This window comes from Myiozetetes cayanensis, unplaced genomic scaffold (assembly GCF_022539395.1).
Source record: "Myiozetetes cayanensis isolate MyiCay16 unplaced genomic scaffold, myiCay2020 scf26, whole genome shotgun sequence".
Taxonomy (NCBI): domain Eukaryota; kingdom Metazoa; phylum Chordata; class Aves; order Passeriformes; family Tyrannidae; genus Myiozetetes; species Myiozetetes cayanensis.
In genome coordinates, this window is record NW_026087477.1 from 1,163,128 (window position 1) to 1,447,034 (window position 283,907).

Genomic DNA, 283,907 nt, shown 5'->3' on the forward strand with positions numbered 1-283,907 from the left:
AGGGTGGGAGTCTGGCACCCACCGTGGGGCTGCCAAGGCTCCCCTGCACCAAACTCCTGGGTCCCAGCTGCTCTCCCAGCCCCACGTCAGAGCGGGAGCCACCGAGGTCGCAGCCGGCAGAGTCTGGCGTGGCCCTGGACAAAGCGCGGCCTTGTCTCGGCCGCTCTCTTTGGGGTTTTTGTCTGGAGCCCACAAATCTGCCTCTCCTCCCTTTATTCCTGCCAAGAATACCCTGGATAATGGCAGCAGCTCCTCTCTTTTCAGCCCCTTCCCTCGGCTCAGTGTGGGGAGGGTCGCACTCCTCGGCTCTGAATGCCTTTCGTTATCCTCTCGCTCCACGGAGGGAAGGAGGAGGGAGGGAGGATGGAGCTGTTTTTGCAGCGTCCAGGCTCTCCCCAGACTTCATCTGCACTTGCTATTGTTGGTCAATGATCTTTCAATTACTTGCTACGCTTGGGACTTTGCTCTGTGCTCGATGTATTCAACACCCTGCTCCCAAAGCCAGGCTGGAATTGGACAATTGGGCTCTGCACAAGATTTGCTCCCAAACAAAGCCTTTCTTCTTTAGAAATATCATGGCTCGAAAGTGTGGTTGGCTTTTCTTCCTGCAGCAAATTTACCAGTCTGTTGTAGTTTGCAAAAAATATCTGCCTTGTGATTTTTCCCTTCCCAGCAGAAAGTTACTTTCTTCTGACTTTTTTCCCCTCCCTTTCCCCTCCTTATTCTTTACACAACGCTTCGATTTTTCTTACGAAGCTGGGGGTTATCTCAAAATATGCCAGGACTTTGGAGGAGTGGCTTTCCAAAGATTATGGCTCTGGGCTGGGAGCCACGATTTCCAGGTTTGGCCCTACCTTAGTCCCTGGTTTATACAAATCAACATTACCCCAAAACAGACACTTTGATTTTGTAATTACCCACCCTGAGGCCAGGTGGGTAGTTGCTGCATGAAGATGCTGCTCTTCAGAGCCTGCACATCTTCCCCCTGAAATCAGATGGAGGTAAATGGGTCACATCTTTCCGTGAAGCTCTTTCAAGACATGGCCTGAAAACAGAAAATCTGCAAGGGAACCAGAAGCAGAGCAGACACACCGTGAGGAACTCGGCCACTGAGATGCTTTTTGCTGAACCTGCACGGATCCAGATGCCTTTGTGGTGCTACAGAATCCTGGAAGATGATCTTGAAGGTCCTTCCAACCCCAACCATCCTATGATTCTTTGAAATAGCATTTATTTTTAAGGAGACAGAAAGCCAAAGTCACAACTTTAGCTGCAGGGCTCTGCACAGGTGACATAACCCAAGTCTAGGTGAGGTTGTCACCCACTCACAAACCACCGTGTCCACAACAGCGTTGGGAGGGTCTCATATTCTTCCTCTTCTCTCCTAATTTCTGTGCTTCAACCAAGTTTTGTTACTAATTTTCCCCTATCCTAAAAATCCAAACTGCACCTGTGCAGATGCAGGTATTTTCCAGCTATTCCTCATTATCGTGCCTGTGAATCTCTCAGACCTTTGTTCCTGGCAGCACTTTAGTTACTCTATTTCTTCCCTTATTAAGCACATTTAGGAGGACCTTTGGTCATTACGTCCCCATTTAAAGAAAGATAAAAAAAAAAGAGCTCAAAACCAGACCTTTGGCAAACTCCAAATTTGATGCCAGCTGGGGAATTAGCTCCTGGTTGGCACGGGTAGGACTTGTGCCAGTGGGAGGTCTGGGACAGGATCGAGGAAACAGAAACAAAACAAGTGTGAGTTGTTTGCAGGAAGTCTGGGGAGGAAAAAAAAAATAAATAAACAAGCCCTTCAAATGACCCAGAGAGTGTTTTGAAGGAAGAGGCAGGGTTGTTCAGCCTGGAGAAGAGAAGGCTCCAGGGAGACCTGAGAGCCCCTGGCAGGGCCTAAAGGGGCTCCAGGAGAGCTGGAGAGGGACTGGGGACAAGGCATGGAGGGACAGCACACAGGGAATGGCTTCCCACTGCCAGAGGACAGGGACAGATGGGATATTGGGAAGGAATTGTTGGCTGGGAGGGTGGGGAGGCCCTGGCACAGGTTGGGCAGAGAAGCTGTGGCTGCCCCTGGATCCCTGGAAGTGTCCAAGGCCAGGTTGGAGCACCCTGGGCTAGTGGAAGGTGTCCCTGCCCATGGCAGGGGTGGAACTGGATGGTCTTTAAGCTCCTTTCCAACCCAAACCAGTCTGTGACTCTACAGTGAGACCCCGTAGCAGCTGTTAAATGCAGGGTTGGCCCACACACCTCCTCAGGCAGCAGATGAGCATCTCAAGTGAGTATATTTTGGTCTGGGCACGACCCTGTTGCAACTCAGACTTCTGTGGTGCTGCAGAGGTGAAGCACCGAGGGAAGAAGAGCTCTGGGGAAAATGGGGGGTTTGTTTTGAGCCATCTCAGTTGCTGGGGCATTTAAAGAGTTGCATTTACTGAGAAAAGCCTTAGTGCTACATGAGGGCTCTTCTTTGTCACAGCAGGAATCTCTTGCTGTTTTCCTCAGCCTGGGAAGGCAAGGAATTGCTGTTGGGGTGCAAGGGATGATCTCAGTGCTGGCTGGCAGAATATCCCTCTCCTGCTGCTGGCAGAGCAGGGAAAAGGCTTTGGACAGGGAGCAAGGACACGCTGCTGGAGCCAGCCTGGCCTGTGTCACCTGGACACACGCAGGGCAGCTGCAAGGACCTTCAGGACAAGGGACTGGGCTGGAAGATGCTGAGGATTTGGGAACGTGGGCAGAGGTTGCAACGGGTGGAAAGAGCAGGCTGGGTGAGGAACACAAAAACTGTTGATGCTGGGTTATGAGCTAATTGGAAAGAGCTGACTGCAGGCCCCTTGGGAGGGGAGTTATTTCTGGAGTTCAGGCCTCCTGTGGGCTCATCCCCGTGGAAGGAGAAAAGCCTGAACAGTGCAGCATTATGGTCGTGGCTCCATGTGATTTTTGCCCCCAGATATCACCATGACTCGATCCATTTTGATAAACACACCGTGGAACCAGCTTCCCAGGGCTGCTCCACTGTTTACACAGCCCTGATATCCAGCTCAGCAGTGACTCAGCCACCAGCAATGATGTTCTGACCTTATTAATATCAATGGGAGTCTTCTTAACGAGGACGTAATTTCACCCCAGAGGCCAATTCATTAATTAGCATCTCCGGCTGTCCTGTCATTGGCCATATGAAGTGGGGAGTCACTTGGCTCCCGTACAGAGCAAATATGTGCTGAGTAAATATGGATTCAACTGCACACGGAACCAACAGATGGGGCCATAAAGGTTTGGCAGAGGAGAGAGAACAGAGGTGAGTGTGGCTCCTCACTCCAAACAAACTGGGTGCTGCTGGTCCCTCCTCGCTGTGGGGTGGTCCAAAATCAGTGCCCAAGGAAACGCCTCTGGAATTAGTTGTTTATTTCACATCCTGCATGAGGGCCGTGGAATATCCTGGAATAGAGTATCCTGAGCTGGAAGGGACCCACAAGGACCATCCAGTCCAACTCCTGGCCCTGCACAGACACCCCAACAATCCCACCCTGTCCCTGAGAGGATCATCCCAACCCTCCTGGAGCTCTGGCAGCCTTGGGGCTGTGCCCACTGCCCTGGGGAGCCTGGGCAGTGCCAACCACCCTCTGGGGAAAGAACTTTTCCTGATATCCACCCTGAGCCTGCCCTGACACAGCTCCAGCAGTTCCCTGGGTCCTATCCCTGGTCACAGTGAGCAGAGATCAGTCACTGAAGTGCTGCTCTGATGAGGTTATATTTTTAGCTGTGATACCCAGGACTCTTCCATCCCTCAGTGCAATCCCCTCCCTCTGGGTGGTTGTGAAAACACCATTGTCCTGCTGTGCCTGTTGCCAGGAAAGAGTGTTTTAATCATCCTCGCATGTCTATTATGAAATATTTTTGTTTTCCAAGATAAAAATAGCCCAGCCAGCACTCTGGGCATACCTAACTCCTCCCCTTCCAAACCGTAGTTCACATCAGAAAGTTGCCTGCTAATAATGGGGGGGGGGGGGGAGAAGCAGCAGCATTTTCAAACATTTTTTTGCATGTTAAAATTGAACAGATTAAAGTTAATTTAAAAATAATGACCTCCCATGGTTAATGTTTGATGCAGACAGCGCCAGGGCACAGTGTGATCACCAACAAGGTCAGGGAAGGATTTCTTCTCTTGTGCAACACTCAGGGGTGTTACTCTTCTCCCAAGTATTTGAGACTGGCCACAGGCAGCTGGTGAACCCTCTGTTAGCCAGGCTGTGATCCCACAACTCTCTCTGCCTGCTCTCATTCGCTGGAAGATCCTCCTGAACTCTTCATTTAAGGGAGTTAAAGCTGCTTGATAAAAAGCAACTATCAACCCCTGCATAAATCTAATAACTTGAGTTATTTTTGGTAGAAAACCTTTTGATTTCCAATTGCCCTTTTGAATTCCCAGTTTTCCAGGTTGCCCAGAGAAGCTGTGGCTGCCCCTGGATCCCTGGAAGTGTCCAAGGCCAGGTTGGACAGGGCTTGGGGCAACCTGGGATAACAGAAAGTGTCCCTGCCCATGGCAGGGGGTGGGACTGGACGATCTTTAAAGTCCCTTCCAACCCAAACCACTCCATGATTTTATGATTTTTAAGGAACTACAATCAGAAGGAGGGTGGGGAGAGATCTAAGGAGAGGTGACATCTTGTGCTTTTTTCCACAGAGCTGGAAAAAAAACCCAAACCCACATAAACTGTTGAGCACAGAAGCAGTTTGCCAAGCCTGACACCAAAACCGAGAGCCAGGATGGGAGCAATTGCTCCAAAGTTTATTTTCACCCTCTTAACCAGTGTTTCTCCCTTCCCACCTCTTGTGCAACAGTGGGCAAGAGAGGGGGGGAGCAGATGCCGTGAAAATACAAGTATTGTTACAGGTGATAACCACAAGTGAACACCAACAGACCAGGGGAGGGACAAAGCAGAGGACGGGCGTGATATCTGAAGGCAGATGCCAAACCCAGCCCTGAGCTGGTGATATCTGGCTAATCCATGTGGTGTTGGAGCTGTGCCAGGGACGTTTCCACCGGTGGGAACCCCTTGGCATCGGTTGGTGGGAGCACCTCGTGCTGGCAGTGCCCGTGTATGACTGTGCCGGGTTGGGGTGACAAGGTTTTGCTACAGGGGGTGGCTGCTGTGAGAAGCTTCTGGAAGCTTCCCCCCGTGTCCGTGGAGCCAGTGCCAGCTTGCTCCAAGATGGATCTGCTGCTGGACAAGGCCAAGCCCATCAGCAATGGCAGTGGAGCCTCTGGGATAACGCATTTAAGGGGAGAAAAAAGCCCTGCAGAACAGCAGCTGGAGAGGGGAGTGGGAAGATGTGAGAGGAAAACCCTGTAGACCCCCAGGCCAGAGCAGAAGGAAGGGAAGGAGGTGGAGTAAATCAGGAGGGGAGTTGAGCCCAGAAGGAAGGGAAGGATGGAGGGAAGGTGTTTTAAGATTTGGGTTTATTTCCCACTGACCTGCTCCGATTTGGTTGGTAATAAATTAAACTGTTTTCTTCAAGTGGAATCTGTTTTGCCCGTGACAGAAATCGGTGAGCGAGCTCTCCCTGCCCTGAGCTTGACCCACAAGCCTTTCATTGCATCTTCTCTCCCTTCTCAGGTGAGGAGGGAGCAGGAGCAGCTTTGGGGGGCACCCAGTGCCCATCCAGGATCACCCTACCACAGTGACAATCCTGACATCAACATCACTCACTGGCTGCATCCTGGGCTGGGGGACTCCCAGAGCCAGACTGGCTTTTCTGGCAGCCCCTTGGATCATGGCAGGGGATGGAATCTGACTCCACAGACCCAGGGCATGCTGGCAGTTGTTTGTGTCCCAGGAATACAGATGTGTGTACAAATACCCTCCTCTGTGCCTCCATCTCTGGATAGCCTAGAAGGAATTCATAACCTATTTCTCACCTCTCACACCTTTTTGGGCTTGTATCTCCTGAGCCCAAGATTTCATCCTCCTTCTTGAGGCCCCAAGCAGAAAAGGCAAAATATCTGAGCAAAGGTTTTGTTAGAGAGATGCTTGACTGACAAGACACAAACCACTCTTTTCTTTCCTATCTGCTCAGCACTCTTCATTCCCCCAGCTGGAAATCACCAAGGCTCCCACTGAGAACCTCCCTCAGCTTACACAGTAAATAACTGGCTTTTAAGTACAAATGAACTATTTAAATATGATGAGTTGGTTATTTTCACAACAGTCTGTTGTCTGTCTTTGCACTGCTGTACCTAGACCCTGGTCCCCTTTTTACAGGGAAAAATATGAATAGTATCTTTTTTTTTGCCTTCCTTAAAAAAAATAATTCTCAGTCGTTGACTCCACGTTTGAAACATGGCATTAATTACATAAGTAAATCCAGATATAATCAGATTAATGTAGACAGACCAAAAGCAACATTTACGCAGGAACTCTAAACACCGTCAACTTTCTCGCTCCTTTTGTCACTCTGCTAAAAATGAAAGGTCTGAAATTTTCACACAGCATCTCTGCTTCTGCTCCACCCTTCCTGTCACAAAGGGCATCCTAGCTGCATGCACAGCACAGTCTGCTGCTCTGCCTAAAAAATCAGGAGAGGAAGAGGTTTAAATGCTTTATTTCTTCCTCCATCCGTCCAGTCCTTTGCTGTTTCAAGCTAAGGCCTAGCTATCCTTGGAGAGCATTAGCTTGTTTTCCAGAGTAGGAAGGGCATCCCTTTTGGCAGATCCTATTTTTTCTTGCTTACACAGTTAGAATAATAAAATCACAGACTGGTTTGGGTTGGAAGGGACATTAAAGACCACTTTGTTCCATCCCCTGCCATGGGCAAAGATACCTTTCACTAGCTCAGGTTGCTCCAACCTGGCCTGGGACACTTCCAGGGATCCAGGGGCAGCCACAGCTTCTCTGCCCAACCTGTGCCAGGGCCTCCCTACCCTCACAGCCAGGAATTTCTCCCCAGTTTTCTTCCCAGGTTGCTCAGAACCCTTTCCAGCCAGGGAGGCCTCCCCTCACCTCAGGGCCACCCTCATGGACCGTGTGTGGGGTGACTGGGGGTGCATTCCGGGAATGGGGGAGACACAATCCCACTCCTGAGGGGCCTTTTTGGGCCCATCCCATATACAGTGGGGTCTCTGTGCTCCATGGGGGACAACGGAGCCCAGCCCGGGGCTGCTCCATCCCAGGGCACAGCCCGTCCCTGTGCTGGCCCTGCTGAGGCACCTCCAGCCCTGGGGGCAGCTCTGGGACCCTCAGACAGGAGAGCCATTGAGGGGCTGGAGCGTGTGCAGGGAAGGGAACGGAGCTGGGAAGGGGCTGGAGCAGCAGGAGTGGCTGAGGGAGCTGGGGGGGCTCAGCCTGGAGAAAAGGAGGCTCAGGGGGGACCTTCTGGCTCTGCAACTCCCTGACAGGAGGGGGGAGCCGGGGTGGAGGTCGGGCTCTGCTCCCAGGGAACAGGGACAGGAGGAGAGGGAACGGCCTCCAGCTGTGCCAGGGCAGGTTTAGGTCGGATATTGTGAAGAATTTCTTCCTGGAAAGGGTGGTCGGGCACTGGAAGGAGCTGCCCAGGGCAGGGGTGGAGTCCCCACCCCTGGAGGTGTCCAAGGAATGACAGGATGTGGCACTCAGGGCTGCGGGACAAGACGGGGATCGGGCACAGGGTGGACTGGATGACCTCAGTGCTCTTTTCCAACACCTCAATGACTCCATGACAGTGTTCCCTGTCCACTGGGAACATTCTGTCCCCCCTTCCTCTACCAGGGGGGCAGCGCTCGGGCTGCCGCTCTCTCTCACCTGGAACACTCAACTAAACGCGAAGTCGAGGGGCTCGAATTTCACGGCGGCTCCGTCCGAAACGCGGCCGGTTTCCCGGCGAGAACAGCGCCACTCCGCCGCCCGGGGAACGAGCAAGCCCCGCCTGCCAAACCTGCGCGGACCGCGCTCCCCGGGGCGCGGTGCAGCCGGGACGCACCCGCGGCGCGGGGACCCGGCCATCCCCCCCGCCATCCCGCCCCGCCTGACGTCAGGGATCCCGCCCCTCCCGCTCCCTCCCCCTTCTCCCGTTCCCCCCGTCCCTCCCTCCCTCCCTCCCCGCTCCCCTCCCCTCTACTCGCGGCCACCGTAGCGGGAGCGGCGGAGGCCCCGCGGCGGCCGATGGTCCGGGCAGCGCCGCCGCCCCCCGCCCGCGCCGCGCCCCCCGGCCCCATGGCGCGGCGGGCCCTAGGCCGGCAGGGCGGGAGCTCACGGGCACCGCCGGCACCACCGCTGCGGGCGCTGCTGCTGCTGCTCCTGCTGGGCCCCGCCGCGGCCGCCGCCGCCGGCGAGGAGGCGGCGGTGGCGGTGCCCAAGGAATGCGACAAGCCGTGCGCCAACGGCGGGCGGTGCCAGCCCGGCACCGGGCAGTGCGAGTGCCAGCCGGGATGGGTGGGCGACCAGTGCCAGCACTGCGGGGGAGGTTCAGGTGAGAGCCCGCGGCCGCAGGCGGGGCCGGGGGGGTGGGGAGGGGGCTGAGCAGCTGGGTTGGGGTGCGGGGGATGGGTTGGGGTACGGGTTGGTTTTGGGTCTAGGGCTTGCTTTGGGGTATAGGGCTTGCTTTGGGGTATAGGGCTTGCTTTGGGGTATAGAGGTTGCTTTGGGGTATAGAGGTTGCTTTGGGGTATAGAGGTTGCTTTGGGGTATAGGGCTTGCTTTGGGGTATAGGGCTTGCTTTGGGGTATAGAGGTTGCTTTGGGGTATAGAGGTTGCTTTGGGGTATGAGATTGGTTTGGGGTACAGGAGGTGTTTGGGATCGGGGATGGTTTGGGATATAGGGGTTGGTTTGGCGTGTAGGGGTTGGTTTTTGGGGTCCAGGGGTGACGGATTGTTTTGGGATTGAGGCTGGTTTGGGGTCCAGGGGTGACGGATTGTTTTGGGATTGAGGCTGGTTTGGGGTACAGGGGTGACGAGTTGTTTTGGGATTGGGGCTGGCTTGGGGTACAGGGTTGGCTTGGGGTACAGGGTTGGCTTGGGGTACAGGGTTGGCTTGGGGTACAGGGTTGGCTTGGGGTATAGGGTTGGTTTGGGGTATAGGGTTGGTTTGGGGTTGGAACTGGTTTAGGGTCGGGACTGGTTATGGTATGGGTTTGGTTTGGGGTACAGGAGTGATGGGCTGGTCTGGTGTACAGGGTTGTTTTGGGGGTGCAGGGCTGGTTTAGGGTGCAGGGTTGATTTTGGGTATGGGAGTGACAGGCTGGTTTGAGGTCCGGGGCTAAGGGATTGGTTTGGAGTCAGGATTGGTTTGGGGTACAGAGGTGAGAGGCTGGTTTGGGGTACAGGGGTGACGAGTTGTTTTGGGATTGGGGCTGGCTTGGGGTACAGGGTTGGCTTGGGGTATGGGGTTGGTTTGAGGTTGGAACTGGTTTAGGGTCGGGACTGGTTATGGTATGGGTTTGGTTTGGGGTACAGGAGTGATAGGCTGGTCTGGTGTACAGGGTTGTTTTGGGGGTGCAGGGCTGGTTTGGGGTGCAGGGTTGATTTTGGGTATGGGAGTGACAGGCTGGTTTGAGGTCCGGGGCTAAGGGATTGGTTTGGAGTCAGGATTGGTTTGGGGTGCAGAGGTGAGAGGCTGGTCTGGGGTACAAGGTTGGTCTGGGGTACAGAGGTGAAGGTCTCGTTTGGGGTGAGGGTTCAGTTTGGTGTACAGGAGGACTGACTCTGGGTACAGGAGTGAGGGGTTGGTTTGGGATACAGGAGTGACAGGCTGGTTTGGGGTACAGGGTTGGTTTGGGATACAAGGGTGACAGGCTGGTTTGGAGTATGGCATTGGTTTGGGGTGCAGGGGTGATGGGGCTGGTTTGGGGTATGGGCTTTGGCACTGGGGACGGTTTGGGGTACAAGGTTTGTTTGGGGTACAGGGATGACAGGATGGTTTGGGGTACAGTGGTGAGAGGTTGGTTTAGGGTCGGGGTATGGGGATGAGAGATTGGTTTGGGCTGTGGGGGTGAGGGGTTGGTTTGGGGTGCAAGGGGCAGGTCCAGGTGACAATAAGGGTGAAGGGGCAGGTCCAGGTGATGATGAAGGTGAGGGACAGATCCAGGTGACAGTGAGGGCAAAGGACAGAGCCAGGTGACACAGAGATAAGAGGCTGGCCCAGGTGACAGTAAAGGTGCTGGTGCAGGGTAGGAGCGTGTTGAGGGGACAACAGGCACTGGGGTGACCCCGGTTGAGCCTGAGGGCAACAGCAGGGTGAGTGTGAGGGGCTGATCCAGGGGGATGTGGAGATTAATGTGGATCAGGCTGGGAACAGTTTGGAGGGGAAGGGGAAGGCCTGTGAGCCACTTTAGGGCTGGGTGGGGGCAACAGGAGTGTTTGGGGGGGTTAAAGAAGCTCCTCTTGGCACATTAGCAGGTGCTGGTTAAAGGTGATTTCAGGAGAGGTGTGTGCAGGGGGGAGAAGCAGCATCCTAAAGGGAGTATCTGGAGTTTGGGAGGCTCAGCTCTTGGAGCAGGAATGGTGCTGGCTCTTGGGGAGGGACTGTGGGAAGAGCAGCCTGGTGGAAGGGAAGCTCCTGGGTTTGTGGTGGGGACAAGGCTGGGCAGGGAATGGAGTGGGACAGAGGGTGCTGGGAGGATTCTACCACTGCAGGGGCATTTTTTTTTGGGAAGGAGAAAAGCTAAAGGAGGGTTCTGGGAAGCAGGATGGAAACCCACCTGGTTCCATACTGGTCCAGGCCATGTGCCTGTGGGAATGAGGGGTGCCTGCACAGCACAGAGGTGACTTTTGGGCTGTCTGGTGCTGGAAAGTCCATCACTGCAGGGCCAGGGCCAGTTCTGGCGGTGCTGGGACACCCAGTGGGGTTGTGTGTCTGAAGTCTCTCCCACATGGGTGAGAAAGTGGAAATGTTCCTGGGAATGGGCTGGGAATGCAGCTTGGAGTGTGTGTTGGGAGCAGGGTTTGTGTAAGATGGTTACCTGCCTTGGATCCATCAGCTGTGGCAGAGAGAGAGGCACTCTGTGTGTGTGTGTGAATTCCCTGGGCACGGCTGGTTCCTGGAAAAGAAGGAATTGAGAAAAGGATGATTATCCTGGGCAGTGATTGCTTTCTCAGGGAGCTGCAGAAAGTACTGAGCACCCTGGGATGATGCTCCCTGTGGATTTGGGAGAAGGGGAGCTGTCTGTGTGAGCTGAACTCACAGAGGAAAAAGATTTGTATTATTTATTTGGTTTTTCTGACAGTCTGTAGAGAGGGGGGATGTGACACAGCCAATTTAAAAGGGGGTTTTACAGAAATGATTCCAGGCCAGGCAAGTCCAAAGCCGCTCTTTTAATGTCTTTTTGCCACTCTCGTGAGAAGACTTTCCCTCTAGTTGAGTTTCATGAAATAGCCACTTACCTGTTGCTTTCCTGGAGAGCTTTAGGATGTTGGTCATTTAAGGGGGACTGGACTTAAGTAAAAGCAGAGGCTTCTTTGCTGAATGATGCCAAATAAAAAAAAAAGATTTGCTACGTATCCACTGCTGATACAACCTCGATTTTTTTATCCTCTTACCCGTCTTTGCAAAGCTTCTTGTTTCTTTCTCCCATGCAATTCCAGCCTAAAAGTTTGCCCGAAACATAACGAATGTTTTCCTCTCGAGGTGCTTTATTCGGTTGTTTATTTCTCTGTGAAAGAGGCGAAGTTTCCACTAATGTTTTCAAACTTTGAGCCCCAGAAGCGCTTTTAGCAGCGTTTTAGAACTTTTGCAGTCACGTGCCTGGAGTTTTGCTCTGTGTCCTGTCAGAAGTGGCTCTGGAGGAGGTATTTATTTATTTTATTTTTTTTTTTTTGGTGTGTTTGTTTATGGCCCTCAAGAGCTTGGCTTTAAAGGACAGGACGTGTTACGAGGTGCTGGAGCCACAGCTGGCAAGTGGAAGGGCAGGTGAAAATGATTCCCTGAGTGTGGTGGTATATCCCACGTGCTTATCGGGTTGGCTGAGAGATCTGGCACGGTAATCGCCCTGTCTTATCTCGATGTATGTGGGGATTGTATTTGCGGCCTCGGCTGCTTTTATTTACATTGAGCACCGGGGCTGTAAAGACACAATTTGTGCTTCATTAACCTGCTAATCCCTCCCATCTCCCCGTGTTGGCAGCGGGGGATGAACGGTGGAGCTTCGAGTGGCAGGCTGATGATATTCCAGTTCCCTTTTTCCTTGGGAAATCTGTTTATTTAGGCTGTGCTTGGACGTGTAAATAACGCACCGGCCATCAGTGGTGCTCTTGGGGGTGGAGGAGGTTGACTTAGGAAGGATTTCAGTTGACCTTGAGTGTTTTTAAGATGTGGAACCAGCCGCTTGGAGCTGCTCAGAGATAAAGATCTCGGTGGTGACAGAAGCTGGAGTAGAAAATATGGGCCGTGTTTTCTATTTCTGTGCAAACCTCCTGGGCTGAGCTGTGTGAGATCTGGGCAGGACAGGAGCTGCTGCTGGCAGGGAGGAGAGAGATCCCCCAGCCTCAGAGCTGCAGCAGCATCCTGGGATGACATTTGGAGTGGTGGGAGCTCCAGACTCCAGAGTTCAATTGGCGGCACTGGGCGTGCAATCCGAAGGGTGCTGCAGGCTGGGAGAACAGGCCCCTCCAAGCTCTGTGAGCAGGGATGGTCCCTGCTCCTGCCTAAACTGAGTCCTGTCAGCCTGCTGCCTCCTTAGCACGTGGAATTAAGGGTGGAAAAGCTCTAAGGTCATCCAGTCCAACCATTCCGTTCCCCCAGTGCTGCCAGGGCCACCACTGCCCCCTGTCCCCAAGTGCCACATCCACGGGGATTTTAAATCCCTCCAGGGATGGGGACTCCAACACTGCCCTGGGCAGCTGTGCCAGGGATGGACAACCCTTTCCAGGAAGGAATTTTCCCTGTTGTCCAACCTGCCCCTCCCCTGGCACAGCTGGAGGCCGTTCCCTCTCCTCCTGTCCCTGTTCCCTGGGAGCAGAGCCCGACCCCCCCCGGCTCCCCCCTCCTGTCAGGGAGTTGCAGAGCCAGAAGGTCCCCCCTGAGCCTCCTTTTCTCCAGGCTGAGCCCCCCCAGCTCCCTCAGCTGCTCCTCATCTGCCAAGGGAGGTAAAGCTCGGGGTGAGAAATGACCTCTGGTTCACACGGATTTATTGTCCCGAGATTGTAAAGGATTGGATTAAGGAATGCAGGATAATGATTGACTCCAGGAACAGTCGCTGTGGATTGTGTGTGTAGGCTCGGGGATGGGCAGTTTGATGTTTGACTGTGGCTGAAAATAATATTTTGGCTTTGTAATGAAATAGCAAGTGATTCCAGGAATCTGGATTTTGTATGTCAAGGCACTTGGTTCTCCTTTCATGATAATACTTACTTCTCTTGAGGTGGGAGATGGAAAATAAGCAGGGCTTAACCATCCAGCCTGACAGAGAAAGCAAAAAAAAGATTAGGGTGTATCCCTTAACTCCCTTTTTATTAATTTAATGGGAGCAGTTATGTGTTGCTGATTGAACATTATGAAGGAGTTGGTGTGTCCTTGGCCAAGGAATATTACAGGGAAGAGGAATTTTATCTCTAGATTCGGGTAAATGGCAACCTGAGAGAGCTGGGAGCTGGAAAAGAACTATCACAGTTCCCATCCTTAAATAAATGGCAGCTTTTGGTCAAAAGCTCGTTATCCAAACCCCATTGTCTTTAAAAAGCTACCTGAGGCCGTTCAGAGCTTTGGGAAAAGTCAGGAAACTGCTCCAGAGATCCAAGGATGATGGAGATTTGAATCAAATCAGTTTAAGTGCTCAAATTAGATTTGGGGGCAGCGTTTGTGCCTGATCCTCATTCTGTTGCTCCCTTTTCATTAGGGTATTATTGTGCTTTAAAATGATTTTCTCTTCCATGCTGCTGCTTGAAGGGCTCACTCAAACATTGTGCCCTGGTAATAAGAGAATAAGCTATTCAAGTAGGAAATACTTAAACATAATCAATTTTAATGAATACACTGGGGAAAAAAAAAAAGAGCATTTATGTGCTTTTTATTTAGTTCCTGGAGGCATTATTTCCATCTGTGGGTTTATAAATTTGCTAGGAGGTGGGTGTGGATGTCTTTATGTATTCATTGTATATATTTCTGTCTATCCATACATGTTAATAATATATAAATATTATATATTTGGGGACTTGGAGCAGTCTGGGCTAGTGGAAGGTATCCCTGCCCATGGCAGGGGGTTGGAACCAGGTGATCTCTAAGGTCCCTTCCAACAGAAACCATTCCATGGATTTATTTAAATGGTCTGTTCCTTGAGAGGCAAACCCATGGCTAATATTTAACCTGAATTCTCACCGGTTTATTGTCCCTTTTGCTGGTTTTATTGGACAATCTGATATTTTACAAGGGCTGTTTCAAGAACAGAAATTCACCTGTGAAATAATTCCGTGTTTTGGAAACATCTGAGATGTTTTGCTCTTTCCTGCCTCGCACCGAAGGACCAACATAAATATTTGAGTTGGGGAGGTTCTGTTAATGTTTGCAGTGAGCTCCCTGCTTATTTCCAGGCTGCTTTATCCAAGGATTCGACAGTGGGAAATCTGGAGCAGTGAGACAAAGCAGCTCCTGCTGGATCCTCTCTGTCACCTCTGCACAAACCTTCCCTGCTGGAGCTTCAAGTGCTGGAATTACTGAGCAGGATTGAGTCCTGTCCTGCTCCCGTCTTCATGCTGAGTGTTGGGACCTCCTGGAATGGATAACATTCCTCTGCTAGTTCCAGGGACACATCAGTGCCTTGGATGTACAAACACCTCCTGATCTGCAGCATCAACGCTCTCCAAGTCTGGTTAAATAGCTGGATGTCAGGGAATAACCTTCCTTAGCAGTTGTCTGACACTGCTCCACGTCTTTCCATTGTTTCCCAGTTGCTTCTTTCATGGTAGATCCAAAATAATCACAGAATCACGGAATGGTTTGGGTTGGAAGGGAAATTAAAAGTCAGCTTGTTCCATCTCCTGCCATGGGCAGGGACACCTTCCACCAGCACAGGTTGCTCCAAGCTGGCCTGGGACCCTTCCAGGGATCCAGGGACAGCCACAGCTTCTCTGGGCAACTACTAAAATAATCCCATGCCCAACCAGGTGTTTGTTACCATCTTCATCATTTCACATTTAACTGTTGAAACACCAACAAACGACTGGGGTGGGGACTGTTTTCACAGAAAAGACTCGCTTTTTTTAACTAAAAGCAAACAAAAAAATAGGGCCAGCAATGCTTTTATCATGTCCTGATGAAGTTAAATAATAATTCGGAATGCATGTGGGGGATTTGACTTTTCCTGGCTTCCTCCTCTGGCAGCTTTTTGAAAAGAGCAATCAGATTTCCAACGCCGAGCTTCCTGTCTGTGAAATCCACGCCGAAAATCCTCAATATATTGAGATAATGCCGCTGCTGACCAAGCTGTTGTCTCATTGCATTAATTCAGGAGACCCTTGGGTGCTCTTTTTCTTAAACAGTTCCCTTGAAGAAGTTTTTTTTTTCCAATTTGAAGTTCCAAGCGCAGCACTTGGAATTAGCTCCTTGATCTGGGAGAGCTTCGCCTTTTTTTTTTTTTTTTTTTCTCTGCACTCAAGATATTCTCAGCCGAGTAACAGCTCTTAAATCGCATCTTCTAAAGCCCAGGGAAAGGATAGAGCAAAAAAAAAAAGGCAGGAGATGGGCTTGAGAGCGTGTAGGTGAAGTGGTTTGGGGAGGGGGGGAGCTGCTCCAGGCTGGAATTCACCCCGGGAAGGAGCAGCGTGGTTTTATGCCAATACTTTGTTCTTGCACGGCCACGTGCTCGCATCTGCCCCTGGAACCGCTGCAGCCACTTGGAAGCAGGGCTGGAAAATCTGGTCACCAATTTGAGGGCAGAGAAGGGAGCTGATAATTTGCTTTTGTGCGGGGCTTTGGATGGAATACTCTTGTGGAGGCACCGAAAAACAGGAGCAATAACGATGTTTGCTTTGTGCTTCCTGCTTTTGTTCCCTGGCTTTGTTTGTGGCTGATCCTCCTGGAGTTCCCTTAGATCCACTTGAGAGTGTCATTAATGCCCTTCCCTCCCATTGGCCTAAAATGAGTATTTATTTGCTGCCAGGGGGTTGGGGGATGTGCTGCTTGCAGAGGATTCCAGGCACGGTTTGGGCTTGTGGAATGTGAAATCCTTGGGATTCTGAGATTGGAAGGGCTCTGTCCATCAGGGTTGGGAAGAAGAGCCCTTAATTGCTCACAGAACAGGCTCCCTGGGGCAGTCTGATAAATCTAGGATTTGGGAATACTGGGGGGAATTGGAGGATAATTGAAAGGAAATGGACTCAGTGTTTTGGGCTGAAAATCACCTCAGTGCCTCTCCTGTAAGAAATAAGAGTTTAAATGTTTTCCTGATGAGCTGAGCGATATTCCTGCTGAAGAAAGGGCAGCTGATCTCCAGATCCGATCTGTGAAGTACTTCTGGGCAGATCTGGAAAACGTTCCTGGTCCTTGGAGCGGCTTCATTTGGTACAACGAGTTTCCTGCAGCGTCACCAGACTCAGAATTTCCAGTTCCCCGGAAAAGCAGAAGTGTCATTAAGCTGGTTTTTAGGGACAGAGGTGGTCTGGGCATTCCAACCAAGGGGTTTCCAACGTGTGAACTCCCGGTTTTTTTCCCTGCCATGCCTGCAGGAGTAAAGCCTTGCTGTACACAACAATCTGGGCCGTGCTCGGTGCATGTCAGGGAATTTAAATAAATAGGGGGTTGTCGCTTCTTGTAGGTGCAGAGCGTTTACACCTCCTCTTTGGGCTGGAAATTATCCATAACATCCTTTCCCATGAGCCAGTGCTGCTCATCTTTCCCCAGAAACTCACGTAGGACGTGCAGATACAGCTGTGAAAATCCCAGATTTTCTATTATCCCTCTTCCCCCTCTACTCCCTGATTTTTTTTTTTCCAGAGCCCTTGTTTCATTCTTTGCTGGTTTCTTCAGGCTGAAAGGAAACAAACTAAGGAAAGCTGCGTTAGGAAAACACCCTCTGGAAGACTTGCTTTATTAGTCAGTGTTTGTGTTGCATGAAAATTTAATATCCGTCTCCAAGGTGGTGCTCGTCTCCCTCCTCGAAGGAAAAGGAGCTTGGCACACACGAATTAGCATTTTTTTGTCAGCTCCCTTTTAGAAACTCAAATGCAAGGGGGAGGGGGGCGAGGGCTGTGCCTTCCATTCAGAAAATTGAGGTTGGGTTTAACATTATTCCGTTGTGAAGAGGAACTGTGGCTTCTGGTGCTGTCTGATTAAAGCTGTGGCAGTTCCATCCCTGCTGGTTTTGGGTGGTTCCTGTGGAATAAAATGACTCTTCCAGTGGATGAGTTGTGTGTTTTCCCCCGAATTTCTCCGTGCTCGTGTCATTATCCCCTTCCTTCCACAGTTCTGGGGTGCTCCACGTGTTGCTGTCGTGGCTCTGCTGCCAGGTATTTTGCGTGGAAATTGCCTTATCCGGGGGAAAATCCACGATCCAGGTTCACCCTGGGCCCAGCTGGGGGATTTCATCGCTTGTTGCACTCCAGAACACGTTTGGGTTCCTCCAAAATAAACTTTCCAAGGCGGTTTTGTGAAGGTTTTTTGGGTTTTTTTTGCAGCACATTTGCTGTGCACCTGCCTGGCTAATGATTAACTTCCATGGCTGATCCCCATTAATGCAGAGCTGGAGTGTCACGGGAATTTTATAGGGATTTCAGAGCTTGGATCTCCAGTGCCTGCCTGTGACACGCTTTGATCTCGTGTGGAATCAGCAAAAAACGATGCCAAGAAGATTTCCAGCCTTTGCAAGGATGCAGAGTGGTGTGGGACTGAAGTGCTGACTGGGCAGGGCAGCGCTACAGGAAAAAAAAAAAATCAGGGAAAATTCCGGAGTTATTTCCCATCAAGGACTTCTGTGCTGCTGAAAAAAAAATATTCTACTCCATCCAAATTGTGAGCAGGAGTTGAAGTTGCTGGTTTGCTGGAAGCAAAGTATTGAATTCCTGGTAATATAGAGGAAAATACTGAGTTTTGAGGTCACTGGTGGCTCCGTAATATTAATTTTTTCCCGGTGGAGCTCGGGAAGAGGCAGAATCGTGGGGTCAGTTTTTATTTTTTTATTTTGCTGAAAACCTTGACATTTGTTGTTGTACAAGACTCACTCTTGTCTTTCCATCTGCATTCATTTCTGGTGGCTGCCTGTTTGCTTTGACAGTGTGTTAGTGCACTTTAGTGTCAGGGATTGATTTATTCCACCAGAACACAGAATGGCAGCCCTGGAAATTCAGGGCTCTCCGTGTCTTTCCCACACATGCACAGGTTTGAGCCCCTTTTAAATTGGTTTTCATTTTGGGGACTGGTAATGGTGAACTTTTGGAGGGTGTGGATCATTTTGAGGAGGTGTTGCTGTGGCTCAGAGTCAACCCCTTAACTCTCCTTCCCGCCTTTGGAACGTCCATTCTCATATTGTTGGGATTTTTTTCTATTTCCTGCTGGATGTCACTGGGAATTTATTAGCTTGTTTTAGCTGGATTTATATGGTGAGCTCCCCCCCCCCAAAAAAAAAAAACCCTCAGTTAAAACCTGTCAAAGTAGTGATTCCTGGCTCATTTCCAGCTTTCCTGGGTGCCTGAGCCGGGGAGGGTTTCTGGGACACCAGGAAAATGTTGTCAGCACAAGCAGAATTCCCTCATGGGAACAGCACAGTAACAGTTTCCAGGCAGGTTTGGCGTTGGAATATGAAGGATTTGGATTTCTGGTGGACACAGGAATGTGTGATCCAGCTGGAAAAGCTGAAGTTAACTTTATATTCCCTCGGGAATAAATGACCACAGACTTCAGGAATCAAACAGAAGCACAGTTCATCATCTAATGCCCTTACTGTCCCTATCTATGAAAGAAGGACAAATTATTTATATGTTTTCAAGCTGTCCTGATGATGGTGCAATTTAAATAGGAATTTGAAGGTTTGGAAGCATATTTTCGTGGCACTTTTGCATGGCAACTGGGATTCAGTTGTCTATTCTGAGGATAATACTGCCCTACAGAAGAAATGTGGTTAATGTTGCTATAAATATGCCCAAATCATCTTCACTGAGGCTGGTGAAAAAGGATATTGTGTGTTAAAAGTGATGGGGTTTAAATGTGATCTTAATTTCCCTATTCAGCGCTGAGGGGAATTTGTCACGTGGAATTAAAGGACAGAAAAAAAAAATCCCGATGTGAAAATGGTGTTCTCAGATCAAAGCTGGTGGAGGCCTCGGAGCGGCTCCTGTGCCTGAGCCCTGCTTGTTTTCAGAGCAAAATGTGTGTGGATGAGGGTGTGGGTGAGATGGGACATCCTGTGCCGTGTTCCCACCCTCCAAATCCCGCTGGTTTTCCGAGGCAGGTGGGACTGAGGGGTGAGTGCAGACGTGGAGGGCCAGTGGCTCTCCCTGTGGATTGTGTTCCTGGGCTCCTGGAGGAGTGACCCTTGGGAAGACAGCCCATCAGAGCTGGTGAGATCAGGAGCCAAGGGTGGGCTGGAGGTTCTCCCAGGGAGATGAAGGGAAATCTTTCCCTTTGTTTTTGTGGGTTGCTGTAACTCCGTGCAGGTTGTTCACAGAACCATGGAATGGGTTGTGTTGGAAGGGACATCAAAGACCACCCAGTTCCACCCCCTGCCATGGGCAGAGACACCTTTCATTATCCCAGGTTGCTCCAGCCTGGCCTTGGACACTTCCAGGGATCCAGGGGCAGCCACAGCTTCTCTGGGCAACCTGTGCCAGGGCCTCCCCACCCTCCCAGCCAGCAATTCCTTCCCAATATCCCATCTCTCCCTGCCCTCTGGCAGTGGGAAGCCATTCCCTGTGTGCTGTCCCTCCAGGCCTTGTCCCCAGTCCCTCTCCAGCTCTCCTGGAGCCCCTTTAGGCCCTGCCAGGGGCTCTCAGGTCTCCCTGGAGCCCTCTCTTCTGCAGGGGAGCCCCCCCAGCTCTCCCAGCCTGGCTCCACAGGATTCCTTGCTCTTACCTGTGGATTTGAAGAAGAAATTCTCTGGGAGACAACTCTATGTGTGTGTCCATTGATTTCTATTTACACTTGAATTTTTCATGCATTTCCCAGTGATTTAAAGCCACCCATTTGCAGAAATTATAAACTTGCAGCAGCCTCAGCCCTTCCTGGCTGATCTTCAGGGCACTCTCTCTGGTCATCAAGGCTCTCCTGCTTTTCCATAGTAAATAGCCAGTGAGCTCCTGTCATTTACTGCAGGAAATCTTTCTGTTCGGGTTGAGGGAGATTTGCAGGGTTCTACAGACACCACTGGAGTTGTTGTTTCATTAGTATCTTGTGACATAACGATTTTGTGACAAGGAGCAGCAAATTCACACCGGAAATTTAAGGGTAGGTGGGTGAGGATCACTACCCTGGAGGAGATAAACCACTCTGGGTGATCTCTGGGGTAACTCTGTCGGATCTGGAGAAGAAAAACCACCCATTTTGAGGCGGAGAGTTTTTAAATTTTCCAAATTTACGTGTGATCAGGGCAGTAAAGGTGCCTGGTGGAGCTTTGGAAGCCCTTTGGGAGTCTGGGCTGTGGAGGGGCTAAGGATTAACAGCAGGTCAGGACTGTGATTTGGCACAAGATGCTTTCCCTTGAAGCTCCAATTAAATAAAAAACCCCCACCCAGATAGCTATAATTTAATGGGGTTAAATATATACCCACACATTTTTCTCTCTCTCTCTCTCTCTCTCCCCTGTCTGGCATTTCAACTGAGGTTCTCCTCTAATGCCTTAAGAGTAGCTCAGAGTGTTTTTATCAGCTTTTTCTCTTGGTTGTTCATGTTGATTATTATTAGGTCTTTATAAACAAGCTCTGGGAATACCTGGCCCTAATGAGTTGTGTGTTGCTGTAACTCCTGCAAGGAGTGGAAACAGCAGGAGTGGTAGTTTCTGAATTTGCCTTTTGGTTTGTTTTTTCTTCTGGCAGCAGCTTTTCTGCACCCAGTGGGTGTAAACCACTTGTAGTGGGGGTAAAGCTCAACAATTACCGAGGTGTGGAGTTAAGATAATTATTGTGCAGGTCAATTGATCTTCCTTAATGTATAATATCCTGTCGAAGTGCTGGAGCTGAAGAGGAAAGAGGACAGGTCAGCAGTGTGAAACAGCTGCCCAGAGTAGCGTTGATATGTGTAATTTGGAGTATATTATGTATCATCTCGTCCTATCGTGGTAGCAAAGGTCTTGCTGATTGGACAATGAAATATCTCAAAAGCACATTTGCTGGTGCTGATACTGCTCGAGATGTTCACTGAGCTGTGGAGTGAAGTGAACCCCTTGAAGGCTTTTCAGGTGTGGGGTTTTGAAATGAAACCCTGCCTGGGGTGTAAATATGGAAATCAACTGTTGTTGTGAATTGCCTTTTACGAGGAGCCCTCTCCTTATCCATGCAGTGCCCGGGACATGTCCCTGTTAAACAGGCACTGAGAGTTTTAGGCAGGTGATGGGAATATGCCACCTGCAGCCTTGTCCCAGGTCACCTTCAGGAATATTCCTGCAGGAGGGAAGAGGAGACTGAGGTCAGAGCTCCAGGAATACTTGGACAATGCTCTGAGGGACAGGGTGGGATTGTTGGGGTGTCTGTGCAGGGCCAGGTATTGGACTGGATGGTCCTTGTGGATCCCTCCCAGGATATTCCATGGCTCTGTGTGCAGGTGAAGCCAAAGGCAGCGCAGCAATCCTCCCTGCTGTCCTTGCTTTCCAGGGATATCCACAGCAAACTCAGGGCAGCAAATCCAGCAGGAGTGAGAACGGGGCAGGGAAGTGTCTGTGCATCGCCTGCTCTGGTTTGGGGTGGTTTTTTGGGTTGTGTTGTGGTGTTTTGTTTTGTTTTTCCCGGTTGTGGTTTGTACCTTGGCTCCTTCCCCGCGTTTTCCCTGGAGTTTCAGTTCCGAAGGGTGCAGCGCTCCCCTCTCCAAGCGAATCCACGCAGGACACAATTCCAGGGCTGATTTATGAATCAGCTTTGACAGGGAGTTGATTCCCAGCCCCTGCAGACTGAGGTCGAGGTGCCACCACATTTCTGGGCTCAGGGCCTTACCTGGAGCTCGGAATGTTGCTCTTGGAAGGCCGTTTTCCACATGAAGATTTTGCAGGGTGGCAGATCCCTTCCCAAGCTGTGAAACTGCCGAGCTGGAAACGGGGACACGGGACACAGGGATCCGTCTCACGTTACTTGTTTGCACCGAGGGAGTCTTGTAGGAGTCCCAGTCATAACATTTGGAATGTGCTCCCCCTAAAATAGTCCGTGTTGTGCGTTGTCCTGATGATCTGTGCTGGCAAGATTCACGTTCCCTGCTTCGAATCAGATTTTCTGCCTTTCTCGTTGTGGCTCTTTTAATCTTTAGTGCTTTGATTAGATTTTCCACCAGTTTTATTGTGTCCTCTGTCTTCCTTAATTCACTTTTAAAAATCTCTCCTTCATCTAACTGTAATCAAATTTTGCCCTTGGGCAGGTGTGCTCGTGATGTTTTAAGAGCAGTTTTAAATGTAGGGTGAAGAAGGTGAAGAGCTGGTCACAGAAAGTGGCATTAGTTGAGTTTTTGGACTGTGGAATAGTGATTTAAAAAAAAAAAAAAGTTCAGGGGAAGATGATCTGGTATCTACAGGCCCATCAGTGTGACCTTGAGAGCAAACAGGGATTTAAAGGCACATTTTTAAAGGAAAGAATGAATGGAGACAGGAATTGCCAGGTAGATTTGCCCTGTGGAAGTGATGCTGTTTTAAACACAGTATAGATGTGTGTGTGTGGAAAGGATGTTTTTTAAGCATGATTTGGGATGAAGGCACCTGTAAGGGATCAATAAATCCTGCCTGGGCTTTGGAAGCCTCTTGGATTCAGTGGCACCACCCGAAGCTGGACTGCACTGTGTGACCTGTGAAGGGCTTTTCACCTCTGCTGTGGGAGTCAGGAAAACTGGGGGTTCTCTTCCAGTCGGTCGTTTCTCTTGATAGAGAATTAAACAGGGGCCTGCTCATGTTGTAGGTGTGGAAAGGGAGCAGTTGGTGAGGTGTTAAATGGCTGGAGAAGGGTTAAAACAGGGGTGAGGGAGGGGATTCTGCCCCCTCAGGTGCAGAGCTGTCCCAGCCCTGGGAACAACAGCACAAGGACGTGGAGCTGCTGCAGAGAGTCCAGAGGAGGCCCCGGAGATGCTGCCAGGGCTGGAGCCCCTCTGCTCTGGAGCCCCTCTCCCCTGGAGAAGAGAAGGCTCCAGGGACACCTGAGAGCCCCTGGCAGGGCCTAAAGGGGCTCCAGGAGAGCTGGAGAGGGACTGGGGACAAGGGATGGAGGGACAGCACACAGGGAATGGCTTCAAATTGGAAAAGTGAAGATTTAAATTGGATATTGGGAAGGAATTGCTGTCTGGGAGGGTGGGCAGGCCCTGGCCCAGGTTGGGCAGAGAAGCTGTGGCTGCCCCTGGATCCCTGGAAGTGTCCAAGGCCAGGTTGGAGCCATCTGGAATAGTGGAAGGTGTCCCTGCCCATGGCAGGGGGTTGGAACTGAGATGAGCTTTCAAGGTGCCTTCCAACCCCAACCATTCCATGATGCTGTGAAAGAAAGGGAGAAGTTGGCGCTGGAACCTGATTCAGTGTTTCCTTCCATGACCTGGGTGCACAGATGTGCTGTGCTGACGTCACTGATGACGTCATTGGGGAGCCTGGGCTCAGATCTCCCACCCCCATCCTGGCACAGCAGGGCGGGTGAAGTGACAGAACGGGGCTGAGGCGGCACCTGCTCCCGGGGATTTACACGAAAAGCCTGCTAGGATGAAGTTTTCCCCCCAGAAAAAACACCCCCCTCAAACCCAGATGCAGAAGCTGTAATTGGGCTGTGAATGGTGGTTATTTGTGTTATCAGGGTGATGCCTTTGGGGGGATAAAGGAGAAGGGCGGGGAGGGGAAGGAGGGGTGGTGATGTTACAGTTGGGAGGGCTGGTGGGAGCATCTCCTGGGTGACACCATCACCCTACCATCAGATGGTTCCCTTTCCATCACCTGTTGGCCAAGAGGTTTGGGGTTGTTTTTAGGGGCTCTGGCTGGTTATTTCGAGGGGTTTGGGGTTGTTTTTAGGGGCTCTGGCTGGTTATTTCGAGGGGTTTGGGGTTGTTTTTAGGGGCTCTGGCTGGTTATTTCTCCTCAAGCTCAGCAAATGCTCTTGGCCTGATCAGCCCAGGAATGGGTGGTGCTCCTTCCACGGGTGCTAAACCGAAACCATTACTCCAATTACTGGAGGTGATTTCTGAGGTGGAACAAATCCCGAGGTTTAATCCGGAGGGTTTGATGATTCACTCTGGCACCAGTCATTCCATGGAGCCTCTGCAGCTCTCCCTGGACAACCCCAGGGACATGGACTCAGATTAGAAACTGCAAGTCAATAATTGCAGGACACTTTGTCCTTCCCTTTAAACACCTGTTAAATAGTTTCAGAAATATTTAATCATTATTATTATTATTATTGTTTGTCACACATTGCTCTCCAGCTCACTGGGAGCAGATCCTGACATTTTGTTCCTTAAGCATCACCAGCGTTTTCCCAAATGGAAAAAAAAAACCAAAACCTTTTTATTAAAATTTAACTATGTGAAAAGTTATATAAAAGGTTGTAACACTCTTAATATACAACAGCAGCCAGGAATGGAATCAATTAAAGCAAAATAATCTGTGTGTGTGCTCTGGCTTTTCCTGGTGAGCTGCTGACAGCAGAGCCAGGCTGGGGGTTCTCCCCTCTGCTTCCCGTTCCGAGCTGAAATTCCTTACAAAGTTGTGACGATGGGGGATATTTATTTGAACCACAAGTTTTCATGTTTCCAGGTTTCCTCTGGAATTTGTGTTCTCCCAGGTTCTGTGTGAGGGACCCAACAGTCCATGCAGTCACTGTTGTTGGTGTGGTAAAGTTTGTGTGCTTAGAAGGTTGAAACATAATTTTCAACCATTTTGGCTTTTAATGATTCAGAAAATTCCCATAAAACCTCAGGTGGGAAGTTGTATTTTGGGGCGTTTTTGGGAACTGCAAAAAGCGATGTTGAAGTTCTTACGTGCAATTTCAGTAAGGGATGTTTGCAAATTGCCCCTTTGTTTATTTTATACCCCTGTATTTATTTACATAAATGATTTTTCATTTGGTTTTGGGGTCAAAAAGCGCTTATTTTTAATACAGTTGTGAAATGACATTGTTAGTGACCCCACAAAGGTTTGGCACAAACACATGATTTTTCCTTAATGCTTCACTACGCTGAGACTTCCGAAAATTCCTCCTCTTGCCAGTGCCCCGGTGTTGGGGAAATGTGGGAATGTGACTTGGGAAGGGCAGGATACGAAGTTCTCTGCAGCAAATGAGTGGCTGGACGAGGTCTGGGAGTCTCCAGGCTCATCTGGCAGAGCAGCCTGTGCTTGTTGACGAGTCACAGAGCTGCTCATGTAGAAATAATTCCGTCTCCAGAGGAAAGAGGACGGAGGGCCCTGGGAAAAAGGCTGCTTTGGGTCAGTGTGGAGCAGTTGGGATCACAGGGAAGATCGAACAGCTCGGACTGAACTCCAGCAAATCCATCAGCCTGGCTTTTTTCCTCCATGCAGGAATTACCATTGATCGTTGTGGAACCAAACAGCATGAATAATTATAATATTGTAATTTGGTTTTTTGTGAGTTTGACTCACAGGTTTCCTCTGAGCTCTGCGAAACTGGCTGGTGTCGGAGGGGGTGTTGTGAAAGGTCCCGTGGGTGAGTTTAATGAGTGCCTTTGGTTGGAGAGCCCCGTGTGCTTTCAAGGATTTCCTGTGTTTGCTGTTCATGGAACGCTCCGGGCTTTGGTGTTGCCCACACGCAGAAAGGGGTGCCTCGAGTTAAACTTTTAAACTGATGGCTCAGCCCTTAGAAATGAGCATTCAATTGACAGCAGTTCTTGCTTTTTCAAACAGTTCTTTAGGAGAGGGGGAAACAAAAGGAAATCGTTGTGTAGTTTGTGATGCAGTCGATGGCAAAGGTGTGAGGGCTGCTGGTCCTCCCTGTTTTGGGGTGTTGGAGCTGGCTCAGTGTTGGGCCCGGTCCTGTTTAACATCTTTATATCAACAATATCTCTGTTGATGGTCTGGAGGAGGGGATCGAGGGCACCTTCAGTGAGTTTGTGGATGACACCGGGTTGGGTGGGATGTGGATCTGCTGGAGAGCAGGAAGGCTCTGCAGAGGGATCTGGATGGGCTGGGTCAGTGAGCTGGGACCAGTGGTGTGAGGGACAGCAAGGCTGGGTCCTGCACGTGGGTCACAACATCTCCTGCAGCTCCAGGCTTGGGAAGAGGGGCTGGAATGCTGGAAAAGGAGCTGGGGGTGCTGCCAGGTGAACATGATGTGCCCAGGTGGGCAAGAAGGCCCCTGGTCTGTGCCAGCCCTGGTGTGTCCCAGCCCCAGGGCAGGGATTGTCCCCTGAGCTGGCCCTGCTGAGGCACCTCCAGCCCTGGGGGCAGCTCTGGGACCCTCAGCCAGGAGAGACATTGAGGGGCTGGAGCGTGTGCAGGGAAGGGAACGGAGCTGGGAAGGGGCTGGAGCAGCAGGAGGGGCTGAGGGAGCTGGGGGGGCTCAGCCTGGAGAAAAGGAGGCTCAGGGGGGACCTTCTGGCTCTGCAACTCCCTGACAGGAGGGGGGAGCTGGGGGGGATCGGGCTCTGCTCCCAGGGAACAGGGACAGGAGGAGAGGGAACGGCCTCCAGCTGTGCCAGGGCAGGCTCAGGTTGGATATTGGGAAGAATTCCTTCCTGGAAAGGGTGGTCAGGCATTGGGAACAGGCTGCCCAGGGCAGTGTTGGAGTCCCCATCCCTGGAGGTGTCCAAGGCAGGCCTGGCCGTGGCTCTCAGTGCTGTGGGCTGGGGGACAGGGTGGGCATCGGGCACAGCTTGGACTCAAAGATCCTGGAGGTGTTTTCCAACCTAAATGATTCCCTGACTCTGTTCCTGCCCATTAGCCCTCCTTTAACTGGGATCAGTGCTGTCCCTGTGCCAGCTGCTGCTCTCTCACCTGGAATATTTAACTAATGGGGAACAGTTCAGGGGCTTTAATTTTACAGCTCAGTTTTAAATCGGCCAATTTCCTGGGAAAACACCATTTCATGGTTTGGGAATCGTCGAGTGCCTCAAACTCTGCTTGTTAAACCTGCTGAGATGAGAAACTCACCCCCTAAGTGAAGAGTCGTGCAGCTGGACGATCTGACCGTGAACTGCTTCCACTCTCTCTAAAATAGGGATTGTGGAACCATTTGACTCGGAGCCAGTTCGAACAGCCTGGCTTCGTCTAAATAAAACCCAATCGCTCTGAGCAAGTTTTGTCTCCCTTCTCCCCTATCAGGCTTTAATAAATAAATTAAATAATGAGATGCAAAAAGCTCAAAATAGTTCTGCAGAGCTCTTGGCAGGCAGGGAAGCAGCTGTTCCTGCGGGCGGGACACAGGGGGAAAAACAAGTTGGGGTCTCCATCCTCTTGCTTGTCCCTGTGCTCTCCTTCTTCCCAGAGCTTTCCCTCTGCTTTCCTGGGAGTCATGTTTGCTTTTTTTGAGGCTGTGTGTTCAGGTGTAACAGGGCTCTGACACGACCTGGGCTGTGGGAGCCTCAGCTCGTGGTCCGGACCTTTGGAATTCTCTAAGGAGCTTTCAGATTGGACGTTGGAATTGTTGAAATTTCCCAGAAAACATCGTGCAGGCACCATTTCTATGTTTTGGTTTTTTTTTTTTAGGTCTTTGAACCCATGAGTTTTTATTTATACCTTTGCATGGATAATTTTAGCATGAGAACAAAATGGTTCCTGAAAACCAGTGCCCGGTACCTTTGGACTTTCATCACCGTGCTGCCTCCACTTCTTATCCCTTGTGCCATAAATTACCTCTGACAGGTTCATTTAAAGCACAGGAGACTGAGGGGAAGTCACTGACCTTGTGATGCATTGACACATCCGTGGGTAGGTCTGGGAAGGGTTCAGCTGGAACTCCCTCCTTTGAACGACCCGGGGTTTGGCGTTTATTGTGCTGGACGGCAGAAATGAGGGCTGAGACACCAGGATTCATGTTCCCCAGCCCCACAGCAGCGCAGGGAGCTGCTTTGGGCCGGGGAGAAAAGTGCATCCGAGAGGAAAAGAGCCTTGTGGACGTCAGTAATCCTTGCAATCCTTCCCGTGATGTGCGAGGCGGACAATGCGGCAGTGTTGGAGCGTGCCGGAGGCAAGCACTCCATGTGGAGTGGGCTGTGGAGTTCTGCTCCACGGCACTCGGCCTGAGTGCTTCTCCTAATCCTTCCCCCCCTACAGGGCACAGTGAAGTATCAGGGCTTAATCTCAGGAATTTTCAAGCAGGAATGAATGAACTTTTCCTCGCTGGGTTTAGGGGGTGTGGACGGTGGGTCTGTCTTATAAAATAATGTTTGAAACCACCTCAGTTGTGAAGAGAGGTAACAAAATGGAAATGGGGGAAGGTAACAGGGGAAGTGGAATGAGGCAAAAACCTTCTCCTTCCCTGTTTTTCTTAGGCAGACAGAGCAGCATTTTGTGGACAGTTCCTTGTCAGGGCAACATGCTTTTAGGATCATGGAATGCTTTGGGTTGGGAGGGACCTTAAAGACCACTCAGCACCACCCCCAGGGACACCTTCCACTAGTCCAGGTTGCTCCAACCTGGCCTGGGACACTTCCAGGGATCCAGGGGCAGCCACAGCTTCTCTGCCCAACCTGTGCCAGGGCCTCCCCACCCTCCCAGCCAGGAATTTCTCCCTAATATCTCATCTAAACCTGCATCTTAAGGCCATTTCCTGTGGGTGTTGCCACAGTGAGGACAGAATTCCTGCTGGCTGAATCCTAAACAAGAAGCTGGGCTCTCTTTTCGGTGGCCTGTCAGTCATGCTCAGCTTGGAAGCCAAGCGAGGGGTTATTTCAAAAGGAGCGTTGAGCCGCCGGCTCTGTTTTTTGTTGTTCCAAATCTGTTGGGAGCAGATGGAATTTCATTTTTTTTCCCCACCACCATCCAAGAATAACTCCTTTGGGAAGCCATAGGGAAAGGTGCATGTGGCAGAGGTGGGGATGGGAGCAGCGATTCCTGCAGCCACGCCCTCCCCGGGGGAGTTCGCCTCAAACGTTGGGGTGTTCTGTGGGTCGATCCATTTGCCTGTTGGATTCCTGGTTTTGTTGCTTTAGTTTCTTTAAAGGGAGGGTTTATTTGTGGCCACTGCCGAGGGAGCTGCACGTCAGACGCCGCTTTACTACGAGAAAAGAGGGAGGGGGAAAAAAAAATCCCCCAGCGCGTGGGAACATCACCCACCCCCACAGCTGAGGAGCTGTCGGGCTGCGGGGTGACCTTCCCTGCACCGAGTGCTTCGTGGGCAAACACTCCAGAGCTGCTTATCCTGGAGAGAAGTGCTAACAGGTCTGGGATTGCGGGGATGTTGTAGCGAGACTGTTGCTAAGGCTGCACTGACACAACCCATGAGTTCGGCGTTCTGTGCCAGCGGCTGCGTCGTCTCCCGATTCTCGGCGTTGGTGCCAGAAATAAAATGGTTTCTCGCGGTCTTTGCTTGGTTGAAACGGGCTTAAAAAGGCTGGTTTAGAATCCCAGAGTGCTTTGGCTCGGAAAGGATAATGAAGATCATCTTGCCATCAGCAGGGACACCTTCCACCAGCCCAGGGTGCTCCAGCCTGGCCTTGGGCACTTCCAGGGATCCAGGGGCAGCCACAGCTTCTCTGCCCAACCTGTGCCAGGGCTTTACAGCCAAGAATTCCTTCCCAATCTCCCATCTCTCCCTGCCCTCTGGCAGTGGGAAGCCATTCCCTGTCATCCTGTCCCTCCATGCCTTGTCCCCAGTCCCTCTCCAGCTCTCCTGGAGCCCCTTTAGGCCCTGCCAGGGGCTCTCAGGTCTCCCTGGAGCCTTCTCTTCTCCAGGGGAACCCCCCACCCCGCCCCAGCTCTCCCAGCCTGGCTTCATTTTTTTGGAAGGATTTTCTTCTTTAAAAAGCGAAGTTTTGCTGCTGCTTCTGCCCTGGGAAGGAATCCTGGCTTGGGGTTTTTAACAGCCAAGAATTTCTGTTGGTGGGTTAGGAAACATCTGCTCTGGATTGTCAAATTTACTGTGCAGATGCATTCAATGAAGTGCAGCAGTTCACAGTGACTAAAACCACCCCTGTTCCTTGGGGACTGTGGTCACAGCAAAGCTGACAAACACACTCAGGCATTTGAAAGTCCCTCCAACCCCTCACCTCCTGGAGTTGAGTTACTGGATGACTTTCACATTTGGTTTATTTTTTTTCAGGCTCTTAAGTAAACACTGGGATGGTTTGAGCGCCCTGGGCTTAGTTCATTCTTGCCAGGAGCTGCTGGAAAAGCTCGGGCTGGCTTCTGGAGTAATCCCAGCGTGGTTAAACAGAGCTGTGCCAGCAGCAGCAAGTTTTCATTGCAGGGATTAAGATGATTTTAACCTAAGCTACATAAAGTCTGGCCTTTTCTATGTCTGCTAAGACAGGATTTGGGATGTGAAGTGCTCCAGGTGACTTCCCAGCCCACAGGTGGGAGTGGGAACAGGCAGCTGGATATTTACATTTTTAGTATGTCAGTGCAGCCCTACCTAGACTGGAGTCATGGATTATTCTTCACTTTTGAGTTTTATTCTCCTTTACCAAGGGGAGCTTCTCAAGGAAGCCATCTCTGTCCACCTGCCTTCAGGAAACACCTGAGGGGTTCAGTACTTACCTCCTTTGTTTGGCTCCTTTTTTGTCTATTTAGTGTGAAGTTGCTTTCATTGAAGTGAATTTGGGGAAAATACCCCTGGTGCCTTTCTACAAGGGGTTACAAATCACCCTTTTTCCTCCTGTGATTAAAGAATTTAACGGTCTGTGGGATAGAGGAACAGCTGCCCTGAGATGGAAAAGGGAAGGGGGAAGAACTGATTAAGTGTTTATGGAAGTGTTTGCAATTCTGTACCAATGTGGATTGAGGAAATGAGGAGTTCCTGTAAAAGCAGAAATTAGGAGGGAGAGTTTTTTTGTTCCCATCTTTCTTCCTCCTGGATATTGGCAGTCTGAAGTTGAATGCTGATTTAACATCTGATTTAAAAATGCTCGTGTTTTGAAGGTTGGTGCTGATTTCCAGTTGGTTCTGCAGGCGCTGAAAGATAAAATTGTAGAATGGTTTGGTTTGGAAGGGACCATCCAGTCCTGCCCCTTGCCGTGGGCAGGGACACCTTCCACCAGCACAGGTTGCTCCAACCTGGCCTTGGACACTTCCAGGGGTCTGGGCTGGGGCATCTCCAGCCTCTCCCCCACCAAAACCCCCAAATCCTTCTCCTCAGGGCTGCTCTCCATCCCTTCATCCCCACCCTGTTCTGACACTGGCACTGCCCCAATCCAGTGCACTTGGCCCTGTTGAACCTGAGGAGTTTCCCCCATTCCCACCTGTCCAGCCTGTCCAGGTCCCTCTGGATGCCCCATCCCCTCAGGGGGTCACTCAGCTGTGCAGTGGGAGGGAACAGAGCTGGGAACTGAACTGGATCCCAGCCTTGGTGCTGAGCTGGGCTCTCCTCCCTGAGCCACAGGTCCCATCCCTGCTGGGGTGCCTGTCCATGACCCTCCAAGTAGTGTCCATGACCCTTTTTTGGAGAGCTTCAGCACGGGGATGAAGAGAATCTGTCTGGGAGCTGATGTCACTGAAATAAGGCAGAAAATGGAGTAATTTAAGGTGATATTGGGAGATTGCAGTGATAGAAAGGTTGGTTGATTTTTGTGATTGGTGCTCCGTGGGTTTCTCCTTCTCCCCTGAAGGAAATTCTTCTCTGTCCCCTCCTTCAAGCCAAATAATATTAACCTGCCTTTCATTCTCCTCACTGATACGTGTGAGGGGAAGGGCATTTTTGGGGCGTCACATTTGTGATATGAACATATAGACTTTATTTCTGGGGTCCACATTCTCTCCCGTTTAATGCTTGATTATTAAAATTCTCCTTTGCCGTTATTAGTATTTTAATACTTGTATTATTATTTTTGCTGCTGTTATATTTGCTGTTATTATTATTTTTACTGCTTGGTGGCATCCTCTGAACATGTCCCTTGTTACCACGTTGAACAAGGTGTTATTAAATCACTATATTGTCTGAGAATTCGCTTGAAATATAATATTTGAAATAGTATATGTTATTATATATTACAAATATACATTATAATATATAAAATTACATACATAATATTATATTATGTATTATATAATATATTTGAAATGAAATATAGTATTTTCTTTATTGATTCCCCGCCTTTCTCATGTCGTTCTTGGTGTTGTTTCAGCCAAAAATGTCCTTTAAAATGTTATGGGTTTGTCATTCTGTGGGTTCACAGCCCCCTGTCTGGATTTTGGGATGTACTTTGACTTTTTCAGTGATCTACACCTGAGGATCTGTATTGAAACCCGGTTTTCAGCTTGGACCAAACAAAAATTAACCTTTATCCCAAGCTGTTTCCCACCTACTTTGTTTTTTTTGGGATCAGTTTTCCCAGCAGGTAACGCTGCTACGTAGTAGCTTAGAAATTTTTTGAGCGTTAGACAGGAAATAAAAGGAATTATTTCTATCCCCTTTAGGAAAGTGGGTCAGGCTGTGATGTTTATTTATAGAACGTCTCGATATTTTTATTTTTTTTTGCTGCAGCACCGAGTGATTTTTTTGGCTGGAGCTTTTCTGGAAGTGCTGTTCCCAAGTTCTGAGCTCTGCTTTTGGCCCAGAAACGAGCAGTGACGGAGGTTTGGAGCTAAACCCGACTCTAAATGTGCTTTTTGAGCGTTCAGGGGAGCATTTTTGGGGGTGGCAGAACTGGGCAGCAGGTTCATGCACAGCATTAAACGGGGATGGCTGCTGCTGATTTTCCTTTTCTCGCAGAAAACAGAGGGGTTTGCATCTGTGTGAGCAGAGAGGGACAGGAGGATGGTTCTCTGCTCCACAGGAGTGGCCTTAAACTCTATTTATTTCCCTTTCCCGCTGGCTGGAAGGTGAAATCAGCAGCTAAACCCCCTTTTCATTCACAACACACGTCCTGCCAGTGAATGATTTTGCCTGGGCTCGAATGTGGATCTGACAACTTGAAAGCCCATCAGAGTGAAGGGCTCTTCACCTGCAGGGGGATGTGTTGGTGTGTCCGTCACTCCTGGGCACGTGGGGTTTCATGGAATTTTAATTCCCTATTTCCAAGGGTCCCAGGTGTGCTGTGCTGCAGCTGAAGTGATCCCACAGGGATCTGAGATCCACTGAGTCACTGAACATTTCTGATTTTAGGAAAGAAAGGAAAAAAAAATCATCTGACAGATCTGGTGTGTTATTTGCGAATGAGCGTGAAGCAGAGTCCTGGAATGGGTTGGGTGGGAAGGGATCTTAAAGACCATCCAGTGCCACCCCCTGCCATGGGCAGGGACACCTTCCACTAGCCCAGGGTGCTCCAACCTGGCCTTGGACACTTCCAGGGATCCAGGGGCAGCCACAGCTTCTCTGGGAAATTCATTCCAGGGTCTCCCCACCCTCCCAGCCAGCAATTCCTTCCCAATATCCCATCTCTCCCTACCCTCTGGCAGTGGGAAGCCATTCCCTGTGTGCTGTCCCTCCATCCCTTGTCCAAAGTCCCTCTCCACCTCTCCTGGAGCGCCTCCTGAATCCCAATTAACTGTTGAGACAGGAGGGCAGAGTAAGGAATGAAAGTTTGCTGACTGCAAGAAAAATGGATTGATGTTGATAGAATCAGAAATGCTTCTTGAAATGCTCTTAAATAGCTCACTTGCATGAAAAGGGAATTTTCTGGGTAGATTATTAAGCCTTTGAGCTGGAAAACATGTGGCTGGATATGTGTTAAGTTGGTTTAAGGTTCTTCTGGACCAAATACATGTGGAGAGTCTTTTCTCTCGAAGTGGCACCGATCGTGTTTTACCCTAAAATGGGTTGGGAATCTTGCACATGTCAATGTAACCCGAGCAGAAATTACTGAAGAACTTGTTCTAATTTTAAATTCCTGACCAGAATTTTAGTGCAACGCTTAATTTTTTTAAAAAGGGACTTTCTGCCTTTCTGTGACCCTTGATTTAAGCACAGGTATCGCGTGTATCTTATATTATATGTATATAATGTGTATCTACCTAAAGTCAGGCTGGATCATCCCATGCAATGAATGTTTGAGGTGTTCCAGTGGTAAACCTGCTGGGATCTCTGTGGCTCTGGAGATCTTTCATCATGAGCCTTTGACGATTCTCTTTTGACCATCACAGTATTGTCCTTTGATCTTCCAGGGGGTTGAGTTTTGGGATAAGACATTTGCAAGGCCTCTTGGCCAAAGGTTTTTGGGGGTTCAGAGGGAAAGAGAGGGGTTGATACATCCTGTTTTCTGCTGCAGAGTGAGGTGGTTTGTGATGTGTGAGGTGCATTTGCTTCTGCTCTGCGCTGTTGTCTCCTCCTCCTGCCTGGTGGGAATCGGACAACTCTCCCCCCCACAAATCTCAGGAGCGGCAGGGAAGGCTGGGAGCTGAGTTTTCCTGGGCATTCATTGCAAACACTTGCAGCTAAATTATCTGTAATTCAAAGAACTAGGCCAAGATCCCCAGTAAGTGGATTTGGGAACAGATGGGGAAAGCAGAGGGCGACTCTTGGATCAGCTTAAGGGACAAGCGCTGCAGCCTCCTCCATCTGCAGCCTCCTCCGTCTGCGTGGAGGTGTCTCAGGTGCGGGTGGAGGCTCAGGGTGGGCTTCCAGGGGACCTCAGAAAGTGGCCTTTTGTCATGGAAACATCTCTGCATCAAGTACAGGCAGTGGGGGGGGAGGTGTTTTGTTTTGAGGAAATAAAGGAGTGATAAAGATTGGGGCTGTTGCGGTGCTGAGACAGAGATCGAGGATAAGAGGGAGACAATGGAGCAGCACCGCAGAAATCTGGGCTTACAAAATACTCCTCCTGTGAAGAACACGCTCCAGAGGTGTAATTATAATAATAATAATAATAATATCTTTTAGTCTTTGTTTTCCTCAGTAGATTTGAGCGGGGGAAGAACTTGTACCGAAGGTGCACGGCAATGTTGACATTCACGGTGCAGCTCGGCTGGTTTTTTGGGGCAGAGAGAAATCTGAGGTTGTGCAGGGAATAATCCTGCTTGTGTGGTCTCTGGGATGGGCTGGGAATAAAGAAACAGGAGGGTAGACAAGGATCTGGATTTGGGATGTTTGCAGTTCGCGTTGAAGAGCTGGAAGAGGCAGGAACATGAGTGGAGCTCCAGCGCGTTCCTGGTGTGTCCAAACACCACGGTGTTCAAAAGCAGCGTCTCTAATGGATGGTTGGGAAGCTCTGGGGAAATGCTGGAGCCTTTTGGGATCCAGCACCGTTCTGTTTTTGGGTTTTTTTCAGTGTTTCTCACATGAGGAAATGGGGTTGGAGGGGGGAAATCAGCTTTTCCTTCGGAGTTTCTGTTGTCTTAGACTCGAGGTCGGGTGATCTGAATTATTTTTAGAATTTAAATTAAAAATGAAAATTGATTTATTTAAGCTATCAGGAAAAGAATATTTATTATTAGGAAAAAAATCTTTACTTGTTAGGCAGAAATTCCTGCCTGTGAGGGTGGGGAGGCCCTGGCCCAGGTTGGGCAGAGAAGCTGTGGCTGCCCCTGGATCCCTGGAAGTGTCCAAGGCCAGGTTGGATGGAGCAATGTGGGCTAGTGATTGGATGATCCATAAGATCCCTTCCAGCCCAAACCATTCCATGATTCTAATTTGGTCTTGTCACATGATTTCTCCCTGGCTATAATTAGCTGGCTTATAATAGTAAGTTTTTGGGTTTGTAGGGTAAGAGAGCAGTGAAACATCTTCCATAAAGAGGAGCTGAAGCGCATTTTTAGATTAAAATACCTTTAAAATTCCTCTCCTTCCCCAGCAGGAGAGTTGGTTGGGCAAGCAAAGCACTGAGGGAATAACTCAACAGCCAGGACATGTTTCAAGATCTGCTTCCAGCTGCTGCTGGAAGTGGGTCAGGATCAGGAATGTGATGGACTTACTGGTGACCAACTGAAGAGGGGCAATATTTGAAAAGATTTGCTTTATGAACTTCATGATTTTGAAGGCTGGAGCAGGGTTTATTCCTTGTGAGCTCTCTCAGGCTGTCACTCAGTCACCTTTGGAATCCAGCAGCTTGTCAGATCAAGTTTTTCGGGAGCAAAGAGGGATTCAGGAGGTTTTTGGAGCATCAGTGCAGGTTGTGGCTCAGAGGTTGTGTTGATTTCTGCAATTTCTCTGAGCATCCTTTGTTTCCCAGACCTCCAAAGGCTTCCCAGGCTCTGCCCTTATCTCCGATCAACAGCCAGGAAATCACTTTCCATATTTTTACATATCTCATGCAGGAGGGAAAGGCTAATCCCTGCCTCTGGAGGAAGTGTTTCCCACATCCAATTAACCGTGTCAGTCAGGTGCTTGCTTTTTGAGACAGCTCCTGGCTTCAGCTGTGCCGTGGAAAGTGGGAGGAGAACAGAAGATAATTGAGCATGGAGAGGGATTGTCACCCTCCTGTGACCTCTGGCACCGTGGGAATACCTGATTCCCTCTGGGAGGAAACCACTGGTCAAGGCAAGGCAGGGAATGGTTTTCCAGTGCTGGAATAGCAACGTGTTGCTGTGAGTGGGAAGGAATTGCTGGCTGGGAGGGTGGGGAGGCCCTGGCCCAGGTTGGGCAGAGAGGCTGTGGCTGCCCCTGGATCCCTGGAAGTGTCCAAGGCCAGGTTGGAGCACCCTGTGCTAGTGGAAGGTGTCCCTACCCGTGGCAGTGGGGTGGAACTGGATGGGCTTTGAGTTCCCTCCCAACCCAAACCATTCCATGATTTTATGGTGATGCTACAGCAGTGATTTTTGCTTGAGTTTACTCATCCTGAGGCCTTTCTGTTCCTGTGCAGACTTTGCTCTGTGTGCACCCAGAGTAGTTCATAGTCTTTGTTTAGGTACTTGTTGCTGGAGGTTAAATCCTTATCCAGCTGGATTTTGTTTCCTTCATCTGGGAAACCTGGCCTGGAATTAATGACACCCTCCCAGCTTTACCTGTGTGCTGGCCCCGAGCTGGCAGGAGGAGGGATTTATCTGTTAACCATTAGAAATTCATTACATAGATGCATAAATGCTACATTTACCTGCTCCTCTCATCCCCAGCGTGGCTGATCACTATTCCATGCCTATAAATCCAAGGCATTTGCTTCCAGGATCTCTCCTTTAACCTCAGTGCCTGCGGAGAGAACACGAACAAAACCTAATTGTTAATCAATTTAGGCTGCAGAGCCTTTGTGCTGCTAATGGGCTGCAACAGCCCTTTCTTCATCGCCTTCAACTCCAAATTCACCCGAAACAATGACTTCTAATTGTGGAGTGCTCGAGGCACTTGGGGAAGGAGAGGGGAGAGGGGAGAAAACCTCATTGTTGGCATCGATCTCTGGATTTAGCAACTTCAAAATTAGGAACTTTTGGGTTTGTTTGCAGTGGTTTTTTTTCTTCTTTTTTTTTTGTTTTGTTTGTTTGGAGGTTTTTGTGTTTTTTGTGGTTCCCCCCCTCCCAATTTTGTTTTTGATGTTTTTTTTTTTTAGTGGAAAGGCTGTGCTAAAACCTCTGCAGGCACCACGCTGTTAAGTCACTTTTCCGTGGCAGTTTATATATATATATATAATGTACCAGCATCTAATGTACCTTTAATGTTGGAATGCTTTGGAAGTAAGTGCTGCGAAACGATTTAATCCTAAATTATAAGCTGCTTTTTGTGCTCAGCTAATAACAACCAGGATCGCTTTAGATTTATTAGATGGCAATTAAACAACAGCTTTGAGGCTTTGCCCAGTTGTGCAGTTCCTGTCCCTCCGCAGGAATTTTCTCCGTGTGTGCTAATTTGTATTTGAAAAACAGACCCTGCTAGTTTTGAGTCGTGTTATCAATTAAAAACACGCGGAGTTTTCTGGCAGTTCCCAAAATCAGGTCGGGTTTTTCACCCAGGAGATACCATCGAGTTGCTGTCTGATTTTTCCTGCATGGGTTTTGTGCTTTTCAGGGCCTCCCAAAAACACTGGGGAGCAACTGGGTACTCAGAATCCTTTTATATACAATATTTCCCTTAAAAGCGATTTTTTTTTTTGGTGAGCTCTTCGTCCTTGTCGTGGCTTCATTTTTTCTTTTTTGTGAGGTAAAAATTTATTGCACACAAGAACGTTGTGAACAAGTGAAGATTGAAACAAACCCAAAATATTTCGTGTAAATGCACAGGAGTGTGTGTATGTGTGTTTTTTTTTTTTTTAATCTGAATTTTGTAAACAGATCCTGGCAGCTCTTTTTCTACCCTGGAGGTTTTAAAGGCAGTGTTGTGGTTTAGGACCTTGTGGGGGTCGTAGTAAAGGGCCCGAGTTTTGTTTTCTTAGGGTGTAGCAGCTGCTCCTTGCAGAGGGGGAGATGGAACACCCAGGAGTGTGGAAGTGCTTCTTGAGGAGCAGCAACTCCTACTACCAAATGAGCGAGGAAAAATGGGAATTGACGCCTTCCCGTGCTTCCTGGTGTTGGATTTCTGCATCTGAGCGATAAAATTAGCGTGGAATCATTTTTTGAGGGAAAGCCCTTGAAGGTTATCAAGCTGATAAGCACTGCCAAGGCCACCACTGACCCCTGTCCCCAAGTGCCACATCCACAGGGATTTTAAATCCTTCCAGGGATGGGGATCCACCCCTGCCCTGGGCAGCTGTGCCAGAGCTGGACAACCCTTTCCAGGAAGGAATTTTCCCAATATCCAACCTAAACCTCTTCTGGTGCAATTTAAGGCCGTTCCCTCTCCTCCTGTCCCTGTTCCCTGGGAGCAGAGCCCGACCCCCACCAGCTCCCCCCTCCTGTCAGGGAGTTGCAGAGCCAGAAGGTCCCCCCTGAGCCTCCTTTTCTCCAGGCTGAGCCCCCCCAGCTCCCTCAGCCCCTCCTGCTGCTCCAGCCCCTTCCCAGCTCCGTTCCCTTCCCTGCACACGCTCCAGCCCCTCAATGTCCCTCCTGGCTGAGGGGCCCAGAAGTGGCTCCCTGGGATCCCTCCGGTGTCGGGAGGGGATCACACATCACAACCTGATGGGTGCCAGCAAGATGTGCTGCATCCAAGTCCTTCATTCCTGGAGTGTTTCTCCTCCTCGAGTTCCTCACGTGTTCCCTTCCCGAGGCTTCTCTCCCAGACCAAACCAAAACCCCGTGCAGGACATGTCCCAGTTATCCGGCACAGGGAGCAGTCAGGGGGAAGGAACAGGCGCTGTTTGCTTTTTCACTGGAGCTGGGACATCACTTGAGCTTTCTCTGTTGAATGGAAACATAAAATCCCACTTTCAGTTTGCTCTCAGTGCTGAGGATTCATTTCTGTGTGTCCTGGATTGTGTCTCTGGCAGAGTATTTATGGGATAACACGGATGCTGCTGCTCTGCTCATGCCCCAGTGCAGGGGGTAAAAACTTCTGAGAATTTAATTCCTGTTTATTTTCCTTTCAGGGACATCACCTCTGATTTATCATATTTTTTTTAATATCCTTTATTTGCTCATAATGGCAGTGAGTTTAGTAAGGAGTCTGAGTAACTCACAGATAAGTTTTTACTAATACCATCTCAAAGTTTGTCTGTCCCTTTATTTATAAAACTAAATGCCATGTTTTGGTTTTACACTGCTGAACTTTTATTAAGTTATGTAGATGTTGAAACACTCTTAATTTTTATTCCCCCCCTGAGATGTGGCATGGCTGGGGCCACAGTATTATTTTATTTTTGATATCACTCTTGATAGCATCTCTATGGAGAGTAATTGAATAATTGCTTCCAGATAAAACTGTTCCAAGAGTTTTGTGAACAGAGGCTCCCTGAGAGTTTGGCACATGGAATGAAGCTGCTTTTAATTGGGGACACTTTTTGCTCAGGTTTCCAGAACCTGTTTATTCTTGGTTGCAGGCAGAGTGCTGTCAGTGTTGATACACTTGGATTCCTGGGATATTCCAGCTTTTTCCAGGGATATTATTTTCAAAGGGATGAAAACAGTCTGGATAATTATTGCCTACAGCTTGGGATTTGCATCTGGTCTTTTGAATTCCTGGCCAGTAGATAAGTGGTTTGAGTTTCCAAAGACGTTGAAGCTTTAAAATAAATTATCATGGAAGCATGGAATGGTTTGGGCTGGAAGGGACCTTAAAGACCATCCAATCCCACCCCCTGCCGTGGGCAGGGACACCTTCCACTAGCCCAGGTTGCTCCAAGTGCAGCCTGGCCTTGGACACTCCCAGGGATGGGGCAGCCACAGCTTCCTCAGCTCAGTTTCTGAGGTTGAAAAGTGTTGCAATAAATTCACACGGAGAGAGAGGAAGGTGGGTTTGTAAAAATCTGTGGGTTTTACCTTTTTAATTTGAAGCAGAGATGAACCTTAAAAGTTCCCTGTTGGAAAAGAGGCTGGAAAATCACTTTTGACTCAGTCAGAATATTTAAAAAAGATGAGCTGGTGCATTAACAGCTCACTGGGAAAAGACACAGGAAGGGCTCCAAGACGCCGGTTTTGGGAACTTCTGATCTCGATTCCTTCCCTTTCCTGCCAAGATTGACTTGGTGGTGTTTTTGTTTTCCTGAAGCTGTTGTAAGTAGGACAGTTGGATGTTGCCAGAGGGCTGTGATTTGCTCCAGCCTCGTGCCCAGGGTGGGGTTTATAACCTGCCTGGGGAGGGATCCAGTTCCAGGTGCCAAGGTGTGCTGTGCCAGGATGGGGGGTTTGGGCCCCTTGAGGTGCTGCTGCTGTTTGCTGCCATCCTGCTCTGGCATTTTTATTCAACTGTTTCTGTGCTGCCTCAGCAATTTGTTGAATTCCACTTGGAGTATTTTGACTAATTCCTGTGAGGTGGGAGCGTGTATCCCGATGGTTTGGATCTTGGTTTTGTCTTCTGCTTGTCCAGAATTCGCACTGTGCGGTGTTTGCAGATGTTGGTGATGATAATCATGGAATCATGGAGTGCTTTGGGTTGGAAGGGACCTTAAGGATCATCCAAGCCATGGGCAGGGACACCTTCCACTATCCCAGGTTGCTCCAGCCTGGCTTTGGACACTTCCAGGGATCCAGGGGCAGCCACAGCTCCTCTGCCCAACCTGGGCCAGGGCCTCCCCACCCTCACAGCCAACAATTCCTTCCCAATATCCCATCTGTCCCTGCCCTCTGGCAGTGGGAAGTCATTCCCTGTGTGCTGTCCCTCCATGCCTTGTCCCCAGTCCCTCTAAGTCCTTTTCAGGCTTTCCCCCCTTCTCTCTTTCAGTGACATCCTGAGTTTTTTGTGGTTTCAAGCACTGCTGTTCCCTGAGCATCTCAGGATGAAGGATTCCACCTGTCCTTTCTGCTTTCACATCCTTCTCCAGAGCCTTTTCCTCCTGTCAAGTCCTCACCACCTATTTATAGGAGTGATGGGAAGGGATGTTGTAGAGCACTCCTGGCACTGTCCCAGCAGTGGGGATCACTCAGCTCTCCGACTTCATTCCCTTGATCCAGGGATGACCTGGGGATGGGGACGTGCTCTGGGGTGACCTGGGGATGGGAACGTGCTGCCAGTGGTGGGAGATGCCTGGAAATTCCATGCTCTGAGGTTGTCCCGAGCTTTGCAGCCCTTGGTGTGTGAGGGATTAAGGTCTGGCTTTGCACTAGAGGGTTATCAGAGAATCAGAGGCTGGGGTGGGTTGGGAGGGACCTTAAAGATCATCTTGTTCCACCCCCTTCCACCAGCCCAGGTTGCTCCAAGCCCTGTCCAACCTTGAACACTTCCAGGGATGTGCTTTGGGGGCCTCTCCTCCATCCAGGAGGTTGTCAAGGAGCTTGTGGAGAAGTCAGACACTGAAAGGGTGAGAGGTCACACCATGGGCTTTGTCTGAACTTCATCCCAGAACGGTGCAGTTTGTCTAAATAAATAGTTTAAAATAATGTTGGCTTTTCCGATGGGCAATTCCTTTTTGGCTGTGTGTGGTGTATCCCTACAAGTGCACTTGGAGCCATGGCATCCATCTGACAGAGAAACCATCACTCCTGAAGTGATGCCCTTCAAAGTGTCAGAAAGATCATCACAAAGCCCGTACAGAGACTTCCCACAGGAGAATCCCACCCGGGGCTTGGTTTGTCTGTAGTGGCTCTTAAGTAAATGAAAATCTAATGATGGATCTTCAGAAAACGTAGGAAATCATCTCTGAGTGGAAAACTAATGTTTGCCTTTGTTTTCTCCTCCCAGGCTCACTGAACCTTCAGGGTACGTCACGGATGGGCCTGGGAATTACAAATACAAGACCAAGTGCACCTGGCTCATTGAGGGAAGGTGAGTGTTGGAAGCAGCCTGGGATTTCCTCTTTCTAAGGGTGGCTTTTAGGTGAGGTTTATCTGCATTAAATATTTCTGTATCTCATGATTCTCTCTGGATATTCTTAAAGCTGGATGGGGCAGCACTTGGTTATTCTCAGGAAATAAGTTTTTGGGGTGTTTTCGTGCGACTGAGCCCTCCCAACTGACTTGGGATTGAGAGGTTTGTGTTGAAACAGCACATGGTAAGCAGAAATCAGTGTTTTTGTGTAAGCAGTGAAGGATTGGGAATTACTGAACTGATACCAGAGGGGACCATTCAGTGTTGGGATTCACCACACACACAATTTTTTGGCAGTATGAGGAAAAAAGAGGACACTCTCTGAAAGCCCCTGTTTATGAAAAATCAGTTTTTGGAGTGACCCTTCAAATCCTTCTTTACTCACTGGGCCAAGAGGACTTCACAGGGACCACTGACCTGTTTTACAAAGGTTTCCTAAACTGGGAGAAGCCCCTCAGACCTCCCTTCCTGGATTTGGTCCTTGTTTTGTGGTGATTTTTAGGAGCAGCATCTTGGAGGACCAGGAATTGCTAAAAGCCCAGAGCACGCTTTTCCTTGGTCTTCTCCCTGTGGGTGGCACAGACAGGGGGACTGAGGCACCCACAGCAGGTTTGCTGGTGACACCGAGGTGTGTGGTGGGGTCACAGCCTGCAGGGAGGGGATGGGGCATCCAGGGGCAGCTGGACAGGCTGGAGAGGGGGAATGTGGGAACTTCATGAAGTTCAACAAGGTCAAGTGCAAAGTGCTGCTCCTGGGAGGGGACAGTCCCAGCACAAGCACAGGCTGGGAGAATGGATGGAGAGCAGCCCTGAGGAGAAGGATTTGGGGGTGTTGGTGGGGGAGGGGCTGGAGATGCCCCAGCCCAGACCCTGCCCCGTGCCCTGGGCTGATCCCCCAGCATGGGCAGCAGGACAGGGGAGATTCTGCCCCTCTGCCCCCTCAGTGAGACCCCCCTGCAGAGCTGCCCCAGCCCTGGGAACAACAGCACAAGGACGTGGAGCTGCTGCAGAGAGTCCAGAGATGCTGCCAGGGCTGGAGCCCCTCTGCTCTGGAGCCAGGCTGGGAGAGCTGGGGGGGTTCCCCTGCAGAAGAGAAGGCTCCAGGGAGACCTGAGAGCCCCTGGCAGGGCCTAAAGGGGCTCCAGGAGAGCTGGAGAGGGACTGGGGACAAGGCATGGAGGGACCAGGACACAAGGAATGGCTTCATAGTGGAAAAGTGAAAATTTAGATGGGATATTGGGAAGGAATTGCTGGCTGTGAGGGTGGGGAGGGGCTGGCACAGGTTGGGCAGAGAAGCTGTGGCTGCCCCTGGATCCCTGGAAGTGTCCAAGGCCAAGTTGGAGCAACCTGGAATAGTGGAAGGTGTCCCTGCCCATGGCAGGGGGTGGAACTGGATGGTCTTTAAGGTCCCTTTCCATCCAAACCATTCCATGATTCCATGTTTGGGAGGTCTGTTGACTGGGGCTTGGAGGAAATTGGTATTCACTGAATTTACTTCAGCCATTTATTTGGGATGGGGAGGTTAAATTCCTAAGGTACTCCCAAAGAAACTCCAAGCTGAGGGCTGAGCTGCTCCAGAGAGCCATCCAGGACCCTGGAATTGGGAGCCAGCCCACTCACCATTAACTATGCAAAGGAACCCAGTCCTTTAAGGTGGCTGAGATCAAAAGTTGGGTGCTCCAAGTGGCAACACCTTTTAATTTCCGTGGGTAAGAGGAACCCGACTGCAGAGAGTTGGCAATTACAAATAATTAAAAAATGTTTCACAGGAAAGTTATCCCAGACAAACCAGCACAGCCAGATGAACCATCCCAACTTCTGGTTTTAAAGGATATTGTGGCTCATATTTTTTTATCAGAAGTGAAGTTTTGCTACTGAGTCCTTGATAGTGTCACCAAAACTGCTCCTCCAGCCTCTGTTGGCTGCTGCTGAGAGGTTTCCTAGAAAACCATCACTTTGTGGGGTTTAAAGTGAGATGTTTCATTGCTGGGGAGACAAAAACGTTCCTCCCTGTTCCATGGCCAAGCTTTTAGGTTGGAATCCTTTTCCTGTTTGTCCCCCCTGCCGCTGTCAGAGGAGGGTGGTGAATGGAGAGGAGATAATGGTGCTGATTAGAGCAGCTGGAAAATGCAGCCACATGAAAAGAGCCCCAGCTCTGCTCTGCCAGGAGTGAAATTCCCAGACATCTGGACTTTGGGAAGCAGGGCCTGCAAAGCTGTGCAGCTCTTGAGTGCTGGCATTCCTGTGTATAAATATTCCTTGTATAAAACAAGCCACCTTTTCCTTACTGTTCCCCTTTCCTGTCTGCACAATTCCTGGCTCTTCCTGGCTGGCTGTGCCCTCATCCTGGGGGTGTCCTTGAGGGAGGCATCATCGCCATCCCTCCTCCCTCAGGTCCCTTTTCCCAGAAAAAAAGCTCAGTTGATCCAAAGAAAAACCCAAATGGCCCAACCCCCCCCTCAAATCCAGCTCAGTTTTCTGTCATTTTATTCCCAAAGGGAATAATTCCATCATTTCCTCATTCCATGATGTTGTTTCTCAAGGTTAAGTTGGGATGGAGTTTGGGAGAGCTCGGAGTAAGGGGTCATCCCCATCCCTCCTCCCTCAGGTCCCTTTTCCCATAAAACCACTCAATTGATTCCCCCAAAACCACAAATAGCTCAGAAAACAGCCAAATCCTTTCAGTTTTCCGTTGTTTTATTCCCCAAAGGAATAATTCCATCATTTCATCATTCCATGATGTTGTTTCTCAAGGTTAAGTTGGGATGGAGTTTGGGAGAGCTCGGAGTAAGGGGTCATCCCCATCCCTCCTCCCTCAGGTCCCTTTTCCCATAAAAACACTCAGTTGATCCAAAGAAAACTCCACATGGCCCAAACCCCACCCAAATCCATCTCAATTTTCCCTCTTTTTATTCCCCAAAGGAATAATTCCATTACTCTCTAATTCCATGATGTTGCTTGTCAGGGTTAAGTGAAGGGGATGGAGTTTGGGAGAGCTCGGTGAGGTGAATCGATCCCCCCCAAAAAATCCCAATTTGTTCCTCCCCAGGAGCGTGAGCCAAGGCAGGTGAAATCCATGGATCCTGACGATCCCAGGGCACAACCAGGTGCCTGGGATGGTGCAGATGAGGGTCCACTAACGAGTTACTGGCTGGAACAAAAAGACTCCTGCTTTTTGTTCCTGATCTGAACCTTTATTTATTGATGGACCATTTCTTTCTGCTCCACAGGCTGCTCAGGTGGAAGCCAACCCTATTGACCCCGTAGTTTTGAGGCCATGGCTGCTCTTTGTACCTTTTTTTTTTTAAAGCAGGACGTTATCCATGAGTTCCACCCGCTGCTCTTTTGCCAAAGGCCTGGAGCAGATCGTTGTGCTATCAAAAAACAGAGAACAACTTGCAGAAGAACTCCCAAAACTCCTTCCCAGCTCCTGTGGGAAGGAACGACTCTGGCACAGTGAAAATTATTGATTTACCCAATTAGGATGACCAGGGATTTCATGTGAATCCGAGGGCAGTGCTGTTGGAGAGGCACTAATCCCTTGGATCTGTCCTTTCAGCAGCCTCAGCTGTGGGTGGGAGCAAGCAGTGCTGACACAGATTCACCTTGATTTATCTCGGGTCCAAGCACAGTGCAGTGGGGTTTCCACCCTCCTGGAGCTGAGCCCTCCACCAGGGGTTTGCTGTGGCTTCTCTGGGATGTTCTTTAGGTGGATCTTTGCACATTAACTGTGAAACAAACTGCCTTGTCACGGTGAGGAGCTCCACGTGGCACCCAGACATCACCTCAGGCCATCAAAACCCTCTCAGCCTGCAGAAAGCCCCTCGAACAAGGGAAGAGCTCTCCTTAATTCCCTGCTGGGGAAAGGTTTAAGGACACTGTTTTCTCACCATAAAGAACCTGTTGCTTAATATCAGGGGAGCTGCACACCTAAAAAAATTAACCCCCAGAGTGTTTGATGCATCTGCAGTTTCACAGATCCCTCAGTTTTACTCTGGTTTAGAGCAGAGCATCCCAGCAGGGGAGGAGCATTTTGCCCTGTGTGTGAGTTGGCTGATTACAAATCCTCTATTTATTTATTTTTCTCTTCTTTACAGGCCAAACACAATCCTCAGGCTTCGGTTCAACCACTTTGCCACGGAGTGCAGCTGGGACCACCTGTACGTGTACGATGGAGACTCCATTTACGCTCCCTTACTGGCAGCTTTCAGGTAAGGCCCTTAATGCTCTTTTCCATCTAAAACCTGGCTTAAATGTGGCTTCCAGCAGTGCACATGAGTCCCAGGGATCCAAACATCCAACCCTGCCAGTGCAGCAGTGCAGCCAGTGTGTCCTTCTGGGCAGTGGTCATCAGAATAAGCAATTAAGGAGTTGGGTTTTTTTTGCATGATTTGGAGTGCAGGGTCCTCCTGGAACAGGCTCCCCAGAGAATGGTCACGGCCCCAAGGCTGCCAGAGCTCCAGGAACATTTGGAAAATGCTTTCAGGCACAGGGTGGGATTGTTGGGGTGTCTGGGCAGGGCCAGGGGTTGGACAAATGTGTGTCTTTATGTGCCTCAATATTTTAATGTTGAAACTATTTGTTACGTGTTCAGAAGCAACAGCAAAGGATCAGACAACCTTGTGGAAACTTAGAATCCCAGAATGGTTTGGGTTGGGAGGGAAATTAAAGACCATCCAGTGCCACCCCCTGCCGTGGGCAGGGACACCTCCCACTAGCACAGGTTGCTCCAACCTGGCCTTGGACACTTCCAGGGATCCAGGGGCAGCCACAGCTTCTCTGGGCAACCTGTGCCAGAGCCTCCCCACCCTCACAGCCAACAATTCCTTCCCAGTATCCCATCTCTCCCTGCCCTCTGGCAGTGGGAAGCCATTCCCTGTGTCCTGTCACTCCATGCCCTTGTCAGATGTCCCTCTCCAGCACTTGACACGTGTAAAAATATCCCTTCTTCCCAGGGGTGACAGGAATTTGGCTCATCCCCCTCGTGACACCGGTTTGTGGCTGGTGGTGAACAACCAGCATTTCACACCAGACCCCACAGTAACTGCTGCATTCCTGTGCTTCAGTCCCACAGTGACACCACCACCACCTTATGCTTTTCATTCTTGTAGCTGAAATCAGGAAAATAATCCAAGTTATCCATGGGAAAAGAACAAATGGCTCCCCTTGGGCTCTGCTTGTTCCACACGGCTGCGAAACCACGTCCAGAATTAACCTTCTGCTGGGCTCCCTCTCCTCTGTGGAAACCAAGATCTAAAAGTACTTGGTGTTTGTTCTGGAAAACCCTTGTAATCTCGAGGAGAGAAGATCAGCAGAGGAACAGAAAGTTGATCAAAATATCAGAGCCACCACGTGTGGGGGGTTGTTTTTGTGGTCTCCAGCTGCGGTTGCAGAGTGGTTTGGAGGGAAGGAGCTGCGGGGGATGAATTATTGTGTCATTCTCACCTCGTTTTGAAGAAGAAACAACCTTCCCTCCTCTAAAAACCTCCAAAAAAACCCCTGGAAGCGGCACCTGGAAGTGCTCTCCGGGTATCCTGGGCTGATTGATGTGCGGGAAGAGGAGGAAATGCCATCTCTGCTCCTCATCATTTCCCTCTAATCGAGCCCGTTTTGAGTGTGCTGGTGAGAAGGTGAAATGATGATGATGATGATGATGATTTGTGCCTGCCAGTTCCTTGTGTGTTTTCCAAAAATTAATAGGCTTTTGAAATGGAGGTTATAAGTGGTTCACAGCATTAACAATTACGGCTGAGACTGGAAAATCCTCTGTAAATCACCGGGAAGTCTGGGCCTGAGGACAAGCAAGAGTGAGCTTAATACAATAACACTTTTGAGGGAGGGGAAAAAAAAAAATTCAATTATTTTCTTTAATTGCTTCTTTAGATGACATTTGAATTTCATCTTCATTAGCACTGAGCTGTGGTGTTCAGTAATCCAAGTTCAGGAAATGGCAGATGCTTCTCGTTTTGATCAAGTGCCAGAAAAGCATCTGTTGAGAAATACCTTTCTCTGGTACAAAAATAAAGACATTGGAATTTTTTTTTTTTTTTAAGAGCAGCATTCATATTTTATTAATTTTTGGGGGTTGTATTAAATTCATTATTCACTCTATTTCCTTCTCCATTATCTTTGCACCCAGCCAGGGGATTTGCAGGGTCGAGCTGGACACTGCAAACTTTCAGAGCTTGTTGATAAACACTGTAAATTCCTCCCTCTCTAAACTCAGTTTTTATTCACTCCCTGCCTCTTTACAGCAGTTCCCTCAGTTCTTTCCCTGCTCTCATCTTGTTTTCTTGACCTTCTGGTGCTCCTTTGTGTTTGTTCACAAGATGATATTTACCCTGCATAGAAGATGATCTTGGAAATCCTCAGCGCTGGACTGTGGGGAAGCTTTAAGTTGGTTTTATCAATTTTTAACAGCAATAAATATTTGCATAATGCCAACATTTACACAGTCCAAGTGTCTGCACAGACTGAACTCCTCGTAGCCTGAGAGCCCCCCGGGGGCTCTCTGGTCCTGCACATTAAGCTTTTTTATATTAAACAGGGTTAAAAATATCTTTGCTGGCTTGTATTTGTGATCAGGGGTGAGATGAGACTGTGTCAACGTGCAGCTTCAAAAATACGCAGTAAAAGAACGGGGAGGAAACAAATCCAGAAGAAATCTTGAGTCAGATGAACTCCAGATCTGATTTAGACAAACTGCTCTCAGCGTCTGTGAACTCTGTTGGGTTTGTTGGTGACTTTACTCGGCGTTAAACATTTACCAGAGCAGCTTTTGCAGCTTTGTTTTCATTTTGCACTGGTTGGGGGGGGGTGTTTTCCCCTTCAGACCCGGTGGTTCTTGTGCAAGACCTTTGGCCAAGGCCCAGGAGCTCCTGGTGGCTCCCATCAGGTGCCAGGGGGGTGGTCCTGGTGGCCTCCACGTGAGCCCTTGTTCCCTCAGGAGACAGGAGCAGCTCCCCTTCCCTTCCTTGCAGGTCAGTGTGGCACCTGAGCACCCAAATCTGGGCGTAGGGGTGAGTTGGGATGGAAGGGTCTGATCCCCTCTCTCAAAGCAGCTCTGGCTTCAGAGCCCTTTGCTCGAGATTTTGCCCAGTCAGGGTGGGAATTTCTGTTTAGGATGGAGATCTTGTTGATCCTGTGGGTCAGTGGTTCAGTGCTGAGCCGCCCTCATGTTAAAAAATGATAATAATTAATGAATCTAATAGTGATGTCTAATCAGAATCTCCTTTATGGCTTTATTTCCTTAAAAGTCCATGTTTGGGAGTCATCTTGCTTCATTTCAGACAATAAATTTGAGATGTCTCTTTATTTTCTCCCCCCTCTTTTTACTCTTCACCACTGATTTATTGTTGGTCTCTTGTAACATCTATTTCTGGTTTATTTTTACTCTTGCAGTTCCCAGTATAGGTGAGGAGCATGGACTGGTTTTTCATAAGAGAGAAATGGTGTCATTTTGTGCACAGGCGTGTCCAGATGGATCAGAGTATTTAAAAATTCGGATAATTGGTTTGCACTGGATTTTGAGAGGTTGTGAAGCTGATTTTTCAGTACCACCCTCATCCTTTGACTCCTGTGCTCTGTATTTTCTGCCTTTCCTTTTGTGGTTCCCACTTTTTCCCGTTTTCTTCTCAGCAGAGCTTCTCATGCCTTTTGATCTCTGACAGGTTGTGTCTCGGGAGGAAATGAGGAATCCACCAGCACCGTGATGGCCACAGAGCAAATCCAGGGAAAGTAATAGGAGATCCCTTTTTTAAAAAAATAATTCTTTAACCAATTTTTAAAAATAATTCTCATTTTTTGATGGTTTAGGGCAGAGAACAGGGCAGTAGAGAAGCTGGGTCTCCTGATCCTAATTGTGGCCTTCCAGTACCTCCAAAAAAGATGGAGAGGGACTATTTACAACAGCATGGAATGACAGGACAAGGGGGAATGGCTTCCCACGGACAGAGTAGATTTAAATTGGGTATTGGGAAGGAATTCCTGGCTGGGAGGGTGGGCAGGCCCTGGCACAGGTTGGGCAGAGAAGCTGTGGCTGCCCCTGGATCCCTGGAAGTGTCCAAGGCCAGGTTGGAGCACCCTGTGCTAGTGGAAGATGTCCCTGCCCATGGCAGGGGATGGCACTGGGTGATCCTTAAGGTCCCTCCCAACCCAAACCATTCCAGGAATCCGTGACCCTGTGGCACGGTTTTCACCGTGCCGCTGACTCCACACATCCAGCCGGCAGAAAACAGGAGTAATTCCAGCGGGAATCAGGGCTTTGCCTTTCCCGGGTGTCCCTGGGCAGGCGGGCTGAGTAGGAGTGTTTGTTTGCTTTGGAGTAGCGGGCGCTTGCGAAATGTTTTGAAACCTTATGAAAGGGAATAAAAGCGGCGTGTTGTGAAACAGCCTAATCCTGGCCACAGCCAGAGCTGCTCGGGGAGTCTGGAGCAGAGTTTAAAAGGAAGTTTTGCATAATCCTTTATCATTCTGAGCCTGCCCGTTGGCTTCTTTGCGGTGGCAGAAAGTGTGAATTCTGTCCGTGCTGGTTTTGTTGGGTGTGGTGCTGATTTATTCATGGCTTTTGGAGGCTCGGCCTTTCAAGGATCTGATCCTTACCGTTGTGTCGAGTTCTCTCCGTGGCTTTCCCTGAAAGGAATCCCAAACCCCCATCCCTGGAAGTTTGCAAGGTCGGGAGCAATCTAGTGGGAGGTGGTCCCTGTTTTGTTGGGACAAGATGGTCTTTCAGGCTCCTTTCCAACCCAGACCCTTGTGAGATCCTGTGATTAATTTTCCTCGGGTTGTTTTCAACTTGTGTAGGTGGGATAATGTCCCTTCAGTTATTTACACCCAGAAAAGGATGGGAATAAGTGAGCAGTTGGGAGATGTGGTGAGAGCATCAGCTGTGGAGGTGCCTGCGTTGTTGCCAGACAAAATTGAGACTTCCACGAGAAAACAAACAATTGTCCTGTGGTCGTCCTTTTATTAGGAAAGATTATTGAGGGGGATTTTTCTCTTCTCTCGCTGCTTTTATTCTTTACTGCTGTTATTCCCCCTTCTCCAGGGCCTTCCAGTTATTTTACCCTGCAATATCAGAGATAAGTGCTGAAGAAGAAACCAGAACAAAGGGGTTTTTTTCTCGTCCCTGAGCTGCAGTTTTCCTTATCCTGAATTACATTCCGAATGTCTGTTTTCCTGTGGAGCAGAAGTGCCATCCTGCAGTTCCCATTACAAAGGAACATTATGAACCCAACCAGAAGTTGATTAGGCTTTGTGTTCTTCGGGCGATGATCTTTTGGGAGGGATAAACTTCAGATCAGGAGTGTCAGATGTGGGGAATGAAACAGGGGAGAAAAGGAATTAATTTTGCATTTTAACCCCGTTTATCCCCGAGATCTGAAAGGAGGGCGGGGTTTGGGATCTTGCCTTCCTGGCAGGGAAATGTTTCTGGTGCTGGAGTTGTTTAACCAAAACATGGGATCGGGTTCCAGCGATTTTCTGGCACGTTGGTGAAACGAAGGACATCTTTGTGCCCACAAAACAAGACCCGTTGTGCAGTTTGCAGGGTGACCCTGCCGTGGGGTAACGCCTCGTCTGGGATTTTTGGTGCAAGCCGCCCAAAATCCGCAGCAAGAAAGGATCACTGGGTGTCTGGGGTATTCACTGAAGCACAGCACTGTAATTCAGGTCACCAGAAAGCGCTCTCCAGGCAGTGGGGGCGGATGCTGGGGATAGCTGGGTGTAGGAACTCATTTACCCACTCCTTGGGTGTAGGAACTCATTTACAGCTCCTGGGGAAGTGCCTCGCGCCGCGCTTGCCTTCTGTTCTGAATAGATGTGAAAAGAGGAAAAGTAAAGCCCCTTTCAAGGGGGAAACGTTCTTTTCGTTGCTGCTTTTCGGCGGGTGCTTTCCCGGGAGAGCCACTGGAGCTGCCTCCTTTTCCCTGCCTGACACACTCGAGCCTCCCCTTGTCATGGAGCTTCCAATTCACACCTGCTCTGATGTCCTTTGTGTGAGGGAGGAATTGACTTCATTGGGTTGTTATCAAGCTTCTGTAAAAGGAAGAATAAACATTCCCTGCTCAGTGCAGTGGGTAAATAGTTAGTAATTACTTTTTTTCGAAACTCGTTTAGTCTCCTGCTCTCTATTAATTTTACCCCAGTTATTTCGGGCAAGCCTTTATATAAATCCATGCTGTGGCCAGGTTGGAATACTGTAAATAATCTTGCCCACCGTCCTCAGTTCTCTCTGCCAATCGTGGAAAACTAAAATCTTGCTTCACTGAAAATTTAGAAGGATCTTGCAGAGCCTGGAAGGGTGAGAGGAACAGCCAGAGGTGTCCAGAAGCGTGAAGCAAGGAATGAAATGGGAGTCAGGAGTGTGAGAGGCTGACAGAAAAGACAAAAAATGGGAACAACACCACAAGGACGTGGAGCTGCTGCAGAGAGTCCAGAGGAGGCCCCGGAGATGCTGCCAGGGCTGGAGCCCCTCTGCTCTGGAGCCAGGCTGGGAGAGCTGGGGGGGTTCCCCTGCAGAAGAGAAGGCTCCAGGGAGACCTGAGAGCCCCTGGCAGGGCCTAAAGGGGCTCCAGGAGAGCTGGAGAGGGACTGGGGACAAGGCATGGAGGGACAGCACACAGGGAATGGCTTCCCACTGGAAAAGTGAAGATTTAAATGGGATACTGGGAAGGAATTGTTGGCTGGGAGGGTGGGGAGGCCCTGGCACAGGTTGGGCAGAGAAGCTGTGGCTGCCCCTGGATCCCTGGAAGTGTCCAAGGCCAGGCTGGAGCACCCTGGGCTGGTGGAAGGTGTCCCTGCCCATGGCAGGGGGTGGAACTGGACCATCTTTAAGGTCCTTTCCAGTCCAAACCAGTCTGTGATTCCATGGCTGATTGTCCGTGTTTCTCACTGCTGTTGCAGAGCTAAATTTTTGACCTCCCTGCTGCAGATTTTCCAGTCGAAAAGGGTACCAGTGGTTGAGAAAGGAACTGGATGGAAGCATGGATGGATGGTTTATTTAACTGTGCTGACCTGGGTGACTTCTCCAGGTCACAGCACCTGTGCTGGGTTTCTGGAAGCTGGAGAACACATCACCAAAATGCTCTGTATGGCTTTTTTACCTCATCCTTTCCTGAGAATTTGCTGCAGCCCAGACTCAGGAGGGACATCCTGGGCACAGCACACCTTTAATTTGGCTTGGTAGTGCAGATTTTAGTCTTTTGGGACACGCTGATTTCTGTTTCCAAACATACCTCTTTATTTATGATCAGGCCCTGCTTAAATCACGGCCAAATAACAAGGCAGGGGAAAGGCTTTTGACAGCAATAAGTGGAATTCCTGACATCTTCAAGCTCACTCGAGGTTAAATACTTTTAAAATACGTTTACTTACGATTCCACCAATTCATTATTCTTCGACTCACGCAAATACACTGAGAGTTTCAGCTGTTCTGTTAACACTGATGCACTTTTGTTGCTGTGCTGCCTTTTTTGGTTTTTTATTACTTTTAACAGTGTTTTATTTTCTCATTTCCCTTCCCAGTGGCCTCATTGTCCCCGAGAAGGACAGCAACGAGACAGTCCCTGAAGTTGTAGCCACCTCTGGCTACGCTCTGCTGCATTTCTTCAGCGACGCTGCCTACAACCTCACGGGCTTCAACATCACCTACAGGCAAGTGGCACTCCCCTTCCCCCTCAGAGAGACCCTGCAGGTGGAGCAGGGTCTTTTTTCCTTGGAATTTTGGTGTTATTAGATGGGTTTGATCCCGTTTAATCGGCCGGGATCGGTGTGTTTCGTGCGTGTCTGCAGCAGGGAATTCTCCACAAACACACTTTTCCATCAGCACAACCTACTCTTGGGGATCCTCATCCTTGGGATGCTTTTTTTTTTAATTCAGTTTTTGGATTGAATATCCCTCGATTTGGCTTCTTTTTAGTCCGGAATGGTTTTTATGTTCTTTTCATTCACACTTTAAATATTACAGGTGGGTGCTTTCCGTTCCCTGACATATTTAGTCCTCGTTGAGGAGCTTTTTTAAAAGTGATTTTGGGGTTCTGCCTAATTCATCAACTGCTTTTAGAAAGGCCCTGTTTTGAAGTCAGTGATCGGACTCAGAGGTGAAATTTTTTTACTTCCTTGGGGATCACGAGCTTTGAATTTTTTTACTCCTACAAAAAGAAGTGATAGTTGTGCCACACTAGGAGATTTAATTTGGGGGTAACTTGCAGAAGTTCTCACCATTTTTTTAAAAAAAATCAACTGCAAAAGCTTTGGTCTCAGGTGACTTTTTTTGCAAAAACGGAGTTTTTCTTAAAATGAGGAGCTTCTTTTTAAACACCAGTCTTGGTGCTTTCATCCTGAGTAAGCACATAAATATGTGCTTAATGATCCACATGAAAATAGATTATTTGAGAAACAGGGGACATCCAGCACCCCTTGAAAGCCCCAGAAGAAACGAGAAGCCTTTACAAAGTTACTTGAATCAGAGGAGCTGAAGGAGCAGCGTTTTCCAAGCCTGGATTATCCTGCAAACCAGGACTCCACCTACTGCCAGCTGTTGGCTTTGCACCATGGCATTAAAATACTCTCTTCAAGGGTAATGTTCCTTCCTTTCTTCACCTCCTCGATGATTTTAAACGATTTTTAAGTGGTGTTTCGTGGTCTGGTTTTTACCTTTCCTTGTGGTATGTTTGCAGTGAGTAGATTAAAGGGTGTTTTTATTTCCTTTATCAGTCCTTACAGTTACTCCTGGGTGTAGGCACTCAGCAAACACTGTGGAATGATGGTCTTGGACCAGTGACAGTGGGAATATTGGGCAGTAATCCCCGTTTATGAGCTATACTGGTTGATACACCAGCAAAACCTGGAGCCCTGGAGGTGAATGTGGCCTCTAAATTTGGATCCTCACCAAGGGCGTCTCTGGTTTTGCCCCAGCTCCGCTGCAGATATTATAAAATCAGGAATGATTGGAACCAGGCACATCTTTGGCTTGGGATTCATCTCCAGCATGTTCCCCTGGGGAGCAGATCCCAGAATAGCACCTGACTGTGAGCAGTTTGAGTCTGAACTGCACAGACACCACAGCAGCTGATTCAATGCCTCACTCGCTGTTGGGTGTGTTTTAGGCCATTCATTTGCATTAAAAGTGGCTGAAAAATCATATTAATTTTTTCAGAGGAGTTGAGACTTTTAACTCCTGAGGGGAGGGAACAAATCCCTGCAGGTGCATCACACCAGGATGAGTCTTGGCTTGGCTGGAGCAAACTGTGTTAACATCATCTGGCCTAACGAGTCTTGGGAATCCCCTCCACCCCTTACAAATCCTTTCCCTGCCCTTCCCAGCTTCAACATGTGTCCCAACAACTGCTCTGGCCGAGGGGAGTGCAGGCTCAACAGCAGCACCAAGGCTCTGGAATGTGACTGTGCCAAACACTGGAAGGGGGAAGCCTGTGACATTCCCTACTGCTCCGGGGACTGCGGCGCTCCCGAGAGGGGCCACTGCGACACCAACGACTCCAGGGCCTGTGTGTGCTCCCCAGGCTGGCAGGGTGAGTGTCCTGGGGGATGGAGGGAGGGTTTGGGAGGCACTTTCCTGTGTGGGGTGCTGGCAGTTTAATTGGGGGTGTGTGGGAATGCTCCCAGTGACACAATACCAGCATTTCGAGCAGGAACAGGGTATTTGCTTTTTAGTATTAAAGGATCACGCTCCATTTGGGAGGATGGAGCTGTTGGAGAGAGTCCAGAGGAGGCCCCGGAGATGCTGCCAGGGCTGGAGCCCCTCTGCTCTGGAGCCAGGCTGGGAGAGCTGGGGGGGTTCCCCTGGAGAAGAGAAGGCTCCAGGGAGACCTGAGAGCCCCTGGCAGGGCCTAAAGGGGCTCCAGGAGAGCTGGAGAGGGACTGGGGACAAGGCATGGAGGGACAGCACACAGGGAATGGCTTCAGAGTGGAAAAGTGAAGATTTAAATGGGATATTGGGAAGGAATTGCTGGCTGTGAGGGTGGGGAGGGGCTGGCCCGGGTTGGGCAGAGAAGCTGTGGCTGCCCCTGGATCTCTGGAAGTGTCCAAGGCCAGGTTGGATGAGGCTTGGAGCCACCTGGAATAGTGGAAGGTGTCCCTGCCCATGGCAGGGGAGTGGAACAAGATGATCTTTATTATCCCATCCAACCCAAACCATTGTGGGATTGTATGATTTTTAACAAAGTGCCTTTAAAAGCAGCTTTGCCCCCATACAAAGCAGGACCAGCCCGTGGGTTGGAGGCATCAGGTAACAACTTTAAATCTCCTTCCTGTTCACCTAAAGCCAGTTTGAGCCATGACTGAGCTGATGCCTCATTCTCACATCCAGCTGAGCTGAGCAGCCTCAGTTTTAGCAGGGATTTGGACTGAACACACATTTTCCTCTGCACTGACATCCTGACATGTAAGAATTAGTCTTACATTAAATGCAGCCAGCTACAGCACTGGCAGGAGACTGACCTCGAGTTGAAACACAGGCTTTGGAAAAAAAACAACCAAACAAACCAACAACTTCATTTTCAAACCTTCTTTTGCCAGGTCCTGGCTGTTCCATTCCTGTTCCTGCAAACCAGTCCTTTTGGACCCGGGAGGAATATTCTCTTCCCAAACTCCCTCGAGCCTCCCACAAAACGGTGATCCACGACAACAAGATGTGGATTGTTGGGGGCTACGTCTTCAACCACTCCGACTCTCAGAAGGTTTTAGCGTGAGTAGAAACCCAGATAATAAAATTTAAAGAGCTTCAGTGTTTTTTAGATCCTTGTGTTCTGTTTGTGTGACCTCAGAGGCTTTGGCTCCTCAATTAACACCTCCTGAGTACCGGGGATGGCTTTCCCTATTGGATGGGACACAAACAGGGAATGGCTTTTGAGATGAGGACATTTAAGCAGTTAGTGGAGGAGATTTAACAACACCTAAAAAACATCAAGTAATAATTGGGAGATCCCTCTTAAAAACCATCAGATTTTCAGGCTTCCCCTCAAGCTTGGTTGGGTTGGGACAGAACTGGGCAAAAGCTGGATTTTCTTTTTTTTTTCCAGGGATGTCTTTGTACCTCCCTTTGTACCTAAATGGGAGCTGTGTGTTCTGCACTCACATCCAGAGATGATAATTCTTGTAGGGGGAAATTAAAGAGCGGCTGAAAACACCCTTTTTTTTTAATGGGATACCCTATGGCTTTGTTGAAGACTTTCTCAGAGGTGATTTTATCTCACAAGGCTCTCAGCCTGACAGACACAGTGCAGTGTTTTAAATAAAAAACCACAGGCCATTTTCAGGGCAGAGGGTTTGTGTTATTTCAAGCTTGAATGGCAAAAACGTAATTAAAAAGTGCTTTTTGAGCACTCACTTTTTTTTTTTTTTTTTTTTTAATGAAGTAGTTGGAACTTACCTGAGTTTAGTGTGCAAGTTTTTATACTTTTTTTTTGAGGGCTGATGTGGTGTGAGTTGCCACAGTTTAATAGACAGTGCATTAACTCCTGGGTTTGCATTGGAAAGGACACGGGGCAAAGCAAATCAATATGTGGATGTTGAGTAACAGAGCAGGCTGGACTGGATTTTTTAATCCATAAGTAGCTTGTGGGAGCTTGGTGCCTGCTGAAATCATGGCTGGGATTTATTATTTTAGTAAATATTAATTTATAATCTTATATTGTTTTGGTAAATAATTCCCCCCGAACCTTGGGAAGGACAGGCCGTAATTTTCCCAGCTTTAATACCTATTTCTTGGAGGTTAATTCAGTTTTTATTCCCCAGGTATGATCTTATTTCTGAGGAGTGGCTTCCCCTGAACAGCTCTGTGAACTCAGTGGAGATGAGATATGGTCATTCCCTGGCGTTACACGAGGTAAGTTCAGAGTTCCAAACTCCCTTCCCAGCTGATTCCCCCCCTCCTTCCCCCTGGCTTCCCACCCCTTATCCCAGATCAGCCTTGTCTGGGAGAAGCATTTCTCCTTCCAAGGCTTGTCCATGGTTAGCCCAGGCCGTGTGCTGGTGCTCCAGAGAATCCTTGAGCTGGGATCCTGGCAAGTCTGTGGTGCCTTTGCTTGTGTGTTCCTTGTTTGCCCTTTTTCCAGGGATTTTAGGGCTGTCTGAGGTCAGTGAGTCCATGATTTCCTCCTCCTTGCTGTCTGTGTTGGCAAGACATGCCTGAGGCTGAGTTTGCTGGAGTTCAGCTGTTTCCCAGCTGCCTTTTGTGCGGGTCACATAAATATTTTTAGGAGCTCTGTTGTCCAAGACACCAGAGCAGAGCTGGGGAAATCAGGGATTTTTTTTTGGAACTTGCTCTGCTCCTGCAGTAAAACTGTCAGTCAGCTCTCCCAGCATCCACAGCAGGTGGATTTGGCTGCTTTTACCTCCCTTTTCTCCCCTCTGTGCCTTGCTTGTGTGGGGGAGAGCAGCATGGCAGAGCCTTTGGAAAGGAAATGAGCTGATCCTTTCCTGACCTTTGGATTTTTGGAATGTTAATTAGCTCATCACGGGTGCAAGGCTACACAAAACTTAATTATAAACACTCAAAAACTCCCCACTGGCACCACTTGACAAACAGAGCACTTGAACAACCTGAAAGGGGGGAAATTCATCCTGGAATCATGGAATGGGTTGGGTTGGGAGGGACCTTAAGGATCATCCAGTCCCACTCCCAGCCATGGGCAGGGACACCTTCCACTAGCCCAGGTTGCTCCAACCTGGCCTTGGACACTTCCAGGGATCCAGGGGCAGCCACAGCTTCTCTACCCAACTTGGGCCAGGGCCCCACCACCCTCCCAGCCAACAATTCCTTCCCAATATCCCATCTGTCCCTGCCCTCTGGCAGTGGGAAGCCATTCCCTGTGTCCTGTCCCTCCATGCCTTGTCCCCAGTCCCCCTCCAGGAGACTTCCTGAAGTATTTCCAGTTCCTTCAGAGCAGCAATTCACTCCTTACCTTTCATCTCTTCCCTCAATCCCTCGGCCCTCATTCCACTGTGCCCTTTCCTCAGGACAACATCTACATGTATGGGGGGAAGATTGATGCCACGGGGAACGTGAGCAGCCAGCTGTGGGTGTTCCACATCTCCAACCAGAGCTGGGCCCAGGTGTCTCCCAGGGCCAAGGAGCAGTACGCCGTGGTGGGACACTCCGCCCACATCGTCACCCTGCGGGACAACAGCACCGTCATGCTGGTCATCTTCGGCCACTGCCCCCTCTATGGCTACATCAGCAACGTCCAGGAGTACAACCTGGGTGAGTGGGGCCCTCCCTGCCTCGGGTTTGGGGTGGTTTGACAGTTATTTTGGCTTTTAATATCTCTCTAAGAGAGCAGCCTCCGACTTCGTACTCCTCGAGAGCTCCCGAGGGCAAAAGGGTCTGTAGTGGAGCAACAAAGCAGGAGAACTGGGGGACAGCTGAATTTTCCTCTTTCCCTCTGGTAAAACAAACGCTTCTGAAGTTATCTTTTCAATCAGATTGTTTTTCACTAAGGGTTTTTTTAATTCAGACCAAGCACCCGCTTAGCCTGATCCCAAATATCCCCAGCAAGGGCCTTAGGGGAACAGGGGATGGATTTCTGGATTCCCATATCCCTGGTATGGTCTGATCCACCATTCCTCTGGAAATAGAGACGATGATTTGAAGATTCTGAGGGTGATTTTTAAGATCCAGGGGTTTCTAGTGAAGCCCAGGAAGCTCTGTCCAGGTGAACTGAATTTCCTCCTAACTCCGAAATGCAGGCACGTCCCTGGCTCCGGGGCAGGGATCGTGGGAAAGCACAGGAAGCTCACACAGGAATGTGCTGGTTGTTCTCAAAAACAGTGGCCCTGTCTGCACTGGGAACCTGTTATCCTTGTCTTCCCAGTGCCCCTGATCCAGGGAATCTGCTGGAGCTGGTTCTCTGGTGTCCACAGGAGGGAGTTTTCTTCCTCTTGGACGTGTAGGACAGTGGTTTGTTTTTCCCACACTATCCAATTCCTTTGCCTTTTGTGTTCCTGCTCTGCCCTGGAGTTGGGAAGCCTGTGCAGGGTTTCATTGTGCACTTCCTACGGAGATTTGCTGTGTAATTTGGCATTTTTATTCCAGTTGCTGTTACATTATGTCTAAAGTGCTTCAGACCAATGTTATTTTAGTGAGTGAGACACAGGACCATTAATCACAGATTAGTTTTTAACTGCCCTGTTCTTCACAGTCAGACTTGGCTTCAAGTGCTGTCTGGCTTTACATATATATATTTATATGTACATAAAAAGTAAAAGTGCTCTTGGGTCCCATTCCAAACCAAGTCCCAGTGCTGGCATTTTCATGCCACTGGAATGCAATCTATTATTTCTCTGTTTTTTCATGTCTCATTTACTTAGATTGCCTGCAAAAATGTAATAAATGACCGTGAAAAAGCTACTCCTGCCCTAATTAAAAATACTTTACAGTCCTTCTCGACAACAAACTCCTGGAAGGAGGGTATTTTTGGCTGTGAGGTGATGAGGGGCAGTGTGCAGATCTGAGCTGGGGGAATCCCAGTTTGCCTCCCCCACGTTGCTGATGAGTTATTTGTGGAGAGGAATTGATTGTGGTTTTATCACCCTGTTTTTTCAGTGACAAATACCTGGAGCATTTTACAGACCAGTGGAGCTTTGGTGCAGGGGGGGTATGGCCACAGCAGCGTTTATGATCCCAACACCAGGTCGATTTACATCCACGGGGGTTACAAAGCCTTCAGTGCCAACAAGTACAGGCTGGCAGATGATTTGTACAAGTATGAAGTTGATTCCCGGATGTGGTAAGTGGGTTTTCCTTCTTTTTTTCCTGTCTCCCCAGCCCATATTTTTTGTCAGTAGTGACCAAGAGGATGGAGGATTTGAGAGGGGTATGGTGGTTTATATCTGCCTGTGTTCAGGAGAGATGCTGTTCTCCTGGATCCCTTATTTTTATATCCCTTCGTGAATGGAGAATCATATAATCACATCTAATCAAGGCTGTGAACGAGCCAAGCCATCCATTTTAATCTGTTGTTCCATTCAAGCTGAAAAGAAAAATATTTGATGGTTTTTCTCTTGCCAGCCTGTGCATATGAGTGCAGTTACTGCAGTCAAGTGAGGGATAATTCACTCTGCAGTTAAGACTGTAAAAGAATTTCTATTACAACCCCATTTTCTTCTGGCTCTGTAACTGCTTGAAATGTTCATTTCTTAAGCTGAAAATCTTCTGTGATTTGTTTCTGCCCAAAGGTGAGTTTTATTAAAAAGCTGTAGCCACACTTGACAACTTGGAGGTGAAAGACATTTTCTCCTCAGTTCTGTGGTTTTCTTCAAGTTGTTTCTAAAAGCTCCTGACAAAAAGGAGACTGTCTTTTGAGTTGAGACATGGAAATTTGAGTCACCATGTCCCTTTTTTTTTGAGGGTTAAATTAGCCTGTGTTTCTGCAACAACTGCCCGTGAGTCTGTGCTGATGAGTGAAATAACGAGGGACTAATTTCCAAACCCTTCCTTCCTGCTCCCTTGTGCACACAGTGTAACCACACTTCCTTTCTGGGTTCATTTGATCCTCCACTTCAGCCAATTCAGCAAATCTGGCTGAACAGGCAGAAAAATGTCACAAAAGTGACAATGTTCTTCTGAACTGCTGCAGCACCAACTTCCTCGCGTCACTTGGGCTCTGCCAGCCCGGGGAGCCCTGGGGAACAAGCCCTGCAGGGAGAGGGTGGGGCTGTCTGCTCATCTCTAGCTCTGCTTTTTTATTGCTGTCATCGCCTCCCTTTTTTAATTCTTCACTGGTTTAGGCCCTCTCTTCCTTGTTAAATCTCAGGAGTTTCCCATGGGGATCTCTTCCCTACCTTCTCCAAGTCCCTCTGGATGGCTCGTCACCCCCACCTCAGCTTGGTGTCCCTTGGTGAAGGAACCTCAAACACCATCAGGTTCCACCCCTGCCATGGGCAGGGACACCTTCCACTAGCCCAGCTTACTCCAGCCTGGCCTTGGACACTTCCAGGGATCCAGGGGCAGCCACAGCTTCTCTGCCCAACCTGGGCCAGGGCCTGCCCACCCTCCCAGCCAGCAATTCCTTCCCAATATCCCATCTAAATGGGAAGCCATTCCCTGTGTGCTGTCCCTCCATGCCTTGTCCCCAGTCCCTCTCCAGCTCTCCTGGAGCCCCTTTAGGCCCTGCCAGGGGCTCTCAGGTCTCCCTGGAGCCTTCTCTTCTCCAGGGGAACCCCCCCAGCTCTCCCAGCCTGGCTCCAGAGCAGAGGGGCTCCAGCCCTGGCAGCATCTCCGGGGCCTCCTCTGGACTCTCTGCAGCAGCTCCACGTCCTTGTGCTGTTGTTCCCAGGGCTGGGGGCAGCTCTGCAGGGGGGAAGTCTCGTTAGACCAGAGCAAAGGGACAGAATCCCCTCATTCAACCCAAACCCTCTCAAAATAATAGGAAAATTCTACAAAGGATGATCCTTTGTGTTCAGTGCTGTCAATCCCACTTATTAACCGTGGGATCAGCGCTCAGTTTGATTAGTGCTCTCCCTAATTTAGTCCCAGAGGAGCCCTTGAGTTGGGCAGGTATTAACCTGCAGGGCTCCATTTTTGGGAGCTGCACAGATTTCCTTAAAACCCAGGATTCTTAGTTACGAGCAACAGCTGCTGCCCAGTGTGGGAGAATCCTTTGGGCTGCTGTAAAAGCAGAGTTACTCTGAAATATTGGAGTCCTCCCAGGCTGTCTGCGCTCAAAAGCCCAGTTAGAGTGAAAAGCTGAGAATCCCTGGGGAGGGAACGGGTGATATGAAGATCCACAGCTCTGGAAAGAGGCTCTCCTAGATATATTTCTCCTCTAAACTGGCATGAGCAGATGGGGAAGAGGAGAACGGGAATTACGGGAGGGACTGAAGAGCGTGGAAAGGAAGCCGTCAAACACCTCGTTAGGAAAAGCGATTCCAACCCTCACCCCACCAACCCTTTCCCTGCACTTCTCCAGCTCGGATTTACGGGTTGGTTTGGGTTTTTGTTTTTGTTTTTTTTTTTTTTCCCCCAGCCTGGCTAACGGGTGTTGTTTGCATTCCCCAAAAAAGGACCATCCTGAAGGACAGCCGGTTCTTCCGCTACCTGCACTCGGCCGTGGTGGTGAGCGGCACCATGCTGGTCTTCGGGGGCAACACCCACAACGACACCTCCATGAGCCACGGGGCCAAGTGCTTCTCCTCCGACTTCATGGCCTATGACATCGGTAAGTTCTCCCAGAAATGGTGATAAACTCCCCCCAGGTTCTCGGGTGTGCTCGGGGAGGGCTGATTTCCACACCGGGAGCGCCATCCCAAGTGTTGCTGAGCAAGGGGGATGTGGGATGGGGGCAGAGGAGGCTCCTTAGGTTGCTCCAGAGTTCCAAGGAAATGAGGTGGAGCAGCGATTTCCAGGCACAGGCAGCAGCAGTTCCTGCACGACCTTGGGCATTAAAAATTAGGGGTTTTGTTAGGGATTCATAAAAATCGAGGGATCGTTAAGGTCAGAAAACACCGTTAGGATCGTCAAGTCCAATCATCAACCCAGCACCACCGTCTTCACCACTAAACCATGTCCCCAAGTGCCACATCCTCACGTTTTTTGAACACATCCAGGGATGGTGGCTCCACTTCTTCCTTGGCTCCACTGGCACCTTATTCCAGCGTTTTGCAACCCTTTCCTTGAAAAAAAAAAAAAAAGTATCCTAAAATCGAGTCTAAACCTCCCCTGGAACAACTTGAGGCTGTTTCCTGTTCTGCTGTCTCAACCATTGAGTTCTCCTGATCTTTTGGGTGTGGTTTAATCTGTGATTTGATTAAAAAAGGCAGGTTTTTAGGACAGTTCCAAGCACTGGAAGCTGCTGAAACGCAGCCTGTGCACTGCCCACTCTGTTTTTTTCTAGTTTTAACTGCTTTATTCAGCAATAAAGCAGAGTTGTAGGTTGGCTTTGCTGAATTTGAGTAGCCAGGAGAGGGCAGCATTTATTTGTGAATTTGGGAGTCCAGGGATGGTGAATTTAAGGAGGAGAAGAAAAGAAGAGATGAAATTATCTAAAAGAAGAGATGAAATTATCTAAAAGAAGAGATGAAATTATCTCAAAGAAGAGATGAAATTATCTCAAAGAAGAGGTGGAATTATCTCAAAGAAGAGGTGGAATTATCTAAAAGATGGTGCATACACACCCAGATAGTTCACACTGGGGAAAAACACCGTTCTCTGTTCTATCCCATCTGTCTTTTGCTCTCAGAACTCCCTGAATTTGGGGTTCTCATGATGGATTCCCTGAAATAACCATGGAAATCTGGAATCTTGCAGTGACTGTCCACTGAGATCTCCCTCCTGGTTTGTGAGAGGAAAACACAGCTGAGCCAACCCCTTGGATCAGCAGGGTTGGACATCCTTGTGCCATTTTCCCCCTTCGTTACAGGGATCATTCCCTGCTGGGATTTCACATCGTGTTCCTGTGGAATTTTCGTGACTGGCTTTATTTTGATGTGTGGTTTTTTTTTTTTTTTAACTTGGAGAATTAAAATGAGATATTTCACCAGGTTGGATGGGGCTTGGAGCAACCTGGGCTGGTGGAAGGTGTCCCTGCCCAGGCAGGGAGTGGAACAAGATGCTCTTTGAGGTCCCTTCCAACCCAAACCATTCCACGGTTCAGTGACAGTCGTCAACAGTTTAATTTTTTAAACTTTGATTGCCACAGTGATTGATTTTCCCTGCTGCATTCTGCTGCCTGCCCTGACCTATTGAACTGCCTGTCAGATTTAAAGCTCAATTTGCATTAATTTGACAAAATGTGCCAACAGTGATGTTCATTTTGACTCGTTGTAGTTACCAGGCAGGTTCCTGTGACATGAAATAAGGAGTGCAGTTAATTTTCAGGTTTACACTGAAATTTAGAGCTTGCACTGATTTAATTTTCCATGGTGGGGTGAGACATGTTTTTGGGTCCCCTCATTCTTGAGGCAAGAGACTCTCAACCCAAAAAGAGCAGCTTTTTATTCAGATAACAGACCACTTTTTCTGTTCCCTTCATGGCAGGACCCCCTGTGCCTGATTGCCCTTATCTCATTTGGCTGGGAGCAGTGCCAGGAACACCTCAGGGTGGTGGCTGATCATTGGTGTCACAGCAGAAACACCTTCTTGGTGGTTCTTCCTGCAGGATCTCTGCAGTAATTAATTATCTTGGTTCATATTCACGTTGGTCTCCATGGAAATAAGTCCATGTAAACCCCCTGTTATCTGTCCCTTGATATTCCCAGAGGAAAACTGAGCCAGGTCAGTTTTTTCCAAGAGGCTTAATCATTGTCTTTATTCCCCACTTTTGTAATAATCTGGCTGGCTGGTTTGCTCCCCTTTTGCATCCTGTTGATTAATGATCCTGATTGATTAGTGATTAGGTTAATTAGTGATCATACTGATGCTTGGAAGGCTGGAGAACACTGGAATTAAACCCAGTCTAAAACAAAGGCTTCAGACCCAGCTCTCCTTAACCTTTACCATTAAAAGCCATTTTGGAACGATCTAATTTTATTTACATCATCAATTTTTTGCAGCTTTCCCTCCTCAAATTTCCAAGGAATGAGGAGTGTTCTGAGGACATAAAATGTTTTTTTTTGGGAGGGGGAGTGCCAGCTGATGTCAGAAATGTGTGCTGGGCTTTAGGAGTTGGGGAGATCTGAGAATTCATTGGTGCTTTCTTATCCTTTACCCTCCACTTGACCAGGGTGGGGTGAATCCAATCCAAACTGTCCAGGTTTGGGAAGGTTTCAGGACAACAACCCAGCTGTCTGTGTGCTTGTGCCATTCCTGTTGAATCTCACAGGGTTTTTCTGCAAATTAACTCTTCCCATCCCCAAAATGGGGCTTTTTGGCCTTTGCCAAAGAATCTCCTGCTCTGCAACAGCTTTAAGTGGCAAAAATGCCCCGTTTAATCCTCTCCTATTCATGTCAAGCTCTCCTCGTGTAAAGATCTTTTCTCCCCGCAGAGGGAAAATTAAAACTCTTCCATTTACCCCCCCAAAAAAATTCAGATTTGGATCACAAAGATGGGAAGAGAATGTTTTCATAGCAGATGTGTTCTGTTTGAACAGCACCTTCAATAAATCCTGGCCATTGTCAGTCTTAGGCTTGGCTTAACTCCTAAATCAGGAAGGAGAAGATTCTTTTGTAGTCTCAGAATTACTCATTTTTTCCAATACCTGATCTTGAGTTAAGGATGGGAAAGGAGCTTAGAAAGCAAAACATTCCAGGCTTTATATTAATCCAGAAAAATATGTTTCTTGGCCTCACATAACACACGACTTGATGGCTGAAAAATTGCAAATTGCCTTCCAGTTTTGCTGAAGTCTCCCGCTAAAAAATTGGAATGGTGCATTCTTGGCTCGGGGATGGTGCTGGGATAGGGTAAATTCTTGGGAAATCGAGCAGATGACCTGTAAAAATAAACTTCAAAATCCCACTCTATCAAAGGATGAAATCCAGCAGGGCTCTTTGTCTTTTATTTATCAGCACTTTTGGACCAAATTGCCGCGGATCTGTTGTTTTATCCGACAGTTCTCCAATTAAATTAGGTAAAAAATGAATAAGATTGTTCTTCTTTGCCCTCATGGACTAGTTTGGTTTGTGGGCCTTTTTTATTTCTTCCTTTCCCCTGAGGTTCAGTCCATGGCACAGCAGTTTTATCCTGTGCTAAAGAATCGTGGAGGATTTGAGGGCTCTGTGGATCTTTACAGCAGATTGACTTTTCTCTCTTAATTGCATAAATTGCATCCAAGTGCCTCTGGGATGTTGGTCCCCAAGGTGATTCCCATTCCCTTTCTGAAGTTGAAGTGACATGAGTTGGACTGACTTTCCCTGCCTTTGTTCCTTTGCTCAGTGGGTTGGATGTTTCTTAGCTTGTTTTTCTTCTTTTTCCCCCCACACACTGCCCAAAGGAAAAAAATTACCTGAGAAGCCAAGTAAAAAAAACGAAGCAGAACTTACAAATGTTATGCTAATAGGAGAAAAAAAAAGATGGAATAATCTCACGTTGTGTTAAAAGAGGAAAACAGCCACGAGTCCCTGAGCTACGATGAGTGAGAAATGTTTTTAAAAACATGGGTATCTGCCCTCTAGGAACATAATTGCAATGGAAATAAAAAGAAAGATAAGCCTCTGTTCTCAGTGATGCTGGTTTGGGGCAAAACTGCAAATAATTCACGTGTAAACAGATGAAAACTGAACTTGTTACACGGGGAAAAAAAATCCCACTGGTAAAGGAGGGAAGCAGCTTCCTCTTGTCCTGTTCCTTGGGATAAGAGCCCAGGAAAATGAGACCAAGCCCCTCTTGGCTCCCCCCTCCTGTCAGGGAGTTGCAGAGCCAGAAGGTCCCCCCTGAGCCTCCTTTTCTCCAGGCTGAGCCCCCCCAGCTCCCTCAGCCCCTCCTGCTGCTCCAGCCCCTTCCCAGCTCCGTTCCCTTCCCTGCACACGCTCCAGCCCCTCAGTGTCTTGGTTGGAAGATCCCAGGTACTTCGGGATTTTCCAGGAAGGATTGTGCTGTGTAATTGTCCCGTTCCTTATCCTGAGAGTGCTTCTGAAAGGAGTGTTTTCCCTCCCAGCGTGTGATCGGTGGTCGGTCCTTCCCCGCCCGGGGCTCCACCACGACGTGAACAGGTTTGGACACTCGGCTGTGCTGTACAACAGGTAAGGACAGAGACACTCACACCTCACTAAACACCCCCCCACGGGGAGCTCAGTGATGCTGAGACCAGAGGGGGGAGGATCTGGCACAAACCTCCTTCTCCAGGGAGGCTGGGGCTGCCCCTGGATCCCTGGAAGTGTCCAAGGCCACTTGCTTGGACACTTGGACAGGGCTTGGAGCAACCTGGGCTGATGGAAGGTGTCCCTGCCCATGGCAGGGGAGTGGAACTGGAGGGTCTTTGAGGTCCCTTCCAACCCAAACCATCCTGTGATTCTCTGAACCTCTGAAAGTTCTCAGCTCTTCACTTTTGTAATGTCTTCAGTATCCACCTGTGCCCATCAGCCCTTCACGGGACTAGACTCTCTCAACTCACTAAACTGTCTCAGCCCACTTACCTCATTCAGTACCTTGATTTCTTTCTTCATATATCTGTTCCTTTCTCCTGCTTTTATGTATATTCCTATTTCTTCTTTCTTTCTGTTTCTTCTGTATTTCATAGTTGTTCATTCCAGTTTATTTCACAATTCTTGCTTTGGAGTTGTCAGTGCATCTGTCTCCAAACCTCCGTTTACCTCGTGGTATCTCACTTTGTCCGTGTTTCAGTTTACAAACTTTCTCCTGTCAGTTTACACACCTTTATGCTGTGGGGCCCTTCTTTCCCAGCCATGTGATGTCCAGTATTTGGCGAAAATCCTAGGTGAGGTTCCAGCTTTAAAGCTTTACCCACTGTAGTGATATCCCTGCTTTCTTTCTGGCTGTGGAACAAACTGTGAGAAATTTTATTCCACAGGAGTCCTAAAATAGGATGAAAATCATATTAAAAAGTACTCATTATTCAACCAGAGCTGGCCTTGATCCTTTCTGCACTGCCTTTTTACCTGTGCCCTGACAAACTTGGATTCACAGGGAGTTTTTGGAGTGACGTTTTTATGTAACCCGTAAAACCTGATGTTTTGCCTGAGGCAGTTGTGATCCTGAAGATGGTTTAAAAACCTCACCCCTTCTCCTACATAAAGCATTCTGTTGTTTTGGGGTTTTTTTTAGTTGACACAGTGACTCTGCTTGGTTGGTACCAGCCATGCAAACTGGTTTTGTGCCAGCGGAGCAGCGACAGCGACAGCACCAAATTGTTTTGTCCCAGTTCCTGGACTCTGCTTTAATGGTGTGATACCATCTCCCAGAGTTTCAGCCTTCCTCCCTCTCACTTGCCCACTGCAAATCACAGGAAGATCCCAAATTTTGGGTCTCATCAGGTGGGTCAGGTGCCTCCCAGAGTTTTCGGCTGGAGGGGAAGGTCGGTCCATGACCTTGGGTGAGTTTGAGCCTGTTGAGATTCTCTGGCTTCCCCGAAACAGTGAAATTTCACTGACCTTTTCTTTAGTGCCTCCCTTAACCAAGAGCTATTTCTGTGGATTTACACACTCTGGGATGTAATAAAACACCTCCCTCAGACCTTAAATCCCGGTCACCCGGAGCGGCGGCGCGCTCGACGCGCGGGAACACCCGCGAGTCCCTCCTCTCTCTCCCCCTTCCCTCTCCTCCAGCACCATGTACGTCTTTGGAGGCTTCAACAGCCTCCTGCTGAGCGACATCCTGAAGTTCACCCCTGAGAGATGCGAGGCTTTCGCCAACGAGTCGTCCTGCCTGCGGGCGGGGCCGGGCGTCAGGTGCGTGTGGGCTCCCAAACCCGCCCGCTGCGTCCCCTGGGAAAACGCCACCCTGGAGCAGCAGCAGAAGGTCTTGGAAGACTGTCCTCCCAAGCCAGGTATGTGCCACGTGCCTTCCATCCCCCTTTTCCCAGAGGCCTGGAGGGTTGTTTTCCCTTTCCAAGGCCTGCCATGTGGAGGTTGTGTGCCGTTCTGGGGTCACCGTAAGTGCCCGGGAAGTCCTTCCCCTGACCGGGTGTCCCGGAGGTGTTTCCGTGTCTCGTTCCTGAAGCTGTTCATGAAAGCTTTCTCCTCTCTTGCTGTTTGGACTTGCTGTTTTCCATCATCATCCAGGAATCAGGCCTGGGCCGTCACTGTAGATATTTGCTCCAAGAACTGACCTTTTGAGATCCAGCAATTCCCTGATGCAGCACCACGGGGCAAGGAAAGGGATCTGGGTCTGGTGGAGTTGTCCTGTGCTCTTCAAGAGAGGCAGCAGGAATAACTTCAGGAGTAACTTTAGGACTAAAGTTCCTTTATTTTTTGACATGATCTTTAAGGTCCCTTCCAGCCCAAACCCTTCTGGGATCATGTGTGTAGGGGCAAAATGAATGAATGTTTCAAGGTCTGATTCCTGTGTTTTCCCTCAGGATAATTCTAAACCAACTTGATCCCGATGCATTCATTGCTCTGAATTGAATTGTGCAGCCCTTGGTTCTATAATAGATTGTCATCCTTTAATTATTTCATAGAAGCTGATGTGAGGGGGCATTGCTTTGCTGGGCTCTCAGTGTACAATAGATTTTCACAAACCACAGGCAACAAATAATTGGCAAGAGAATGAAAAGTTCAAGCTTGGCATGGAAATGCTCTGCTTGAAGGCCAGGCTTGCAGGAAGATGGTGGGAAATGATCACTTGTCCTTGTGGAATGTCTGAACATCCATGTTTTCATTCGTGTCTTGCTGCATTTCCTGGTGTGTTTTAGGGCTCCCTGGACACCAAAAATGTCAATCAATGCAATTTTCCATCACTCCAAACCCATGGAAGTCCCTGATTTTAGTTGCTAATAGCGGATGCACCGCTCTTTGGTTGTATCTTTGGCTGCAAATAACCAAGTTCTTAGAGCTCTGTCAGGAAATGCCTCTTTTTGGTCATGCAGGTTTTTTTCTTTACTAGCTGTAGACAATGAAAAATGTGATCAGATTACAGACTGCTACAGCTGTACAGCCAACACCAACAGCTGTCAGTGGTGCTCTGACCAGTGCATCCCAGCACACAGCAACTGCACCGAGGAGCAGGTAATGGAATCTGAATGTTCCTTGCTTTGAATTCCCCCTGTGGAATTGCCAGTGCCCCCCAGGTTTTCATCCATCAGTGTTATGATCCCTGTTTTCTCATTCCTTAGCTCTAAAGTGCTACATGCTGGCATTTCTCCCAAGTTGATCCAAGGGATTCTCGTGGGATTTTCCCAATGGATTTAGGAGGGCTGTGGGCACAGGGAGGGGCGGAGGTTTCCCTGCTGTGAATCACAATGGGGTGATTAATCCATAATCACAGTTTGGGTTTGATACCAGCAGTGCTTCCCCTAAAAAATAACGAATCAACCTTCTTGTAGAAGCTCTAGGGAGGAAAACCTGTCAGGTGGTGGCTTGGGGGAACGTCTGGGATACCCAGCCCTGCAGCTTTTGGATCTAGAAATACCAAAAATACATATATGTTGCTGTTCCTTTTAGGTTCCTATTACCCTCTATGAGAATTGTCCCAAGGATAATCCTGCTTATTACTGTAACAAAAAGACAAGCTGTAAAAGCTGTGCCATGGATCAAAACTGCCAGTGGGAGCCCAGGAATCAGGAGTGCATCGCTTTGCCAGGTGGGTACTGGTTATATTCATGTAAGAAAAAAACAAAAACCAAATTCAAGTTCTTGAGGGTTTTTTTTCAGTTCATTTTTATTTTTTTTCGCCCCCCAAATCTATATTTTTTAGTGCTAGGCTGGAGTAAATAATGTTGTTTAATCATAGCAGCTCTGGCATGAAACTTAATTTCTGGCCAATCCATCAAGTCTGCTGGAATATTTTTCATTTTCCCAATTGTCTGAAGAGGGCTGTGATCATTTGTGTAATTATTAGGCTGTATTTCATCTCTCCCTTTTCCATTTGATAAAAGCTGTTGATAATAGGCTCCTGCAAGATATTAGAGTTAATAATGCATGCTATTTAATTTGGGGAACTAAATTTGTGCAAAAGCATAATGGCACATGCTGGACAAATTAGGCAAGTAACACCTGAAGTGTTTTAGGAAAATTCTCCTATTAAAGTGCTTCCAGTGGAGCTCACAGGAGCTGGTTATTAGTCCCCTTGGAGTAGCTTTTTTTTTATCCCAATGACTGGAGGGAAAAAAATGCAGGATCTTCAGTGATTAACATTTGCAGGTAATAAAATCTAGAGAAAGGGGAAAAAACCCCACCAGACAGGATATTTTAATGGGCATGGAAAGCCCTGCCCCAGGAACTCTTGATAAGCTTGGACGTGTCCAGGTCTGGTTTTGCCAGTCTGGAAGAGTTAAAAATTGAGGAGACTTTGGATGAGAGCCATGAGAGTGAGAAAAACATCTTTTAATGAGGTAGATCAAGAGCTTGGTGTGTTTAATTTGATGTAGGAGAGGGGGTGACTCGATCATGGGTGTAAAAAGCCCATCTGAAAAACTGACACTTGAGAGCTTTTCAATCTGTTAAAGTCTAAATTCACACTGGAAAGGCCCACCAGGGTTTTTTTGTACGGGAAATAACGAACCATGGAGCGTGAGGAATTCTTCAGGAGTGGGATTGTGCTCAAGATGAACCAGGGATTAATCCTGGAAGTTCATGCCAGGGAAAGGATTTAACACAACAACCCTCTCCTGCCAAAAGGTCCCCTGGAAACTGTGGGTGAATAAGTGGCTTTCAGGCACCAACAAAATACTGGTTTGGTTTCTTTTCCGCTTTCTCCTACAACGATTTTACTCTTCAACATCGTACAGAGTGCTTTGATTCCACACTGCAGGTAACTCAGTGCTGCTGTCAGACTTCAGCCCCCCTGTACAGCTTTTCTTCTCCAATATTAGGATTTAACAGGGGAATATTGCTGGATAATAACAGGGTAATACATTAGATATCCCACTAATGAGGTGTAGAGTAAATTCCTAAAAACCCCTTCCCTAAGAGTGTTGAAACCCTCATGCTGGGGAGGAAAATCAATGCTCATCACTAGTTCTGGGCACACCAGTAAGTCAGACTGGTTTGGGGTGGGACTGTAGGTTTGATTTTAGTAGAAGGGGTTCATGGAATCATTAAAATACCTCCAAGATCATTATCAGGTCCAACCTTTGACCCAATCCCACCATCCCACTGAACCGCAGCAGGAAGGGCCACTTGCACTCCATTTTCCTGGACACTTCCAGGGATGGGGACTCCCAACACTGCCCTGTTCTTTGCCTCCTTTGAACACCCTGAAGGTCACCTGTGTCTCTGGCTTTACTCTCTCTTTCCCTCCCTTCCCCAGAAAACATCTGTGGAACAAACTGGCACTTGGTGGGCAACTCCTGCCTGAAGATCACCAATGCCAAGGAGACCTACGACCATGCCAAGCTGTCCTGCAGATCCAGTGGTGCTGTGCTGGCTTCCCTCACCACCCAGAAGAAGGTGGATTTTGTCCTGAAGGAGCTGCAGAAGATCCAGTCCTCGGTGAGTGCTTTTTTTTCTGCCGCCCCCTGAGTAATTAAGAGAAGTCCTTACCGGGGTATTGTGTGCTCTGTACACAACACAAATGCCTCTTAACCCGAAAGGACTGATTTCCTTTTGAAATTCAATGCACCCTCTGGGTGATTCTGAGCCGAGGTTGCAGGGAATGTAAATGGGAAAGATAAACAGAAGCACACTCGGTGCCTCAGAGGGATCGCTTTCTGTAATGGAATCACCCCCGTGCTTCCCTGGGGGCATCCAGGGCTGCAGCAGGAGAGCCCTCTCCTGACTTGTACACAATATTTTATAAATCAGGGTCCCAGTGTGGGGCACTGGAGGTGTTTAATGCAAAGCACTGCAACTTATTTATTCCACCCAGAACAGCAGCTGTTTAAAATGTCACCTCCTCGTGCTTGGCTCATTTGGAGTTATTTACGTGGCATTCAGGGGGGCAGGTGCGCTTTTTTTGTGGGAGCCAGGGAGAAGTGAATTGGAATCTGTCCCTCTCCATGCATCAATAAAATAAATACATGTATTTTTGCAGTCCTTGGGGGGAAGCAGGGAATGTTCAGGGCAGGTTGTGTAGGTGGTGCTACAGCCCTGACGGAGAACGACGCTGGGCAGCGTCCCTAAAATCCTGGCTTAGGCTGGAAAACTGCTGGGACTTCATGGCACGTCAGAGTAACGACTCCTGGGTCCCAGAGGGCACTCTGGGAAGAGTTTTATCCAGGAAAAATGAGGCTGGAGGCAGTGGGATTGCTGCTTTGCAGGGGAGAACCTGCAAAGTTCCTCAGTACTTAAGAGAAGTATTCCCCTGTCGAAATAAGAACATTCCCTGCTTTGATTCCCTTTGTAATTTTGAAGTGGAATTTCAGCAATTACAGTGTTTTAGAGTGGAGTCAATTTAGCCAAGGGAAGGTAAAGTGTAATTTAAGCAGGATTGTTTGTTAAATCTTTTGTAAAGAGGAAACCAAGCCTGGGATGTTGTAAAAGTACCTGGTTGTGACAGCTCCAGGTGTTTCTGGATATCCCACTAGTCAAGTGTAGAGTTAATTCCTAAAGAAACATGGCAGCAGTTCCCTAACAGTGTTTAAATCCAAACACTGGGGAGAAAAAAATCATTAATTTACAGGGTTTTTTTCTTATTTATGGTGTCCTTTGAAAAGTGAGTCTAAGGAGACTACGAGCCTGTTTTAGGGGATATCGCTATGGAATGCTTGTCATGTGGGAAACTGGATCCTGGGCTGATCCCCCAGCGTGGGCAGCAGGACAGGGGGAGATTCTGCCCCTCTGCCCCCTCAGTGAGACCCCCCTGCAGAGCTGCCCCAGCCCTGGGAACAACAGCACAAGGACGTGGAGCTGCTGCAGAGAGTCCAGAGGAGGCCCCGGAGATGCTGCCAGGGCTGGAGCCCCTCTGCTCTGGAGCCAGGCTGGGAGAGCTGGGGGGGTTCCCCTGGAGAAGAGAAGGCTCCAGGGAGACCTGAGAGCCCCTGGCAGGGCCTAAAGGGGCTCCAGGAGAGCTGGAGAGGGACTGGGGACAAGGCATGGAGGGACAGCACACAGGGAATGGCTTCCCACTGCCAGAGGGCAGGGAGAGATGGGATATTGGGAAGGAATTGCTGGCTGGGAGGGTGGGGAGGCCCTGGAATGAACTTCCCAGAGAAGCTGTGGCTGCCCCTGGATCCCTGGAAGTGTCCAAGGCCAGGCTGGAGCAACCTGTGCTAGTGGAAGGTGTCCCTGCCCATGGCAGGGGATGGGACTGGATCTTCTTTAATGTCCCTTCCAAGCTGAGTGTGTGGGTGACACTCCTGAGGGACGGGACGCCATCCAGAGGGACTTGGACAAAGTGGGGAAGAGAGAGCCCAGGGGAATCTCATGAGAGTTAACAAGGAAGAGAGGGCCTAAATCACTGAAGAATAGAAAAAGGTGTCAATGACATCAAAAAAAAGCAGAGCATCGATGGCTGTGCTGGGGGAGGCTCTGCCTTAAAACTCCTGGTTTAAGTTACTCCTTTTTAAAAGTGTTCTGTAATAACAAGAAAACCTGCTGGTGCTGGCACAATGTGCTGTGTAACCCTGTTGCAGCCAGTACCTGCAGCTCTAAGGTTTAAAAGTGCCTAAAATCATTTTAAAGTAAGTCATTTTTGTGTCGTTCAGCAGTAAAATAACACATTGTACCAACAGAGCTAAAAACGCCCCTCCCCAAAACAGAAGCGTGCCAAAAATTAACCTGCCAGCAGAAACACTTGGTGCTGTGGGATCTTTCACATTAAACATTCACGAGAAGTTGTATCTACTAATCAGTGTTGACACCCTAATTCAGATTCCACCTGCTCCTTTGTTTTCCAGCCCAAAACTTTGACTCCCTGGGTCGGGCTGAGGAAAATCAACGTGTCCTACTGGTGCTGGGAAGACATGTCCCCTTTCACCGACACCCTGGTGCAGTGGCTTCCCCAGGAGCCCAGTGATGCTGGATTTTGTGTCTATTTGGCTGAGCCCTCCCAGCAGGGGTTGAAGGCAGCGACGTGCATCGACGAGCTCAACGGCAGCATCTGCGAAAGGCCGGGTAAAAACACCTCCCTTGGGGGTGGGGGGGATAAAAGGGGGCACCCAGTGGATTTATATTAAAAAAACCCCTCCAGTTTATCACATTTTAAACCAGCTGCATCCTGGCTCTGCCGAAGCAAAGTGGTCCTGTGTTGTTGCTCAGGATGTGGAGGGTTTTAAAAATAGCTCGGCATTTACGCCCGCAACTGTAAAATACTTGAAGTACATGATTTTAATTATTTTTTCTCTCCCTTGCATACCTGGATGTGACATTTAGGTTAATTACGGTGTGGAGCAATCTCCTGTTTGAAAATAATAATAATAAAAAAAAAAAAAGGAAAGAATAAAATGAAGAAATAAAAGCTACTTTCTGATTGAACTCCCCTTTCTCCCCTCCCCGGCTCCGTAGCCAGAGGAGGATTTTATCAAAGTTTGAAATTAATTGAGCAGGACATTTTGGAGATAGGAGAACTTGGGGAAAAAAAAAAAAAAAAAAAAGAAAGAAGCTATTTGCTTTTGGGAAAAGTCTTGCAGCTTTGTTGGAACTGCATATCTTTTCAGATGGCTTGGTCTGCTCATTCTCCATTATAGCTGATTATTTCTGAATACCAATTAGTGCCTCTTTTTAAGTATTAAGAAAGCTGGGTGATTACATAAAATTTTTTAAGTGAGAAGCACTTGAAATGATTCTTTATGGAAGTGCAGGATGCAGATCCTAAATGTGAACCTGAACTCCAAATCCTGTGTGTTTTCACTCGAAGTACTTTGATTTAAGCTTTAACTTGGTTTTTGTGGTCTGAGAACAGTCACTTGAAACAGATGATAAAGTGCTGGCTCACACTAAAAACTCCTGAGTTAGTTCTGCTTTCAGGGCTTGTTTGATGTGGGGAACTGATCACATCACTTAGAGCAGGTCCCAGTGTGCTCATGTAAAATGTTGGGGTTCTTCCCAACCCTTCACTGGGGAAACATCAACAGGCCTGCCGAGAGAGAAAGCCAGCACTCCTAACACCATTTCCAGGGCTGCCCCTGGATCCCTGGGAGTGTCCAAGGCCAGGCTGGATGAGGCATGGAGCAATCTGGGATGCTGGGAGGTGTCCCTGCCCGTGGCACAGAGGGGTGGAATGAGATGATCTTTAAGGTCCCTTCCGGCCCAAACCGTTCTGTGATTCGATGGTTCATGCAATGGTGCCCCCAATGGAAGAAGGACATGGGACTGTTGGAGCATGTCCAGGGGACACCACAAATCTGATGAGGGAACTGGAGCATCCTCCCTGTGGAGACAGGAGGAGAGAGCTGCAGCTGCTCAGCCTGGAGAGGAGAAGGCTGAGTGGAGCCATCACAGCACCTAAAGGGGCTCCGGGAGAGCCGGAGAGGGACCGGGGACAAGGCACGGGGAGGGACAGGACTAGGGAGAATGTCATCCCGCTGCCAGATGGGACATTGGGAAGCAACTCCTGGCTGACCCTGTGTGTTTATCCCCCCCCATCCCCAGCCAACCACAGTGCCAAGCAGTGCCGCACGCCCTGCGCCCTGCGCTCGGCGTGCGGGGAGTGCACGAGCGGCAGCTCCGAGTGCATGTGGTGCAGCAACATGAGGCAGTGCGTGGACTCCAACGCCTACGTGGCCTCCTTCCCCTACGGACAGTGCATGGAGTGGTACACCATGAGCAGCTGCCCCCGTGAGTCACCGCTGGGAGGGAAAAAGGGGAGGGTGTTCCAGTGGGAAAAGTCGTCGGGTTGGGCTTAAAATTCCCCGAAACGAGGGTTGGGTGGGCTTGGAGCAGCCTGGACGAGGGGCAGGTTGGCTGCCCGTGGAGGGGGTTGGCGCTGCGGGATTTCTGAGGTCCCCCCAGCCTTCTGTGAGTTCATTTTTTGGCTTTGTCAAACCCTTTGCAGAAGGGGTTGGTTCTGAAGTGTGGTCTCTCCTTGCAGCCCCATGCCAGAAATTTGTAACTTCTCTTAAAGGAGTCATTTCTTACCCCTCTTAGATAAAGTGGCCAAGATTTCTGGTGGCCAAGATTTCTGGTGCTTTGGAATATTGCACTTCTTTTTCGAACTGGGGTGAAAGAGACCCTAAAAACTCTGAAGATTTAGAAGTTATTTATGTTGAAATCTCTATGAAGATCCAAATCAGGATTTACACAAGTGCTTTGTTCTGAACTGTTGTCTCCTTACAGCCCCACACCAGAAATTTTTAACTTCTCTTAAAGAAATCATTCCTTTTTTACCCCTCTTAGATAAAAGTGGCCAAGATTTCTGGTGCTTTGGAATATTGCAGGGTTTTTTTTTCAAACTAGGGTGAAAGAGCCCCCCAAAAAATCTGAAATTAATGAATTAGGGTTTATAGAAGAGTTTTATTCTGAAGTGTTGTCTCCTTACAGCCCCACGCCAGAAATTTTTAACTTCTCCTAAAGAAATCATTCAGTTTTTACCCATTTTAGGTAGAAGTGGCCAAGATTTCTACTGCTTTGGAATATTGCAATTTTTTTTTCAAACTGGGGTGAAAGAGTCTAAAAGCAAATGAAGATTTAGAAATTGGTTTTGTTTATGTTGAAATCTTTATGAAAATCCAAATTAGGGTTTACTGAAGAGTTTTATTCTGAAGTGTTGTCTCCTTACAGCCCCACACCAGAAATTTTTAATTTCTCTTGACAGAAATGATTCATTTTTTACCCATTTTAGGTAGTGGCCAAGATTTCTGGTGACCAAGATTTGGAATATTGCATTTTTTATTTTTTCAAACTGGTGCAAAAGAGCCCCAGAAATCTATAACAAATGAGGATGTGGAAGCTATTTTATTGATGTTGAAATCTTTAGGAGCAAACAACTCAAAAGTGTTGCAAAATATAAGGGATGAAGAAAATGGGTTTCAGGAAGAGTCAAACATGAGAGTGGTGAACTTCCCTTATTGCCAGAGGTCAAAAGTTGGAGGAAGCATCAGGCAGGAGATGAGTAAGCTGAAATAATGGAAAACAACCTTTTTCTACTACATTTTTTTTGTCCTATTTTAAAGGCAAATCTTGTCCATTTAAACAGAAAGACAGAAAGTCTGCTCGTCTTGCAGCACCAGGAATCTACAGAATTATTTTTTAAGGTGACCTGGGCAAAGGAATAGGGGAAGTTTTCTGCGTGTGAGGAGTTTTGTCACCCCTGAAATCCAATCTCCACTGGAGAAAGGGAGGGTTAAAGGGCGGAACTTCATTCTGGATTTGTGTTTTTATGCTTTTTGACTCGGGCAAGTGCTCACAGTAATAGCATGTGACACTAAAACATGTGCTAGGAAGGGACTCAGAGTGGGTAAAAACAGGCTGGTTTTTCAGCCTTTGCTTCCAGATGGCTCCTCTTATCATCTGATCCCTCGTAAATCAACGGGAGATGCTTTGGAGAGGGAACATTCACCTCTGGTTTTAAGTGGGTGCTGTGTAATGCTTCAGGCTGTTTCATCACTCACTGATTAGTGCAACCCGTGTTAGCTGAGATCCTGGATTAAATATGTTTTTAGATACAGATAAATATTCCTGGGAGTATCAGGATAAAGGTGGGCGGATTTGGAGAGGTAAATACCGAGGTCACGAAAGCCGCACGGGAGTTTCCGCCTTCGCTGTCGCCTGGTGGAGGGGGTGATTCCTTCCCTAATTTTGGGGTTGTTTTTCCAGCTGAGAACTGCTCGGGCTACTGCACGTGTGCCCACTGCCTGGAGCAGCCTGGCTGCGGGTGGTGCACGGACCCCACCAACACCGGCAAGGGCAAGTGCATGGAGGGCTCTTCCCGGGGCCCCGTCAGGATGCCCAGCCCGTCCCCGGCGGGGAAGCAGAGCCTGGAGCCCGTCCTCAACGTCAGCATGTGCCCCGTGGAGAGCAGCTACAGCTGGGCCTTCATCCAGTGCCCAGGTAAATGGGCAGAGTTTTACCGGCCAACGCTGCAGTGGAATGCGAGGAGGAGGGGGGTTTGTCGGGTCTGTGTTGCCTCCTGTTGGCGGAGGGAGGAGGAGAGGAGTTACAGCTGGAGGTGGAAGCTGCAGGAAGGTTTAACTTGCTCGTTTCGCCTCTCCCTGCGAACCTTGACTGAGGTTTTCGCTTTTGTTTGTTAATTCATTTTTGAATAAATGAAGCAGGAGCGGCATTTCTGTTTGAGAGAAAGGCCTTTGAAGGTTGGTGTAACTCTTTCTGAATAATGCTCAGGGCACTTTTTAACTCATGTTCCTGACACAAAACCTATAGAAAAAATCACTTGTGCTGTTGCTAAACACTCCCCTCCCCATTCCTTGTAATCCATCCCACCAGCAGCTTCCACCCCAACGTGCCCCTAATCAGTTGTCCACCTATTGCTTTTAATTCCAGATTTTCAGTACCCCCACCCTCTCTTTGAGCTTGTGTGTGATTAGTGAGACTGCTGCAAGAACCTCTCTGGAAGGTGCAGGAAAAGGTTTAAATTCATCCTCTGCACAACATCGCTCCCCTGAGGGTCAATTTGAGCACAAAAACTAAATTGGAGCACGAATACTCATCATTTTTCCTGTTTTTTTATGTTTTTTTTTTTTTTTTCCAGCCTGCCAGTGTAATGGGCACAGCAAGTGTGTCAATGAGAGCATCTGTGAGAAATGTGAGAACCTGACAACAGGCAAACACTGTGAGACTTGCATTTCTGGCTACTACGGGGATCCCACCAACGGGGGGACGTGTCAGCGTAAGTGCTGCCTCAGATGTGCCCTGCCCTGAGCCCTTTGATGTTCTCCCACTCTCTGCTCCTTCCTCTTTTGTCTCAACTCAAATTACAGCCCCGTGATTCATGTTGTCTCCTTGCAGCCCCACACCAGAAATTTTTAACTTCTCTTAAAGAAATCAGTCATTTTTTACCCTCTTGGGTAAAAGTGGCCAAGATTTCTGGTGAACAAGATTTCTACTGCTTTGGAATACTGCATTTTTTTTTTTTCAAACTGGGGTGAAAGAGTCTAAAAGCAAATGAAGATTTAGAAGTTATTTTATATATGGTGAAATCTTTATCAAAATGCAAATGAGGGTTTACAGAATTGGTTTATTCTGAAGTGTTGTCTCCTTACAGCCCCACACCAGAAATTTTTAACTTCTCTTAAAGAAATATCATTCATTTTTTTACCCCTCTTAGATTTCTGGTGGCCAAGATTTCTGATGGCCAAGATTTCTGGTGGCCAAGATTTCTGGTGGCCAAGATTTCTGGTGGCCAAGATTTCTGGTGCTTTGGAATATCATGTTTTGTTTTCAAACTGGGGTGAAAGAAGCCCCGAAAGTCGAAAAGCAAACGAAGATCTAGAATTTATTTTATTTATGTTGAAACCTTTATGAAATCTTCCTCTTTTGTCTCAACTCAAATCACAGCCTCGTAATTCATGTTTCCTCTCCTGCCATCGAGGCTCAGTCCTCGTCTCTTCAAATCAAAGCCGGATGAAATTCCTTTTGTCGCTCGTGATGATGATTTCTTCACCCTCCTCTGTAAACCTGAAGTGACCACAGCCAAAAAAGGGGCCGTGTTGTAGGGTTTGATGAGCCTGTTTTGGGGAAGGAAGGGGTGTTCATCCCAGTGTCTCCAACGGATTTCTGCTTATCTGAGTCCCACCTTCCGTTCCATGTGGTAAATGTGGCGTGTGTTGATGGCCCTCAATTGTCTGCTTCACAAAGGCTGCCCCCGTGTTTCGGCTGAGGACTTGGCTGCCTTTCAGTGGAGGATTAGGAGAACCCTGTTAAAATTGCATTTCGAGTTTGTCGAGTGTTTTGGGACTCTCTGGCACAAGGAACTGTTTTCGGTTGTGTGAGATCCAGTTAATAGAGCGGGGGAAAAAAAAATGTTCCTTGAAAGCCCAGTACAGTTAATATTGAGAAATGAACGTGTAGGACTTGGAATTTTACCCTTCAGCCTTGTGACATGCTTTGGAACTGCTGTGGATTTTTTAGTGTTGTGGCGTGAGAGGAGATGTGAGGGAAGGGGCTTCTTGCTCAGCCTTAGTCACAGAATCAGAGGATGGTGGGTGTTGGAAGGGATCCTAAAGGTCATCTCATTCCACCCCCTACCATGGGCAGGGACACCTTCCACTAGCACAGGTTGCTCCAACCTGGCCTTGGACACTTCCAGGGATCCAGGGGCAGCCACAGCTTCTCTGCCCAACCTGGGCCAGGGCCTCCCCACCCTCCCAGCCAGCAATTCCTTCCCAACATCTCATCCAACCCTGCCCTCTAAAGCCATTCCCTGTGTGCTGTCCCTCCATCCCTTGTCCCCAGTCCCTCTCCAGCTCTCCTGGAGCCCCTTTAGGCCCTGCCAGGGGCTCTCAGGTCTCCCTGGAGCCTTCTCTTCTCCAGGGGAACCCCCCCAGCTCTCCCAGCCTGGCTCCAGAGCAGAGGGGCTCCAGCCCTGGCAGCATCTCCGGGGCCTCCTCTGGACTCTCTGCAGCAGCTCCACGTCCTTGTGCTGTTGTTCCCAGGGCTGGGGCAGCTCTGCAGGGGGGTCTCACTGAGGGGGCAGAGGGGCAGAATCCCCCCTGTCCTGCTGCCCACGCTGGGGGATCAGCCCAGGGCACGGGGTGGGTTCTGGGCTGGGGCATCTCCAGCCTCTCCCCCACCAACACCCCCAAATCCTTCTCCTCAGGGCTGCTCTCCATCCATTCTCCCAGCCTGTGCTTGTGCTGGGATTGCCCTGACCCAGGTGCAGGACCTGCACTTGACCCTGTTGAACTTCATGAAGTTCCCACATTCCCCCTCTCCAGCCTGTCCAGCTGCCCCTGGATGCCCCATCCCCTCCCTGCAGGCTGTGACCCCACCACACACCTCGGTGTCACCAGCAAACCTGCTGTGAGTGTCAGTGGTTTGCAGCCACTGGAAGAAAGAGGTGGAGGTGATTAATGAGTGGGCATTGAAGACTTTGAGTTCCTCCTTCCAAGTGTGGAGGCAATCCAGTAGAAAATCCTTGGATATTCATTTAATGCATTTACTGGGAGCAGCACCGACCTCTTGGATGAAGATGAGAGTCCGTAGGTGGAGCGTGAACATCCTGTTTCCTCAAGCAAGAGGGTGATGGTTGGGGCTACAAAAAGCTTCCCAGTGAAAAGACTCCTGGAAGCATGGGAGGGGAAAAATAATACAGGGATAAGTCTGCCTTCCTTAGGGAAAAGGGTTCGACAACACAGGTACAAAGGAAAAGGTGTTTCTGACACTTGGTTTCACGGCGTTATCTGGCAGATGAAACACCTCTGATACCTGTAAACTCATTTCGGGTGGAGATAATTTGAAGCGCAGGAATGAATAAATTGAGGCTGAGTTGCCTGAGAAAATAACAAAACCCCCTGCCCCGAGCTCTCAGTGCAATCACCAGATCACAACGTGTTGCTTTTCCGTGCGTGTGGAAATGTGTGGGGGTGAGTTCCTTTGGGCTCTCCCTCGTGAGGGTCGTCCCCCAAACAGTTTGTTGTGGAGGTGAACGAATGACAGACTGAAACCATCCAGATGCCCGAAAAACAAATTAGAAAACGTGTTGAGAGGCTGTGGAGCAGCTCTCAGTCCTTTATCTGATGGAGCAGCAGCTCATGGCAGGAGCGCTTTGGGCCCAGGGTTTTAATTTGCTGTGATTTAACGCTATTTACCGGCGAGGCAGGAGAGAGAGGGGAGCAGGAGGCTGGGAAAGGCCAGGGAGAGCAAATCATCCTGTCTGATGCAGCCAGGGTGACTCCTGACCATCAGTCATTCCTGCTCAGTGGAAAGCTTTCCAGAGGGGAATTGTTCAGATAAGGGTTGGCTGACGGGCAGCAGAGCCGGGCTCCTGCTTTCCCCCTCCCCTGAGCCACATCCCTCGTTCCTTTCCCATTAATAATCTGCTGATCCCACTCTTTCTGTGCATTTGTGAGCAATGTTTTGTGCTGCTCTGCGTTCAGAGCCCGCAGTCCCATCTGTGCTGGGGGTGGTTGTTGTACTTTCCAGCCTGACACACAAACATCCCCGTGTTTGCACACTCGCTGATGCTGAGAGGCAGCGTGGATCCATGGGGTCATGATCCATAGGATCATGGAATGGGTTGGAAGGGATCTCAAGGATCACCCAGATCCACCCCTTGCCATGACCAGGGACACCTTTCCACTATCCCAGGTTGCTCCAACCTGGCCTTGGACACTTCCAGGGATCCAGGGGCAGCCACAGCTTCTCTGCCCAACCTGGACCAGGGCCTGCCCACCCTCCCAGCCAGCAATTCCTTCCCAATATCCCATCTCTCCCTGCCTTCTTTTGGTGTAAAGCCATCACCCCTTGTTCCATCACTAGGTACCCCTGTAAAAATCCCGACACGAGGTTGTATCCTTTTGTGTTGGAAAAATATTGACAAGCTGCAGTGATTTCCTGAAAGGACTGTTTTTGCATCCCATGCCAGGCCCTGGTGTTGGCAGAGCTGGGCAGGTAAATCACTAAATGGCAGGTAAATCACTGCTCAGAGGTTGCTTTTAGGAGGTGTCCAAGTCGAGGAGTGTTAATCAGGAAGGGCAGGAAAACACAGCACATCAAATGTAAAAATAGCTGCAAGGTGCTTTCTCTGCAGTCAGGAGGGTTTTTGAATTCTCTGATTAAAGTTTCCCCATGAAAATATGCTGGTGGGAGATAAGGAAGTTATTTGCAAGCCGAGGGAAGGCTCTATTATGCCTGGGATCAGATTGTGGCTGCGGCAGCGCTTCCCAACACATCCACGTGGAGCCTTTGCTGGTGGCCCAGGAGCTGCTGGTGCTGTGTCCTGCCTGTCCCCCTCCTCTCCCAGGGCTCCCCCAGGCCTTGGAGGGCAGGGAGAGCACGTGGAATGGGAAAATGGCCTTGGACTGGTGGCTGATGGTGTTTCCAGTGGGAAACTGGGCTGTCAGAAATGCAGGAAAAGGAGTAAAGATCCCAGTGTCCATCTCTGAGTTACTGTGAGACCTGGGGCTTGTGGAGAGGGTGGAAAGGAGAGTCCACTGTGAGGTGCTTGAGCATTGAGCATCAAACTCTTACCAGGATTCACAGTCAAAAAGCCATTTCCAGAAATTTTGGCTTTTCTGCTCTGGCATCTCTGGAGGGAAATCATCACCTGGAGATTCCAGCGAGGGCATCCAGTGCATTTTATCCACAGTTGGTTTCCCAGTTATGGGAAATTTTCATAGTTGACAAACCACGTGAAGATGTCTCTTTGTGCAGATTCCAGCCCTTCAGTAAATAATCTCTAGTTGTAGGCTTGGAGGAAAATGGATCAAGAAATAGATTCTCTTGTGGTAAACAGAGATATTTGAGTGTTCAGGCTTCTTGATAAGCACGAGGCTGAAGAGCAGGGAGGGGGGAAACATTAATGTTAATGCTCAAGACGCTGCAATCTGCCTCTAAACCAGCATGGAACTTAAAAATTAGGAGAAATTTTATGTGTGTGCATGTTGAATATTGATCCAACACCGCTTCGCTTCCCCCGTGCAAAGCAGGAGGAAGGAAGTACAGGACATTCTCAGCAGCGCTGAGACTCATTTTTCTTTAAGTGCCACTAATGAAAAGTGTGTTTCCCTTCACAGAAGACAATTATTTTGTCGAATTTTCGTTCAGGCTCCTTGTTCCCACAATAAAGCCTTTATGCTTCTTCCTATTTTGCTCCGTGTTGCTGCTAGGAAACCACTCACCCACCTCTGAGAGGCACAATTAAGTGTCCCTGATACAATATTCTTCCATTATGTGCCAACAGAAGGAAAGGGCACATCAAAAGGAGCCCTGAAAATAAGGTCCAAGGCTGGCAGGAATATTCAGGATGGGGCCTTTATGTCTAAGAATCTGCTGGTACCTTGAGTGGCACGTTAATGAGAGGGAAAATGTCTCTTAACAAGGAGGCTCTGCACTTTCAAGCATCCTGTTCCCAGCAGGCTCAGGGGTCACAAACAAGGGATTTTCTCTTTGTGCACTTTTCTCTGTCCTGTTTTTGTACCCTCTGCCATGCACAGCTGCAGGTGGATGCACCTTCCCTGGGAGAACAGCTCCTTAAAGGCTGAAAAAGTTGTTCTGTCCACTCTTCTCCGGTGACATCCCAGGCAACCGGTTGTGTTGGTTTTTTGTTCTTATTTGTTGATTGGGTTTTGGATTGGGTTTTTCTGCACGTTCCTCCTTTCCACCTTTATGAGTAAAGGTCTCAGAGTGTGCCAACATGGGCATTTAGTTTGACCCAGGAGCGGTTTTGGGAAGCAAATCTCCCTGTGTGGGGACACCCCCACCGTGGGACCTTGGGTTGGATCTCGAGCAAACTGGGGTCTAACTCTTAGCTGGGCTATTTTGGGCAGGCCCCAAACCTGAGGGAAGTCCAGGTTACAGTCCAGCTGAGTTACTTCAACGACAACCCAGTGGCATTCACCTCAAAGTTATCCTAAAATACACTGGGGGAATGTGCCCCAAATTCCAACATGGCCATCGTCTTCTTGGCACCAGATGTTTTCTGCTGACACCGTTGATAATGACATTACTTTCTCCATAGGACTATTGACACATTATTTTCTCCTATTTATTTCTTCCTGGAAAAGGCTTTGTTTCAATTCCCAAACTCTTCTCTCCGGAGTTCCGAATTCGGCCGAGATGTCTCAGCAAGCCCCAAACCGTTCCAAACGTTGTTTCCCTTTCCAGCCATGACATCCCCGCTGCTGTCTGTCAGCGGGGAGAGGAAGTTCAATAAATTTTTGAGGCTGAAAAGCTCAGTCTGGCGATGCTTTCCCACAAACATCAGCGGCGGGGCCGCGCTCGCTCCGTTTTGACGCACGGTTCTATTTCTGGCTGCATGAGAGGAAAGCAAAGGGCACCAAATGGGTTTTCATCTGCACGTTAATTGTTGATGCAGCTCAGTTTGGCAACTGAAGGACTTAATTGCTGTCGGGTTTGTTTCTCTTTGCCTCGCTGAGTGTTGTGTCTTCTCCTCCCCCTCTTCTCTGCTCCGCAGCCTGCAAGTGCAACGGCCACGCGTCCGTCTGCAACACCAACACTGGCAAGTGTTTCTGCACCACCAAGGGGATCAAAGGAGATGAGTGTCAGCTGTGAGTTTGTTTCTTTGTTGTTTGAAAGCCAAGAGTCGTGCCCGTCCCGCCATGGAATGCCCCGGCCACCCCAGGAACCCCTCCTGTCCCACCACAGAACACCCCCGCTTTTCCTACCATGGAACCCCCCCGTCCCACCACGGAACCATCTTGTCCCACTGTGGAACCCCCCCCATCCCACCATGGAATCCCCTTGTCCCACCATGGAATGCCTTGTCCCACCATGGAACCACTCCCAATCCCACCATGGAATCTCCCTTGTCCCACCATGGAACGCCCCTCCTTCCCACCATAGAACCCCCTTTTATCCCACCATGGATCCACCGTTGTCCCATCATGGAACCCCTCCAATCCCACCATGGAATGCCTTGTCCCACTATGGAACCACCCCAATCCCACCATGGAATCCCCTTGTCCCCCCTGTTTCTTCCTGGTGATGTTCATGGTGTCCCTGCCCATCTCTTCCTGCTGATGGTTCAGTGGCTGCTCTGAGGGTGCAGCCAGCTGGGCTTCCCCTGGGGGATGTCCAAAAGAATCCTGAAGAACTCCATTTTTACGAACGTTTCGGCTGGGAATGTTACACGGAAGGGATGGAGAAATGAAGTGCCCCCCCCCCCCCAAAGCTATGCATGGAATCACAGCATGGTTTGGGTTGGAAGGGACCTTAAAGAGCATCTCGTTCCATGAGATGGGTCATTCCATGAGCCGTGGGCAGGGACACTTCCCACTATCCCAGGTTGCTCCAACCTGGCCTTGGACACTTCCAGGGATCCAGGGGCAACCACAGCTTCTCTGCCCAACCTGAGCCAGGGCCTCTCCACCCTCACAGCCAACAATTCCTTCCCAATATCCCATCTAAATCTACTCTCTGTCAGTTCAAAGCCATTCCCTGTGTGCTGTCCCTCCAGGCCTTGTCCCCAGTCCCTCTCCAGCTCTCTTGGAGCCCCTTTAGGCCCTGCCAGGGGCTCTCAGGTCTCCCTGGAGCCTTCTCTTCTCCAGAGGAAACCCCCAGCTCTCCCAGCCTGGCTCCAGAGCAGAGGGGCTCCAGCCCTGGCAGCATCTCTGGACTGGCTCCAGGATTTTTTCTCCCTCAGTAGTTCCTCTTTAATTGGGGGATTTTACAGCCCCTGCTCCCCGTGCCGGGCGGGTGTAAAATCTCTCCGAAACGAGCCTTTGACATTCAAGCAGTTTAATGGAGCGGTTTTAGAGCAACAAATTTGCTGCAGGTTTCTCTGTAACGAAACAGAAATGCTTTTAGTGCAGTGTTAGTGGAAATAATTTAATTCCAGAGGATTTCATTGCCAGGTTTATTTTCAGAGCGTCGCTCGCGCGAGCAAACATTTATCGGAGGGATCCTGGAATAACCGTAAATGTAAATGGAAATTAGTTTTTTGACTGAGCTAATCCAGTTCCATGCTTTGTGAAGAGCTAATAAATACCTTCTAAGTGGATGCAGAGGTTGATATCCAGAATTTTATATTTCATTTTTTTATCCTGTGCGAGTTTGACTCGCAGAGAACGTAGAATTTCTTCCTCCAGCCCAGCCCAGCCCAGCTCAGACATTGATCTTTAATCATTGCTGTTATCAGCACAGGTTGTGTTCTCTGATATTTTAGTGGCTGGGAATAAATCAAACTACCAAAAAAAAACCCCAAAAAACCCACAACCAAAATCCATTTATTAAAAAACGTGTTTTCTTTTTTTTTTTTCAGGTGTGAAGTCGAAAACAGATATCAGGGAAATCCACTCAAAGGAACGTGTTACTGTGAGTACCCCTGGGATTGTGTTTGCAGATAAAAAAAATGTGCTTGAAGTTTAAAACACCTCCTTTAAAGCTTGTTTTAGTTGCCTCAGCGTGTGTTTAAAATATGGGGGATTAAGGGAAGGACTGAAAAACAGCTCGGAAAAAGTTAACTTTTTTTTCTGCAAAGTGTTGTTTAAAGAAAATGAAAATGCTGTTCTTGATAAGGTCTCTGTGATGATTGGATCGTTTGAACAAAAGTTTTGGATGTTTCTCACGTGACTGGGATGAAATCTGGTCTAAAATATATTCCCAATAGGTAAAATCCAGAGGATTTTTATGGAAATTTTTATGGAAATTTTTATGGATTTTTATGCAAAATGCTCTTTATTTTAAATTCTGGCTCCTTGTTTAAATGGGCTTCCAAACCTGCCACGTTTCCTCGGAATTGAACAGTTGGATTCCCGTGCAATTCCAGAAGATCCTTTGCCAAGACTCAGATTACTTGATGGAAACTCTCCAGGCTGTGTTTGCAAATATTAGCAATCAGCAGCCTGGCAGGGGTGGAGAGATGGGATCTGGAATTCCATGGAGTCACGAGCAGTGGGCACAGAAATGACCAACCCGCTGGTTTTTGGCTCGTTTGGGTCCTGCTCGTGTGGCCAAACGAGGCCGTGGGTGGCTCCTCGTGACAATCTCTCTGCAAGGATGACCAGATTCATCGCAGGGGTGGGAAAAACGGGCAGAAAACCAGGGAAAAGGCAGAACATTCCAACTCCTGCAGGAAGAATCTTGTGCTTTAGGGCTCCAGTCTTGCTTGGTTTCATTCCTTGGAGATTCCAGACATCGGGTTGTCTGGCTTTCTCTATCCACAAGGGATCTCCAGGAGGCAGTGAGAGATAAAAGAGCACCTGGTGTATCATTTCCTGTTCCTCGTGGCTTGGAGTGTTCCTGCACGGCCTCAGGAATATGGACAAGTCAGAATATGGTGTTTTAATAAAGGGAGGAGACTGGTGGATGCATCCCCAAAACTGGCTGTTGGTAAACATGAGCGTGGAAGGACATCCAGGCAGACATAAAAACTGCCCCTGGAATGCCTGGGTGGGATGAATTCCAGACAGGATGGGAGCTGAGTCCATCAACAACCAGCTGCTCTCTGGAAATCCTCCCAGCAGAGTCCACTGACATACAGAAACTTGACATGGGGGGAACTTTGTCGCCTCCCAAGTGGGAATTGCAAGTCCCCTTAATTTTCCTGCTATTCCTTTGGATCATGGAGGTGTTGCAGGCTGCAAAAGTCAGTATCTTGGCATGTTTTTTACAGTGTTTAGGCGTGAACACTGGTTTTTTTACACAATTTAAATGTTTTTTACAATATTTAGGTATGAGCTTCCACTTAGACCAGCTGTTGTCTGGCAAATCCAAGCCACCTCTTTCCCCCTTCAGGCTCAGCTCGGGGGTTTTTTGTCCCTTGTGTGGGATCCCACACGGGCTGGGGGTGGTTCCTAACGGTGTGCTGACTCCTGCTTGTCCAAAAATCCCTTCATGCCTTGCTGTGCCGGCGTTGTTTCATTCCAGGGGGGTGGGATAACCGTCCCTGTGTTCCTTACAGACACTCTCCTCATCGACTATCAGTTCACCTTCAGCCTGTCCCAGGAGGACGATCGTTATTACACCGCAATCAACTTCGTGGCCACTCCCGAAGAGGTAACATCCTCCACCCTCCCTTCCAGCTTCCTCATCCCTTGGGGTGTCCTCTGCTCTCCTCTTGGCCCTGGGCCTTGCCTTGCCTGTGCAAGTCCCAAATTTTCGTGGGAAAATTTTGTAAGGATGCACGGTTCGTTCTTTTCCAGTTGTCTGAACAGCCTTTGAGCCACTCAGGTTTTGTGGAATTACAGAATCATGGAATGGTTTGGCTTGGAAGGGACTTTGAAGGCCATCTTGTTCCCACGGGCAGGGACACTTCCCACTATCCCGGAGTTCTCCAACCTGGCCTTGGACACTTCCAGGGATCCAGGGGCAGCCACAGCTTCTCTGCCCAACCTGTGCCAGGGCCTCCCCATCCTCACAACCAGCAATTCCTTCCCAATATCCCATCTAAATCTCCCCTTTTCCACTCTGAAGCCATTCCCTGTGTGCTGTCCCTCCAGGCCTTGTCCCCAGTCCCTCTCCAGCTCTCCTGGAGCCCCTTTAGGCCCTGCCAGGGGCTCTCAGGTCTCCCTGGAGCCTTCTCTTCTCCAGCTCTCCCAGCCTGGCTCTGGAGCTGAGATGCTTTGCTCGTTTTCCCCCCAAATCTTGTGTTTCAGTTCTTCCTTTGCACTTGTTTTATTCTTTCTCATGTTTTCCCTGGGGAGGAGAATACTCCCTTTCAGCAAATACAGTTATTTAGTTTTTTTGCTTGATGTATTTTCTTCAGGGAAATAACAAATTCCAAGGTAATTTTTTTTGTAGCAAAGGTTTGTGAGGGATCTGTGCAGTGCATCTGCTTATCCTAAAAATGGGAGTTTATTTTTTTTTTTTTGTTTCCTTTCCACAGCAAAACAGAGACCTGGACATGTTCATCAACGCATCCAAAAACTTCAACCTCAACATTACTTGGTCCACAAGTTTTGCAGGTAAAATGAGCCTGATCTTGGCAGCTTGTTTCAGTTATCAGTTTCTGACAAATGAAAATTTTATTGGGAAAACATTTTAATTTTATTTTAACCTCTGTACTTGATATGTAATGTTCTTAAAGGCTAAGCCTGAAGGAGGAGGTGAAATGTTTTTAAAAAAACTATGTTTGCCATGTTAGTAGTGCATTTTGGAAACATAAAAAGGTGCAAATTTGATTTTTAATACTGCAGCATTTTGGCACACGGTGATTTTGGTGTTGCAGTGCTGCTAAAGAGAATAATTTCTGAAGGAATAGTTAATTTTTCACCGTTAGAACTCAGGCTGATTTGCCTTTTTTTGTTGTTATTTTAAATACACATCCAAACTTTTTTCCTTCCTCCTTCCCAAACCAGCTGGCACACAGGCTGGGGAGGAAATTCCAGTCGTTTCCAGAACCAACATCAAAGAATACAAGGACAGTTTCTCCAACGAGAAGTTTGATTTCCGCAACAACCCCAACATCACGTTCTTCGTGTACGTCAGCAACTTCACCTGGCCCATAAAAATCCAGGTAAGAGCTGGTCATTTATGTGTGATTCTTTAAAAGTGCCTTTTATTTTTCTTTCTGGTGACACTTTGCTGTGCTCTGTGAGTCGTCCAGGCTGGGCTAGCCCCAGTGCAATCCCCCAGCAGATGGAGTTGGGTGTTCTGGATAAGAGGGGAAAGGTGTGAGGCGTCTTCTGGTGCTGCCTCAGCCCAGGGGGCTTGAAAATGTGCTGGGAAATGAAGTGAGGTGCTCAGTTATTAACAGGTTTAACAAGGTGAGTGTGGAGATACCATGTTGAGTAGAAAGAGGGAGGACGTTAAAAACCAATCCTGGCATGTGGAGGCAGAGGAAAAGCAAATGTCAGCTCTCTGTGTGCTCAGACTGATGTGGGGCTGCTTTGAAGGACAAAAACCCTGCTGGGTCTGGGACAGGGATCATGGAATGGTTTGGGTTGGAAGGGACCTTAAGGACCACCCAGTGCCACCCCCTGCCATGGGCAGGGACACCTCCCACTGGCCCAGGTTGCTCCAAGCCCTGTCCAGCTTTGAAGACCTCCAGGTTTGGGGAATGCACAGAGCTCAGATAAGGCCTGGCATGTTTGAATTCTTATTTAAGAAACTTGATCAAACACAGGAACCCAAATTCTCCCATCTTCACCCTTGTCCAGCCGATTAGGATGTAAAGGCTGAGACTTCACTTTGAAGTTCTTGGTGTTTCTGACATTCAGTCCCACAAATTCCCTGATAATACTGAGCAAGGGCATGAGATCCACCTGGAAAAAAAACCTTCCTTGAGCTTTAATGATATTTTTCAAGTCATTCCCTTAATTTTTAAAAATATATTAGGAATACTTGTGGAATTTCTGCATCACCTTCTGCTAAAGACAGAGGGTTTTAAGTGTTCAGGAAACTTGGTGTTGCTGATGGCAGGCTGTGGATTTGAGAGGCTGACTTTGGACTGCTTTTAGCTTCTTTTTAATGCCATTTAACAGTTTCGATAATCATTTGCCAACAGGAGAGTTTTTATTTTACAAATTGTTGAAGTCTTTTAGTTTATTTTCAAGTCCTGATTTTTGGATGTGGAGGAGCTGGCAAGAGCTGCAGGGTCAAACCTTGGTGTCATTGGATAGCCAAGCAGCAAGTACTGAACCTCATTTTCATTGAAATACTCTTGTAGGAGTGGAAGTAAAACCTGTGTGTAAAGGTTGGCACTTGTGTGGTGATTTATTTAAATATTTGAGCGTCTCTTTTATCAAATTCACCATCACAGGAGTCAGGAAAAAAAATCATATTTTATTTAACTTGCAGGCTATTTTGACTGATAGTTGATTTTCCACAATCAGTGCTGGACTGAATCTTATCCTGATTTATTACTTTGCTATTTCTTGCTGCAGAACTCTGTGTGTTAATACTTTGTGTCCTGTCCCTAAAGCTCTCCTGGGTTTACTCTGCTCTCCATCCACCTGCACTGACAGGGAATTTAAGGCTTTTCCTGTGCCAGTGTTGTCACTGAGCTTAAATGTCCCCTCCACCTCCTCATTTGGCAGCTCAAACTCCTGCTTTCCCTGGATGAATTTGGACAGGTCACATCCTCTCCAAAGCCTCAGTGTTTGTTTGTTGGCTTAAGCAGGACAAACCCTCCTGGTCTTTTCCTGTGGAACAGGTTATTCAGGTTCAGCTCCCTCCTCTGTTTCCCTTCTCTGCTTCCAGGTGTTTGTCTCACTTGTGCAGTTTTGGTCGTGGGGATCAGGATCTGATCAAGGCCAGCCTGGCCTTGGACACTTCCAGGGATCCAGGGGCAGCCACAGCTTCTCTGCCCAACCTGTGCCAGGGCCTCCCCACCCTCCCAACCAACAATTCCTTCCCAATATCCCATCTAAATCTCCCCTTTTCCAATTTGAAGCCATTCCCTGTGTGCTGTCCCTCCATGCCTTGTCCCCAGTCCCTCTCCAGCTCTCCTGGAGCCCCTTTAGGCCCTGCCAGGGGCTCTCAGGTCTCCCTGGAGCCTTCTCTTCTGCAGGGGAACCCCCCCAGCTCTCCCAGCCTGGCTCCAGAGCAGAGGGGCTCCAGCCCTGGCAGCATCTCCGGGGCCTCCTCTGGACTCTCTGAGAACATGAACATATCCAAATGCCATCCCTGAAATGACTTCTGTCCTTTTTAAACCACTCTGACTCTTGAAACAATCTTCACCATCTTTGTGTCATGCAGGAATTCCCAGTGTACTGATATCCATAATGAAGAATTCCCAGTGTATTGATATCCATAATGAAGTTTGGATTAGCTCAGCTGCACTTCTTAGGTCTTTACAGTAAATAATTCTTCCAGAGAGGAAACAGTGGACTGGAATAGCACAGGTGACTGTTGGCACCTCCAGTGCTTTGTCTGCACCTCATTCCGGTTTTTTCATTCGCTCATTAAGTTCTTTTATTCAAAATTCTCCTGGAAACTTTGTGTACCGTTGGGGTCTTGGCAGGATGAGTATTTAAATTCTCCCTCCTCCTCTAAATACGAGTTTTAAATGCTCCACAGATCCATGCTCAGCTGCTGGACTGCTTTAACAACCTCATTCCAGAGGGGGTATTGTTGCACGTGCCATTTCTTTTGGAGATGGGATGGGCCCTGTCTGCTTTCCCTGGATTAGAACACATCAGAACATGGCAGTTCTGTCTCCACCTTGGGTTGTCTCTTTTACAACCTCAGCCCCACAACACACTTTGCCTTCCACCCGTGTTCATGTCCTTACTCCACTCTTAATTCCGTGTTAAGCTTGGTTTTATCCAGCTCTCCTTACAGGGTCTCTTCCCTCCCCCTCCTGCTCTCCTTTGCTTGGGTACCTGAACCATCTCCCGCCCTTTTGTTTTCATTTGCTGAGCTCTGGCACAGCTTGACTTGTGGCACTTCCTATTTTATCTCCCTGCTCCTTGCTGGCTTTGAAGCCACTGCTAATGAGTCCTTTCCTGTCCATGATACACAGGCTCTTTAATTGATCCTGATGTCCTTTTTCGAGGTTAGTTCTGAGGATGCAGCTCTCAAATAGCTTTGCATCTTTGACCTGAGAGAAAGGCTTGGATGGCAGCTTTCCCATCCCTCATCTCCTCAGCCCACTTGATCTTACTCTTTGATTTAATTTCTCACAGTTAAAGAGTGAACTTGGGCTCTCTTACATCACTTAACCTCTTTTTATCCCTTCTTTAATAGGAATGTGCTTGTGTGCACTCAATCCAAGGGAATGTTTTATCACCAGCTCTTCTTAATGCCTTTGTTACTTGCCAAAACAAAGCCTCAAATAGCATCAGCTCTTACTCACTGAGACTTCTTCCCCCTTTTTGTGGAGCCTGGCAGTGATATCACACCCAGGAATGTGTGGTCCTTGGGATTTCTCTTCTATTCTCAGCTGAAAACCAGGACTCAGTGTGTCCTTCCAGGCCTTGTGCAATATTCCATGGTGGATTGAACTTCCCTGGGTTCCAGTCTCTGTTCCCACCTGTCCTTTCCTCTGCCTCTTCCTTATGTGCTTTCCCTATTTTTTCCCATTTTTTGAGAAGTCTTGGCTCTCTGGAGTTTCTCTTCAATAGGACAAAACAGGAGTTAAATCATGGTGTGGCTTTTTGGGACAAAGATTTTTTGAGGAAGTGCCCAGAGGAGCTGTGGCTGCTCCATCCCTTGAATTGTCCAAGCAAGCTGGGACAGTGGGAGGTGTCCCTGCCCACAGCAGGGGGTTGGAATGAGGTGACCTTTAAGGTCCCTTCCAACCTAAACCATTCTGTGAGTCCATGATTTTAAGACTTCCCAGCACTCAGTCCTTGACTCATCCCATGCTCTGATCCTCTCAGGAATAGTTTTGCCTCAGATCTCTCCCACATTCCACCTCTCATTTCTTTTTCCAAGCTGTTCATGCCGTATTTCCCTGCAGAAAAAGCTCCCTGTGCCGTTGGGCTCAGCCCTTCAGGGCAAAGTGGCTCCTTAATTAAATCAGGATACAAACTGATCCCTGATCTCCCAGCCTGACTCCTGCAGTTTTCCTCACTGTTAAAACTTTCTCTCTGCTACAGAACATGTTTCTAGTTCCCCTTTGGAGTGGTTTTAATAGCAGGAATGTGATGGAATCTGGGAAACTCCGCTCCTGCCAGGCTGCTGGGGGTGATTCTGTCCCAGCTCACACGTGTCTTTGGGTTGTTCCTGGGCAGGGCAAAACGTCCAAATCATATTTTTTTTTGTAATTTTTTTTTCTTTGCTTGCATACTCTAGTAACCAGTCATTTTACACACACTCATTTCTCCTGGCTCATTTTCAATTTCAGGACAACAAATGTATTTAAACACGAGTTTTTACATCTTACAAAGCCTCCCAGCGTAAAACTTCAGCAGTGTAGCTTTTACTGCAAAAAAAAAAAAAAATCCTGCAATCCACATTATTTTATTTTTTTTAAACAGCAGAAACCTTATCCTGAAGCCCTTGATTGAAATCTGCCTGCCTTTCCCTCTCCTTGCCTGTTCAAATCTGCACTTGGAAAGTATAAATGCTCTTTTGTGTCAGAGATGTGTCCCTGCCAGTGCTCAGTTCTGGCTCTTTTCCCCCCTCTTTCCTTGCTCCACCTCTTTTCCAAACCGCTCCAGTTCATTCCTTTCCTCAGCTATATTGGTTTAGGATGTCTCTCCCTGCCTGTTTAGTGACTTGAAGTGATTATTTAGTGGGAAGAACCAAAGCAGCAAAATGCAGAAAGGCTTCAAAATGCAGCAAAGCTCTTCCTGAGGAAGGAATTCCCTGAAAGCCTTACCTTGCCAAGCCTTCCTGACAATCCAGGTAAGGTCTTGTCGCAGCAGCTTGGATATTTCCTTGCTTTGCTTCGTTTGCTGCAGACTTTGGCCACCCTGAATTCCTGAGTGCTCAGCAAACATTCCTTATCTTCCCCTCCCCAAACTGGGAATGCACCCTTTGGAAAAGGACATCGGTGACTGTTGAAGGGTTGATGGTTTTTCTCCCGTCGTTTCCACTATTTTTTCCTTATTTTTCCTGATCTTCCCCTTGTTGCTCTTTCCAAATTTAACCCAGAGTAGAAGAGAGCTGTGGGCTATAAATAAGCACAATGAGGAGCAAAGAAAGTGCAGAAGTTTTCAGAGGGGTTCCCCTCACGGGGGGTTCGGTCCAGGCAAAACTCCCTGCGAGGCGAGACCTGTGAATTGTGGAGCTGACAGGTTTAAAATTTAAAATTTAAAAACCCTCCCTGATACCTGTGCAGTTTTATCACTCTTTAAGCTGGTTTTTCCTTACCTGGAGCAGGTTCCAGTGGGTGAGTCCCTCCCACGAGTGCACAGGGGTGAAATTGTAGCTGATCCACCCCCTTTTTAATGACTCTGAGCTTTCTGCTCTGTTACAATTTACAGCTGCTGGCGTTTGCTTCCACTCACTAAACAGGAATCGCTGTTCTTGCCTTGTTTCATACCCAAACTATTGTTTATATTCATTAACATTCTGTCCCATTTGATTTTAGATTGGTTTTTTGTTTTGTTTTTTTTTTCCCTCCTGGATTCACATCCTTGAAGCCTCTTGCATTGATCTCTACGTTCTGGGAATATCTAAGACCATTTTAGGAGCTGATTTAAGGCAAACCCAGTTTGTAATTGTGTCATTAACTGGCAATTGCCTCCTGTCTTTCCTTCGTTGTTGCTTGAAGTATCTTGATTTGAAACGTTAATTACCAACCAAACGCTTCAAGGAACAAAAAAAAAGAGCTGAAGGGAGTTTTTTGCAGCCTCTTGCATACAGAATATTCCACTTGAAAAATCAGGGTGGATACTCACTGTAGATTTATTTTCTTGGCAATTCAGCACCTTGTTGGGCTTCAAAAAAGCCACAGAGCTGCCCGTGCAGTGGTGGGGGCTGGAGCAGCATCCACAGCTCCCACTGGCTGAGGAGGATTTTTGGGAACCAGTGGGAAACTTCCAAATCAGTGTAATTGTTGCCTTCCACTCTGATTTCATGAGGGCTGTGGTGGAAAAATAGCTAAAATCGCCTCTGCCGTCTCCAGGTTTAGTTTTTCCTGCTTCTTTCCGACTCCTCCCAGTTGATTTCTCTTTGGGGTGGTGGATCCCTACAATCTCCTTTAAATCTTTATTCCTTTCATAGAACGAACAGGGATGGAAGGGACCTTAAAATCCACCCGTGGATGGCTTAGTTCAGTCACATCCTGTGTTGTCATAACTGTTTTCTCTGTTTCCAAAATGTGGTGCTTACCCTGATAGGAAAATGTTGGTTCACCCCCTCAGAGTGTTCAACTGCTCTCTGGTTCAGCCCCCAGAAAAGGGTGAGTGGTGAAGCAAAAGGTGGGAACAGTTCAGCTCCTTTCAGTTGGTTGTTGTTGCTGAGGAGCTGCCAGAAGTTCAGGTGAGGAAACCGTAACAAATGGGAGACCTGAGAGTTAAGGAAGAGGCTTCAAAGTGCTGTAATTAAAGAAAGAGTTGGTTTGTGACTGGCCCAGGTGATTGTGTTTGGACTGGCACAGGGGATCATGGAATCACAGCATGGTTTGGGTTGGAAGGGACCTTAAAGATCATCCAGTTCCACTCCTGCCATGGGCAGGGACACCTTCCACCAGCCCAGGGTGCTCCAACCTGGCCTTGGACACTTCCAGGGATCCAGGGGCAGCCACAGCTTCTCTGCCCAACCTGGGCCAGGGCCTGCCCACCCTCCCAGCCAGCAATTCCTTCCCAATATCCCACCCAAAGCTCCCTTTTTCCACTAGGAAGCCATTCCCTGTGTGCTGTCCCTCCATGCCTTGTCCCCAGTCCCTCTCCAGCTCTCCTGGAGCCCCTTTAGGCCCTGCCAGGGGCTCTCAGGTCTCCCTGGAGCCTTCTCTTCTCCAGGGGAACCCCCCCAGCTCTCCCAGCCTGGCTCCAGAGCAGAAATCCATGGGTGCCACAGCTCCAGCTGTTCAGATCCACAGTGTGCACCATCCCAAGGAATGTGGGATGTCAGTTGTTCACTCCAAAGCCCTTGGCTGACGTGCTCTTCAATGACCCCCCTTCCTTCAGGGCGCTCCCTCTCTGCCTTCTGTACTTTTCCTACCATTTCCATCATGTCTGCATCCACCTTTGGAAGGGAAATGCTCATTGTAGTGCTCTGGGGAAGAGCTGCTCTGCTGCACTGAGGAGGGTTTCCCATAGATGTGGGATCTGCTCCCAGTAATCCTTTTGGATCCGAGTGCTTTGTGTATTAAACCTGTGGCTACTGATTTTTTTTATGGCCTTCTTCTTCTTTCCTGAGCTGTTCTGAGGGAACAGCCAAAGCTCTGTTGATTCCCAGGCATCAAAAGGCTTCCCTGCCCCCTCTCTGCATCCCAAGGGTTTGCCTTGGGATTGTGTTACAGTCACTCCTTTGACCTGGGAAAGGTTTCCCACCGTTTTCCAACCGTGTGCTGAAAATGCCTGTGGGAATGAATGTAGGAGGGCACATTCCCTTCGCATCTCTTCAGAATAACGTTGGAAGTGGGTCTTTCCCTTCAGCCAGGAGATATTTCCTGTGTTAATATGTAGGTAAAGCTCACGTGGAGCCACGGGCTGCTGGGGCTGGGTTTTGGAGCCAGGATGAATTAACTCGACTGGGATTCTCCCAAGGATTGGGTCTTGTTTTGTCTTAGCTGGACGTGGCTATGTATGTGGAAAATAGTAGCCAGTATCTTCCAAAGGGCCAGGAATTGCGTTCCTAAGAAGATTCCCAATCAGACAAAGCTCTTGCTCTGACCTTTATCATCATTTGTATTTATGTTCCACCACTCTCCTGTCCTGCAGACACTGAAACCTTCCCAAATTCTCATTTATCAAAGGAAAGCTCCTTCATCAAAGCAGTTTGGGATTGAACTTCTTCTTCTTCTTCTGATGCTCTTCATCCTGCTCTTTTTATTGGCACCTAAAACAGGTGCTCTGAATTAGCAAGGATCTTATACCAGTTTCAGTTAAGCTTTAATTTTCCTTGCCATTCCATGTTTAAAGTGGTTCAGGAAGCCTTTGCTTTCTTGCAGAGCTGAATGATGGGTGGCACTTGGCTACAGCCAAGGAGAGCTTTGGGGTACCCTCAGCTCCTGCCAGGGGGAGGGAGATGATCCCACACTTCCAGCTTCCTTGGATTTGAGGCTTTCAACCTCTTTAAGGTGATTGAAGGAACATTCCCAGCAGTGGTGCTCTCTGGGGTTCCCTTTTGAGGTCTGCAAGGTTTTGATAGTCCATGGAATGAGATGGAGCCGAGGAACCATCTCCCAGTTCAAGAGCAGGGCCTGAGCTGGCTCTTAATTCCCTGATTCCTCTCTGGAGGAGGCATCTAGTGTTTGATACAGGGCATAAATATTCCTGAGGTTTCCAGCCTTTCCCTAAATTCATACCATTCCCTAATTTGAGGCTCATGGCACGAGAACTCTCGGGGAGGGGTAAAGGCAGAGGAAAAGCACCTTTGTTGTTGGCCAAAGAGAATAAAATACACTCAGATAGGTAGTGATTGCTTTGATAAAATAATTATGGAGGCTTGAAATCGTCCTGAGGGGGGTGATCCCGACAGCTCTCTCCTGCCAGGGCCTCCCTGTGCCTCTTCCATCTTTAACGAAGTGGAGATGAAATCACCCTCAGCTCCCCAGGACCCGCCCGTTCCGAAAACGATCCTTTTCTCTGTTGCTCCTCAAAGCACCAGCGTGCCAGGAGGTGTTTGCTAATGATGTCCCTTGCCTTTCTCCAACCCTTCAGCAGGTGCTTTTGGAGCCTCTCCCTGCCCTCGTGCTGGGGGTTCGCTTGAAACCCGAGCGATGAGACGTAAATCAATTTGTTAATCTGAGGAAATCTGCTGCTGAATGTAATTACTTTTGGAGACGTGCAATTACATGCTGATTTTTTTTTTTTCAGAGCAGCCAAAACTGACGTCTTCTGCAGGGTTGGTGGGGGGGAGGATGGGAAGATTTAAACCAGACCTGTTCAGTGGGCCTTAAAAACGTGAAACAGCTGCTGGTGTTTCATCCGCTCCCACCGCCTTGTTTTTGGCACCAGCCGTTGACATTTCCCTTTTGGAAGTTGTTGCCTCTCAGGTTAAGTAATATTTTTGTTCAGCAGGATCTTAAATGCTCAGGAAGGAGGGTTTCTCTCAAAGGCACTTAACCCTTGGCTGGATGTGGTGCAACCTCAGGCCCTTTTAACTGCAGGGCGTGGCTTCAGAAAGCCCCAAAATCCCTCACACCAAACTTTCCCCGGTGTTGTGTCCGTGGGGCAACCACTGAAACCTTTGGGTTTTGCATCCTCAACTTGAGGGGTTTTCTTGGGATGAACTGTGGTGACTCACGTACCCTTCGTGAGGTTTATGGGAGTGATTTCAGACAGCACTGGAAGTCTGTTCATGTGGCTGCTGCAAAACTTTAGCTGCATAAAGAAGGAAAAAGTTCCAGGAGAGCAGAGACCCAGCCCGAGATCCAGATTTAATGATACCACCAGGATTTCTGAGGATGTGTTTTTTTCCCTGCTCTGACAGCAAGATATGTATGGATTGCCTTTACTTTTAAGGAAGCTGATTTTTTATTATTTTTTTTTTTCTCTTCCTCCTGTTAAAATGCAGGGCTGGAAAACATAATACCTAAAAAAAAAAAGGTAGAATTAATTTTCTATGGAAGCAAAGTCCAAATTAGGCATTAATTTCTCCTGGGTGAGGCAGGGGGCTGCTTGCTTGAACTTGCTGTGCTGAATAACTCCTGAAAACACCAGAACCCACCGTGGAATGGGTAATGTAAACCTGAAATTCAAATATATTTCCGAAAACGAGCCCTGTGAGCCATTGCAGGGGAGCTTTTACAGCCACCAGAGGAGTGAGATGCATTTCTCTGTGCAAAAGCTTATTTAAAGAGTCAAAGAACAGCGAGCAGAGTTAATGAAGAGGAGAAAAGTGTGTTGGCAATAAAATCAAAGAAGCCACAGGCTCGGATGTGACAGGAGATCCAGCCTGGCTGAACCACGAGGGAAAAACAGATCCAGGACTAACAGAGGGTGACAAATCCAAAAGCCTGTGGCTTGTTCAGCTCCCAGACACGGAGACAGAGCCTCCAGCACTGCAGCAACAGCTCTCAGCTGGCTCTGCAGGGCTGCTTTGGGGGAAAAACATTCCTGGAATGTCCTAAAAAACTGCCTTTTCTCTCATTCTCTCTCCTGACTTTGGATTATTGAGGTTCAAGGGGTTTGACTGTGTTGGTAGATGGTGCTCCCAGCAGTGTTGGGGTCAGGGCAGTGTGGGACTGTCACAGCCCTGGATAACTGTACATTTCTGGGATAATTGGGTTTTGTTGTTTTGAGTTTTTTCCCCCCTAAATTGGTAATTTTTAATGTATTTTTCTTTAATGGTGAATTACCTGTTGTAGAAATCCTTTAGTGACAGACAGTGGCCACCTGGGCTTTTTCATGCCAGTTATTTTTCACACTGAGATCTCCTGAACACCAAATCAGAGCCAAGGCTCTCAACAGATAAATAAAAATAGCCCAGCCCTCTGATTTCTGACTTGGTGCCTCTGTAAATCTGATTTTGGATAATTGGCTGAAAGTAAATTTGATTGTTTGTTTGGTTTTTTTTTTACTGCCCTTCATGTGACACCAGGTTTGGGACAACTTGTGGCTTCAGGGTGGTGTAACAACGTGAGAATGTTGTCATTGAAAGGCATTTTTATTTGGTTATTTATATAAATACATGTTTAGTTTGAGGTTGGAACTGGATGATCTTGAAAGTCTCTTCTGACCCAACCCATTCTGTGATTGTTTGTATTATACAGATAAATATACACGCAATTATTTTACTGCTTTATTTTATTAAGGCTGAAAAATCCTGTGGAAAAATTTTCTGTGGAAACTTCTGCCCGTGGCACATTGTAAACCTATTGTTGCTCCAGGTTGATAAACACCATAAAATCATCCCATGTGGTCCTTAGAATTCACACCTTCCCCAGAGAAGGAGACAGAGCTTGTTCTCCCTGTTAATACCAGAGAAACTCTGAGCTCTGTCTTGCATTTATTCCACTGTTTTGTCTGGTCAGAAATGATGCAAGACAGAAGGTTTTGCCCATTTCCATCTGTCAGCTATTTTACAGCCTGAAAAAAAAAAAAGGCAAATATGCCTTTAGCTGCTTTCTTCTCCTTTTTATCCCTGACTCCCTCTTGGGCACCCACATTCCCAACTCTTTAGGAAAACAACTTCTATTCCTTTTATTGTAAAGCCTATAAAGCTCATTTTTGCTGGGCATTTTTTGGGGGTCTGGGTGAGGGTTTGAGCTGTTTGTGTGCTGGAGTTTTTCATTTTTCTCCACGCTGAAAGTCTCCAGGAGCGGTTGGGACGGTGCCGGACGCCGCTGAGCCTGCACACAGATGGTGTCAGAGCTCTGCAGGGCAGGGAGCCAGGGAATGGGATCCTTCCAAACCCAAATGCAACGGGATCCTTCCCAAATGCATCCACGGCGCAGCAGCTGGGGCTGAGGGAGGTGCTTGAGGCTTTGGGACGGGGAGGACTGGAGGGTTTTCATGCTGGGGACTCACTTGCTGTCTCAGCTTTCAGGGTCTTGGTTTTTAACCATTTTAACCAGTTTTTAACCAAAACTGCCCTGTCTCCAGAACAGCTGCTGCAGTCAGAGAATAATGGAATTGTTGAGGTTGGAAAAGCCTGTCTGAGATCATCCAGCCATCAACCAAGGCCACCACAGCCCCATGTCCCCAAGTGCCACATCCACATGGCTTTGAAATTCCTCCAGGGATTCCACCCCTGCCCTGGGCAGCTGTGCCAGGGATGGACAACCCTTTCCAGGAAGGAATTTTCCTCAATATCCAGTCTAAACCTGCCCTGGCACAGCTGGAGGCCGTTCCCTCTCCTCCTGTCCCTGTTCCCTGGGAGCAGAGCCCGACCCCACCCTGGCTCCCCCCTCCTGTCAGGGAGTTGCAGAGCCAGAAGGTCCCCCCTGAGCCTCCTTTTCTCCAGGCTGAGCCCCCCCAGCTCCCTCAGCCCCTCCTGCTGCTCCAGCCCCTTCCCAGCTCCATTTCCTTCCCTGCACACGCTCCAGCCCCTCAGTGTCCCTCCTGTCTGAGGGGCCCAAAAGAAGAACTGAGTCCAAATAATTCCCTGAGAATTCCCTGAGAATTCCGAAGAAATCAATTTTTTCTGGCCCTGCCTCATCTTTCTCCTGGCCTTTGGTTGGGTGTGAGTGTAACACGGAGCTGTGCAGGTGCTGATCTGAGTTTGCTGTTCCCATCCTGGCACTTCCCAGAGCGTTATTTCCTAGCGCACTCCAAAATTCAGACGGGCACCACTATTCACCTCCGGGCTCTTTATTGAGCCAACACTTCCCCCGTGTCAGATTTGTGGGGTAATTCCTGGGACTCAGTGAAATTTGGGGCCACATCTTGACAGGATTTAGGGACAGCCCTGCTCCGTGCTCGCTCCTCACAACCATCCCGGAGCTCACGTGGGGAGCCGGAACAGGGGATAATTGGCATTTCTGAGCCCAACTGCTGCCTGCAGCCAATTAGCTGGGAAGGGACAATTTGTGGCTGCTGCAGGAAGGCGGTGTTGGAATGTAAATCGCTGTTCACCCCGGTGGAGGTGCAGGTTTTATGTTTACGCAGCAGAAAGTGGCTGTGCCGTAAAGCTCGGCCGGCTCAGGTGATGCTGCGGCGGGTGAGGAGTCGGTGGCGAATCCCTCTGATCCCTCACACAGCTGGGTGTGGAAATCAAACCTGAGGGGGCAGATTTTACACTTAACACCTGAGGCTGAGCACAGGAGGCTCTTCAGCTGCACCAGGTTCTGTCTGAGCTGGGGAGAGGTGGATTTGGTGGGTGAGGGATTCCAGAGGAATGCTCTGAGTGCTGGAGCCCCTCTGCTTTGGGGAAAGGCTGGGAGAGCTGGGGGGATTCACCTGGAGAGGGGAAGGCTCCAGGGAGACTTTTCCAACACCTCCCCAGTGCTTCTGGTGCCCACACACAGCATCAGGTGCATCACAGACTCTCTGGGATCTCCCTCCTCCTGTTGTGTGTCAGAGTTTTTCCAAGTTATAATTAATTCCCCTAAGACCCTTCTCTCGAACCTGAGGTTTAACTTCCCTGTCTAGAGAACCTTTCCCTGTGGATCAGGTTGTTCTTGCAGCTTGTGGAGACTTAGAGAAGTCAGAGCAGCTTAAATTTTCTTGCTGACCTCCAAATCTGGGTGTAGTTTTGCTGTTGATTTAGGATAGGTCTGTGGTGCCCCTGAAAGGGAATGTCCTGTGTTGTGACTGGGTTGTGGATCCACCCTGAAGCTGTTGGATGGAGCTTGGAGCAACCTGGTCTAGCAAAAGGTGTCCCTGCCCGTGGCAGGGGGTTGGAGCTGGATGGTCCTTAAGGTGCCTTCCAACCCAAAGCATTCTGGAATTCTGGAGCAGCAGCTGGAGGCAGGTGAGATGTCCCAGGCTGGCAATAGGTTTTGCCCCTGTTTAGGCAATGAACGAGCTTTTAGTGCATCCATGAAAGCAAGGGAAGGATGCACTGGGGGAATTTGAAGCACCTGAATGTGGGGGTCTGCAGAGAGATGTCTCTTCGTGCCTCAGGTGTTGAAAGTCCTGTTGTGGAACTGAGTAGGTAAATCATTTCCTAGACACTCCATGGGCCAGCTGGACAGACGAGGTTCCCCTTGAGTGTAAGGGGGGATAATAGGAATATACCTCTGGATTTAGATCTAAATCTGTGTCTGAATCCCATAAATCACCCACAGGGGTGAACAGATCTTCCTTCTGGAGAGTGTTCCTGGGTGCTGACGTGGCCTGAGATGATTTGAGAGCCACCCGCCCCGAAAAGGTCACCTTGGGTTCGCTCATCCCCCAGGGGAGCAGGGTCAGCTCCAAAATCCCAGCTTTTGAAGGGCTGGAATTTGGAATGAAGAGCTTTTTGCCTTGCTCTCTGCTGCCTCAGTGAGTGCCTTCCTTGGCTCATTGAGGGTGTTCACAGAACACGTGAATGGACATCGCGTGGCAGAACCCAGACCACCCTTCAGGTGGTGCAGCTGGGTTGCTGTGTTGGCCAGTTTTCCCCTATAACCTCCCCTCTGAAGCTGCTGGAATTGGCTCCCTGCTCTTTTGGAGTGCAGAGAGCACCGAGCCCAACGTGGATTTTGGGTTTTGTTTCCCTAGAGCACCTCGTGCTTGTGTTTAAAGGAGAACTGGAACAAGGGAAGATGTTTCTTTTGAGCAGAGGAGCCATTTCCCACACACACACCCCTCCATCCTAGAGGGCAAAACGAATGTTTTGATGACTTTGGCATCACTCAGGAATACTCAGAGCCCCTTTGTTTTGCAGCAGGTGCTTTGACAGCAGCACAGGCACACTCAGCATTCAGGCCACGGCGTTGTGTGTCTTCTCCAAGGTCAGGGTGAGTCCTTGCCTCTAACCACGGCAAAAAAAGACACAAGACAGTGCAGTTCCCAGGAAGGAACGGAGGGAGATGTGCAGAAATGGCACCTGCAGCTTGTTTGGCTCTTGGCTTTCTCTCCCTGGAAGCCTGTGGAGCTCCCAGCCTTCCCCTCTTACCTGCTGCTTTTTGTTTGTTAACTTCGGCGCCGGGGCTGGCTTGAAATGAAAAAGCCCAGAGCAGCCTGAAATCCCTAAATTTCCATGCTTTTTCAGGGCTGTGTGGTCCTGCAGACTTTGAAAACACGAGTGCTGTTGCACATTCTGCCCCCTGCCAGGTGGGGGTAATGGCTGGAGCAGTAGGACCTTTTGATATCTCCCGAATTCACAGCGAGCCTCGAGCTCCAGGAGCCCCTTTTCATGTTGCGCCTTCTCTGCTGGACTTCTCTGCTTTCAGAAGTTAATTGGACTTTTATTTTTCTCTCTTTTACAATTCTGTTCTGGGAGCGTGTCCTGTGCAAAATATCATTTCCAATTTCCCTTTTTTTTTTTTTTCCCCTCATCCCTGGGATGAAAAGAAAGGCATCGATGGTGTGAATTGAGTCGCTTTGTACAGGAGGGAAGAAAGGCAGAAAGCCGGCCTGTAAATAATCCTGAATTGTCAGCAGGGGAAGAGAAGTCACAGAAACAATATTTTGTGTGGTTGATCACGTTTTCTCAAGCGTCCAGAGACCCAAAATGTCCTAAAGTATGCTGTGAAATAGCCATACTTGAGACATTTTTCAACATATTCACAGAATCATGGAATGGTTTGGCTTGGAAGGGACCTTAAAGAGCATCTCATTCCGTGGGCAGGGACACCTTCCACTATCCCAGGGTGGTCCAATCTGGCCTTGGACACTCCCAGGGATCCAGGGACAGCCACAGCTTCTCTGCCCAACCTGGGTCAGGGCTTTACAGCCAAGAATTCCTTCCCAATATCCCATCTCTCCCTGCCCTCTGGCAGTGGGAAGCCATTCCCTGTGTGCTGTCCCTCCATGCCTTGTCCCCAGTCCCTCTCCAGCTCTCCTGGAGCCCCTTTAGGCCCTGCCAGGGGCTCTCAGGTCTCCCTGGAACCTTCTCTCCTCCAGGCTGAGCACCCCACCTCTCTCATCATCACTTCTTCAGTTAATTTTACATTGGTGGCACAAATATTATGTCTAATATCAGGAATTATTTGAGTTTGGAGAGTGGTTTGTCCCATCCCCCCCCATGTGGCAAATAATTTGGCTTCTATTTTCCTAAAATCCCAGTAATTTCCAGCACAAGTAGAGGGATTTAAGATGTGATAAACTGTCTGTAAATCTGGTTGTTACAGCTAAACAGGAGGTGTTACTTCAGTTGGTTTCTTGCTGGATTCAACAAGAAAAGAAATTTCTGCAGATTTTCTCCCTGGGTTGGTGGCACTGATTTTCCTCGGTGGGATGTGAAACTCAAGTTGGTTTTAAGGAGTTGAGAGCATTTGTAGATCAAAGAATGGAGCCTTAAATAACTTTATTTTTCCACTTAAATGCTTAAGGTGAGCTTAGGCCTTAGTAGACTGAGAGGTAACTGGACCCACTTTTGTCCCAAACTGTTCTCTGGAGTTTAATCCCAGTTTTCTTTCCTCTTGAAGCACAAACTTAATGGAAAGCACGTCCTGCTATGGAATCATCCCAGTTTGTTTGTCAAAATTCCCATCAATCACAGCGATATTTTTTGATTTTGAAGCACCAGCTGTCACTGCAACATCACTGGGGCTCAAATTGCTTTCCCTTTCCTCCCAAATATTTCGGGGCCAAGTCATTCGCCATCAACTCCTTTGCAGTGTGTCAGCACTGATTTCCAACCCAGGGCAATTTTGGGATGTTTTTTGGCCAGTCAGAGGCGGCCAAATTGGCTTCCTGGCTCCGTGGTTTATGTTAATCAAATGATAAAGAAAGTAAAGCTCTTCATTATGAATTTTTATCGGTCCACACAGCTATTCCTGTTCATCTGGAAAGCAGGTGGATTGTTTTGATCCTTCAGATGATGAAAAAACAGGATGGGGGGGGGGGGGCTGTGCTTTCCCAGGTATCTGTTCAGATCAAATAAACACAAGCTTTGTAATATTCTTTGGGATTAACATAATTAATTATCTGATTTAACTACTTAGGGGTACTCCGTAATTCCTAAGAATATAAAATATCCTTGAAAGGTGGGTGTGGCTTGGGAAGAGTGGCTGGAAAGCTGGGAAAGGAGCTGGAGGTGCTGGTTGGTAGTGGCTGAATGTGAGTGCAGGTGGAGGTTTAGGTTGGATATTGGGGAAAATTCCTTCCTGGAAAGGGTTTGTCCAGCCCTGGCCCAGCTGCCCAGGGCAGGGGTGGAGTCCCCATCCCTGGAGGGATTTCAAATCCCTGTGGATGTGGCACTTGGGGACAGGGGTCAGTGGTGACCTTGGCAGTGCTGGGGGATGGTTGGACTGATGATCTCAGAGGGCTTTTCCAACCCCAGCAATTTTGGGATCCACATGAAAGTGGTGATTTGCCTTTGCAGCTGAGCTGAGGTTCTGCCCCATTCCAGGAGAAGAAGTTTCTCCTCATCCCCATCACGATCCCCACGGAGCGTTCCTGCAGTTCACCTGCCTCACCCTTTGGCCCCAAACCAGAGCTTTTTGAGGATTAGGAACCTGCTGCCACGTTTTTCCTGGAGCCAGGACCAACAATCTACTTGGGAACAGCCTTTTCGAACCCAACTTTGAATTTAACTGGAATGAAGCACGTTCTGGGAGGGGAAATGAGGCTCTGAGAGAGCAGAGCATTAACAGTGATGAGCCCAAATTGCTCGGGACACACATTGGGCAGTGTCGATGGTGTTTGTTTGTTGATGGTGTTTGTTGGGCAGGGTTGATGGTGTTTGTTGGGCAGTGTTGATGGTGATTGTTGGGCAGTGTTGATGATGTGAGGTACAGAGCTCAGCTGGCCTTTGCAGGAGGAGAATTCCAACAGGCAGGGAAAGCTGCAGTTCCCAGGAAGGAACAGAGGGAGATGTGCAGAAATGGGAAATTATTTGTAGGGATTTGTGTGAAAGAAACCAAATTTTACTTTTTTTTTATTATTTTATTTTTTCCCCTTTTCCGCCCTTTTTTCCTTTTTCCGCTTTTTTCCTTTCCCCCCTTTTTCCTTTTTCCCTTCTTTCCTCTTTTTTCTCCCTCTTTTCCCTTTCTCCCTTTTTCCCCCTTTTTCCTTTTTTTCCTTTTTCCCTTTATTCTTTTTTCCTTTTTTACCCTTTTTTCCCTTTTTTCCTTTTCCCCTCTTTTTTCCCCTTTTTTTCCCTTTTTTCCTTTTTTCCCTTCTTTCCTCTTTTTTCTCCCTTTTTTCCCTTTTTCCCCTTGTTTCCTTTGTTTTTCCTTTATTCCATTTTTTCTTTTTTTCTCTTCTCCTTTTTTTCCTCTTTCTCCTTTTCCCCTTCTTCCCTTTTTTCCCTTTTTTACTTTTTCACTTTTTTCCCTTTTCCCCCTTTTTTTCTTTTTCCCTTTTTTCCTTTTTTCTTTTTCTTTGTTTTTTTTTTAGTGAGGTGTTTGCCTTTTTTTTCCTGATGAGTTTTTGTGGGTTTTGGTTGGTTGGTTTGGTTTGTGTGGGTTTTTTTTTTGTGCTTTTGCCTTTTTTGTTTGGTTTATTTTTGTTTGGTTTTTTGTTTTGGACTTTTTTTTTCTGTTTTGTTTTCTTTTATATTATTAAAAAAAAAAGAGAGAGAAACCCTTCTTTGGTAACAGTCTCATTAATTTTTCATAGAATTTCTATAATATTAAAATAACAAATACTTGTTTCTTCTTCTAATGGGAGCAACTTTTGATTTCCACATTGCTCCTGCTGATCATCCCCAGAGAACTGGCCTGTTGATGATTCCCTTGTCCTTTTAATTTTCCATTTCTCCCCAAAAGGATTTTTAAATTTAAGCTGTCGCTGCACAAAAAGGGCTTTATTTCCAAATGCATCTTTTGCATCCTGGTTGCTCTCAGAAACAACAACAACAAGAAGAGTCATTATTTTTATCCTATTATCTTTATTTTGGGCCGTGATATTTTAGTGAGGACAATCTTTGCCTTACAGACAATTCCACGAGAGTCATGCACGGATTAAACCACTGGCCATGCACTGATTAATTTCTTTTTAATCTAAAAAGTGAAATAACACTCAGTGCCTTTTTATAATCAGAAAAGTATTGGGAAGAACATTTTAAAGGAAGAAGAAACTGTGTTTTCTTGTCTTCTGGAGGCAGGAATATTGAGGGCAGAGCATCTGGTGTGCAGGTTTGGAGTTCGCTTTCCAACCCCGCAGTGCTTGTGCCCTGCAAGGGAATTTTCAATTTTGGAGTGTTTCAATGTATTTATTAAAAAAAAAATATTTGGGGCAGCTTCTCTACTGAGTTACAATCGATATTTAAAGTAAATATGATCATAAAAAGTGTTGCAGAGCGACAGAAATCCAAACAGCGGCTCATTTTGCGTATAATGCTGATTTTTTGGGGCTCCTCCTGTGGCTGGGAGGACGGATCTGTGTTTCTGTTCATCAAGGATAAAAAAAACCAACCCACTGAGTGATGCCTGAAGTGAATTGAAAAGCTTTTGTGAGTGCAGATTTCCCCTGAGCTCGGACAGAAACGCTGTTTTTTCCTGAAAGGGTTAAAATCCCACTGTGGGGCCGGGATGGAGAGGCAGAGGAAATAGGAGGTACCTGGAAAGAACCTCTGCTCCCTAAAACTGCCCAGCTGCTTTTCCCTCCGCTCTGCTCCTCTTCCCCAGGGCTCCCTCATCTTCCCCTTCTCCTCCAGCCACCTCCCAGTTTTCCTGCTCTGGGTTTTTGTCCCCAACATTCCTGGTTTTTCCCGGTGGGGAGGATGAACGCCCTGGCCGTGTTCACAGTGTCCATTCTCTTCTGTGTTTCCTGCCTCTTTGCAGCTCTGGGTGTAAGTTCCTTCACCCCAGGGAGGTTTTTTGGTTGTTTTGTTTTTTTTTTTTTTCCTCTCTGGAGTATTGCTGGAAGTGTAAATTAAATTTTTGGAGTTGAGTTTTTCGGAGTTGCTGCGTCAGCGATAATTAAAGGTTTTCAGTTTTAATCAAAGCTTTTTCACAGCTCTGCTTTCTAATGATTAACTGATGTTTTCTCCAAAGTGCACTGAAGAATTTCCCTTGGAATGCTGCTTGTCCAGCTCCGTTTTTGGGATGCATGTTTTCAAAACAACGGGAATTTATCGTTTGTTTTCTTTCCCCCTCAGAATCTTTCATTTCTTTTTCAAAAACTGTTCAGAAAAAGGTGAATCGACTGAATTAACTGAAGAGATATTTTATTGTAAATTTTAATCCTTTTTAATATTTTGAAATATTAATTTTCTTTTCAGTGAGTAACAGAGAACATTTGCTTTTGTCTTGCAGATTGCATTCTCACAGCACAGCAACTTTATGGACCTGGTGCAGTTCTTTGTGACGTTTTTCAGGTACTTTTCATTTAAGGCACTTAAATGTTTCTTGGGGGGTTTGATTTGCAGTGTTTGGGTTGGTTTTTAACTTAAGCATCCTGCTACAGCACAGACTCAAAAATGGGAATATCTACTTTATAAAGTATTTATTTAGGAAATATGATAAGGAAATGAATCTTTGGAAATGCCCCTTGTCCTGTGCGTGCAGGGAAAGGGGATTTGGGGGCTGGGAGAGGCTTCTGGAAGGGGAGAAATTCCTTTCCAAGTGGTTTGTGACTTCCCCCATCGACCAGACAACGTGTGGCTTGCTGCAGATATTCCGCACCCTGTCACACACCCATCAGGAATTAAGGATGTGGGTTTTTTCAGGGAGTTCTCCTGGAGTAAATTCCACCTCTTTTCGGTGCCACCTGTTGATTTCTGAGCTGAACCCTGAGAACACGTCGAGTTAAACTCAAATAACGTCTTCCAGCACCACAGGAGCCAAACCCTCCTGTCCTTCAGGCACTGCTTGAAGTTCCTGCCTTGCTGTGAAGTGACCTGAGGGTTCCCTCAGAGCTGGAACCAACAGGAGCCGTTTCAATATTTGTTTTCCGTCCCCCAAAGAACTCCCAGCCCTTACCAAGGCCTCCCAAAGCACGGCAGGTCCCCTTCTCAAGGCCTGGGAACAGCAGGTTGGAGCCACCACCTTCCTGCTGTTTGTGAGCAGGAGGTGTGGGTTACTCCTGCCTCACACTTGGGGTTTGTTTTGCTGAATTCAGCACAGTCATCTTCCCTAAAATAATCTTTCTGGCAGGGCAGTTGGTTGTAAGGAGGTTGTAATCAGCTACAATCAGTAATCAGGATTAGTGATTGTAAGGAAAATAGGGGAGCAGTTGGTTCCTTAGTTCCTTTTTAATGCCATAAAATAAATCTGCAATTAAAACTGCCCCATTAGTTCTGTACAGATCCAGATCCAGATCCAGCTGAGGGTTTAAACTCCTCAACAGGAGCGATTCCTCCAGATCCATTACTGGAAAAGAATCCCAGAGAAGCTGCTCCATCCCTGGAAGTGTCCAAGGCCAGGCTGGATGGAGCTCTGAGCAACCTGGGCTAGTGGAAGGTGTTCCAATGGCAGGGAAGTTGAACTGGATGGGCTTTAAGGTCCCTCCCAACCCAAAGCATTCCATGATTCCCTGACTTCAGCACTGAAACATCTCCCCAGCTGGCAAAGACTCCTGCAGTGCCCAGTTCTAAATACTCAAACCCGACATTGTTGCTCTGGAAAAGCCTGACCCTTTCCCTGCAAACACAAATTCTCCACACAAGCATTTCAATGGCTGGTTTATTTCCCTTTTTCAGAGGGGTTGGATTTTGCACTAAAAAAAAAAAAACAAACCACAGTGTTCCCCCATTAACTAAAAAGCACATTTAGTTGCTCTTTTGTTAAAGAACCCCAGAATGCCTGGAGTTTGAAGGGATCCATAAGGATCACCGAGCCCAGCTCCCTGCTCCTCCCAGGAACGTGCTTTATCCAGGACTGGGGATTTGATCCCTTCAGCTTTCCCTTTCTTTCAACACTGCCCACACCACCTGGGAACAGTATTTCTCTCTGGGAGCAGGTCACGCTTGGATTAGATGGATTTTCACTTCTCCCCCACTTGAATGATGGACTGGAGAAATGTTTGAGGGTGTTTTTCTTGGGATTCACAAAATCATGGAATGGTTTGGGCTGGAAGGGTCTTTCAAGACCATCTCATTCCACTCCCAGCCACGGGCAGGGACACCTTCCACTAGCCCAGGTTGCTCCATTTTGGAAGTGTTCCAAGTGTTCCAAGCCAGGTTGGAGCAACCTGGGCTAGTGGAAGTTGTCCCTGCCCCACGACAAGGGGTGGATGATCTTTGGATGATCTTTAAGGTCCCTCCCAACCCAAAGCATTCCATGATTCCAATCCCACTTTGAATCAGGGGATAAGGACATCATGCATCTCAACGAGCACATACAGCTGAGTATATATTGAATATCCATGTCCAGAATTCGGGCAGGTTGAAGAGTTTTCCTCCCTTCCATCCCTGGATCTCCCTGGGAACTAATGCTGTGATATTATTTACCATCCTAACAAGGCAGGGGATTAAGGCCGTGCGGATTTGGGAGAAGGCAATTTATTGGTGTTTTCCAGTTAAGCTTTTATAATGCATTAAAAATTCTTCCATTCTTTAACTGCTCCTAAGCTGCTCTCCCAGTGCTTTTATTTTACAGTCCCTGGAACTCTCTAATTAAGCAGTGTTAGAACAGTGGGATTCAGCTGGCTGGGTGGAGGGGAAACTATTGAAACGTTGGCATTTTTAAATGCTCTGGGGCACATTTCATAATTACAGTGGGATCCAAGGCAGAGCAGAAAGAAGTAATATCTGAGAGCCCCCCGTGCTGTCAGTGAGAGAGACTTGGCTGAGAATTTGCTCACCAAGTAGAGGCAATAAAAACAGTTGGTAACACCAGCAGCAAACTCAAAAACCTGGATGTGTATCAAGTCCTTGTAATGGGCACAGAAGGAGATGATGTTCTGGAAAATGGGTGTTTAGAGGGATTTTCTGTTGGCACATCTGAGGGTGTGGCTTCATTTTGCTGTTCTCCAGGGAATGCAGGAGTTGCCCAGAGAAGCTGTGGCTGCCCCTGGATCCCTGGAAGTGTCCAAGGCCAGGTTGGAGCAACCTGGGCTGGTGGAAGGTGTCTCTGCCCATGGCAGGGGGTGGAACTGGATGGTCTTGAAGGTCCCTTCCAACCCAAAGCATTCCAGGATTCGATGGTTCATGGGGTGGTTTCTGGTGGCCCCAACATCAGAAGGACATGGAAATGGTGGAGCATGTCCAGAGGAGGCCACAATACTTATAAGGGGGCTGGAGCCAGGATAGGAGAGTTGGGAATGTTCAACCTGGAGAGGAGAAGGTTCTGTGGAGACCTCACAGCCCCTTGCAGTGTCTGAAGGGGCTCCAAGGAAGCTGGAGAGGGACTTGTCATCAGGAACTGCAGTGACAGGACAAGGGGGAGTGGCTTCAAACTGCAAGAGGGGAAATGTAGGTTGGATATATGGAAGGAATTGCTGGCTGTGAGGGTGGGCAGGCCCTGACTCAGGTTGGCCAGAGAAGCTGTGGCTGCCCCTGGATCCCTGGAAGTGTCCCAGGCCAGGTTGGATGGTGCTTGGAACAACCTGGGACAGTGGAAGGTGCCCACTTTGATATCCCTTCCAAGCCAAACCATCCTGTGATTCTGTGAATGAGTGAAATCTTTCTGAGCTGGGGATGCTGTGGCACATTTCCATCTTCTCCAGCTGGTTGTAACCCCATCCTGACCCTGCTCTGCTGCTGAGCTGCCTGGAGAACCCGAGAGGGAAAGGGGAGGTTGGGATTTTTCGGTTTCATTGCTGACATTTGGGATGATTTACGTCAAGCCAGCCCTTCCAGCGGGAAAGAACTGCCAGACTCCAGCACTGCTGGGCTCATGGAATATCCCAGGCACTGGCACAGTGTGGAAAGGCAGGAACCTGGCCCTGCATTCCAACAGCACCTGGATGTAGGATTTGATTTCTGTTTCATTCAGGAGCTGCCTGCTGTGGGCACAGGGTTGTGCCTCACGTTAGAGCTGCTGCTGGGCTCTTGGAGCTCCTTCTGGAGCTGGAATTCAGCACCGAGCCAGGCTCTGGTTCCCTTTATTTTGTCCCACATTACCATTTCATTTGCAGCGAAGCAAATGTCAGTGGATAAAGGTTGGGCAGGACGGGGCCGTTCCAGGGCCGTTAATATTCCATTGTAATTGGGGCCGGAGGAGAAATGATGTTCCAGCCACTGGTAACCTTTGCAGAGCTAATGAATTGCAAGCAAACTGGCCTTTGTTTCCTCCTCTCTGCTCTTCCTTTCATTTACACGTTGTGCAGTTGAGCTGCAGCACGGCTGGAGCTGTTTGGACAATTCCCGGTCAACTTTTTCAGCCGTATTTGTGCCTCCCTGCCTTCCAAAAAAATCTGTGTCTGCCCCCACACCCCTCTGCAGTTGGTGTTTCTCACCTTTACATGCAGAAGATGTGGAAATATTTGTGCTCTTCCAAACACATATTGCTGTTTGGAAGACCATAAATTCCCTCCTTCTTCCCAGAGAAGCTGTGGCTGCCCCTGGGTCCCTGGAAGTGTCCAAGGCCAGCTTGGAGCAAGCTGGGCTGGTGGAAGGTGTCCCTGCCCATGGCAGGGGTTTGGAATGAGATGGTCTTTAAGGTCCTTTCCAGCCCAAACCATTCCATGATCCAACAGTGACTCTGTCCTGTCCCATCAGAGCCTTGCAGTGATCCCATCAAACCTCCCGTGCCTCCGGTAAAGATCTGAATATCAAATGGAGCATTTTGATGCCAGTAAATGGACTTTTTCCTCAGAAAAAACTTCACCAGGAGCAATATTTCTTCCAAGCAGGACTCAGGCAGATGATTTTATGTGCTGTAAATTGTTTTTCCCGGCTCTTAAGTATTTTCCCAGTGCTTTCAATAAGTGGGAATGGCCTGTTGCAATAATTCAAACCTGGAGTTATGCTGCAGATATTTTATTTGCTCCTGTTGCTTATTAAATAATTTTTTTTTACTGCAGCACAAATGGCATTGCTAAATAGGTGCTGAAAATACAGTCTGAGTCCCTTCCTTTTTTTTTTTTCTTTTTTTTTGAGGGAAAGGAAAGCTTGGGAATATCTTTCTTTACATTATTCCTAACAAAATGAAGCTGAACAGTTCAGCGTCCATGACTCCCTTCTTCCCATGTTCTCAGCACTTCTTTACTTCATCCTCCATAACCATAGAATAGAAACATGGAATTGTTAAGGTTGGAAAAGCCCTCTGAGATTGAGTCCAACCATTCCCAGCACAGCCATTCCCACCCCTGTCCCCAAGTACCACATCCACAGGGATTTTAAACCCCTCCAGGGATGGGGACTCCACCACTGCCCTGGGCAGCTGTGCCAGGGCTGGACAACCCTTTTGGTGATTAAATTTTCCCCATTATCCAACCTAAAGCTCCCCTGGCACAGCTGGAGGCCGTTCCCTCTCCTCCTGTCCCTGTTCCCTGGGAGCAGAGCCCGACACCCTCCCCCCAGCTCCCCCCTCCTGTCAGGGAGTTGCAGAGCCAGAAGGTCCCCCCTGAGCCTCCTTTTCTCCAGGCTGAGCCCCCCCAGCTCCCTCAGACTTCTCATTCAGCTGGAATGAGTCAGCTTGTCCCAGTAGCTGGCACAGGGCAGGGTTTGGGATTCAGGGTGTTGGGTTTTGCTCAGTCGTGTTTATCCCAGGTCGAGATTCATCTGGTTTGGATCTCCTGCTCTGCCAGTGAGAAGTGGCTCAAAGTGGGAGGGATCCTGGCTGGGATAGGGGACCTGAACTGGCCAAAGGGATCTTCCACACCATAAAGTCCTCTCAGTGTATAAAGTGGGGGAATCCCCTGGCATGGGCTGTCTGTGCTCAGGAAGGGGGGGCTGGCATCGAGCAGCGTGTGATGAGCAGTTGTTTTGTGCATCACTTGCTTGGGTGGTTTTTTTCTTTCCCTTTCATTATCATTATTATTGTATTTCACCTTGGTTTCAGTTATTAAACTCCTCTCATCTCAGCCTCCTTTGGATTCTCCTCCCTATTCCACCGAGGTGGGGTTGAGCGAGCGGCTGAGCTGCTCTTAATTTCCAACTGGGCTTAAACCACTTGTGCTCCAGACCCTTCCCCAACCCCGTTGCCCTTCCCTGCCACAACCAAGAGTTGGCTGTGGCTTCTTGAACCACCTTCTTAATGACCAGGAGCTCGTTAATCCCTCTCTGTGGCCTCCAGGCAGGTGTTTGGCAAAGCCCAACCGTGCGAACCACGCGCTCTTGTTCCGACCCTTCCGAGTTTGGAATGCACCAACCGCTCTCCACCGTGTCCTGCAGCTCTCCAGCATATTAAAATTTACTTGCAAATAGCACTTAAGTGGCTTGCAATCCATCAGAATAATTTGGGCTGTGTTTTCTAGTCATCATGGCAGGGCTTTCTGACATTATTAAGTGACCTGTGTATGTTAAAGCACATTAGGAGGGAAGGCTGCTGTACATTTGGGTGTTTAAAGCTGCCATTTCTTTACAGGCAGTTCTGATGTTGATAAACACTGCAGGAGAGTTTAATAATTGGGCCTTAATACACAGGATGGATTTTTCTCCTCTCCTCGGGAGGAATCCATCGCAGCAAAGCACTTTGATGGAGTTTTCCAGAGCTTTGAAAATGAGGGTGGGCTCGTTGGAAGGGCTTTAAGGATACCTGGAGTGGGGAGAGGATCCTCTTTGCTGTGAAAAGGAGATTAAAGTCCAGAAGAAAACCAAGACAGGGGGTTTAAGTCTGGATTTTTGTGTCAGGGTGGGAAAAGCCCGAGGTATAACCAGCACTGAAGGCTCAGCAAGGAAAAGTTTAATGCATTTGCTGAGGCCAATTGAGGGGAGATTATTTATGACCGCATTGCTCGTTTGTTGTACTTAAATAACTTAATGAATAATTAAGGATGACTTAATGAAGCCATTTAGCAAATAGAATATTGTCCATAAAATGTAAATGTATCTCTTCCCTGCACTGCAGTATTTAGGCTGGGTAAGCATGGATTTTTATAACTGTGCAAGCCACTGGAAGCTCAGTTTCATGGACTCCTGGGATGGTTTGGGTTGGAAGGGACCTTAAAGATGATCTCAGTCCCACCCCCTGCCATGGGCAGGGACACCTTCCACCAGCCCAGGTTGCTCCAACCTGGCCTTGGACACTTCCAGGGATCCAGGGGCAGCCACAGCTTCTCTGTCCAACCTGGGCCAGGGCCTCCCCACCTTCCCAGCCAGGAATTCCTTCCCAATATCCCATCTAAATCTCCCCTTTTCCACTCTGAAGCCATTCCCTGTGTGCTGTCCCTCCATGCCTTGTCCCCAGTCCCTCTCCAGCTCTCCTGGAGCCCCTTTAGGCACTGGAAGAGACTCTCAGGTCTCCCTGGAAGCATTTGAAATGGGGGGAGCTGCAGGGAGAAGTCTTGGCTGATCCATCAGTGGATCTGAGGGATGAAGGGAGCTCTTGGCAGTCCCTCATTTTTGGAGGGCGGAGAACGAGAGGGAGAGGGCCAAGCAAATCCCTGCAGGGAAGGTTTATTTTCCAAGCCATCTGGGAATGGCTGGATTTTCATGGCTCTCACTCCAGACCATTTTCCAGCACGGCTCTCACTCCATGCAGCCGTTTTCCCCCTCTGCTTCCATCGTAGCACAGTTGCCTTCCAAGCCAAAGTATGGAGGGAAAAAAAGCTTCTTTGAAGCTACTGATGCTCAAATCAGGTCTTTTAAACTTATTTGAGGGCGGTTTAGGCTGAGTAAACCCAACAGATAGATCTTGGCTGGGCTCTTCCCCCGGGGCTCCTCCAGCAGGTGATGGACTGCAGCAGGCACTGCCTTTTATTTCTCCACCAGTGCTTCCAGGGGGTGTTGGTGCAGGGGGGGGGAGATGGATTTCCTCAGTGGTTTTATGGCTTTTGTGGGTATTTGCTGCCTCCTTGTGACAGTACAAAGATGTGTGGTGCTGCTCCTGTGAAATGCAGGGTGCTGTGGGGAGCGTTTGAGGAGCAGTTTTTATTGGTCTTTAATTGTTAATTCCTCCCTGTGTTCTCCTCAGAAAGTCTTGGCTGTGCTGCCAGAAGGGAGGCAGGAAAGGGAAACCCCCTGGAAGGCTCTGGCACACCCAGACTTGTGCAGTGTTGCCTTTTGGAAAGGGGATTTAATGTAGGGATAAAGTTCCTCTCTTAGTTCTCCACTCCAGCTTTTCTCCCTGAGGAAAACACTGGGTACGTGTGGCACCTGGGGACATGGGGGCAGTGGTGGCCTTGGCAGTGTTAGGGAATGGTTGGACTGGATGATCTCAGAGGGCTTTTCCAACCTAAAGGATTCCATGAGAATGATGAAACACCTGCCCTTTCTCCTCTGCCCTCGGGACTTCCATCTCCTTTCCCCAGATAAAGGTGTTTTGAGGTTGCAGAGATGGAAAAGCCACAGGTGCTGCCAGTGAGCAGCACTAAATTCACAGATCATGGAATGGTTTGGGTTGGAAAAGACCTTAAAGATCACCTCGTTCCACCCCCTGCCATGGGCAGGGACACCTTCCACCAGCCCAGGTTGCTCCAACCTGGCCTTGGACACTTCCAGGGATCCAGGGGCAGCCACAGCTTCTCTGGCAAATCCACTCCAGGGCCTCCTCACCCTCCCAGCCAACAATTCCTTCCCAGTATCCCATCTATCCCTGCCCTCTGGCAGTTTAAATGCTTTATCCTGAGGTGGGTGTTGTCTCTGGAGTCAGGAGGTGAGGGCAGTCACCTGGCAGGGGTTGGCTTTGGCAGCCTGGCCTGGGGACTCCTGCAGATGTTTTGGATGTGTTTGTTTTCCGTGGTTAAATTAAAGGCAGAGCCAGGAACACTTTTCCCTCCGCTGCCTTGGAAGTTTTTATTTCCACCCTCCATTTGTATTAAAACATTGAAATGTTCCTGAAAACAGAGCAGAGCAAAGATTGAGTTGGTACAGTTTGGGTTTTTGCTCTTCAGGGAGCACTTTGGGTTTCTTGAAGGAAAAGTGTCCTTAAAAGAATAAAAAAAAAGCTTCACAAAGCCATTAAGTGTTGTGGCTGTGGGAAGGTAATGGGAATTTAACTCTCTATCCCTGGAAGTGTCCAAGGCCAGGTTGGACAGGGCTTGGAGCAACCTGGGCTAGTGGAAGGTGTCCCTGCCCATGGCAGGGGGTGGAATGAGATGGTCTTGAAAGAGCCCTTCCAGCCCAAACCATTCCATGGTTTTGTGAATCCCAAGAAAAACACCCTCAAACATTTCTCCAGTCCATCATTCAAGTGGGGGAGAAGTGAAAATCCATCTAATCCAAGCGTGACCTGCTCCCAGAGAGAAATACTGTTCCCAGGTGGTGTGGGCAGTGCTGAAAGAAAGGGAAAGCTGAAGGGATCAAATCCCCAATCGTGGATAAAGCACATTCCTGGGAGGAGCAGGGAGCTGGGCTCAGTGATCCTTATGGATCCCTTCAAACTCCAGGCATTCTGGGGTTCTTTAACAAAAGAGCAACTAAAGGTGCTTTTTAGTTAATGGGAGGACATTGTTTGGTTTTTTTTTACTGCAAAATCCAGCCCCTCTGAAAAAGGGAAATAAACCAGCCATTGAAATGCTTGTGTGGAGAATTTGTGTTTGCAGGGAAAGGGTCAGGCTTTTCCAGAGCAACAATGCCAGGTTTGAGTATTTAGAACTGGGCACTGCAGGAGTCTTTGCCAGCTGGGGAGATGTTTCAGTGCTGAAGTCAGGGAATCATGGAATGCTTTGGGTTGGGAGGGACCTTAAAGCCCATCCAGTTCAATCTCCCTGCATTGGAACACCTTCCACTAGCCCAGGTTGCTCAGAGCTCCATCCAGCCTGGCCTTGGACACTTCCAGGGATGGAGCAGCCACAGCTTCTCTGCCCAACCTGTGCCAGGGCCCTACAAGTCATACAAGTGCCAATTTTTTAATATAATGCACTGTATGATAGTAAAACATATTTCTGTGAATATCTAAGCCTGAAGAATTGAAGCAGTTGCCAACTGGCTGCCCCTTGGAGTTCTGTGCCTGATCCCCAGAGTTTCCATCATATGGAATTAAGGACAGGGATCTGTCATCAGGAACCTCTTCTACATCTCAGGGAATGGTCCCTGCTGCCTGTCCTGGGTTTTATTGATGAAAGTCATGGAATCACAGAATTGTTAAGGTTGGAAAAGCTCTCTGAGATCATCCAGTCCAACCATTCCCCCAGCACTGCCAAGGCCACCACTGACCCCTGTCCCCAAGTGCCACATCCACAGGGATTTTAAATCCCTCCAGGGATGGGGATCCACCCCCGCCCTGGGCAGCTGTGCCAGGGCTGGACAGCCCTTTTGGTGAATAAATTTTCCCCAGTATCCAACCTAAAGCTCCCCTGGCACAGCTGGAGGCCGTTCCCTCTCCTCCTGTCCCTCATTCCCTGGGAGCAGAGCCCGACCCCCCCCGGCTCCCCCCTCCTGTCAGGGGTTTGTGGAGAGTGAGAAGATCTTTGTGGTGCTTTGCAAAGTCTCTCCTCAAGAGAAGCATGTCCTGTTCAAGCATCCCGAGCCTGGATATCAGTGTTAATCCTGCACTGTGGAGGAAATAAGTCTGTTCTGGTTAATCTTCCTCTAAATGGAAATTTGAACTGTCTTTAAATACACACTGGAACATGGGCAGGAGGTTTGGAGATGTTTTCTCTTATGCAGTCCTTGAGGAGAGAGGCTTCCAGGGGGATTTGGATTTTAATCTTTGCCTGTGCGCCTTGAAGTTGCTCATTAGGTATTCAGAGTGATAAGATCATAACTGTCAATAAAGTCAGCTTTTATTGCCATTATTATGACTGCTTTCTGGTAAATCTGCTTCCTTGCATTTCCCCCAGAAGTTGATAAATCCATTCATCCTTTTTTCCCTTCTTTTGATTGAAGAAAACCAACATAGATGTGGGGGCAATCAAGCAAGGCCCGTGGATCTGCACTAGCCTGTTTGAAAGAATTCCACTGCTCTGCACTTTATCTTATTTTTGTCATTTGGAAAAGAAGGATAATGATCGATTTTCTCTGCTGCTTTCAAGGCTTTTCTTTTTTGAGGTTTAAACATCACCAGGGAGAGGCAATAAGTGGCTTTTCCAACCTGATTGAATCTTTCAGTTGTGACTTCCCGGGGAAAACTGGGGAATGTCATCTAAGGAAGTCACACAGGGAACTTTGGAACAGGAGTTTTTCCCTGGAAATAGCTGTGTCATTCCCCCCTGGCTGTGCTGGATCATCTCCCATCAATAACATCCCTAATATTATTATATGAACTTTTTCCATCCAATTTTTCTTTTATTTCCTACAGCGTTTGTTTGTGGTTTTTTTTAATCACAGAGAAGAAACCTAAAACATCCCTCTCTTTTTTTTTCTATTTCCCTTTCCAGCTGTTTCCTGTCCTTGCTCCTGGTGGCAGCTGTGGTGTGGAAGATCAAACAGAGTTGTTGGGCGTCACGACGGAGAGAGGTTGGAATGTCAAATCCTGCTCCTTTAATGCCACTTTTGTAGTTGTCCTCCCTCCCTTTGATTCACATGTTCAAGGCAGAGCTCCACTGATCTAGAAATGCTGCTTTTTAGGGCTTTGGTGTGATTTTGATTGTGATTTTGGTGACAAATGGTGTTATTTCGGTGGCCTGATGGCTGCACTTGGTGAATTCCCAGTGTCCTGAACCCCCAGAGCTGGTGTTTCTGGACAGCAGAAATACAAACCCACTTAAATCAGGAGGTTCTTTGCATCTGTTTTCGAGGGAGGAAACAGAAAATAGGAAGATTCGCTCTAAAATAAAGAAGTCAAATCCCTTTTTTCTTTTTTTTTCGAATTAAACCTTCTTGAAAGATTTTGTGTGGTTGGGTTTGGTTTGTTTTTTTTTTTTTTCCCCCTCCTGGGAAGGTTGAGAACAGGAGAAAAAAAGGTGGGAGAAGCCACCCAGGATTTGGAAGAGTGTAGTTTACTGCTTAAAAAGGCAGATTTTAGAGCCAAAGCTTTTCTCCTCTTCGCCTACCCCTGGTGCAGATCAGACTTGCTGTTGTTGTTTGCTGCATGGGAAGCAAAATTTGTGCTCTGCACCCTCCAAAATCTGGCTGCTCCTTCTTTATCCCTAATTTGCTGTTTTCACCACCTTCTTTCCTTGCTTTCCAGTGGAACCTGAGTTCCTGTTGCACCCAGGGCACTCGGGGTGACCGGGTTTGGGTGGCAAACACGCTGTGACACGCAGAGTGTGCCCCCATTTCTTGGGATTAAAGCTGAAATCTTAAAGAGATTTCAGCTAATATTTTTGATTTCTGCCTTTGTGGAGAAGCACAAGGCAGACAGCTCCACGTTCCTGGGAGTTTCCAAGCGCTAAAACCAGGGAAGGAGAGCCTTGTCTCGTGTTGGGTTGGGCTGGGCTGCACCTGGAATTGGTTTTTTGGAGCTTTCCTGGTGTTAATCCGTTTATTTCTGTGCAAAGTAAGAGGAGCCAGGCGTGACTCAAGTGAATCCATGTGCACTTCCTATGTATAACTGTACGAGGCCAGGTTCCCTAAGGAATGTGGTGGGATTTTTGGGGTGAAATCTGCCCATTCCCGTAGTTTTTGCTCCCAGCTGTCCTGCTGGCACGAAGCCCTTGGCATCTGCAGCCACCCAGCTGCCGCCCTGTGCTTTTATTGCCGCGTGGAAGTCGATCCCAGGGGATTTGGGGGATGAACTTCCGCAGCTCTGGAATTCTTTGCAAGCGCCCGTTTTCCCTGCAGCTCCGTGGCTGGTTGTGCTTTTGCGAGTGCAGTGGTGTGAATGATGTGAATTTATTCCATCTGAGGCTGTTCCCTCCTGGAATAAAGCGGGATGGTGTCTGATGACTCCTCTCCCTCTTTTCTGCTCCGCGCGGTTTTCGCTCTCACCGCTGAACTCGCTGCATAATAAAATCATTGCTTTGCCAACAGATAACCCTTCATCTTGGGAATAATGGAAGTCTTTGAGCTTGGCTGTATCCTCTGAGGGGAGATAAATTTTTACTGGGGTGGCTGGTTTTTTTTTTTTTTTTTTTTTCTTGGCAGGAAGCTAAGCTGGAGTCAGCATAACATTCCCCACGGCTCCAGGGGTTAAATGTTATCTGGGAATGTACAAGGAGTACAGACTGAGGAGTAAATACCTGTTAAAAACGTTGGAGCAGTGGCCTGAGTGAGGGATGTGCCTGTAAATTGCTTCCAGCGTGATGCATGTTTTAAGGAGGGGGAAAAAAGCAACATATTGGCATGTTTAAGTCTAAATTCAATTTCCACGTGTGGCTGTTTGACAGGCAGTTCGTCAGGGGGGTGTTTTCCAGGCTGTTATTTATCTTGCTCCTTTCTTTTTATCTGCTGCCTCTATCTTGTAGTTCATAGATCTCTGCTGTTCCCTTCCTCTCCTCTTAGAAAGATCTGTAAATCTTGAGGCAAGAGTTTTTTAAATCTTTGCTGGGCCGTAATTAAATATATTAATACAAGCTGTCTCCAGAAATAAAAGTCCACCCCAAAAATTTCCTTGCCTTTTTGGTGTTATCTGATGTCATTTTAGAGCTTGCAGGGTTGGGGTTTTTAACACAGATCTTCAATAAAGCCAAGCAAAGCTCTCTTGAGTAGTTAATGATTGATTAATTAATGGGATTCCCCATCCCTGGAAGCGTTCAAGGCCAGGTTGGATGGAGCTTGTGGAAGTTGTCCCTGCCCATGGCAGAGTTTTGGAATGAGATGGTTTTGGAATGAAATGGTCTTGGATGCTCTGGAGCCAGGCTGGGAGAGCTGGGGGGGTTCCCCTGGAGAAGAGAAGGCTCCAGGGAGACCTGAGAGCCCCTGGCAGGGCCTAAAGGGGCTCCAGGAGAGCTGGAGAGGGACTGGGGACAAGGCATGGAGGGACAGCACACAGGGAATGGCTTCAAATTGGAAAAGTGAAGATTTAAATGGGATATTGGGAAGGAATTGTTGGCTATGAGGGTGAGGAGGCCCTGGCCCAGGTTGGGCAGAGAAGCTGTGGCTGCCCCTGGATCCCTGGAAGTGTCCAAGGCCAGGTTGGAGCAACCTGGGCTGGTGGAAGGTGTCCCTGCCCATGGCAGGGGGTGGCACTGGATGGTCTTTAAGGTCCTTTCCCACCCAAAGCATTCCCTGATTCTCTGAAAAGCTGCAGTCCTGGAGGAAGATCTTTCTGTGGTTTGAGCTGTATTTTTAGCAGCAGTCCTGTTAACAATCTCCTGTCTCCCATGGGCTGTGCTGTCATAACTCTGGGCTTGTTGTCTAATCTTAACCCAGAACTGAGTAAAATACGATGCAATCTGCAGGTAATTCCCAGCTATCCATCACTTCTGCTTCCAGTGGAAGTGCTGCAAGTGCCCAACTCCTTATCACGGTGCAGAGGGAGAGGCTGATTTGCTGAGGCTTATCCTGAGATATGAATAGGGCAGAAAAGGGAGCGTGCTGAAAGGTTTAGGAGTCACAATTATTCAGGCAGGATTGCTTGGAAAATATGCTGGGAGAAATCCTAGAGGGAGGTTGGAAAAGCTGTGCTTGGTGTGGTGGGTTAATGGAACAGAGCAGCAGCGTTTTGGTTGGAATCAAATCTGCCTTCTTTCCTTCCTGCTCCAAACCCAGCATCTCCATCAGGATCCTGTCAAGTTTATAAGATTCTCCTGGCTTTTCTTTATATAATATAAATATAAAATGACATAAAATATAAATAATCCTGACTTTTTTCCTTCTATGTGCCTCGTCTCATCCACTCCAGCCAGTCCGTGCTGCTACTCCTCAACCTCCTGTGTTGGGGGTGCAAACCTGGTGTAGCCAAGGTGTAGGAAAATGACTTTGGAGCACCCAGTGCAAAGTTCAGAGTGTAAACCTTGACCTGGAGTCAAATTTGGGAACAGTTGGTGTCCTCTCAGACCTGGGGGAGAGGGGGTTGTGAATGGGGTGTTCATTCCCTTGCCAGCGAGCAGCACGTTTAAGCATCATCTGATATCTTAAAGAGGGAAAATGGGAATAGAGAGGCAGCTTTTATAGGATCAGGTGAGTGACAGGAGGAAATGGGGACAGGAAAACTTTCTGTCTTGTCTCTGGCAAAATGACACGTTAAAGGTATCAAGGTGGTAATAGAGAATAAATCACCGAGCACGAGGGTGGCATTAGAAATTCAAAGTGCTCCTCTGCTGCTGGGAGGTTTCTGTCCTGTTGTTCTATTTTAGCATCCAGAATTGTCTCCCCTTCACCCTCGGTCTGCTTTTTCTCCTGGAGCAGGGAACAGCTCCTCTTAACTCTGCCAGCACAGGCAGCTCAGCTGGGTCGCTCCCTGTGCCCCTGGCAGGGTGGGGTGGCAGCATCGACACCAAGCAGGAGCAGAGATAACTCAGTTTGGGTGTCCAGACCTCAATTTCACCTTTAACATCCACAAAATTCTCTGTGTTTTACCTCCTTTCTTGCCAAGGCTATCCAGGTCTGAACCTTTTCACTCTGCCAGCTTATTCAGGAGGGGGTTTGTGTATTGATTTGCTGCAGGGATTATCCTTCCCCTTCGTGACCTCGTTGCTGAACCCTTTTTTTCCTTCCCAAGTGTGTTCAAAATGCCTCTGTTTTCCCTGGCATCCTCCTCTACAACATGGAATACCAACCAGGAAGGCAGATTTCCATGGTTTTTTCACAGCAGGGGTGTTCCAAGGGATGGCTGCTGGGTATTATTTAGTGCCCTGCCTTCATTTCCTTCCCTGTCCTGCTCTCATCTTCTCTCTTAGACGCTGATTTAGGGCATCCCTGGTCAAAGAAAAGGCTTCAAAGTGGGGGATATTTTCAAACTCTAACTGTGAATCAGGATTTCCATCATTGTTTGGAGTCTCCAGCGGTGTTTTGGGCCAGGATCTGCTCCAGAGGATCCAGTATCAGCTTTTTTTGTGGGAATATTCCAAGGTCAGGCAGGAAATGGCCCTAAATTTGGGCAGTCCCAGGTGCTTTGGGGGTCTCCTGGTGTGTTCTCCAAGCTCCCAGCAGTCACTGGCCACACAGACCTTCCTGGGGGGTGTCTTGTCAGTGAGAAGAAAATATTGACTTGGTTTTGGGGTGGTTTGTAGAGAAAACAGGAGTTGGGGGAGTGAGAAATCACAGTGAGAGGGTGAGGGAGGAGGTTGAGTCACAGGATTGGTTCTCAGTTCTCTCATTACAGTGAGAAACATAAACCTGGGTATGTATTTTTTAACCAGTTAAGGTGGATTTCCTTCCCAGAATTCCCAGGACAGCAGATTGAAATGAAGGAGCTGGGGTGCTTTAATAACTCCATGTAAATTCATATTTTCTCTGTTTGTGAGCAGTAAAATAAGAGCACAGTGTTGCTATCAGGTGTAACCAGCTGTGTCCATGTCCACACCCTCTCAGCAACATGGCAGATGGTTACAGGTGGTGGAGAACAAAACTGCAAGATGAATTTGTTATCTGGAAGAGCAGGAAGAGTTCAAAGCATCCCAAATTCCTCCTTTAATCCCAGGAAGGACATGCTGAGGTTTGATGAAGCCAAGCTGCAGAAGATTCATGGTGGGGTGAGGATCACCTGAAGGATCAGCCAAAACCATCAGCAGTGTGTCCCTGCCCATGGAAGGGGTTGGAATTAGGTGATGTTTGGGTCCTTTCCAACCCCAACCATTCACTGACACCCAACTGGGGGTAAAAAAAGCCCAAAATTGGCTTGTTTTCCTCTTCTTTTTAGTGGCAAGAGCAGCAACACCAACAATTTAGTGCTTTTTAGGGACGTGGCTGAGAATTTTCTGGGTCACTTCTGGGCTGAGCAGGAGGTCACATCAAATAAATCGTAACTTTCCGCTCTCCCTGAATTTCCAATCCATGATTGGGACCCATCTGGCAGTGCCAGGAGGCTTTTTCCAGCCTTCCAAACGCTGCCAGTGCTCTGCAGGGATCCGTGGGATCCATGTGGCCTCGGTCAGCAGGAATAAGAGGAAAAATATCCCAAAATATTAATGTGGATGGGAGGTTCCAGCTCGGGGAGGGGGAGGAATCGGTGGCCTGGTTTGGGTTGAGCGTGGTCCTGTCACTTTAGTGCCTGTGGGGGGAAATTGGAGGTGGGCAATTCCAGCTGAGCAGTGGGAGCTGGAAAACATGGACACGGAGTTGGGAGCCAGCCGGGCTCTTCCCATGGAGTCTCCAGAGGGGGTGGCACTAGGGAATGATGTGGGGTTTGTATCCCAGAAAACAACAAACCTGGATGATCTTTAAAGGGCCTTTAAGGACCCTTAAAAAGTCCTTGTAAGGAACCTTAAAGGGACCTTTTAAGGTTCCTTCCAACCCAAACCATTCTATGGTTCTTTCAGTACATGAAGGGGACCTACAAATCAGCTGGAGAGGGATTTTGGACAAGGGATGGAGGGACAGGACAAGGGAGAATGGCTAAATGGGATATTGGGAAGGGATTGCTGGCTGTTAGGGTGGGGAGGCCCTGGCCCAGGTTGGGCAGAGAAGCTGTGGCTGCCCCTGGATCCCTGGAAGTGTCCAAGGCTGGGTTAGTAGAAGGTGTCCCTGCCCATGGCAGGGGTTTGGCACTGGATGGTCATTGCAATCCCTTCCAATCCAAACCATTCTGTGATTCTGTGATTGTATCAAGTCCAGCTCTAGGAGAGTCCAACCTGGTTTTACAAAGCCCACAATTGATTGTACTGATGGCTTCATTCTCTGTGACTGAGACAGCCCCCAGGGAATGGCTGGAGCTGTGCCAGGGCAAGCTCAGGCGGGATCTCAGCAGAAGGTTCTTCCCCCAGAGGGTGGTTGGCACTGCCCAGGCTGACCAGGGCAGTGGGTACAGCCCCAAGGCTGCCAGAGCTCCAGAAGGGTTTGGACATGGTGGGATTGTTGGGGTGTCTGTGCAGGGCCAGATGTTGGACTGGATGGTCCTTGTGGATCCCTTCCCACTCGTGATATTCCATGATTTCTATGTAAAGATGTTCTGGTTTCAGACTCTGAGTTGTCTCTCTGATGCCAGGGATCAGCAGCACAGGTACCCAGTTTAGCTATTTGGAAAAATCAGGGAGAGGAGGAGTGTTGTGTAATTATCCCAGAGGAGCTCAGCTCAATCAAAGGTGCATCGTGCCACGGTGCAATTACCAGGTTACTGATGCACAGTTTAATCTGCACGGGCTGGATCCTTCTGGTCTTTTCAAAAAAAAAAAAAAAGTTCTTATTCTTCTTATTAAAGGTCAGGTTTTCAGTGCCCTCCTACTGGGCATGATTATGATGAATAACTTACTTATCTTAATCAGCCCTGAATTAAATATCTGCCATCATTTCAGTGTGAGGCGCCTTCCCAGCAGCTTTGCTCTCCGCTTTGTTGTAGTTTGGAAGTGTGGAAATGCCTGTTGAGAAGCATTTGAACGTTAATTCTCCCCTCCCTCTCCCTTTCAACGCAGCCTGCGAAGTCAGTCACAAAACTAATTAGCTGCCATTAATATGTTCGCTGCTCTAGGGGCTTAAAAACTTAATTTTCGGTGATGTTGAAAGCGACAGAGAAAATTGTTTGTTTGTTGACTCGCAGGGTAGTTTGTGTAATTGTAGCTAAATGCTTTAAATCACTTGGTTCTGGGGGCCGTGTGGCTCATCCTCCTGGAATATTTATGGCCCCTGTGTTGGGTTTTTTTTTGCTGATGCCTGTTTTTATTTGGGAAGGGAACTCCTTTGGTTTCTCCCCTTCCCCCAGGGTCACCGAGTCAGGAGGATGTAAATGGGACGTTCCCACGGCAGGATCTGAGTGTTCCTTTGTGAGGTGCACGGTGGGTTCTCCTGAGGAGCCAGGCTGGGAGAGCTGGGGGGGTTCCCTTGGAGAAGAGAAGGCTCCAGGGAGACCTGAGAGCCCCTGGCAGGGCCTAAAGGGGCTCCAGGAGAGCTGGAGAGGGACTGGGGACAAGGCATGGAGGGACAGCACACAGGGAATGGCTTCCCATTTAAATGGGATATTGGGAAAGAATTGTTGGCTGTGAGGGTGGGGAGGCCCTGGCCCAGGTTGGGCAGAGAAGCTGTGGCTGCCCCTGGATCCCTGGAAGTGTCCAAGGCCAGGTTGGAGCACCCTGGGCTGGTGGAAGGTGTCCCTGCCCGTGGCAGGGGGTGGCACTGGATGGTCTTTAAGGTCCCTTTCCAACCCATTCCATGGTTCTCTGAGCACCTGTCAGTGCTGGCCCTGGAGATGTGCAGATCCATCTCCACCACTGCCAGGACAGGAACCTTCTCCAGGAGCCCTTGGCAACCCCATGAGGGTGGTGTCCCCTTCCCACACTGGTGGAACTGCAGTTTTGGGAGCTGTCATTGTGGGACAAGTCCCCCTCACTAAATTCATCGTGCCTGGGAACAGGGGGTGATTGCTGTGCATCAGCAAACAGATATTTGTGCACAGTGGGACAACCTGCCTGCTGAATTCCAATGAAGCCCTCGGAGCAATCCAGGATGTGCAGGGATAAGCTCAGAATAGCTGCCTAAACAACCCCAGCTCTCTCAGTGTTTCCTCATTGGTGTTCCCATCCCTCTAATCACCTCCATCTTCCTTCCCTGTCCCCCCTGGAGCTGGTTCTTCCTGCAGACTCGTGGGCTGTGACCTCTCTCTGGCTTTTGACCCCCTTGCACCAGTTTGATCTCTGCAATCCAGGCAGGGATGTGACTCAGAACACGCAGCTCGTTTAAGGTTCTCCTGAGGTTTAAAGTTTTCCATGGAGAGCACAGAGCGTGGTTTTGTTGGTTCAGAACAGGGGGAGATGGATTTTTTTTCCCGTGGAGGTGCAGAAATACAGGATCAGAGACCCACCTTGATCAGCAGGATGCTGATCAAAACTGCAACCTCCAGGGAGGGGATATGAATCCTCAAAGGGTGACCTCTAATCCTGCTTGTCTCATCAGGACCAGAGGAAACAGCTTGAAGCTGTGCCAGGGGTAGTTTGGATTGGATATGAGGGAAAAATTCCTTCCTGGAAAGGGTTGTCCAGCCCTGGCACAGCTGCCCAGGGCAGGGGTGGAGTCCCCATCCCTGGAGGGATTTCAAATCCCTGTGGATGTGGCACTTGGGGACAGGGGGCAGTGGTGGCCTTGGTAGTGCTGGGGGATGGTTGGACTGGATGATCTCAGAGGGTTTTCCAGCCTTAACAATTCCATGATTCTATCAAAGGGAAGTGTAGCTTGCAGTGTTTGAAATATCTTCTGCAAAAGGTCTTTTCAAACCAATTGTATCTCCTGAGGTTGCTGAGAGTGGCCTTAGTTCTAAAGGCAGCAACCCATGGGTCAGGGAAATCTGACTTCAGAAACACCTCGAAAGATTAAATCTACACATTCCTGGGGGGGGAAAAAAACCCCAAACCCTTGTTGATCAAACTATTGCTCTTTTCTGGCTCCCCTTATTCAAGTTCACCTCCTTTGACTTCAGGCCTGTGTGATGGTACCAGCCACTCCTGCATGAATGGATCCTGTCAGCTGGGATTTTCCTGCGGGATCCTGCTTGCTTGGCTTTTGCTCTGCCTTAGAATGAAAGCTCCTCTGTTCCCGCTGCTCACTCACCACTCCCAGGGGTTTGGAATCATGGAATGGGTTGGCTTGGAAGGGAGCTTAAAGCTCATCCAGTTCCACCCCCTTTCCATGGGCAGGGACACCTTCCACTAGCCCAGGTTGCTCCAACCTGGCCTTGGACACTTCCAGGGATCCAGGGGCAGCCACAGCTTCTCTGCCCAACCTGGGCCAGTGCTTCCCTACTGTCCTCCCTGAGTTTTCCTACCTGGTATGTTTTTTCCCTTTCTGTTAAGAACTGAGACAAAACATTCCCTGTGAAAACTCAAGTTCCTTCATTTCTAGATCAGTGTTTTGCTCTTTTTTTAAACCCATCCTTCATCAGGAGCAAACAAAACCCCAAAAGAGTGCCTTTCTTCTGGGGAAAAAAAAAAAAAATCACAGTTATTTCGTGGCTGAAAATACAAATTATAAAATAAAACAGGCTGTGCAGGAAGAGGCAATTCCCAGGATGGATGGGAGTGGGAAGGGGGGGATAAACAGAGCCTGGTGGCTGCTTTATGGTGGGGAATAAAACTTGCAGGCTCTCCCTGTGGGCAAACACGGCGCAGGTTGTACGAGTCAATTAACCTGGGAACCTCAGGAGCTGTTTTTCTTCTCCCTGAGAGCCTGTGCTGCTGCCTGGCAGGGCTTTCCTGCGTGCCAAGGGTGGTTTGGCTCCCATCACTACCACACTTTTCGTTTTGGATCCATCCATTGCTCAACCTGGGTGAATTTAAGGAATTCCCTGGTAGGAATTGCTGGGTTTGAAGTGTCCAAGGCCAGGTTGGAGCAACCTGGGCTGGTGGAAGGTGTCCCTGCCCAGGGCAGGGGGGTGGAACTGGATAATCTTTGAAGTCCCTTCCAAGCCAAACCATTCCATGGCTCTGTGATCCGGAATAAAAATCAAACCCAGTGCACATGAAAGTTGTGCAGGTTCAGAGTTTGCAGCTATTTAAATATTAAAGGCCAGGGTTGTGTTCCAGGAGAGGCTTTTTGATGTGATTTCATTGTAAGCCTGTCAAACGCTTCGCCTTTAAAATCCTCTTCAGGCCTAAGTGATTTAAAATATTCCCAGGTTGTCCCATTAATTGTGTCATCTGGAAAGCAAAGGTTGGCTTGAAAGAGCATTGAGGTTCATTATTCGAAATCTTAGAAATTAGGAGTGAGAGCAAGGCAGGTTCTGGGGTTTCTTGATGTTAAGTGCTGCTGACTTCTGAAGCCAGGCTCAACCTCCTGGCTGGGGAAAAGCCACACTTTTCTCCCTCACAACATCAGAAAACCTTTTAATTAAAATTTGGACACCCCAAACAAATGTTGGGGGATTGGTACGTGCCCGGGTTAAACATGCAGGGCCCAGGCCCTGGGGCAGAGAGTGACTTTCAGGTTACAGGACAATTATTTCTCTAATTAATTCCCAAATTTTTTAGGGGGAGCTTTGTGCCGTGAGTGGTGCTACACCACAGGCTGGGGTTAGGGGAAATTTACTGCTTGGACCTTGGGTTTTCCCTCTTGTGCTCGGGTGAGACCCCCCTGCAGAGCTGGGAACAACAGCACAAGGACGTGGAGCTGCTGCAGAGAGTCCAGAGGAGGCCCCGGAGATGCTGCCAGGGCTGGAGCCCCTCTGCTCTGGAGCCAGGCTGGGAGAGCTGGGGGGGTTCCCCTGGAGAAGAGAAGGCTCCAGGGAGACCTGAGAGCCCCTGGCAGGGCCTAAAGGGGCTCCAGGAGAGCTGGAGAGGGACTGGGGACAAGGCATGGAGGGACAGCACACAGGGAATGGCTTCCCAGTGCCAGAGGGCAGGGAGAGATGGGATATTGGGAAGAAATTCTTCCTTGTGAGGGACTGGAATAGATTTCCCAGAGAAGCTGTGGCTGCCCCTGGATCCCTGGAAGTGTCCAAGGCCAGGCTGGACAGGGCTTGGAGCAACCTGTGCTAGTGGAAGGTGTCCCTGCCCATGGCAGGGGATGGGACTGGGTGATTTTAAGGTCCCTTCCAACCCAAACCATCCTGTGATTCCATGAATTAGTTCTGCCCAGATGAGCTCGCCAGGCTGGTCCCTTCCAACCCGAACCACCCCATAATTCCATCCCCCCTAGACAATCCTATTGACTTCGCTCCGATCCCCGTTGCCAAATTGCACATTTTCTTCGGGAAAACAACTTCCTCTGAAGAACTCAGAGCTTTTAGCCCATCAGTCTCCTGGACACCTCCATCAGCACAGCTTGTTCGTTGATTTTAGAGCCATTAGACAAAGCTCTCCGCGATCGCTGAAGGGGACAATTACAGCGACAACAGCCCAACAATCTGTTTCACACTTTGCTTTCGTCTGCAATCTGCTGGGTTGCTTTAAATATCCCCCCAAACTCCTCGTGTCCTCTTCCCCAAAGTGTGAGCTGCACGCAAAGTTTGCCTACAAATCCTCCGTGGAGGGAGAGCCTTCCTCAAGATTTCTGCTTCATGACAGTATCTACAATCTGCTCCAGAATGCCCTTTTCCTCCCTCCCTCTCGTTTTTCTTTCAAAAACTGAGGGAAAACTTTCATCACATGCGGTGAAATTTTGTATTTTTGTTTAATTGGACTGAGAGCCGTTGAAGGTTTTCTACCCCCCCTCAGCCTGTGCTGCGCTGAGCTCATCACGAACCCCAAATTACAGAGAGGGCCCTCTGGTTTTCTGCACTGAACAGCCAAAAATCCTCAAATAATTGTTGTCTTGGCAAAGAAAAGACCATCAGAGGGTCATAATCAGGGACATAGGATCTAGCTGGACACCTGTCACTGGTGGTGTCCCCCAGTGTTAGCTTGACCTGGGGACTTGGATGTAGGGTTGGTGTCTCCTCACCAGGAGTTTGGTGATGGTGCAGAGCTGGGAGGAGCAGCTGATACCTCAGAGGGTTTTGTGGCCCTTCAGGAGGACCTGGACAGGCTGGAGAGATGGGCAGAGAAGAACCAGAGAGGGGGCAGAGGATGGACCAGGCTCTGCTCGGGGGGACAACGATGGCCCAAGAGGAACGGGCAGGAACTGATGCTCGGAAAGCTCCACCTGGGCACGAGGAAGAACTTTGAGCACTGAACAGATTGTGCAGAGAGGGTGTGCAGTCTCCTCACTGGAGATATCCCAGAGCTGTGTGGACACAATCCTGTGCTGTGTGCTCTGGGATGGCCCTGCTGGAGCAGCGAGGTGGGACCAGAGGACCCACTGTGGGCTTTTCCAGCCTGACCCATCCTGGGGTTGTGTTGATGAGTTCAGGAAAATGATGATGGAATTGTCATTACCTGATAGCACAGGAAGGACATGGAGCTGTTGGAGCGAGTCCAGAGGAGGCACCAAGATGATCAGAGGGCTGGAGCAGCTCTGCTGGGAGGAAAGGCTGGGAGAGCTGGGATTGTTCAGCCTGGAGAAGAGAAGGCTTTGGGGTGACCTGATTGTGGCCTTGCAGTGCCTGAAGGAGCCAAAAAGAAAGATGGAGAGAGACTATTTACAATGGATGGAGGGACAGGACAAGGGGGAATGGCTTCATGTTAACAGAGAGCAGGGATAGATGGGATATTGGGAAGAGATTCCTGGCTGTGAGGGTGGGGAGGCCCTGGCCCAGGTTGGGCAGAGAAGCTGTGGCTGCCCCTGGATCCCTGGAAGTGTCCAAGGCCAGGTTGGAGCACCCTGGGCTGGTGGAAGGTGTCCCTGCCCATGGCAGGGGGTGGAACTGGATGGTCTTCAAGGTCCCTTCCAACCCAAACCATTCCAGGATTCCCTGGATTCGTTCTGTCCAAATGACGTCGCTGGATAAACAACACCTTCCCTTCACCTTCCGCTGTGCTGGGTGGGGGGGTGTTTTTTAGCACTTTCTGAGTGCTGGAAATGATCAGTTCAGGACTGCTCAGGTCAAATTGCCCTGAGAATCGCTGGGAAATGCGGGTGGTGATGGTGGGAATTAACAGCGAGCGTTTGGTGGTGCCTCGGTCCAGCTTGAAACCTGAGGATGACTGGTGTTGCTGGGGATAAACAGCGATGGTAAATGTGCAGGGCTCTGTGGTTTGGGCAGTTTGTGCACTTAAGGGTGAGAGCACTGGTTGTTCCCGTGCCCTGCAGAGTGTTTGCCTCTTCCCTTATTGAATGGATCCCTTATTGAATGGAGGCATCGATTCCCGTCGGGCCTCTTTGCCTCAGGGAATTTTGGCTTCTCCACCCCCTCCCAGGCTGGGCTGTTGCTGTTAAGGATCGATCACTGAGGTTAAAAAGGAGCCTGTCCAGAGCTCAGCCTAAAACTGGAAAGCTGCTCCCAGCCCAGCTGTGGAGAAAGTGCCTCTTTTCTGTGTGTTATTAAAAAAAAAGGAGGGGAACTGCACTGTGGTGCTTCAAAGCACAATAAAAAGATGTCTCGTGTGGTGAGGGCTCCGGGGGATTTATCCAGGAAAAGGGTGGCGTTTTTTGTTTGATTTTAATAAAACATTTTGCAACAAGGGACACCCGTTTGCCATTTGATACATTTGCTGCACTCAGCAAGGAAAACAATAAAGCAGGAGGATTATTCAAGAGCGGCCTGACAGCGTTTGGCTGGGGCTGTCATAAAAATAATAAAAAAACAACAAAGCAGCAGATTCATCCTCGCAGCACTTAACAAAGTGCTGCTGGTTAGTTTGAAAAACCATCCCCACAAATCCAGCGGAGCAGGTGGTGACAAACAGCAGCTTCAGAGGGAAGGATCTGCTTTGTGGAGCCTCAGGCAGGTCGTTTCCCCCCTCACACGGGTCTCGGGCTCGGCGTTGAGCTTCACCTGCCGTAACTTGTACAACGCGACCATTTCCCATCACCTGTACCCTTTAGACCCATCCCAACCCCAGGAGGTTATTTTCCCTCTCCTTTTGCATCAGAGACCATTTCCCTGCTTGCATCTCGGGGTGGGGACAATGTGCTGATGGTATTTCTTTTTTTCTCTCTCTCTCTTAAACCAGCAACTCCTGCGCGAGATGCAACAGATGGCGAGTCGCCCCTTCGCCTCCATCAACGTTGCCTTAGAAACAGATGAAGAGCCACCAGATCTCATCGGGGGGAGCATAAAGGTGAGAGCTGAGAGCTTTGGGACGGTCCTCTCCGCCCTTCAGCCCAAACCCCCCCCTTTTCCAGACACCTGGAAGGCCGGGAGGGCCGTTTGGATTCGATTTGATTTGATTTTTCGCTGAGAACTTCGGGGCTGGTTCAGATAAAAGTTGTGCTGATTTGGCCTGTGAGATGTTGGGTTGGGCTTGTCAGTTTTGTGCCTTCTGATAGGGAAAAAAGCAGCTTTGCACCGGGTGACATTTGGCTGCAAGTACCTGCAGAGGCTGCAAATGAAAGCCCTTTTTCGGTGACACCTCAAAGCAAGCAGGAATATAATCCTGTCTGTTGGAATATAATTCTGTCTGTTGGAATATAATCCTGTCTGTTGGAATGTAATCATGTCTATTGGAATGTAATCATGTCTGTTGGAATATAATCCTGTCTGTTGGACTGTAATCGTGTCTGTTGGAGTATAATCTGTGTGTTGGAATATAATCGTGTCTGTTGGAGTATAATCTGTGTGTTGGACTGTAATCATGTCTGTTGGAGTATAATCTGTGTGTTGGAATATAATCTATCTGCTGGAGTAGAATCTGTCGGTTGTTAGGCCTGCTAAAACATTTCTGATTATAAATACGTGTTCCAGTAGATCTTGTGAGGAGCATGGAGAGAACACGTGGAGTTTTAGGAGAAGCAGATTTGAAAGGCAGCAAGTGAATGAAAAGATCTTTTTTTTGAGGCCATGCTTTGACTTGGATGCAAAAAGAAAACATGAAGGTGCTGAGAACACTGATTATTTTTCGTCCCTGTCCAAGGCAGCTGGATTGGTTTATTTTGTTGAGGCTGAAGGTTTTTGTGGAAGTCTTCTTCATTAGGCTGAAGGAGGGTAGGTTTAAATTAGATATCAGGAAAAAAAGTTCTCCCCTGTGAGGGTGGGGAGGCCCTGGCCCAGGTTGGGCAGAGAAGCTGTGGCTGTCCCTGGGTCCCTGGAAGTGTCCAAGGCCAGGTTGGAGCAACCTGTGCTGGTGGAAGGTGTCCCTGCCCATGGCAGGGGATGGCACTGGATGAGTCTTCAAGGTCCCTTCCAACCCAGACCATTCCATGTCTCTGTGATTAGCCCAGGCACCAAGTTTCTCACATTCTCTTCCTTTAACAAGAGAGCAAGTTCTGCTTTCCTTTAGAAAAAATCTGGGTATTTTAATTATTGTAAATCCCATGGAAACAGTGTGAGCCCAGAACTTCTGTTTGGTGAGAGATAACATTGAATCTTGGCCTGAGCAGCAGGAAAAGCCACCATTAATGTTGCCTGTAGAGCTTTAGCTCCTCCTTGTTTGGGTGTGAATATGATCTCTCATGGAAAACTGAAATCTTTTCCAGTTGGTGTCCTGGGTGGACAAAGAGCTTTTCAATACATGGAATCACAGAATAATTTAGGTTGGAAAAGCCCTCTGAGATCATCCAGTCCAACCATTCCCACAGCACTGCCAAGGCCACCACTGACCCCTGTCCCCAAGTGCCACATCCACAGGGATTTTAAATCCCTCCAGGGATGGTGACACCACCCCTGCCCTGGGCAGCTGTGCCAGGGCTGGACAGCCCTTTCCAGGAAGAAACTTTCCCTGATTTTCAGTCTAAACCTCCCTGAGTCCTTTTCCTCATGTCCTTCTCTTGGAGTGCAGTGAAAATGAAGCCAATTTTAGGCACAATAAGTAAGACTGAGGAGAAATAAGCCTATTTTAGACCCCCAAATCGTTACCAACTAATTGCCCTCTGCGCTGGGAACTCACACATCTCTTTTTTTAATCCAGTTCAAGCACAAATGGCATTCCCTGATTCATGCAAATGAGGCAAATCTGCTGCACTGTCCTGGAGCCAAGTGGGGAATGTGGACATGGAATGTTGTGCCTGCAGGGAATTCCATAGAATCAGTGGCTTGGGTTGGAAGGGACCTTAAAGGTCATCCAGTTCCACGGGCAGGGACACTTTCCATCAGCTGCTGGAAGGTCTGAGTGGAAAACAAGGATGCTTTTCCATGACAAGGAGAGTTGCTGAATTTTATGGGGTTTCTGTAGGTTTTTTCATCATCTTGGAGAACTTGGGAAGGGAAGAAAAGTGGTAGCAAAAGGCAAGGAGTGTTTCAGGAAAGGGAGGAGGCTCAGGAAGCTTTTGGGTTGGTTGTAAATGAGTTCCATGTTCACCAGTGAACCATGTCCTCACGTGTTTTTTGGACACTTCCAGAGCTGGTGACTCCACCACTGCTCTGGGAAGCCATTCCCAATGCTTTACATGAAGAAATTTTCCCTAAATGGAAGTGAAACCCCGGGTTTGGTGTCTGTGGGGTGTCGTGGTTTCACCCCAGGCAACAACTCAGGTGTTTCTCCTCATCCCCTTGGCACCTGCACGGGATAAAAAAGCTCCTGGCAGGAGGGAGCTGCAGGATGGGATGATTCAGAACTGGACAAACTGGGGTTTAATTGGTGATTTTCTTTGTGGCTTGGCTGGTTTAGGCAAGAAAAGAGGAAGTGGATTTTCTTTGTGGCTTGGCTGGTTTAGGCAAGAAAAGAGGGAAGTGCTGCTGTGCTGTTGGACTGGAACCATCCTCAGATTCCTCAGTGCCCAAATTTGAGTTTTCATTTTAATGGATGAACCCCAAACTTGTGTCATCACCGATGGTTTTCTGTCCCTGTGGGAATCAAAGCCTTTTGTTCATGATGAGTTGATTGGAAGGTGACAAAGGAGAAATGGAAAATGGGACAGTGTTGTCTGCAAGGGATTAATTCCCTTCTCCATTGTCCAGAGCCAGTTGGCAGCCCCAGTGTCCAGCCACTTCCATCCTGAGCTGCTGTTTTCCAGCACTGGATCTCCAATCCACGCTGAATTTGCTTGGTTATCCCAAAATCCCGTGATTTTTCTCTGTGCTGAATGTTGGGATTTGTTGTTGTTTTATTTTTCTGAGAGTGTTTATCCATCCCTGGGTGTCTGGGACTCATCCAAGTGGCTGCAGTTCAGGGTTTGGGTTTGTTTTTTTTTTTTTTAGGGCTTGTTATCAAATGAATCGAAGCTTCCTAATCCCCTGCAGCTGTTTTTGGGAGCTTTTCCAGAAGGAATTTGGAAAGATTTGAGTTTAGAGGAGGTTTTCCTAAAAAAACACCTGGGAAATTTATGGGGTTTTAGAACCTTTTCCTGAAAGAATTTGGAAAGTTTATAATTTTTAGAAGCTTTTCCTGAAAGAATCTGGAAGGTTTATAGGTTTTAAAAGCTTTTCCTGAAAGAATATGGAAAGTTTATGGGGTTTAGAAGCATTTCCTGAAAGACTCTGTCAAGTTTATGGGTTATAGAAGGTTATCCTGAAAGAATTTGAAAATTTTATAGGTTTTTAGAAGCTTTTCCTGAAAGAATATGGAAAATTTATGTTTTTTAGAAGGTTTTCCTGAAATCATCTGTAAAGTTTATGGGTTTGAGAAGCTTTTCCTGAAAGAATTTGGAAAGTTTGTGGTTTTAAGAAGCTTGTCCTGAAAGAATTTGGAAAGTTTGTAGTTTTTAGAAGCTTTTTTCTTAAAGGCTCTGTAAAGTTTCTGGGGTTTAGAAGCTTTTTCTGAAAGAAATTAGGGATTTTTTTTTAGGTTTGAGAAGGTTTTCCTGGAAGAATTTGGAAAGTTTATGGTTTTTAGAAGCTTTTCCTGAAAGCATCTGGAAAGTTTACAATTTTTTAGAAGCTTTTCTTGAAAGAATTTGGAAAGTTTATAGTTTTTATAAGGTTTTCCTAAAATAACTTGAAGAGTCTGTAGTTTTTAGAAGCTTTTTTCTTGAAGACTCTGTAAAATTTATGGGTTTTTAGAAGCTTTTCCTGAAAGAATTTGGAAAGTTTATAAGTCTTAGAAGCTTTCCTTGAAAGAATCTGGAAAGTTTATAGTTCTTAGAAGCTTTTCATGAAAAATATTTGGAAAGTTTATGGTTTTTAGAAGCTTTTCCTGAAAGCATCTGGAAAGTTTACAATTTTTAGAAGCTCTTCTTGAAAGAATTTGGGAAGTTTATGGGATTTAGAAGCTTTTCCTGAAAGAATTTGGAAAGTTGATTGGGTTTAGAAGCTTTTGCTGAAAGAATTCGGAAAGTTTATAGTCTTTAGAAGCTTTTCCTGAAGGAATCTGTAAAATTTATCTTTTTTTAGGAGCTTTTCTTGAAAGAATCTGGAAAGTTTATGGGTTTTAGAGGCTTTTCCTGAAGGAATTTGGAAAGTTTAGGATTTTTAGCAGCTTTTCCTGGAAGAATTTGGAAAGTTTATAAGTCTTAGCAGCTTTCCTTGAAAGTCTGTAGTTTGTAGAAGCTTTCCATGAAAAAAAATGTGGAAAGTTTATAATTTTTAGAAGCTTTTCCTGAAAGAATCTGGAAAGTTTGTGGCTCTTTCGAAGCAAATGCTGAGCTTGAGCAAAACACTGAAAGGAAGGAGAAATTTGTTGCATTCGGGGGAGCGGGGGGTGGATTTGGGAGCGGGCAGGGGGTGCCACACATCAATTCACACCTTTTCAGGCTGGTTGGGGCTTTCCCCACCTCTTTCAGTTCCTTTTGCACTGCAGTGCAGTTACAAGCAGCAGTAGAGGAGCAGAGAAACGAGCTGTGAGTCCTGGGCAGGGTTTGGGGAAGGTGCAGTGATTGGAAGTGAAGCATCTTCCAGCTCCTGCACTTCCACAGGCTGACTTCATTTCTGTCTTTATTGTAGTTTGATTTTGGGGCTGTTTCATGCAAGGAGAGGTCAGTGAAGAGCCAAAGGCCGAGGAACTGATGGTTTTTACAGCTTTTGTTGTTCTGTTGTCACTGCTGGTGACTCACCTCCCCCTTCACTTCCCACTGACCTGCTCTCAGTGCACCCCATCTGCCGAGGGACCGGCTCCTGAGACGGGAGAAAAGTCATCTGGAGCAGAAACGAGCAGGCTGTTGAATCACAGAATGATGAGTGTTGGGAAAGACCTTTAAAGTCATCAAGCCCAACCGCATCAAGTCATTAAACCACGTCCCCAGGTGCCACATCCACGTGGGTTTTTGGGCACTTCCAGGGCTGGTGGCTCCACCAGTGCCCTGGGCAGCCGGTCCCAGTGCTTTACAACCCTTTCCATGAAGGAATTTTCCCTGATATCCAACCTAAAGATCCCCTGGCACAACCTGAGGCTGTTCCCTCTGGTGCTCTCGAGGTGTTTGGAGGGGACAGAGCAGCTTAGGGTGGTTTCTCAAGGACAACAGGAAATAAGCTGGGAGTGATTATCCTCCAAAGGATGATAGTTGGAGAGGAATGGGATGAAATTCAGGGGGTGAAGGAATGCCAGGGGTGGGAAAGGGAGTGTTCTCTGGGCAGCTGAGGTGGGTCAAGTGGATTAATCCCTCCAGAATTCCAGATAACCTGGCTGGGATCCCTCCTGCCAAAACACCAACCTCATAAAAAACCTTCACCCAGCGAATTATTGCCAGTTAAAAAATTAAAAAAAAAATGGAAAAATCAAGGGGAAAAAATATTAGAAGAAACTTTTGCTACTCCCATAATTTAATATGGGATATAAATATTTGGAAGGGAGCTGTCAGGAGACCAACCAGAGATATCTGTTAAGCCTGCCCTGTTTTTAGGGAACTTTTGGCTGATGATAAGTGATTTAAACTGCTTTGAGATTTGGAGGCTGAATATTTCCTCAGGTTGGCCCCTGATTTGAGGTGATAAGGAGGAGTTTGCTGGAGGGAGAGGGAGGAGCACGAAGCTTCCCACAGGAGAGGGATTTGCTGAGCTTGTTTTCCCCCCTCTAAGGAGCATCTCTCTGATTGAAGCCCTGAGAACAGCCAGCATTATCAGGGACCTGCTTGCATTCCTTTATGCCAAGGAATTATTTTGTGGGTGTTGTGTTTTCAATCTTCACCCAAATGTTTAGTTTTTGGAGGTTTGTTTGGTTTTTTTCCAAACTTCTTTTACTTTTTTCTGTTCAAAAATCCAGCCGAGTGGTGGAAAAGAACCGTAAAAATCCTGCCTCTTCACCCATAAAAAATCAAAATTATATATATATATATTTATTACCCAGATTTGCTACCCATGGCCTCATCCAGCCCATCCTTTCCCCCCAGGGGACGGAAAAAGGAGGATGAGTGATGGTGTCCAAAGCTGTGACGTGAGATTTGGTTCTTTCAGGGTGCCCTGGCCTTTGGAAATCCAAAGTTGCCTCCCAAAAAACCTCTCCCTTCTCCCAGAGCCGGTGGCTGCTGCAATGAAAATGAGAATAAGAATAAGAATAAAAGTAAAAATAAGAATAAAAATTAAAAGCAGTTGTTAAATGCAGTGGGAGCAGCTCAGTGTGGGCTCCCAGACCGTGGAAACTCGGCACGCTCAGACCTCTCTTTTCCATTTCAGACTCTGAACATCCCTCTGAGGGTTTGAATATGATTTTTATTTAGTTCCTCTCCCTTCAGTTTTGGGTCCATGTCGTGTTCAATTCATTCCCCCCTCCCTTCTCTGTGTCACAGGCCCAAGGTAAATGTAAATTTTTAATCTCAGCTTCATTTACCGTGAATTATTGCTGGGAGTTTCCTTCATCTCTATCTTGCAGGACACACATATTACCCCGAGAAATACGATTTTTAAAGCTTAATAATCTATTTTTTTTTTTTTTTTCCCCTCCACTAGGAAATTGCTTGTGACTTGTTTTACAAACGTTCACTCGGCTTTTAGTGGTGCAATTCAAAAACTTGCAAATGGAATTCGACCTTTTTTTTTTTGTCTCTGTGTGTGTGTGTGTGTGTGCAGAGTGAAATCACCTCAACAGGAGGAATCAAATTATTTGATCAAACCACAGCAACGTGGTTTTTCTTTTTAAGGGGGTAAAAGAAAAAAAAAAAATAATTCTCTGGAAATTATTTATTTCTTTTTATTTTTTTGGAATGCATTGTGAAAAGCAGCGGATCACAGCGCCTGAATGAAAGGCATGCCTTGTTTTTTTGGAAGATGACGCCGAATATTTGTTGTGCTGGCCCTTGGTTCGATGTGACACGTTATTAACCTTTCTTTGGTTTATTAACCTTTCTGATTTGTCAGAGAAAAAGCAGCGTAATGAGATTAAATGGAAGCGTTGAGGTGGAGCAGCACACAATTCCACCTGCCCTGGGGGGAAGCATCGGGCTGGGAAATCGCCTCCTGAGGGAACTGGTGGTGAATTCCACACCTGGGGCACCTGGAAAGAGCCCAGGAGAATTCCTGGGAAATTCCATTTGGTGGAGAAAATCCAGCTGGAGGAGCTGGGTTTAATGAAATCACTTGGTGTGTCTCTTCCTGCTCGTAATGTCTGTAAATGTTTTAAGCTCTGGGCCTGTTAAGTTCACATCCAAACTGGGAAGCAAGTTCACATTCCAAACTGGAATTGTTCGGCTTTTTAGTGCTGGTTGGGGCCCGTAATTTGTGGGGAACGGGCTGAGAACAGATTTGCTGCCTCAGGGAACCAGGGGCTGTGGCATCATTTAGGAAAACACCCTCAGCTTCCTATTTCCACCCAGAAATGGGGGAAATTGTGCCCAGGCTGGGGTTGTTGCTCCTTGTTTGGCATTTGCACCATCCTGGTGGGCAGGGAGAGATGGGATATTGGGAAGGAATTGCTGGCTGGGAGGGTGGGCAGGCCCTGGCACAGGTTGGGCAGAGAAGCTGTGGCTGCCCCTGGATCCCTGGAAGTGTCCAAGGCCAGGCTGGAGCAACCTGTGCCAGTGGAAGGTGTCCCTGCCCATGGCAGGGGGTGGGACTGGGTGATTTTAAGGTCCCTTCCAACCCAAACCATTCCATGTTTCTGTGATTAGTCCAGGCACCAGGTTTCTCTGTGATCAGCCAGTCACAATATTTGAGGACAAGAAGAACCTCAGGGCAGGGGCCTGGTGGCTCCACCAGTTGTCTGCCCATGGCTGTTGACCGTGGTCTTTGTCCCCTCTGTGTCCCCTCCCGAGCTGTGACCCCTCTGTTGAGGCCCCTCTCAAAGCAGTTCCTCTCGTGCTGAGTGTCTGAGGGATGCTCCTTATTTGCATAGATTTGAATAATGTCAACTTTATTGTGCTGTTAAGCCTTCAATAAAAAGGGAATCACTTCAATAATTCAGCAGTGGCTTTATCAAAACACTCCAGGTGGAAGTCGCTGGCAGGGGCAGGTTTGAAGCATCTGATAAAAGGTGTCAAAAAGTTTGGAGATCTCCCTCTTTTTATACAGTTTTTAGAAGTTTGCCGTTCAAAGCCACCTCTCAGGTTGAATCCCAAGCGTTTTGATCTCTGCTTTTTTTCCAAGCCTGCCCAAAACCTCGTTGCAGGAGAACAGCTTGGATGTGCAAAAAGAGGGAATGGCTGGAGCTGTGCCAGGGCAGGCTCAGGGTGGATCTCAGCAGAAGGTTCTTCCCCCAGAGGGTGGTTGGCACTGCCCAGGCTCCCCAGGGCAGTGGGCACAGCCCCAAGGCTGCCAGAGCTCCAGGAGGGTTTGGATATGATGGATTGTTGGGGTGTCTGTGCAGGGCCAGGAGTTGGACTGGATGGTCCGTGTGGGTCCCTTCCCGCTCAGGATATCCATGATTCTGTGACAAGAGCACTCAGGGTTGGGGACAGAAAGGACACCTGAGCACTTCTGAGGTCTCCCCACCAAAATTCCACTTGGTGAGGCCACCCAGCCTCTCCTCACCCCTTTTTGTGCCGTGGTGACACCTCCAGAGGTCCCATCCGAACACGGCCGTGGGTGAGATCCGCGATCCGGAGCCCCACGGACCCTCGTGGGTTTCCCTCGCTGCGTGACTGAGGACAGTCCCACAGGGGCTCCGTGTCCCACAGAGGGCACAGCTCGCCCTTCACTCCCAGCTGACCCCCTGCTCGCAGCCAATTCCTCATTCCCATCACTCCTGCCTGAGTCACTCCCGTCATTCCGGCCGGGCGAGCACAGCTCGGAGCTGAGAGCTGCACTCTGAGTCACAGCTCAGAAAGCAGGGGCCTGAACTGTCAAAAATGAATGGACAGGATTTGATTCTTCGGGCTGGTTTTTGTTGTCACGCTTTGTTGTCTCGGGAAGAGCTGGATTTGATGGAAAATAGGCTGGTTTTCCACCCCCCCCCCCTCCTTTTTAGCTTTAAGATCCAGATCAGCTGCAGCAAAACGATGCTGGGCTTAATTCCCTCCAAATTAGTTTGCAACTGCCTGACAGGGTTTTGGGTGCATCGTTATCCTTGCTGTGGTTGAGAGAAATGAAATTCCCCCGTGCAAAAATGTTAACCTTTTTTTAACTAACCTTCAGGTTTTTTTGGGAATGTTCAGCTTGGAAAGGAAGAGGCTTCGGGGTGACCTAATTGTGGCTTTCCAGGACCTGAAGGAGCTGACAAGAAAGAGGAGAGGGACTGGGGACAAGGCATGGAGGGACAGGACACAGGGAATGGCTTCCCACTGCCAGAGGGCAGGAACAGATGGGATATTGGGAAGGAATTGCTGGTTGTGAGGGTGGGGAGGTCCTGGCCCAGGTTGGGCAGAGATGCTGTGGCTGCCCCTGGATCCCTGGAAGTGTCCCAGGCCAGGTTGGAGCAATCTGGGCTAGTGGAAGGTGTCCCTGCCCACGGCAGGGGGTGGAAATGAGATGATATTTAAGGTCCCTTCCAACCCAAACCATTCCATGATTCCTTTCTGAGCAGGCTGACCAGGGAAGGAAGGAGGCCCAGAGGTCCCTCCTGTCCCCAGCCCTCTGTGGTGTGGAATCAGGGGAGCAGAGAGGAGGCAGATGTGTGACCTTGAGGAACGAGATGAAAATCCCGTGGGAAGGGCAAAGATTGTGCCCAGGAGGGCTCAGAATGAGGGTTTGTGCTGCACACTCAGGGCCCATTACTGGGAAGGGCAGAGGAGGAGGGAGGGCCCAGCTTGGGGCTGGGATGAGCAAAATGAGCCTCCAAGTCCCTCCAGCTCCCTGAGTGATAACGAACAGCTTGGATTTCTTCCTGGTTCATGATGGGCAGGAGACTCTGGGGGATTTTGCTGCCATTACAGAGGTGCTGTCAGAGCCTGAATCACCTCTCAGGTCACCTGTGCCCCAGAGCAGCTGAGGAGGTGTTGGAGAGCTGGAGGAGGCAGGGCTTGTGTTCAGAGCAGGAATTCAAGGTGCTACTCAATCAACTGAGCCTGAAGAAGCCCAGGGAGAAGGTTAAAGGCACAGAGGAATGGCAGAGGGATGAATAAATTGAGGTGGGAAGGATTTGAGGTTAAACAAGAAAGTTTCTGGTGGCAGAGCCATGAGACCCAGGAGCAGGGAGCCTCTGGGAAGGTGATGGCCCAGGCTGAAAGTGTAACTGCTTTGAAAGCTGAGGATTGGCCTTTCATGTGCCTGCATTAGGGAAGGGCTGGGTTTGGTGACTGGGGATGGATTTTCCAGCCTCCTGTTTCTGTGAGTTGGCTGGAGGGTGAGGAGGATGTGGTGCTGAGAATCCTCAGTGGTTGGGAAGGACTTTAAAGGTCTTCTCATTCCAGTCTTCCACTTCATTGCTCCAGCCTGGCCTTGGACACTCCCAGGGATCCAGGGGCAGCCACAGCTTCTCTGCCCAACCTGTGCCAGGGCCTCCCTACCCTCCCAGCCAGCAATTCCTTCCCAATATCCCATCTCTCCCTGCCCTCTGGCAGTGGGAAGCCATTCCCTGTGTGCTGTCCCTCCATGCCTTGTCCCCAGTCCCTCTCCAGCTCTCCTGGAGCCCCTTTAGGCCCTGCCAGGGGCTCTCAGGTCTCCCTGGAGCCTTCTCTTCTCCAGGGGAACCCCCCCAGCTCTCCCAGCCTGGCTCCAGAGCAGAGGGGCTCCAGCCCTGGCAGCACCTCTGTGACCATTAATCCATTAGGAGTCAAACCCAAATCGATTAAAGAGCATCAGAAAGGACAATCTCTTCCTTTTCACTCGCTCCTTCATCCTTCTCTTCCCCCCATCACTTCCCTGCCTGGTCTTTGCTTCCCACTCTGCTCAGCACCGAGGATGAGGTGAGAGCCCCGAGCACCGCCCTCCAAACTCTGGGATTCACCAGCTCTCTGTTACTAACAGTGAGATTCTCGACTCTGCCCAGCAGAAAATCAACTTTGTGCTTGGTTCTTGCTCCCAGACACCCGTGGGCTGCATCCCTGCAGTTCCCTCTCCCAGCTCTCTCCGTTCCCTCTGCTAATTCCAGGATATGGCACCAGGATGTGCTTGGGTGGGGGGGAAAGCTTCATCCTGAGTTTGTCCCTTCGCTGGGGGTGGGGAGGTGAAGCAATCTGCTGGCCCAGCCCAGGCAGGAAGAGCAGCTTCCATCAGCCAGCCCCGTGGAACACGCATTTCTCTGCCTCACGCACAGCAGCAAAATCCCGCTGCAGTTGTGGCAGGAAGGGGAGATATGGAAGCAGTTTTGGGTTTCATTTTGCTGGCTGTCAGCTCCCTTTGTCTCTTTTATTGAGCAGCAGTAATTTAACAGCCTTGTTTGACTCCTGCTCGGGCTCTTTCAGTGCCTTGTGTTGTATTGAGTTTCTGCTGAACGTTCAAGTGCGGTGCTGCAGTTTGATGCCTGGTGGAAAAAGCAATAATTATTTCATTAATACCAGGGTAGAACTTGTCCATACTAAACAAGAAAGGAGAAAGCACCGAGTGCATCGTGTAAAATAATGTTGCTCAGCTTTTATTTGCTGTTGTGGAACAAAAGAAGACTCTCTCTTGTACCTGTCCTCTTTGTGCACTCTTGCAACCTCCTCTTTTTGGAGAAGGGACCTCGTTTGGGTTGGAAGGGACCTTAAAATCATCCAGTTCCAACCCCCTGACGTGGGCAGGGACACCTTCCACCAGCCCAGGGTGCTCCAACCTGGCCTTGGACACTTCCAGGGATCCAGGGGCAGCCACAGCTTCTCTGCCCAACCTGGGCCAGGGCCTGCCCACCCTCACAGCCAGCAATTCCTTCCCAATATCCCATCTAACCCTGTTCTTTGCTGTGTTAATGCAGAGAGCGTTGTGGGGGTGAAACCTGGGGTGAAACTCTGGAAAGAGAAGTCGAACTCAGTACCCTGTGGTGGGACGTGCTGATGCTCTGGGTACTCTGCTGATGGGTTTGAAGGAAAAGCAAACCCAGCCCCGTTGTTTAACTGAGCTGCTCCCCTGTGGTTGAATTTAGGGGGGAATACCAGCCCTGTGCAGTGCTTGGCTCTGGAACAGCCTGATTTTCATGAAGTGCCCGTGTTCCTTGGCTTTGATTGTTGCTGACACCGGTTTCAGCTTTGCTGCCTTTGTGCTGGAAACCCTCCAGGCAACAGCGCCATGGTTCATGCCCTGGAGCTTGCAGGAGCTGGGGAAACCGAGGCTGGGGGAGGAGGGGGTTGGAACAGGCTGTGTGACAGTTTTGTCCCCTTTCTGCCCCCTGCAGACGGTACCAAAGCCCATCGCGCTCGAGCCCTGCTTCGGGAACAAAGCGGCCGTTCTCTCCGTCTTCGTGAGGTTGCCTCGAGGACTTGGGGGAATTCCACCACCAGGACAGTCAGGTGAGGGTTATTCCTGGCTCTCGTGGCTTGGTATCAACTCCATGCTCCTTCCCCAGCCTTACAGATCCACCTTTCCTGATCCCACAGAGCTGCTGCTCCCACACCCCGGCTCGGGGTGTTTTGGGCTCCACCAGGTTGGGCTCTGGTGGCTTCTGAGCTGAGCTTGGAAGCAATTCCTTGGGTCAGGTGGTGGATGAAGATTTGATGTTTGGATTATGCTCTAATTAGTGCCTGGGGAAAAAGGGGCATCTGGTACAGACAGCTTTGCAGTGGTTCCTCATCAGAAGTAACTTGTCACTGTTCCACTTCATTCCCAGCTCCATTTGTAGGGAGACATCAAGTCATAGAATCATGGGATGGTTTGGCTTGGAAGGGACCTTAAAGATCATCTTGTTCCACCCCCTCTGCCATGAGCAGGGACACCTCCCACTGTCTCAGCTTGTTCAAAGCCCCATCCCTGGAAGTGTCCAAGGCCAGGTTGGAAAAGGCTTGGAGCGACCTGGGGTTGGGGAAGGTGTCCCTGCTGGAACTGGATGATCTTTGAGGTCCCTTCCAACCCAAACCATTCCCTGATTCCCTGACCTGCCGTGAGGAGGTTGCAGAGATGATGGATCCCCGGGAAGTTCAGGGACACCTCCGTGCCCACGTTCTTCCAGGTTTATTGTGACCCCTCTACCGATGCAGAAACAACCTTCAGTATTAAGGGTTCACACCCATTAATCCCCACGCTTCCTGCAGCTTTTCCTGCCCAACTTGCTCCCAGTTTCAGCTTATTCCAGGACAGTGGCTGGAGTTTAACCCTTCAGCCAAAACGCTCTTCAGCTCCACCCCGAAAATCCCGCGCATTTTGCGGCCTGGAGGGTTCCCCTCAGCCCTGGCTGTGGGATTTGCTGCTGTGCCCCCTTTTGTTCCCTGACTCTTTGCTCTGCTGCCCCAGGTCTCGCCGTGGCCAGCGCTCTGGTGGACATTTCACAACAGATGCCAATTGCCTACAAAGAGAAATCGGGCGCCGTCCGAAATCGGAAGCAGCAGCCCCCTGCACAGCCAGGAACCTGTATTTGATGCATGGACATCACAAACTCTCTTAGGGTTTTAAACAAAATGGAAAAGGAATCCCGAGGAGGAGGAGGAGGAGGAGGAGGAGGAGGAAGATTTCCAAGTTGTGTCCCAAGAGACTCGAAGCACTCGGAAAAAAAAACAAAACAAAACCGAAACCACACCTTCCTTGATCCCGACTTTTTTCTCTCATCTCCGTGCTCTAGTTGGCTTTATTTGACGACTGCTCCACTTAAGTTTTACTGACAACGTGGCTTCAGGTTGCTCCTTTTTTTTTTTTTTCCTTTTTTTTTTTTTTTTTTGTTGTTGTTTTCCTTGGAGTTCTAAGTGAAATAATTTTATTGCAGGGGGTCGGTGTTTCCAGTCCCTGCCGGGTGTAAATAAGAACAGTAGTCCAATATGAATGACACTCAGGTTTCTACATGGAAAGTGCTTTGTAGTTCATGTATTTATCAAACTGTACAAAAAGAGAGAGAGAGAGAGAAAAAAAAAAGAAAAAAAAGATCCAGTGTTTACAGGTGTCAGCTCTCAACACATAAACACTACTATTAATCTTCAAAGCATCCTCATCCTTTGTTTTCATTTAGTGTTTAATTCTCCCCTTGTTTTTGGTCAATTGTTTTCAGCAGAACTCTCTTCCAGACACAGCCTTTTTTTTTTTTTTTTTTTCCTGTGTGTGTGTGTGTTTGTTTTTATTGTTTGTTTGTTTGTTTGTTTTGTTAAGTCATCACGGTCCAGGAATGCAAAAGCTGGGATGGTTTGAAGGTTGCTGTTGCTCAGAAATAACTGGAAAAAGCCGGATGTTGCCCTGGAAGGACTCGGTGTTTACACAGTCTTAACCTGCTTGGAGTACCCCACACACAAGTGCCTAGACTTGAACAGCTCTAGGGGGTGAGGAGACCGCTCCACACGCTTCTGAACACCATTCAGTTCCTTTGGAAACATCTGCACCCTCACATCTAGGCTCTCCCAAGGCAGCCTGTGTTCTCTGTGCCAGGAAAAAGGGCCTTTTCCTGCCTGACCCCCGCTGCTCACCCAGGTGGAAATCCCTGGAGGGCAAGTCGAGTTCCGGCGCCTCACCAGAGAACTGCTGGTTCCACCAGCGCTTTCACAGCAGCACTTTGTGTTCCAGGCTGGGTGCAGCAGATTATTCCTCCTGATTTTGGCCTCTTTTCCTCTCCCCCCCCTTCCCTCATCAGAGCCCTTTGCTCCACCTCCTGCAGGGGTGAAACTCAACGCTCCACGTGCCACGAGCGCTCGAGGATGACGTAAAAAAAAGCCCCAAACTTGAGACAAAAATCAAGCAGAGCAGCTTGGTTTGGAGACCTGCCGGTGTTTGCTGATGGGTTTGAGCTCTGTAGATGTCTCTGAAGAAGTGGCTGGTTGGGGAAAGGATTTTGTGAACAGCAGAGGGAAGTTTGGCTTTTTTTTGGGGGGGGTGTTTGCACGGAGCCATCTGAACCGCTCTGGTGAGTGGGGGTTGTGTTTTGAGGCTCAGGGTTGGGCTTGATGAGCCAGGGTTGTGTTTTGAGGCTCAGGTTTAGGCTGGAGGTTGGGCTTAACCCACCCATCTGCCCAGGCATGGTGGTGGTGGTGCCCAGTGTTTCCTTGGAGTCTGGAATGTGGCACAGCCGGGCCCCCCAGAGACTTGGGGGTGTTGGAACTTGGGGTGTTGGAAGGTCTTAGTGAAAAGGTGCCAAACTGTGTAATTAGGGCTTAATAACAGTCATTTTGGGTGCAGTCACCTGACTGTGTGGAGAACATCTCATAGTTACCAAACGCCCAGGGATCTTCGGGTCAGGTGGCACTTTAACCCAAACTGAAACCCAAATCACTGCATCTGTTTGGTTTTTTTTTTAATGCACCTTTTTGGTGATCAGTCACATCAACCACTTGTTTTTTTTTAGACTGTTTTCCTTTTTTTCTAACCTCTGTGTTTTGAAGAGGCTTCTCAGAGCGTCGCAGCAAAGATGGAAATTGGTGGCAGAGGGGATGGGAACAGCCCATCAGGTGGTTTGGGGACCCTGGTGGGTGATAATTCCCCTTTAATGTGTCATTTAACAAGTGCAAGGGGACTGCAAAAGGGTGTCAGGAGAGGCGAAAAATATTAAGGGGGGAAAAAAATCGCATTTTATATCTAAATATATCTAAATACAGATAAACGCCTCAGTTTCCAAACCCAAAGTTTAAAGGCCCTCTGGGAAAAAGGAATTCTGGGAGGGAAAAGAGGGGGAGTTTTGTGTTTTAGGATGAAGGGATTTAGGTGGTTTGAGGTTCTACCTGATGCACAGATTACCTCAGACAGGTTCATCTCCTCGTAGCACTTCCTGCCTCTCTCTGTGATAGGACTGACCTGAACTGGAGAAATAAGACTGGACTAAAATCCCTCCCCTGTTGTTCCATGTTTTCCTCATGTTAAACAGCTCCTGGGACTGGAGGCTTGGAGAGGTGATAGATTTTTACATTCACAAAAAGACGTAAATATTGATTTTTGGAGGGGTTTCCTCACCCCTGGAGAGATGATTTATCAAGTCTGCAAAGCCACAAAACGTCAGATTTTTGGGGGGAAAAGAGCAGAAATGATCAAAGTTTTGAGGTTTAGCAGAACAAAAGGTAAAAAAAAAAAAAGTCAATAGAGGGACAAGAGTTATTTCTATAAATAAAAGGGTTATTTGTATAAATAAAAAGCTCCTTTGGGACAGAGCTCTGCTCTGCATCTGATCTCCAAACCTGATGAGGGACAGGAGAACTCATACAGGAGCTCTGCTGCAGTTTCATCCCGACTCCAAGGTAAAACAGGGGAAAAAAAGTGGGAATGAGTGGGAATTTCTGGGGGTTTATCACCAGATATCACCAATATCAACAGGGAAGGCTTTGTGAGATTATTTCCTTTGGAGGTTAAGTGGAAGAGGGGGAAAGAACAACCTGATTTTCTGAGAGAAACTGTAAATAAATGACAATTAACACCCAGATTTTGCACTTGTACATAAAACCTACGGCAACTTGCAGAACGTGGAGAGGTTTAAAATGTGCATAAACCAGGAAAAAAAACCACAAAACAACAAACAATTGAATGTATTTTTGATGCTTTTTAAGTGCTACATGAGTTTTGTCTTAATAACTCCCTCAGCTGATCAGAGGGAGGGCACTTTCCAGAGCTTTGAACATCGGCTGATGTCGTGAGATCTCGCCAAGCGGGGAGGAATAAATTCAATTTTCTGTGTTCAGATCACTCCAGAGGAGAAACCAAGGGAAAGAACAGCTTTGTCCATTGGAAAAGGGGGGAAAACCCAACGCTTGGGACACAAGGAGTGACTGTCCCTAAAGGAGTCACCTCGTGGAGGATTAAGGCAGCACTTTAAGCCGCTGTTATTAAGATTGTGGCAGTGATTTCCACCCAAAATCACTGGTTTTGGGTGTTTGGAACTGGCTGAAATTCAGCATTGGATGTCTCAACCCTCAGAACTTCCCAGTTCTTTGAGAACTTTACCAAAAATTAATAATAAAAGCTCAGAAGTGTTGCAGCCCTTTTTAAAGCAGTGCTGCTGCTGGATCTGCAAACTCCAAAAACCACTCTTGTTTTTCTCTTTAATTCCCTGTTTTCCAGGGGTTTTAACTGGGAATTTTCTCTGGGCTGTCTCAGCCTGACCCTGCCACGCTCCGGGGTGGTATTTTTGGGTACAGGAAGGTTTGTGAGACACAACTTTTTGAGGTGGTTGTCGCTCTCCCTGGGCTTAAAAAGGGCTGGATGAAAATTTGCCAAAATCAAGCTGTTCATGGTGGGGAGTTTAACCCAAATCATGGAGTGTCCCAAAATCCAGTGGGACGGTGCCATCAGCACGTGGCAGCTCCTTTGGTCGCTTCCCTAGGGATAATTTGTGTCCCTAAACACCATCTTCATCCTCAGAAACATCATTTCTCCGTGGTAAATGTTCCCAAGGAGCGCAGGCAGTGGGATTGTGGAATGGTTTTCCGTGCAAGCTCAGCTCGTCCCCACCCTCAATAAGCTGAATTTTGAGGCTGAAATGGAACTTGAGGCTTTTCCCGTGAGCTGCTGGAATTCCAGAGCTACCCCTCCATCCAGCTGCTTTCCCAAGAAACCCTGAGTTAATCAGCTGCATCCCAGAAAACCTTTTTCCCCTGGAAGCAGGGCCTCGCTGCCACTGAGCTGGGGAGGGAGCAGAGAGCGGACTCGGCATTCCCGGAGCGAATTCCCAACCTCACCCATCTGCATCTCCCATGTTATCCATCCAGGAATACCACAGGGGAGGGGAGGGCTGAGCTGCAGGAGAGGGAATTGTGAGGGGTTTATTGGGAAGATCTTTGGGGCTGCAGGAGGAAGGGGTGGGGGGGTTGTCCCTGTCTTATTCTTGGCGATTTTTTAGGTCCAATTCCCGCTTTTCCCGTCGGGAGCTGCTGAAACGAGCGGGGTTTGCCACTCCAGGACTGCGAGATGTGTTTGTGTTGGGTTGTGTTTTTTTCCTGCATCAGGGCAGGTTTTATTCAGTTTATTCCCCTTGTTCCCACGGACTGTTGGTGTTTGTCTTCCAGGTACTGCAATTCCTCGACCGTTCCCCCCCCCCCTCTCCGTTTATCCCACAAACCTCGTCAGGAGAAAGAAGGAAAAAAAAAAAATTAACAAAATAAATAAAAATTGTGGAGGAGTGTAACATAAGTCAGTCCATTTTTTTTACAAAAATTAAAAATACTAAAAAAAAATAAAAAAAGAGAAAAAGCAGATTTTCTATTGCTCGGCAGTTTGTGCACAATAAACGTTCTTTCAGACCCTCCAATTTGTTGCATTCTGGATTTTCTTTGTGTTTTGTTTTTTTTTTCCTTCCCCCCCTTTGCCCTGGAATTATTTCCCATTCTCTGCGTTCCCTACTCGGGCTTAAGTTTGTTAATCTCGTCTAATTTGGCATTTCTGGCATCCGTGTGTAAATAGGAGCGAGGCTTGTAAATTATTCCATCGCCGGGGTCGTGGGTGTGACACGAGCACACATTTAGGACTGTGGGGTTTGGTTTTTTTTTTTGGGATGATTTTTTTTCTATTGTAAAAAGGAACAGCTCATTTAAAGCCGCAACGAGATAAAACTTGGGAGCTCTGTGCGTTTTAAATACAAATGTGAAGTACCTGTATATAAATAAAAGTAAATAATGCAAAAAAAAAAAAAGAAAAAAAAAATCTTTCCTCTGAAATAAAAAGTAGATGATCTGGTTAATTATTTTTTTCTTGATTTTTTTTCTTGAGTTTGTTAAAATGGGGGAAGAAATAATTTAATAATTTATTTGAAGGCTCCTGGGTGAAAGGGGGGGTGGGGAGCGAGGGGTTGTTTCTTCCAGGGTGGATCTCAAGGGGTTCCTGCCACATCCATGGAATTTGGTGCAGATTTGGAATAAATATATAAAATTTATATATATATATTTATATTTAATAACCTATCACCCTCCTCTCTGGTGCCTCAGGGAAGCCCTTGCTGAGCTCCCTCATCTTCCACGGATGTTTCTGAAGGGCAGTGGGAAGGGCGGGGGGGGCTGTGTTTAAATTTGGGAAGGTTTGAGAAAGTTTTGGAAAGGGAAAGTTTGGAAAGGGAAGGTTTGGGAATGTTTGGGAAAGGAAACTTTGGGAAGGTTTGGGAATGTTTGGGAAGGGAAAGTTCGAGAAGGGAAAGTTTGGGAATGTTTGAGAATGGTAATTTTTTGGGAATGTTTGGGAAAGTTTTGGACTATTTGGGAAGGTTTGGGAATGTTTGGGAATATCTGGAAAATTCTGGGAATGGGAAGGTTTGGGAAATTTTTGGACTATTTGGGAAGGTTTGGGAATGTTTGGGAATATCTGGGAAATTTTGGGGATGTTTGGGAAAGTTTGGGAAGGTTTGGGAAGGTTTGGGAATGTTTGGGAAGATTTGGGAAGGTTTGGGAAGGTTTGGGAATATCTGGAAAATTTTGGGAATGTTTGGAAATGTTTGGGAAGGTTTGGGAAATTTTTGGAATATTTGGGAAGGTTTGGGAATGTTTGGGAATATCTGGAAAATTTTGGGAATGTTTGGGAAGGTTTGGGAAATTTTTGGACTATTTGGGAAGGTTTGGGAAGGTTTGGGAATATCTGGAAAATTTTGGGAATGTTTGGGAAAGTTTGGGAAGGTTTGAGAAGGTTTGGGAAGGTTTGGGAAATTTTTGGACTATTTGGGAAGGTTTGGGAATGTTTGGGAATATCTGGAAAATTTTGGGAATGTGTGGGAAAGTTTGAGAAGGCTTGGGAATGTTTGGGAAAATTTGGAAAATTTTTGGAATGTTTGGGAAGGTTTGGGAAGGTTTGGGAAATTTTGGTAATGTTTGGAAATGTTTGGGGTGGTTTGGGAATGTTTGGGAAGTTTTGGGAAGGTTTGGGATGGTTTGGGAATATCTGGGAAGGTTTGGGAATGTTTGGGAAATTTTTGGAATGTTTGGGAAGGTTTGGGAAGATTTGGGAAGGTTTGGAATGTTTGGGAAGGCTTGGAATATTTGGGAAGGTTTGGGAATATTTGGGAAATATTTTGGAATATTTGGGAAGGTTTGGAAATGTTTGGGAATATCTGGGAAATTCTGGGGATGTTTGGGAAGGTTTGGGAATATCTGGGAAGTTTTGGGAAGGTTTGGGAAAGTTTGGGACTGTTTGGAAATGTTTGGGAAGGTTTGGGAATATCTGGGAAGTTTTGGGAATGTTTGGGAAGGTTTGGGAAGGTTTGGGAAATGTTTGGGAAGGTTTGGGAATGTTTGGGAAAATTTGGGAATGTTTGGAAATGTTTGGGGATGTTTGGGAATGTTTGGGAAGTTTTTGGAAGGGAAAGTTTGGGAAATTTTGGAGGAGGGGACAGGCCCAACCCACCCCAAACCGTGGCAGCTCCTGGCTGGTTCCCCAGACCTGGCTGGTGAGGAATCATCTGCAGATCCAGTGAAAACACCAACAGTTCCTTTTCCCCCCTGTTAATGGGAAGCAGGGGGAAGCACAGTGTGCAGATGAGCCAGAATTCCACAGAATTCCACAGAATTCCACAGCTCAGGCACTGCCCCTCGGGCCAAAGGAATCTGCAGAGGTTCTACCCTTCCAAAAAAAAAACCAAACAAAACACCAAACAATTGGCAGCAAAACATTCCATTTGCCTCTGATTGATTTTCCTGCTATTTCTTTTTCTTTCTTTCTTTCTTTCTTTCTTTCTTTCTCTTTCTTTCTTTCTTTCTTTCTTTCTTTCTTTCTTTCTTTCTTTCTTTCTTTCTTTCTTTCTTTCTTTCTTTCTTTCTTTCTTTTTCTTTCTTTCTCTCTCTCTTTCTTTCTTTCTTTCTTTCTTTCTTTCTTTCTTTCTTTCTTTTTCTTTCTTTCTTTCTTTTTCTTTCTTTCTTTCTTTTTCTTTCTTTCTTTCTTTCTTTCTTTCTTTCTTTCTCTTTCTCTTTCTCTCTCTCTCTCTCTTTCTTTCTTTCTTTCTTTCTTTCTTTCTTTTCTTTCTTTCTTTGAATTTGCCAAAAATAGCTCCCAGCTGTTCATGGCATGAACTGAAGTCTCCCTTTCTGGCATGAACCATCACCCTCCTCCTCCATCTCCCTCCTGCTGTGCCCGCTGGGGTTGTGTGGAGAGCCAAATTTTCCCCAAATTGCTCTCAAATCAGTTTTCACCCCCCCAGGCAGCACCAGGGATTGTGTGGGGCCAAGTGCCCTTTCCTGGTGGCATTTGTGTCTCTCTGTGTGACAGGGACAGGATCCCAGGGGATGGCTGGAGCTGTGCCAGGGCAGGGCTTAGGGTGGATTTTAGGAGACAGGTTCTTTCCCCAGAGGGTGGTTGGCACTGCCCAGGCTCCCCAGGGCAGTGGGCACAGCCCCAAGGCTGCCAGAGCTCCAGGAGGGTTGGGATGATCCTTGTGTGTCCCTTCCAGCTCAGGCAATTCCATGATTCCATGATTCCAGCCAACTGAGCCCCACCACAATTCCAAGCCCACCCAAAACATCCCCCCGCCATGTCCTTCCAGCTCAGCACCATCCTGGACATCCCAGCACTGCAGGTGGGATCAAAGAGGTCAGGAAAATGCATGTGTGCTTTATTTCATGGATATGTTGGAATATTGACATGTACAGAAGAGAGAAGTAACAAGTCTGAGCCCAGGATGGGCTGACACCCACCCCCCACCCCTCCCCACGCAGGGGTTATTGCTCCTGCACCACCTCCCAGCCCTGGATCTGCCCTCCCTGCTCTTGGAAAACGGTGTCCACGAGGACATGATGTGATGCCAACATGGATTCATCCCCTCACAAGATTTCCTGGGCTCTCAGGGCTGTCAGACCCCTGGGACTGGTGTTGAGCAGCCAAAAAAATACAGTTCTGTGGCTACAGAAAGTCTGGCTGGTTCTTAAATTATTTTTTTCTAATTGTTATTATTATTTTTTCCCCCATGACTCTTCTTTGTGCTTATGGAAGTCCCCAGGAATGGAGCAATTCCTAAAAAACCAAAAAAAATTGTCTCCCCTTTCTCTCCCTGTCTTGGCTTGCTCGGTCCTTCACCTGGACAAGCAGCTGTGGGGGTTGAAGAGATTTCAAGGTGAAGATCCAGGGTTTGCTTCACAGAATTCAGCAGGGATGGGATTTCATCCCCCAAAAAAAAAAATCACAAACTTGGAGGGAGAATCGACCTCAAATACTGGTGAAAAGGGGGAAATGATGGGGGGAAAAGCCAGGAAGGTTTGGGGATTGTGGTTTAATTCCCACCTGTCGGGCTCTTTGCTGCTGGCTGAGAGGCTCCTTGCTCCCTGCCCTTTATTCCAAAGCATCCCTGGAAAGCCTGGAGGGCCTGGGACAGTACTTGAAGGACAGGAGATGGGAATTGAGGGGCTCATTCACCTGTGATGCTCAGAGACTACAAATCCTAAGGAGCCTCAAGAGCAAGACATCCCTGGAAGTGTCCAAGGCCGGGTTGGATGGGGCTTGGAGCAACCTGGGATAGTGGGAAAAGTGTCCCTGTCTGTGGCAGGGGGTGGCACTGAGTGATCTTTAAGGTCCCTCCCAAGCCATGCCATGATTCTGTGATGTAAATCCAGGGGAAATGATGACACCTCTCACTGAGATTGTTAAAAATCATTTAAGATGAACCTTTTAAAAAGTGCTGCTCCGGGACACGATCCCGGACCAGGTGGCCTCTGGATTCTCCACAGCTGTTTCCCACAGCACAGGAGAGGTCAGGTGGGGTTTCCAATCATCCCAACCACCTGGAAAAACTCTTCCTCCCCTGGATGAGAAGGAAATGGCCAAGTGGCACTTCAGCATCACTGGAACCGAGCCCTGAGAGCCCCGGGAGTGGAGCCAGGAGAGACCCAGGAGTGGGTGCTCCTGGAGAGCAGCTGCCACTGGTGTCCCCACCCTGCAGAGACTGTGCACCAGGAAAGGCTGGTGGAGACAGGCTGGATGTGTGGGAAAGCAGGGAATGACCCCGGGACTGGGACACAAGAAGGCAATTCCCAGTGTGACCTCACGGAGCTGAGGTAGTTCCTTGCCCTTGGAGGGCTGAGCATCAGGGTTTTACCCCCTCCTCCCACCCCTGGCTCGGAGGACATGAGTTTTGCAGGGTTGGGGTTGTGTCACCTGCTCTCCCAGAGGACACTGAAGTCCTGGATGAAGGGGAGACCTTCCCAGCAGCTCCGTGCATGGATAGGGCACTTGGAAAGGACCTTCCTGGAGCTCTCCCTCCCTGACCTGGGGGAGCCTCTTGGCCACGAAGTTCTCACCTGGAAGTCTCAGCTCGGGGTGGGACTTGGCACCCTGCACACCAGGCCTTGGATCTGGGCATGTTCCCAACCCTGCACACCAGGCCTTGGATCTGGGCATGTTCCCAACCCTGCACACCAGGCCTTGGATCTGGGCATGTTCCTCTGCACAGCCCTGGCTTAGGAAAACCAGGAACTTTGGAGAGGATGCACCAGGATGATTTCTGTCCAGCTCTGACACACCCATCAGGTGTTCAGGTTCCAACAAGAGGGATTCCATGCTGGACCAAAATCCAAGGAAGCTGCTGCAGTTTCCCAGCAAAATCAGAAGCAGCAAACAGCAAACATTCCCTTGCAGGGAATGGGAATAAAAAGCACTGGATTGTGCTGTGTCAGCTGCTGCTAAGCCTTTCCATGGATCCAAATGCTCAGGAAATTATGGAGGAGCACAACCCCAGGGATAAATGGGCTGCTGCAAAGCCCAGGCCTAAATATTCCAGGAGAATCTGGGGCCATTCCCGTGCCTCCCAGCCTGGATCAGCATTTATCCTGGGAAACCTTCTCACCCTTCCTTCCGTCCTCTTTCCTGGCTCGATGTAGGAAGGGGCTCAGCCCCCCAGGAAGGCACTGGGACTCCTCAGCTCAGGGGAAGACCTTGGAACGCTCAGGTAGCCCAAGGTCACACCAGAGCCACCCAAGACACCCCAGAGACATTTGTCCTGCCCTCCCTCCAGCTCTGGCTGCAGCTCAGTCCAAAGGGTCTCTTCCCTTTGCTCAGGTGACCTCTTGGCTGTAGAAACAGGACCTGGCAGGAGGAAAAGCCCTTCCCCTGCTCACCTGGACACAAGTGGGCTCTGCCAGTTCTCCAGGGAGGGGGAACCACAGCAAAGCACTCCCTCTCCTGTGGCACAAGCCATGAAATAACCTGTCCACAAATGAGATGGATTTTTCTGTCCCCAGGGTGGTATCTAGGAACCTTTCCTGTCCATCCCTTCCCAGGGAAACCCCTGGCTGAAGGCTGAGACTGATGGATGCACAGTGAGAGTGGGTTGTGTTGGGCTCACACATTGATCCCTGATGGAGAAAGCTCAGCTTGGAGTGGGACAACACTGGCCTCTGGTTGTTTGGATGTGACAAAAACAAACAAACAAACAAACAAGCCCACCCCAAACACTTGACAGGAGCAGAGGATTGAGATTCTGGGGTCGGGACACGAGAAACCAGCTGGGACCAAAACGCAACACACGTGATTCTTCCTGAACACCAGCAACACATGACACATGGTTCCCCAAAAAAAGGAGGGCCCCGAGGGGTGTGGGTGGCAGCTGGGAGATACATGCTGGTTGTACTCTGGTTTTTCCAGAGGGTGGAGAAATCCCTGCCAGCCAGTTCGGGGTGTGGTGACTTGGTCCACCCCAGAGATGCTTCAGGTTCCTCTCCGGTGAACAAACCCAACAACCTTCTCCCCACTGCTCTGGTTTCTTCAGTCTGAAAGGAACCAGGTGGGTTGTCCTTCGGGTCCTGAGCAACCCTGGAGACAGTCTGAGCTCCACATCGCTTGACTTGTCCCGTCAAGAGCCCCCCCAGCACGAGTCAGGGCTTCAGGAAACCTCCTGACAGCTCCTCTGTCCATCCAAAGTCTCTCCCCTCATGGATGGGGCAGGCAAAAGCATTTCCTTTGCAGCTCCCACGTCCTGGATTGACTCTCTCCTTCCTCTTTTCCAAGGGGATTGTCCACAGCTCCAACCCCATCCACAGAGAGCTGGAGAGACAACAACCAAGCTGTGGGGTGGGAAGGTGGCCAGGACCAAGGATGAGCCGGTTGTCGACGATGCTGATTGTAGAAAACCAAATAAACTGGCAGAGGGATGAAGAGGAGGAGGAGGGAGCGAGGGAGGGATGCCCAAATCTCACCTCTCCTTCCCATCCCCTCCCTCCTCCCGAAACAAAGTTACTGCTCTGGTTGTTTTTGTAAAAGAAACCAACACAAATCGAGTCCGTGCCCGGCGCGTTCCTGCCCTGCCCTCACATCCCGGAGAGGCTCAGCAGGGCAGGAGCGAGGAGAGGCCACACCCAGAGCGGAGAGGATGCCCAGGGGGACGGGGCTGCGGGGCTGGAGGTCCCTGAGGACAGGCGGGTGGAGCCCCGCAGGAGCCGCTCCTCCCCCGCCACCTGCAAGGGAAAGGAAAAGCGTCACAGGGCTGATGGTGGAGTCACGGAATGATTCGGGTTGGAAGGGTGATGAAGGATCATCTCATTCCACCCTACCCTCCTGCCACGGGCAGGGACACCTTCCACCAGCCCAGGTTGCTCCAGCCTGGCCTTGGACACTTCCAGGGATCCAGGGGCAGCCACAGCTTCTCTGCCCAACCTGTGCCTCACTTGGGTTTCTCTGAGGTTTGGGGAGCAGCAGCTCCAGGGAAACCCTCGGGATCTCCAGGGTTCCGAGTCCATGCCCCGGTAAATGTCTCTCCCGCATTCCAGCGCCCTGGAAAGCGGTGAAGGAATCCCGAGGCCACTTTTTCTCCACCTCCCCAACCCGCTGCTCTGTGCAAACAGGGGGGAGGGAGGCCACTCAGGTGGTTTTCCCAGCGAAAGGAACATTGGAAAGGTTTAAGATGAGCCGTGTTTGGAAGCTCCCAGAAGGTCCCAGCGGCCCAGCCCGAAGCCCACGCTCGGTGCTCGGAGCCTGGGCCACAGTGACAGCCCGTGTCACCTGAGCCTTCAGCAAATCAGGGCCACCCTTAATTATTCAGTGGTAGAACAATTCAACCTGAAAATTACTCTGGAGGGGGGCGAGCCAAGGTCGTTTTGTTTCTTTTGAAAGTAAAACATCGAGTGCCTGGTGCTGCCACAGGCGATGAATGGATCTGCTGTTTGCTTTCAACCACTGCAGTTTGAGATTATTTTGATAGTAATTAATTTGCTGCTGGACTGGAACCTCTCCTCTGGAATTTTTCTGTGCACACCATAGTTAAGCCTCTGTGTTTTGGCCTCCAGGATCCTCATCTGAGGGAGGATCTGTGTCCTGGGAAGGGGGAAATGATGGTGTGAAGCTGCTCTGAAGGAAGGTGAGGAGCCACGTCGGTGGTCCTGGCTCCCTTCTACATCCCTGAAAAAATCTGTGGATTTCCCAGGACTTTTAGAAGAAATGTGGGAAGGGAAAGGAAGGGAAGGTTTGGGAAGGTTTGAGAAGGTTTGGGAAGGTTGGGGAAGGTTTGGAAAGGTTTAGGAAGGGAAGGTTTGGGAAAAGAAGGTTTGGGAAGGAAAGGTTTGGAAAGGGAAGGCTTGGGAAGCTTTGGGAAGGGAAGGTTTGGGAAGGAAAGGTTTGGGAAGGAAAGGTTTGGGAAGGGAAGGTTTGGGAAGGGAAGGTTTGGGAAGGGAAGGTTTGGGAAGGTTTGGGAAGGTTTGGGGAAGGGGAAGGGAAAGGGAAAGACCAACAGGCAGGAGGGCAGAGTGAGGGACAGGAACTTGTAGCTCTGAGCTTGATGCTGGGGAACAATAAGCCAGGAGATGCAGAAGAGGGTGAATCAAGGACTCCAGGAGGTGGAGGGGAGGTTGGATGTGTGTGCCTGGAATGACACAGGTGGAAGAGGCAGCTGAGCTGAGGGTGGGAGGAGCCACAGACACAGCCCAGTATCTCGTGGGGCCAGTCCAGCCCTGTCCTACCTTGGTGGGCTGGAGGTGCTCCAGGATGTTCTCTCTGAGGGTGGCCACGGCCCTGTTGGCGTTTCGCTCCTGCTTGTACATCTGTGTGGTGGGGGGGACGGAGGGGGCCCCAGCTGAGCTCAGGTACGTCCCGTTGCCAAAGGCCTGGATGGCGTTTTCTTGGGAAAAGAGACGGAGGAAAGGCTCGTCAGGGCGAGGCAAAAAATTCCCCGCTCCGGCCTCCTTTGCCTGCACCTCTGAGGGTCTGCTGTGCTGGGCACCTCCAGACTCCTGAGGAGCAGGGCCTCTCCGTGCCCCCATCCCGAAGAAGGCCCCCCCGAGGGTGCCGGGGTGCCGGGGGTACTCACGGAGACACGCGTTGTTGGTGAAGAGGTGCAGGAAGGCCTCGCACTCGTCCTGCCGGTTCCCGCTGGCGTTGCAGGTGCACCAGGGAGCGATGCTGGACGTGGAGTTGTCGATGTAGTTGGGGGTGATGGGGCTGCCTGCGGGGGGAATTGTTGCCACAGGGTCAAAGCCCTCTGTGGTGGCAGCAGCACAACCCTCCCAGCGCTGCTGTCACCCCTCTGCTTTGCTCCCAGGGAGGAGAAAAGGGGAAGTCACCACCCTTTTGGTCATCCCTGCACCACCACCAACAGAGCTTTCAATCAATTAGAAAGTGCTCTCAGTCCAAGGAATGGGTGTTTTCTGGGAATTCACGTTCCCTGAGAACATTCATAGAGTCATGGAATGGTTTGGGTTTGCAGGGACCTTAAAGATCGTCCAGTTCCACCCTCTGTCATGGGCAGAGACACCTTCCACTAGTCCAGGTTGCTCCAACCTGGCCTTGGACACTTCCAGGGATCCAGGGGCAGCCACAGCTTCTCTGCCCAACCTGTGCCAAGGCCTCCCCACCCTCCCAGCCAGGAATTCTCTCCCCATATCCCATCTATCCCTGCCCTCTGACAGTAGGAAGCCATTCCCTGTGTCTTGTCCCTCCATGCCTTGTCCCAGGTCCCTCTCCAGCTCTCCTGGAACCCCTTTAGGCTCTGGAAGTTGCTGGAAGGTCTCTCCAGAGCCTTCTCCAGGAGGAACATTCCCAAACTTTCAGGTGAGGCCGCCCCAGTGCGGAGCAGAGCGGGACAATCCCTTCCCTCTCCAGCTGGCAACGCTTTCCCTGACACTCGATCCCTCTCTCCTCCCTCCCTCCCACCTCTTTTTTATTTCTATCTCTCTCTCCACCTCCCATTTGACTTTGGTAATTAAACAAGATGCGATCTGACCCCCCCATACCGATGATGCCGGTGTAGGCCAGCAGGCAGGCAGCGTAGCTGTCCCGCCGGCACCCGCTGGCAGCCTGCAGGGACGGCTGGCAGTTGAACTGGAACTCTGCATAGCGGGACCTGAGGGGAGCACAGCACAAAAGGGGATGGATTAGCACAGATATTTTGGAGGGGGAAAAAAAATAAAAAAAGAAGATATAACAGCCTGCTGGTGGTGTTGGTAAAATCCTTTGGTGCTGCGGGTGCTGCCAAACCAGCTCGAGCTGATGTAATTTTACATTCACCCGCCCCAACAAACCCAGGAGTAGTTTTTGAACAGGTTCTGTGGTTCATTTTTTAACAGGATTCCTCTGGGACTAAAGGAAAGGTCCAGTCTTGGGAGAAATGGTTGTTGTCTGCTGTGTGAGGCTGGGTTTTGAGGGAAGAGCTGTTGCCGGCAGGGAGGGAATTCATTCTGCGTTCGTCATTTTTAGCTTTGCCTAAAGACCCCCAGCTTTCATTTTGGTGCTGATTTGTTGGAACAGGGAATCACCCTGGTCCAGTTTCTCTCTCTTTGAAGACTCTAAACTTAGCTGAGGTCACCTCAGCCCGAGAGGAATGTCCAAAGGCTCAGATCTGGAATGTTCTACCCATCACCTGCTCCTGTCCTCTTCTGCAGGCCCCGGTTTCTAGGAGAAGGTTGGACCCTCTGGAGCCTGTGGAGCAGGTAGATCCAGTTCTTTACCACCTGATTCTTTAGGGATGAGCAGTTTTTGGCACATGGTGGTGTTTGGACATTGTAGGATATCTGAGACACCCACACAGGGGGCTTTCAGGTAGGACCTGGTGGAGATGCAGCTCCATCTGGACAGGCAGGAAGGGACCTCAGACACTGCTGACACTTGAAGGCAGAGCCCTTTTGATGCCAACCTGCAGTGTCTGAGCTGTGAACTGACTTCAAAATGTTTGCCCTGCCTGGGAAACTTCAGAAAAACCTCCCAGACAGCCTCTCTTTTCCAGACATTTTGTTGGTGTTCCTGGCCGGGGTCAGAATTCCAAGTTGCACTTTCCTGCCCCCTTCTCTCCTCCTCCCCAGCCTTCTCCTCTTTTTTTTTTTTTAACCTCTTCTCTGTTCCCATATTTGCCCCACACCAACCCCTTTCTCCTGTGACCCCAGGAAAACTCTTCTTGCCCAAAAATTTGCCGCTTTTAGAGGAGGGAGGTGCTGCTGGCAGATTTTCTATAATTTGATACAATCCAGGCCAGCAGAAGCCACCCCTCCAAGCTGGGAAATCCAAGGGGTTCCAGCTGGGAAGGAGCTGCAGGAGGAGGACTTGCAGGGCAGGCAAAATGGAGGGTTTTACTCCGTTTCTTTATGATTTATTCCTCGTGGTTTCTGCACCGCCGGCTCTGACCAGGTCACACGTCAACCCCTTGCTCCTGCTGTGCCTCTAGAGGATATTTTACATTTTATATTCAGAGGCCAAGGCAGCAGATAATTAACAGCTGTGCTGGGGCAGGAAATGGTTTCCAGCCTCCTGCGGGGGCAACACTCTCCCCTTTGAACCTCCTCCTCCTCCTCCTCCTCCCTGCTGGGCCCTCTTGTCTTGTCAGGGAGAGGGCAGGGCCATTTCAGATTCCAGGCTCAATCTTCCATTCCACATTCCCTGGGTACCAGGGGACATCTGAGCCAGGGCTGGGGTGGCTCAGGGGCTTCTCATCCTTCTCAGTCGTTGTCCCTCATCCACGTTTCTGGGGTGCAGGGGGATGTTTGTCCCAGCCCGTCCTTCCAACAGGGTGTTGCTGCTCTCACCTCCCTTTTGTGAAAATACAGACTATTTTAATTGTAATTTAGAGGATGATGTGCTGGTGGGCGATGGCTGCTGGAAGTTCAGCTCAGCGAGTCCCAAACCCCACAATAATTAAGAGTCAGGGATAAGGTTGGTGTGTCCTACACTTGTTCTTGTGCTTTCCTTCTCCAGGTGTCTGCTCAGGGCTCCAGCTGCCCCCCAGGGCACCGGGCTGGGACCACCACGCTTGGTGCTGTTGGGGCCTCCCATCTCCCACTGCCAGATGGGCTCTGCTCCCGGGAGCTGTGTGTGGATTGGCCTTCTGGAATATCAAGGACTTTTGGAGAAATACAGGGGTGAAAACAGCACAGAAGAAGGAAAAAGGCTGTGAGTGAGCACATGGGATGGGTCTGCGGGGTTGGATGGGAGCAGAGCAGCAAACCACACTGACCACAGGCTGAGTGGTGGATCTGGAGTGACACTGAGACCCTGAGCCTCCTGTTGCAACCACTGGAGCTTAGAATTATGGAATGGTTTGGGTTGGGAAGAACCTTAAAGATAATTTTGTCCCATCCCCCTGCCACGGGCAGGGACACCTTCCACTAGCCCGGGTTGCTCCAAGCCCCATCCAACTTGTCCTGGGACACTTCCAGGGGTGGGGCATCCACAGCTTCCCTGTGGCCTCCCCACCCTCACAGGGAACATTTTCTTCCTAATATCCAATTGAAATCTACCCTCCTTCAATTTAAAGCCATTCCCCCTTGTCCTTCCCCTCCATGTGGGCTGCTGTGGACTAGGGGAGTGGACAGCGAGGAGATGGATGGGTGGAAGTGGCTGCAAACACCCCACCCCACATCCCTGCATGGCTCACACCTTCCTGAAGAAACTCACTGCACAGGATAAAGGGTGTGAGATGCCAGGATTGGTGCGGACCATCCACGGATCAGGAGACCCAGCTTTGCCACAGAGACCCGGAGCGGGTCTTTCTTTAGGACCAAAGACAAAAAAAAAAAAAACAACTTAGAAAAAGCCTAAAAAGCTGCAGCAAGAACATCTCAAATCTTCCTCTGTCTGTGTAAAATACAAGGATATGGATTATGGGAAGGAGCCAGCAGGACAACAGCCTGTCAGTGGGACGTGGTGCGAGACCCAGCTTTGCCACCGAGACCCAGAGAGGGTCTTTCTTTAGGATCAAAGCCAAAAAAACAGAGAAAAGGTCTAAAAAGCTGCAGCACGAACATCTCAGATCATCCTCTGTCTGTGTCACGCCCCTCGTGTATGACACAGGGGTGTGGACTGTGACAAGGAGCCACTGAGGCAACAACCAGGTGGGACGGGGGACCCTTCGCGTGAGCGCACCGGAGCTGTCGCCAGCGGACGAGCCCCTCGGGGCCGCGTCCCCACGCGCGTGGCCCTTACCTGCAGACGTAGTTGTCCCGGCAGGAGTCCAGCGGCGCCAGGCAGTTGGGCTTGTCCTTGGCCTCGTAGGAGCAGGCGGGCACGATGGTCTGGCGGCGGCGCTCGGCGCAGGCCGTGTCGTCGCAGGGGCAGAAGAGCAGCTCGTGGGTGTACTCGGGGGGCACGCGGTCGAAGAAGCGGCGCAGGGCCTTGTGGCACTTGGAGCGGTTGCAGGAGTCGGCACGGGCCGGGCGCCGGATGCACAGGGACACGTACTCGGTGCGCAGCCGCTGGCACAGCTCGTCCACGTTGCAGGCCTTGGCCGCGTCCAGGCACCGGTTCACCTGCGTCACCTCGTTCTCCGACCCTGCGGCACCGGGGATGGTTTGGGGGGTTTGGCAGCCAGATCCCACCCTCCCACCAGCGGCACCACCCCTGCAGATGTGTTTTATAGATTGTATAATATAGTATATAACATATATTATAAATAAAATATATATGCTATATATTATATATTATATATTATATGTTATATAGATTATATGTTATATAGATTATATGTATTATAGATACTATAGACATTATGGATATTATAGACATTGTGGATATTATAGATATTAGATATTATATATATTCTATGTATTACAGATACTATAGACAGTATGGATATTATAGATATTATCTATTATGTATAATAGATATTATAGATATGGCTGTTATAGATTTTATATATTTTATCTATATTATCTATATTTAAATATATCTATATCTAAATATATCTATATAAATATATATAAATATATCTATATTTATCTATATTATAGATAAAATATATATTATAATATAAAATTTATATTTTTAAAAATGTATAAAAATATATTTTATCTATAAGATAGATAAAATAATATAAAATAAATAATATAATAAATATATAATAATATAATAAATATAATAAAAATAATTAATAAAAATATATATTATGTATATAATATACATAATATATACATTATAAATTATTAATGCTATATATAACATATAGTACATATATTATACATACTATATATATATATAGTATATATAATATATTATGTATGTGATATATATTGTGCATAATATACATAGGTATTATACATACTGTATATATAATATATATTGTACGTTATTTAAATATATTGTATAGCTGATAATATTAATGAAATACATTGTGCATTATGTGACTAATATGATAATTAATATAAATAATATTATTAATATAATAATATATTGTAATAATTATACATTGTAATTATAATTATATACTATATAATTATTTATAATTATATAACTATATATAATTATAATAACACGGTATTATAGCTTATAATTAATGTTCATTATATAATATTACATGTAATATATATATTGTATATTATATCATATATTATATTGTATATTATCTTGTATATATTATACATAATAATTTTATATAATATAATATATAATTAATTATAATATACAATATACTAATTATACTGTATTAAATATTAATCATATACTTTCTAATGACATTATAATTACATATTATGATTATTAATTATATTGTCACATTATAATATTATTTAGCTAATATTTAATTATAATGATTATTCTAATATATTAACAATCTTAATATATTCTATAGTTTATATGGTTTATAGTCTATATTTCATTCTGTACTATATATTATATTTTACATGTTATATATATTTCATGTATTATGTATGTAATATATATAAAATATACATATATATCTCACATATATATATATATTAAATCATTCCTGAGGGTGGTACTGAGGGAGGTTAGGTTTGGAGTGGGTGTGGCAGTCTCAGGTGATGATTGGAGTTGGTAATTAGATAATCAGATAAAAGCAAGAGACTTTGTTGCCTCGGGCACACTTTGGAAAATATTGCTGCATAAAGAGAGCGGGTTTTGCTTTCTAACACTCAAAAAGAGTCTGAGAGGGTTGTTTTCCTGCATCAGCCACAACCCACTCCAAAAAAACAGTGTCCAGGTGAAGCCCTCCTTTGTTTGCTGTGTCCTGGCAGGCCCAAATCCAACTTCCCATACTCATTTTTTTCCCAAGAAAAAATCACTCCCCCCTTTTCCTGTATTTAATAAAATGAAGCTTTGCTCTACCCTGGGTAACTCATAACACTTTTCCAGTGGGAACTGGAACTTGAGGCCTGGGAAAACAGGAGCCATTAGAAACTGCATCTGCTTGTGGCTGTGACTGCATCCAGCAATTGGGATCTCTAATAATTGACCCTTTTTTTCCCCAAAAGTTGCTCAAAACTAAGCACTGAGTCAGTGGCAAAGCTGGGTCTGCTGATCCATGGATGGTCTGCACTAATCCTGGCACCTCAGGCTCCCTATCCTGTGCAAGGAGTTTCTTAGGGAAAGAGGACCTGGAGGGTCACACCAGGCTTTGGTCCATGCCTAGGACCTGCCCAGCTAAGCAAGAGCTGTTTGGGTCTCGAAGTGCCACAGCAGATCTTTCACTTCCCCCATCCAGACCAGTCCTGACCAGCAAATCCATGTCCTAGGAAGTAACAGCACCTTCCCAGGATGGGATCAGAGGTACCATCCCACTTGGAGCCCCTGGCACCTGATGCTGCCTGTATGGGACACTCCTGGGTCTGTCCCCACAGCCTCTGCAGGGTCACCCCTTCAGTGGCTTCAGCAAATTCAACTCTGGATTTCCACTCTCTTAAAGAAGAGGAGAAAGGATGTCCCAGTCTGGGTGGGAGAGCAGGGGTGTGCTGTGGGGACATGGGGATAGTGGAGGAAAACGTGGAGCGTGGGGAACAACCAGGAAAATAAGCAAAAATTGTGGTGATGAATGAAAAAACAGCAGGAAAAGAGGGATCTCATGAGTTTTATGCCAACAGCCTCCTCTGGAAACGTGGGGAGGAAGTAAGGGGGAAAGGTCTTCCAGGTGCCTCATCCCTGGAAGCATCCAAGGCAAGATTGGACAGGGCTTGGAACAACCTGGGCTAGTGGAAGGTGTCCCTGCCCATGGCAGGGGGTGGAACGAGATGGGCTTTAAGGTCCCTTCCAACCCAAACCATTCTGGGATTCTGGAATTCTGGGATTCTGTGAAAGGTGTTTGTGTAACACTGGTTGGAGGGTCCTTAGAGATGGAAGGGGGTCTGTTTTGTAGAGTTGTGGCAGGAGTGGGTCGGGATATCAGGCTCTGTTTGATCCCACAGGTAAGACAAGGAGCCTCCAAGCATGAGGGAGAAAATGAAGCTGAAGCTGATTTTTCCCTCTCTGAATTAAGCCCAGGACCTGCAGCACACCAGGACTTTCTGCCCAGCACAGGAGGGAAAAATCCTCAGCACACTGAGCAAAAATCCCCCGAAATGACAAATTCCCAGTGCAGACTCAAACCCTATCTTTGGCCAGGAGTTAAAACCAGCCAGTCACTGCTGACAAGTGCTAAAACATTGACAGTCTCCCTGAGCACCTCAGAGCTGGCTGTCCTCCTTTATTTCCCTGACATTATCAGATGCTCCTTCTCCCGGCATTTATTTTTCCCTTCCTGCTGTCCCTGCTGTTTACAGCGAGCTGCAAGTCAAATTCTGAGGTTTTTTTCAGGTGAAACTTTCATTTGGAGTGTTCCCACCACCAAATACTTCCCTTTAAAAATGCCCTGGGAGAGGTAATATTGTCAGAGCCCCGGTTTATGCCAGAGACCTGCCAGCCAACGTGGAGGAAACAGTTCCTTGGAAGGGTTTCATTATCCATTCAGTCCATAAATCACAGGGAACACGCTGGATTTTCTCCTCTTCCCACTCAACACCAGAGGATGTGCTTTTTAAATCACTGCTGCAATTAAGAGTGGAGGGGATATGGCTCCATTTGCACACTTTTAGGAGCGGCCATTCATTGTTTATGTGAAGTTTGGTTTAAAATACCCGTTGCTCTCCGTTGGTAAATGGTCGTGGGGGTGTCTTTTGTTTCAACAAGTGCTGGGGAATTTTTTTTTTTTTTGTAAATTTGAAAGAGGATCCTTTGGCAATGCTGATTACGTGACCCTGGACACTGGACAGGCACAGGGTGGCAGGTTGTAATTCGTATTATGGTTGGTGTAAATAGGGAAAAACAGGTTAAAGCAAGAAAATTCGTGTCCCTTAAGTGGATGCTAAGTCCTCTGATGAATCCCTGCTGCTCCGGGCCCATTTGCTTTGCTGCCCGAACGATTTCAGTCTGCCTAAAAAACGTGCTAACCGTGCATACAAATCCCCATGCCCGGATTTCCCCCTGCTCTGAAGCCCCCGAGGACTCTTAGGAAAAGGTGGAAAACTCCATTAGAAAGGCCATGACCCAGCAAACAGCTTTGGCCACGCTCCAGTGTCCACGCTCCGGTCTGTCAAGTGGAGTCAATAAGAAGAGCGGGGAGCACCTCCCATCCCTCTCCGGTTTGATTGTCCAGGGCTGATGGGTTAATTTGCTCCTGGACATTTCTCCCGGCCGTGGCAGGGACTGAGGACATCCATCAGCCGCAGGGACCTGCTGCTCCTCCTCGCCTGGGTGCCCTCCAGCTGTGATGTCACCCCAGAGCCAGGGCCACGCTGGGGAAAAGCTGAGGCAGGACAGATGTTTTGGCACCTCTGCCAGAGCACATCACCTGCTCCCAGACAGGGAGTTTTACAGCAAAAATCACTGTTGGTGGAGCTCCCCCACGGCTGGGGCAGGGCCTGGTTGGTGATGGATGGGTTGTTGGCCGACCTTTTAACTGCTGAGCCCTGTTTGTGCCTTCCAGGGGTTAAAAGGTGTCAGGCAGCTCTGTTTAAGTTGTTAAGGGGATTACACGGTGCAGGGCAGAACAGGGGTCTGAGGTTGCCCTCGGGGCATGGGGTTACAGGCTGTGTCTGGGATCAGCCCACAGAGTGGGTTATTGACCTTTTTCCCTGCAGAGTTTGACCCTGTGCCTGATGAGGAAGCACAAGTCGAAACCCAAGCAGCTCCTGTTTGATGAGATGTCTGCCAGGCCACAGATCATCCACCTGCTGTGGAGAATGAGCCCACTGGAAGGGGCCTTCTTACCACATCCCTCCCTCCCTCCCAGCCCTTTTTTTCCCTACCCATCTAACAGACACAAAAACAGCCAGAAGATGAAACCACGAGCGGTTCTTCCCACTACACGTGACATTTCAGCACAGGAATCACAGGCAGCTCCTTGGAAAAGCAACTGCTGGACCTGAACCAGGCAATGCTCACAAAGGATTTCCCTGTCTGTAGCTCTTCCACAGCCAATCCCACCCCCCCCACTCCGCCCAGTTTGAACCAGTAAGAGCAGCTCCCCTCCCACCTACCTGCGGTGATGGAGGCCAGGCGGACGTAATCGAAGCCCCTGCTGAACGGCTCGTAGGGGGAACTCTCCAGGACATTCATTCCTGGGGGGACAGGAGAAGCTGGTGAGAAGGCAGCTCGGGCTCCTGAGGGGTGGCTGGGGTGCACAAGGCTCAGAGGCTGCAGTGCAGGATTGTTTGGTGGCTCCAAGCACCGTAAATAAATCCCCCGAGTCACAGGGACTGGTGCGTGGACACATCCTCGGAGAAAGGAGTAGGATGGGACTGGCTTTTAAAAATGTATCTCAACTTCGGAGTAGGGCAGGGAACTGTTGAGTTATAATCCTCTGTAGCTCAGGCCACTCCCCAGGCATTGTCACTGAGGACACCAAGCTGTGGGGCAGGGTTCAAAACACCAGCTCCCTCCCCACGTGGGGTTTCCATCACCACTCTGCCTCTTTCCTCTGCCTCCCTCCCTGGGATATGATCCTCCCCTCTTTCTAGGGCTGTGTGTGTGTGTGTGTGTGTGTGTGTGACAACACCACCCGTATTTATTACCACCTCTCCCTTTCTCCTTGCCATTATTACTTGGCACGGAGCTAATGAGCCACAGCTCCCGCAGGAACTTCCCCTCCTCATTTTCGAGTCTCCGGGAGGCTGATTTTATTCACAACGGTCTGTCCTGCCCCGTCATCCTGACGGATCCCACGGAATATTGCTGAAGCAAACAGCCCAGCATCAATTCCTTGCTTTATTGCACATTTAGATGGATGTGGAACAGCAGCTGGGATAAAAGGACTATCAAACCTCACGCTCCGGGCATATGCTGATCTCTAGGAAGAAACGGCTCCCAGGATACACAACGGCCTGGAATTACCACAGGTGCATTACAAGGCAGCTTTTAGACCTCCATTGAAATATCCCGCCTCGTTACCCACCGGAGAGGGGCCCATTTGCACGTCCCAGAGTCGCAGTTTTATGTCCTGATGATAAAGCACCTTTATCAGTGGGTTGTTATCGGGTTGTCATCGTGTTATTGTGTCTCTAAACTGGGGGAAGGTGGCTAAAGGCTTTGGAAATTCCCCGGGCACACGCTTCCACGATTGTTTTTACAAGAGGGCTTCTAAGAAGCATTCTGCAGCCTCCTGGGTACCTGTGAGTGAGAGACAAAGCTCTGTGCGGATTCCTTTCTCAGTCAATTAAACGTGTAAGGACTCCGGGGCTGTTATGAAATGTATCACCCCGGGGAAATTAAGGTAGGGAAACAAAAGGTTTGGGGGGGTGAATCTGCACTGCAAGTGACCTCAGTCATGGGAAAAATGTGAGGTTCAGGACAGGGCAGGAGAGAGAGGGGCAGAGTCTTGCCAGCCTCCTAAAACAGCCCTCTCATCCCAAAGGTGGAAGTCCCAAGTCTCTGGGCAGGAAGTTCATCCAGCCCATCCAACTTCTATTCTGCATCTGGAGACCCATTCCTGGCCTCTGCCAGCTCTCTCTCCTCTTCCTTCTAGTGCCAGGTGTCCTTGGCCAAGGCAGGGGGTTGGAACTGGATGATCTTTAAGGTCCCTTCCAACCCAAACCATTCCATGTCCCAGAGCTGGAAGTTCTCCTGACCCCACTGTCCTGCACAGCCACGTCACAGATGAACCCTGTCCAAAGGTTTAGCCATGAAGGTCAGCAGGGAAGGAATGGTGACACAGCCCATTGAGATGAATGTCCCTGGATTGCCACCTCTTCCCCAGGCTTCACTTCAATGGAAACCAATCCCTCCAGCATTTTTGTGGGAAAAATTGCATCCTGGAGGGTGCTGAGGCCTCCCAGTCGGTTCACAGCACTGTGCTCTGCACCCTTCAAGCTGTGGCACCTGAAAGCTTTCCAGGAACTTGATCAACCAGTTCCCATTCCCAACCAGCTCCCATTCCAGAAATCCTGTGCATTGTATTCTCCATCCCCTTTGTTTTGCTTGCCCTCCTGGCCCGTGGTCTCACCCCTGAGCTTCTCCTTCCAGGTTTCATCCAGCAGGGTTTTATTAATCTATTTCCTAGCCCGTGGCTGGAAGGGTTCTGTTTTATTCCCCATTTTAATTTTCATGGTGCATAAAACCCCTCCTCTGCCTGACAAGGAAGAGTTACGGCCGCCGAGGTGCAATTTTATGGCGACTCCTAAAACCTGTCAAAATCCAAACTTACTGAATCCCGGCCCTGGGAACGCTTTAAATTCCAGCTCGATGTCACCAGCCCCAAATCTTCACTAACCCAAAGACACTGGTGCGTTCCAGAGGCTCCAAGAGAGTGATGTTTTTTTAAAGCTCGCGCCGTTTTTCCCTCTTTGCCTGTGCTTTATGCGGTGTTTCTGCCAAATCCACGGTGCTCGTGGGTCTTGGTTGACGTCCTTAGATGCAAAAAAGCACTGGGCATTTCCCCAGGAAAAGATCTGAAGGTATGTTGGGAGTGTCATAAAAGAGGGGGCAATTTAAAACAAAAAAAAAAAGAAAAAAAAAAGGCAGGAGGTGCCTTGGATTTTCAGGATTGCTTTGCCCAAAGTGTCATTGCCAGGGGGGTCAGTAGAATCATGAAATATGTTGAGTTGGAAGGGATCCACAAGGACCATCCAGTCCAACACCTGGCCCTTCACAGACACCCCAACAACCCCACCCTGTGCCCCAGAGGACCATCCAAACCCTCCCGGAGCTCTGGCAGCCTTGGGGCTGTGCCCACTGCCCTGGGGAGCCTGGGCAGTGCCAACCACCCTCTGGGGGAAGAACCTTGTGCTGAGATCCACCCTGAGCCTGCCCTGGCACAGCTCCAGCCCTTCCCTGGCTCCTGTCAGTAGGTCCTGAGAGGGAACAGGAGGCTACAGGAATGATCTCACTCTGCAGGAGCTCCGCAGAAAAGCTCCGTGAGCAGCCCCCTCTCCGTAAGGCCGCCAGGAACCATCTCCCCCCGCAGGACTGACCTTCCATGAGGGTGTGGTGGATGCTCCAGTAGACACTCAGGCAGTGCTTCTCCTTCTTCATGCCCCTCTTGCACTTGCAGCCGTAGAGCTGGCTGGACAGCAGGGCGCTCACGGTGCTCCGGCACTGGCTCTTGGCGCCGGGGCCCAGCTTGTTGGCGCCGTTGCCGGCGATGCACTGGCGCAGCGTGCGGAACTTGGCGCTGCACACCGGGTCCGTGGTGCACGACTCGCCGGCCTGGAGGCAGTCCCTGCTCGAGCCCGCGGCTTCTGCCATACCCTCTGCAAGGAAAGCAGAGTCACGGGGGCATCCTGAGCTGGGGAGGGACCCACAGGGATCGTCCAGTGCAGCTCCTCAGCCCTGCACAGACACCCCAGCGATCCCACCCTGTGCCCCAGAGGGTCATCCAAACCCTCCTGGAGCTCTGGCAGCCTTGGGGCTGTGCCCACTGCCCTGGGGAGCCTGGGCAGTGCCAACCACCCTCTGGGGGAAGAACCTTCTGCTGAGATCCACCCTGAGCCTGCCCTGGCACAGCTCCAGCCCTTCCCTGGCTCCTGTCAGTAGGTCCTGAGGGGAAACAGGAGGCTACAGGGACGATCTCGCTCTGCAGGAGCTCCTCAGAAAAGCTCCATGAGCAGCCCCCTCTCCGGAAGGCCGCCAGGAACCATCTCCCCCCGCAGGACTGACCTTCCATGAGGGTGTGGTGGATGCTCCAGTAGACACTCAGGCAGTGCTTCTCCTTCTTCATGCCCCTCTTGCACTTGCAGCCGTAGAGCTGGCTGGACAGCAGGGCGCTCACGGTGCTCCGGCACTGGCTCTTGGCGCCGGGGCCCAGCTTGTTGGCGCCGTTGCCGGCGATGCACTGGCGCAGCGTGCGGAACTTGGCGCTGCACACCGGGTCCGTGGTGCACGACTCGCCGGCCTGGAGGCAGTCCCTGCTCGAGCCCGCGGCTTCTGCCATACCCTCTGCAAGGAAAGCAGAGTCACACGGGCATCCTGAGCTGGGAAGGGACCCACAGGGATCGTCCAGTGCAGCTCCTCAGCCCTGCACAGACACCCCAGCGATCCCACCCTGTGCCCCAGAGGGTCATCCAAACCCTCCTGGAGCTCTGGCAGCCTTGGGGCTGTGCCCACTACCCAACCAGCCTCTGGGGAAAGAACCTTGTCCTGAGATCCACCCTGAGCCTGCCCTGGCACAGCTCCAGCCATTCCCTGGGGGCTGTCCCTGTCCCCCCAGAGCAGAGCTCAGTCCTGCCCCTCCTCTGCCCCTGCCCAGGCAGTTGGAACTGCAGTGGGGTCTCCCCTCAGTCTCCTCTGCTCCAGGGAAGAGGTGTGAGGGTTGTGAAGCAACCCCAGGCTGGGAATGGATTGTGTCTCCCACAGCTTCTTTCTTCTAGGTTGCCTGGAGAAGCTGTGGATGCTTCACCCCTGGAAGTGTCCCAGGCCAGGCTGGAGCAACCTGGGCTAGTGGAAGGTGTCCCTGCCCGTGGAACTGGATCTTTAAGGTCTCTCCCAACCCAACCCATTCCATGATTCCATTACAGGGCTAGCCTGGATTATAAGTGACAGAAACTCATTGCTGGTGCTTCCTCTTTGCTTCTTGGAGCACAAAAAGCTTCCTAAACCCATTCTTCCCCCCTGTTCTCTACCTAATTCCTGCTCTCCCAAGTTAACAGCAGCCCAACCCTAAGGAGATCCCCCTGGCAGGTGATTTCCCTGTGGCTGTGCCTCCCTGGAGCTGTGAATGGCTGTGTGTGGGAGTTCTGACACGGAATCAGCCCCACCTGTGTCCCAGGAGTTGGTCCTCGTTCCCTGTCAGCACATCCCCAGGACTCCCATTTTTGGGTTTGCCGTGGCTTTTTCCAGGATTTTGGAAATTCTCTTCAGAGCTACTCGCGAAAATACAGAGGGGTTTGTTCCCTCTGTGGAGAGGAGGGGACCAAAGCATGGGGGGAAGATGTTATTTCCATGTGTACATCAATAAATTAATGGATCAGGGCTCAGTGGAGCTGTGTCCCAGCGCCTGGAGCAGCCCAATTCCATGTTATTAATTGCCAAAACAGGCTGGACACATCCCAACTGACTCCTTAGGGATGTTCCCACCACCCCAAGGCTCACAACAAAGGCAGGGCCAGAGGCTCAGCTGTGCTCAGCAGGGCATGGTGGCATCCAGGTGGTGGAGAGGAGACAGGGCCAGGACAAGGGGAATGTCCCCCCTTCCAGCTGGTGGGATGCTCTGGAGCGTGGTGACACAGGCCAGGCACGACTGCACCACGGCCTGGGGGGAGTGCTGAGGAGGGAAAGCTGGGTTATGGAAGGGGACAATCAGTTCCAGAGGCTGGAAAATGTAATTTTTGGATCCTGCTACCACTATAAAAACAGAAACTGCTGCCATGACCTTGAAGGAGGATTTCTCAAACAGCTCCCAAAGGAGCTCCCTGTCTCTGACATAACCTGTCTTCCCTCTGGATGGGAACCAGAAGAGTTGAGGATGGATAAGGATGGGAACCAGAAGGGTTGAGGATGGATAAGCTGGAGGCACCTTCTGCTTTTTGAGCCACCCCAGTGTCTGTTACTGGTGAGACCCAAGTTAGACAATATGAAAAAACCCTCCCTCCTGAGAAAACTGTGAGTCCCTGACCTCCCCCTCTGGGGGTTTCACGGAATCTCTGCTCTCTCCAGCATCTACTGATCTCTCCATAAAGTCCCTTCTTCCACCTTCCACCTCTCTTTAATTTCTGCACCTCCCCAGTCTGGTGTTGGAGCCTGGTACACCCATTTCTCCTCCCTCAGCAGTCTCAGGGTGTTTGCTGAGAAGGAGCTGCCTCTGCTGCTCTTGACTAAAGTAGCAGCTGGAGCGCAGATATTTCAGTGATGTTTATGACAAACTTTAGGTGAACCCACCAGGAGGTTTCCTCCTGAAAACGTCCCAGTGGCATCTCAAATGCAGAGCCTTTCATCAAAGCCCAGACTATTTCCAAGTGCCTCGTGGCCAATGCCAAGTTTTCAGGTATTTCAAATCTCGCACGGCCTCGGATCCCACTTCTCCTACCCCTGATTTATTCACAGACCTGGTTTATTCAGCACTCAGGGCTTGTTTGGATCTGCCAAATGCGGTGAGAGGAATTATTTCCAGCGTGCAGGGAAACTCTGCCTTGGGCTGTCATATATTCAAGAACTCTGAAAACAAGGAACGAGTTTCCCTGAAATATCACTCGGGCTGCGATTTCACCGGGATCCATAAAATATCTGAACACATCCGAGCGGAATCCGTAGGAATAAAGATGAAAAGTGCTTGGCTTGTTTCACCCTGCCTTTCTCCAAAGGGAGAGGATGAGGATAAAGCAGGGCAGGTTGTATTCTGGAGGAGATGACTTTGTCAGCGTCCTGTCAGCCGCTGGAAAAGTGGGTTAAAGCACAAATTATGACCTTCCTTCCCCTTCCCCGCTCCATGAATCGCAGAAGATACTCCCCAGGATGGTTATAAACACAACCAGCCTGTAAAAGCTGTAAAACACTTCGGGACCCCACTTCCAATAAATCCAGCAGATTGACCATTAGAGACAATTTTCCCTGAGAAATTTTTTAAGTAAATATATCCTCGAGCTCGAGGTTTGCTCCGCAGAACGAAGGCCAGGGGTGAATATTTACAGCATAAAAACACCCCTTAATTCAGACTTTATGACCAATGCCCCTGGGCTACATCACTTAAACCCCAAATTCAGGGGCTTTTGGTGTTAGGGGTGTCTTTGCAGCTGAGACAACACAACACCATGTTTCCCTCCTCACACGGGGAGAGTCATTTTATGCAACATTAAGGCAGAGCCTCTTAGGGGGAAAAAAAAGATAAATAATAAATCTCTGTGACTTATAAAATGGATGGGGCTTCCTACCAGGCAGGACAGGAGCAATATCAGGTGTCCTCTCCCAGAAAGATGCAGTGGCCTCTCTGCTTTTCCCTTCTGAAATAGCTCCTTGTGGGCTTTGTGCCCCGGGAATTTTCATCCTCCCTGACTGAAAATCGGGATGTGCGCCGGGCTGGGCTTCCCGTGCCTCTGCTTTTCTTCCAGCTCCCCCTGCTCTCTTTAAAAGGCCATTTGTCTGGAGTTTTATCCCTCTCTCGCTGCTAATTTCACGCTGTTTACGGTGGGCAGATGGAGTAATGAGTTTGTTTTCCCATCCTGGGCTCCACATCTGTCTCCGCTCCCGCTCACCTCGGTGACGCTCGCGCTGAGCTGCTCCTCCCGCGGGAGCCAGAGCAAAACCTGGCCCTTCCCATCTCCACAGACCCTCAGTTCCTCTCATGCAGTTTTATTTTGCCGACCCAGAGGTCTGACTCTCCTCTAAGGAGATGATTTCCTTCCTCGAGGAGGTGCAGGTGGGGTTAAAGGAATGTGAAAGTGACCCTGTGTGGGCTGGAAATTGTGAATAAAATACCTGGAGAGCACCAAGGTGAGATCCTGCCACTTTCTGATCCAACCAGTGCTTGGGCTTTGGAGGTTTTGGGAGGAACCAAACCAGTTCAACCTGAGGTTTTGGGCTACATCCCTCCGGTTTTTATATGTATTAGGTGTGAATATCTTTACCCTCATGATTTGAGGGGCTGGAGCGTGTGCAGGGAAGGGAACGGAGCTGGGAAGGGGCTGGAGCAGCAGGAACAGCTGAGGGAGCTGGGGGGGCTCAGCCTGGAGAAAAGGAGGCTCAGGGGGGACCTTCTGGATCCCTAAAATTCCCTGGAAGGAGGTTGGAGCCAGGTGGGGGTCAGGCTCTGCTCCCAGGGAACAGGGACAGGAGGAGAGGGAACGGCCTCCAGCTGTGCCAGGGGAAGGGCAGGTTGGACATCAGCAGGAATTTCTTCCTGGAAAGGGTGGTCGGGCACTGGAAGGAGCTGCCCAGGGAGGTGGTGGAGTCCCCACCCCTGGAGGTGTCCAAGGAATGCCTGGACATGGCACTCAGGGCTGGGGGACAAGGTGGGGATTGATCCAAGGTTGGACTCGATGATCCTGGAGGTCTTTTCCATCCTAAATGACTCTGTGATCCTGTGATTCACACACAGCCCTCCACAGTGATAACACTGTTATTATTTCCATGACAAGCTGTTGACACCAAAACATTTGGTGTTTGCTTTTACAGTGTTTGCTGCTAAGGCAAGAATAACCTCCCAAAATCTCCGAGAAAGCAACAGGAGTGGTTTGCTATTCCTTTAGCTTTGTTTTCAGCCTTGTTCTGCCTGCAAAGGTGGGTGGATGTCTTCATGAAACCACAGAATGGTTTGGGTTGGAAGGGACCTTAAAGATCATCCAGTCCCACCCCCTGCCATGGGCAGGGACACCTTCCACTAGGCCAGGTTGCTCCAAGCCCTGTCCAACCTGGCCTTTTCTCCAGATCTGATCTTCCAGCCAGCACAGAGTCCATGTAAATGGCTGGGAGAGGACACTGCAAGGAATTTTTGCATCCTGTGCTGGTGTGTGAGAGACACCTGCAGAAACAGGGTCTCAACATGAGGTGGGCACCAGGCCATCCCTCAGTGTCCAGCTGGTAGAAATGGCCACCACTGGCCACTCCCAGGCTGGGCCAAATTAAATGGAGCACCAAATTAAAGATGTTGGTGCTTTCTAATAGACAACTGTGATTCCAGCATCCCCTGGAGCTGACAGGATCAAGTTGTTACACACAGTCCTCCTGGAGTGAAAAGTGATGGGAAATGGAGTCTTGAAGAAATATTCCTCATATTTCCCAAATATCCACAACCCAAGAGTGATGAATGAGCTGGGATAGAGATGAATGAGGTCAGGTGGGCAATGCAGGTGGTCCCTGCTAAACCTTGTTTGCACTGTGGGGTTTTTTTATGCCATGACTTTAGAGCCAAACACTCAGGATCACTCCAGGAACAAACTCCTGTGCACAGCTCAAGTTTCCTTTCTCATTTACAGCTGGAATAGCTGCAGAATGTGCAGAGCAGCCCCAATAAACACCTTTGTTTGGGGTCCTTCCCCCAGACCTGCTCGGGAACAGCCCTCCCAGGAGGGGCCACACGCCTTGTCCAGAACTCACAGCTGCCACCTGGATTCCACAGTGCCCCGAAATCCCCTCTGGGATTTCCAAGTTTCCTTCTCTTCCCTGTGCTTTGGTCTGATCTCAGTGCTCTTCAGTGCTCCATGAACACCTCAGGGCTGCCTCACCATTTTTTTCTTTGCCCCTCTGACCTTTTCTCCCCTCCCTTTCAAGCCTTTTGTCTGTATTTGCTCCAAGCAGGACTTTACAGGAGCTGGGGAAATGCAAACAAACACAGTAATGTTCACTGAGGGTTCCCTTCCCCTCTAATAACTGATCCAGGCAGAAGAGAATTTACTTGTCATGTGCAATCAAACCCAGAGGGAAACACATCCCTCTGGTCTCTCTTCCTGCTCAGCACAGATTTCTCCAGGACACCCAGATGAAGCCAGAAAACTCTGAGATGTCCTGCAGGTCAAGACCCCTCTGTGAGGGGAATTTTATTAAGTAAGACATGGAATCAGAGAATCATGGAATGGTTTGGGTTGGAAGGGATCTCAAAGATCATTCAGTCCCACTCCCAACCATGAGCAGGGACACCTTCCACTAGCCCAGGTTGCTCCAACCTGGCCTTGGACACTTCCAGGGATCCAGGGGCAGCCACAGCTTCTCTGTCCAACCTGTGCCAGGGCCTCTCCACCCTCCCAGCCAGCAATTCCTTCCCAATATCCCATCTATCCCTGTCCTCTGGCAGTTTGAAGCCACTTTCCCCTTCTTTTGTTGCTCCATCCCTTCTCCAAAGTCCCCCTCCCAGTCTCTTGGAACCCCTTTTCTCTCCAAAGCCTTCTCCAGGCTGAACAACCCCAATCCTGTCTCACTGCCCTTTGGCACTTTTAAGAGGATCTTCCCTGCCCTGTGAGGACTCACAATGCAAAGAAAGAGTAAAATATTATGGCCACAAGTGTGAAATGAAAACCTAAGAGGGCTCAGGTGAGTTGGGTTTTAGACATCTGAGATGAACTCAACAATCCCTCATTCTCCTTGGACAGCCCTGGATGCCTCTCAGTCATTTCCCAAGGGGGCAAATGTCCCTCTGGCTTTGATGAAGCCTGAGAAGATGAAGCCATTTATTTGTCTCCCACCAATCCAACAGCTGGAACTTGGGCTGGCAGAGAAAAAAAAAAAAAAATAATAATAATTGTGGGCTGGGGCATCAGTTGCTGGATTGTGTCTGCAAACTTTCCAGCTGGGAGAAAATCCAGAGCCCTCTGGGGAAGTCACATCGTGTCTCCATTCCCCTTAAGGAGAAAAGAATTCACCGTGAAAAGCCCTCCTGATAACTTGGGGTGAAGTCTCCCTCGATATCGTGGCTCTCCTCCACTCACACATCCCTTCTGACAGGGCTTCAGCCTTTGTTTCCTAAAGATGCCTCTGGAATGTCCCCAGTCCTGCTGGGCTGACTCAGCCAGAGGAACCACCAAATCAGCTGTGAACAATATCCCTGGGAAAGGAGGAGGGAAATCAGCCCATGGTGCTCAGTGCCTGACCTGGGTGCAAATAGTTGTGTATCTGTCCCAAATAATTGTGTATCTATCCCAAATAATTTTGTATCTACTCCAAATAATCATGTATCTGTCCCAAATAAATTTAATCCATCTGACCAGAAACAGGGTTTAAAACTTTGGAGCACCCAGGGATCCTCCTGGGTACCTGTTACTCTGAGATATTGGGGCTTTCATACACCGAGTTTTGGCAGAGAACATGATCCATGTCACACGTTTGGGGACACCACGATATTGAGGCACTGGGAAGCTTCAATCCATCCCTGATTTCTGCTGGAGCAGAGATGCTTCCCCCCATCCCACAGCTCACCAGCTGTATCACCAACAGCACTGGGGTTAGGGGGGTTTGTGATCAGGAGGATCTTAACACCTAAAAAGAAGAATCCCATCCCAGTGGGATAACTGGGATATCAGCTCCTTGGATGTCCAGATAAGAGCACAGATAGATGGATAAGTCTGGCTGGGAGCAGGGAAAACAACTGAGGTCTCCAGGGCCACAGATGTCTAAAGAATTAAGCAGATACATGTAAGACCACAAATTCCACCTAAATCTGACTTTAAAATGTCCTGGGCAGTGGCAGAGTCACGAAAATTCTCTGGTGAGCCACAGTGCAGGGAATTTAGAACCAGAACAGCTCATTTCTAGGTCTGACTCTGGCTGGGTCTGCTCAATCACAGCCCTTTGTCCTCTTCCCCCTTTCTGACCTCTCCTGTTCCTCCTCCAGAGCTGTCCTGGTGTGCTGGGCAGGGCTCAGCCACATCCCTGCTCACCCTAAAGGTGATGATAGTGAGGAAAAAGGTTTCATTCCACGTCCTCCTGTGGCTTCAAGTCTGGTTTTTGACCTTCACACAGAACCATGGAATCATTTAGGTTGGAAAACCCTCTAATGTCATTGAGTCCAACCGTTCCTGCAGCACTGCCAAGGCCACCAGTGACCCCTGTCCCCAAGTGCCACATGCACAGGGCTTTTAAATCCCTCCAGGGATGGGGATTCCACCATTTCCCTGGGCAGCCAATTCCAACGCCTGCCCATATTCCAGTGCCTGACCAGACTGCTGCAGAAAGCACATCCCAAGGAAGGTGACTCAGTGAGAATATTGAGGATTCTCAATGTCCAAAAATTGACCATTGCTGGTCAAATAAAGGTTTATTGTTTGTTACAGGATAATTTAATAGAAGAATCTCTAATAATGCAGTCTCGGAGTACCCTGGATGATCCAACATCCGACCCCAGCATTGCTCTTTCTCTCCAAGGCAGCAACCATCGACACATTTCACATGAGTCCATTGATCCGTTTTCTTCATCCCCTGGAAGATTTGTGACCTCTGCAATACATTTTTCCCGATCTCCCAGATCCTCTGGAATAGCTCAGGGCTGTAGTATTGACACCACTCATTTTTGGATCTCTGCTGTCAATTCCAGAAAGCTCTGACCTGGCTGGATAAGCAATTCCCAAACCTTCTTCCAGTGGCACAGTTAAAAGCCTTTTTTTCCCCCCTTTTCTCTTTTGATGGGGCCTCCAGAAGTTTATTCTCTGCAGTGCTTGGGGTGAGAGGAATCTCTCCTACCAGATTTGCAAAAACACTCTCGGGTTCTCAGTTTTCCTGGTTTACACACTCCCCAAATTCCATGGATGCAGCTGGAAAATGAGAGCTCAGCACCCTCCTGCCTCCTCACAGACAGACGAGCTTTTCCTCTGGGAATGTTGAATCTGGGCTTCATCTTTTGTTGAGATCCATTTACCCCACCGGAATATTTTCCATCGACATCCTCTGCAGCAAAGACATCCCTGTGGACACGAGGATGCTGTTCCCAGAACACCCAGTCCACAGCAGTTCTGCCACACTGGCCTGAGCCATTGACAGAGGGATTCCAGTGGCCAAGTGGTTGATCTTCAGGGTGAATATTCCAGCTGAGGTTGGAAGGGACTCTGAGCAATGGGATGTGGTGGAAGATGTCCCTGCTGGCTGCAGGGGATTGGATTTGATGACCTTTAGAGGCCTCTTCAAAACCCAAACTATTCTGTGGCTCTGTGGCCCAACTTGCCCAAGCTCAGGTGTTTGATTTTCCCTGTCTCTTGCTTCCCAAACCCTCCAAGTTCCCAAAACTCCCACACTGGCAGCCCTGTCTCATTTGAAATCCTTCTTCATAACACTCCAGAAAGACCAGACCTCTGATTTAATTCCAGGAGCCAGACTCTGCCAATCTTCCCTATCTGCCCAAGCAGCATTCCTGTAACCACCTCTGGCTTTGGCAGGGTCTGTGTGGATGTCAATTTATTTATACTTTCTCCCAAACCTCTCACACTTCTGATTTTAAATCAGATTTCTCTTGCCATGCCCCGTTTTTTGACCCTTCTTGTTGTCCCCCTGGACCTTTCAGGAGATCATCTCCCTGCACTGCAGGGCCCTCATTTCCTTCAAATAACTCCTGCACTTTCCTGTCCAAGTCAAAACCCAGAGGGAAACCTGCCCAAGGAACATCTCCCATGGGAGGGGGGCATTGGAAATGCAGCTCTCCTTGGTCAGGGCAATTTGCCAAGAGGGGCAGATCACGAGATAAAGGCAAATACATCTCCAGCCACTGCCTTCAAAACATCTCCCTCTCCACACACAGGGGGAAAGAGATTTCCTCTGAGGATTCCTGTTGAGTTATCCGGGATCTAACCTCCATCTGAGGGACTTGTCCTTCTTTCCTGCTGTTCCCAGGGGCAGGGATACTGCAGAGGCTTCTATTTTTAACAATTACTGTCAGTGTTTGCAGATAGTCCAAGCCCTTCCCTTAATTTCTGCCTCATGAGCAGAGGAGCTCATTTCTGGAGGCTGAAGAACTGAGGGCTTATGATCTGACAGCCCAGATTTCCATGCCTTGCTCACCAATTCCATTAAAAACATCTCAACACTGGTTTATTTTTCCTTCCCCCCCCCCCTTTTTAATCAGATTCCTTTTTTTAGTGACCTTACTCATAAGCCAGGACCTCCCCTATCACTTGACTGGGATCCACCTGCACTGCTGGTTGTGTTTTATTTTCAGTTTGCTGAAGTTTTAGCTTAACTTGACCCCCCTCCTTTAATCCCAGTCCTCCTCTTCCCTGGTCTAAACTTCTCAGTGTATCCCTTTCCTGCTCCTGATTCCACCACATTCTTTAAGGATAAACCTGGAAAAGGATTTACACCAGGGGAGGAAATAAAAACAGTCCACAATCTTCCCATCTGTCTCGGTGTGTGGTTGCAGCCAGTTCATGTGGAGGAGCTGTTGATGAAGGAGTTGATGGAGCAAGGATGAGGGTGAGGAGAGGGATGTTTGTGCTGGTGATCCATTGCTGGACAGGTGGTAGTTCATAAACTGGGAATAGAAATGGGTCTGGCATTCAGGGCCATGGATTTTTTCCCTTTATAGCATAATGGAATGCAGGACCTTGAATTTCTGCTGTGGCCAAGCCAGGACATGTGGTGGGTGATGAGATGGGCAGAACTTCCAAGGATATCAAGGCTGAGGTGGGCAGCAATTCCAAGGGAAAAAGGATGAGATGGGAAGCAATTCCAAGGGATAAAGGATGAGATGGGAACTACTTTCAAGGAGATAAAGGTGAGATGGGCAGAACTTCCAAGGAGATCAAGGTGAGATGAGCAGCAATTCCAAGGAATAAAGGTGAGATGGGAAGCACTTCCAAGGGATAAAGGTGAGATGGTCAGCAATTCCAAGGGATAGATGTGAGATGGGCAGCACTTCCAAACAGATAAAGCAATTTAAGGACCCAGAACCTTTTGGGAAAACCCTTCAGAGTGACACCAGGCTGCTTCTGTCATATCCCACCACACCCTTCACAGAATAAGAGATTTCCCCTTCACAGGAATGTGCTCTCCCAGCAACCTGTCAGGGAGTGTGTGCGGATCAACTGCGAGAAATGACAGAAGATCAGCGCCTTTATCTTCCAAATCCTTCTGAAGGACGAGACACCAAAGGAGTGGACAAAGAAATGCCCTTTTTAGAGAAGCAGCAGGATGAGTTATAGAACCATCACGTGGATGGGGCTGGCCAGGGAAGATGGGGGTGACACGTGTGATGTGACCTCTCCAAGCTGTTTGCCACAAGTCCCTGTGATGTGACCACGGGAGTGGCCCCTGGGCAGTCACGGCCAAGTGGGTGCCCATGAATGCAGAGCTCCAAGAGCAGCAGCAAAGGCACATTTTCCTCCTAAGAAGGTCTTTGAGAGTCTATCCCGAGCCTGGGACTGTTCAATATTCCCATAATGACTCTGGTGATGGAACAGAGAATAGCTGTCTGTAATTTGTGGCTGGCAGAAGATGAGGGGTGGAGGGGGGTTGGGGGGGTCACAAGCAACGGGCAGGATGAGACAGGAATTCCAAATTATCTTGGTCTGTCGAGGGCAGTGTCTGAAATCAGGAGGACCAGAAGAAAAAACTGGCACTGGGTGACGTGAGAGTGAAAGGACAGGAGGGAAAAACCAAGCCAGGAGTTTGGGAGAGGTGGCCACGGGGTGGGAGGTGGTCACAGGGCAAGCAGGGACAAAAAACCACGAGGTCTGGGACATGAGTGGCACTCATTGGTCACAGGAAGCAAATATCCCCCACTCCTCAGCTCCAGCAACTGCAGTTTGAGTCCACCTTTTGATGTGCCAACACATGTTAAGGAAGATGAAAGGATTCCAGGGGAGTTTGAGTAAAACTGTAAGTGGTTTTCAGGCTGAGAACAGGCTGGAGAAACAGGATTTGGGTAGTTTAAGGGGAAGGCTGTGAAGGAACGAGATCAGAGCACTTGAACATGTAAACAAGACGTCTCAGAAGTGGACAGTGATGGATAACCTTCCTCTGCTGGGGGATGTAGGATGAGAGGCAATTTTGAGTAAATGTGCAGCGAGGGAGGTTTGGGTTCAATATTAAGAAAAATGTTATAGGGGAAGTTAAAAAGTGGAACAGATTATGGAGGGCCTGTTTAATCCCCAGCAGGGGAATTATTTACAGAAGCATCTGTCAGAAACTGCTCTTGCATCCTGCCTTTGTCTGCTGGAGCAGCAGGTGTTGGACATGTGGTCCCTCCCCGTTCTCTGCTCCTGTGACGCTGTCAGTGGAAGGCTCTGTGGCAGGTGGGGAGGTGCAAAGTGAGAGCAGCCTCCTCAAAACCAACCAAGCAAACTGGAGTGAGACACAAAGGAAGGGTGAATAAAGTCCATGAGAAGTTTGGCTCTCCCAGAGCAAGGCATGTCCCTCTTCAAGGCCAGGTTGGATGGGGCTTGGAGCAACCTGGCCCACTGGAAGGTGTCCCTGCACATGGAAAGGTGGGAATGGGATGATCTTTAAGGTCCCTTGCAACTAAAGTCCCTTCCACTGTCCCTGGTTGCTTCAAGCCCCGTCCAACCTGGCCTTGGACACTTCCAGGGATCCAGGGGCAGCCACAGCTTCTCTGGCCAACCTGTGCCAGGGCCTGCCCACCCTCCCAGCCAGCAATTCCTTCCCAGTATCCCACCCATCCCTGCCCTCTGGCAGTGGGAAGCCAATCCATTCCATGATTTTTGCAGCTAAACTGGTGTAAAGCAGTGACTTCACTCCACATGAAGGTGTGTAAAACCAAAGCTGAGGAGAAGAAGGTCTGGTGAAAATGTTGGGGAAAAAGAAGCCACATTTCCTCTTCTGAGGATAATTGTACAGGCTGGTGGTTATGGGACTGTCTTGGGGAAGCAAAGGAAATTAATTTGGACGCCTTCCCACTTGGGGAAGCGCTGCAAGCACCACACTAATCCTTGGAAGACAAGTTGTTTGAGGCTGAACGTGGGATTGGGCATGTGCTGAGCATGGAAATGGGAAAATGTAGCCATTTGGATTATAGCACCTTCCAGTGCCTAAAGGAGTTCAAACACAGCTGGAAAGGGACTTTGGACAAGGGCCTGGAGTGACAGGACAAGGGGGAATGGTTAAATGGGATATTGGGAAGGAATTCCTGGCTGGGAGGGTGGGGAGGCCCTGGCACAGGTTGCCCAGAGAAGCTGTGGCTGCCCCTGGATCCCTGGAAGTGTCCAAGGCCAGGTTGGAGCAACCTGGGCTGGTGGAAGGTGTCCCTGCCCATGGTCTGTGATTCCATGATTATTCCATGATTTCCCTGGAAATGAAATAGAGCAAACCAGCTGTCTACTGGCCCAGCACAGGGCTTTGCTGGGATGCTGGAGAGCCCAGTGTTGGGCAGGTTGACCAAGCCAAGAACATCCATATCCCAGGGGAGATGGGAAACTGCTTTCCCATTTGGATTTATCTTTCACATCCACGAGTTTCTCTGCCTTGTTCAGCCAAGAAATCAGGCCAGCCCTCCCTGAGCAGCTTTTCCTGCCTCCCCACGTTCCACCACAGCAACCAGAGCCCTGGTGTCATCCACTGGCTCCCCCCAAACGCCGACACTCCCACCAAACAGCACAAAGGTGGCTGGATTTTTTTTAAAAGCATGTTCAACCCCCACTGGAGATCTGTGTCCTCCTTCTCCATCCCTGCCAGACATCTGAGGGAACTGCTGTTCCAGGGCAAGCTGAGCCCATTTGTTCCCTCTTCCCCTTCCTTTGTCTCCAGCACAGCTCCAAAGGCGGAGCACGAACCATCCCCTTGTCCACTGCTGCCAACAACAAAACAAGGGCAATGCCTTCAAAGATGGAATTTTCAGAGCCCTTGGAGCTCAGGAAGCTCTCCAGGGGATTTGTGGAGCCCACTGCATCAAACAGCCCTAAAAACACGTCAGTATGGTTGGTTCAGCAGGGGCCAGGAGTCGTTTTCAGGTCACCATTCCCGCTGGAGAGAAGGGAGAAGAAAATCACATTTCCTTCGTTTGATCTCTTGGCACTTGCTGGATCAGGGAAGTCCTGAGTGTCGAGTTTGAACTGCTGCCAGGCTAACAACTGTCAGCAAGAATGGACAGCATTTGGATGGTGCCTCCAGTGGTTTCAGCACTCTCGTCCACCCCACACATCATCACAGCTAAGCACAGAGAAACCTTCCAGCCCTGCCTGTGGAACACAGGATGGGCCAGGATTGAGTAAGGACAGAATCTCCCCCGTTTTCAAAGGGTCATTTACCAGTGAACCCTCTTCTTAATGTCCCTCTTTAAAGCACTTAAACAGCAGCCCGTCCTGCCCTGCCCTGCTCCGATGGAGATCCCAGCCCTGTGTCACCCAGCAACTGTGACCCCTTTTGCTGTGATTAAGTTCATTTTTGTTCCACCCACTTGCTCTTTTTTTTTTTTTTTTTTTGTACAATGATTAACTGGTGGATAAAAAGGCCCTTTTTTTTTTTTTTTTTGATTTTCCTTTGCAAGGGCTGAAGCAGTTTTAATCACACATAATTCACCGCTCGCCACGCCGTCTGCATTCCCTGCTTTCAGGATGAATTTGGCACCAAACGAGCACTCAATTAAACTCCCCCGCCTCTGTTTTCTCTGGAAGTCCCAGAATTTCGCTCAAACAAAAGTGGAACCCTCCTGAAGTTTTGATGAAGATTAATGATGATTAAAACCCCAGAGTGGAGATCCTTCTCCCGGCTTTCCCAGGCCATGGGGTTCCGCTTTATGTGCTCCGGTGACGCTTTTTTTCCAGGCAACCTCGAGTTCAGTGACAAAACTGTGTCCATGTGGGCACCAGCCCAGGCCACTGCATCAATCCATCGGCATTCCTTCTCTCCTGACCTCTTTTTGCTCCTGACACTACATGGGAAGGAGTTTGTGAGCCCAAAGCAGGAGTGAGGACGAATAAGGCAGGAATTGAGATTAGAGGAGGAAGCCAAGTTGGAAAAGCTGGAGAAAATGGCAGTTGAGGATGGGAAAAGGGCAGTGAAAAATGAGTGCTGATGCAGGACAACTGGAATTCAGGTGTGCACCTGTGTACACATGTATTTAAATAGGTAGATAATTGATATTATAGCAGAGGGATGGTCAACACAGAGCTGGGTAAGGGTTAGGAAATGCAAAGAGGAACCTGAATTAAATGCTTGTAGTTACCCTCTGGAATCACTTCCATGCCTTCAGTGACTACAGGAGAGTCCAGGGATCATCCCCATGGAAAATGAGGCTGATGGGGGAGACAGACAACAAACAGAGGGTGGGAGGTCATGGAAGGAAAAAGGCAGGAACAGCAAAAAGACAAAACCTAAGAGGACTTGGAATAAGCAAAATTCCACTGTAAAGGGACACTGAGGCTGCAAATGCAAGGACTAACAGGTTGGGATAATCCAGAAGGAGCTGGAATCCACCCTTCCCATCCCAAACCAGCACGATGGAATATTCCATACCAACAGAGTCACAAAACAACTCCAGTCTGTGCATTAATGCAACTTTTTACAGGAGTGATTCTTATTACAGAGCCCTGTATTCCCTTATTCCTTATCCTACACATCCTTATTCCCCTGCCCAGAATACCAAGTTAGAGCCAGAGATATTGTTTTAATGATCAAACCTGGGTGGAAAATGAACCTTGGAAGCAGTGCAAGCCTTGTTTGCACCTGGTGGAATATTCAGGGAGAAGCTGCACCCTGAGATCTGAGCAGCCTTGGCAAGTCTTTTCAAACACTTCTCATAAAAAGGGGAAGATAAAAAGGTATTTCATTCAGGTAAGTGTGAGTAATAAAAGGCATAAAACCAGTGTGGAGGCCACAGAATAAGGAAAAACAGGGGAAATGTGGGGAGAGAGAGAGAAAGAGAGAAGACAAATGGGTCATGTCCTGGGGTGGGCCCAAAACCAAGGTTGGTTTCCCCTAGAGCTGCTGAGTTGGGCAGGAATGGGCAGATAATGGACAATGAGGGCACTTTGCCAAAAAAATAAAGTATAAAGTGTAGAATATAAAGCAAATATTTGGTTATTTGTCATATAAAGGCTGTGCAGAGGAAGGAAGAAGTCAAGGCCAGGTTGGACGGGGCTTGGAGCAACCTGGGCTAGTGGAAGGTGTCCCTGCCCATGAAAAGGGGTGGGACTGGATGAGCTTTAAAATCCCTCCCAACACAAACCATTGGATGATTCCATGCTAATTGTGTTGCAATCCTTTAGTTGGCCCCACTTGAGGTAGATATCCATGTTTCTGTAGCACCAGAGGAGCTCACTGCCCACCTGTGGGTGTTTAGTGGGATGCTCCAAGACCCCCGAGACGTGCCCAGATGTGCCACAGTGCCAGGGGAATTGTGCACATTCCTGGAGCATCAGGTAGGGCAGCCTGGCATGGTGAAACCAGAGGGGTCAAACCCTTGGAGCTGAATCCTGGTCCTGGAGGAACAAGTGCTGAAAGGTTCAACGAAACAGAGGGAGAATTGTGGCACTCCCAGGAGTCAAACGTGGCCAGAGCAGAGCCCACCAACCTCCTCGTCCAGGGGAGCAGGAATGGGATTCAAGAGAAGCTCCCTGGCCTGTGGCAGGGATTAAATGAAGCAACTGGAGCCAGTCAGAGCCAGGGTTTGCTTCGGGTGGGATGGGATTTCCCAGTTCCCCTCGGCAGCCAAGTGTCAGCAGTGCCATCTGCCACAAACCCCGGGGTCCCTGGAGAGCAACCCCATTGAACCCCTCCAGGAAGGGGGAACAGCATCCTCCAATCTCCATGTCTTCACCTGATTGTGGCAATTCCACCTTCCCTCCGTCCCAGAGATCCCAGGGGACGGGAGGAAATTAAATAATAATAACTTTATGAACCTTTGTGCTGAACTTTCTCCTCCTGCTCTCGCTGTTTCTGTCCTGGAAACCCCTTTTGAGCCTCAGCTTAAAGAACCACAGATGAATTTTTCCTGGAAGGAATGATCTTGTAATCCAAGACAACTTGATCCATACAAAGGTCCAGTAACTTGCTCCAAGGCTTCTTTTACCCCTGGAAAGCAGCAGCTCACCCGGCAACGGGAGCAGAATCCTAAAATTTAATTACTGGCTGCGGTTCACAGGCAATTATTTATGACACATTTCCAATGATTATTCATAGGTTCCATACTGGGGGCGGGGAGAAGGTCAGCAGGTTGCAAACAAGCCTGGAATTCAGAATGACTTGCTGAGGAGAGCTGGGGGGAGATGATTGTGCTGGGAAATGCAGGAGAAAAAGAGCATAAAGGATATTGATTATGAAGATTTAGCAGGAACACGTGTACTATTAAAAACCCTATTGCACATCAGTGAATTTCAGACATTAAATCAACAGAGCCTTTAAAGGGAAATCACATTTTCTATCATCTAATCAATGCAGGCAACAGCATTGTTGGTCTCTCTCTCCTGCTCTCTGTTTACTTCAGTTTAGAGAAGCTCAGTGTTTAATCAGATTTTAATTGCCCCGAAGTTTGACCAGACCAGAGGCAGCTGAAAAAACCAGAAGTAATAAAGCCCAGCTTTCCTCCTGACTGCCCACAAAGCCCAGGTAATCACAGCCCTTCTTGGATGGATTTGTTATCTCCAGAACCCTTTCCTTCCCCCACAAGGCACCCTGAGCTGCTCTGCTGGAGGCAACACAAAACTGTGCCAGCAACCAACTGTGAGGGTGGAAAGTAATCCAGAGCTCTTTGGGACCTGGCCAGGGACAATATCAGTGGTCAAGCCCAGTTCCTTTGGTGCCTTTCCCCTTATAGGGTCACACTTGTGTTTCCAAGTGCTCCTGCACTCAGGGCCAGCGTTCCTGGCTCTGTGTGGATATCAACAATAAGGCAAAAAGGGGCTGCTTTTCATCTTCAAAGTGTTTTTGCAGCTGTGGGTGAACTTGAGGCTCCCAGTGCCCAAGGAAGAATCAGACTCCTGCAGTATTTCCCCATGGAAGAGGCAGGGAGGTTCTGATGCAGGAGAGAAGGTTGGAATGTCCCTTCCAACTCAGAATTCTGTGGTTCTTGAGGGTTGGGAATCACCAGGTGAGGGGAAAGGAGATGGTGGAATCACAGAATCTCCTGAGCTGGGAGGGACCCACAAGGACCATCCAGTCCAACCCCTGGCCCTGCTCAGGACACCTCAACAATCCCACCCTGTGCCCCAGAGGATCATCCCAACCCTCCTGGAGCTCTGGCAGCCTTGGGGCTGTGGCCACTGCCCTGGGGAGCCTGGGCAGTGCCAACCACCCTCTGGGGGAAGAACCTTCTGCTGAGATCCACCCTGAGCCTGCCCTGGCACAGCTCCAGCCATTCCCTGGGTCCATCCCTGCTCACCAGAGATGCCACACCCGTTTAGGACCACACAAACCACGAGGAAGAGATGCCAGCCAGGAGGGAACGGCCATGAGCCTGTCCTGGCCCAGACCCACCCCTGAAGAGCTGATCCCAGAGCAGGATCCCGCTGGAAATGCAGGAGATGGGCCCTCTTAGGATGGTGGTGGGACTGCCAGCTCCCTTCCTTGTGTGGTCTCGAGCTGAGTTGTCAGCAGCTGCTGTGGATTGAACGAGGCCAAGGAGAGGCTGCAAATTAAGGGATGGTGGGGCCGAAGGATGAACAGAAGGTGGACGTGGTCAGTGATCAGAACAGAGCTGGTGGGCACAGTCCAGAAGTGGGGCAGTGTGAGGTCATTTGGAGCCAATTTGGGTGGAAGAGGGGGAAGTTCTGGAGCACTTGGCTGCTCCCCTGCCAGGCCCTGCATTCCAGGAGGGACATGGGAGTGTCACCACTGTGCTGTGGTCAGCAAGGAGCAGCTTCAACCCCTCAGAGCTGCGTGTGAGCAAGGTGGGGCCCTGCAGAAAGCAAAAAAGGGGGTGTGTGATTCACGGGGTCAGAGCCAGGAGGACAGAGCTGACCTCAGAGCTGACCTCCCCCCTCCCACAGCCATCCACCCAGGGTGATAATGGCCCCAGTAATTCCTCTCTGGCTCAAGTGTATTTTCCAGAGAAGAGCCCTCATTGATGAGAAAACCTGGAGAGAGAGAAGGAAATCTGTTCTCTGTTATCACCCCAGGAAGTTTGCTCCAGTGGTTAAACACCCCTCTTGCCAAAACCTGCTTTCTTTGGCTCCTTTGGTTGTGTCTGGCCCAAATTCTTCCCTCACCTCTTGTTACAGCTTTTCCTGTGAGGATTAAATTCTTGGAAGCAATTTAGGAACAGAACCACCACACCACTCATCCCCCTCTCTACAACAACTTCCCTCCTCAAAATCCCTGTCCCTGGGAGGTCTTTGCAGAATTACAAATTATTTAGGCAGTTCTTTAATCCACTGATCCAACAATTTAAGATCTCTCAGGCATAGAGTGTGGGGGGGGAGCCCATTCCCATTTTTTTTTGGCATTTTCACCTCAGCTCTGCTGGTTTGCTGCAGCACAGAGTTTTCATTTCTGTGCCCAGGAAGGGTTTGAGTCCTGCACACAACATCTTCTCAGTGAATCTGCCACATCCCTAACTCCTCTCTCTGCTGAAATAGCACCATTCCATGCTGAGGGATTGCATTTTCCATCCTGGAAAACTCCTGTGTTCAACTAAAGAAAAAAGCTCCCTTCCCCTGCCTCACTTGTGCACCAGGGAGGAGGATTTGTGTCTTTAGTTACTCAATATCTCCACACTGCAGGTCGTTATCTTGTCCAAGAACAGTATCAGGATTTTCAATCATGCAATTAAAGGTCACGTCAGGAGGGGAAATGCACCAGGGGGAAGGAATTCCATGGCACAGACAGCCTTGGATCTGTCACTGCCTGTCTTTTGACTGCTTGGCTTCTCTACCTCAACCTTCTCTGACAACATCAGATCATTCTTCCTTTTCCTCCCCCACCAGATATCAGGAGGTATGATGTTCCTCTGCCTTCAGGGTCTCCAAAATGAACACTTAATAGCCATTAAACACCTCACAGCTTTTCAAATTACCACAGAGAGGGGGGCACAGGCATCTCGTCTCCTGGCACTGCTGAACACCCTCCCTTCCCAAGATCTTTCCCAGCCAAAGAGCACGGGATGGGTCAGAAGTGAGCACCACATTCACAGGAGAAGACACACAGCCCGTTCTGGAGAGGTGGGAATGATGCACCTCAGGTGAGGGCTCCTGGTCCTGTTCCTATCAACAACACTGGAAGTCCCTCAACTTTTCCCTGTCTTGGCCTTTTTTTCCAGCTTGGAGGTGGGTTTGGAGCTCTTGGGCTCTGCACACAGAGCCTTGAGACCCCCAAGGAGCCAATTCACAAGTGCCTGGTTATAGAAGGACGAAGCTCTAAAGTCCTTGAGAGTTTTTGGCCATTTCAGCCTGACTTTCACAGTTTTCTGAACCCACTTCCTTTCAAAGTGCCTCTGGGTCATCAGTGGCCACACCCATGCCCTCTGAAGTCCTCATGTCATAGTACACCCAGCTCCACTTTCCTTTCATGTCCTGTGGGGCATCTTTAGGTACAGATTTCATGGGAACAGAAGCCTTTGTGTCCTCAGGCCTCCTGCATCTCAGAAATCACTGTGTCCTCAGGCCTCCTGCATCTCCCACACGTCTGGGCTGACCTGGGCCAGGTGCTGAACCAGAAGAACCTCCTGCCAGTGGTGTGCTGGTCACAAACTTAGCTGTCTTTTGGCTCTAAATCGTGAAGCAGCACCATCCCTCTCCATCCCCCCCCTTCACACATTCCCTCTTCAGTCTGCTTTCATGGCTGGGAGTTTTATGCCGCCCTTTGTGCTGCACATTCCCGGCTCGCTGCGATGCCACTGCCCATGGAGAAATCCCCAATTTCACGAAATTAGAAGCTGAGCAAAGGCAGGGCTGACTCAGGCTGCGTGCTGATGTTATGCTGATTTGCACCAGCCTGGGGGGAAAGCCACACTGCTTTTCCTTCCCTTTGACTGAGTGGCCGCAGTGACAAGAGACCGAACAGATGACAGAACACAACAGAGCCGGAATTTCCCCAGCGGACTCACAGTGTGAGATATGAGGGGGAAAAAAAAAGGCCTGTGAAATATGAATTAATGGGAGGACAAGGTTTTAATCACAGCCACACAACTTTCAAGCCACGGCAATTCCACGGAGCTCAGCCTGGTGACTCCGGGTGTTTGCTGACACCACGGATGGCTCCAGCGCAGGAGGAGCGAGGTTTGGATCTTGTTTTTGGTGGTGTGTAAAAGTATGAGAGGAAAGGTGAGTTTCATGAGCTGGTGGCACTGGTCAGCTCTGTCTCCTCCTCCTCTGGACACACAGGCATCTCCACTGGGGAGCTTCTGGACCTTGCTTGGGTCAAGAACCAAACTGCGGCCGTGGGGAGTCCTGAAATCTAGCTCAGCTCTGCTCGGAGTTTTGCAGCTGGAATTCGTCTCTGCAGATCACCCCAGGAGCCAAATCACCTCTTCTTTGGCCCAAAAACATTCTCTCTCTTGCCAAAAACCCAGCAGGTTGCCAGGACTGCCTTTCTTGCCTCTGGTTTTGTCAATATTTCCCACCCAGGGGAGCCAAACTCTGAAGGTTTTCCAACCTTCTCTGCTCCATTAGAGCCCCTCCCCTGCTCAGCAGGGTTTGTTTTGAGCCTGGCCCGTGTCTGGATGGACTCACAGCGAGGTTTGGCCTTGTTTTTGGAGTGAGTCACATCTTCAGGGGTGGCTTTTGGGTGCAGCTACAAAGGGCTCTTTTATCAGATGCTCCGTGGTCGTGCAAATGCAATAATGCAAATTATTACACACCACCTGCAATCCAGCACATTAAACACAGGAGATGCAACCTGTTTATCCAATCCCTGGTATGTGCAGGAGGTGGCACTTGGGGACATGGGTCAGTGGTGGCCTTGGCAGTGCTGGGGGAACAGCTGGACATCGACGACCTTAAAGGGCTTTTCCAACCTAAAGGCTTCTTTCTGTTACTGGTTTTGTATTTTTCCTTCTGTATTAGTTTTTCTCAGGCAGGAAAACCTGGTTTTGAGGTCACCAAGAGCCACCCAAAAGGGATTTTTTTTTTTTTTTCATTTTGCAAGGACAAGAGAAGGCTGGAAATTTCCCTGGAGCCTGGGTGGGTTTGTACCTGGACTTCTCTGGGACCTGAGCCATGAACAAGGGGCTTGACTTGCAGTCCCACTCAACCCTGACAGATGTGCCTCCAACTGGCACTTTACACACTTCCAGGATATCCTTAAGTCCATGATGTCCTGAAGTCCAGGGTTTCTCTCTCCCAACGCTCAGAAACTCCTGATCTTGACTCCTGTCAAGCCCAAGACTTCTTGCCCTTGCAAGGGAAGGATCATCTGCTCTGCTGCTCAATGCTGCACCCCCTGCACCTCTTTATCCAGCCCAAATCATTCCCACTCATTCCTCTTCTCCAGCCTAAATCAATCCCACTCATCCAGATTTCCTCCTGGCCTTTGACAAGGCCCAACCCCAGCCAGGGGTGTCCAAGCACATTCCAGGGAAGGTTTAGATTAGATATGAGGAAAAATGCCTCTGTGGGAAGACGGAGTTGTCAAGAACTGGAAGAAGCTGCCCCACCATCCCTGGAAGTGCTCAAAAATGTGTGGATGAGGCACTTGAGGACAAGGTTTAGTGGTGACCATGGGGGTGGTGCTGACTGATGGTGGGACTCGATGATCTCAGAGGTCTTTCCCAACCTTAATGATTCTGTGGTTCTACTGAAAATGTGAATTTCTCCTTGCAGACCCAGATATTTGCAGGTTTTACCCCGTTTTCCTGGTGTCACTGAGTCACTTTTACAAATACAAACGGGCAAGAGGAGAAGAAAAACCCAGAGTTTTTGGGTTTTTAAACTATCCAGTTTAAAACCCCAAAGCTGATGCAAGGCAAGCTTTGGCTTGGCGTCAGAACAGCCAGAGCTTCTCCCTCCTCGCTCCTCACCATCATTTTAGCAAGCCCAGGGAAGGATCCAGATCAATTTATCCTGGAATCACCAGCAAAAATCCCCCTTCTTACCAACAGATTTTCCCCTGTTCCCTGTTAATCTTCAAAAAACCAGGTACAGAGAGAGCACCTCACACAGAGAATTTGCCAAGGCCTTGGTTGTGTACACTTATTAATGTGCTTTTCATCTCATTAATGTTTGAAAGGAGCAGTGGTGGATGAATCAGCTGCTGCAAATGGAATAGTTTAGGGAATACATGCATTTTCATTAGCCTAACTTCTCCTGCAGCACTGTGTATTAGCATGGCATTAACCCATTAATTCTACTGATTTCTGGTAATATTGGGCATTCCATCAGGGCTGGAATCCCCCCCGGACTCCTTCCCACCCAGCTGCAGGAACTGGCTTGTTTAATCAACACTGAGCAACCCATCGAGGCAACAGATTGGGACATGAAGTGGAGAAGAGAATTGTCTCTAATTGAGGGAAAGGGAGGAATGAGGGGAGGCAGGATGGAATTGTTACTGCTGGAGCAGGGCCAGGATGGAGGGGATCACGCTCTGCTGATCCTGCTGGAAACACAGAGGGAGTTGTAACTCCACAACTGGTGGAGCCAGGAGAGATCATTTCACCTCTTCATGGAATAAATTGGGATGGAAGGGACCTTAAAGCTCATCCAGTGCCAACCCCTGCCATGGGCAGGGACACCTTCCACTAGCCCAGGTTGCTCCAAGCCCCATCCAAGCTGGCCTTAAATATTTCCAGGAATGGGACATCCACCCCCTTTCTGGGCAACCTGTGCCAGTGCTTCACCACCCTCATCATTAAAACCTTATATTTAATTATATATTATATTTAATAATCTACTATATGTAATATGTCCTTGCATTTAATGTAAACCAACCCCTCTGTTAGTTTAAAAGCATCACCACTTGTCCTGTCACAACAGGTCCTGTTTGCCCCCATCTTCCTTTGAGTCCCTTCATGCCCTGGAAAGGCCTTGAAGGTCTCCCTGGAGCCCTCCCTTCTCCAGGCTGAACATCCCCAGCTCTCCCAGCCTTTCCTCACAGGAGAGGTGCTCCAGCCCTTTGTGATCCTCTCCCAAAATCCAGGCATAACCACACACTGGCGGGAAAACTTGTACCCTAAAATCCACTGGGCTTTTCCCAAACATGTCCCATCCACCTGCCTCAGGCTTTCACCAGCCTCTATCACAGTATCCAATTATTGTACTGCCAGTATCTTTCTCCACAACACCCTGTGCAGATCCACTCTGCCAGCTCTGGCCCCACTTTTCCCACCACTGGTGGATTTTTCCGGGATGGAGCCACCACAGGCAGAGGTTTCTGCTACACGGGGGTGACAGGAGGTGACCCAAGTGCTGTGTCCTCACGTAGGACAAGGAAAACTTCCCAACCCTCTGCAAAGCCAGATGTGTCCCCTCCAGCCCAGAGCAGCCACAGGGAGGGATGGCCTGACTTGGAGCAGCACCAGGGAAAGGGGAGGATCTCCAGAGGCTTTTAAAGTCAAGGAAAGGTCACCAAGCTTCATGTCTCCACCTCAAAGCCTCCTTTTTTTTTTTCCCCTGCTCAGGTAACAGGGAGGCTCTACTTCTCCTACCCTTTTGCTACGAGGAGAGGATAAACGCGGTCTGCGATGTAAAAAAAAAAACCCAAATGAAAGCAAAGGACGACGAAGTTTCTCTTTAAACTCAGCTTATCCCCCAAGATCCGGCTCTGGCAGACTCCTCCCTGGGCACTCCAAGCACTGAGCTGCCCTCCCGTTGACTCCGCACGCCGGGACCACGTCCGTGACATTTTTTACAGCGATATTTCCTCCCAAATTGCCTTTGCAAAAGACTCTCTTTATTCCCCTCGTCTCATTTTCAGCGGGAGAGCCGAACTCTCCCTCTCCCCGCATCCAGGGCCTAATTATTAAACAACCCCGTCAAAGTATTGGGTCGTTTGCTGGTATTTTACTCACAATTAGAGGCGTGAATGAGCTCCATTAGGAGTCTCATATCCTTTATGCTCGGCCTGACATTTGGGGAGCTGTTTCATTACAGCTGCCACTCCGGGAGATGGGGCTGCCACAGTCAAGCACCACTAATGGTGTGATTGACCCCGGTTTTATGAACGCAGGAGGATGTCTGAATGTTACACGCTCAGGTATCCAGGGGGTTCTCGCTGTCTCGCACCAGTGCCTGCTCTGGGAGCTCCCATCCCGGATTTTTGGGGGAAAATTTCTCGCTGTAAAGCCTGATGGTACCTTGATAAGCATCAAATACAACTGGGAATCCTCAGGGTTGTTCCCACTTCTGGAGGAGACTTGTGGGGAAATCACTTCACTCCTCTGTTGTTTTGTTCTAGGACTGATAGTGAAGTTCCCTTCTGTGTCATCACCTCTCCCTAAATCACGGAATCATAAATGGTTTGGGGTGGAAGGAACTTTAAAGATCATCCAGTTCCAACCCCTACCACGGGCAGGGACACCTTCCACCAGCCCAGGTTGCTCCAGCCTGGCCTTGGACACTTCCAGGGATCCAGGGGCAGCCACAGCTTCTCTGCTCAACCTGGGCCAGGGCCTCCCCACCCTCCCAGCCAGCAATTCCTTCCCAATATCCCATCTAACCCTGCCCTCTGGCAGTTTGAAGCCATTCCCCCTCCTCCTGTCTCTCCAGACCCTTCCAAATCACAGAGAGAGATGGTCCCTGCTGGGAAGGTCTAAGCCCTGGTCCTAAAAGGATCATTGGAAAGCTGAGGTTAGGACGTGGGAATTCCAAACCACAGCTCCCAGTTGCAGACCACCCATCCCTAATCCTTGCCCCGAAGGTTGGAATGGCTTTAAGCTTTTTTGGCAGCTCATTAAACAGACCTCAGTCCCCAGCAGGTGATGATGGGACTTCTCTGGTGCCCATCCTGCAGCAATTCCAGAGCAATCCCACGTTGGGAAAAAGGAAGCAGCAGTGAGAAACTGCACCAACATTTGATGCTGAGCACCTAAACAAGTCCTCCATCCCCACCCCTGCCCTGACTGACTCCTGGGTCCTTCTCTCTGGCCACCAGCAGGCACCTGGAGCAGCTCTTGGGAGAGGTTCTGGATGGGGATACAGGGGCTTAACCCAACCCACCACATTTTTGAGGCTGCATTTGGGGTGAGCTGCAAAAGGAGGGCCTGAAGTTACCCCTTTGCAAGAGTAGACTCAGTGACAAACCCAGCTGGAATTTGCAAAATAATGTGTTTAACTGATGCTTTCCCCCTTCAGTCCTTGGTAGATTCTCACAACAAACCCCTCCCTTTTTCACTCCCATCTTTTCCCAGCCCCCACGTAAGGCCAAAAAGAAACGGGCACTTGGGAACACAGGAAAACAACCAGTTCTCATCAAGCTGAGGCTCCTGCTGACATTTGGCTCCATTTCGGGGCTAGAAAGTGGAATTCCTTGTGTTCAGCCTTCTAAAAATGATAAAAATGAGGATCCATCCACCCATCCATCCACCCATCCAGCCATTCCTCCACCCATCACTGTGGGATTTTAAGGCAAAGAGTAATCATGGTCCTGCCAGGGTGAGGTGGTTTCCTCAGGGAACACAGAAAGGCTGTGGAAGGGAGGGGGGACATCCCAAACTCCACTGAGTCCAAGGACTGTGTCATTAGGAGCTCCCACCTCCTCCCAACAAGGACTGGAAGCTTTCAGACCACACCAGCATCCAAAACCCCGCAGAAGGAGCTCTTTTTTCCCCACTTGGATCTGTCTAACCACCCAGATCCAGCCCTTTATTGACGCTCAAGTTCAAACCTCCCTCCTCCTGCAACAACAAAGCCTCGGAAAAATTCAATCTTATCTCCCCAAACCACTCCAGCTCCTCACTCCTTGCATCCCATCTCTCCCTCTCATCATTAACACCAGCATTCCCTTGAAAAGGAGGATGGAGCCTGGATTAAAAGGAGCACTTTAGCTCCCAGCAACACTCCCTTGCTCTGCCCTTTGAGTTCGGATGGGTTTTGTTGTTGTTGTTGTTGTGGCTCCTGCATATTTTTATTTTTATTTTTTTAATCAACCACAGGGGGCTGAATGGCTGAATAAAACCCAACTTCCCACCTGAGCCACAGCTGCTCTGCCCTGAAAACCTCAGGGAGTTTCCATTTTGACCAATAATTATGCAGGGGAATCTTTTATTCCTGGGAAGGGGGGGAAGGTGGAGAGGAGGAAGGAAAGCCTTTGGAGGCACCGATTATCTCCTGAAGGAACTGCTGAGCACTCCAAGTTGTTGAGCCAGAACTTCTGTGGACATGAATCAGCAGAGATCCTTCATAAATGTGGGGATGAAGAGCTAGGAATTTTCCTGGGAACTGGAGAGTTTGGGTGTGGATTACTCCGATGTTTATTTATGTATCACTGCAATTCTCTTTAATTTGGCTTTTGGACTTTTTTTGGAGTGTTTTTCTTCCTTTATTCCCCCCCTACACCTGCATGATGGAAATCATCCCTTTTGCTTGGGATCACATTTCTACGATTTAAATTAATCCCAGGACAGCAAACTGGAATTAATTAATAAATCCTCCCGCCCTTGCCAAGCATTCCGAGTTCCTGCACTGCTGCTCTTCCCAAAACACCGACTCCAGACTCACAAAGCTGAGCTTTATTTACCTCGTTTATGCCAAGTTAGACTTTCCAGATCACCTCCTCCTCCTGTTTTCCCTCTCCCTCCTCCTTATTCCCGTATCTTAAAGCTGCATCTCATCCTGGGGACCTGTTTGAGCTCCCTGATTTCATCCCTCAACGGGATATTTCCCTGCACGTGCAATAATTAAAGGAAAACTCGTCAAACATCTTTGGAGAGCTGGGGGCTCAAGAAGCTGCTGCAATTTCCCCTGTCGGAGTCAGAAAATTTCAGTAGTATAAAAATTACTTGAAAATAAAGAAATACTTTAAGTAAATATACAGGTGTCTGTATTTTTAAATTAAATATCTAAGTCATAATGTTACTTTAAGTAATATAAATATTACTTGAAAATAAATAAGTATTTAAAATAAATATACAGGTGTCTGGTTTTAATTTTATATTTAGTTAAATATCTATTTAAGTAATAATGGTACTTTAGGTAATATAAAAATTACTTAAAAATAAAATTTAAAAAATATACAGATGTGTATTTTTAAATTAAGTATATATTCAATTAAATATATATTTAAATAATAATGTTACTTAAATTACTTAAAAATAAATAAAGATTTTAAACTAATACACATGTGTGTATTTTTAATTAAATATATATTTAATTAGATATCTATTTAAACCATAGTATTACTTTAAGTAATAAAAAAATACTTAAAAATAAATAAATATATAAACTAAATATATGGGTGTGTATTTTTATAAAAATAAATATTTAATTAAATATTAATTTAAGTAATAATATTACTTTAGGTAATACAAAAATTACTTTAAATAATAAGTATTTAAAATTAATATACAGGTGTGCATTTTTAAATTAAATATATAAGTAAATATATATTTAAGTAATAATAGTATTTTATGTAATACAAAAATCATTAAAGATAAATAAATATCTAAAACTAATATGCTGGTGTGTACTTTAAATTAAATACATTAATATATATTATTAATTTTATTTATATTTATTCGTTATAAATTAATTATATTTATTAATAATTAATATATTTGATTAAATGTTTATTTAAGTACTAATATTACTTTCAGTAATATAAATACTATTTAAAGATAAAAATATTTAAAATTAATATACAGGTGTAGTTTTAAATTAAGTATATATTTATTAAATATATATTTAAGTAATAATGTTACTTTAAGTTATAAATATTACTTGAAAATAAAAATTTAAAATTATTATACAGATGTGTATTTTTAAATTAAATATATATTAAATTAAATACCTATTTAAGTAACAATATTACTCGCAGCAGTATAAAAATGACTTAAAAATAAATCAATATTTAAAATAAACACACAGGTGTGTGTTTGACACAACCACCTCTGGGCAGTGCAGGGTGTAAAAACCTCCTGAAAAGATTTTAAAGATGGAAAATATTCTGGAAAACCTGGATTTTGGGTTGGATTTGGGGAAAAGCAAACGAAGTTAGAAGGGAAAATATCAGGGATATTCGGAGGAAAGTTTTCAGGATCACTCTCCAGGCCCTGAGGTCACAGCTTGGAAGGGGAAAAAGAGGGAAAATGAGAGTGGAAATAAAAGGGAATACACTGGGAATATGTAAAATACAGGATGGGATTTCAGCTGCTCGATTTGGGGTTTTAGGAGGTGCTGCTCCCATGGGAACAGATGGACAAGGAAAGGACCTGGAAACAAGATCCCAAACTCGGAGAGATCCAGGGAAAACTGACAGGGATGTGTTCGTGGAGACATCGGATCCAGAGCCTGAAAGGGGGAACTGTGAGGGCCCTTCAGCCATCCCAAGGTTAGAAATCCCAGGGAATGATGATCCCACCCAAAGTTAGAGATGCCAGGGAATGATGATTCTCCTCATGATTAGAAATCCCAGGGAGTGCTGATTCCACCCAAAGTTAGAGATGCCAGGGAATGCTGGTTTCCACCAGAGGTTAAAAAGCTCAGGGAATGCTGATTCCCACCCAGAGGGAATGCTGACTCCCCTCCCAAGGTTAAAAATGCAAGGGAATGCTGATTCCCCCAGGGTTAAAATGCCAGGGAATGCTGATTCCCCCACCCAGAGTTAAAATGCCAGGGAATGCTGATTCTCCCCAGGGTTAAAATGCCAGGGAATGCTGACTCTCCTCCCAAGGTTAAAAATGCAAGGGAATGCTGATTCCCCCCAGGGTTAAAATGCCAGGGAATGCTGACTCCCAAGATCAAAAATGCCAGGGAATGCTGATTCCCAGTCCTCAGCGCAGAGGGACCAGCATTAAAAGGTTTTCCCTCCTTCTGGAGTGCAGGGATGCTCCTCTTCCTTTCAGACTTCATTAATTTCCCGGCTCAGGATGGCTGAGAAAATCTGCATTAAACTCTCCCTGACAGGCCCCCCGGGGATAACCTCGGGAGCAGCAGTTCCTTGCTCTTCAAGGAGTGTGAGGAGTTCATTCCTACTTTAAACTGAGGACGAGACGCTTTCCCAGACACTTAGAAAAGTGTGGAATACGAGGGATCTCCCCCAAAAAAAACCCCACCGCTGTCACCCATTTTTGCCCATTAACCACCGGCTTGAAGCGGGGTTTTCAGATTTAATCGCCCGAGCTTAAAATCCCTGTTTTCGACTCCTTTGTTTCCCTCTGCCCAACCCAAACTTCCCACAAAGGAACGATTCCAGCCCTGGAATGGCTCTGACCGTCATTCCAGCTCGGTCAGCACTCGGTTTTTGCAGGGGTTGGCTCTGCTAAAACCCGATCTTTGCTTACAGAGCAGATCAAAACCTCCTTTCAGCAGCAGCAGCAGCTCCCAAGGAATTGTGCCTGGCAGCATTTCTCCAACAAAAAGATGGGGGAATATTCCAGACTTGGAGCCTGGTTTAAGAGATCCGGGTCCCAAAAACACACCTGGGTGTTTTTATCAGGTCAGGGGTTGGTGGGGGTTGGTGGGAAGGAAATGTGTGTTTTTAAGGAAAACTCAGGGCTTTGCCCAGTTTTATGCTGAGCATTGACATGCAGATTGTTGGGGTGGGGAGCAGAAGCACAGAGATGCTCCTCGTGGAAATCAGGGAATTTTTTTGTGGTTGTGGAAAGGCAAAGACGGTGATTAAAGAGCTCAGGGCGCGTTGAAGGGCGAAAAATTCCAACCCAAACTCCAGTGGCACTGGAGAGAAGCCCTAAAAACCCTCCTGTGATGCTCCCACGGCACTGGGCTTCTGCTTGATTTCCACACCCAGCTGGTTTTACAGCTCCCAGCCTTGTTTTTCCAAAGCCTGTTATCCCATTCCCCACATTTCTTCTGGAAAAGTGTGCTCGGAACTCTCCAGGGCTCCAACTCTCCCCTCTCTGGTCATGACTTCTCCTTCCTCAGAATTGTCTTTTCAACTGTGATTTTTTTTCCCTTGGAATATTCAACAATCTCTCAGCTGAGCTCACCAAGCTCAAAGGAGATGCAGAAACCAGCTCTCCACACTTCACTTTCCTAGGAATTATATTGAGGGTTTTGAGGAATTCTTCTGTGGCTGAGAGGAGAAGGATCTTTTTATAAGACAGTGGGAGAAGCAAAGCCAGCCTGGACAGATCCTGAGAGGGATCAAGACGGATTTGGGAAGGGAAAATCCACGGAGACGCTGGGACAGCCCAAAAATGGTACAACAAATACGGATGAGGCTTGTGGTGGCCTCTGATTGTGGACATCCCCAATCTGACAATATCTGGGGGGAAAAGATGGGTCAAATTCCTAGGAAATGGAAGGGCCTGTACTCAGAGAGGCTCAAAGAAACAGCCCAAGGCACTTCTGAAAATAAACAGCCAAACCCAGGCCTTTATGTAACAAAATGATTTTGCTGTTGTTGGTCGATTTATTTTGGTTTTGGTTTGATCAGCTTTAATAATGACCCTGCAGAGCTGGTCTTGCTCCCCTCCTGCTCAATCCAGAGGGAAAAAAAACGGGGAATTGAGGAATTTCTCCTTCCCAGACACCCAGGGGGTGAGGCATTGCCCCACTTTTCAACTCAAATCCATTACAGCTCAGGATGGGACCTCATTTCTGACCTGTAGCCAGTTATTCTGGCTGGGAGCTGCAGTGACCCTGGCAGGGATTTTCCTTGGTTTTTAGGAAGAAAAACACCTTTTGGATATATATTTTTTTTTTAATCCTCTCCTGAACCTGTTTGTCATCAGGAGATAAAGTTGGAGGAATTCAGACTCTGCAAAGAGCCCAGGCCAGGGATGACAAGAATTGTGAGGCTCTGAGTGATGTGCTGGGTGGTTAATGAAGCCATGCAGGAAGCCTGACATCTTTGCATTCCCGTTGAAAGAAAATAATAATAATAATTTGAGGCTGTTGAAAAGCTCTGGCAGAGCTGGAAAACGCCTCTCATTTACCCACTGACACAAAGCAGCCTCTGCTCCTGCTGGGCTGCCTCTGCTTTTTGGAAAGATCAGCCTGGGTTTGGTTGATCCCTCCTGGAGATGAACCCTAAAATCACCCTAAATCCATGGCTCTGCCACCTGTATCCTCATTCCCAGGCTCAGGAGCTCTTCCAAGCTGTGTCCAAACCACCTTGGCAATGGCATAGGGCAGAAGTTGAGGCAGGAGGGCATTCCTGGCCTTGGGATATCCCAGGCCCTTCCTGCTAAGCCAGGAACAAATCCCAGCCCCAGCACACACTCTCAGTTAAGCAGCATCTCTGAGCAGGAAGGACAGCAGGGGATTTGCTGTTCCCATCCTCCTGGCCTTGTCCCAGCCCTTCCTCCCTTTGGCATCACATCCTGCTCTGTCAGGAGCACTCGAGTTTTTTCCAAAGAGTCAAAAAAAAAAAACCCAGGAGAGGAATTCTGGAGCAGTTTTGGTTGGTGAGACAAAACAGAGTGTGCTGGGCTTTGTCCTTCCCTTCTGCTCCCCTTCCCCTTCCTCTTTTCCCTTTCCCTTCCCTTTGGAAAGGTGCCAGGGGAAGTGGCCAGGGGTGGAAGAGGAGGAAGTTTTGCAGTGGGACTCAGCTGGGTTGTTCCTTCCCTTTAAGCTTCAGATTAATTTCCTAAACGGAGCCAAAAAGTGCTTTCCTTGTCTGTGCAGGGAGAAAAACATAAATAATGTGACATTGGGCACGTTGGAGGACTGAGGCCACTCTGGAGCCCTCACAAACCCCCTGTCCTTGCTGTCAATCCCAACCACAACTCCCACAAGGATACTTGGGATGGACCAGGCCCACAAGAGGTGACCTCACAGAAGCTCTTCCAAAACAGCACGTGGATACTGCAGACCTGGGTGCTGGGAAGCAATGTGGATACAAATCCTCGAGGGAAGAAAATGCTGAATTCTATTTGCCATCCATCCTGTCTCGTAGGACACAGAGCTTTGGTTTGCAAGCCTGGGGGGGAATGGTGTCCAAATCCACATCCTAGGGATATCCAGGGTGTTTGGAGCCACTTGGCTGCTGTCCACACACAGACCTCAGAGGGACAAGGCAGCAGAGAATTCCAGGTGATGGGCTCAGCTCGAGCAAACCCACCCAAGAGCTGGATCCACAGCAGATTATCTGGTTCCAGATCCAGGATCCATCCTCCTTTATGGCCTTCACTCTCCAAGAAACCTGTGGGAAGCTCAAGGCCCTGATGGGATGAAAACACCCTGGTATTTTGGAAGATGCATTTTTCAAGCTCTGGTGGGCAATTTCATCCCAGAATCTGTTAATAACATCATAGAATCGTGGCATTCCAGAATGATTTGGGCTGGGAAGGACCTTAAAAGCATCTCATTCCACCCCCTGCCATGGGCAGGGACACCTTCCACTAGCCCAGGTTGCTCAAGTCCCATCCAATCTGTCCTTGGGCAGGGTTAGGGGTGTGTGTCCAAATCCATATGCCAGGGAACACCCAGGATGTGGAGGAATAACCTGGAATAACCCCCCGTGTCACCCATGTTTACAATTTACACTGGGGGTTTCCTGTGTCTTGGAAAACTGCTGGAAAAGGTGATCTGTGCATCTTCCCAGTCTAAATGTCAGCTCTGCACTGGCAGGGAGAGGGACAAACCACTTGTTTTTTCCTTGCAATTTTTTCTCCTGGAAGTTTTAGCCTGGGAGCAGAAGGAATCCCTTTTCCCGATTTCTTATTTTTGTCCTAAAAATAGAACTCCTCTGACTTGGATGTTTGGGACTGGATGTAAACAAACAGAGGAAAATTGCTGCTGACAACCCTTGTAAATCTGTGTTAAACTCAGTGTCTCTCACTTGTTTTCTCCTGGCATTTTTTTCTCCTGGAATCTTTAACCTGGGAGCACAAGGAATCCCTTCCACAGCTGTTCACTTTCCCTGATTGTTTTTCTAAAAATAGAACTCCTGTGGCTTGGATATTTAAATCCAGGGACTGGATTTCAACTAAAGAGAGGAAAAATGCTGCTGACAACCCTTGGAATTCCTGCTACAGTTTCCAGAGCCAAGGCTCGGGAAAAGGATGGACAGAGGTGGATATTGGCTGGCCCAGGGCTCAGATGAGCAGGAATAAGAGCTGTGGAGCCAACTCTGGGATTCCCTCATTTTCCCTTTGGACACGATTTCAACACTCTTGGAAAGGAAGTGTCCCAGTTTTCCACAGATCCTTTTTCTGCTGTCGGAGGGAAATAATCGAGGCCGAAACAACTTCCCCCAATTGTCTCTGGTTTAAAGCTGAAACCACGCCAAGTTGCTGCCTGGGAATTGTTCAAACAGCTTTAGTTGCCCTTCCTGAAGGCCAGGATTCCCAGGAGGACCTTTCCTAAAGGCCAGGATTCCCAGGAGGATGTTTCCATTCCAGATGGTCCTTGGGAAACACAGTCAGGGCCCAGCCCAGTTCTGACCTGAAGTCAATCAAAGGGGTATTCCCAAATTTATCTCCCCCCCTGGAAATGCCTGTAAGGGTTATTTTTAACACTGTAATAGTAAAACTCCCTATTTTATATAATTAACCCCCTGTTTTTAACCCTCAGAATAAAAGCCAAGCAGAAGGCAGATATTTCCCCCCAAAAAGACAAAGTTGCTCCAGAGGATCCAAAGACATCTTTTTCCAACCCAAACCATTCCAGGATTCCATGATTCTCTGGTTCCATCTTTTGATATGTCAATCACTTGCTTTTCCAGCGACCTCTTTCACAAGCTTTGGATTTACTAGATAATTTCCTGCCTGGGGGTATGTATGGATTAAACCAATAGAAGTTCAGCCAGGAGTTCATCCCTGTCCCTGTCAATGCTTGTGAAGAAGCAGGAGGTCAAACCAACTTCCCCACCCAAAACTCTGTGCCCCTGTATTTCCTGTGAAGATTATTTTGGCTGCTCACCCAGTTGTAACTTGGCCTCAGAGAGCCAAGAATCACAGAATTGCAGAATCATGGAATTATAGAATCATAGAATTATAGAATCATAGAATTAGAGAATCATAGAATTAGAGAGTGTTTAAGTTAGGTTTAAGTTGGAGGGACCATTATAGGTCATCTAGTCCAGCCCTGCCACGAGCAGGGACACCTTCCACCATCCCAGGTTGCTCCAAGCTCCGTCCAACCTGGCCTTGGACACTTCCAGGGATGGGGCAGCCCTGGAGGTGCAAACAGAGCCACAAGAGGCAGGGAAGCTGAAGAAGTCTTAGGACAACCAGGTGTTCCCTGTCCATGCTTTGTCCATTGAGGAGGACTTAACCCTCGGCAGGTTCTACCTCAAGACCAGCCTGTTCTTTCCTCAATTCCTTTCATCACCATCTGCTGCCCCCAGAGTGGTCCTCCCGCATCCTTGGCATGTTCAAAGTGACACCACAGCAAGAAAATCCACCCTGGGGGAGTCCCTGCAAGTTTCCCTCTTAATGGAATCATAGAATGGTTTGGCTTGGAAGGGACTGTAAAGATCTTGTTCCACCCCCTGCCATGGGCAGGGACACCTTCCACTATCCTGGGTTGCTCAAATCCCATCCAACCTGGCCTTGGACACTTCCAGGGATCCAGGGGCAGCCACAGCTTCTCTGACCAACCTGTTCCAACGTTTTCCTGGCTCTGTTGACTCTTTCCCCTACACAAAAGTGGGTTTTTTGCCTCATTCCATGTGCAGATGTGCCCGAGTTTATCCCCAGGGAGCCCCATGGCCGAGGCCGCGCTTTCGTGCGTCCTCCCTTTCATCCCCACGGGGAACCCGGTTCATCCCACGAGTGCTTCCACATTAATGCCTAAATTAAGGTCTGCCTGCACCAACAGCCGACAGGGAGCCCAAAAGAGAAGAGGGGAGATTGATTTTGTGCCTATTTTAAGCGCCCTGGGACTGCCGATGTTTATTGGGAAGAAGTCAGAGCGGGCGAGCAGCGCCGACGCTCCGGATGAAAATGATACAGGGAAATACATCTCTTTTATCATCGAATTATAGATTAAAACAGGAATCAGGGGGGAATACAGAAACATATATCTCTTTGTGGAGGCTTTCCATAACAATCACCATAAAATAACGTAGCAGTTACCTGACAGCTTAAATAAAGATGGGAGCTGAGGCTCCTATCTGCACATTTATCTCCTCTGATCCAGACAGGGTAAAGAGGCATAAAAAGCTGGATAATCACATCTTTCCTGCTCACCAGCTCCCAAACCAGAGGCAGATTTTATACTCAGTTACTCCACAGAATGTCAACATTGCTTGAAAACAAAAGCACCGTGAAGGAACACTTTTTTTCCCTCCTCCTTCCCTCTTTTCTCTCCCGTCCTTCACTCTTTTTTCCACCTCCTCCTTCACTTTCCCCCCCCTTCCTCCACTTTTTTCCCTCCTCTTTCACTCTATTTTCCCTCCTCCTTCCCTCTTTTTTCCTTCAGTCTTTTTTCCCCTCCTCCTTCACTCTTTTTTCCTTCGGATCTGCATCACTTTCCTGCCTACCTGGGAAAAACATAAGGACCTGGATTCCTCCATCTCCCTCCACACACCTTTTCTGCTGTGAACTCCACTGACTTTCCCCCCAGAGATCAACACCAGGAGCTCCCTTTTCCAAGGCAAATTCCCCCTCAACCTGTGGGATCTGAACATTATCTGAGTCTTCAGATGAAACAAGGCCAGGTTGGACGGGGCTTGGAGCACCCTGGTCTGGTGGAAGGTATCCCTGCCCCTGGCAGGGGGTTGGAAGGAGATGATCTTCCATGTCCCTTCCCACCCAAACCATTTCACGATTCTCTCCAAAATTATTGGGGGTGGACAGGCTGACAGACAAACACAGGATTCATTGTCCCAGGAAACCAGAGGCAGAAGAACAACATCATTAACTTATTTACCTTCAGCTGAATCAACTTATTAATTCCTACCAGCCTGAAGGCTTTTCTCCAGGGACACCTGTATTTGGCCCCTGGATTTGTTAGGAGAAGACAGAGTTCTTGGCACTTGCTTGAGGAGACAGGGAAGAATCTTGGCAGCAGCAACCCACACTGTTTTTGGAAAACATTCATTTTTCGAGTGCCAGCACAATGGAAGGTGACAATGAGAGTGATTGTCCACAGGTGGCTCAGAGCCAACCCCTCAGGGAGGTCACACCAAAGCTCCTGCTTTCCTCACCTCCATCTCCAGGGAGTTCAGGGCCGGGGCTGAGGGCAGGAGTTCTCATTCCTGGGAGCAGGGAGGGTTTGGGAGGTGGGGAGGGTGAAATGGGGTCTAAGGAGCCACAAACAAGGGAGCCACCTCTCCAAGTATTAAGGACAGGCAGAGCCCAGGGCCTGCCCAAAACCATCACCCACCGCTGAGCCACCTCCCATCTCACCATCCAATGATCAACTCCACCTTTCCATGGCACCTTCAACATGGATGTGGGATATATGGCATGCAGGGAAAACGAGGAGTGGGAAAACTTTGGCCCAGCCTGGATCCCAAGTGCAGCGGGCAGCAGCGTGACCCTGTGCCTACTGACACTGTCCCTGTCCCAGGGGCCACCCAGCCCCCTGGTTTAGCTCAGGGACACCTCCAGGACCTGCAGATCCTGCCCCATTTATCCCTCATGCCCACGACTCACAAGCTTCTTGAAAACAAATCCCTCCCAGCCTCAGGCCCAGCTCCGACTGAGCTGCTGTGATTTCTCTTTCCATCAGAAATGAGAATGGAAAAACAGCCCAAACATTTCCCTCCCAGCCCTCCAAACTTTTTCCCCTCCCTGCCTCCTGCTGTTGCTGTGCCCCCTGCCCTCCAGGAGCGTGACTAACCCTCTCCCTCCCCTTGCACTGTTACCTCGCAGGTATTTATAGAGCTCGTGTTCTCTCCTGTGCCTTCCTTCCCTTTTCAGCTCTGGGTATAAGCAAAGAATCCTCAGGCACCTCTCACGTGCCTCATCCTTGCTGAGGTGGTGCTCGAGCCAAGAAAAGGCTTTGCCACTTGGAAAGGACACTTCAGGCTCTCCTCCAAGAAGCTCCTCGTGGACTTGTTCTACCAACACACGTCCCTGACCCCTTGCTGGCTCCATGGAGGGGGGTGTGAGTTTCCACACACCTGCTTTAGGAAAAGAGGGGGTTTATCTGTTCCTGAGAAATCAGTCAGAGCCATCGTGTATTTCATGTTATCTCACTGCCACTGTCGGTGTTTTCTGCCTCCTGAGCTGGGAGCAGCAGGGAGGGAGATGAATGTGAGGGGTTGAAAGGGATCGAAGTGAAAGCTGAGGAAGGGGCAGTGCCTGCAGGGAAAGGGTGGGCCCAAATCAGTGAATTGATCAAATACAAAATGCTGGTCCAAATGCCCCAGAACTACCTCCTCTTCATGTCATTAAAACTCCCTTAATCCATGGCATTAAACTCCCTTCCCCTTCAAAGCAGAGCAAACCCTGGCAAACCCACAGGGTTTGTGGGATCTCCTGTGGTACCTCCAGGAATTGCCTGGTTGGCCACGGCCAAAACCCCCTCAGGGATTTTTAATGGGGGTGACAATCAAATTCCCATCACTCCTGGGCACTGTGTGGCCTCTGTGACCCCCAGTAGAGCCACCAAGTCCAGGTAGGTCCAGCCATCAGGTCTGTAAAACAACTGGGAATCTCTCACTGGACTGGATTTCTTCCTTCCTCTTTAAGCCAAGGAAAAACGTGTTCCTTAGGAAAATTTGGGGGTTGCAAGTAGAAAAACAAGGCAGTAAATGTTTTAATCTCATTTTCTTTCCTTTCCTGTTTTTTTTTAGTTGGATAAATTGGAATGATGGTTCCTTGGCTGCTCCCTCCATCACCAGGTGCTTTCATGGAAAACAAGAAACCCTGGTGGCTTAGGCTGGGCTCATCTCGCTGAACTTGGAGTAAAATCAAGGAAAAATCTGAAATGACCACCTTGATTTGCTTTGTAGTCCTTGGAAGCAACACCAATGTGCAGAGAGGGCAAATGTCCCTTTGGAATTGTCACCAGGATTTGAAGGAAAAGCTCAGGAGAGCAGGTGAAAACCAGGTGTGGTGGTGAAACCTTCCATCTCCTGCTGGGACCATCCCTGTGCCAGTGTGTGGGTAGAGGAAAAATGGGAAACAAATTCCATTCCCCTTCCTATCCAGGGTCCCTCTGGGAAGCCCATTTTCTGGTGGGTTTTTTTTCCTGAATAAAAGCAGGTGAAACAAAAGAGAAACATCTGGGCCTTTTATTTCAGCCCTCGTTTTTCTTCCCCTGGAATTATCTTTAATAAGCATTTTATTTTCCCCCTCTCCATCCTTTATTTCAATTTTTACTGTCCCTGATTTGTCACTGTTGTTCCAAAGCCAAACTGCATCAAAAGCCCAGTATTTTATTTTTAATGTGGGAAATGAGCTTTTGTTTTCCAACCTGCTCTTCCATCAGAGATTTTTGCACCTCCTCTCTGGGGCACATCCCCTGAATTCAACCCCTCTGGCAGAGCACATCCCTCATCCCAGGGCAAGGCAGGATCACTGATCCCTGCACAGGGAATATGGGAATGTTTTCAGAGCAGATTAATCCCTTGAACTCAGCTTCTGACTGAGCACCCGAAACAAGAGCTGGGTGTGTTGGAGGCACAGCAAAAAGCCACGGTTGCTCCCGAAATTTGGATCCCTGCTTGCCACAAACACCATCACCCTGGTTCTGCCTCACAGGAACTTCTCTTCCCTTAAAAATATCCTTATTTTACAGCGTGGCACAGCAGAAACAGCTGCTGTAATTCCTCATCCCACAGGACAACATTCAACCCACAGATTAAACACTTTTTTTTTGGGGGGGGGGAGGGTGGAATTCACTGGATTTCTTTTTGCTCTTTGGGGGCTTCTTTTTTTTTGGTCCCTGTGTTTGTCAGTTTGTTGTTTTTTTTTTTTTTGCTGCAGCCCTTCCATTCTAATGAAAATTATTGCTCCTGTGATACCATCTAAGGACCTCAATTAGAGATCTGCACCCCCTGGAGTCAGGTACTTAATTCCTGCCAGGCTTCCCAGCTTTCCAGAGCACATTAAGGGTCGGCCTGGCTGGGTCTGGAGGGAGGAGGGACTGAAGCAATAGCAGGAGAGGGAGATAAATTCCCATCATTATTCCCAGGGGGGTGGTAGCTCTGTAAGTTGCTTTTCCCAGGATGTGTGTCCACACTCCACGCTGATGGATGAGTCCCTGAGCTGTCCCTTCACCTGCATCCTCTCACATCATCCCCTTTTGCAGGCAGGAGAATCCAACCCTTGGGGTTTCCCTGGATCCAGAACATCCCTCAGAGCTTTACAGTCCTGCACTTTTCCTCCTCCCAGCTCCTGGATTCGCCTGCTAAGCTTCATCTGCATCTTCTGGCCAACCCCTCAGGAGCCTTTTCTCCTCTGCTTCAGGGAGAAGTTCAGACCAGAATCAGCTCAGGACCTTCTCCAATGTCTCCCTTCCCAAATTTCTGGCCCTGATGGAAAAGTCTTGTAGTGCAAGTTTAACAAAGTTCCCGAAACAGCAGGAGAGCTTCCAAGGCTGTATCCTAGAGGAGGTTCCTCCTCTGCATTTCTTTAGTTTCTCCCTCCAATTAACATCCTAAATGATCACAAACAGGGGATAAAATTTCTAAGGGAATGGGGAAACTCAGGAAATTCTCTGGGAATGTGGCACCCAATCACCTTTCAGGAGTTTCTCAGGGCAGCACTCGTGGTTTTAAGGTTTGCTGAAGCCTTCAAAGCCTGGCGAGTCCCCAGGTGATCCCAGCAGCTTCCCAAAGGGAAACCTGCTCTTCTCCCTTCCTTGAAGTAGCCAGATGTTGGCCAGGTTGAAGTCAAAGCTTTTCTGCATGGAATCATGGAATGGTTTGGGTTGGAAGGGACCTTAAAGACCATCTCATTCCACCCCCTGCCCTGGGCAGGGACACCTTCCCCTATCCCACATTGCTCCAAGTCCATCCAACCTGGCCTTGGACCCTTCCATGGAATTATTTAGGTTGGAAAACACCTCTGAGATCGTTGAGTCCAATAATTTCCCATTTTTGCTGCATCAATTCCCTGCCAAAGTGTGAACCCACAGTCTGTGCCCAAACCTGGGGGTTTGGGGTGCTGAGGGCTTTGGTACCACCACCACACCTCATCCACTGGGAAGATGGTGTATTCCCCACTCACAGCTCGAGTTCTTCCTCATTCCACCTCCTGGCAAGGCAGAGAACACGTTCCCTGGGAGGTTTTTACGGCCTGTGAGCACCCTGAGCACTTTTCCCCCAGGGGAAGGAAAGCTCTGCAGGGACGACTCCAAAAGGTGAGGCAGCCCAAGGTGAGCATTCTGCCTCTTCAGAAGCCTCTCAGCACCTCTCAGGGGTTCTGTTCCCTCACCAGAAAAACAAGAAACAAATGTCTTGGGAGGGGAGGGGAATAAAAATGTCCCACGAAATTGCTGTGACTATCGTCAAATCAACCAAACCCCTGCAGGGAGGAGCGAATTCCTCACTCAGGTGAACTCAGCCCTTCTGAGGCCTTTCCACAAATGCTTTTGATTCATTCCAAAGCCTCTCTAATCAAACAGGTTGTCCTCACCCACAGCCTTTGTGTGTGTGGATTTGTGTCACCTGGTGGCAGGTTTTGAAGGTGCCTGGTGCTGTGCACACCAAATATCAGGGGGGAGCAGGGAACAGCAGGGGAAAAGGCACAGAACAGAACAATCACAGAATTATAGAATCATCAGATCATCAAATCACAGAAGAACAGGCTGGTTTGGGTTGGAAGAGACCTTAAAGACCACCCCGAGCCGTGAGCAGGAGCCCCTTCCACCAGGATGAGCAAAGGGACGGGAAGAAATTAAAGTTGTAATGACGGTGGAGGTGACACTTATGGGGGGTCCAGATTGGGCAGCAGAGAAAAAAAAAATAAAATAAAATAGAGCAAATAAAACTCACTAAAGGCTGGAACAGTAACAGGAGGTGAAGTGAGAAATTCAACCCCCTTTCTGATTGATTTTTGTCACGTTCCAATGGGAAGGACCACGTGAGCTCTGCGCGAGTGGTGGTGGCACAGACACCAGGTCTGCTCCAAAAAATCTCCCAGCCATCATCCAGGTGAAGGCTGGAGCTGCCCTGTGTTTCCCTGGCTCTGGTGGATCCAGGAGGATGGGATTCCCCATCTGCAGAGGCACCAGCCACACTCATTTGCTTGAAGCAAAGCCTGATCTTTTTGCAGGGATTGTGTTTCAATTCACCACCTCTTAAGGCCTCCTGGAGCTCTCCTGAGACCCATCCTGAACTTCTGCTGGGTCCAGTTCGGCTCTGAGGCTCCAGGACTCCCAGAGTTGCTCCTGTTGCTGCCCATCTGAAGAGCTGAGCACTTCCCACAGGCACTTCCAACCCTTGTGGGGTCTGCAGACATTGCAGGCTCAACTCCCTGGGGGCAGAAAACACCTGAAACACGTGAGCTCGGTGTCTGCAGCAGCACAAACCACCTGCAGTTAAAGCCCTGCAGCTCAGACAGGAACACTAAAGCTGAGTTTTAACTCCAGTTGTGCTCTTGGCCTTCGGTTTTCCACCCTACAAGTAACAGGAAAAGAGGAGGAAAGCAAGACCCACCTGTTTTTGAGGCTTTAACTCACAGCCCTTCAGCAGCTGGAGCTGTTTAAAAACTCCCATCCCAAAGGCATCCTGGACAATCTGATCCCCCTTTTGGAAGAAGCCCCAGGAAAGCTGTCCCATCACAGCCCAGCTGCCTGCACTTTGTGTGTCAGAGAGCCCCTTCCACCCCCCGTGTCAGCGTGGGGAGTGCTGCTGACAACTCTGCCACAGCTCTCAGGGAGGAATCACAGGCAGGATTTTCCAGTTGGATCCCATCAATCAAAGCCACAGCACAACTGGTCTTGTTGCACCTGTCATGCCAACCGCTTCCCAGATGGATTTGGGAGAGGAAGAGGGAAACAGAACCGTAGAATCATTTCAATCGGGAAAGGTCTGCGAGGTCATCGAGTCCAAGGCCACCACTGCCCCATGTCCCCAAGTGCCACATCCCCAGGGATTTTAAACCCCTCCAGGGCTGGACAGCCCTTCCCAGGAAGAAATTTCCTCTAATATCCAACCTGAGCCTCCCCTGGCACAGCTGGAGGCCGTTCCCTCTCCTCCTGTCCCTGTTCCCTGGGAGCAGAGCCCAAGCCCCTCCTAGCTCCCCCCTCCTGTCAGGGAGAGTCCAGAAGGTCCCCCCTGAGCCTCCTTTTGTCCTGTGGAGGAAGGAGATGGATTCCCATGGGGGGGAGGAGAATGTTTTCAGGGATGGGGCAACCTGTGCCAGGGTTTTCCCACCCTGACTGGAAGAGTCTTGCTTACCAAGGCTTACTTTGCTTGCACCAGCTCTGGCGAGATGCAGGAAGATGCCTGGGAATATCCACGAGGATAAAAACCTTTCCTCACCCCCACCCAGCTCTCTTGGGATCAGCCCCAAATCCTGGAGGACTCCCAGGGAGATTGAAGTGTGATGTGACCTCAGAAGGTCCCTGTTTTTCCTGAACACTCATTTTTCCTCCCTGTGGCCATCCCAGCTTCTCCTCTAGCCAGGAAAAATGGAAGCTTCACTGATGGAAACTCTTCCTGCTCTCCATAAAACAATCCTTGTCCTCCACCCTCTTTGAGCAGCACAAACCCCTCCTGGACACTCAACCCAGTCCCAACTTAGTTTTCCTCCTTTCCCACCTCCAGGTGGGACCAAATGCCCATCCACAGCTCCACTTCCCACCCCCTTCTTCAAACTCCTCCTCTCAGCCAGGATGTTCCCCTGGGAATCCAATCCCACCAGAGCCACGTTTGAACCTTTAAATCCCTGATGGACAAAGAGCTGAAAGGCACCACCTGAGGTGGTGGAATTGTCCTCCCAGCTCTTTTCAGAATTTTCTTCCTTTTGATTTTTTCTGGTGAAATATGTTTTCCCCAAAAAAAAAAACCCAAAACAAACTCCCTTTCAATTTGTCCTCTTTCACTTCTGGGCTGAGAAGCAAGAGGTCATTTATATATATTTTTTAAGGAAGCAGAAGGAATATGAAGTCCACTAGAGGGGAAAAAAAGATATAAAAATGAACGAGTCTTGTGTGGAAAATGATGGGAGGGCATTTCAGGCCCAACAAAAGTCGCCTGTGAAAATTGCCAGGAGAGCAGGGGAAGACATTTCTGTCTTCCAAAAGCAAAATGAAACGCTGTTCACAGTAATTCATACCAATTATTAGCCTTAAGTAGTACTAATTTTTACCCAGCTGTAATTACTATTTAAGGCTCCAGAGCTCTGGGGAAAAAAAAAAAAAAAGGAAAGAAAAAAAAAAGACATTTCTGGATGTGGGAAGATCTTTGCAGAGTGTTTTGAGGGCAGCCTGTTGAGGGAGAAGTTTTATTTCTCCTCTGCACCGGCACGGGGAGACATAAATATCCCATTCCTATTGATGCAAATAACGGATTGCTCCTGTCAGAGCTGCCAAAGCCACTAATTTAGGGAGCATTTCCCTCTCTCACATGCACAGATGCATTTTTCAAGAGGGTTTTTTTCCTTAATGTTTTGCTCATCCCCCCTCCCCAGGATCTGAGTTCCCAAAGCAGGTGAAACAGCCCCCAGCTGATCTCTGGTGTTTGGTTTCATCCCATGCCAGGAATTATGGAAATGGTTCAGTGAAGGAAGAACTTGCCAGGGAGGGAAAGGCAGCATTTGTGGGCAGAAGAAAAGCCAGATGGAATTTGGGGACCCAGCTCTTCGTCCCAACAGTCCAGAACTGACTCTTGGTCCCATGGGGACTTCACAGCAACCTCCAGCTTCCAGCTCTGCCCAGAGTTTCCTTCTCCTCCTTTAACTGTTATATTGTTAATGCAGGGATTGATGTGTCCTCTGAGAGCTGAGTGCTTTGGGGGTGCTTACAGGTGTAAAATTAATTACATTAACGATATTATTTATATTTACCTCTATGAGTGCTTTCTAGAGCATGGATTTTCCATAAACTCTTCCTGAATTCCTCACCACTGTTCTGAGAGGGGGATTTTTAGCCAATGCCACCAATTCAAGCAAACATCAGGGGACACCATGGCATCCATGGGGACTTCACAGCAACCTCCAGCTTCCAGCTCTGCCCAGACTTTCCTTCTCCTCCTTTAATTGTTATTTTGTTAATGCTGGGATTGATGTGTCCTCTGAGAGCTGAGTGCTTTGGGGGGTGCTTACAGGTGTAAAATTATTTCTGTTAATTATATTCTTCCTATTCACCTCTATCAGTGCTTTCTAGAGCATAGCATTTTCCATAAATTCTTCCTGAATTCCTCACCACTGCCCTGGGAGGGGGTTTTTTAGCCACCCACTCAAGCAGATATCAGGGGACACCACGGCAGCAAAATGAACTTCCCCAAAGCCACGTCCCTGTCCCCAGCCGTGTGCTCCCATTCTGTCCTTGCTGCTGGCACTGACATTCCTGTGGCTGCTGGAGAGACGGGTCAGGGAGCTGATCTGGCTGAAAAGAGCTCAGGGAAAATAAAAATAGGGTTCCAAATCTACTCTGGGTCACCCTGAGTGCCTGTGCCACCAGGGAGCTGGGGATGAAGGGGCAGCAGGAGTTTTCCAACCAGGCTGGATGGTGGGGACGCTGCAGTTCCACCTCAGAGATCACCCTGATCTCTCCAAGCCCTGCCTCCTGCACTCAGGATCATCCCAAAAATGCCAGGGACTCACACACACCCCCATGAAGCAAGGAGCTCACATGGTTGGGAATGGAGAGGATGGAGCTGGGAATTGCCAGGTTTGCAGCTGCCACCTCCAGCCTGGCAACCCCCCCCAGTCCCTGCAGGGGACATCTAAATGCCCATCCACGACAGAAACATCCCAAAATTATCTGGAGAGCAGGCTGAGGGTGTCCAACAACCCCCTGCTGTGCCTGCAGGGGTCAAATGCCAGCTCAGGGATGAAAAAAATCCTTCTGGAGACCTCAGGAGGCCAAAAGGTGAAGAGAGGCTGATGGTTTGCTCTGCTTGGGCTGGAGGTGATGAGTGTATCCTAAAAACACCTGGCCCTTGTTCCCAAGTGCTTTGCTGACCCTGGAAAACCGGCCATTCGCTCCTGTCTCCAAGTCCACTCTCCCTGGAGGAATCAGCCAGGCTCCCAGGCAGTCCATCAGGCAGTCGATCAGGGAGGCATCAATGCAACCGCTTGGAAAACGCAGCCTGAGGGACCTGGACTCCCACCCAGAGGTCCTGGGTAAATCTCCAGCTCGGAGGGAGGCTGAGACCTCCCCCAGCCCAGGGCACAGCCCCTGAGGGGCACAACCATCCCAGCCCGGGGCACGTCCAGCTCCCAGTGCTCCCCAAACCCCAGGAGCAAAGCATTCCCCGGCTGGAGATGGTGCCTCCTGGGGGGTCGATTTCGCCTCCCTCCCCTCTGCCCAGCCTTGGGGACTTGGAAGAGTTGCTGCTGCTGACATCTAGTGACAGGGAGAGCCGGCGAGAGGAATCACCTGGAGCTCTGACAAAGCCTTTGCCACCGAGGGAAGATCCTGCTCGGGGGGTCTTTCCCGGGAGATGGGCTCCCAGCAGGAATGCTGCTGGGGCGAGCCGCGGCGTCCCAGCCACTTCCACGGATCCCAACACCTCTTCCTCGCCCAGCGCATCCCACTCGCTGCCTTCCCAAGAAACCTTTCCCGGTCTGTGTAAGGACAGGCTCGATCTCGGGGTTGAGAAGCACGGGGAGGGGAGGATAAAAATCCCGCAGAGGGAAGTGTCGGGGAGGGGAAAAAATCCCCCAAGGGGAGGTGTCGGGGGGGACATCCAGGCAGTTCCCAACCACTGTAGCCTCTTCACCCACGGCTCTTTCTTCCCGGGAATTCCGCGCAGGAGAAGCGTCCGCTCGGAGCTAAAGGAGAAGGAGGATGCGAGCGGGATGCTCAAAGCTCGGGAGCTGCAGATTTCCCCGCGGTACCCCACGGAGGTCAGCGCCTCCCGGCCACGCCAGTGGAGCAGGGATGCCTTTGGAGCATCCACAGGGATGGATCTGGGGTCCTTAGTGCGAAAACAAAGCCCTGAGGAGGGCTCAGTTTTGGGGGGCGCGAGGAAATCTGCAGCGGGAAGCTCCGAACGGACACGCAGACACACACCGGGGTCGGGTCGGTGCTCAGGACACGGTGCTGTGGTGACAGCGCCGTGACAGAGCCGAGGCTGCCCCCCTCTTCTCCCCCCGCTACCCCCTGCCCCCCGCAAAACCCCGACATTTTCCAACCTCAGCATCACCGCGGGGCTCTGCAAAACCTGCCTCCCCCCTCCCCAGCGCGACCCCTCCGAGCCGCTCTTCCCGAGCAAGAGATTCCCCAATTCCCGGGGTAAAAAACCGAGCCGTTCCCGCGGCAGACAGGACTATCCGGAGTGACAGGAGAGAGCGGAGCAGACAAGGCAAAGCTGCCGCTCGCAGAACCGCGGAACGGCTTGGCTTGGAAAGGGACCTTCAAGCCCATCACCTCCCACCCCCTGCCACGGGCAGGGACACCTTCCACTAGCCCGGGTCGCTGCAAGCCCCGTCCAGCCCGAGCTCGGCGATGCTGCCCCAGGGCTTGTCACCGCTGCCGGAGAGCTGGGGAGGGTGAAACCCCCCCCGAAATAAATACCCACCGCAAGCCACCCCCAGCACGAAGTTGTCCCCCCGCGGCGCCGCTTTACTCACCCAGCAGGACCAGGGTGCAGAAGCAGAGGATGCCCCTCATCCTCCCGCTCGCCACGGCTCGGCCCCGGCGACTGGGCTGGGCTCGGACCCCCGGGCCGGCCCGGCGCGGCTCGGCGGTGCCGGAGGATGCGCGGAGGGCTGGGCAGGGCGGGAGGGATGGAGGGGAAGGATGGAGGGATGGATGGATGGAGGGAGGGAGGCGGCCCCGCAACCCCGGCCCGGCCCCCCCGGCCCGAGCGCTCACAGCGGCCCGGCCCCGCTCCGGCCCCGGGGCATCCCCGCGCCGGGCACCGCGGGGGCTCGGCCCATCCTCCGGGGCTGCTCCCGGGATCTTATTTTTTAATTATTTTATTCCTATTAATTAATTTTTTATCTTCTTTTTTTTTTTTGTCCTTTTTTTTTCTTATATTTTTATGGGGTTTTTTAATTTTTTTTTAATTTTTTTTTCTTCCTTCTCGCTCGGCAGCAAAAACTTCTGGCGGCGGGCGAAGCTTCACCGCCTTCCCCGGGTCGCCCCCGCCCTGCCGCGGCCCCGTGGGGAGGGGCTTGGTGGTCCGGCCCCCTCCTCCCTCCTCCCCGGCCCCGCATCCCTGGTGTCCTCCCCGGCGAGGAGCATCTCGTGGTGCTGTCTCTGGGACACGCTCCCTTTCAGCCTCTTCAACCCCAGGGTGTTCTCGTGCTCCCCCGGCAGGGTCTCGGCGTCCCCCACCCCTCCAAACCCTTCCCATCCAGATGACAGACCAAGCCCCATCCCCTTGGGACCCGTGTCCCGATCTCGGCTCTCTGCTGGCAGTGCCACAGCCCTGAAGTCCTGGGCGATGTCCCACCACCCTTCCCAGCCATGACACCTTCCATTAATTCCCCTGCGCCGGGACGACCTTCCAGTTCTCCTCCAAAAACCTCCGTAAATCCGGGTTCTGATCTCCCACAGCTCTCCGTGCAGCTCCCTGCACCCCCCTGCCCTGTGGAGCACTGCTCCCTCACCACCATTCCCGGTGCTTCCCCCACCTCCCGGCACTCCCCACCTTCAATCCCCATGACCCAGCAAGTGACCCTCTTTTGGGAAGCCAAACTGGCTCCTGAATTTTTCTGATGAGGAGGGAGTAGCATTTTTCACTCCATTTCGTGCCTGGAGACCCTGAAACACAAAATGCAAAGTGACACCTTGGGGTTCCCCCAGTAATGAACTGACTGATGGAGCAGGAAAAGCCTCATTGCCAAGGCAGCATCCTGTAAATGTGAGCACCTCTGTTCCTCCTCCTAACACAGGCTTGTCCCTTCCCTTCCCTTCCCTTCCCTTCCCTTCCCTTCCCTTCCCTTCCCTTCCTTCCTTCCCTTCCTTCCCTTCCCTTCCTTCCCTTCCCTTCCCTTCCTTCCCTTCCCTTCCTTCCCTTACCTTCCCAAACCTTCCCAAACCTTCCCTTCCCTTCCCAAACCTTCCCAAACCTTCCCAAACCTTCCCAAACCTTCCCAAACCTTCCCTTCCTTCCAAACCTTCCCAAACCTTCCCAAACCTTCCCAAACCTTCCCTTCCCTTCCCAAACCTTCCCAAACCTTCCCTTCCCTTCCCTTCCCAAACCTTCCCTTCCCAAACCTTCCCAAACCTTCCTTCCCAAACCTTCCCAAACCTTCCAAACCTTCCCAAACCTTCCAAACCTTCCCTTCCCAAACCTTCCCAAACCTTCCCAAACCTTCCCAAACCTTCCCTTCCCAAACCTTCCCTTCCCAAACCTTCCCCTTTTTGTTCATCTTTTCCCTCCATTTCCATCCCTTCCCTTTTTGCTTTCCCTTTTCCCTCCTTTCCCCCTCTCCTCTCCATCCCTCCTTCCCCGTCTCTCATTTTAACTCCGGGGCTCCTCTGATGATCCCGGGAAGCCCCAGGAACACTTTTCCCACCCTGCAGAGCCCTTGGATATTCCCAGGGAGAGCTTTTCCCCCGCTGCTGGCTCAGGGATTTTCACTAAACAGGTATCGAAACGCTCTGGGAAGGTTTGTGTTCTGTTTTTTCTTTTCCTCTGGAGCTGTTCAGGGTTCTTAACTCCCATTTCCTCGCGGCGTCACCTCATTAATCCTCCAGCAAGTTCTCCAAAACCAGAGGAGTTGCACTTATTTTTTTTCACAACCTAAAACAGGGCAGGGAAATAATTCATACACCTTGTAGGTGTTGCAGATCAAGCATAAAACACTCAAGAAAATAGGTTTTTCTCTTATATTTTTCCCCCTTTTTTTCTTTTTCTCCTGGCAAATCAAAAAGGAAAAGTGTGATCCCTGCCCTTCCTCCCTGGCCTTCCTTTCCTTTTGAAACCTTCCAGCAGCGTTCCAGGCTGGAACTGTTCGTTTAACAAGTTTCCTGGTCCTCTGTCAGACTTGAAAAGTTGTAAATAAATAAATGTCTCGAACTGCTGCATTTCACACCCAAAAACGAGCATCTCCCGAGCTGCTCAGTGGGGGGAAAGGGGGAAAGAAAGTGTTTAATAAAACCTCATTCAGAGTGGGAAAAAAAAATAAATCTTGTTCTGGAGCTGGTTTTATTTTGATTTCTTCAAGAAGAGTCTGATTATGTTGAAGCAAATCTCAAAGTGAAATAACACTGAGCTGCAGGTGAAACATCAGCTGGGAAGCCAGGGAAGTGATTGGATTATTATTATTATTATTATCATCATCATCATCACCATTACTATTATTATTAATTATTTTGCAGCTTCTTTTTTTAATGTTCTGTTTTTGAAGGAGCTGTTTGTCCAGGAGGGAGGAAAAAAAATATCACTGGATCATATGTGAGGTTTTGTGAGTTTGGGGTTTTTTACAAATAAATAAAAGGTATTTTCCTTGGAAAATGCCTTTGCTTCCTTCGGGATTGAGATGTTCTCGGGGCCAAAGGGGGTGGGTTTAGCTCAGTGTCCCACCTCCCACTGGGAAAGATGGGAAGTGGGGATTTGCTTTCCCTGGCACTTTGTCCTCTTTTTTTGGGGGGGATCTGGGCATGAGGAAAACCTTTCCAGTCGGGGAATCTGCATGAAATTCCTGCATCCACACGGGCTGGAGCTGGAGGGAAAACGTGGAGACCCCCTTGGTGTCCCCTCCTGGGGGCCAAGGACAAGCTACAACCTCCCCCTCCAGACAAGGGGAAGCTGCCGAGGAATCCGTGCTGTGAAAGCCCCAGTTCTTCCTCAGCTGGAAGTGGAAAAAAAAAAAGCCATCAGGAAGGTTTGGAAAAGGGGAAACTCCGGGAACAGCCACCCCCAACACTTCCCATCCCACCAGGGAGGCATTTCCTGCCTTTTCTCTGGCTGGGGAGGCACCACAAGGGCCGAGTGTTGGGAAAAGCCCCCCAGAGGAGACATCCTGGAGATGCCGCGGAGAGAGAGAGGGATCATTGTTCCCTGCCGCCTTTTTTTTTATGGGATCTGGCCTTTTCCCTGATCCCGGCCTGGGTGCTGAGACGAATAAAGCACAAACCGCTCCTTGCACGGGCCCCTCCTCGAATTACCGGCTCCCTTTTTTTTTTTTTCCTTACAAATGAGGCAAGGTGGGAAAAAACCATCCCATTGTTGCTCCCGTCCGGGAAAAGCCGCTCCCCAAACGACACGTGGAGCAAAGGCGGTGAAAGGAGGGATTGTTTGGGTGAATCCATGGAGAAATCGCCGGGCAGGGAAAGCAGGGAAAGTGGGATGATTAAAAACAAGGCGCTTGGGAGAGTGAAAGTGGTTCAATGGGGAGGGGCTGGGACACGGGTTGGAGAGATTTCCTGGGGAAAATTGCGCTGGGCGGGACAACATTCCATGAAAATCGGTGGTTCCAAGTCCAAAAAATAGCCATTAAAAAACAAAACAAAACAAAACAAAAAAAAGATGGGAAAACTGTGGACTGCCACTGTTCGGGAAGTGATGAGGAATTAAGAGGATTGGTGCAACGCAGAGAAGTTGGAAAATAGGGAGGACTATTCCATCCCCCCCCTCCCAGGATAAGATCTCTGCCTCAAAATTCCTCTCAGGGAAGTGGTGGCAAACTCTGGGCCAGGGACATGCAGGGGACAAAGCAAACCCCTGCTGGGCAGGGGTGGGAGAAAATGTTGCAGAGCTGAGCTCAAAGTGTGTTGCCCTTTTTGCTTTGGTTTAGTCCAGACCCTTGAGATTTTTCCAGGTTATTCCAAGCAGTGATGCCTTAGAAATGTTTGGAGCAGGGAATTCTCTGCCCTTTCCCAGCTTGGGAGCTGATAATCAGTGTGTGGGGTTCCTGTTCACCCTCACCCTGCCTGCTGCATCCTCCCCGTGTCTGCTTGGCTTTCTCTCCCACCCCAGCAGCAGATTCCAAAGATTTTCCCCTTTCCCACCCCGCTTTTCCAGGCAGTTTCTTTCTCCATCCAAACCTCCTGCCCAGCACGGAGGTTTCTCAGCAGGGTTTGAGGAGGGAGCCCTGTCAAAAGTAAGGAAGTGGCTTAGGGAGAAGTGGGATTGAAGAGGAGCCCACCCAACACAGGAGTTTCTCCTGGGCCTGCCTTGCAGTTGATTTGTTTAAGGTTTGCAACAACAATTTTGGCCCCCGAGGTAGAAACGAAGTCCTAAGGAAGTCTAAGGTGATGGAACAAAGCTGAGAAACCTCCATGGAATGCAGCAGGAGCTGAGTGTCCCAGAGAACCTCTCAAGAATGAGCAGAAACAGGATGGAACAGCTCCAAATCCAAAGTCATGATCCTGAAAGTGAAGAATTCCTTCCCAGGGCCCTTGAGAAGCCTTTTCTCTGCTGGAAATCAATCCCAGCACAAACTGGAGATGGACACACACACAGGGACTGAGGGACAACATTTCTGAGGGACAATTTAACCCTTGGGACAAATCTGGAGGCACCACACCAAGGTGCAGAAGGTGACTGGGAGCCTCCCAAAAATCAAATGACTCCTCCTGCCCTCACTCCCCTGGGGAACACTGGGAGAGGGAGAATTATTTTGGGGGAAAAAAAAAATCCTGGAGGATTTTTCAACCTGAGAGGTTTTGACACAGTGGCTGGTCCAGCCTCTGATTCCTGAGATGGAGCCACTTCTAAATCCACTTTCAGATGTGCCAACAGCCCTGTCAGAGCAGCTCTCCAGGCCCCTGTGCTGAGCTGGGCCTTTCCCTTGGTTTCAGTAGCCTTGGTAACTCCCAGAGAGGAGAGAAAAAAAAAAATAAAATAAAATAACCTCATTTTCTCTTTCATCCATAAGCCGAACCCTTTAATTTGCTTTCGAGTGAATTAAACATAAGCTTCCATTTTTCTAATTCCTTTGTCCTAATTTAAAAGTACTGACATTCATCAGAGGAGTTTTCTGGATCCCCTGTTTTGCAGCTCATTGTTTTAGTTGTGGTTTTTTTTTTAAAACCAAGCCAGAGATTGACATTTTTATTGCTGAAATGCTTTCCTTCCCTCCTCCTTTCCTGAGTTACCTGGTGATACTGAGCTCATTTCCAAACTTTCTGGAATAACCAGGAGTGTCCTGCTGCAATTATGAAGGAGACTGTGTTTTACAGCTGAGTTTTGCCATCGTTGATTGGTGTAATGCAAGATTTTTGGAGGGCAAACGACCTCCCTCAGGTGTCCTTGAATGTTCCACATGACCCACAGCTCATCCCACGAAGTTCTTGGAGGGACCAGATGCTGGAGAACGACCCCAATGTTCATGAAAACAGCAAAACACCAGCGTCAATTTATTCATATCTCCGAAAAAAAAGCAGCTGCCCACATAAATTTCACCCTGGGAAGTGATTTTGGCGCCTCTGGGTCCTTTCTGATCGAAGAATTCCTCTTGTTCAGTGTTTTGCCATCAAACCCAACCCCTCAGAGTCGACCACGAGGCACAAAGCACGACCTGGGGCAGAGAATCCTCCCCCCTGTGGTTGGGGACCCTCTTGGAAAGTCTGTGTGTTTGCTTCCCGAAATGATTTTGATTTTAGGGCTGGTGGAGCTGCTGGGCAGCCCTTGGGAGGAGCCAAGTCCCGTGTTCATCCCCTGCCAGGGAGGGTTGGCCCTGGAAGGGTTTCCTACCCAAGCTCTGCTGGGTTGTCCCAGAGCTCTCTCAAGGAGGACAAGGGGTCGATGTTCACCCATCAGGAGATGATAGCTCTTCTCCACACAGAGTTTTTCAGTCCAGCACGGGTTGTTTTTGCAGCTTTTCATGATGAATCTCCCTTTTCCCTCAGAATTATGGGCTGTGTTTCCCTCTGCTTTCCGCCCCTGCCTGCATTAAGTTATCCAAGAGCTTCTGATCTCCCATCAGGGTTAATCTTAGGGCTTGGCATTTGGGGAGAAATGATGGCAGGTGCTTAGCACTGCACCTAATTCAACATCTCTCCCGTGCTGGAGGGCCAGTCAGGGTCAAATATTGAGGTTTACACCCTGAGGACATTCCCATCTGCTCACAGACCTCCCTGCCTGTGCTGAGGACTAAAGAAATCCCTCCTGGAATAAAGGGTATATAAAAATGGATTTATCCTTTCAGCACCTGGGGCAGGTGGGGATGTGCTGAGCTCAGGAACAGGACTAGATGTGAGCAGAAATGACGTTGTACGTGGAGAAAAATTGACCTGAAATCGAGTTTAAACTAAGGTTTTCTTACCCTTTCGCTGGGATTTGGGAGTATTTCTGGGGAAAGCTTCTCCCAGGGACACGATGTTCTGGCTGGCCCAGTGTGGGGCATAACTTTATCCTCTCACAGACACCAGGATTCCCTTGTGGTGGCCAGTCTTTGGATGGAATCATAGACGGAATTAGAGCTGAATGTGTAGGTTGAGTTGATGTCAGAGGTGGGTTAAAACTGGGATTAAACAGAGCTGCCCACAGCCAGGATCCCACCCCAGAAAGCAAAGTGGAGAAATTAATGTGGGAGCAAACATGGAATCATAGAAATCATTTGGATTGGAAAAAACTGCTGTCCCTCATTCCCTGGTGGACATTTTCTGTTGAAATGCTTTGCAACTTAAAAAAAAAAAAGAAAGTTTTCTTTCTGGAGCTGGAAAATGCATTTGAAAAGTAAAGCAAGGTTTCAGTCTCTTCTGGTAGCAATTAGGAATCCAGGGTATTGTGCCTTTGAAAATTGAGCCTCTTATTTAACTGTCTAAATAGAGATTTAATTTTCCTGCTTTTGGCACCTGAGCTTGAAAATTTTCTTCTCGCAGATGAAAACAGAACATTACAGAAATTGAGTCTGTGCCATTTTTTTTTCCCCCCTGCTTTGTGAGAGATAATAATAATAATAAAAAAAAAATAAAAAAAGGAAGGAGATGATCATTTAACAGGATTTGCACCTCTTATTCTAACCCCTTTGAACCAAAATCCCTCATAAATAACAGCTCTGGATCATTCTGGATTTCTCACAAGGGGGGGTTTGTGAACTCAGAGCAGTGAAGTGAGCGAGTGTTACAAGCGTTGCTTGAGCTGATTCCCTCAGCTCACATTCCAGTGGCTTCTCATCAGAGAGGAGCAGCAGACTCAGAGCAATAAAAAATAAAAGTGGTTTCTCCACACGGTGTCTTGGACAGCTCAACGTTTGCCGACAAAATCCCCCCTGCTCCTCAGGAGAAACCTCGGGAGGTGATTCAGGAGAAGGGGTGGGAAATGTGCTCCTGGTTGTGCCTCAGCCTTTGGAGCCAGGACAAGACAGTTTGTCTGTGATTTGGGAGCTGGGGGGGCTCAGCCTGGAGAAAAGGAGGCTCAGGGGGGACCTTCTGGCTCTGCAACTCCCTGACAGGAGGGGGGAGCTGGGGGGGGGTCGGGCTCTTTTCCCAAAAAAGAAGTGACAGAACAAGAGGAAATGGCCTAAAGTTGCACCTGAGAAGGTTTAGATTGGATATTATGGAAAAATTCTTCAGCTTTGGTGATGATGGGGAAAACAGAGTGGCTGGGGCTGGGTCTTGCATTTGGTTTTGCTCCCAAAGGGCTGGTTTAGTGGAGGAAAATCCAGCAGGGAAAGAGGAAATGCATATCCAGAGGGAAATTCCTCAGCTGCTGGAGGGGCTGCAAGCACTGCAGGGTGGGAGGATGAGGTGCTCCTCAGAAGTGTTTCCATGTTTGTGGTTCATTGGATGGGCCCAGGAAGATGGAATGGCCAAAATTGTTGAAGAGCTGAGCTGGGGGGACCTCTGACCCATCCAGCCAGGAGGCCCTTGGACTTCAGAGCTCTTCTCACTGTGTTTTGTAGACAAATTCAGCCTCAGGTTGGTCACTGGCAGCCTGCAAAGGTGTTGGCCTTGCTCTCCATGACCACTGCTGGACAGAGAGTCCAGAGGAGGCCCCGGAGATGCTGCCAGGGCTGGAGCCCCTCTGCTCTGGAGCCAGGCTGGGAGAGCTGGGGGGGTTCCCCTGCAGAAGAGAAGGCTCCAGGGAGACCTGAGAGCCCCTGGCAGGGCCTAAAGGGGATCCAGGAGAGCTGGAGAGGGACTGGGGACAAGGCATGGAGGGACAGCACACAGGGAATGGCTTCCCACTGCCAGAGGGCAGGGAGAGATGGGATATTGGGAAGGAATTGCTGGCTGGGAGGGTGGGGAGGCCCTGGCACAGGTTGGGCAGAGAAGCTGTGGCTGCCCCTGGATCCCTGGAAGTGTCCCAGGCCAGGTTGGAGCACCCTGGGCTAGTGGAAGGTGTCCCTGCCCATGGCAGGGGGCTGGAACTGGATGGTCTTTAACGTTCCTTCCAACCCGAACCATTCTATGACTCTGTGATTTCCAAACCTGCCCTTTCCAATTTTCCCATCCATTTATGATCCCCTCCCTCCCTCTCCCCACAGTGCCAATGGCTGGTACATCTTCCCAGCCAGGATTTCACGCCCTCAGGAGCAGATCCCAGGTGCTGCCTGACAAAAATGTGCCCGTTTTGTCCCCGGAGCCAAAGCTCCCCTGGGCAGTGAATCCCTGTAATTGCCATAATCTACTGTGGATGAGATCTGATGGCTCTGTTATCACCGTTAATAACAACTAATTGGTGAGGCTGTCACAGGGAGTGGCTCTGGAAGGGAAGGGTTTTGTCCTTTCATTTAAACAAAAGCTCTGTTTTAATTCAGAGGGAGGCACCGACTTCAAGGGCACCGGTGCTCAGTGACTTCTGCTCCCTGGGGAAATGTTCCACAAATTTCTCCCCCCCCCAAAAATGCCAGCAGGGGAGGAAAACAGGAGCTGGAATGGAGAATGCAGCAGGGCACAGGAATCTCTGAGGAGATGGGGCAGGTGGAGGAGGATGGGATTAAGAACCGGAATAAAAAGGGGAAAGGATTCGCTTTTCTTGACATCCTTGGAGTGGCTGGAGCTGTGTCAGGGAGTTTTAGGTGGATTTTAGGAGCAGGTTCTTCCCCCAGAGGGTGGTTGGCACTGCCCAGGCTCCCCAGGGCAGTGGGCACAGCCCCAAGGCTGCCAGAGCTCCAGGAGGGTTGGGATGATCCTCTGGGGCACAGGGTGGGACTCTTGGAGTGTCTGTGCAGGGCTGGGGGTTGGACTGGATGATCCTGTGGGGGTCCCTTCCAACTCAGCACCTTCATGGATAGGTAACAAAACCCCTCCACCCCGCAAAAGATGTGTTGGAAGATGACAAATGTTGACAGAGTGAAGGATGGTTTCTGTTTTGATGCTGAAACATCAACACGTTGCCCACAGTCATTTTTTTTTTTCCCCGATGGAAATCTGCTCAATAAAAAGAACAAAATAACTCACAATTCTCAATTCCTAATTCTGTGGTTTCCTCCACGATCCCAAACCTCCACAAACCACCCACACAGCTGCTTTGTCAGCGGAGGAGAGGCACTGGCAAGGAGGTAGTTGCTTCCCCCAAACCTTGACATGGATGACTCTGCAATGGGAATGCTCGGGACTCACCTGGATTTTTGGATTTGAGATTCCCACTCTCAGAGCTGCTGCAGCAGGAGCGGGGATTGCGAAGGTGGAGATGCTCAGAGGAAAAGGAAACGCACCTCTGAATCCTCGTTTTTCACGTGAGAGATCGCAATTAGGGCCTGTTGTTTCACAACTAGGTGAGAAGTGGGCACGTCCCGTCACAAGCCATTCTTGAACTAGAAGAAAACCTCCAAAATAAAGCTTTTACCGCGCTCTCCTCCCTGCGGGATCGGCCCCTTTGGAAAAAAAAAAAAACTTCCATCACCCATCTCAGGTGCTTTAGTGAGTGAAACTCCTCCTTGCGAGCGGCAAATCACTTTGACAAGGGGCGCTTTTGCTTTCCGATATTCGACCAAAAAAAAAAAAAAATAAAAAAAAAAAAATTCCAACCTCTCTGTAATTAGAGCAGCAGCAATTCGCTGAGATGATGGATGGCCCCAGGATGGCTTTGCCGGGGTGGCCTCGGAGCTGCTGCCCAAGTTCAGGAGGTTGTTTTGCCGCCACCACCGCTCCCGGGGCTTTGGCATCTGCTGTCATTTGCGAGACAAAAGAAGGGCCGGTCCTCAAAGCCTCCTTAATGGACGTTTGGGGGCTTTCGAGAGGGAAGTGGTGGTGGAAAAGGTGCCACAAGGGACGAGCTTTTTTGGCTCTGTCCTTTAATCTTTCTCCTTATCCCTTTTCTGCTGCCGGCTCGTCACCTGCAGCCGATGATCCCCCTCCCAGGCTGGAGGGGCAGGAATGGCACAGCCAGGAAGGCACATTTTCTAATGCCTCGAGCACTCAGACATGCAGGATCATCCCTGGGCTTTGGGATGCAGGGATTCATATCCTCGGAGCCACCGCTTCTGCCTCAGTTTCCCCTGGAGGACGAACACGTGCCCTGCACAACCATCCTGGTGGCTTTGAATCCTTTTTTTTTTTGGCCTCTTTTCCCGGGCAAACGTGGAAGGCAAAGCTGGAAGTGGGAATAAATACGTGGCAGGTTGGTTGTTGGGGATGGGCACTGGGAATTTCCTCGGGGCCACAAGGCAGGAATAGGGAGGTTTTAGGGTCCCAAGGTGTGTTTTCATCTGCTCATATGAGCCACCTCCACTGGCCTGAAGAACAACAGCTGGGACAACCTGCACTGGAAACACCCAAAGGCTGATCCTCTGGGATCGTCCTCTGTGTCTGCAACAGCAGCTGCTCTCTGCAACAAACTAATTTTGTAATTAATTAAATGATAATAAAATTGTGATTAATTTCATAATTAAACTAAATAACCAGAAGTCTCAGTCTACATGACAGGCCAACAGCAGGCAGGTTTGATGTCCAGGGATGTTTGTCCCTGTCCTGCCCAGGCCAATCCTGCTGCAAAAGTTGTTCCTGAGGTGTTTTTCCCTTGTTTTGGTCTCGGCCTCAAAACTCCAGGTCCTTCCAAAACTGAACAAGGCTCTTGTGTGACCACTTCTCCATCCTGGTACAACCAGATATTTGCTTTCACTTGCAGACTACAGAGTGAGTGGGTTTAGGTGCTGCTTTTGCTGTCATGACATTCCCTGTTTTCCATCTTCCAGGCATGGATAATGGAGTGTCGTGTCTGGGAATGCCCCAGCCTTTCAGGATGCTGCCAAAGGCTGGGCAGATCTGCAGAGCTCTCCCAGGTGGAAATGCTGTCAACTGGCCAGGAAAGATGGAGAAAAGGGGCATAAAATGGTGTGTAGGCACAGGAGCCTCCAGCTTCATCCCACTGACAGGAATCCTGTGGGAATGGAGCTGGGCTCACACTGTGCAGAATCACTGCACGGGAATGGTTTGGAACTGAAAGAGGGCAGGGTTAGATGGGATATCGGGGAAAAATTAGGGAATAGTAATAGAAAAATGGAAAATCCTTCCCTGTGAGGGTGGGGAGGCCCTGGCACAGGTTGCCCAGAGAAGCTGTGGCTGCCCCTGGATCCCTGGGAGTATCCAAAGCCAGGTTGGAGCAACCTGGTCTAGTGGAAGATGTCCCTGGGTTGGAACAAGATGGTCTTTAAGGTCCCTTCCAACCCAAACCATTCCAGGATTCCATGATTCTCAGCTCTGTGCTTGGGACACATTAATCTACTTTGTATTCGGTCGAAGGCTGGACTTGGAGGTCTTTTCCAACCTTAACCAGCAAACCCTCCATTCTCATCTGGGCTTGGGAGGGCTCATCTTCTGCACCTGAGATCCTGCCGGGATGAGGCCCCTGCCTGGCTCCCAGTCCACCCAGTCTGCCATTCCCAATGGCTGTGGCAGGGATATGTGGGAGCAAACCAACACCCCCCCACCACCCAGAGCACACAACCTCCCTGTGCCCGCTACTCTGGTCACACCTTTCTCCTCCCTTTTCCTCACCAGCACTGAAAAACCCACATTTCAAAAGATACAGCTTGGATTTGTCCTCATGGAAATTCCTGGTGCCTGTGAGCTGGGCAGGAGGGAGGTGTTTCCAGCAGAATTCTGATTCCAGTGGCATTTCAAAGCGCTCAGATCTCCGTCCCGGCTCAGGAGGAATTCGGAGCTGCCCTTGGCAGATGTTTCCACAGTTTGGAGAATCCAGAGCCAGGAACTGGCATGGATTTCAAAGCTTCTTTGTGTGCCTCTGCAGGGCCTTGATGTCAGTACCATCCACAGGATTCATTATCTCAGAGGATGTAAGAACAGCCCAAGGCAGGTTTGAACAGAACCTTTGGAGCCCATTTCCAAGTTCCCTGAGATATCCCAAGACTCTGACCTTACCAGCCTTTAAGGTGAACGTGGCTGGGCCAATGTTTTGTTCTTCCCTGAAAACAGAGATAAAATCAAAACAGAGGAGCTTCTGTTCTTTCGAGGATAAAAAAAAAAATCTCAACCTTTCCCTGAACCTGTGAAATGTGAGCGTTTTCAAAGGAAACAATTTCCACACACACACACAGAGACAAAAATAAATAAAATAAGATTGTTTCACTCCCCTCAAATCACTCTTAAAAATGATGCAATTGTAAACATTTTAACAGCCACCCCCTGGATTCTTTGTCACTTTTTAAGGTCCTAAATCACTTCCTTTACTTAAATCCTTACTGTCCAAACTCCTTCATCCTGAACCTGACTGATGGATGTCACAGCTGCTCCATTCACACTCGGGGAGCTCCTGGCCCAGCACTCCATGATCCTTCCCTGTGGCACCTCCTGCAAAGCCAGTGCCCAGATTATTGTTCCTTTGCTGACTTCCAGTGCCTGAAGAGGAAGTTGGGCAGGGTTAGATGGGATATTGGGAAGGAATTGCTGGTTGGGAGGGTGGTGGGGCCCTGGCCCAGGTTGGGCAGAGAAGCTGTGGCTGCCCCTGGATCCCTGGAAGTGTCCAAGGTCAGGCTGGAGCAAGCTGGGCTAGTGGAAGGTATCCCTGCCCATGGCAGGGGGTGGAGCTGGATGAAGATCCCTTCCAGCACAACCCATGCCATGGTTCTATAAAAATCCACGAATTCTTCCCCAGGGGGAGTGAGGGCAGGAGGAGTTGTTTGATTTTTGGGAGGCTCACAGTCACCTTCTGCACCTTGGTGTGGTGCCTCCAGATTTACCCCAAGGGTTAAATGCCTGCCCTGGTTCCTCAGAAATGTTGTCCCTCAGTCCCTGTGTGTGTGTCCATCTCCAGTTTGTGCTGGGATTGATTTCCAGCAGAGAAAAGGCTTCTCAAGGGCCCTGGGGAGGGAAATCTTCGCTTTCAGGTTCATGACTTTGGATTTTGAGCTATTCTATTCTGTTTCTGCTCATTCTTGAGGGGTTTTCTGGGACACTCAGATCCTGCTGCATTCCATGGATGTTTCTGAGCTTTAACTTAGACTTCCTTAGAACTTCATTTCTACCTCAGGGGCCAAAATTGTTGTTGCAAACCTTAAATCAATGCTCAAGGCCAGGTTGGACCAGGCTTGGAGCAACCTGGGATAGTGGAAGATGTTCCAGCCCATGGCAGGGGGTGGAATTAGATGTTCTAAAGGTCCCTTCCAACCCAAACCAGCCTGTGATTCCAGGACTCCATGACTCCCACCTGCCTGCTGGGCCAAACCCTTGTGCCGTGTGACCTCTCCCAGGGCATGACTCACTGTGGGACTCCTCCAGAGTGTCCTTTCTGCTTTATTAGAAGAGAATCTTTCCACTTCATTACCCAGGCCGTTTTCTGAGTTGTTTTTCTTTTTAAAGCATCATCACATCCTCCCATCTCACCCTCAGTGCTCCCAATAACCACTCCAATAGCGAGGCAAAGCTTTATTTTCCAGGCCTTTACTCTCCCACCTCTCCTCTCACAGCTCTCACAATTACCTGTTGTTATGACTTGCCTCCAGGGAAACATTTGAGGACATTCTTTGCTTCCAGTGACAATTACAACACATCCCATGCAGTTCATCTCCCCCCTCACCTCCAGGGCTGGTCAATAGGAGCATAGAGGCAAAGATTCCAACCCCAGGATTTCACCGGATATGAGAATTTTCCACCTGCTCCAGGAGGCCAAACAGAGGCAGGGAAGGATGGCAGTGGAAGAGCTGCAGAGTTCTTTTGCCTCCCCTGTGCTCCTACAAACCCTTCTGTGGTTCAAAGGGAAAGATTCTCCTTTCTCCCCCTTGGGCCTCGTGTGGCCCCACTTATCAGAGAGTCTGAGGGGATGTGGGAGTGGATTCAAGCTGCCAGAGAGCAGGGTTAGATGGGAGATTGGGAAGGAATTGCTGGCTGGGAGGGTGGGGAGGCCCTGGCCCAGGTTGGGCAGAGAAGCTGTGGCTGCCCCTGGATCCCTGGAAGTGTCCAAGGCCAGGTTGGAGCACCCTGGGCTAGTGGAAGGTGTCCCTGCCCATGGGATGGTCTTGAAGGTCCCTTCCAACCCAAACCACTCCATGATTCTGTGACTCTCCAGCAGTGTACTCTGGACTAATCCAGGTTTCCATCCAAAACTCTGGTTCCCATGACAAGGGGTCTTCCTTCTGCTTAATTCTGCCACTGCTTTTCCAGCCTTGTCCAGCTCCACACTCAGATGGAAAAGCCAGGAGAAGGCCCTGTGTACAACTCAGCCTCCTTGACCCCATGGGAGGACCCCTTTCCTCCGGGAAGGTGTTGAAGGAAGATTTCCTGCACTAAACAAATGGCTTGTCCTGAATCTTTAGCAGCACCAGTTGACCCCACATGACTCACACACCCCCCTGTTTATCTGGATTTTATGCTGCCTGACCCTCCATCTCCCTGCCTGCATTCCTGGGGAACAATAAATCAGGATTCAGTGCTGCCTGGATAATGAGAACCCCAGGCCTCATTTCTCAGCTGGTGTGAATAAATACACATCCACCAGCTCCACTGGAGCCGATATTCCCTGAGGATAAGCACCAACCCCTTCCCCCCCAGGCCATTTTTGCTCCTCTTTGTGCTGCTGTAAAATAAACCTCACATATAAAAATATGCCCTTTCCCCCCCTCTTTTTCCCTGACAGACATTACAGAAGGGCAATTCCCCCAAAGGCTTCTCCAGGAGCAGCAGAACATACAGACTGATTGGTTTGCAAGGGGTTTCTGTGGCACAGCTGCCAAAAAATCAGGCTGAGAGCAAAGGTGAGACAGCTCATGGAGAATTCCTGCTGCTTGGCTGCTCTTTTTACCTCCAAAGATCCTGGTTTTTTTTGCTGTGCTTCCCCTCTGGGGCTGTGGAAGAAGCTGTTTTCTTGGTGGTGTTTCATGTCCCAGGTGTCTGAGAACCAAAGTGGGGTTTGTTGTTGGACTGACTGAGCAGGAAAGTACAAAGGCTCAGGGCCAGGAGCTGTGAACACCTTCCCCAAGTCAACCACATCCCTCTGAAAGCAAATCCCTGTGTTTGGGAATAACCCCCACTTCCTCTCTTTGTTTACAACCACAGAGACCTGGACCTTCTTCATCCATGGGTATTTCCCAGTCTGTTTTTCATGGATAACTGATTTTTTTTTCCCCTGCTTTTTGATTATATTCAAGGTCTCCTGCCTGCTGTGGATTCTCTGGTGTCTAATGCTGAGCCCCTGTTTCACAGATCCCTTCTGAGCTTATGAGCCCCTTTACCCAAATTTGCTGCTTTTCCAAACTTCATTATCCATGAAAATCAGAATAATTGGATGGTTTGGGTTGGAAAGGACCTTACAGATCATTTCCAATCCCCTGCCACGGGCAGGGACACCTTCCACTAGCCCAGGATGCTCCAACCTGGCCTTGGACACTTCCAGGGATCCAGGGGCAGCCACAGCTTCTCTGCCCAACCTGGGCCAGGGCCTCCCCACCCTCCCAGCCAGCAATTCCTTCCCAATATCCCATCTATCCCTGCCCTCTGGCAGTGGGAAGCCATTCCCTGTGTGCTGTCCCTCCATGCCTTGTCCCCAGTCCCTCTCCAGCTCTCCTGGAGCCCCTTTAGGCCCTGCCAGGGGCTCTCAGGTCTCCCTGGAGCCTTCTCTTCTCCAGGGGAAACCCCCCAGCTCTCCCAGCCTGGCTCCAGAGCAGAGGTGTCCCAGCCCCATTCCCAGGCTGGAACCAGCACAGCAGCCCCAGTGTCCTGTCTGCAGTGGAACTCTGCTGTTCAGGATGCTTGCTGAGATCCCACCCCAGCCAGTCAAGGAAAATCATTTGATTTGCATCAAGTTGATAATCCAGACTGGTGTCTAAAAGCAGGGGGAAGAGGCAAAGTTCCATAAAACCTGGAAAACCCATTAAACCCCCTCAAAACACGATGGCTGAGCTGGCCAGAAGGTCTGTGTAACCCAGTGGGCAGCTGACACCACATTTATCTCCCCAACCTTCCCTCTGGTCCCTCAAAGTGCATTATCAGCCCAGATTTATGTTTCTGGGGATCTGGAAACATAAACACTCCAATTAAATTAAAACCTTTATCAGTCAGGCCATCCTGAGAATTGAAGGCCTGGGCTGAGGCCTTTCCAGCTCCCACTGATGGCCCTGGAGATACACTGCTGGAAAAGCTCTGCAGACTGGGAAAAACACCGTCCTTTTCCTGCTTGCCACCTGATTGTGGGTGCCAGCAGCTCTTTGCTTTGCTGTTGTTGTGGTTTAGGTTTTTTTTTTCTCCATCCCCCAGCGTTGGGAACTCATTAGTCACGGGGGTGGGAGGTTAAACTGCTCTGTGTGCAAAGCCTGGTTTATTTTAGGTTGCAGGAGCTCCACAGCATTTCTGCCTAATGCTTTTTTTTTTTTTTTATTTTTGCTTTCTCTCATGCCCTCTCCTCCTCCTTTCCATTCTTCTTGTCAGTCTAACAACTCACAGGACTGATCTTGCTGCTTCCCCAGCCCTTCTCTCCCCCTCCCAGCTCTGCATTTACGGTGGGTTTTATTGTAATGCTGTGAATAACAACAATTCACAGGCACAAAGGACCACCAGGGATTTGCTCCCCGGGAGTCCCCGCCGAGGAACAGGTGTCTTTGTGTCCTTGAAACCTCCCCAGCACCGAGAAAAATGCGGGATCTCAAGGTGCTCCTCAAATTAATCCATGTGTTCCTCGTGCTCTGCACCCTCCCAAGTTCTTCTTGGAGCTCGGGATCGCTGGACAAGGAGTGTGGAAGTTAAAGGAGGTGGCAGGTCCCACCAGCTGGGAATTTGGGCAGGGATGGTGATTTAATACCAAAACAGGTGGAATTGGTCGTGGATTTGTATGTTTGTTCCTTGTTTCAGGAGCCTCCTAATGATGCTGGTTTGTCTTTCCTTCCTATTTACTCCCTAAGTATGGTGATTTGGATTCACAGCATTTGAAAAGTTTAAACTTAAAATCTCCGAGACTTTAGAAGGGTGGACACATCTCCACCCAAATTAGCTGCCCACCCTCCACTCCTAACCCAAGGAGCAAAATGGGTCCTTCCAGGAATGACTTAGCCCTCCCTAACTGAATTCCTAAAATAAAGCAGAGGGTTTGTGTCCTGGTTTTCTTCATGGAATACAAAAAGATCCCAGGGAATTATGTCCAGTGGAGATTTCCAACTGCAGACCTGCCTAGAATCACAGACTGGTTTGGGGAGAAGGGACATTATAGGTCACCAAGTTCCACCCCTGCCATGGGCAGGGACACCTCCCACTATCCCAGGTTGCTCCAAGCCCCATCCAACCTGGCCTTGGACACTTCCAGGGATGGGGCATTGCCACCTAACTGACCAGAGGAACCCAACTGTGGATGACTTGGCTCAAGAAGGGACATGTAGACAGGGAGTGTTTAACATTAGGGAAGATTCACGCAGAGCCAGAGTTTCTGGGAGAGATTTGAGGTCAGATATGGCCTGCTGATGGTTCCCTGGGTTTGTTCACCTCCAACTGCCAAAGGATCTCAGGAAGTTTCTGAGGGGACTCCTCCTCAGAAAGGAATTTTTTTTTAAGTGTTTTTGAATCCTGGGCCATATTTACTGCTTGTGGCAGGCTCAGGATTTGGTGACATTGAATACAAGCTAAAAAAAATAGGGAAAGGAATGGTGTCCACGTTTATCCCAACAGTAATGGAGTGTTGGTGGGAGGTTCTGGTAACAGGAGGCAGGGAAGAGTCCTCCCTGTGGATGGAGGGCGTGCAGCACACCTGCCTCCCCAAAAAAGTCTGTCCTCTGGGCCAAAGCCTCAGGCCCTCTCAGGGAACACTTGGCCCAGGATGCAAATCTGCTGGCCTTTATTTTGACCTTGGATAAACAGGATCATGGGAGCTCCTGCCTCCTTCTGTGCCTCTGTAAAAGCAGGCGGGAAAAATATTTTCACCAGAGAATCCCAGAATGGTTTGGGCTGGAAGGGACCTGCAAGACCACCCAGTTCCAACCCCTTTCCATGGGCAGGGACATCTTCCACTATCCCAGGTTGTTCCAAGCCCCATCCAGCCTGACCTTGAATTCCAGGGATGGGGCATCAACAAATCTGTGTTGTTGTCTGATGGGCACCAAACAACACCTCCATCTGAGGGCACAAGAAGTCCCCAGAGACACCGCAGCCCTTGTTTTCCAGCAGGAATAACTCTTTGGCATAAACTACCCTGGTTGTCCACAGGCCACCGAAACTCCCCTTCGGAAAACGTTCTTGAGGAAGCAAACTGGGGAGGGAGATGGATGGGAGAACAGTTAGAGGCCAACCACGCACTCCATCAAGCCTAAAGGAATGAGCTGTCACACGGACGCACGAGGGAGAGGGACACGGGTTAGTAAATTAAAGCCCTGACAGCTCTTGACTCCAATCCAAAGTGCTAATTGGAAAGACTTCAACTCCTGCTGTCCCCAAGGAGCGACCTCTCCATCACAGCCGTGCCCTCCCCGGGTCAGCACGCAGCGATGTCATCGTCTGCTGCTTGGCCTTTTCCTGGGAGAGCATCAGGAGGGTGAGAACGGGAGATAAAGATGGGGAGTTTTTTTGTTGTTCCTCCGTGGCTTTTCCCAGCTCTGCTGTGCCCAGGCTGGGGACACAGAAAGGTGGTGTCTGGTGGCAGTTGTGCCACTTTGGGCAGATTGGGGACTGTCAGGCTACCACAGCTGGTGGCAGCTGTGCCACTTCAGGCAGACTGGGGACCTTCAGGTGCCAAAGAAGATTTGGGACCTTCAGATGGTTGCTGGTGGCAGCTGTGTCACCTTGGAGAAGATCTGGGACCTTTTGTTGGTGTCTGGTGGCAGCTGTGCCACTTTGGGCAGATTGGGGACCTCCAGGTGGTGTCTGGTGGCAGTTTGTCCCCTCTGAGAGAGGCTCATTCCTCATTACACCCCTGGAATAAACCCTGGGATTTCACCCTCCTAATTACAGCTGCAGCTGATTCCACTCTAAGTGATGAGGTAATTAATTAATTAATCAATCACCGATTCTGCAGATTGCCAGCAGCCCGTGGCCTTGTGGAACCCCAGAGCTGATGACCCCAAATTGCCGGTGTTACCCACGAAGGTGCTGCTCTTTCTTCATTAACTGGCAGCAAAAAAAAACCTGGTAAAAGGCAGGGAAAATTCACTTTGAAGCTTCACTTTCTTCACTGGATTTGTCTCGTTTTGGTTCAGAAAATCCCCTCACTCCCCTCAGAGGATGCTAAAATTTTTGGGTGTATTTTGGGTGCATTTCCCAGCTGGTTTGGGTGGAGCTAATTCAAACTGAGCAACCTGGAGAGTTCATTATTATTAATATTAGTATTTTAGTATTCATTATTATTTTATTACTTACTATGGTATTTATTTTATTATGTATTTGTTTTAATATTTTATTTATGTTAATATTTTATTTATCAGATACTATTATTTATTATTTTAATCTATTAATTTCTTTTCATTTATATTTATTAGTATTTTGATTATTTATTATTTTTACTATTATTGTTACCATTTTATTACTATCACTAATTGAATAATAATAATAATAGTAATAATAACAACCACCACCACCTGGAGTATTTATTACTATTATTATTACTATTTTATTATTTAATATTGTTTTATTATTAATTATTAATTATTAATGTCATTATTTATTATTTTTACTATTATCATTACCATTTTATAGCTATCACTAATTATTAGCATTATTATAATATATAATGTATAATACATATTATATAATTATATATTATATAATATATATATTATTATATATAATGTATAATACATTTTAGCATTATTATTATAATATATAATGTATAATACATTATATATATTATATGTTAGATATATTATTTATAATATTATATATTATATTATATATATTATAATTATAATATATAATTATAATATAATTATATATAATATATATTTATTTATATATTTATATATTATTATATATATTTATATATTTATTATTTTATATATATTATTATATATATTTATATATTTATATATTATTATATATAATATATATTTATTTTATTATAATATTTATTTTATTATAATATTTATTTATTTTATATTATATATATAATATATATTATATATTATATTATATATATTATATGGTATGTTATATACTATTATATGTTATATATTATATTATATTATATTATATTATATTATATTATATTATATTATATTATATTATATTATATTATATTATATTAAACAACCTGGAAAGTTTATTACTATTATTACTCCTATTTTTATGATTTCTTATTATTTCATTATTTATTTATTTTAGTATTCCATGTTATTTTATTTATGTGAGCATTTAAATTATTCTTTTATTTATTATTTATGAATAATTTTCTTATTTATTATTGCTGCTATTACTATTACAATTTTATTACTATCAGTGATAATAATGATAATAATGATGATGATGATGATAATAATAATAATAATAATAATAATAATAATAATAAATGGAGAATTTATTACTCAACCTCACATTCCTGAACTCTCTATAACAGAGAGAAGCTCCATCTCGGACTCTCTTCCATGGCACACAAATAAAAACTGGCACTGTGCATTTTTTATCCGGAATCAGAACCGGAACGCTCAGGGTTGACCTGGGATCAGATGCTCTCAGGGTACTGGAAAACCTGTCCCTCCCTGCAGGTAAAACGTCATCACCTCGTGCAAACCCAGCCTCCAAAACGACACACAAATCCTCCACCTCTTCCAAGGGGTGGAGGAGTTGGATTAACTGGTGACTGGAGAGTTTGGATCTGCCTGGGGAGAGCGGAGCAAACAGCACTGCTGGGAAGGGCAGGGGGAGGGAATCTCTGGGAGGGTTCCAAGGGAAGGTGCTGCTGGTGTGACCAGGATGGAGGATTGTGAACCAGGCAGGGAAATGCCACTGCACAGAGTTCTGATCCCACAGCAGCTTCACATGCTCTGAGAGTGAAGTGAAGGGAAAGAATTCCAGGAATTCCAGCATTGCTGGGACTCTGGAACTGACCTCCAGGTGACAAGGCTTGAAAAATATACACTAATCAGGCTAAGAAATTAGAAACTGTCATGGAAATGTCACCCCTTGGGAGCTTCAAAAAAAGACATCGGGGAGGGTGCTCCTGGTTTGCAGCCTGGAGCAGAAGGAGCAGGCTGAGATTCCACAAAGCCCATCAGACACGTCCCAGGTGAGGAAAGGGACATCCCTGCCCAGGGACAGCCCCCAGGGAATGGCTGGAGCTGTGCCAGGGCAGGCTCAGGGTGGATCTCAGCAGAAGGTTCTTCCCCCAGAGGGTGGTTGGCACTGCCCAGGCTCCCCAGGGCAGTGGGCACAGCCCCAAGGCTGCCAGAGCTCCAGGAGGGTTTGGACAACGCTCTGAGGGACAGGGTGGGATTGTTGGGGTGTCTGTGCAGGGCCAGGGGTTGAAGTGGATGATCCCTGTGGGTCCTTTCCAACTCGGATTATTCCATGCGGACCAACCTCATCCTGGACCATCCCTGTCTTGTCCCAGTTCCCAGCACAGCTTCCCAAGGACAGCAACACCTCAGGCAGGCAGCTTTGCCTGCCTCTGGATCCCTGAGCTCCTGCCACCGTGTCACCCACCCCTCAGGGCTGAAGATGTGGACAAGCTGTTGCTCCCACGTGGCTGCAGGTGAAGAGCCTGGCTCAGGCCATGGGAGCTGGGCATCCTTCCCGGCTCAGCGCTGCTCCAGAGGCACATTCCCACTCCTGGAACAGCCAGGCTGCTCCTGTGCCTGGGATTTCACCCCAGCCCACCCCTGGCTGAGTGTTCACACTTGGCTTTTAATTACTGCTTCAATTAGCAGCGGTTTCTTGGCTTCCCTTTTTCCCACAGCTTTGCAGGGAACAGAAACTCGGAATGCTCAGTGTGGGGGAAGAGACGTGCCCTTAAATCCCGAGATGACAGAAAAGCAAGGGGAGGGAACGAGCTGGGATGACAACCACCAAAAGTGAACCTGGTGGAAAGGCTGAGGGAACTGTTCATCACCCAGAGAGGGGGAGCAGAAGTGCCTTGGAAAAGATGTACAGGCTTTGAATGCAGCTGCTCCCGTGAATCTGGACTCAGGGACATGAATAAAATCATGGAATCTTGGAATAGAAGGTTTGGGACCTTCAGGTGATGGCTGGTGGCAGCTTTTGAATTCTTTTGAATCTGCTGGTGGCAGACATTGAATGCAGCTGCTCCCATGAATCTGGACACAGGGACATGAATAAAATCATGGAATCATAGAATAGTTTGAGTTGGAAGGGACTTTTAAAGGTTCAAACCCCTGCCCTGGACAGGGACACCTTCAACTAGACCAGGCTTCTCAAAGCCCCCTCCAGCCTGACCTGGACTGTTTCCCAACTCTCTGGACAACCTGTCCCAGTGTTTTACCACCCTCACTGTAAAAAACTTATTATTTAATCTAAATTAACCCTTTGTAGTTTAAAACCATCCCTCCTTGTTCTGCCAATGTGTGGTGGAAAGCACGGCTCATTGTTCCCACTTTTCAACCCTGTGGTGATGTAATCTCAGGATTTGTTCCCTCCCCTGGAAAAGGAGCTCACACCAAGTTATTTGTGAAGGTCTGATGGCCATGAAGGTCTCAGATGAGTAATTGCTGCTGCTGCTGCTGCCACCACGCTCTGTGAGCATAAATAAGGCACAGAAGGAAAAGTGGCAGCCACACCAACTCTCTCTGCTCCTGTGATGCCAACTCCAGTTGTTTCACTGAGCAAAGGAAAACATGGAATAACCCCCTCCATCTTAAGCTTGATTGGAAGTTCCCTGCTTTTGTTTCAGACCTATGAAAGTCCTTGGGAACCTGAAAGCTCCCCTGTTCCTGCCACACATTCCTATCTCACACCTGAGTAAGGGCTGCTGCCCTTTCCATCCCCATCCCATCCCATCCCATCCCATCCCATCCCATCCCATCCCATCCCATCCCTGAGCTCTGGAAACCAACCTGAGGTTGAACTGGGCAGCCAAGCAGTGCTGATGGATTCGTGGGTTCTTCCCAAGGCCTCTTGAGGGGTCGTGGACTCTGCAGCACGACCCCAAACCACAGCAGATTTCACACCAGGATGGTCCTTGGCTGCTTTTCCCTCTTTCCATGCTAAATGTCTCCCCAGGCTTTCTGTGCTCTGCCCAGATCTTCTCTGCCATGGACTGGAGTTGCTCCTAGGTGGTCTTCATCCCAAAATAATCTCATAACTGGGGCAACAGAGGCTTCTGCAGGAAAACACTGCCCTGTGCAAGGGCTGTCTCCAAACACAGAAGGTCCAAAGCTGGGATATGAATCATCATCACCAAATCAGCCAAAAAGGAGATTTGTGCCACTAAACACAGGCCAAGGGCCTCCAAGTGGGCACTGCTGTAGGTGAGGCATCCTCAGGGATTAATCAGATCCCACCAGCAGCTCGTTTTTAGGGTTTAAGGGCTGTTTCTCCCCCCAGCACAGTTCTTGGTCATGGGCCTTATTTGCCAGGTCCTGGCTGTGCCCTGCAGCACACAAAGGGTTACTGTGCAGCCCAGCAGCTCGTGGTGGGGCAGGGACACACAAGGAAAGCATTAATCCCAGGGAAAAATGTGAGGAATGTCACCCTCTGCAAAATCAGGCCCTTGTTATCAGTTTGAAAGACCCATTCTGGGAAGGGCCCTGGGGTGCTCTCAGACCTCCACCAAGTCCACACCACTGGCATGAGGCCTGACTGACCTCTCCCCCTGCAGACCTGGCACTTGCACAATCACTGGTCACCCTCTGAGGGCAGTGACAGGGACAAGTGGAAGACAAGGGGTGGCAAAAAAAGTGGGGAAGAGCTTGGACAGGTTGTGGGGCAGCTGGTGTGGGAAGGAGCAGAGTCCCCAGGGGCCAGAAGGAGGGTTGGACCAGTCCTGCTGTTCTGAATCAGCTCCAAAGCCTTCTCTCCCTGAAGTGACAGCTGTTCTCCTTTACTTTAGTTTGTGGTTAGATGGGACCATCCCCACAGAAGAAGCAGCTTCTCATGGTCCACTCCAAGAAGAATATCCCTGAGAAACTTCCAGGCCCGTAGAGGGACTTCAGAAAGGTCAGGGAACCACAGAATGGTTTGGGTTGGAAGGGAACTTTAAAGACCATCTAGTCCATGGGCAGGGAGAGACACCTTCCACTAGCCCAGGTTGCTCCAAGCCAAGTCCAACCTGGCCTTGGACACTTCCAGGGATCCAGGGACAGCCTGGATCTTTTCCTCCTCAGTGTTCCAGCTTCCACCCCACAAAGCCCTCTCAGTTTGCCTCCTGTCCTGGTGATAACTTCAAGTGTCCCTGGAGGAGGTTGAGGATGCACATCCAGGCTCTCTCTCACTGTGGCCACATTTTTCAGTCCTTTCCAGAAGGCAAAAATCCATCCCTTTTCTGGGTGTTCTGATCCTTGGGAATTCTGGCTGAGCACTGAGCAGGGATTTGGAATGCGATGAGCTTTAAGGTCCCTTCCAGCTCAAACTACTCCAGAATTCCAAGACTGTGTCTCAGCTCCTGAACCTGGAACTAGTGTTGCCTCAAAGAAGGTGGAGGACACAGTTTGGCTCCTGTAACACCTTTATCCTCAGGAACATAACCACTGTTTTATAGAAATCATGGAAGTGGGGAAACTCACCCCTGGGAAAAAACCCTCCCACCAGCAACTGAAACACTTCTCCAAATCCCCTCTGGGTGTGAAGGGACCTCAGAGCTGTGGTTTAAAGCTCAGAGAGGAAGAAGCTCCTTCTGCCATCTGATGGTGAAGGGAGGGAAGGAGTCACAGCCCTGCATGGAATCCTGGAATGGTTTGGGTTGGAAGGGGCTTTAAGATCACCTTGTTCCACCCCCTGCCCTGGGCAGGGGCACCTTCCACCAGCCCAGGTTGCTCCAAGCTGGCCTTGGACACTTCCAGGGGTGGAGCATCCTCTTCCATGCCTGTTATCCAAGGTTTTGGGGTTTTGTTTTTTTTTTTTTTTCTTTATCCCTGTGGACTCAGGTGAAGCCAAGGTTTCTTTTTTAACAGCAGAGCCTTTCCCAGCTGGACACAGGAGGGCAGAAATGCAGCATTATGTGATTCCATGGACCTTCAACCACAGCCCCAGGCTGATTGTCTGAGGACTTATGGGAGATAGGAGATGACTATTCCCAGGACAGGCCCCTTGGAATAACACCCCCATTCCCAACAGTGGCAGCAAGGAAAGAACCTTGAAAGGCTGGAAAAGGCTGAGACACCAACAATTTCCATCCTTGGAGGTTTTCAGGACCAGCCTGGACAAAGCCCTGATTAACCTGGAATGATCCTGTAGCTGGATCAGGATTTGGGCAGGAGGTTGGACTGGAAAAGTGCTGAGATTCTTTCCTTCAGGTGAACCTGTGACCCTTCGGGTTTTGAATACAAAAACCTCTCCACTTCTTCTTCCACCCAAGCCACAATTCCACCTGCAGGAACCTCTTCCTGCTTTACTTGCTCAGTTGGAGCCTCTTGAGCCAAAACATGAAATCTTTGAAGATTTTTTTGGCCTCTGGGCTGAGGGAGATGAGGATGAATTTTCCAGATCATTATTTTGGTGGGAGGAGCCGATTTGGGTTGATTTCCTTTTCCACTAAAAATCAGCTGGAAGCATGGAAAGAAGTGGGAATGGGGTCCCCAAAGCTGGAAATCTGTGGATTAATATAATTACAGATTTTTTATTTTTTTTCAGAGGCAATTTTACACCTTTGCTCTCCTTTATAAGGGAGGTTTCCACAATAAAAGAAATGAAGTGCAAAGTCAAAGGAGCAAAGGATCATGTCCTCTGGGTTTATCCAAGTGGGAATGGGCTTTAGGAGCTTCGCTTTTCACCTCCATATGGGATATCAGGCATTTCCAGGTGTTCCCTCAGCTAAATCTTACCAATCTTTTATCTTCTTCAGTCTTCCAAGGATTGATTTGCTTGATTTGATGCAAGAGAAGAACAAATGTCAAAACCAGGGATGGAATTTTTCAGAAGGCAAAACTTCCCAGTTTTGAATCCTCATTAATTAACTTTTCCCTATGGCTCCTCCCTAGACCTTTTCTGGGAAGAACTGATGAGGTCACAGCCCAGTAAATCCCACCATAAACCTCTTGTATTTGAAGGAAATCACATATTCCAAGTCCAGTCAGGCTCTTTCATCCCAGGGGAGCACAAATCCAACATCAGGACACAGTTTGTCCCTTGAAACTGGACTAAAGCAATTATTACTTAAATATTTTGCAGGATATTTTAAATACTTTGCAGGATCATTTTCTTTCTTGTGTTTTTTTAGTAGGTTTGGGGTTTTTTTGGGGGGGAGGTTTTTAACCCAAGCTGACATTCTCGCCTGTCTCAAAACCGCTACAGTGACCTTGGGGTTTCCTCAAACAAATCAAACCCAAGCTGCTCCCAGAGGCTCTTCCCAACTTTACTCCCAGCTGGAAGGATCCTGAAGCACCACAATGAGCCAGGTGAGCAAGGACTTCACTTCCTGCTCCCTGTTGGAAGAGGGAAAAGCACCAGCTCAGACTCCTGCATGGACAGTCCCTTTGAGATGTGACCCTCTCTGCTGCAGCAGCTCATGGGCAATCCCCCCTGGAATCATGGAATGGGTTGGGTTGGAAGGGATACTGAAGACAATCTGGTTCCAAACACCTCATTCCAACCTTCCACTCTCCCAGGTTCAAAGCCCTGTATGGCCTGGCCTTGGACACTTCCAGGGATCCAGGGGCAGCCACAGCTTCTCTGCCCAACCTGGGCCAGGGCCTCCCCACCCTCACTAGCCAGCAATTCCTTCCCAATATCAAATCTAAATCTTGACTTTTCCAGTTTGAAGCCATTCCCTGTGTGCTGTCCCTCCAGGCCTTGTCCCCAGTCCCTCTCCAGCTCTCCTGGAGCCCCTTTAGGCCCTGCCAGGGGCTCTCAGGTCTCCCTGGAGCCTTCTCTTCTCCAGGGGAACCCCCCCAGCTCTCCCAGCCTGGCTCCAGAGCAGAGGGGCTCCAGCCCTGGCAGCATCTCCGGGGCCTCCTCTGGACTCTCTGCAGCAGCTCCACGTCCTTGTGCTGTTCTTCCCAGGGCTGGATGTGGCCAGGATTGATTTACTCTGCCTTTTGCCTTGGAAGAAAAGTCTGGGACAACCCCACACTGAGGCAAGAATGAAACCTCTGCCAGGCCAGGATGGATCCCATGGGATGTCATGGGTTATGACCTCCACCAGGCTGGGCTGAGCACAGGATATTTCTAAACCTCCAAAGAGGACTTGTTTGGAGTCTTCATTTGAATCTCTCACTGTCCTTGGGAAGGAGGGGAAGGCCCAGATCTCGTGTGTGTGTTGCACTGCTGCTCACATCCCCAGCCCCAAGTCCAGGATTGTTCCAAGAACACTGTGGGAATTAAGTACCCTGGAGAAATTCCTACAAACCTGGCTGCATTTCAAGAAGAGCTGGGCTCCTTTGGCTCCCTTTGAAGATTTCAGCTCTAACAAATTAATAACAACAGGGAGACAACCGGCATTTGAAAGCACAGGCTGTCCCATCCTTAGCAGAGGTCACAGGATGTCTGTCCCTGCAGCAGCTCAGGATCTGACCCAGAGATAATTTGCTTTGTTTGGGGGGCAAAAAAATAACTCCTTCCCCAGCATTTCAAACAGGAGACCGTCAGGCTTTTAAATCCAGCCAATTACCTGCAGCACAAGTGTCCTTCAGCCACCCAGGAACATCAGAAAAAACGCAGGCACAGCTCTCCCCGAGTCCAAAATGAATTTAAATAAGCCAAGAGTGGAGCAGCAGCCTCATTATTCTCGCTCCTGTGTGTGTTGCCTCTTATTCCTGCCGTGGCTTTTGCACTTCCCCAACAGCTGGTGCTGTCGGGGGACGAACGGCCCTTTCCCAGCTGGGCTGGAGGATGGGAATTTGGACACCCCACCTGCCTGTCCTGACCAACGTGCTGTGCCCTAATTGCAATCTGCCATCCTGGAGAGGCAGGCAGATTTGTTTAAATAAAACCAGCCCTGGAAGCACCTGCCCCCAGATGGAAATGATTCTGGCTCCGAAGCTGCCGCGAAAGGCGCAATTTGTGCCCGTGCCTGAGTTTTATTAAAAGCTCCCCCAGACTCCCTCATGTCATTGGCAGAGCAGGCACTGCTGCACTTTTCCTCCAGGCACGCCAGCGTTGCTGCAGGGCAGGAAAAAGCAGCAGTTTTGGGGTAAGTAGACCAGTTTTGGAGGTAAATTGCATGTACCAGAGGGTTAAAGGAATGCTCAGAGGTTGTAAGTTTAGGATAGTTCTTACCCAGATTAGTTGCTTCACAGCTGCTTGGCTGACCAGGTTTTAACCCAGATTCAGGGCCTAAATTCCCACCTTTTTTTTGTGGATTCGTCCCAGTAGGATTTGTCCCCGCATCACTGGAATCATGGAATCCTTCAGGTCGGAAGAGACCTCTAAGATCATCAAGTCCAAACATCATCCAGCACCACCGTGTTTGTCACTAAACCACATCCTCAAATCCATATCCACACGTTTTTTTTGCACTCTTCCAGGGATGGGGACTCCCTGGAGAGTCAATTCCAGTGCTCGACAAGCCTTTCTGTGACCAAATTTTTCCTAATATCCCATCTACACCTCCCCTGGTGCAACCTGAGGCTGTTTTACCAGGACAGAGCTGGAAAAGCAAGAAAAACACCCCAACCTCCATTATTTCTTTTGAGGGAATATTCATCTCTTCCAGCCTTCCCTGGAAATGGTCTCAAGTTGTGCCAGGGGAGGTTGAGGTTGGATATTAGGGAAAATACCTTCACCCAGGGGGTTGCCAAGCACTTGAACAATCTGCCCAAGGAAGTGGTGGAGTCACCATCCCTGGAATTGTTCATGAAATGTGTGAATGTGGTGCTTAGAGACGTGGTTTAGTGGTGGACTCGGGTTCTGGTTGGACTTGATGATCTCAGAGGGCTTTTCCAACCTTAATGGCTCTACAATTCAGCCCTCCTGGCTGATCCCTACGGGTTCAAATGCCATGGGATCCCATGTTTGACCTCTGCCTCACACATCTTCTCATCCTCTCCCTCTATTCCACCTTCCTTCTTTTTCTTTCTCCCCTTTTGGGGTGTTTTGTCTCTCCTCCCCTTCATTTCCCCCCTCGTTTCCCTGTTCCATGTCTTGCTTTGCCTCCTAAAGCTTTCATCAAAAAATGGGGACTCCTGAGGTAACTACAAAATAAAGCTACACCAGCCGTTTCTGAGGAGGTCCTGGGCCTCTTGTTTTCTTTTCCCACCTCTTCCCAGGAAGCACTGAGTGATACCTGTCACCCACTGGCCCAGATGGGAAGTTTTCCCTAGGATGATCCTCTCTGGGAGCAGTGGGAGGTGAGGATTTGACGCCGGGCAATGTGACATCTCTGCTCCCTGACATTTGGGACGTGGCAGACTTCAATTTTTTTGGGGACATGGCAGACTTTAATAATGCCAGTGCCCACCTCCAGCAAGAATCCTGGAGGAGCTGCAATTCTGAGTGTCACAGAGGGGGAGGAAGGTGATTCAAAGGTCCCGTGACGGGTAATGAGAAGGACGGAGCCGCGTGTGCTCAAAGACCTGGTGGGCTCCAGGTCCTTCTCTCCAACACCCTCCCCCTGTGCCTGTGCAGACACATCCTCCACACCTCCCTCTCAGCCTGGAACCAGGAATGACCTTCTCCAGAAGCACAGACAGATTTGGACACCCTCAGCTCCCGCTGCTGAAAGCATCCATTAGCCCTAATTGGGCCGTACCGGGAGGGGGGCACAGAGTGGGGGAGGAAGGACCGTAAAGATGAGCAGATTTCTTTCTTCTGCTGCTTGAAAATGCAGGAATCTGTGTGATGGGTGTATTTCCAGGAGTTCCAGAGGGACTTTTGCTCCATAAACAAACATCAAACCCTCCCAATAAGCCAGTGGGCAGAGGAGAAGAGGGGCACGTTGATTCCTCGCAACAAAAAACCCTTTGGAGGGCCCAAAATTAGGGAGTAGACATCACACTCTTTTATTTAGCCCACAGACCCACAGGAGTGGATTTCACCCCTCCAACATTCCTGATTTTTCTCCCTCTGCTTCGTATTTGTGTCATTTCCCTTCAGCTAGAGAAGGACACCTGAGATTTGAGTGAAAACGTCTCGTTTTGTGCCTTCTCGTCATTTTTATGGCCATCAACCATCGTGACCTCTAGAGCTTCTGCATTTTTCTGATCCCCTGCATTGAAAGCTCCCCAGATTTATGTCCTGGAAGTGATGAGTGCTTTGTTCTTTCCACCCCATGCCCCAGGATCCAGATGGCCACGTGTGACGGTCTGTAAAGTTTAAGGGCGTTCGGGGAGATAAGAAGAACTTTCCTGCTGTTGCATTCCAAACTCTCCCAGCAGGTAACCTTCACACAGCCCCTGGCTGAAGTCTCTCACCTGGGTGATGCCTTCAGACATCAGATTTCCAAGGTTCTAGTAGTTATTTAAGGGATAAACTCAGTATTCTCTGGGAATGTCTGCAAGGGGCAGCTCCAGAGGTGGGATGTTCATCATTTCACATGGCTTAAACAAGGCATTTCCAAACTGAATTTCATTCCTTGGTGGTTGAATCTCAGTAGGAAGGTGGGGGGAGCAATGAGGATGCTGAGCCAGAAACGGCTGAGAGATAAAACTCCCAGTTTTAAATCCATCCAGGGCAGCAAAGACAAACCGTGGAGCTGCCTGGAAAAGCGGGATGGCCTTTGATAAAAGGACAATAAAGGGATTCTCAGCAACTGGGCACAGACATAGCACAAATCAACCACCCAGCGTTGTGCTGCAGGGGAGACTGGGTAAAAAAAAGCCACCAACAAATTATTAACATGGAAATTGCCAGATTTACAGAGCCACGGGGGGTAAATGGTGTGTCCTTTCCTGAAGGATCTGGCACTGAGGGAAGAACCTCACTTCTCACTTCAGCTTTGGCCAGCTCAGGTGATTTCAAAAGATGCTTCATGCTTTTTCAACCCTCGTGGGAAGAATGATGGTGTCATGGATCCAGGGATGAGCAGGAAGAGCCCAGGCAAGCTCAGGAATTTTTTAGGATCCCCTGAGTGGTACCCCCCCTTCCAGAGCCGGAGGGGAAAACCAAAAAAAAAAAAAAAATCCAAAAGCAAGAATAAAAACACCCAAAAAGCAAAGATCGAGGAAACAAAATGCAGCCAGTGAAAAAGAAGAAGAGCGATGCTGGCAGTGGAAACTGCCACTAATGGAACGAGCAGCGAGGAAAACAAATTCCTACGGAGAGGATAAAGAAAGGGAAAACAGCTCAAACCCACGAGCAGATGTCCAAGTGTGTGAGGAGGAAATCTCAGCAATGTGTTGCCTATTTTTAGCTGGAACTATTAGTGGCTGAAGAGTTCCTGTCTGGATTTTCTTAAAGCCCTTTGCAACCCCCTTCCCCAGGGACGGATTGAAATCCTCGTTGCCCAGGGAGGGAAACCGGGATGGGAAGTGTGTTGGCCAGCGGTGGAGCCTTGCAGAGGCAGGAAAAGGCTCTGGGGGACTAAAGGGGGGTGGAAATAGGAATTTTTGAGTGGAAATGCAGCAGAGACGAGTCACTGGATTGCAGGGAAAGAGCAGGTTCTCATAGGAAGTCTCCCAGGTGGCTGGAAAAGGCTGGGAATGCAGTTTAATTGGATAACTACCACGAAAACTCCTTGAGACGCTGTTTCTTTTCCAGCCTTCAAGTCTTGCTTTCCCTCAGCCCAACTCTGAGTTCCCCATCACGTTTTCAGCTTTGCTCTTTCGAAGCAGTCACTTTTGGGGTGATTTCCCTCCAGCAGATCCCACGAGGCAGCGATTTCTTTGGAGCAGGGATCCTCCACTGCTTCCCACTCAGACCACAGGGCTGCAGAGCGGGATGTTCTGAATTTTCAGGTGTCTCCTCCAAAAAGTGCTCAAGTGCCTTTGGATGAGCTTTGAGAAGACATTTCTGTCCGAGCCCATCAGCTGGTGGGGGCCAGGATGTGACACACCCCATATTAAAGGAGGGATCCCACCATTATCCCCACTGACTTCCCCAAAAAACAATTCCATGGAGAGTTTGCACGCCCAGGGAACGTGGAGACAACCTGCACCTTTTTGCTGGTTTGTTTTGTGATGTCTCACCCTCTGAGTCGGGTTGGGTGGGGCCACCAGGCCTCCCAAAAATCCCGAGTCCTGCCAGAAGGTGTCTCAGACACGCCAGGGTTTTCTCAACCAGCACCAGACACCTTCCCACGGGCATCTCAACCCAAAGCTGCTCATTTCTCTGGAGGGGCCTCGGTGTCCTTCAAGTTCTTAAGAGGTTCAGGACACTTTATCTGGAATCATGGAATCATTAAGATTGGAAAACAACACCGAGATCATGAGTCCAACCTTCAAACAAAGCCATGTGATGAAGTGTTACATCTACTCACTTTCTGAACCCTTCCAGGGGTGGTGATTCTTCTGCTTCCCTGTGGAGATTATTCCAGTGCCTGACCACCCTTTCAGTGAGGAAATTTTCCCAATATCCAACCTGAACCTCCCTTGGCACAACTGAGGCCATTCCCCCTCGTCCTGTCACCTGGGAGAAGAGGCCAATTCCCCACCTTGGAGCTGCTTTTCACCACCTTTTTCACTCCTGGATTCCTTCAGGATTCTTTTCCCAGAGGAGCTGAGGGGACACAGCACTTCCCAACAGCTGTCCCTGTCACTCCAGCAGGAATCCGTGAGGGAATCGCCACAGGGAGATGAAAAGCAGAGGCTCGGAGCGTGTGTGCTCAAGTAAAGGCTTTTTAACGTTTTCCTAACAAATATTCCCAGCTATTTCTCTCCGTGCCCGGGGCCTGCCGAGCCATCCCGCTGAGCCCGGATGGATGGCACTGGAAGCACGAGCAGAGCAGCAGCCCCAGGAATACCGATGGCTGCAGTTTATTACACCGAGGCTGAGCGTGTGGTTTTAATTGCAGGGAAACATTTCATTTGTCAGATGAGGCGTCGGGGAGTTTTCCTCAGGCACCAGTAACTCATATCCACGCTGGGCTGAGTGAGCAATCGAAGGGAGGCTTGCAAATTCAGTGGGGTTTATTTTATTTTATTTTATTTTGGTTTATTTTATTTTCTTTTTTTAATTATATGTTAATTTATTTTATATTTATTTTATTTTTTTATTTTATGATAATTTATTTTATTTTGTTTTACGCTATTCTATCTTAATTTATTTCATTTTCATTTTATGTTAATTTATTTCACTTATTTTACTTTATTTTATTTTATTTTATGTTACTTTATTTTACTTATTTTATTTCATTTTTATTTTGTGCTAATTTATTTCACTTATTTTATTTCATTTTTATTTAATGCTAATTTATTTCACTTATTTTATTTCATTTTTATTTTAGTTAATTTATTTTACTTTATTTTATTTTATCTTATTTCATTTTTATTTTATGCTAATTTATTTTACTTATTTTATTTTATTTCATTTTATATTTTATATTTTATATTAATTTATTTTACTTTATGTTACTTTATCTTATTTCATTTTTATTTTATGCTGAATTTATTTCACTTATTTTATTTTATTTAATTTTTTATTTTATATTTTATATTAATTTATTTTACTTTATTTTATCTTATTTTATTTCATTTTTATTTTATGTGAATTTATTTCACTTATTTTATGTCATTTTTATTTTATATTAATTTATTTTACTTTATTTTATTTTTCTTTTCTTTTCTATTCTATTCTATTCTATTCTCATTCCATTCCATTCCATTCCATTCTATTTTCATTTATTTTCATTTATTTTATTCCATTTTCATTAATTTTATTTTATTTTGGCTTATATCATTCCATCTTTTACCTACTTGAGGGTTTGTGGTTGGTCACATTTTTGGGTTTTGTAAGTTTAAAATATTTTGGATTTGTTTTTGAAAGGTTTGATTGGGGGAACTGAGGTTTTTCCAGGACAAAGCATCTCATCTGCCCCCATCTCACAATAAGGATGAGGGTGTTCCCTGCTTGCTCTTGGTGGCTGAATCTGCAGATGAGCCCACCCTGGTCTTTGTACAGGGATGGAGATATTTTTGGGAATGAATGGTGGGAATTCAGAGCAAACCTGGTGAAAGGCACTGCCAGGCGTCTCCTCAGCAGCCCTGCCCACCTTTGTTCTGGTCATTTATTCCAGGAGTAAAGGGGAGAGGAAACCCAAGCAGACAGTGATGGGTTTCATGGAATTCACAGAATCATGGAATGGTTTGGGTTGGAAGGGAACTTAAAGATCATCCATCCCACCCCCTGCCATGGGCAGGGACACCTTCCACTAGCCCAGGATGCTCCAGACTGGCCTTGGACACTTCCAGGGATCCAGGGGCAGCCACAGCTTCTCTGCCCAACCTGTGCCAGGGCCTCCCCACCCTCACAGCCAGCAATTCCTTCCCAATATCCCATCTGTCCCTGCCCTCTGGCACTGGGAAGCCATTCCCTGTGTGCTGTCCCTCCATGCCTTGTCCCCAGTCCCTCTCCAGCTCTCCTGGAGCCCCTTTAGGCCCTGCCAGGGGCTCTCAGGTCTCCCTGGAGCCTTCTCTTCTCCAGGGGAACCCCCCCAGCTCTCCCAGCCTGGCTCCAGAGCAGAGAGGCTCCAGAATCCTGGAATGGTTTGAGTGGGAAGGGATTGTAAATCCCACTGATTCCACCCCTGCCATGGGCAGGGACACCTTCCACTAGCCCAGGTTGCTCCAAGCCCTGTCCAACCTGGCCTGGGACAATTCCAGGGACAGGAACTTCTCTGGGCAGCAGAGAAGCTGTGACATCAAGTGACATCAAGGCACAGAATTCAGAGTTTATGCTCTGATGTCAGACCTGAAACTGGCAGAAAAACAGACATTTTAGGAAACAAACCCACTTAAGAAAAATATTTAAAGAAAAAAAAAAAAATAGGAAGGTTGCCAGAATGTCCCACGTGGCAAAAGGGGTGGAGAAGATGAAAATCAAGGTCATTTGGAAGAAGCTGAGTATGTCAAAATAATGATAACAGCTCCTGTTTCTTCTGAGCTCAGACAGTGATGCTGAACATGGAATAAATACCTGAATGAGCAAAATTTGATTTCCCTCTGCTGTTAAACTTCCAGTTTGGAAATGTAAGGTGACTTTTTGGTTTTTTTTTTTTACTCACTGAATTTGTTTTAACTGCACAGGGGAGTCGAACTGCAAGAGCTTTGTGAGCCCGGTGGTAAATACCTTATCACTGCAGGTTTTAGAGGGAGATAGGACTTATCCCAAAAGATGTGCTGAGGCTCAGCTCTGACTTGATGGGCTCAGTGCTGTCAGGGCTGTGCTGTGGAAGAATAATTCTCCCAGCAGGAATTACCAGGGAAGAGGAATATTATGCAGAAGAGGGGACTCTCTGCTGGCTTAATATCCACATTATCCCCTTGGAGGCAGCGCAGGAGACGCCGTGGAAATGAGTAAACAGAGACAAACACACACCAGGGGAAGTTAATGACAAATGTCCCGACCAATCCCACAACTTCCAGTCACTTTAAGCTTCTGGAATGCCAGGGTTGTGAGGGTGGGGTGTGTAATACCTGGATGTGCATCCGGGGCAGGGAATCCCTCATCCAGCATCAGATTCCTTTTAACTCCTGCTGATCATCTCTGATATCAATGCTCAGATGAGTTTATCACATGAGTGAGGGTTGTGCCTCATTCCAGAGGGGGCACCAAGATGATCAGAGGGATGGGGCAGCTCTGCTGGGAGGAAAGACTGGGAGAACTGGGATTTTTCAGCCTGGAAAAGAGAAGCTTGGGGGTGAAATAATTGCAGCCTCCCAGGACATGAAGGGAGCCAGAAGGATGGAGAGAGGTTATTTCCAAGGGCCTGGAGTGACAGGACAAGGGGAAAATGGCTTCAAACTGACAGAGAGCAGGGTTAGATTGGATTTTGGGAAGAAATTCCCGGTTGTGAGGGTGGGGAGGCCCTGGCACAGGTTGGGCAGAGAAGCTGTGGCTGCCCCTGGATCCCTGGAAGTGTCCAAGGCCAGGTTGGAGCACCCTGAGCTTGTGGAAGGTGTCCCTGCCCATGGCAGGGGATTGGAACTGGATGGTTTTAATGTCTTTTCACACTCAAACCATTCCATGACTTGCAGATCCCCAAAAAATCATGATGCCAGTGGTGCAAAAATCCCTCCTCGGGAGATTAAACTCCCCCTCTTCTCACACAGTGAATTCCTTCTTTTGTGGTGATAGAACAATAGGGTGACCATTTGTCTGACAGCTTTTGCACCTCTTCTGTGGAGTGCCACAGTGAGAGCTCAGAAGGGCTTTTCCATCAGCATTTGCTGGAGGTTTTAAACAAACCTCTTCAGAAGTTTCTTTTTGGAGTGGGAAGAGCAGAGCGTCAGGAATTGGCTGCCCCCAGCCAGGAACAGCCCCAGGGATGGGGCTTTTGATTGGATTTATAAGGTTAAAAGAGTATGTAAATGGCTTTTAGATCTCAGTCTTTTGCTCCCACACCACGCTGAGTCACCACACCGTTTCTAAGAACTTCAATTCTAAAATTGCCCCAGAACCCCAGTTTGAAATTTCTCATCCAACCAGCAGCACAACCTTTGTTTTGTCCCCTCTCTGAATTAACTTTGCCAGGTTGGTTCTACTCTGGCAGAGGCCCAGGACACCTCTCAGAAGAATTTCTGAAGAATCTGAAGAATCTTCATGAAGAATTTCACTGTTATTGTCAAAGCCCAGCTCAGAGGTGGAGTTGGCAGCCCAGAGGCATTAAATGATGTGACTAAAAGTCAGCTGGAGGGGCATTGTCCCACTTAACTCTCCTGGAGGCCACAATTCCTGACCCTCAGAGTTGTCCCTGCTCTCACTGTCCCGCTCACAGACTCCTGACTGTAACACAGAGGCTGAGAATATCCACAAGGACATCAGTGAATAATTATGAATAATCAGCAACCCAAGGAAAATCACAGGTCAATGGCAGATTTTGGAGCAGAAAGAGACAAAGAGAAAAGCTGGACTTAACTCTTTCCCAGATGTCTATCGACCACACCCTCAGTTTTGCTAAAATGAGCACAAGGAAATCATCTCTTCAGGTGACGAATTCCTGTCCGTGGACAGCAGAGAAAAATCTCAGCAGCCAAGAATTTTTTAATTTCTACAAATTTCTGCCCTTGTAGAAAGCTGTGACTCTGAGAGATCTTACCCAGCTAAAACCATATCATTCCCTGCTGCCAGAGAAACGTTGTTTTATTTCTTCTCCCCACCCTTGTTCACAGCCCCCATGTTCCCTCTGCTCCCACTGCGGTGCTCACGGACTCCCTCTGATCTCCTTTGGCTCCTGAACATGGCAGAAAATCAGCAATTTTTTGATCTCAGCAGACTTATTTGGCTTTCAGATGTTATGTTTCTGTTGCTGAGTGAAAGGCTGCTGTGGGGGAACACTGTGTCTCAGCAAAGTTTTTGGCCAGCTCGGGATATCGGCCCGTGGGAATCGCCTGGGGAGAGTTTAGTGCCAGAATCCAGGAAGAAATTCTTCCCTGTGAGGGTGGTGAGACACTGGAACAGGTTGCCCAGAGAAGCTGTGGCTGCCCCATCCCTGGAAGTGTTCATGTCAGGCTGGATGAGATTGGAACAACCTGGGCTGGTGGAAGGTGTCCCTGCCCATGGCCAGGGGTGGAACCTGATGATTTTTAATGTCCCTTCCAACCCAACCCGTCCCATGATTCCACAAAATACTCTGCTCATGCTCTTACTCTTTTCTAATCATTAAAGCTTGGCAGAAGTGCTTGGGAGCAAATGGCAAACGTGGAGCTCTTGACATAGAGGTTTTATCCTGAATTTCCTGCTGACTCCTCCTACAGATGGGAATTGGCCATTCATGGAAAGAGGAAGTGCCTTGGGCTTCCTTAGGGGGAAAAGGAGCCCAAGGCTGTGGATTGAGTAACTGCAAATGCTTTGGGATTGTCCAGAGATGGGTACTGGGAAACTAAACTATAAACCTGTTGGTGATGGAGGGAGAGGGTGCCAAGGCATTCCTGTGGATTGGAAGCTGGGAGGGTGGGGAGGCCCTGGCACAGGTTGGGCAGAGAAGCTGTGGCTGCCCCTGGATCCCTGGAAGTGTCCAAGGCCAGGTTGGAGGACCCTGGGCTGGTGGAAGGTGTCCCTGCCCATGACAGGGGGTGGAATGGGTGGTCTTTAAGGTCCCTTCCAATCCAAAGCATCCCAGGATTCTCTGATTCCCTGTAGGAATCCAGCTACGGGCATCTAATTTCATAACTCTTCATAACTCTTGACCAATGGGCTGAACTAATTTACATTTGTCCTCTTAGTTAATAATGACTTTATAACAGGAGAACAATTTGTCTGTCTGTGCCAAAATCAGGATGTTCAGACGAGAAGGGGAGGGGTGGAGGGTGGGGGATGCTCTTTTTTTTTTTTTTTTTTTCCCAAGGAAAAGACACAAAGGTGCTTTGTGCCTGATTTGAATTTCAGACAAACATTTAACAGCTCTCTTTGCTTTCCCAGAGTACCAGTGCAGCCACTAAGAGCAGGGGAAATTGCTATAAATTAAAGTTAAATGTCAAAAAGGCAGAGATGTGCAGGAATGCAGGAGACAATCTCGGTGCAATTGGGGTTGTTACTGAGCTGCTTTTATCCACTTTGCTTGCATATAGTTAAGTGCTCTTCCAGGAAAGGGGAACAGGGGTGTTTTGGTTTTTTTTTTCCCCTTTCTATTTTTAAAGAAGCCCCAACCCCCTGTTCCACCGAGAGAGGATGTTATAAATCCTCATTTTCAGATCTCACCGGGGAGAGAGCTGTGATTGTCCACTCCTCGTGGCATCATCTCGCTCTCAGCAAAAATGCCACCCTCTTGTTATAACAGGTATCAACCTGCTCAGTAACAGGGAAATTAAGATGCCATTTCTACCTGTGCTGAGTCGTTGGCCTCTGTGGGAGGGAAGTAATGAGATCCCTGCCTCTCCTGGCACTTTAAAATAGAAAATACGGGCGGGAAATGCGGTGGGAGCTCTGCGTGACAGACTGAGAAAACAAGTGTCGGTGTTCCAACAGCTCAGCCTCACCTGTAAAAATACTCCTTCTGCCAAGCCAGGCTGCTCCTGTCACCCCAAATTATCTCAGGGTCTTTGTCCCCAAGCCCATCGTGGGCCATGGGTGGTGAACTGGCTGATAGAAGAGCATTTAAACTCTAATCTCTGTGATACAGAATTGATTTACGGCAAGAGACACCTGTCGTGATTCTGCCAGCAGCTGGGTCAACCAACACGGTGGAGATGAACAAGTGGGAAGCTTCCCCCAAACTTCTGAACTTCTGGAACACGTGAGAAGTTCCCCAAAGTTCTGAAACCGTAACGGGAAAAGGATTGACGGGGTGGAATTGTGACCCCGAGCGATCGGCTGAGAGATTTGTGTTCTCACAGCACGAGTCCTTCAAAGCCTGAACGGAGCAAGAAAGAAACAACTTTTCATTTCTGCTGGGAAAAGGATGTTTCAGGAGCTTGTGGCATTGCTGTGCTGCCATAAATGCAAGCACAGCTGGAGGAGGAACGTTGCTTTATTAATTCACAGGGGCATCGAGGTGTCAGTAACACATAAATCTGCAAGTGGGAATTGTGACCCCACAGCAGGAGCTGGAGGGTGGGACGATGCCCGAGCTGGTTCTGCACAGATTAAACAGGGATGAGGGTTTCCCTGGAAGCCTCATCTCCTGGGAGAACATGATCCAAAGGCTGCCCCTTGCCCTGCAGCCCTGTGGGTCTGTGAAACCACCTGTACCTGCAGCTCCGAGGGATGATTTTAAACGAGTTGTTCTCTTTCTGACACCGAATCCTCACAGGGATGTTGCTCGTTCTGTAACTCAGTGCAGGAGCAGCAGAGGGTGTAATGTGGGGGAAAAAAAAGCACAAAATCTACCAATTTGCTTGGGGTTGTTGTTCAAACTTGGATGCAGTTTTGTCAGCAATGGGGCATCATCAGCCCACAACAGGGAGAAGCATCTCAGCAACGATGGTTGCTTTAGATTGGATATAAGAAAGAAGTTTTTAACAATGAGGGTGGAAAAACTCTGGGAAAGGTTGCCCAGGGAAGCTGTGGCTGCCCCTGGATCCCTGGAAGTGTCCAAGGCCAGGTTGGAGCAACCTGGGCTAGTGGAAGGTGTCCCTGCCCATGGCAGGGGGTGGCACTGGATGGGCATTAAAGTCCCTTCCAATCCCAACCATTCCATGATTCTACTGTTCAAGGCAGGCACTTTAATGCCAAAGGATCTCTATATTAGCCCCTCTCAGCAAGCCTTAGATGATTTAAAAGGTCTTTCTGACCAGAAAACATCAAAAGCAGCACCCTGAGCCCTGGTTTTACCTAATAACTTGTAATTTTTTCATTTTCAGCGTGACAGAGACAGCAAGTTCTGCAGTGCTGTGCCTTCCTCTCTACCCACACACCATCAAGGAGCAGGATTTCTCCTTGTTAGGTAATGAAACATGTGCAGTAATTGAAGACACAGTTTCTGATTGACAGCCCAGCTGTGCTGAGCTGAAAGAGTGAATCCTTGAGTAAGCAACATGTCCTGAGATCTTCCTCTGTCCCACCATACCAACCAGCCAAGAACCAGGCAGAATGGTCTGCATTTGGGGATTTTTGGGGAGGATTCACAGCTTTCCTGGGTGAAGGACCCCTTATTTCCTAGAGGACAGGCACCAGCTGGATTTGAGGTCTTGTGTGGAGCCAGACAGGATGGAGGGAGTGGAGTCCAGTGTCAATGACATTGGTCACTGACCTGGAGGTTGCCAAGAGTCCTGACCCCTGAGCTTCCAGATTTACAGCTCTAACCCAGAAAGTCACTGCTAGAGCTTGTTGTTTTTGGCAGGTTTGTTTGAAACCCCCAGGAAGAACAAAGAGCTGTGGACTGGAACCCAGCCTCACTGGGGCTCTGGGACAATACAAATCCTGGATGGGGTAAAAGTTTCCTGCCAAGGTCTCAGGGTGAGACAACATGGGAGGGAGAATCCTGGATTTCATGGTTCAGACTCCTGTCTGAGGGGTCTGGCCATATAAATTCTTGGTGAAGGATGTGTTTATTTTTTCAGGCTTCCAAAGGAAATGAACCCCTTTTGAAATATCTGCTGGCCTGTCAGTCCTGCTTCATAACTTTTGAACCCACTGACAAGTTTTCAGATAATTTCTCCAGCTCAAAGACCTTCAACTTCTACAGATTCCGTGAGGAAATTCATCTGGTTTAAATACACTCTGGTCCTGTCACTGGGCACCACTGAGAGGAGGCTCTTCCACCCTCTTTGCACCCTCCCTTCAGGTGTTTAGAGACATCCAGAAGAATCACAGAACTACACAATCATCTGGGTTGGAAAAGACCTCTGAGACCATCAAGTCCAATTCTTGATCCAACACTGCTGTGGTTCCCAGTCCATGGCACTGATGCCACATCCAGCCTGTCCTTAAACACCTCCAGGGATGGAGAATCCACCCCCTCCCTGGGCAGCCCATTCCAGTGTCTGAGCACTCTCTCTGGAAAGAATTTCTTCCTGATATCCAACCTAAACCTCCCCTAGCACAGCTTGAGGCCAAGCCCTCTTGTCCTACTGCTGGTTCCTGGGAGAAGAGACCAACCCCAACCTGGCTCCTCCCTCCTGTCAGGGAGTTGCAGAGAGTGATGAGGTCTCTCCCCTGAGCTTCCTCCTGTCCAGGCTGAGTCCCCCCAGCTCCCTCAGCCCCTCCTCATGGGACTTGTGCTCCAGTGCCTTCCCTGGGCTCTCTCCAGCCTGTCCCTGTCTCTCTGGTACTGGGGAGCCAGAACTGGACCCAGTGCTGCTGCTGTGGCCTCACCAGTGCTGGGCAGAGGGGCAGCATCATCTCCCTCGACCTTTTTGGTCTCACAGCCCAGGGCACCACTGTCCTTTGTCACAAGGGCTTGTTGCTGCCTCAAGGTCAACTTGATGCCCACCAGGACCCCCAGGGCCTTTCCTGCCAAGCTCCTTCCCAGCTGGGTGGCCCCAGCACAAACTGGTGCCTGGGGTTGTTCCTCTCCAGGTGCAGAACTTTGCATCTCTTGTTGGACACCACGAGGTCCCTGCTGGCCCATTTCTCCAGCCTGTGGAGGTCCCTCTGGATGGCCCATCAACCACTCCTCCTGGTCTTCTTCTTCTTCTTCTTCTTCTTCTTCCTGGTGTTTTCATCCCTAAGGCTCAGTGAGCACTTCACCAGCAATTCCAGACAGGAACAGGATGAGACTCAGAAATTTGCACCCAGTTTTTGCCTTTAATTTAGTTCTCAGTGTTCAGTTGGGAATGAAGTGCAGGGAGAAAGGATCCATTTGGAGAAGATCCCAGGCAAAGGTACAATCTCCTATCCCAGGAAGGCAAGCCCTCTCTACAGCAAGGGGAGAAGAAATGGGAACATATGATCATGATCCACATTGATATGCACACTTGACCATGATGTCACCCCCAAGCAGCCACTCCAAGGTGATCCTTGGATCCAAAGATCCTTCCTGGAGTCCTTTCCTACACCTTGCTTGTGACATAACTCAAAGGTCACCTTCAGAAAGCCCTTGCAGCCCTTTCCTTGCCAAAAACCCCAGTTTTAGACAAGTCCATGGAGGCCCTGCTGTGTGTCTGCTGTTGCTTGCTCATCACACTTCCAATTAACAACTTCCAACTTGTCTTCTTCGAGGCTTTGATGTTTTATATGAACTTTTAATCCCTCATAAAAATTGTCAGATATGACCTCAGAGCTCAAAGGCCTCTCCCGAGGAAGCAGCTTCGCCTCAGTTTCCCCCTTTATGTGCTAAAATATCCTTTTCCTTCGATGCCATGGTTTAAAACATCCCTTTGGATGAACCAAAAAGCCTCCTACCCTTCCCAAAGGAGACAACAACAAATTTTTCTCTCTCCCTGTTCCCAACCTTCACGTTCTCCTTGCCATCTCCAGATGGACAATGGTGTCTCCATCCCCAAAATGAGGAGTTGATGTGCTGGGTTCCTTGTGCAACCACACCTACATCCCAGCTCTCCAGAGGGGAGCAGAGCCTTGGTTAACCCTTCCCAGAAGCTCGTTTGAAGTGCCCAAGGTACCTCCAGGATTTCTATTTTCCCCTCAGCAGAGGATGGTGGTGGGAGAGTAGGGTTGTCTTTCCTGCCGAGGCTCATGAACTGTGGACATGCATCTGCCCTGGGGTCCTCCAGCTCCTCAAACCAGCAGTGTCCAAGCTCCTTGGATCCTCAGGGACCTCCCTTTGGAGAGCAGTAGCCAGAAGGAAAACAATGCAGAGCCAATTTGCTGCTGTGCAGGGGGAGCAGCAGGTTGATTTGTGACCTGTTCAGCTGTGACATGAAGACTCACCAGGTTCAGAAACCACTGGCCTGAGAGCTTTAGAGCCAGAGGAGGTGGAGGCTGCACCCAACTCACAAAGAAACTGAAACAAAGACGACCACCCTGCTAAAACTCAGCTTGGAAACATCCCTGCCGGGGCTGTTCGTGTCATCTCTCCTCTCCTGACCTCACCGAGCCTTGTGCTGCTTCCAGCGCTGGGAGCCTTTGTCATTTCTGTATTTCCATTTTGGCTTTTAAAAGTGGTTCTTTCAGAACCAAAAAGAAATGCTGTCCCCCCTAAATATACACATATATATATATCTATCTGTGTGCACTCACACACACACACACATATATATAGATATGTTACACTTCATAAAATTCCTGGAGAAGCCACGGGCAGGATTGATTGAAATGGGCAATTCCGGAGCGAGCTGCAAAAGTTCTTCCCTGAATCAGTGAGTCATGAGGGCCTATAAAACACGCACTAAAACGTCATAATGACCTACAGGGATTATTCCTTCCCTAAATCTTGCCAGTGAGGGGGAAAAAAAGGAGTTTGTAGAGCGAGGGCAGGAGGAGCAGAGCTGACTGAGCACAGCCCGAGGCTCTGCACCGCTGAAAACCTGGTGGGTCAGGGGTGAGGACAACCAGTTGTGGGGTCAGAAATCCCTGGATCACTTGTTTGCATTTCTAGGAATAGGACAAATTGGATGGCAGCACCACAAGGCAATCAACTCATGATTTAATTGGGGCAGAGACAAGGTGGGTGAGAGGCTGGAGATGCCCCAGCCCAGACCCCCCCGTGCCCTGGGCTGATCCCCCAGCGTGGGCAGCAGGACAGGGGGGATTCTGCCCCTCTGCCCCCTCAGTGAGACCCCCCTGCAGAGCTGCCCCAGCCCTGGGAACAACAGCACAAGGACGTGGAGCTGCTGCAGAGAGTCCAGAGGAGGCCCCGGAGATGCTGCCAGGGCTGGAGCCCCTCTGCTCTGGAGCCAGGCTGGGAGAGCTGGGGGGGTTCCCCTGGAGAAGAGAAGGCTCCAGGGAGACCTGAGAGCCCCTGGCAGGGCCTAAAGGGGCTCCAGGAGAGCTGGAGAGGGACTGGGGACAAGGCATGGAGGGACAGCACACAGGGAATGGCTTTGAACTGACAGAGAGTAGATTTAGATGGGATATTGAGAAGGAATTGCTGGCTGGGAGGGTGGGGAGGCCCTGGCCCAGGTTGGGCAGAGAAGCTGTGGCTGCCCCTGGATCCCTGGAAGTGTCCAAGGCCAGGTTGGAGCACCCTGGGCTAGTGGAAGATGTCCCTGCCCATGGAACTGGGTGATCCTCAAGGTCCCTTCCAACCTGAACCAATCCATGATTCCCTGATTCAGACTAGGAAAGAGACAACTGAGAGTAGATAATAAATTCTGGAATTCAAAGGATGGATGCCACAGACACTATGGAGAGGATTAATTCCTTCCTGCCTTTTCCAGTGCAGCAGCTAAGGATCATTGAAGGAAGTCAATGACAGATGGGTTGGGGAAAAAAAAATGAACACACAAGGAGCTGGTTTTCGCACGTGGGGAAGAGCAGCAGAGGAGCTCCTTGTGCAAGATGTTGTGGAGAATAAATATTCACACTTGTATGAGGGGAGGCTGGACAAGAACAAGCCAAACACTGAAGGCTCAGAGAAACTAAAACCAGTCCTGGGAGCCCTTTAGCCTCGAATGATCCAAAGCTGGAAGATGCAGGTGCTTGTGCTCACACCTTTCACTTGACATCTGCTTTTAGCTGCACTCAAGGATCCCATCCAACCCTGCCCTCTGGCACTGGGAAGCCATTCCCTGTGTCCTGTCCCTCCATGCCTTGTCCCAGGTCCCTCTCCAGCTCTCCTGGAGCCCCTTTAGGCCCTGGAAGGGGCTGGAAGTTCTCCCTGAGCTTTGGGACCCCAGGAGTGTCTTTTTCCATTATCATTCATAGAATCACAGAATGGTTTGGGTTGGAAGGGACCTTAAAGATGACCCAGCCTCACCCCCTGCCATGGGCAGGGACACCTTCCACTAGTCCAGGTTGTTCCAAGCTCCATCCAGCTGTCCTTGGACACTTCCTCACCTTCACAGAGTTTGGATTGAAATAGTTAAAAAGGCTTTTCCTCTACTCTGTGCAAGGTGATCAGCCCTGGGAGGGAGGAGTTCATCTCAGCCTAAAAGAGATTCCAGTTCCTGTTGGCTCCAAAAACGATGCTGATCCAGTGGGTTCAACATCCTTCCACCACCTCCTGGGCAGGAAAACCTTTGCACCTGCAGGGGGTGGAATGTGTGCTGGAAATGATCCACTGGGATGTGTCCACACGGTCCACAGGACAGGGCAAAGGAGCAACCTTGGATCCCAAATCCAGATGGGATTGATCTCTACTGTGCCTCCAGAGCAGGGGGCACTTCTGAAGCACCAGAGTATTTAAAAGGTCACAGATCCAAGGTTTTCCCTGGATCTCCTCTGGGTCCATGCTTCCCTATGACTCTCAGATCAAGGATTATATCCTAGATTATGTTTAGGGCACCCTGAAACCCACTGGGAGGCAGTTTTGTGGCAGTAAATAAGATAAGCTTGTGGTTATGAAGTGGCAGAGAAAAGTTAGGAAGGTGCAGAAAAAGCTGGGGTAGCGTGGAAGGATTGGGTAGGGAAAAGGGAGCCCAAGCCTTCCTGGCCACTTGCTTTAAAAGGGCACAACCATGTTTTAAATAACACTGTAGTACAAAAAAAACGAACCCTCAGCAAAGCACAAAAACCTGTGTCCTGGTCTTCAAAGCTTTCCAGTGAAAGTTGAGCTTTCTTATTTTTAGAGAAAATAAATTATCATTTGAGGATTAACTCTGAAGTTCTGATCACACACACAAAAAAAAAAAAAAAAAGAAGATTGCTTATTCAAAGTTCACTTGTACTTCAGGATTCATTTGGCAGCAAAACACCAGAACTGGCAGAAAAACTGATGATAAAACACTTCACAGAGAGGAAAGGTCTTTTCAAGCAAAATATGTTGTTTTCTGGGAAAATATTTCTGCCTGTTTCTTTTCCAGGAACAAATAAACAAACCGGCCAACCAGAAATCCTTTTTTATTCGAGCTCGTGTGATTTATTCTGTTTATTCCACGTCATGATCATCCATTAAAAAAGGAGACAGAAGTGTGAGACACTGGGAAGTAGAGAAAGGTCTTTGGAAAATGAGAAGAAAGAAAAAAAAGTTCATTTTTGTCTGTAGTTGTGAGGATGAGTGTGGGAAAATCATCGGGGTTGTGTGTGGGGGGAAAGGGACACTGATTTCATGGAACCATGGAATGATTTGGGTTGGGAGGGAACCTTAAAGATCATCCAGTTCCACCCCCTGCCATGGGCAGGGACAACTTCCACTATCCCAGGTTGCTCCAACCTGGCCTTGGACACTTCCAGGGATCCAGGGGCAGCCACAGCTTCTCTGCCCAACCTGGGCCAGGGCCTGCCCACCCTCACAGCCAGCAATTCCTTCCCAATATCCCATCTGTCCCTGCCCTCTGCCAGTGGGAAGCCATTCCCTGTGTGCTGTCCCTCCATGCCTTGTCCCCAGTCCCTCTCCAGCTCTCCTGGAGCCCCTTTAGGCCCTGCCAGGGGCTCTCAGGTCTCCCTGGAGCCTTCTCTTCTCCAGGGGAACCCCCCCAGCTCTCCCAGCCTGGCTCCAGAGCAGAGGGGCTCCAGCCCTGGCAGCATCTCCGGGGCCTCCTCTGGACTCTCTGCAGCAGCTCCACGTCCTTGTGCTGTTGTTCCCAGGGCTGGGGCAGCTCTGCAGGGGGGTCTCACTGAGGGGGCAGAGGGGGAGAATCCCCCCTGTCCTGCTGCCCAGGCTGTGGGATCAGCCCAGGCTGTGGGATCAGCCCAGGGTGTGGGATCAGCCCAGGGTGTGGGATCAGCCCAGGGTGTGGGATCAATCCACCCCCAGCTCCTCATTTCAGTCCCGAGTTCCCGCAGCCCCACGCAGGGCTCGCGTTGCTGACTCGAGTGCTCCCCTGTCAGTGATGCAGGAGTCTGTAAAAAGCAGGATTGTGGATTATCTTGTGATGTTTTGCAGACACACACATTGTTATTGACTTCTGTTGGATCAATTTTTGGTGTCTGTGCGGGCTTTTTTCTCCCTAAGCAGACACCGGCAAATTTAGTTGGGATTGACAACGTGGATGTGAGGACGGAACAGCTCAGAAATGGCATTGAAATGAGACCCAAGGACACCGAGGAAGATGAAAACCTTGCGATGCAGGAGATGAATAACATCCAGACAATTTATTTTTTTTTTTTAAACTTAATTTTTGGTGTCCAGATCCAGTTATTGACTTCTCAGCATGAGTGAGCAGACTGAAGTCTGGTGCCGTGAAGGTATTCACGATGCTGCCAGTTAAACGCCTTTGTGAGTCTTTGCAGGGCTGATGACTCAATTAGCACAAGGAATTTAGGAATACAAATGCAACAACAACAACAAAAAAAACCCACCAAAGTAACGGGTCCTACTGTTTTATTTGTCTTATTTTTTGACCCAACCTTGGTTTTATTGTCAGCGTCGCTGAACATCTCGGATTTCCTTTGATAGGATTGAAAAGCAATTTCCAGAAGAGGAGAAAAAACAAAAAGATGGAAAAACTTTCCAATGGTTTTTTCTTTTTCTTTTTTTTTTTTTTTTTTTTTTTTTGTTTCCTGACTTAATTACACAGTAAACAAAGCAGATTTATTTCGGTGCACACCTGTATTATTTCTGAAGAGCTGTTGAGCGTCTGTGAAATGAACAGATTGTCTCCTCTTTGCAAATAAAAAAAAATAAAAAAAAATTAAAAAAAGGCCCTGAAAGAGAACTCAGCAGAGCTCGAGGCTCCTCTGTGCCATCATCCAAATGGCAACAGAGCGAGAGCAGCATCTCTGCTGTTCAACTCCAGCAACTCTTCAAACCCCTTCTGCAGGGGTGGAAATGGCAGCAGGAAACGTGAGCCAGGGACGAGTCTGTGTCCCAGGGCTTGGAATTATGTTAATTAGTGCTGGAAATGGAGGAATTGGTGGAGCTTGAGGAGAGCCTCTGGTGTCCAGTGGGGTTTTGTAGATCCCAGAGTCATGGGTGAAGGGTTGGAAGGGACCACGGTGGGTCACCTGGTCCCACCCCCTCGCTCATCCCAGAGCACGGGGCACAGGATTGTGTCCACACAGTTCTGGGACACCACCAGTGAGGAGACTCCACACCCTCTCTGGTCTCTGTTCAGTGCTCAGAGTTCTTCCTCATGTCCAGATGGAGCTTCTTGGGCATCAGTTCCTGCCCATTCCTCTTGTCCCATTGCTGGGCACCCCATGGAAAAGCCTTGTCCCTCCTCTGCCCATCCCTGCAGACCCTGATGGACATGGATGAGGTCCCTTCAGTGTCTCCTCTGGAGGCTGAACAGCCCCAGCTCCCCAGCCTGTCCTTGTAAGAGGAGATGATCCCAAAGCTTCAATGATGAAAAGCCTTTGTGCTGCCCAGCTGTCTGTTTTCACCAAGTCCAAATGAATTTAATGTATTCGTGGGTTAATACATTGAAGACGCTCCCTTTCGGTTGAAATTATCAAATTATCAGAAGTTCCCGCCAAAGAAAAGATGTGCAGACAGACAAATGAATCCCAGAATCAACCAGCATGGAAAAGACCTCTGAGATCATCCAGTCCAACCTGTGACCCAGCCCCACCTCACCACCCAGCCCATGGCACCGAGTGCCACGCCCAGTCTGTCCTTAAACACCTCCAGGGGTGGTGAATCCACCAAGTGTCTTTAGGAAAACAGGTCTAGAACAGGTGGATGTTGTCCCTGTGGGGGTTGTGCACGTGGATCTCAGCTCCACAGTCAGATCCCAAAGTGCAGAACAGGGACCCCGAATTCACTGCCACATCCCAATCAGCATCCAGAGGGAACCACAGAATCACGGAATGGGTTGGGTTGGAAGGGACCTTAAAGGCCATCTCATTCCAACCCCCTGCCATGGGCAGGGACACCTTCCACTGGACCAGGTTGCTCCCAGGCCATGGACACTTCAGGGAGATGGGGAAGACATCTGTGATACAAGCCCTTCCAGCCCCTCCACTGATTCTCTCATCAAACACAATCAACCTTGTCCAGCTGCTGATGGAGCTCATCACACCGAGGACTTGCAGCACAGGAGCTCTTTAGGGTGATGAATTTGTCCATCACTGTTTGGGTCAAGCAATTTTTCAACTCCTGCACCTGCAAAAGGCCCTCTCCAGCTTCACTCTCCTTTTATCCCCCCTCAGAGCTGCTGATGATGTGACGGGAAGTATTTTAGATGGGCCTGTGCCAGGTCAGTCCATGCAGTTTTCTCCCCCACAAAGGCAAAGTGCTGGTTGGTGGGGGATGAGCCACTAATCCAGCAAAGAGTTAAAGGACATGAAAGCCCTTCCAGCAGCAGTTTAGTGCGTGGCAGGCAGAGCAATCGGGAATGGGCACATTAGCGCTGCTGAATGAGTGACCCCCCCCCTAAAAACGTCATCGTGACACATCACTATTGTTCCCTCACAGAATGTTTCCTTTGGGAGTCAAAAAGGAGGCAGGAACGAGCTCCCAGATGATTGCTGACAAGGAAAAAAAAATAATAATAAAAAAAAATATAAGGGGAGAAGAGGGGGATAAAAGGGGAAAAAAAAAACCAGAAAGGCTTCATAGGCTTAAGAGCAAATTACTCCGCAATTCAGAGAGTGATTTCACGGCCATGCTGCAGGGATAATGCATTCTGAGTGGCTGGAATTTCAGTTAATTCCACTTCATTGTTGAGCATCTTTTCCAGGGGTTTTGTGAGTGAACACGGTGTGCCCATTTTCGCTGTTTTAATCTGGCTCCGTGACAGTCGTGTGCGGGTTTGTTTGGGCGACGCCTCCCGTGTCCTGAGACAAAGAAAATGTTCACAAATGAACCTTAATTTTCTTTTTTTTTTTTTTTTTTTTTTTTTTTTTTTTTTTCCCCTACAATTGCTGTTTAGGCTGCTGACTGAAGGGGTTTGTCTCTGCCGTGCACCCAGGGTGGCACAGGCTGTCAATCACCCGAGGATCAATTAATTGATCTGTCAATCTGTTTTTCTACCTGGTAGAAATCCCTGCAGTCTCCTCCAGAGACTGAGGGGGCAGAAACCTCTGGGAATCTCAGCAGGTTAATGGAGTTATTGAGTGGGTTGGATTGGGAAGGATCTGGAAGATCATCCAGTTCCAAACCCCTGCCGTGGGCAGGGACACCTTCCACTAGCCCAGGATGCTCCAACCTGGCCTTGGGCACTTCCAGGGATCCAGGGGCAGCCACAGCTTCTCTGCCCAACCTGGGCCAGGGCCTCCCCACCCTCAGAGCCAAAAATTCCTTCCCAATATCCCATCTCTCCCTGCCCTCTGGCAGTGGGAAGCCATTCCCTGTGTCCTGTCCCTCCAGCCCCTTGTTAGAAACACAATTTCCTGGACCAGTCCTGGATCATTTGTATTTACCATAGTGCCACCAGCTGGAAACATCAAATTATTCTGGGTTTGTCCCCTTTTTGCTTTATTCTCTTTTCTGTCTGTGGTGGTTGGATCCACCTGGTTTCCTTGGCAGTAGTGACATGACAGCAAAATTGTCCCAAGTTATTTTTCTCTTGGATGAGTTCCATCCTTGGAAGGTCTTTTTCTCACAGAGAAAGACAGGAGAGCTTCTTGGAACATGTTAATTCCTATTTAAACCCCCAAAAAATCACCTGTGGGAATTGAACTATCCCCCTTCCTCTGAGCTCTTGGGAAGTGAAGTGTGATGGGTGGAAATGGTGGTATCCCAGGGATTGGAGCTGGTTGTCCCTCCATGAACAGGGAGACGTGAAGATGGTCAAGTTTGGCTGGATGAGGGATTTTTAAGGTGCAGTTGGGAATAACTGAGTGTTTTCTTGTGCAGCCCCATCTGCCTGTGGCCACTGTTTCTCTCCTGCTTTATAATTAGCTCCAGCCCTGTCGCAAGGATTGATTTGTCATTCTGTCTTTGTCCCATTTCCAGCATAAAAAAATAAAAAGGAGCTCTGATACAAGTCCCACTTCCATGTGAAACCACTATTTGCAGATGGAGTAAAAAGGACAGCCTGACCTAAAATCCCATTTTGGCCCCACGACGAAACCAAGAGGACAATTAGAAATAATAATAAAAAAAAACAACAGAGGGAGAGCAGACCCAGCAAGGTGGTAATTAGGAAAAAATGAGAAGCTATGAAATTCAGGCAGTGGGTTTGGAAAACTAAAGGCATTAAGGAAAGGATTTAAGATTTGTAAAGCATGCTAAGAACACAAGGGATCTTAGCAAGGCTCGTTGTTAGTTGAGGGGAAGAAAGTAATAACCTGCTCTCCATCCCTCAAGGAGCTCTCACCTCCCTTTCCTATTTTAAAAATTCAGTGGAAGAATTATTTGTGTTTCTCAGATATCATTAGGACTAATTATCAATGAAGATATCAGGAAAATACTGGGATTTGTTTAGAAATTATTATTGGTGCACCTAAAATGTTGGCTGAGGGGAATCTGCACAGGACTGCAGGAAAGAAACCCTGGTGGCTTCACATGAGCTTTTACTCAGAATAAATATGTTATAAATCAAGACAGGGCTAGGAAGGGTTTTAAACAGGCAGTTTCAAAGAGACCCACAGGGATTTAAGGAATGGAGGCTGTGTTAGGGAACGGGGTTAAGGGGTCTCGGAAAGCACCAGATCCCCAGGAATTCCCACCGTGGGGCTGCAGCCAAGACATCAACAGAGAGCCTGGAGACAAACAAGAAGGGAGGTGGAATTAGGAAAGGAGGAATGTTTTCTGCTCCTGTGCAAGACTGAGATGTCTAAAGCAGCTGGCTGGCTGCTACCAGATCTAAAAGGGACTTCGGGGAAAGGTCTGAAGAGAATCCAGGAAAAAAAAAACCAGAGCGCAAGAAAAATTACTGGCGAGCTGGAGAAAGTGCCCTGCACTGAGATTTTCCACAACTCAATCTGTTTACTTTATCAACACCAGGAAGATGGAGAGGTGACTAATTTGATTAAGGTGTGTAAGTGCTTTCACGGGGAGAAAATTGGGGCGAGCAAAGCGGCCTTTAATCTTGCGGAGAACGGAATATTTACGGCTGGGAGCACATTCCTGACGCGTTGAAAGCGAAATGATTCCGGCTGAGAGATGGGCCTGGTGAAGGCAGTGGCAACAACACCAGCACAAGGCTCAAATTTTTTTGCTTTTCAAGGGTTTTTTTAGGATACCAGGGTTAGGTAGAGCTGCTGTCCAGGTGTCACCTGTCCTAACCAGCCTCTCTGAGCTCCTGGGGTCACATCAGGTGGCTTGGACAGTGGATGTCTCAGCGAAAGGAATTGGGATTGTTCAGCCTGGAGAAGAGAAGGCTCAGGGGTGGCCTCATTGCAGCCTTTCAGCACCTGAAGAGGACTCGTAAGAAAGGCAGAGAGGGATTCTGGACAAGGGGGAATGGCTTCCCACTGCCAGAGGGCAGGGAGAGATGGGATATTGGGAAGGAATTGCTGGCTGGGAGGGTGGGGAGGCCCTGGCACAGGTTGGGCAGAGGAGCTGTGGCTGCCCCTGGATCCCTGGAAGCATCCAAGGCCAGGTTGGAGCAACCTGGGCTAGTTGGTTAGTTCCCTGCCCATGGAACTAGATGATCCTTAAGCCCCCTTCCCACCCAAACCATTCCATGATTCCGTGATAAAAAACCACCTCACGTGCTACACACAAAAAAAAAACAAAACCTGGCACGTCTCACCCAACGTGTCCTTCCTCAATCCTGTGATTTAGGGTGGGCCCTGGGAGTAGTTTCACTCGATTAAATGGCTTTGCTGGAAGTGCACCGAGATGGCACCTTTCCCAGGACATCCATTCCCAGGTAGGGGGAGCACAACACCCACCCCGGAGTGGCTGCAGCTCTGAGGAGCTGCCACCACACAGACCAGAACGGGTGGGTGAAGGTCAGAAAGGGGAGAAAAAGCAGGAGCAGAAAACTCTTCCTGCCCAGATGGCTGAGTTTGGAGATATCTCCAAGCAAGCAGCAATTAACAGAAAATACGTTGTGTGCCTTCCCCTGGACTGGGCACTGGTGAGGCCACACCTTGATGGTGTGTCCAGTTCTGGGCCCCTCAATTTAGGAGGGATATTGAGGGGTTGGAGCAGGTCCAGGGAAGGGAACGGGGCTGGGAAGGGGCTGGAGCAGCAGGAGGGGCTGAGGGAGCTGGGGGGGCTCAGCCTGGAGAAAAGGAGGTTCAGGGGGGACCTTCTGGCTCCCTGTGATAAGAGATTTTTCAGCCCCCAGCCCTTGCCTGGTGTTCACAAGGCTCGGGCTGGCACCAGTGAGTGTAATTTGAATTCAAGATCTGTAAAAGGGAATTTAAACTCACCGGGCCAGATCATTAGCGGGTGCAAGGCCGTGATGACCAGTTCAAGGCAACAGAACTGAAATTATTCAGAGTAAGCAGCAAGATCTTGACTGTGTGCAAAGGAAAGCTGTCCTCACTCAGACCCCCGTGGTAAGAGAGGTTAATTATCATCATCTGGAAGCACTGGAGGGAAATGAGGTAAAGGAGGACTTGGGAGCCGTGAGCTCTGTCAGCGTGGCATGTTCTCACAGGGAAGGTGTGAGGGGTGCCTGACCACTTTCATCAGTGCAACTTGGGGTGCTTAAAGCCCTGGAAAAAATGCTACAAGGAGCAGCACCCCCCTCTCCCCCATCCTAGGAAAGAGATGATGATCTGCTCCAGCTCTTTGATTCCCTGTTCCCTGAGTGATCCCATTTCCCACTGCAAGTGCTGAGCAGGGCACAGGCCATCTGAGTGATTAGCCGAGCAAACACTCTCATCCTCGGGCTCTGGGAAGTTTTCCAGCTTAATTAACATTAACATTTGTTTTCACTGAGCCTTCTGTCAACGTGCCACCAGCAGCACTAAATATGAGCCCTGGGTACACACACACGGGCAGGTGCAGTTCAGGTGGAGCCTGTGGAGCTTGATTTTCCCAGCTTCCTTCCTTAAGAGGGTTGTTATCCCTCAGGCCTGTAAATCATCCCCTCCTGGAGCTGCAGAGCCCTGTCCCTTGCCACCTGGTCTCATTGAAAGCTAACGACCAACATCGTGTAACATCCTTGGCTCATCTGTGGCCTGACACGAGCTGTGATTGCCTTTTGCTGCTGCTGATGTTGGTTGTAAAGGGGGGGAAGGCGAGAAAAATCTGGATTGAAAGTGGCCTTGTGTCCCTGTTTCCCTCCCAGATCGGTTTAGATGCAGGTTTCTTGTATATCAGAGAATTCTGGAGTGGTTTGGGTCGGGAGGGACTTTAAAGATCATCCTGTTTGACTTCCCTGCCAGAAGAACTTGTTTGTCTCATACAGTTCATGCAGGGGAGAAACACAATCATAGAATCACAGAATGGTTGGGGTTGGAAAGGACCTTCAAGCCCATCTCATTCCACCCCCTGCCATGGGCAGGGACACCTTCCACCAGCCCAGATTGCTGCAACCTGACCTTGGACACTTCCAGGGATCCAGGGGCAGCCACAGCTTCTCTGCCCAACCTGGGCCAGCAGGACTGAGGATTAGGATTTAGGATATGTCAGTCACTGGGGAATGGTGGCAGTTTTCTCTCGCTGAGTCACAGACCTGGTCACACCTTTATGGTTATTCTTTCCCTTTGGTCAGTTTGTGGCTTTGATGATGAGGTGATGGTGAGTGAATGTTCTGATCCTCTGCAAGGGATCCTCTGGGTGTCCAGAGAAAAGCAGGATCTTCTCTCCTTGCCTGGAGAGAAGTCCTGTGAGAAGAGGCTGAGGGAGCTGGGGGGGCTCAGCCTGGAGAAAAGGAGGCTCGGGGGGACCTTCTGGCTCTGCAACTCCCTGACAGGAGGGGGGAGCCGGGGGGGGGTCGGGCTCTGCTCCCAGGGAACAGGGACAGGAGGAGAGGGAACGGCCTCCAGCTGTGCCAGGGGAGGGACAGGTTGGACATCAGGAGGAATTTCTCACTTGAAAGGGTGGTCAGGCCTTGGCAGGGGCTGCCCAGGGAGGTTTGGAGTGCCCAATCCCTGGAGGTGTCCAAGGAATGACAGGACGTGGCACTCAGTGCTCTGGGCTGGGGGATGAGGTGGGGATGGGGCACAGGGTGGACTCACAGAATCCCAGGATATGCTGAGCTGGAAGGGACCCCCAAGGACCATCCAGTCCAACCCTCAGCCCTGCACAGGCCCAGCCCCAAGAGTCCCACCCTGTGCCCCAGAGGATCATCCCAACCCTCCTGGAGCTCTGGCAGCCTTGGGGCTGTGCCCACTGCCCTGGGGAGCCTGGGCAGTGCCAACCACCCTCTGGGGGAAGAACCTTCTGCTGAGATCCACCCTGAGCCTGCCCTGGCACAGCTCCAGCCATTCCCTGGGATTTCCCATCCTCTCTGTGCCCTCTGACACAGACACACCCAACTCCCTGGATCACCTAAACATCATGGGAGCCAGGAAATCCAAGATTTAAGAGCTCAGCTGCACAAACCAGGTGCATTTGGCTCGGGGTTGGCTTCAGGGAGACTCACCTGGGGCAGCATGGGAGGGTTTGGTCAGAGCCAATTGGGTGCTCTGGGGTTGCTGCTGGGTCTGTGTGTGGAGGAGGTGGCTCCTCTCAAGATCTTGTGCTGAATTGGAAGTGGAGCCACACTCCATCCTCTGCTTGGCAACAGAAGACAAGGTTGGCATGGCAACCCCCTTCTGACGTGGAGAAGGTTGTTAGAAAGGGGACTGAGATCAGCTCTTGTCTTGTCCACCCAGAGAGGGACAAGCGGCAACCAGCTGGAATTAAAATAAAAAAAAAAAAATCAGGGATGGGAGGGGGAATAATTCCAACCACCCCTGGGTGCTGGGGGAGGCCACAGTACCTCCCTCACTGGGGTGGTTGATGGATAGGAAGGATTAAGCTGCCAAGGCTGGTTTAGATCCACTCAAACCTCTTCAGTGCCGAGCTTTGAATGGGGACCTTTCTCGATGTTATTTGAGCTGCAGCTTTCAAGGCCTCCTCAGGTCCTTCAGCTCTTCCCTGCTTTGCATTAAACACACACAAATCTCTTCATTTTCCAGTTTTTCCCTGGCTCTGCCATCAAATCTCTGCATCCACACGTGTTGGAACACCGATCTTGGGTCTTATTACCCTGTTTCTAACTTTGTTTTCCAAACAACTAAACTTCTCCCAGTTTTCCTGGTTGAATTCACCTCATTTCACAGGATCCTGGAATGGTTTGGTTTGGAAGGCACCTTTAGGATCATCATTCAGCTTCATAGATCTTTGGAGGGTTCAGAAAGGGTGGGATCTGAGATGACAGCTGATGGATCCAACCCTCAATGAATACCTACTAATGGGAATCCTAGGGAATATTAACCCTCCTACTGCTCTGTTTGGGATCTCTGTGGGTTCTGAACCAACCTTGCCTCTGTCTTCAAGCCAAAATACGTGCACTGGACAACAATTATCCAGCCAAAGAGGGGTCATGTCCCTGCAGCTGCAGAGCATCCTTGGCACTGGGTGCATTCCAGATGAACACACAGGAACGTGGAGAAGCATTCAGGGCCACTGAGAACTGAATTTAACCCAACACAGGCATCCCTTCTGCCTGTTGTGCAAGTCAAGCTCTGCCTACAACTCATCCACCCTCTTATTTGGGAAAACATCCCCTTAAACTGGGGTTTTCCAGAGAACAGATTTGTGGCCTTTTATGACTTGTTTTTAGACACTTCATATGTTTTCTTAGCCCAATTTTTGGCCCATTTGGGGGCTTCCTGGATGAGGCAGTGCCTTATATATGCTGGTTTTGGAAAACAGAAGCTCAGGGAGCACCACTGAGCTCATCCTTGGTGATATTCCTGGTCTAACCCAACAAGGAACAGCCCATGTTGGGAACTGAATTATTAGGACACCACAACAGGGTAAGAAATGATCTAAGACTGGAAATATCACAACCAGAAGGATCAATAAAAAGAAAATAACCATAAAAAAATTACCAGTGCACCTTTAGACTTTTAAAATGAAACACAAAGTTGGTGTCAATGGTTTCCGGTAGGATCAGAGAAGGTCCAAGGTGGTGCTTGAGTAAGGAGGATGGAATTCATAGAATCCTGGAATGCTTTGGGCTGGAAGGGACTTTAAAAATCATCATTCCAACCAGCCCAGCCATGGGCAGAGAATTGTCCATTCCAATTCATTCTTTAGCTTTCCCTGGCTAAGAATAAAACAAACCCACAGGGTGGAACCTCAACGTCCCCCCAAAATAAACGACAGAAAAGGAGCAAACCTCAAGCTCCTCCTTCCCCCAGCACGGGATCACTGCTGGATTTAAACACCCAAAACATTCAGGGCATCAACACCAACAAAATACAACCCAGGCTCTTTCAGATGACAATGCACAGGGGACGAAAATAGAAAGGGCCGCTCCATTAAGCTTGAATCTCCAACTGCACTGAAATTATAATCAACAGCTTCTTCAGGGCCAGGGAAGGGAAAACAAAGGAAGGCAGTTGGGAAAAAAAAAAGGCCTGGAGGTGTTTCCCCCCCCCAATGGCACTTAGAGGAACCCACTTCCAGCTTTTTTTTCTGCCCCCCTCCCCTTCCCTGGACAAGTGGCTTGGCTGCTTGAGGTCACCGTTTCAAAAGCCCGATATTTCACATGGAATATTCATCCTTCTTTGGGAATAACTCTTTTTTTTTTTTTTCTGTTTTGTTTTTGGGGGCCTCTCAAATTATATTTTTACCACTAGCATTAAATGCTGACTGTGGGCAATATCTGTGATCTATGGACAATTTGCAGCACTCACAGAGAGCCTCCACAGGGCAATTTTTGCTTCCTTTCTCATCTGCCCCGTAAATTCCAGCTGCTCCTCATGGCCTTGGGGTTGTTTGGAACCTTGGAGGGCAGTTCATATTTTTTTGCAGTGCCCTCCTGAGCTCTTTCCTTTTTTTGGAGCGGGGGGACAGCTTGGGAAGGGATGAGAGCAGGGGGAGGAGATGAATTCATGCAGGAACAGCCACCCCAGAGCAGCCCAAAGGTTCAGCAAAGCCAAATCCAACTGCAGAGTCACCCAGAGAGACCTCAGGAAGGTTCCACCAGGCTGGGGTAATTTGCTGTCCTCCAGTGAAACACCTGACAAGCTGCTGGTCCTTTTGCCCTCGATCTGGGGCGGTTGAAATCCACTGAAAAAAATCTACATTTTCCATGTTCTGCCCCTTTTTCCCCTTTCCCTGCCCCCCCCCCCAACATTCACACCCCGGGGATGGTGCCAGACTCACTTCTCCACATGATTGCTGAAGGTACTCCACAGTTGCTGATGGTACTCAAACCACTCACACTCAATGTTGACTCTGGGACTTCTCCACTCGGGAGTTGTATCCATGGAGTCCCCCTGCCCTCTCCCAGCTCCCTTCAAATCCAAGACAGATGCTCCTGGCAG

The 283,907-nt window shown here is 48.8% G+C and overlaps 2 protein-coding genes across 3 annotated transcripts; one reads left to right on the plus strand and one right to left on the minus strand.

The window, feature by feature from the left end:
• The first annotated feature begins 8,109 nt into the window (after positions 1 to 8,109).
• ATRN (attractin) lies at positions 8,110 to 155,565 on the plus strand. Its single transcript, XM_050321089.1, has 30 exons — positions 8,110 to 8,439; positions 12,251 to 12,257; positions 42,228 to 42,311; positions 46,450 to 46,563; positions 53,876 to 54,004; positions 55,676 to 55,881; positions 56,888 to 57,056; positions 58,106 to 58,196; positions 59,330 to 59,573; positions 60,915 to 61,098; positions 63,374 to 63,528; positions 67,904 to 67,988; positions 69,531 to 69,751; positions 70,810 to 70,931; positions 71,367 to 71,505; positions 73,174 to 73,355; positions 75,701 to 75,917; positions 77,394 to 77,579; positions 79,557 to 79,790; positions 80,449 to 80,586; positions 86,833 to 86,926; positions 88,639 to 88,691; positions 90,280 to 90,374; positions 91,204 to 91,282; positions 91,676 to 91,833; positions 111,613 to 111,674; positions 122,663 to 122,741; positions 136,739 to 136,846; positions 149,210 to 149,324; positions 150,262 to 155,565. Exons 1-30 carry the CDS (start codon positions 8,139 to 8,141, stop codon positions 150,384 to 150,386), a joined length of 4,176 nt encoding a protein of 1,391 aa, XP_050177046.1. The 5' UTR covers positions 8,110 to 8,138; the 3' UTR covers positions 150,387 to 155,565.
• A 5,639-nt stretch (positions 155,566 to 161,204) lies between these two features.
• On the minus strand, positions 161,205 to 224,830 carry GFRA4 (GDNF family receptor alpha 4). 2 transcript variants are annotated; one of them, XM_050321061.1, is made up of 8 exons: positions 224,423 to 224,830; positions 176,469 to 176,747; positions 173,541 to 173,621; positions 168,223 to 168,568; positions 165,045 to 165,154; positions 164,123 to 164,257; positions 163,776 to 163,933; positions 161,205 to 162,278 (listed from the first exon to the last, which is right to left on the minus strand). In XM_050321061.1, the coding sequence occupies exons 1-8, from the start codon at positions 224,460 to 224,462 to the stop codon at positions 162,132 to 162,134; spliced, it is 1,296 nt and encodes a 431-aa protein (XP_050177018.1). In that variant the 5' UTR covers positions 224,463 to 224,830; the 3' UTR covers positions 161,205 to 162,131. The 2 variants fall into 2 exon arrangements, with proteins under 2 accessions (XP_050177018.1, XP_050177019.1); XM_050321062.1 differs by lacking the exon at positions 176,469 to 176,747 and adding an exon at positions 177,154 to 177,432.
• Between the last annotated feature and the right edge of the window lie 59,077 nt (positions 224,831 to 283,907).

Excerpts from the sequence above, each read along its gene's own strand:
- GFRA4 (XM_050321061.1), bottom strand. The coding sequence starts at position 224,462 with ATGAGGGGCATCCTCTGCTTCTGCACCCTGGTCCTGCTGG. Across the intron at positions 176,748-224,422 it reads CTGCACCCTGGTCCTGCTGG|AGGGTATGGCAGAAGCCGCG; the intron begins GTGAGTAAAGCG and ends CTTTCCTTGCAG. Across the intron at positions 162,279-163,775 it reads AGCACCTCCAGCCCACCAAG|GTGGCGGGGGAGGAGCGGCT; the intron begins GTAGGACAGGGC and ends TTTCCCTTGCAG.
- ATRN (XM_050321089.1), top strand. The coding sequence starts at position 8,139 with ATGGTCCGGGCAGCGCCGCCGCCCCCCGCCCGCGCCGCGCCCCCCGGC. Across the intron at positions 54,005-55,675 it reads GGCTTCAACATCACCTACAG|CTTCAACATGTGTCCCAACA; the intron begins GCAAGTGGCACT and ends TGCCCTTCCCAG. Across the intron at positions 149,325-150,261 it reads TCCACCACCAGGACAGTCAG|GTCTCGCCGTGGCCAGCGCT; the intron begins GTGAGGGTTATT and ends CTGCTGCCCCAG.